Source organism: Halictus rubicundus, chromosome 11, assembly GCF_050948215.1.
Source record: "Halictus rubicundus isolate RS-2024b chromosome 11, iyHalRubi1_principal, whole genome shotgun sequence".
In the NCBI taxonomy this organism is placed as follows: Eukaryota; Metazoa; Arthropoda; class Insecta; order Hymenoptera; family Halictidae; genus Halictus; species Halictus rubicundus.
The window spans coordinates 7,555,688-7,795,448 of NC_135159.1; the positions used below are offsets into that span (position 1 = coordinate 7,555,688).

Here is a 239,761-nt window from a genome sequence, read left to right on the forward strand (position 1 = left end):
CAAAAGTCTCCCAAATACGATGATGTATATTCGTATGATATTATTAACATTTAAATATATTTAAATAATTGTTTAAACCAGCAGGACACAGCATTATGTATCGTCAATTGTTGTCCTTGGCATTCGAACTCGCATTATTTTTAATGTCCTTTAAGTATTGATAAAAGCATAATGCACTTAGTGATAAAAGTACTGATAAAGTATTTAGACGTTTGAGGGTTTCGTTTGAAAACTTTATTAATGAAGACCACTGAACTGTGACGCATAAACAATTTGTAACTATAGCGTGATAATGGTTGTCATCGGGCATCCGTACGTCGACGCACTCCCACCACCTCTTCTTTCGGACTACTCTTTATATACATAGTACAACCATGATCCGATGCACAGTCTACCTACGCGCATGGTGCACGTAACAATATCCAACTCCAACGAATTTGTAGGCAATTATCTACCGACTCGACGAACTAGTGACAGTGACATTGATTCCTGCCGGTATCTCGACAGTTCTCCAGTGCACTGACAAGGTAAAGAAACAGTTCCACTGACAATATTTGCATCGCCATTGAAATGTTTGAAATTTAATTTTTGTATTGAAATCTAAATTCAATTTTCACCGTAAACTTAACCATTATCCAACAAATTGTAGTGTATTTAACAATTTAATTTTTATATTCAAAACAATTACCCAACATTTTTGAAAAACTGATGTTTTACAATCTACTTGAAATTACCAACTGGGCTCTAGTTTAGTCTCGAAATTAAACTTTCAGTATTTTTCAGCTACGGTGATAATTATAGTAATTTATTAATTTATTTATTATTATTCATTGTATCCCATTATTCTAACACTTTAAAAAATTGCAGTTTTTCAAGCGGTCCAATAGTCCCATTTAACATTCGAATTTGTTTACGAAAAAATACATGTGCATTTTTAAAAAACAAAAGGGTTATTCCATATTAAAATGTTGTACTGACGTTTGGACCACTCTGTACAATTTTTAGTTTCCTATACAATTACTATTGTTGAATTATGTTGTAAATAATTAAATAGATCAATAATTCCGTCATCGTCGATTACATAAAGTTCTATTGTCTCCAAAGATAACCAAAAGTTATGGTTACACTATTCAACTATTATGTCAGTATTCCTTGCCGAGCACAATTCGAATTCCTATCCGATTACGTTACTAACCTCGTCGATGGAACATGTCGTAATACGTATAAATACCAACAGTACTTTCAAAGTCTTCAATTAAGTGAATTTGAGTTTCAGTAACACGAAAAAAACCGAATGAAAAACAGTGTATTTCCTCGTATCAGTTGTTTTCCTCGTGTTAGACACTGCAAAACAACGCAAGACGAATTAATTACTCATGGCCTTAAAATACCATTCCCCTTTTGCACGAGAAGCGTGACTTTTTTGTTAATTTGACGTCTGTTTCTCGAAAGAGTGTATCTGTATTCGTAATATCCGTTCACCTCATTCCGACTACTTCCGACTTAAAACATACGAGTGAAGTGGACAGCTATTATGACTATGAGCTTGTCACGAATCAAAGTGGACTCAGGTTCCTATACGAGGGCTGAAAGTTTGGGGCACCGATCGACGTTTCAATACCTATGCCAACCTAGCCCAAAGTACCTGTTTTTGGATAGAAGAGGTCTGAAGCTCGTCGATAGTCATAATAGCTGTCCATCCCACTTTAAGCGCACAGTATGTAGGATATAGGACCGCACTGGACATCTAGTATGACTGTGACGTACATTGAGCTTCTTCTTTCGATAAAACACACCGTAAACAGCAGTGCGGATGTGTAGCCGAGTGGAACGTAGATTTGACGAATCGTGAGTCGTCGTATTGTTGAATTTCCGTGCCAATTTGTACGCTCTCCGCTTGGTGGCTCCCACTAATCCTGTAAGTATCTGCGACGCCAGTCGCCGAGTAGCCGGCCGATTCAGTTGCCTCCGAGAATCGTGTGGAACCGGTACCGGCATACATCACAGTAACCAAGGTCCCGCTATTCCGTCACAAGAAGCTCTGCCACACCCTGGTTAGTCGTATTCTTCGCCGATCAATACAAACTTCCAACTAGCATCTATTTTTTGGCACGTTTCCTTGCTCGAATCTTCTCGCTCGCCATTTCTCAACCGATGAGATCATAGTTTAACGAGCTCTCGTTGACGCGGACGCTATTTCCACGGGTTCGTGCTCAAACTCGCTGTTTCATTAACGGCTCTACATTTTTCGGAGAAATTAGGGAGACTGGAATTTCATCTTCGCAGCAGTTTAGAGTCGTTACTTTTTTTTATGGGGAATCGGTGAATTTAGAATGAGTATCATACTTGTTGCTAGCAGCGGCGGACCGTTAATTTTAGGGCCTTGGGCTAACACTATTTGGGGGTCTATCCAAGCCTAAAAATTTGTTTATATTTTATTTTTTCTCGAGTTTTTAATGTAAATTGTTTGTATTTTTATTTTCTCTTGGTCGCGAAGGGGGCCCTTAGACTGAGCGCGGCCCTGGGCTGCAGCCCATAAAGCTTATGCCTAGATCCGCCGCTGGTTGCTAGGGCCGAGATTCTAGATCATGTCGGGGTTGAGTAATCATGTTTTTGGAAACAAGTTTCTAGACGCCAGTTTGAAGACAGCCTTATGAACCTCGTTGATGCTATCGATTTCATTGAGTTTATTACGTTCTTGTTCGTTGAAGTCCTTCGACGCCGGTTGGCTGTTCCGGGGTATCGTCTAAACTAAGTACTATAGCTGTCAATTCGTGACTGATGTTCCAGCGTTTCTGGGTTAATCGTGACTGGTTTATATATACCCACGACGTCAATACATACTCAAACATTTATCTTCTTTGTTGATATACATAGCGTCATATCGATCCCAATCTAACAGTGCTTACTTATTAATTCACGAACGGCGGATATTTTTTATAATTATTTAATTGACGATGCTTAGGAACGTTTACAGCTTTAATTATTCATTTTTTTAATATATTTTGAAGCGTACCTCTTGTAGACATATTATTGTTATTCCTAATGCAACAGCTATTTGTTTAGTTTAATTACTAAAAATTAGCATAAGTAACTATTTTGATATTCTGGTCAGAATAGACCCAGGCAAGGCTGTAGGAGGGTTTATCGACGTTTATGCCGAAACTATAAATTTAACAATTGAAATTGTCGAAAAAAAAAATTAACTAAGCGAGACCGCCGCTAATATGTAAAGGAAAATATTGTTCAAAATATCGATTTCTGTAACATATTACAAAATTATCCAAATCGGAGGGTGGCGCTCTTACGCGGTTTCATCATGTCATGTAATTCGTTGTGCAAAATTGAGCAAAAAAAAGGAGCATGAAGTCTATCGAGCGAATTCGTTCCTGAAAACGGTGCCTCCGATAAAAAACCTTATTTTACATTTTAATGTAGTCCTGTGCGGAAAATCGTATTGTTACATCTTTATCAGCGACAGAGTACATTTCACGAAACTCTTATATCACAAATGCGCCAAATGATTTGCGTAATCATTTTTATCTCTCCAGCCACAAAACATTGCGATTGGGTATAAATAAGAGTTCATTTGCAATGCCGCGTGACTCATAACATCCAATGCCAGAGGTGTGAAGGAGACTATGGCTTCAAACACAAACATTAAAAAACGAAGTTACATTCGCGATCTTTACTACAGACACTACTAGGATTTTTTAAAAATTATATGTATACATAATTATATATGCGTTTAAAGGATTATATTTAAATATTATGTATTTTTCAGAAATTTACAATTTGTACTTTTTTGTTACAGATAATCTGAACAATGTCGGCTAGCCAGTACTACCACGTGCAGGTAATTATTACATTTTTTAAGAACTTACAAATATTTACAAAAATAAAAAAATAAAGTTATAATTTCTTCACTAATGTTATTTTCATTAATGGACTTTCACAAATTTTTAGAGATTTTTATTTAAATATGAAAAGGATATGGAATAAGGAATAAAATATTTAAATTTGAAATAGTTTTGAAATCGATTCAGTAAAAATACTTCGAATTCATTTCTGTATTCTACACGAACTGGTAGTGAAAGAAATGCAGAAAATGATACAATTTCTTTTATTTTATTTTATGAAAATTTTTCCCAGTGCACACCAACAGTGTACCCTGCAGACCCCTTCAACCCTGAAGAGGATGCAGCTCTTCTGCGTGCAGCTATGAAGGGTTTCGGCACCGATGAACAAACGATCATCGACGTGCTGGCCCATCGTGGCATCGTGCAGCGTCTTGAAATTGCAGACAAATTCAAGACAATGTACGGAAAAGACCTAATCTCCGAATTGAAGTCGGAGCTCGGCGGCAATTTCGAAAACGCAATTATAGCGCTGATGACACCATTGCCAGAGTTCTATGCTAAAGAGATACACAAGGCAATTTCTGGGATGGGCACTGACGAGGGAGCTCTTATCGAGGTCCTGGCCTCCCTGAGCAATTACGGCGTTAAAACCATATCTGCTGTCTATAAAGAACGTGAGGAAAAATTTAGTTCATGGTTTTTAAAGGGAAAATTATACACTGTTTAATGAACTTTATTGAGCTTTATTGTTTCGTAAATCTAGAATACAGAAATACTTTTTTATTGAATGATTGTTATTTGTACATCTGAAAATATTTTAAACGTTCCGAGAAGTGAAAGACAAAATTTAATAAAAATCATGGTTGTAGTGTATGGAAGCGAGTTGGAAGATGATCTGAAGAGCGACACATCTGGACATTTTAAGAGGCTGCTAGTTTCTCTCTCATGTGTAAGTAAAATTTATCAATAGAAATGTATGCGGTTAAAAATTCACGTAATTAATCAAATTTTGAAAAATGCCAACAGGCTAACAGAGATGAAAATCCCGATGTGGACGTTGAGGAAGCTACCCAGGATGCTCAGAGGCTGATAGAGGCTGGTGAAGGCCAATGGGGAACAGACGAAAGCACATTTAATGCTATTTTAATTACCAGAAGCTATCCTCAATTGCGAAAAATTTTCAGCGAGTATGAACGTCTTAGTGGAACCAGCCTCGAGGACACCATCAAGAGTGAATTCTCTGGCGCCCTTGAAGATGGCTATCTCGCAGTCGGTAAGGCAGAGCATACACCCAGTGTTTAAAAAAATTAATCACCAATAAATCGATATAAACAAGTTTATGTATCTAGTATACATTGACAACTGAATAACTGCAGCTATTAAAGCAACATTTTCAAAGTTACAAACTAGTATTTTTGTTCGAAATTCATTTTTTCGGAAATTACACATGGAAGGTAAAAATAATTTTCAGATTTGTGTTCAAGATCCAAAACTCTATGGCAAATCCATCTATGTAAAATTCGAAATCGGCCAAGAAGATATGGAGAAAACCAATTGTCTACTTTAATTAATGCTTTTTTGTTTCAGTGAGATGCGCCCGAGACAAGACTGGATACTTCGCAAAGCGGCTCCATAAAGCAATGAAAGGACTGGGAACTGATGACACGACATTGATCCGAATAATCGTTGCTAGATCAGAGATTGATTTAGGAGACATTAAGGAAACCTACCAAAAAATGTATGACCAGTCACTTGCTGGCGACATTGACGTAAGTTGAGACTGTTAAATGTAGTTCCATAGTCCAGCCTTTGAGATCAATTCTGCAGAATTCTTTTAAAATCTAAATAATTTCAATTTCAATCCTCAATCTCTAGACAAAGTTTTTGGAAGAAGTGTTCCCTTATTGTCACGATATTGTTATAGTTCTTTTGCAGAAACAATCTCTGAGGTTGAGACCTCTTTTCACCCACATAACCGTGCACATATATGTTGTAATTCTGCTCGAAACGATTTTTAACTATTTACTGTACTATATTTCGGCTGTCCATGACTTTCCATGAATTTCAGGACGACTGCTCAGGCGACTACAAGAGACTCTTGCTTACTCTACTTGGATGAAAAACATTTTATGTTCGACAGCTTCTCTTTCGTTTCACATTATACACTCTACAGTGTGCAATTCGTTCTTTATGACGACTCGCGAAGCTTTCTAGATGCTTATGTTAATCCGATGATAACGGTGATTATGGTGTTGCGTGGTTGCCTTTTTGATACTCTTATTGCGCAGAATACAACAATACAATACTTACATAGTCTCCGTGAGACTAGATGAATAAATTACATTAATAATTTCTTATATTGTTATTAAAAATTCGTTCTCCCAATATCACCACTTAACTCTGTAATTTGACCAATTAACCTGATAAGCCTTGCCTGGGACCGTTAAAAAATATTTTTAATATTTCTGAAGTTAACCTGTGTCCCACGTGACGCTATAAAATATGGCGCGATTTCCGATTAACACTATACTAAAAGACATCGATTTTTAGATTGAAATTTAACATTCCCGGGAAAGATATAAGGAATTATACTAATTGTACAGCATCAGCGTTGCTTTAATTCTCTCTACATTCTGTTTGCATTTACAGAGCGACTGCGGCGAAGAATTTAAGCGGCTTCTGATCGCACTTTTGAATTAATGAAAGTTATGGAAGGGCTCTGTTCTCTGTAAGAGCACGCCTAACCTCAGAACCGTGAATAATATGCCTCCCACGTAACTGTACTATTTGTTTTTAATAAAATCTGCACGTTGGTCAACGGAAAGCTGTTCATTTACTATCGTGAACTGGTCTAACGTATATCGAGAACACCTGTGTCTTCTCTTTTTTGCAGAACGATTGCGTCGCCGAGTGGAAAAGACTTCTGATCGCGATGCTGAATTAGGATTGCGATCTACATATATAGGCCGTTTCTCTATCCGGATTAATACTCAAATATTATTGTTTACATTAGTGCAGCCATTACTCAGAGGCCAAAGGTTCAAGATAATTTTGAGTGAAGGTTAAGTATTGGAAAATTGTTAAAGAGTGTTAAACTCTTAAAATTGAACCAAAGAATGAAATTATATATTCCTAATTGTTAATTAGATCGATATTAAAAATGTTTAGCTGGCCAAGAAAATTAAATGCTGTATGTTGTATCAGTAATAGAAGTTTTAGATGGTCGAGATAGGAAAAAAGAAGTATACTTACATTCCATTTTTAAAAATACAGTAGAGTAGTGTGAATTTTATTATACACATTTTTTATATATTTTTTACTCTTGAATATATCGTTTTTATCTTGCAAACGTGATTTTATAAATTTATTAGACGATGTGTCTATATTTAAAAATGTTAGAAAATATTTATTCTTGAATATTTGATTCAATGTATTAATTAACAGCTATAAGTTGGCAGCTCGGATATTTTAAATAAACATTATATTCTAATCTTGTATTGCAAAATAAAAGTCTATTTATGAAATAGATATATGTAATATGTTCTTAATTCCCCAGACGAAATATATATATGTGTTAATTTTTTTAATCGTTGTATTCTTATTACAAAGAAATGTAATTTAAATGTTATTAACACGAGGAGATCGGAGAAAATAATGGTAATAGTATAATGTCATATGATTAAGGAAGTATATATAAAATTCTAGGAAGAGATAAATTAATAAAAATAGAAATTTAAAGAGTAAATATATATTTAATATATAAATATATTTAGTTACAAATGATTCTTATCTCTTTGTTACCACTCTCACGACCAAATTTCAACAAGAATCATCTACTCCATAAAATCTTGAAATAGCGTAAACAAATGTTACCGAGAATAATTTTTAATAAATCATATGGAATCACTCGTGATGATCAATAATCTATAATCTAGTCTATATTATGACAAACGAGGCACACCCATATATACCTCATCTGTGGTATAGGATCATTATGCAGAATCACAAGGAGGATTACGAGTCCAAAAATTAATTTTGAGCGCTTAATTTCGTAAAGCATAAAGCTCGATGAGCTTGAATTAAACACCAATAATTGCTAAATACACTTCACTATGAATTCTTATTGAAAATTGCTTGCAAACTTGGTTACATGAAAAGCTGGCTTAAAGTCCAAGAACAAAATGGTCGAAACGGTAGACAGCCTCGGTCATTTAAAGTGACATGAATTACTAAATGATTACGATACAAAAAACATTTAGATAATTTTAAGAATATAGAGGATACATGCCTGATGTTATAGTTACTGTGATTTCTGAAATTGCTATAAAACAATCATGCTAAACGATGTACCGAAAAGAATACTGAAAAGCTCAGAATCAACTGAGGTACGTTTCTCACTTTTATTATCCGATAAAACTTATCCAAAAAATTAAAATACATTAGTTCATTGTTTCTTAACTTAGACCCAAACTGTCAATTCACGAATTTACAATGTTCGCTTTTATATTGCTACGTCTAGTTTTTATGTACCAAGAAGCATATGTTGTCAAACAACCCGCGGGAAATTGAAAGACGTTTGAAAAATTTTTCAGGCCGACGTTCGCGAAGATGAAGAACAAGCGAAAAAGTTTCAAGAAATCATCGATTTACTGTTGGCTGCGGGGTATTTTAGAGCCAGAATCAAAGGTTTATCAAATTTCGATAAGGTAAATCCATATAAAACCTTTAAAAATAATTCTTACGATAAAAAAGAAAATACTTAAATAATATAATCTTTAGGTAATCGGTGGAATGACCTGGTGCATAGAATCTTGCAACTTTGACGTAGACATTGACCTTCTATTCCGTGAAAATTTAACTATAGGTCAAAAAATGTAAGCTCTCTATAAAATAATTAAAATATTTAATGGTATTATGTATTCTATAATATTTACAATTCTAGTGCTCTAACTGAAAAAATTGTAGCTATGCTACCCAAAATGAATTGTCCATACCGAATAGAACCACATCAAATTCAAGGCTTAGACTGTATTCACATTTTTCCAGTTATTCAGGTATTCTTTATTCTTTGAAATAAATAATTGCATGCTTGTTTTTCTTTACAACTTTGTAATAATGACAAACGTTTCAGTGGTTGGTGAAACGCTCGATGGAGACCAGAGAAGAAATGGCAGATTTTGTTCGATCATTTGCACTCAACCAGTTTCATAAAAAGCATTCATTCGTCGAAGACGGTGGCACAGGAACAACTGCACAAGAAAATCTAATAAGGAACATTCGGCTGATTAAAGTAAGATTATAACGAAGCATGAAAAACATTATAGAATATCCTTGTAAAAGACTTAAAATTTATCATTGTATTAAAATATGAATTAACGTTTTCACTTCTGGTGAAGCATTTTGCAAATTCTTAACACAATTGTTTGGATGATCCTATTCGTTTAACGTGTAAAAGTAATTTTAAATAATTAAGATTGTTTCGTAGAAATCATACGAACCACGACGACTTTTCAAACACAAAAATGGTTCTATCAAAGACGAATCTACCAGGTTTCTTGGCACAGTATTAGAGTATGAAGCACCTTTATACTATACGACAAAAGCTCCTGGATCACCAACAATAGCAAGTGCTGATGATACTAAGGATATCGACGCGAAAGAAGATTTAAAAGAAAAAGTAAGAAAATATTCGTATTATATGCTCATATATTTTTTAAGTTTGTGCATACACTAGGTAAATTATAAATGAATTCAATTTTCATGCATGCTGATAGGATACACCACAGGTGGGATTTTCAAACTATTTCTTATTTAGCACTAAATTTTTAAGTACAGGGTGTCCCAACTAACTTAAGCACCTCAAATGTCAGAAGATGAAAAATTTTTTGGACATTTTTTTCTGTTGTCAATAATAACAGGATAATAAACTGCACAATATTTTTTGTAGGAGAATACAGAAAAATTAGCAGGAAATCTAGCTGCCATTGAGGAAAGTTCGGTGAGTAATTAAGCATATAAATATTTATTACTAATTAGTTACTTTTTAATCATGCTTTATGCAGGCTCGTTTAAGTGTCGCAGCTGTAGGCAACATCGTTGGAATTCAGGCTCAAGAAATCGCTAAAGTGGCTGAAAAATATGCAACTATGTCGACTTCCGAAAGCCAGGTGATTTTCCATTTACCAAACGTTTGGTAAATTAGTTTATTTTGTTATGGTTATTTTGCTTCATTGCAGGATACTACAAGTTCTTCGGCACTCACTGCATTACAGAAACAGAAAACAGTACTACAAAATCGAGTGCGAAAATTAACTAAAGATAAAGATGGTTTATCTGCTCAAATTTCAGAATTAACTGAGAAAATTAATGAATCTCGTGTGAAACGACAAGCTATTGAGCGTTCACTGAAGAAAGCAGAGGAAATGGGGATTAATGAACAGGATAGGTAACTTCTTATTATTAACCCTTTACACTCGGAGCCATCGATTCTAGTCTCATAATGTCCTCTTAGAGGGGACATCTGAGTGCAAAGGGTTAATATCCAACAGAATATAAATTTTGCAGTGTTTACAAACATTTGGAGGAACTATTGTTAGTGCATGACGGTTTGAAGGAGCAGGAACACAATTTCCGAGAACAATGCAAGTCAGACTTGAATATCTTACGTGGTAAGTTGCAAGACATCGAAAGTGGAACCTCTGAAGAGGAAGAAGACCGTTTGAAAGAGTATGAGGAACAAAAAGAAGCAGTAACAAAAGCAAGACTACAATTAGCGAAGAAGAACAGAGCCATTGCATCCTTGACCAGACAGTTGGATGATGTTCCTGGTCGCTCTGAACTCACGCAGTATCAAAGACGTTTCATGGAGCTTTATAATCAAGGTTAAACAGATACACAAGATGACTCATTTGGATTGACTCACTCGGATATCTTCGAAATTGTTTACGAAACTAAAAACGAAATGTCTCAGATAAAAGTTGAATGTTTTCATAAGACACATGACTTTATGCAAATATATTTATCGTAGGTTGAAGTGTAGAAGACATTCGAAGGTCAACTTTGTTCTCTTAAGTAAAATTATATATTTTTCAATGCGCCAGTGGACGATTATTCTATGAAAAATTATTAAATCATTTATGACTAAAATCCATTAGTTCGGTAAACATTTCAATGCAACTGTAGAGTACTGCGCCATATTTAAATTAAAGTGCTCGGGACTTAGTACTTTGGGTTTTAGTAAAGTCTTAGTACTTTTTTTGCAAAGAATCACAAATTACATCTACCACTGAGTTACACCCCCAATCACAAGTTACATCTACTAGTACATTAAAAAATGAATTATTCTACTTAGAAAAGAAAGTTGACCTTCGTTTGTCCTCTGTAGATCTACATAGGAGAACTCACTTACATCAGATAATGCGTCCTCTGAAATCATTCAACTTTTGTTTCACGCATTTTTTCGGTCATTCTATATTTTTATGGTAAAAATTACAGTTTCAGCCAAGCACAAGGAAACGAAACAGTATTATACGTTGTACAATACTCTAGACGATACAAAACTCTATTTAAGCAAGGAGTTGTCGTTGTTAAACTCCATCCAAGATAATTATAATGAGTAAGTAGTTCGGAATTATTTATTTATTATGTATAATAATATTTGACGTTTTTTTTATATGCTTTTGCCAGGGCAATGGCATCGACGAGCGGCAAGGAACAATTTTTAAAGCAATTCGAGGCAATCGTTGGTGGTGTAAAACGCAACAAAGCAAAAGTAATTAATTTCATTCTCATTCAATTATTTATTTACATCCACAATTTTTATAAATTGGGTTCTACAAATATTTTTTATTATAAATATTTATCTAGTAAAGCAAGTAACTTTTACCCATTTTAATGAAGGGATCGCGTTTTTGTAGGTGGAGAAAAGATGTGCGGATGAAAAATACAGAAGGGATGCGCTTAGTCGACAACTTGCTTCTCTGATAGAACAACAACGTAAATATGTTGCTGCGGTTAGGCAACTGACTATCGAATGTCGCAAAAATGAGGCCTTACTCGCACAGCTGCGAGGTCCGTAATAATTATGGTATTTTTACTCTCTAAAAGTACTACCCAACATATATTTTGCGTTGCAGTAACCGACAAACAATTCTTATAAAATCAAATTGAAAATGCCGCTCGTATAAAAAATATTTTAAAAATATATATCATTCCACTCGAAACAGTATACCGAATTATTCTATGTAAGGAACATTCGTACAGCTATTATGGTTAAAGGCTAAAAGTCCCCAAAATCGGAAATGTTTCTTTTCCTGCAAAATTGAATTTCTCAAAAACACACTTAGTGTATTAGGGGAAAAAATGTTCATCACATTTGTAAGGATTGTGTATTGAATATTGCAACGCATAAAGAATTAAAAAATGAATGGAAAGTGTAATTAGCCGGCGGGTGTTAAAAGATGCTGCTATTTTCAACAACAGAGAAAATGGCCGCGCTTATAAATAATTGTTATTTTTAATAAAACTATCGTTTATGTTGTCAAAAAGTCGTTGTAACCGAAATATTCCTTACAGTTATAAATATACCGTAACAAGTTCGAGAAACGGTTTGTACAGTAAATACAAACTTTGCTCAGCTCCTGTCCAATCCTTACAGAATTAGTATACTTTTGATACTTAATATTAATAAAATAAATATTAGTAAAGTGAGGATTTTTAAGTCCTTATGAAATTTCATAAATTAGAAAATATATGAGGTGTTGAAACAGGTAGAAAAAAAATGTTATGCTTGTTTTTGCATGCGAGATTAATGGTTAACTTGTGTCTATTGTTCTATGTGATTAGCATGTTTTTGCACGTCCCGTCGGCTGCAATAAAAAAATATGTTAGGTCCGTAAAAAATTTCACAAATTCATTCAAAATTACTAAATAATTAATCAATCTTTCTATACATAGGAAGATGTGTTCTATACTGTGCAAGGTTTTGTGAATAATGAATTGCATAATCTTTTTGATTAAATTATTTACAGAGTTATGACATTAATGCTCTTGCGTAAGGAAACCTGTGTGATAATTCTACTTAAAAATTATCTATAAAGTTAGGCCTTTCTTGGAAAAGATACAGGTCAATCACAATATAACTATATTTTATGACCTTCAGCAACTATAGCTAGTTTGGTGCCAATTTTAGCTGACCAGGAGTCTGACATAGAAAAGTCTGAAATTCTTATCCTAATAAATGTGTCAGACACTGTAGTTATCACGTTTTAATTGCAAATATAAACCTAATTAACTTAATATTTATATTTAAATTGAATCGCAATTTTTTACATTGATAACTGCATCTAAACCAATTTATTGAAATTATTGCATTCATGTTTGAAAAAAGCAAAAAATCATTTTATTTATATTTAAAAGTCAAAACATTTAAATTTTAGACTGAACGTAGTATATGTTACTATTTTTCAGATTCGTATTCACGAGGATAATTTGGCATTTCAGAACTATTGTTCTTTTCCATAATTATTAAAATATACAATGTAAATCAAAATTTCGTGTTTTATCTGTCCCTTGTTTTATTGAATTTAGATGGTTTGGTGGATAAAAAGTGACGATTACTCGAATTTGATAGAGGTTGCCAAAAAATTGTTGCGCGAAACAATTGCAACCGCTATTTAAAATAGTCGACGCTATAGTCACGTGACGGTTTTATTAGACCTGTGGTAGTATAGGTTTACTGTACAGTTGGGGACAAAATTAAGTGGGCAATTAAATTTTCATTCATTATTACCTTCGTGTATTGAAAACTATGAACGCGCTTATTTGAAATTGGCGGGAAAAGTAGCCCGTCGTCGATGAAAACTACAACTTTTATAAGAACAGTAAATTAGAATTTCTTTTCCCTAAATGACGCACAAATTTTGGCCAAAATTCCAATATGTCTCTTGAAATCCCACCAGTTTGTCAATTTTGTACTCTCCGAGTAGTTTATGTTTATTAACAATGTAAATATGTGATGATGGAAAACCAACAAAATTCCCGCCAGTTTGTATCTCCAACACGTGCATACAAAGTGATCCACGAATCGAACACCACGATATTTAAACTACTTTTAATAGCTTAGTAAAATCATGTTGCAAAGAAAAGTGCATTGGTATTGAATAAAGAATTTTGTAAATGTAGAAAAATAATACAATTTTTAAACAGAACAGCAAACTTGCAGATTTTCGTCCTTGTCAGGAATTTCGCCCTTATACGTTATCATCTTTAAATGTTTCTAGCTGATTTCACCTTTGACCGATTTTGATGAAATTTTCAGCATGTATATAATTATCACAGATCTGTAAAATGTATTTTAGAAATTTTCATTGCAGACCCAGATAAAAAAAGTTGTAAAATCAATATTTACTATTTTTTTCGCAATTCCTGCCAATTACATTCTTCTTGAAATTTTCTTTAAACATCATTTAGTAAACTACACCTTCTAAATTGAAAAAACTCGAGTCATGTGGTCCACTTTTTAAAAAGTTACATCATTTTAAAGGCTGTAAATGGAGATTTTTTTGACTGACTGTACATGTTGAAAGTTTCATCGAAATTGGTCAATTGGTTTATGAGTTATAAACAATTAAAAATGATGACAATTGTCGAATAGTATAATAAAACGGCACAAATAGTCTGAAAATCGTAAAAAAAAACTGTAATTTTCATAATTAACGCCTTTTATAAATTTTCGTTAAAAGCCGAAATAGAAAAATTGTGAAAATGAGCTTTCACTATTCTTTTCGTAGTTCAGATCAAACGCAATTTTTCCAAAGTTTTCATCACATATTATCCAGCAAAGTAGTTAGTCCATCTAACTTGGCAGAAAAACTGAAGTCGTTTGTTCCATTTATAAGAAAGTTATTGTGTGAATTAAAGTTTGTGCCGTCAATTATGAGTCTGACTGTATGCTTACAAGTACATGTACTTCTGTGCCGTCTGTTTTCCCTTTCGCAAGCATCGGTGCTTTCCTCCTCACTCCGTCAGAGTCCTCTCCGTTCGTCGCTTTGTGTGAGCTGTCGCCATTGTTCCCCCTTACAGTGTGTTTTAATGTGTTCACGTGTTTCGTTCGTATTCTCGAGGACTCGTAGCCGTAACCAGTGGTGAGGTGTTCAGTGATTTAGTTTATTAGCGGTCCCTAGAATGTAGCTAGAAGAATCGGGTAGCATATTACGAGAAAATACGTAATATGACAATCGCATCGGACGGACTAGCCATCCGATCGTTCCTTTCAAACTAAAGGAACATGTGCTATCTACACGGTGGCTTTTAACGCGACACACGCATGAGAGAATCATGGCAAAAGACGAAGGAGACGACCTCTTGCCGGACAAGGACGCGGCGAAGGGATTCTACGCGAAATACGAGCCCAAAGAAATCCTTGGAAGGTTCGTCACGTGATCCATTCGAAACAAGAAAATAACAACATAGCGTACTATTTTTATTTGTCTTGCCCAGTACGCGTAGCATGATAGATATGTTTTGTGTTTGTATTATTAGACCATGGTACATACGTTGCAATCACTATGAACGAACCCAGAGATTCTCGCCGCATCCTAACCTGTACAATTACATAATTCGATGAAGCTAAATCCACGGAATTCAACAATAACAAGCTTCGAAATGAATAAAACGATACTTGAACTATAGTTCACGTATACTTCGTCATAGCATTTTTGTCTAGTGTATGTTTACACGTTAAAATTAATTGTTATCCTAATTAATTCTATGCAAATATTTACTGAACCATTTAAATCGACAAAATGTCGATTGTAGTAAATATTAGTATTTAGTTGGGGTCTTCTCTGGCTTTGATTATGGCTTTAAAAGGTTGTATAATGCTATGCGCTAGCTTTTCAATGTATATCACAATATATGAATAATAGAAACTAATATTATTCACAGTGAAGCACAAACTCACTATATAAAGTTTCTACATTAGTCTATTTCATAACTGTCAGAAACACTACCTGACTCATTTCAAATTCTGTGTACATTGTGTATTTGTAGAATTTGATATGATACTTGTATCTTACATTGTTTACATTACCCTTCCATACCTGAGTTTAACATAATTAATTTTATAGCTTAAATTTTGAATAAGAGTTTCAATACTTTCATGAGTAGACTTCGGATTTTATATATTTCTAGCACAACTGAGTAGGTGAAACAGAAACAAGAAGATTGTTACATTATTTACAACCTATTAAAATTATTAAGAGAGCAAATTAATTTTTATGAAACTACCCTATATTATTGATCAATGCAAACAATTGTTATTTTACATAAAGATTCACAGTCTTTTCACGACCATACAACAATACAAATTTCTCTAAGCTTTTTCTAATATTTTGCTGTGATCATATTAAGCCTAGCTTTTTAGGAATATTGTTTAGTCCTTCTTTAGTTTAGTTATACAATAATGTTTGCAGAGGAATATCTTCCACTGTTAGAAGATGTATAGAAAAGGAAACAGGCGTAGAGTATGCAGCTAAGATAATAGATATTAGTAATGAAAGTAACGAGGACGGAAATACTATGAAAGATGCTACGTTACAGGAAGTACATATCCTTCGTAGAGTCGCTGGGCATTCTTACATAAGTAAGTTCGTAATTCCAAAAGAAAAGAATGATACAATAAAAAAGAAATAAATACATTTCTAATTATAATCTTATAATATTTCTTTCCAGTTGAATTGCATGATGTGTTTGAATCAAGCACATTTATTTTCTTAATCTTTGAAATTTGTAAGAATGGAGAACTGTTTGACTACCTCACATCTGTGGTTACACTCTCTGAGAAAAAGACACGCTATATTATGAGACAGGTGTTCGAAGGAGTTCAACATATACATAATCAAGAAATAGTGCACAGAGACTTGAAACCTGAGAATATATTGCTAGACGATAATCTAAATGTTAAAATAACAGACTTTGGGTTCGCCAGGTTGTTAAAGGGAACAGACAAACTATACGGTTCGTAATTACATAATAATAATAATAATAATAATAGAATATATTTCTGGTGTCGATAAGAAGATATAAATTGCATTCTTGATTTTCTTTTGCAGATCTCTGTGGTACACCTGGATATTTGGCACCAGAGGTGCTAAAGTGCAATATGTTTGAGAATGCAGATGGCTATGGATATGAAGTAGACGTGTAAGTTGATACAAACTTATATTCAACTTTTTGTATTTCAATACACTGTTATAATTGAAACAGTGTGGTACATTAATGAATTATCTATGCAGATAATTGCTATTTATTTCTTCTTAGATGGGCTTGTGGAGTAATTATGTTTACTTTGTTAGTTGGTTGCCCACCGTTTTGGCATAGAAAACAAATGGTTATGCTTAGAAATATCATGGAAGGCAATTACTCATTCACATCTCCCGAATGGGCAGACATAACAGGTAATTCTTAATTGAAGATCAAATCAGGAATGTATAATCACTAATAAAATAAGCATTGATTAAATGCAATGCATATTTTAGTTTCAAGCAGTTGAAATATAATTTTCCATTTATTAATCTAAATTTTCATTTTTTAAATTTTAATTGCATTTTCAGAAGCACCTAAAGATCTGATAAGAAAATTACTAGTGGTCGAACCGAAAAAGAGGATTTCCATTAAGGAAGCACTGGAACATTCGTTTTTCCATACAGTTGTAAGTATATCACTGCATAATTGTACATAATTACACTGTATACTCATCTAAATCGAACACCATAAATATCTCGCTTATTATTGATAGTAGAGAATAATGTCAGGGGAGAACACCATGACTAGGTTTCAGAGGGTAAATATTGTTGTAAATAAGAAATTTAATGAAATCCTATATTTTTTTCTTCTATATCCTTATAGAGCATAAAAAGACGAATTCAACAGTCTTAATAACCGTTCCGTCCTAATCATTTAATCCTAAGATATTTATATCTGAATGTAAAGGTATTTAACATTTCCGTATTATAGATGTTTTTTTCTTATGGGCATGAACATATTTTCTTCGATATCTTTGTAGAAAATGAAAAGTCGATAACAACGACCTCTGTAACCATACCACTGGTATGGTTATTATAGTTGTTGGATTTGTTTTTTTTTATGCTTTGCAAGAATATCAGAAGAAACATGGAGTATCGTTTAAAAAATACATGGGTGACCTTGAAATCTGAAGAACAATGACCTTGAGAACAATTTTTGACCATAATATTTGCCACTCAACTGTTATCAACAATAAGCGGAATATTCGAGGCGCTTGAATTAGTTGGGTTACTCTATATAGTTTCGAATAGAAAAATAAATATTTCTTTCTTTTTTTTATACACTTCTAGATGACGGTATTACGATCGTAATTTCATATTTTTCTTCTTATGCTTTATGTGTTGTACATTATCAATTCATGATGAGATTATATTTATTTTTGAAGAAAATGATCATGCATCGATTTTCGAACAATTTTTGTGTCGTTGCTTTGTCTCCTATGAGATCATATAACATAACACCGATATAAATCGAAAATTATTGGAATTACAGCTATGGGATCAAGACATTGCGCCTCTAAAACGTTCGCTATCATCTAATTCTCGACGTCTGAGTAGGATATCTCAATTAGCTTTGGTAAATTGTTTTTGTTTTTATTTTGTTTGCCGTTACATGTGGGTTTATATAACTTTCACGTAATTAAAATATAATAACAATTAACACATTGGATTGAATTAATATCAAACTTTTATTTCGTTTCTATTTGTTTGAATTTCTAAATTATAATTTTGGTAAGTATTCATACGAAAGTGAACAATTATAACCGACTCTTGTAACTGTGCATAAATTAATTGTATAACATATAAAAGTTGGGAACCTTAATTAACAATCATCTGTTATCGTTGCATGAGAAGTTAAAGTTTGAACAGATTCATAAAGTAGACTGGAGAAAATTCAGGACTAACAAATTCCGTGATCTCAACGTTTTTAAACTATTTAATGCATTGCCTTTCCTATTGTAATTAATTCTACTTTTTATCTTCGCTTCGTTTTACACAGTTTCTTGTTATTCTATTTTATTATTTTTTATTGCAGCAAGCTGTTTTTGAATGAAATGTTATGTGGATATTTTGAAATATTTCTATCATTGCTTAACTTTTTCTGCAGGAATTAAAGGCAAAGTCGTTCAATGCAAGGAAAAGATTCCAGTTAGCTATTATTTGTGTCCGTGCAGTTGTTCGTATCAAACGACTTCACACAACACCTGAACCTCTTTCGACGCAAGTGGCATGCACTGACCCTTACAGAATCAAAATCTTACGAAAGGTACAATTTTTCAAATTTATTATTAAATTAGTATTAAATATTTATCAAAAGTCTACAACCTTAAAAATATTTTAAGTTCATGAAAATTGTTCAATAACACTGTCCAACAAGTTTCAACTTTTTAAAAATCATTCTTATAAATTTTGATGTGATAAATATGAATCCCAAAATCGTTTTCTTCAAACATCTTTAGTTTTTAAGAATTTTAAATTACGAAAAAGTCGAAGTTTTAACTTCAAGAAATTTTTTTGTCTTAGCTCCAAGTTTAAACACGTGTAAACGTTTTATATAATAAATAACTGTATTAGGAGAATCTGTAAAATCAGTTGCTGTACGAAAGAATTTTATAGTTTTTACCGTTAAAGCGCAAACCAATTTACTAAGCAGACAATTTTACTTTTGCTTTAAAATTAAATATTTCAAAATCTAAAAATGTTCGAGAAAACGATTTCCAGATTCGCGTTCGGTATATCAAAATCCAAGTGTTATTTGTGCCAAACACAACTCTTTGTCTGTACAAAAATGTGCAGTAAATTATATTTAATGGGTCGTTCCGCGCAAGAAGCATTTGTTCAGCTTTCACGGTTATCCCAGAAACTCGATCTTTCTTTTTAAAGTATGTCTAGGTTAAATTTGAATGGAATTCTTTGGAACTAAATTCAAACGTGTTTAAATGTTTTCCGATATTATCGAAAGACATATCATTATGATCTAATATTTTGTGCAATTGTTACAGGTGATTGATGGTTGTGCGTTCAGAGTTTACGGGCACTGGGTGAAGAAGGGCGAAGGACAAAATCGGGCTGCTCTATTCGAGAACACACCAAAGACAGAGTTGAAGCACCTCTATGTGACTAATCTGAGCAGATAACCAATGCTTCAACAAAGCACCCCCTAGTTACAATTGTGAATTTTTTTTGTTAGTCGACGTTTACAGTATCTACGCGAAATAATTCATTACGACAAAAAAGTGAAAAAATAAATAAGTTATTTAATAGAGAGTGGTATATTTGTACTGCTTTTTCTTTGGTTCTATTAAGGAACAAAGAATTCTTCGAATGTGTTATGGTAACTATAAAAGTGTTCACCGAATGCGCAATATCGTCAGGTAAACATAATTATTATCTCTTTCTCGATATTGCAGAACAAAGAAACACAAATTGGATTGTTTTAATTCGAAATCTTTCTGCGGAAGCACAGTTGCATATTTATGGCCTTTTCCAGAAATATTTTGTACGCTGCTCAACAAATTTAGTTGGTAAACAAGAAAATTTCCGAAAACGTGTTCCAAATGTCAGGCGTTCTGTTAGCGGCACACTACGGCAAACTAGTATCACACTTTTAGAGTGTGTTTTATGCGTAGATCAAGTATTATATTGAAAATTGTTTGTGAAATTATTTTTTGAATGCTTTACGTTAAATTAATGATAATCTTTCTGCTTTACAGTATTTTTCGATTTTGTCATAGCACAATAGAACGTGAAAGAATTTATTGTCAGTGGTACAGATAAGTTTGTGAACCATGTTCCGGTTTTATTGGAAAGAAGTCGGGACTACTAAAATGATAATAATATTTCAATGATCAAAGAAGGTGCTTGTAGGTACAAATATTTGAAATAAATCACAATTTCCATGACCACTACTTACGTTTGTATATAAACAGCAATAAAAATACACAAATAATTTATTACAAATCAGCAACACATGCTACTATGTAATTATACTTTTACTGTAGTGCATTCTTACCTCTTTACAAGGTTAGCGTTAATTATAGCGTATAAATGGAACGGCAATAATTCCAACAATTTATAAACAACTTTATAGAAACAATTCCTCTTGTAAACGATCGAGAATAAAACCTACAGTAAAAGATACATATAAAAATTTTAAATTATATGAAATTCCAATGTGATCAAAATTTGTGACGAGAAAATTGTATTCCATAGTAATGTTATTTACTAAGATCTGTATGTACATTATAGTATACTTTGTGCACATTCTAGTCATGTTTTGTACTGCTGGATTTGTTTTAGATTATAAATATCGTAGGAGAAATTTGTGTGGACAATTTTCTTTAAAAAAAAATTCGTAAGTCTCATAATTTCTAATAATACGAGAAGGTAAATTGTAATCAATTCAATTCGACATTAGCATGTGATAAGAAGTTACAAAGAATAGTTAAATCAAGATAAATTTGTAAAATAATGTTCATACGTGTACCTATAGTGTTATATATTTAGTGTAAAATGTATATTTTGAAGTAAAATATTTTTTCAAACGTAGAACAAATAATGTTATTATTCCTTGTATTAAAAAAAACCATCTTTATTGTCAACAGTATAATACAATTTGATATTTCCATCACTGTAATTTTAATTTTATGAGAATAGCAAAATAATTTCAAAGATAAGTGGTTAAGCAAATTAATAATATAATATTTTTTGTTTGTGTCATTTGTATCGATGAACTTTTTTTTTATAATTTCGGGAGCCTCATTGATTTGTTCTAAGGATTTGGTACAGTAAAGTAACAGTTTTTTGAACTTCTGTAGAATACAAGAAAACGACGAAAAAAAATGGGTTTTTACTTTTTTTATTGTTCTATAGAACAAAATTGTTATTAATTAATGTTTTACAATTAAAACTTGCAAGCGAACAAATTTTATAATTATTTTTACGTACAATTATGTTTTAATAATATCGAAAATATATACATTTTTTACTCCCACAATAGATAAAATATAAACAAATGTAATTGTAATAGCTGAGGGGGGAGGGGGCATCCAACTTTTTACTATCTTTATTGTACTATATGTAGGTATACATTATCGTTTTTTTTCAGGGCCGAGCTTGGCCCGGGCCCCGCAACCTGTAGGGGTAGCGGTGAATTTTATTTCGAGTTGGAGATGATGACCCCACAGTAACATACACAGAGTGCTTGATAATAAATCAAGATTTTTATAGAGAATGTTAAACATCGTTTTATTGCTGTTTTCATATTTTTTCATTACTCAAAATTACATAAAAACTAACAAAGTGCGGAAATTATACAACGTTGTCTAACTATGTTGCAGCGGAATCTCGTCAACTTTCACCAAGTGCTAAAGAAGACTGAAATATAAAAACCAATAAATTTTTCTACCAACTTAAACAATTGAAATTCGAATAGTTTTGAAACCTAAGGGATTAAATTTGATTAAAGACGAAACGTTCGTCTTCAACCAAATCGTCTTGGAACATTTATAGAAATTAAACCCATTGCATATTATGTTACATTGTAGGCAATTTTATAAAAGACAATCTACAAAAATACTAAAGCAGACTAGTAACTTCATTGCAGGCTGCTTTTGCTTCTGAAAGAGGAGATCCGGGATCCGCCGGTAGTCATAATAGTTGTCTAATATGTTTGAAGCGCACAGTGCGCTTATTGTGGTAATACGCTGGACATCTATTATGAGTGTGTACGTAATTCAAGCTTCTTCATCTGATAGGAGGATTGTTTGTATTAAGATACTAAAAAATCTTGTTGTCATAGTGTTTCCTTCATGAAAAGCTGAAAAAATTTGGTTTTCTTCGACAAGGCTGCAGAGCGGTGATTTCGAAAAGCCGAGAGTACGTGTTTTTGGCGCGCGCGCAAAGGTAAACAATGAGCTGTATGTTTCGGTGGGTAGACGCGGCAACAGCGCGGTGCCTGCGATCCATGTGACAGAGAAGGAACGTGACAAAAGGTGGCAGAGGGTGACGCCGCCGAGATCGGAGTGAGTGTTTGCCCGGGCGAGCCGGGTGTCGGGTGTGCTGTGTACGATTCTCGCGATAGTGGTCCGTTCTGGCGTCGTCCGGAAGGTAAGCTCGCTCTAAAAACGCGTAATCGGCCTCCATAACCACGGTTAACAAGGTCTCGCGCGATGCTACGGACGTAAATCCGAGAAAATCGGAGAGAAAAGTGCGTGGACTAGCTCGCGATATACAACGGAGCTCGACACTTCTCTTACACGCCCAGCGGAGTGCTGCGTCACATGGACTGCGGTGATTGGTCAATACAGCCGGGTGACGTCACGGGCTGCGCGCCGATTGGCCGGCGCCTCGGATCCCAGACACGTGAATCGTGGCCAAGCAAGCATGGCTGTTGATGCGCAGTGGTTAGCACTTGTAAAATGTTTCTGCCACGCGCTAGATCGATCAGGTTATAACCGTCGTGTGCCGTGAACCGTCGCGAGATCGTCCGCCGTACGAGGAAGCCTCGCGCGACACGCAGCTCGCGTCCGGCCGCGCGTGAACAGACCGGGAAGAAACCCGTCTCTTGTCGGTGAAATTGATTTCCACCGTGGAAAGTGGGCTCCAGCGTGTTTCCATCGTGACCGGAACGGACAGCTCCGCGCGGCGTGCGCCCGCACGTAAGTCGCCCGCTCCGCTTTCGATACGCGTCGCGATCAGCGTCACCACGCCCGGCCGAACGTCTCCGCTGCGAGAGAGCATTATCTCGACAGGACTCTATCACCTATTTAATTAACATGTGTATAGGTGGTTGCGTGGCGTGTTTTCCGTGCCATAATAGACCCAGCCAATCGCACGGTACTTCAACCGGTGACGTCACGCCGCCGAGAGCTCCGATTGGCCAACGGTGCGTGCGTCGCCCGTCTAACGTGTGTGTAGCTGCTTTGTCAGTTTAAGGAGCGAGTTCCGCGTACGGCACGCTTCGAGACTTCGCTGACGATTCTCGATGGCCTTTTCTCTTCGGCTCAGTGATAGTTGTTTCGATCCATCGGTTTTCAAACGATCGTTCCCACTCGCGAAAAACTTCGTTACTGTTCCGTTAGCAATAACAACGCCTCGGAGCTCGATGGTTTTCAAATCGACCGAGCAACGTAGTTCGGCTCTCGCCTTTCCCGCCTCCTCGTTCCTTCGCTGATCTCTCGCGAATCGCGCAGCCGACAGCCTACACAACAGTGTGCTGCACGTTCTCGTATACTCGCGAGCACAAACGCCACGTAACGACCCTCGTGAATCGTTTCGATGGCACATCGCGACACTGCGAATCTAATCCGGCTTTGAATGCGACCATGGTTTGTAGATCGAGTATGTATACGTATGTAGAATTTCACGTAGTTTGGAATCACTCGGCTTAATCGAACTCCGGGTGCGCAGTAAACGGGAAAGTAAAATTTTCTATTTGAATCGCGATTATTTACGGCGGGCTATTTGAATCCAAATCACGCTCCCAGCAAATGTACACGGTTACAATAACACGGATGTGTTGATCCGAGTCGAGCAATATTTAATGTATTTAATGATTGGGATGAAAAATCTTGATTACCGAACAGTTCACAACATTGTGATGGTAATCCGAGCTTAAATGAGATCATGGCTAGTAAATCGAGTATGTATACATGTTTACTGTAGATTAGAATTACTGTAGTTCTTCGAATCTCGAGAGTGTAGAAAATAGAAAATTGTCAGTTGAAATTTTTTATTTGAATTAACGGATTTTTTGTTCGAAGTTGGACAGTTTTTTTCTCCATTCATTCAATTAATAACTAACAAATATATTATCACTTTCCTCGGTTAATGATTAACTATTATCTTTAATCAGCGGTTGATGGTCAATAATATCTATTTATATTTCCAATTTGTAGTTACGACAATTTTTCTATCACATCACTCGTAATCTTCAGCGATTAATTTCTTGAAATCGTAAACATAGATTAAATGAAATTACTATGCAAAGATTACTAGCAAAGAGAACAAACACAGTTTTCTATTGTTAATTCTTACTAACGTTGATATTTTAAAGTTGTTTACACAGTTAACATTTTTTATTCGAATTTAGACGGGTTGTTTTGGCGGGCTATTTGAATTCGAATAGCTCTTACAGTCGACATAGACATTTATAACGATTAATTTCATCAATTTTTATCGAAGTTGGGCAATGTTTAATACAACAAACGTATACGCTTAATACAATTAACGATCAACGATTACAATCGAAATATTGGTTTATCAATTTTTTATCCATTAATTGAACCATTGATTAGATTAGCCAATTTCGATTAAACACTGAAAAGTGATGGTCAATATTTAATATCTCAAACTGTCAGCATTAACTAGTCAATCGAATCCAAAAATTTGAACTTATTAAAATTGTCAAATCTAAAGTTTAATTACAATCAACTGATGTAAATGTTCAATTACAAATTGAATTAGTTAATCACGATAATCAACCATTGACAAATATAATTAATAATCAACGACTAATTAATTTCCGTGATCAAACCAAAAATGACAATCTTCCGAAGCCACAAGATCCGCAACGCGTTTCGGTTACCGGGCGCTCGAAGCGCATCGTACGCCAGTGCATCAAACTTTATCCCGTCTTTATCAAAATTTCGATAAGACAACAAACAACGAAGAAAATGAAAACAGTTCTCTCAAAGACGATCCACCGATACGACTGGAAAGAAACGTTCGTGCCGTACAATAGCGGTTTTATTATTTTCTTTTTCTTTCCCTCGGACAGTTAGATCGTTTCCAGCGATCGGGACTCAAGATGCGTGCTAATGCTGGTGCGCTCCAGGAAAGCGCACGCCGCGCCTGCGCATCTGCCCCGGTGTGGTATTACGGAACGTGTGGCTCCGGGAGTCGGAGAGGGGAGGGGATGAGGCTTCCCGCGCGACTGCGTTACGTCACGCGTACGTCACGTGACGCATATTCAGAGACACCGGTGGTGTCGGTGCGGTCTGCAGCTCCGTTCAAACGAGCTAATAATATTATTGAACAACAAAGTTTCCGAAATCATGAACAACCGGTCGTACGTTGCAACAATTTGAAGTGTCGAGTGCCCGTGGATCAGATGTGTGACACGTGCGACTTCACCACGGTAAAACAGAGGTTTTATGACGTCCGTCGAGTGTCGAATCGTGTCCGGCAAGGTCGACGAATTGAGAACCGAGACGGGATTAATGTACCTCCCACTCTGCCGTACCGACAATGAGACCGCGGCTCGCAGTTTTCGAGTAAGGAGACTAAGTTGTTTTTCTTTCGGTTTATTTGCGCGCAGATTGCCACCGGCGGCTGGCACCAGCAGAAACAGAGGGTGGAGGCTCTCGACTCCGTCGACGACGTCGTCCTCGCGAGTCGGCGACGGGAATCGGCGCAGAGGCTCAATCTTCCGGAAGATCTTAAAGGGGAACAGTCGTGGAGCGACTCGGCAACGTCAGGATGAGCCTGGAAACGCTGCTCGAAGCGGCACGGTTCGTCGAGCAGCAGGAGAAGAAGAGGGAGCGACTCGCCAGCAGCTCTTCCTCCTCCTCCGATCATCCGCTCGCCGTCGCCCCCCACTCCAACCATCACAACTCGAACGAGCCACGTGGTGAGTACCACGCGCGCCACTTTTCGCTCGCAGTTTCACAGATAACGGGCTGTACGGGGTGAGTCAGCTAATGCCGAAACTCAAAATATCGACGGGGTTCTTTGCTAGGCTAAAAAATGTTCATCCCTCAAAACGAAGTCTCTTATTTTAAACATTTTGGGAAATATCATTTTGTCAAGAACTTTTTTTTTTGTCGTAATATTCACCTCCTAAAAATGCATATTAGGATAAACGAATTTGACGACAAAGATTGTGTAATACAAAGTCTGATAGCCGAAACATTTTTCAAAATTGACGAAACTAGTTATTATCGTAATATCCAAGCCTTGAAAGCAAATAGTATGATACAACAATTTTAATATTTACAATAGAAATGGAATTTGTGATAGAAATGTTGGGGATAAACAAATTTCTGATTTTAATACCAATGTTAGGCGACCCACCCTGAATTGCTTAGTGGGTTCATTTTACTACGTTACATCTAAAATGACTTTCTGCATGTCTGAAATGTTGATAATTTGAATTAGAAATATTTATTCACGATTCGAAATTTAAGCAAAAAAAGCGGTTTCTTAAATTTCGAATTTGACAATTGATAAATTTCCTTGTTCTTAAGAAATCGGTGCGAAATAATTTGCAACGTGTTTGCAAATTAAAAAAAAAAATTGAAAAAAAAACAAACAAATTTGACGATTTAGGGTGGGATGAGAGGCACTGCAATGTACATGTGAACAGCACGCGATGACCCACGCGTTCACCGCCTCCAAATTAGGTATGATTTCCCTCGCGGCAGTGGCTCCCAAACGATCACGATCTTTTCGAAAAACTTCCACAATAGTCGCGTGCTCGAAAGCGCGTGGGTTCGTCTGCGTTCCACTTAATTCAATCTATTCCGTCACTATGAAAAATCACATCTGCGATCGTTGCGAGAAAAATCACGGCAGTACCACATAATATACTCTCTGACGATTCCGCGTGCCCTTTCGGTTCCCGCGTTTTCTTAGGTCAATGACTCAACTGACCGATCTCGCAAAGCGAGTGGAAACGCTCGCGAAGGAGTTCTCGACTGCACGCCATCACGCCATCGGTCTCTCGTTCTACATTGACTTCACTAGTCAAATGATCGGCGTGATAACCTTCTCGAAAAAACCGGCGTTACAACCGGAGCCGCACGATCATTGCCGAGGTAAACCGGTAACGGCGCAACTAGTACGATTCGCGACAAAGATCTTGCCAGGAAAAGACCTCACCGAAAAAAAAAACTGCAACCGACATAGGACGATTCTACGTGAAAAACTAAGTCAAAAATGTATAACGAATTTTTTTATACGATGTTCTGTCTTCGAGAAAAACAACTTCAAAAATTGGTGAAACGCAAGTTTGTTAGTAGCTTAACTCGTACCCTTCTTCAAAAACAATTCGAAAGCGAGGCTTCAGAGGAAAAAATGTATTATTTGCTTTGATTTAGTTTTTTTTCTACTTTTATTATGCCATAAATGTGCCATATATTTGACATAAATGTCATAGAGGGTGGTCCAAAAGTCACTGAACCATTTTAAAACGAAATAAGCTTTTCACTTTGTTCAAAATTCATATTTATTCTTTTATAAACAAATTCGAATTTTTCAAATGACTAACGACTTTGGGCCACCCTGTACTACTGCTCGGTTGTATCGCAATTTTTGAAACTATGTACAAGCAGCATCGAGGAACAGTTAAAATTTTCATGTTCGAAATGCTGCTTATAAAAGATGCAAATCTTCTAGTAGCATATTTGAGAAAATCTAGTTTGTCGTTGTCTGCGTCTTCGAAATTCAGAAATAGTTTCCAGCTCGGTTCGAAGCGCACGTGGTCTCAATCTGGACAAGTTGTTATTGTGGAAAAAAAAAAATGCGAAAACTCGGCACGTGAAAGTGTATCTCTCCGAGAGGCCAGCGAAGTGTCCGAAGTCGCTGGAAGGTTGAAAAGCCAAGAGACGGCGAGGGTGGGAAGGAGGTGGATGGGAAAGCAAGAACGATTTAGATGACCATATGCATCCTGCCACCCGTGCCCCACCGTGCGGCCAGAAAACAAGTCGCGCTAGCCAGTGTGCACGTAGCGGAGGACGCCTAGGAACGTATAAAGGCAAAGAGGCACCGAAGGGTGGCGGAAGTTAGGTGGGAGAGCTCATGGAAAGGGTGCGCGGCAGGTTGCTCGGCGGGGGAGGGGATGAGAAGAAATGGAGTGGCGGGTATACTGGAGGGGATAGATCGCGACGATTAGGTTGCAGTGGTGGGGGGCGTGCGCGTTTCGCTCTCGGAGGGGCAACACTGATGACCGTGGTGCGTTGGTGACGGTGGTGGGGGCGAACCTGACTGCTGGTCGTGGTGGGGAGTCCAAGGGACCCCGGTCACTGACTCTAGAAACTACGACAGCTTTTGTGCTTCATTCACGAGCGCGCCACCTACTCGCGCACGGGCGTCGCGCTCGCTGTCTCTTCTACCTATCCCCTAAGTCTAGCGTTTTCCCGTCATCCTCAGCTTCTCGCAGCTGACACGGCTCCACATTATCAGAACCCGCCGACCATAGTTCCACGGGAAATCTAGATTATCGGGTTTCGATCTTGTTTACCTGCTTAATCGTACGTAAACATTCCACCAGATAATACAGAACTTTTTTTTTTACTGAAAATCCTAAGTATATGTACACAGCTACATCACAAATTTTACTCCAATGAACGAAAAGAATTTACCAATCACCGTTCATGTAAAAACATTTGACTCGTAGCACGTATTCGAATAACTATTACAGAGTTTTTAGTTAACGGTCCTGGTAGTAAAAAATAAAAATTTTATGAACAATTTTTAGTTAGGTTTGAGGAAGATTCGCCGAGCATTTTCTGTATGAAAATTCCGAAAAAATCTGATTGCGTAGCAAATCAGTCATGTGCACGTTTTTGAAAATTGTTTGGTTGAAAATCCCAATTATAAACAGATGACGATCTTCCATTTCGTAGAATACTCTAAAAAGGTGATTTATCGCGCGTCCGGTCCTCGTGCCCGCTATCCCGCGCAGGGGAGGCCCAGCTAGGTGCAGTGCACGGCAGGCAAAAAAAAATGGACACGATACAGGTCAGATCGATCTTCCCGTTTCGTTGGTCGCGCGCGTCGACGCATCAGGCACCTGCGAACGCCTGTCGAATATGCCACTTTGGTCCCAGGAGTAATCAGGTCCCGGCGAATTCTCTTTACCTCATAGTTTTCCGTTCTTTTCATTAACCCCCGCGAGGTCTGAATCATGCGTGGTCGTGCGTGCACGGTATTGGCAACGAGTGACAACGGTTTCCGATGCGTTTAGAAATCGGTCTCCGGGTTGCGGAACCCGGTCAAACAGTCGCCGAGGCGAAGACGCGTGCAATCGTGACGTCGCGCTCGGCTATTTCTCCGCGTGGGTCGCGATGAAACCTTAAATGAAGGTGAACATACACTTATCGGTAGATCGATCCTCTCTTTTCACGGTCACGCCTCCCCGGCATGACGAAACATTGGTGGCTGTTGTGAAAATGCAATTTTCTCTGATAATTTCTCTCTTTTTTCTTTTTTTTTTTTGAAAGAGTTTAGCCCCATACAGAGATAAGAAAGAACATTTCGGGTAAAGTTTCACCGTTCTATCTTTAACGGGATGGTAGAAGAAAGAAAGATCTGACACAAATACTTATTAAGAATAAATTAAAAATACTAGTCGTCGTAAGTTAATCGACACAGATTTTATTCTGTTCAGCATCTTTTCGTCGAGGTTCGAGAACGATTTATTTACAGGAGGTAGGAAGGGTCTTAAAGGGTTAAAAGTGACACACACTATCAGTTCGCCAGCCGGCAGATCTCCCCTCGCTCGAAAAACTGACTACCGGTCTCTCGCTTAGTATCCCGATCGTAACACGGATGATTTAAACGTTGTAATTTGCTCCCTATCTCCGTGCATCCGGTCCGTTGCCTTGTTGCGCGTGCTCGCTGGCACGGTAGTGCGTGATATAACAGGCAACGCGCGTTAAACGATAATTTCAGTCTGTCTATCTTAAAGCACTCAAACGATGCTTTACAGACCAGTTTTACAGCTTCATAACGCGCGTTCTTACGGCTCGTTAAATGCTACGAAATCATTCAGGACTTCTAACGCAAACATTTACAACAATCTACCATCTGAAGCTCGCGTGGATCTCCGAGCGGCCCTGGTTTCGCCATTTTCGATCATCCTCCGTTTCGCGAACTCGATATTCCAGCATCACACACCGGTGGATTAGTCATTGCAGAGTGGGTTGAGAATGACCCAGGCACCGATCTCTGCTAAACCCAAGATAGCTAGGTGTGCGATCGACCGGCCCAACCACTCCTACCATCGGTTGTTACACCGTGGCCCCATGGGGGCGTTTGTAACTCACTCACTGTCGTCACGTTGCACTAAGGCTGGCTAAAGATTTCCGAGGAAGAGACAGTGGGCTACGTAGCTCAGCTGAGACTGGGAGAACTGTTTTTCTTCTCGCAGATAAGGATAAGATCGAGCGAAATAGAACGCAGCGCCGAGCCGTGCACTGTGTCGGCGGGCAAGCACGCGGGCAGCCGAGACTGCGCAGTGCGCATGCGCGTTGTCCCCGGCGAGTCCCCACCACGCGCGTCCGGCCGCGTGGCGTCCTGATCAATCGCGGCGTTGCCGAGTCCTCCGGTGACCCGTGGATGGCCAGAGCGAGACAGAAAGAGAGAGAGAGAGCAGCTCTCCCACCCCATCGGCCGCCAGCTATCCTGCTGACCTAGGGGAATACCCCCTCCCCTGTCCCTACCGGCGCAGCACGTGGAGACGCGCCTCTTTCAATTTTTCATGCCTTATCGACCTGTAGATTCAACCGTTGTGCTACGGTCTGGGTCGAACTGTTTTCTATCCCATTTCTCCCAGTTAATTAATTTTTGTTGTTTCTAAATTCTTATATTCAGCTGTGAGAGCTTTTCTTGGGGGGACTTATCGGAAATATTCAAGTATTTTTTGTTCAAAACGGTCACGTTGCCGGGTTGAAAGTAGCCGTCATAGTCTGATATCTCTATTGTTCGTGAACGTAGAGTTCAAAACGCAATTGATGCGTCTTTTGATGATGTAATTGTGTGCATAGATGAAGAGGTTTGATTAAAGTATTCTTTAATGGATGTTTTTACTTCGGCATTCCTTGGAGTTCCAAAGTTGGACACAAAATATCACTAAGTCCTTGGACCTTGTGTGCAACGCGGACCAAGACTCCAGTCGAAGAAAACCCAAGGGATGCTGGACGCACAACGGCAAACGGTGACGTGTTGCGCATCGCTGCCTCCGGCGCCACTTACCGGTCCCTCCACGTTGCCACGCGGCTGTTGCGTTTACTGCGAGGGTGGGGGAGGAGAAAGAATTGTATTTACTTATCCGTGACGTAGATGATTGTAGCAGTCGGTGGCTGTTTAGCCTAGCAAATCTTTTTCACCCGTTATTTCTGAATGACCGTCTAGTTTTATTCGATCTTTGTGGCTTGCCTTTATTATTGTGGTTTTGCTCTGTTTGTTACAGGTGCGAAGCTGAAGAGGGAACGCACGGAGCAAGATGACTTATTCTGCGAAGAAAAAATGCTCATCATCGACGGTGAGTCCGCCACCATTATACAAAATATCTTTTCGTTGTAAGATTCAGTTACGAAATAGTAATGAAAACTTTGTTGTGAACTTGGGGGATTTACGCAAGAATTTGGAAGAAATCTGATTTGTAGCAGTTGCCAAGCGGAATATCGGGGAATTTTTTGGTTGAAATTCCTGGCCTACAAAAAATTAATAAAAATCGCATTTTATTGAATATTCTCCATGTAAAATTTCTAAAATAATCTGGCTTGTTGAGATGCATAGCACAAAATATTTTCCAATTTTTGTAATTGAAAGTTTTAGGTGGTTATAGTAAGAAATGTTGTATTCCTTAGAGAGGGTTAAAAATATTTTCTATTTATATGTCTGAGATATATTTATAACAATAAGACGCTAAGTTAATATTGTAACCTTTCGATGTTACTGGTTCACTACGTGTACCAGTGAACCACGAGAGGTTAAGCGCCCAATCGATTTTCATTGGTCGTTGGAAGGCATAACACGTTCATCGCTGCGTCAGTCACCGGTAAGCGACACGAAACGTATGATTAGAACTATTTTTAATACTGACCGAACAGCGCTGGTGGTTAAAACAATTATATATGAACTTCTTGTCTATTCGACTCATCAACATATTCTACACATAGGGTGTCTCATTCAAAACTGCTAATGATATTGAACAACGTTGCAGACGAGAACTATCTTTCAATGTAATTTTTGAAAGTCCATAACCCTCCGACGGCTGGGTTCATTCTGGCCCTGACTATCAAGATAGTCAGTTAAGTACTTATGTGCTTAATTTTAGGAAATTGAGCATTGGAAATAACACAACGTGTCTATAAAAAGTACTATCAAAATATATTTAAAAAATTCACAATTGAAGTTGCAAACGGTCCTAAACATTAATTAAATACAGTGAGTCACAGTAATATTCAGACACTTTTAAATGGGCGGCAACTTTTTCAATATTTGACCATAGGGTTTAGATTTTTCTGAGAAGTTAGAACAATAAGTTACTACATAACGTAGATAAGAAATATTGAAAAAAAATTTCAATTTTTACCGGGGTCCAAGCTAGAAGCTTATTCTAAATCTACCTTTAAAATAAATCCAATTATAGTGTTCTGCTATCTCTTTTAACGAAATTATCACACTTCGAATATCCGAAATTTCTCGAGAATGGGAAATTTGGCGTTGGAACCGAGATAAAATTTTATTTTTTGAAATTCTGGACGATGCAGAAATTCTAATCACTGCAACCACAAAATAAACAGTAGCGTAAGGGGTTAAAAGGACGAAGCGAGTGCGTGCTGCGTCTGCTAACAAGAAAGTTAGAAAGAGAAAGCGGCCCGGCCGGGGTCTGCGCTGGTTGCGCGACGAGGACAGAGTGTCGCGGGTGACTGGAGGCAGTTGGGCAGTTCTCGCGAGAACGGAGATGTCACGGAAAGTGGCGGCGGCGACCGAGGCGGCGGGCCGCGAGGAGATTGGTCGCCGTCACCGCTGTCGTTGCCACTGGCGCGGGGCGGGGGCGGAGGGGCGCCGTCATCCTCAGGTTGGAGGCGGTGGCACTTACGTTTAGATTTCAGTCGGCACTCGCGTCTCACGCGGTACGAGTTTCCTTTGGTGCCCGACAATCGGTTCGATCCGATCCGATCCGATCGATCGACGATCCCACCTCGCCCGTCTTCCTCCTCGCGGTGATAACTTCGCCGAGGTCGCGCTCCTTATCCCGAAGTTGGACTTCGTTGCGACTATCCCGACGGCGATTACGATCGGATTGAAAAATCTGGTTGGATACAGTGAATGTTTACTGAATCCGGCTTGCTCGCAAACTTCCGAGAATGACCGGCGTAGACACACGGGGAGATCGCCGTTGAATTGTTTAGGAGAGGGGTGGGAGGGAGAGGATCCTCGGGCCACGGCGCCGCGAGTGTTTCGAAAGTTCGGATTTTTTTCCTATCGCGTAAACGGCGACCTCGTCGTATTCATTCGTCCCGACCGCGTCCCCTCTCCGCGGCGTCGTGACGCAGCCCTCTCTCTTTTCCACGCGCCTCGCATTCCCGGCCGTTTCCACTTCTTTTCGACTAGTCGTCCGTTCGACGCGTCCCCAGCGACAGTTTCGCCGGGGTTATATGGCCAAAGTGTCTCTCTGTCTCGCTCGTCTAACTGAACAACCACGCCGGATACAAGAGGAAGCGTCTCTCAGTACATCAGGTGTCGAAGTATAGTTCGGCTTAGTGTCGGCTAAAGTGCGGACAAGTTTTCGGGGTGTTAGATTTCCGGTTAATAGTTTCAGTGGATGGTCATAGCTCCGCTCACAAGTTAACTGTCGAATAGTATCTGAAAAACTGCCCGCTATCTTAGTCTTGCTGCTCCGATCGAATCAACCCTCCAGTTGTCTTGGTGCTAGCCGAAGGTCTCGCCCCTTGGGACACCGATTCTCCAAGTGGTCAATTTCCGATGGTAGAAGATTGTGGATGCGCGATAGTGAATCATGTTGGGTTGCAAGGAGCGAGGGTCGAAGAAAGTTTAGCACCTGGGCTTCGGCCATCCCCCAAGTCTCGCCACCTCGCATTTCCTGACCGCTATTGCGGGTACGGACCGTTCTGATCAGAGTAGAGGATCTGTGATGACGAAACATTGTTGACGATGATGAATCTACAGAATTGCGTCGCACAAAATGGACAAGCAAGCCGGTGCCACTGTGGATCTTCTCTAATGACAGAAAACTGAAGACGATGGATCTGTACGAGTGAATTGTACCGCGTTCGTTAGCTCCTGGTGTGGAATTTCAGAGGATCTACGGTGATAAAATATTGTTGAAAGTGACGAACGCACGAGTCTCATGTTGTGCCAAGCGTTGGAGATGATTTAGCACTCGCCTGGTGTCGTCTTCTTTGATCGTCCCCCGAGTTGCTCTAGCCTCGAATACGGATCTTCCTGGTAGGAGGCGGGAGTATCTACGACGCTGAAACATTGTTGAAGATGACAAATGCGTAGAAGCGTGTAGCGGTGCCAACAGAAGAGCAATCGCGCTCGGCCCTTGGTCGTTGCTATAGCTAGAGGACCCGTGACGGTATGCACGTACGAAATTCGGTAGTTCCGGTGTTGTGAGAGGGGAGGGAGCGAAGGGGGTCGTTCTCCAGTGCAGCGATCGTGGCAGCCACGGCCCTATATAGTCCGCGGCGAGCGTGCTCTTTTTTTATCTGCGTGTAACGCGTGCCGGCCGGAGAGAACCGTGCGTAACGCAGCCGTCAACAGAGTTCTCGGGATCATGGGCGTTCTTTTGGTCTCGGATGGCACAGTGGCGGTCCAACCTCGCATGAGTCTGAACGCGGTCAAAGCTGTCGGAGCGCAGCAACCGATCGACGAGACCAACAACAATGTGAGCGGGATACGGGACGCGAATAGCCTGATGCCGACGCAGGTCGTCGGTATTATCGGCGTGGTCGTCAACGACGAGCCGCGTCGCAGCTGGATGCCGCCCCCGCCTAAGAAAAAATGGATACGCCACTACCTACTCGGTGAGCTAACCCTTACCCCGTGCCCCCTCGAGTCCGTCTAGCCGCTCGAAATCACCGAAAGTGACAGTTCAGGTAAAATTTATGGTCTACCACTCTAACGACCCTTTTTGCCGAGAGGACCTACCCTTATCGGGTCGGTTGTGCTCGGAATGAGTCATCACGTAATAAAAATTCTCTGGCGTTGACTGCTGGACACCGGAACGAAATTAGGGGTCTTTGTGGTTGAGTTGTAAAAGATTTGTTGATATCCCGAAATCCTTTTAATCTTTTTACTACATCTAATTACACCCGTCTATTTTTGTCATAAATTCATAAAACTCACTTCTAGTACCGTAAAATATTCGACACGTGCTTTCTTTAGATTTCAAAACGGTCATGTTGAGAAAACGAAAGCTGACCTTAAATTGTGGAGGGGGGGTTAACTTGTTGAACCGATTATCTGGGAGACCATCGAGGGTGAAATATTTCAAAATGCAACTTGTGCGTATTTAACGTCTGCCCAAGTAGATTTTTCGATAAAAGAAGTTTGTTTAAAGAATATGATAATTATAAACTAGTATTTACATACAAAGTAGTCAAACAAATGTCATAGTGGACATTCAAGAATAGTGTTTTGGCGAGTCTTGTATCATTGTGATGCAATTGAAATAGTTTCAAATAATGTTCACTTTTTAGCAAAACATGCCGTCATTTGTTTCGATGTACAATATTTTATTGAATGATGCTTTTAAAATCATTACGAAAAAATTTTGAAAAAATATATAAAGTAGAGAAAACGTGTACTCATTGTTTTTTTTTAGTTCATTTGAATCTCTCAATTTGGGTTTCTTATCCCTCCGTTTTGTTAACATTTTTTGGAATCGTATTGCTACTTTTAAAATTCGTTATCAGTTTTTTATTCGGCTATCAGAAAGATGAATGTTGCTTGCATTTAGTGTGACTTATCTAGAGAAAGAGAGGGCGGGGGGATTAGTCTGTTTATGGTATGCATCATTGGTAGCTGATTCATCAATAATTTTTTAAGTTAATTTATCAATGGCCGACGAAGTTTTTGCAAGCGAATAAACATGCTTCACGGTACGGGACTATCGCAGATAACGAATAACGGAAAGTTTTGTCATTTCTCATAATTATATTCAATACTCAGGTGCGGATTTTCTTCACCGAAAATGTACTCGTAATAAATTTACAATTTTTAGTTTTTAATTTTCCGCAACCGGGACTGTTAATCAAATAATCGAAAAATACTTCAAGAACAATATTTACAGCAATACACAAAAATTCGAGTGACGTGTTGTGTCAACTTCCATAAATTTCTTTTTCGTCCATCAAAAAACAGTTAAAATAGCTAACAGAAAAATTCACTATGAAACTGAGGAATTTCTGATTAGGTTACGACTTTTAATCTCACTTTTATCCGTAATCAGTGTGATAGATAGACAAATCCTGGGTCACCTTTGACTCACGCTTTCATTAAAATTTTCGAAACGAGTGAATCAAACGACCAATTAATTTTCTCCGGGGTGGCGAATTAATTTCCACCATTACTAAATGATTGAAGCGTGTTGAGGCAGCGGTCATAATGTTAGTATGTCATTTCGAAAGCGTTCGATGCGTCTTGGAGCCAGTATCGTCGGGTCAGAGGTCACTTCAGTCATCCGGAGTGTTCATTGCCGCCGTCGATCCTCGATTCGCAAAATTCTAGCGCGTTTCGCGGGCTGCTTCTAATTATATTGCGAGTCCCCCGCGTCTGGCATAACACCAAGCCAATTAGGCGACCGCGTTCGGAGCTGTGTTCCCCTAATCTCGCGGATTTTCCGCTCCGTCTTCCGTCTTCTCCCTTATCTCGCGGCACGTGGTCGCTCGGCTCGCAGCCGTGACACTGCACCCCGCCATCGATCGCCATGCAACCGCGATGCACCGTTGATGCTGTTGATGCAGTTGATGCAGTTTTCAACGGACCACTGCTCAGTCGACGATTCTTATTGTTTAGGTCAGCACGAGACTGCGAAATGTTCGATGATCGAACTAGCGGATCGTGTTCGAGCATTTTTTTTACGGACTCAGTGATTCTTTTTTTAACAAACGCTGAAGTGCCAGAAAGCACATATTTCGGACTATTTATAGTCAATTTTCCAACACCAAATGTAAATAAACAATAAGAATATCGGCGATCTTTGAGCGGTGTTACTCCTTTCTAGCAGTTAATTCGTAGGTACTGTCATTTGATGATCCTTCGAGATTTTTCTGCGAGGAACACCATGACTCCTTTTTAACGAACGTTACAGTGTTCGTAAGTATACATCTTAAATTGTCTTCGGTAATTTTTTCAATGCGAAATATAAATAAATAAAGGAGGTATCGGCGATGATTAGGCAGCGTTTCATTCTCGGTAGACAATTCATATTGCACGCTTCGAACTCGCATAACTTTGACATTTTTAATCGGATCAACATGAAACCTTCGCGGAATCGTTCTAGAATAACGCCGAATCTAAAAAATGATTTTTGCAAAATTGTTCTGTCGATTGAACTCCTTGGAAAAAGACTTGTTTGAAGATAAACGTCGATAGCGGCACGGTCTTTTTTTCTTGAGCATCGAGGATGCTTCGAATTAAAGTGGTTACGCACGCACAGCCTATAAATATTCTTTAGCTGGACGTTCGGTTCTCGCGTTACAGCAGGACCACTGATTGAACCGGCTAGCGGAGCTAGATTCGCCTAAACTTTAAATACGAGCACTTAGAACACGATGAAAGCTAGAATGCTTGAACGGAAAATGTTATACTGCGAGACATTGCGAATTTTTTGTCGCGGAACTGCAAAACCGATCATTTCAGAAATTTAGTGTAAATTTGTGTTAATACTTAAACTGCATCTACAAATTTTTAAGTTAGGTAAAAGTAACAATTAAGCTCACTGTGCACGATTAAGTCTGAACTAGAAAAAGTACTTTCTGTGCACAGTGTTGTATTGCAGAGTGACTTTGCGATATTTTAAAAGGAAACTATAGTCCGTTCATTATTATACTTTAGTGTATGTACATCTTCGTTTATATTTCAATGGTATTCACGAATTTTTGTACGAAGGAAAAATCAAAATTGAGCTTGTTATGAGCGATTAGGTGCAGCAGTGATCAAGATCTCTAAAGGAGTGATTCGATTATATGTTAACTTTGCGATTTTTAAATCACCAAACTACAAACCTAATTATTCTGGAACTTTGGCATGCAATTTTGTTTATGTTTCGACTATATCCATGAATTTTTACATCATAAAAAACTACATTCTTCAAAAATTATTACAAGCTTTGATATTTTAGACTGATCTTGGAATTTTCTATAACGAAAATACGAAACCAATGATTATGGGATTTCTGTCTATATTTTCATTCATGTTTCTACCATATTCGTGAATTTTTAGACAAAAAATCAAAATTGAGCTTGCTCGAGTTTAATGCACAGTCAATTATGAAAATTATAACAGTAAATTATGGATCTCTAAAACTGTTTATTATGGGACTTTAGTGTGACAGAGGACTTTCGTGGGACACATTTGTTCATATTTTTATCACATCGATGAATTTTTATGCAACGCAAAGATAAAAATTTGACAAATTTTGCTGGCGCAAAAACATAGCCAGTGTCATTTGCGTGTACAGTGTGCCAGAAATACATTATTCATTTTGCAAGGCGAACAAACGGAATGCATGAGCGTTTGCGAAAAAAAGTTCCAGTGGAACCGATTGACATATCATTTGAAAGGAAAATTAGGGTTGATTTGTAGCGGCACTGCTACGAGATACTGATCGCAGTTCGCCAACGTTTGGCGAACGCTCGAAAATATGTTCGAGCATATTGACTCCATAAGGAGGTCATTCTTCTCGCTGTTTTTGCAAGTTTAATAGGAAGGTCCCGCCATTTTGGTTCTCCAAAATGCCATTCAACCGTTCAACAAATACAATTCTATCGATTTTTGTGAGGTCTCTTTGTGCGAACTCTATCTAAAACGTTTTCGAAACAAAAAAGGTCGGAAAAACTTTCTTTTTTACTATGACAGACCTTATAAAAAATATTAAAATATTAACAAATATGTCCATATGCAAATTATTTCCGTTTGCGTTCGTAGAATTTTGTCGAAGTGAATACAGTCTTGTTCCGATGTAAGGCTATCGCCCTATATCGAATGAGAGTGAGGCGAGAAAACGTGGGAATAGCGATTTCCTTATTTCGGAGGAAATACTGTCGCCTTATATTGGAGCAAGACTGAATTGTGGACGATATTGAGCACGTTATACGTGCAAACATGCCCAAGACTGGCAATTCCACGGAAAATGTTTTGTCGCGGAGTGTATATTCGACATTTTGTAAATTCGAAAAAGGAAAGAAACCCCTCCCGCGTGCGACATTGCCAGACAACAGAGAGACGAGCGTGTTCCGAATGCGACGGGCAATCTCGTTACGTGACACGTTTTAACGTTATTCGCCGAATGCACCGATGCAGGCGAGCGATGCACTTGTTATTCTCGCGGTACGTACACCGCCGTCTTTAAGCCCGGAATAGATTTAGGAAGCGTCGAGCTATGCGACACGGGTTTGCCAAGTCTCTTAGTACATGAATGAGTTAGTTGCATGCGCGTACACGTGCTGCGCTAATTTATAGCGTTACGACGAGAGCCGCGCAGCGCCGCCGAGAAAACTTTCGGCCCCCGAAAGCTTTTCGCAGCGATGCGTTGTTTCGGTTGTGTTGCTATATCGTACAATCACGCTTTTTTACCAGTTCTTAGGAGCTGTTGGCAATTCTTTCGTCGACGAGTCACTTCGCCAATTGTTGAACAGCTTAGCAACAAGTCCACAGCGGTTACGTCGAAAAAATCTTTTCTGGCCAGGGTTACGCGAGTCCAGAAAATTATGAAATTTTTTGGAAATATAGAGCGAGGCATATCGGTAACGCGGCCGTATTTTTTATTTGTACTATAGGGAGATATAAGGGGGTTAAATCATTCCTCTAGGAAATAAGGAAATAAGCAATCTATTTCTGCGATTAAGCGTCTCCACCGAGTCAACAGTGCTGTTTGTCTTGCAGCATACGCGAAACCTGTACTGTCAACACTTGTAGCCTCGGTAACAGTATTCGCATACAGTTTGCAACTGTTTCTACAGCTTTCTTCGACGCACCTATTTCCTCATAAAAACTGCCTTTAACATTTTGTCTCTGTTCCGTTTAAAAGATATTAGAAAACGTCTAAAACCGTTATAATTGGTTTCACGTCCTTTTGTGATTATAGCACTTGTCCATAAAAATCTGAAAAATGCAACAACATTCATATCTGAAACTAATATTAAAATGTTTCAAACGTCTGTACAAATTTTGAATTTTGTATTTTTTCCTGCTAGAATTCGCAATCCAAAAATCGGAAAAAATTCCTTTGGACAAATCCGAATATCTAAAATGCAGTCGAATTTTTCAGAATTTTCACAATTTGATTTAGCAATGCAACATTTCCAAGAGTTCAAGACAATTATTCACTAAGTGTCCTCATTTGATAACACATTCAAATTAGTAATAACGACTGCTACGACGCTGCAGCAGAAGCATCGAACCCGTCACCACTCCAGCAAAGCGTCTTGAGCTAATCTTGGGCGAGAACGCAGTCATTCAGGTTCGGGTATAGAATGGAATGGACGAGGGGAGCTTTGTCGTTCGTATTGTCGACCGCAAGGAATTTCGCTGCGTCTAACTCCCTCTGTGTCGAGTGCCCTTAATGGGCGTAGTTTCGTCGCCCCTTTATGTAGAGTTCCTCTAAGGGGCGTGGTTTCGTTCCCCCGCCTGTGTAGAATCTCTTTGAAGGCGTGGTGTCGTGGCTATCTTATTGCGAACGGTTTACCAAGCATAGATTTCTTACTCCTCTCATGTAGAGAACTTTTAAAGGCGTGGTTTCGCTGCCCCTTCTATCTAAAGTGCCTTGCGATGTCGATATTTCATTGATCTTTTGGTATAGAGTGCCTCGTGGGGCGTGGTTTCGCTGTCCGTCCGTATAAAGTGCGATAACGGGGCGTGGTTTCGTTGCTCCACCTGTGTAGAATCTCTTTGAAGGCGTTCCTCTAAGGGGCGTGGTTTCGTTTCCCCGCCTGTGTAGAATCTCTTTGAAGGCGTGGTGTCGTGACTATCTTATTGCAAACGATTTATTAAGCGTAGATCTTTTACTCCTCCCATGTAGAGAACTTTTAAAGGCGTGGTTTTGCTGCCCCCTCTATTTAAAGTGTGTTACGATGTCGACATTTCATTGATCTTTTCGTATAGAGTGCCTCGTGGGGCGTGGTTTCGCTGTCCGTCCATACAGATTGCGCTAAAGGGGCGTGGTTTCGTTGCTCCATCTGTGTAGAATCTCTTAGAAGGCGTGGTGTCGTGGCTATCTTGTTGCGAACGGTTTACCAAGCATAGATTTCTTACTCCTCTCATGTAGAGAACTTTTAAAGGCGTGGTTTCGCTGCCCCTTCTATCTAAAGTGCCTTGCGATGTCGATATTTCATTGATCTTTTGGTATAGAGTGCCTCGTGGGGCGTGGTTTCGTTGCTCCACCTGTGTAAAATATCGTTAGATACAAATTCCTCTAAAGATGAAGAACAGCTTTTCGAGGGAAATGCCCCACTGTATCGGTGCTTGCGAGCAATCAGTTCCCATGCCTGAGATACCCGTTAGCTGAAGAAGAGTAATAATATCCCCACTCTGTATGAGTTTACTGTCCTCGCACGCCTCTTCCGTTGTCACGGGTAGACTGCGGCTTGGCTGACAAACCTGAGATTCTACCGGAGCTCGCTATATACTACTCGCTGGACATGCCTGGTGTTGAGTGTCTCGAGAGGCGCAGTTTCGCTGTCATTTTATCCACAGTGCCTTGAGTTGATGAGACTGCATTGTTCTCCTAGTACAGATTGCTCCTGCGACGTAGTTTCGCTGTCTCTTCACGTGAAGTGCCTGAAGGAATTTAGTCTCCTTACTCCTCCCGTGTAGAATGCCTCAATAGGGCGTGGTTTCGTTGTTTCCGCTGTATACAGTGCTCTGAGTAGGCGTGGTTTCTCTGCCCCTCTGTGCAGACCATGAGCAGATTTTATTGCTCTCCTTGTATAAAGTGCTCGGAATTGACGGTCTGCCTCTGCTCCTCTTGTGCAGAGTATCGTAAGAATGCTTGCGACCAAAAAAGTTACTTTTTCCCCAAATGGGCGTGGCCTTGTTGCCCCTCCCCCCAAAGCCACCGCACCTCCTCACTGGGCAATATATGCAAATATATTGGAGTAGCATATCATTTGAAAGTGCGAAGTATGTTTCGTGGATGTCTGTTAACACTTTCTGTATTTCATTAGGATCTCTCTTGATTTGTTTCAGAGGAGGAGCCGCTGGAGAATAGTAGAACGAACGGGAACCACTCGGCAGGTTCTAGAGGGAGTCCCGTGATCTCGAGCACACGAATAACGCCAGTTCACACCACGTCACACGTTCACCTGTCCCACCAGCAACAGCAACAACAGCAGCAGCCACCGGCGCAGCCGCAACCCCAACCCCAACCCCAACCCCAACCACAACCACAACCGCAGCAGCAACAGCAACCGCATCTCGTCCACCACCACCACAACAATCACAACAGTACGCATAACGTCTACGTGGAGAATCACAATTCGAATCACTCGCAGCAAAACGCCGGCAATCTCGTCGTTGACCTTGAATCGAACCATGACAATAAGAAGCATCGGAACGGGTAAGAACTCTCATCCTCTAATTACGCTTGACGTGGTATGCACCCATGGCGAATGCAGTTGCACACGATCAAATAGAGAAGGTCTAATTTTTTTTTTTCATTTTACTGACCTGCTGTCATTGTTTGTCTCAAATAATTGGAAATCAGTACCGTAGTTGTTTAGGCATGAGTCATTGAAAGTTAATAGAAAATTTACGTTAGAGATTCTAATGAAAACAATTTTTGTTTATTTTGGAGAGAGTGCACAATGTATGCTTGGAGAGCGAACTACACTGTAAAAAAAAGTGAGCAAAAGATGTATCGTGAGTGTAAAAGTAATATAGTTTATTAACATTACTAATGAACTAATAGTTGTTAATTTTCCTCTTTCTGTATAATTTTTATTTCCGTGATCCGATCTCTCTTTAAATAGTTATTATTTTTGCATGTTTACCACTTAAGGCGTTTTTATATACATCCAACTGATTAATAAACTATATAATTTTTTCACTTGCAATTACATTACGTCGTGATTATGCTACTTTGCCTTCATAATGTGCAAAATTCCTTATGCAAGCGAGGTGGCGTAGTTTTGTCGCTTTTTGGAACCCGACCCCTAAATAACGAAATTTCGAAATACGCTCAACTCTTTGAAACACGGTGACAAAAAATTGCGATAACCCTTCTATAATACAAAAATGCTTATGGTATGGTATTGTCACTAATACTACTCTGTCTTCATAACTAACAAATTTATTATGCAAGTGAATTGTCGCTTTTTGGTAACCGAGCTCCAAACAATAACATTTCCAAAAACTCTCAATCCTCTTATAACAAGCTGCTTTTAAAACACGCTTTCAATATAACACTGTACTCTGAAGCACAATTTCGATATGACACGATACTCTGACAACACGGTGCAAAAAGTGCTACAACCCAAAACATTTAATGTGAAAACATAATTTTCGGATAGATTAGTTAAAAGCTTAAAACAGAAAACGTAGGGTTCTGCGAATGTTCGCTGCAGTGCACAAGTGTAAATGTACCCTCAGGGCATTCCTACGCCACATGAGCAGTGTCGCCAGATCAAGACTTGTTTCCCCCACTCCAATCTCCCCTTCCACCGCGCTATTCCTCCATGCTTCCGACACGGCCCGATCGCGTGACGCGTTTCGTCTCTGTCGTGCATACTCCGGTACTGACGGAGAGAGGGTAGCTTTTTCCCCTCAATTCGTGCTCCCTCCCCTCATCTGGCGACACTGTGTACGAGATACTTCTCAATTTCTTGGATTGCCTTTTCAGCCTTCATAATTCCTTCCTCATCTAATTTCCTCATAATTGAGATGCAGTTGACTCCAGGGCAACTTGGTCTTAAGTAAATACTGAGAATACGTGGAAAAAATTACCGTGTTGTAGGAGGGTTGTATAAAAAAAAACTGTCGAGCAAACAAATGAATTTCGATTGAAGAGGAAATCGATCGAAGTCAAAGTGAAGTTCAGAGTAGTGTAGCCGGGTTCTTTCTATCGCTCAGGTCTTTTTCTCCGTCTCCTTCTGTCCCGTCTTCGTTAGCCTGTTGCTTCGCTGTACGCTCGCTCCATCCCCTCTGCCTAGCCCTGCCCCTCCCCCTCCCACCATCGTCTTTCCCCGTTCCCTGTTTTCTTGTGGCGGACTCGCACAGGCACACAAGCACACAGGCACACAGACGGTACCGACGAGGCAGAATCTACTATCCATTCACGCGGTGCACGTGTCCAGGGTGAATGGCACGTGCACGGTGCGTCGCTCGCCGTGTCCCGTGTCGCATTGCCGTGAGAGGCCGAGAGAGCTGGCTAGTGACGCGGTTACATGATCATCTTGCTGGGCCTATCTACAGGGTGTTCGAGTACGCGTGTCAAAGATTTCAAGTGCCCCGACTGCGCGAGCAAATCTATCAACAAATTCAAAAATTATAATTTTCCCGTGACGGCTCCTCTTTCCAGTTATACGAGATTTTAATCGACCAATAGCGACGCGCGAGCCAGCTTGGTTTAATTCGATTGAATAGTTGAGAAATCGTGTAATTGAATAGTTGAAAAATCGAGTGATTGAATAGTTGAGAAATCGAGTAATTCAATAGTTCAAAAATCGAGTGATTGAATAGTTGAGAAATCGAGTAATTGGACAGTTGAAAAATTGAGTACTTGATTGAATAGTTGAGAAATCGAGTATTTGAATAATTGAGAAATCGAGTAATTGAATACTTAAAAAATCGAGTAATTGTACAGTTGTAAAATCGAGTAATTGAATACTTGAAAAATCGAGTAATTGAACAGTTGAGAAATTGAGTAATTGAATAGTTGAGAAATCGAGTGATTGAGTAGTTGAGAAATCGAGTAAAATTGAATAGTTGAAAAATTGAGTAATTGGACAGTTGAAAAATTGAGTACTTGATTGAATAGTTGAGAAATCGAGTAATTGAATAGTTGAAAAATCGAGTAATTGGATAGTTGAAAAATCGAGTGATGGGGTAGTTGGAAAATCGAATGTTTGAGTAGTTGAAAAATCGAATGATTGAGTAGTTGAGAAATCGAGTAAAATTGAATAGTTGAAAAATCGAGTAATTGGACAGTTGAAAAATTGAGTACTTGATTGAATAGTTAAGAAATCGAGTAATTGAATAGTTGAAAAATCGAGTAATTGGATAGTTGAAAAATCGAGTAATTGGATAGTTGAAAAATCGAGTAATTGGATAGTTGAAAAATCGGGTAAGAAATTAATCGAAAAATTGACAGCTCGTTGCATCAGATATCAAAACCGCAACAATTTATTTACCACGATTGTTCAGAAGAAATTGATAAAGGTGTCCGCGTGCTTCTCACACGGATAAAATTGCTATTCGGAAAGTGTTTCAAAATAAGCGCCCGTGCCAGCATATCGCGCCAGTTGCTTTGAAAATGTATGACAAATTCGTATTATTTAAGCTCGGTGAAATCTGTGTCGAATTGTAAACACATCGCAAGTGTACAAGCTGCTTTCGATCCGCTGCCCGCTGGTGGCGATTCGAATTCGTCGCATATTTAGAAATGATCGCACGTTTATTCGAGACCTTGAGAGATCACGGCGAACAAAACCGAGGTTGATATGTCTGAAATGAAGGCAATTGACACCTCGAATGTATACTTACTGCACGACTTCGTTTCTATATTCTAGGCCTTGCGTAACCCGATCGGGCACGAGGGAAGTGCACAACAAACTCGAGAAAAATCGAAGAGCACACCTGAAAGAGTGCTTCGAGTTACTGAAGAAGCAGCTACCTTCGCAGGACGAGAAGAAGTCTTCGAATCTTTCCATTCTTCACGCGGCAATCAGGTATATACAGGTACGTGGCAGTTTCGTCTCATTCCTCAAATTTGTTTGTTCCAACCTATTAATCAATTTGCTTGAATCGATGTTTAATTTTGCCGTTGATCAGACTGATAATAAGTTCTTCGTCATTTAACAAATATTCATTTATAAAATACCTAATACCTGTCACCCGAAATGTCTATTTTAAAAAATTTCCAAATGTTCATTAATAATCAATTATTGAAAATTTATAGGAAATTGATTGAAAAGAACGATTTCAAACAATTTAAAGTAATTTACATGTTTCAAAAGAATTGAAATATTAGGAATTGAAAATAATTGAATGCTTGAAACAATCGCGAATATTGAAAATGAAATGCTCGAAGCAATCGAGAATATTTAACACGTTGACTGCCATGTCACCCATATGTGGGTGACGGAATTATTTGTCGTGGTTTTCAAATGAATTTTTACGTTAATATATTCATCGTACCAAACTTGATTAGGATCTATAAAATGCAAGAAAGTTGGAGGACGACTCAATATATTATTTTTCGATTTTTATTTCATTGAATAACATACTTTGATTTTATGGAATTTTTGAGGTTTCTAGTTTCAAAGTGTTAAAATGGACTACTTGGAGCAATCCGAATAGTTTAAAACAAACACCCGAGGCAACAAAGAGAGCGATCGGTGACCTTATCAGTCTAGTCAAAGGCAGTGACAGACACCTATTTAGCATAGCGCCGAGATAGCATCTAATCTTTGCTGATCGCATAATTATGAGCGATAGATCACACAGTCGCGGGAAAGTATGGGATCACCGCCCTCTGGCGTCGGGGAAGGCAGTCGCGCGGTTCATATCTTCCATCTCGCGTTTTCTCCCTAAATACTTGCGTGCTCGGTCTCGGCCGGTTCCATTTCTCCAGGCCGTCCGAGCGCGGCCGCCTCTCTCTTTCCGATCAGTATTGTCCACTCGGTCTGCCGTCTCGTTCTATTTCCGCGTTTCTCGCTTGGGGCCGTCCTCCTCGCGCCCAGCGGCGCAAGACGCTCGCCGTCCTCGTCCGGACCCGGCACCATCACGCTGTCTCCGACTCTCACGCACGTACATTCTCGTACGGACGCGTCTAGCCGTGGTCGAAGCCCGCGTCTGCATCGTCTCTCCACGTGACCACGCGGCCATCGGCGCTGCGCCGCATGGCACGTATCTACAGCACACACTCTCGCTATCCGAACTTTTATCGTCCGGCGCCATTGTTGGCGACTCCTGGGCCGTACGCAGCGGTCCGAACGCCACAATTAAGCTGGGCAAAATTCATTTTCAAATCGTCAAAAACTCCTTCCATTGCGATCCAGTGTGGTCCAGTACGTAGTCTATTATCTGTTTTTCAAAATATGAAGAAGCTTCCTTAACCAAAGTATTTCAGTACAAAGAGGACTACGGCACGGCAATAACAGTTTTTCTGAAGTTGAAAGAGTGTCGGAGATTCCAAGGTCACCGTCACTTTTGAAAATAGAAATATACATCAACGTTGAAGCGTAATCGTTAATGTTTACAGATTAGGCAAACTTCGACTTAACGTCAGCCAATTTCTTCGCGAATGCATGAAAATCCGCAGCCTAGTGCTAATAGCTTACCGTCCTACTCCTCCTGGCTCAGACTTGCTACATAGGAGCGGTGAGCTATTCTAGCTATGAGCGTATTTCAGGTGTCTTCTTTCGAAAAACAGACAACAGCACACTACCAACCGGGCTACAGTAATTTCTCTTCAAGGATCGGTGCCAAGATTCTCAAATCTCAAATATTATCCCCTAAAGTAAAGGGGGTGGGGCGAGGGTCGCAAGTTAGCCACAATTCTAATATCTTGCTAAAAATTCGTCGTCCGGTTGTCGCTAAAAGTTCCACCGCATAATGAACAGCATATCGATCAATGTCCTAATGAAACTCCGCGGGCAATTTTGTCGCAAACCGCTCGTCTGTGCCAGGCTTTAAGGCCGATAAACCAACACAACGGTCAGTTATGACGGTCTCCAGGCCAGCATTCGGTTCAGGCGGATGATTCAGTGCAGTTTCATAAGGCAAACGATCAGTGCGGCAACTCGTGTCAGATAGCGACACGACGCGACGTGCCAGATAAGGTGGAAAGAAATGGAAACGTTATTTGCAATATTCGTGGCGATACTGTGTGCGAATTCAGTCGGAGGTGGCCGCGACCACGTGCTTGTAAGCTGCGCGTGCGCCTATTCATGTAACGACCTTCGTTCTCCTTCCTCTTCGACCCCTTGCTTGCACTCTGTCCCTCTCTAGCTCGCGCGGACCCCTCCGCCAGCAGCTATCTATTCTTTGTCTGTTCTCCCCACCATTTGTCTCTCCTCCCCCCACCCTTTCTGCGTGAAGGAGAGTACTCTCCGCACACGCCGTGTTGTCCTCTTCTTTTCACCACTGGCCTAGCGGAGCCCCTCGCGCGGCGTGTTTTTGCTTGTCCCGAGGCAAAAGTCCTCTTCCACTGTTTATATGTCGGCGTGCAGGTCCCGATCATCTCCTCCCTGTTTCTGCGTTCCTCTCTATGCTCCACTGCCTCGTTCTCCTTTCTCTCTGCCACCCCGCTCCTAATCATCAAGAACCATGCGCCAGGGGATCGTGTCAGCCATCGGAGCTGTTGAACTTGCAAGCGATTCCTGCACTGGGTGTTCTCGAAATATTCGATTGGATTCCGATTCGGTTACTGACCGTCCAGTACTGTAGCTCCAGCGGTAACTCGCAGCGGCCCCGCTACGTTTCCATTAGAGTAGTATGCTCCCTCATAAGTGAGCAAAGGGTGTCCTTAATTGTCAGCAATTGAGCAACCAATATAAAATGTGTTTGCGTATGTCTGTCTCGAAAAAATCGTGAAACAATTGTGTGGATAATTTCAGGTTGATTTACACTTAAGAAATTGTTGTTTGCCGATGCGAAAGGTTAACCAACGAACCACGTGCACCGTATCAGCATCGTCACCGCTGACAGTCGCGTGCGTCTCCCCGCGAAATATTTTTTTTTCTCCTAATTCTGCGTTGCACGCTTATCAAGTTTTATCGGTTTTATCGCTCCTTATCGTGTTGAGGGCGGCGGCGAATTTCTCAAAACACTTGCTGTGTTTGTTGTCACTTAACCGCACGCGCGCACGCGAACGGTGAGAATGAGCAAACGATTTGCAACCGGCGTGTACGATTGTAAATTAGAATTCTCTTACGAGAGTTTGTTTTCTTTGAACATGAACAACCTTTGCGGATATCGCGCTGTCGTCGTTTAAAATTGCTTAAAAATTCCACTTATCTGCGTGCACCGCAAGCGCATAAAATCTCCAGCGAGCCAGTCTCGGATTTAAATTGCACACGTCAAGAGTTTCGTCCTTGCAGATTTTTTTTTTCTCTCGTCCAACTTCTTCGAAAGCGCGCATATCGCGACCGGGTGTTGGTGTTGGTGTTGGTGTTCGCCGTCACGTGCACGTTCCTTCACGCGTGTCCGTGCTGACGTCAACCGCGAGCCTTATCGTATTTCGAGGCAGAGGTGTCCTGAATCTGCAGGAGTATCGTGTGACATTCCCTGCGCGCGAGACTGTATTCTTGAAAGTGAAGCGAAAATATTTTCTATTGGCTTTCTCTAGCTTTACTCGCATCCGGAACAATGAACCTAATCTAGTTGTCCCGCGTGACCTTCGAACCATTCTTCGTTATCCCTTAGACTTTATTTACCTGCCATTCACTAGTAATTATTATTGATTATTACTAATTATTATTACGTCCAGCTCATTGAAATTAAATATCTAGCTCCCCGTGTCTTGCAATTAATGCAGACAATTTTCATTTTCCATAAAAATCCGCATTAGAATGTGACTATTAATGCGTTGGCACCAACATGTTTTGTAGAGAAATTGAAAGTCGATGGCGAAGTCCATCGTCCTTGGAAGAATTTATGATAGCATCTTAGTCCTGCGTGTGGTCTCAAATGGGGGTGAGTAAGGCTGAACAGGCTTAGGGTCGATGGTTCGTAACTGCATTGGGTCGTCTGGCTATCAGCTGTCGCCAAGATGGCTAGGAATGTATTGAAAAGTTAGGATAGCGGGCAACCCTACGATGCGTTGTCTTTAAAAGAGTAAGGACTTTGGGAAGGCAGAGGGTCTCTTGTGATAAGAGGACTGTGTTGGAATTGTTACAGCGAAGCTCTTGAGAACCAAAAATTTTATTCTGAAATGAGACAAAATTTTCATCCCGAGAGCAGAACATTGGAGATGTCTGTGAATTTATTCACTTCGATTTCTTTTATTGGTTTGCTTAATTCTAATAAATATAGATAAAAATAGTGTGTTGCCCCCAGTGTTGCCAGATCAGGGGAATTGACTCCAATTGAGGGAATAACAACTCTTAATCTGGCAACACTGGCAGCAACCAGTGTTGCCAGATCTATTGCTATTAGCGAGCTGATTACGAATGTCGCCGCAGCGCAGCGACGCCAATGGAATGCAAAGTGTTAGGTTTGTGTTGGATGTTGGATCTAACAAACGATTAATATGCAATTTAATTGAATAATTGACATCGGCCAAGTGTTTACAGGAGTTATATCAGACAGAGAAATTAGTTGACGAATAATTAATTTGGTCGGTGCTTGTGTGTCGCAGAGTAGAATACAGTTTGCAAAACCGAACATCGACCGGTCAGGGATTAGGGTAACGTTCTTGGCTGGTAGACACTTGTTCAACGCTTTGATTACTTTGTTGCAGACGTTGAGGAGGAAGGAGCGGGACTGTGAGCACGAGATGGAGAGTCTTGCTAGGGAGAAAATTGCTGCCCAGCAAAGATTACTAGCTTTAAAGAAGGAGCTCACCGCCACGTGGGATCATATTGATTTTAATACTCTTCTGCCGGAACAGAGTTCGGCTACCGACGTCACCGCTACCAAGAGCGGTGAGTCCCAAATCCTTCGTGCTACTCAACACCAGTTTTTATCGAAGATCACTTTTTATTTTTTATTAATCAGTGCAAATTTAATGTCATATCAATTTCTAGTTTATAATTTTTTAAATATGCAAGAAAAATGATGATTCAGTCGTTCTTTTCATGGTATTTAATATTTATTTGGTATGGTTGAATAACAATTTACATTAAAGTAGATGTCGGTAATTGGCATTTAACTTTTAAAAGGAACAGTAATTTTTGTTGTCGAAATGTTTACACCGGGCCGAATGTGTATTGAAACGATGCAAAGGATTTTTAAAATAGTGCATTTTCCAAGATAAGTGAGCCCTTATGTTTTTAGATTGTTTCTATTTTTTATGATTTCACTCAATATTCGTTTGTGGAGTAAAATTCGCAAAAATAAACTGTTGAAGTTTCAGAAAACATGGAGGTGGATGTGACGGGGTTGGCGCGTGGGGGCACGAGGTACAGCAGCACCAGCAGCCTGAGCAGCGCGGCCACGGCCAGCTCACCGCAAACGCTGCAGTCCACGAGCACCACTCCCAATATTCATAATCAAGTCGCGACCGCGGCTGTTGTCTGTCAGACCCAGGGTCTCAACCTTGCGCAAAGTTCTAGGGAAAGTCCACCGGCAAGTTCAAGTCCCAGAACGCCAACGCCTAGCATTCCTACCCCGGCACAGGTAAATCCCAACGTTTTTTTCTCTCGAAAATTAGATGAAATTAGCAAGCAAGGTAATACAGGTAATTTTTGTGCTGCTAATTACTATTACACTGTCGTCATCGTCCATTATCGTTGCAGCTTAGTTTATAGTTATAAGGGCTGGATGCGTGGGCACATGCGAGCGAAAGGCGTTCTTGACGGCTACTTATCGAGCGACCAATCCCGTGAAAGGTCTGCTTATTTCAATATATGGCCCCTAAAAAAAAGTAAAACAATTTCTTAATGATTAAAGTGCGCTTAGATGTTATTACCATAAGGGGTCATCACTGAATCAAGCAGTACTGGCAAACATTAACATCGGTAGTAGCCTACATTCCCTCACGAAAGATTTTTTGCTGATTCTTGAAAGTCTACCGACGAGTTAAGTCCTAGAACGCCAACGCCTAGCATTCCTACCCCAGCATAGGTAAATTCAAAGAATAAATATGGCTGAGGAAAATATGTATTACTAGAAATTCAACTTCTAACAGCAAGTGACCTCGAAATATTTTTATCACAATCCATCATGTCTGTAGAGATCCAACCGAAATATCGAATTCCCCAAGCTGTAACTATTTTCTAAAAATTCTACAAAAAATTTAATTCCGTCAATGATTGCTTCAAGTTTTATACACAATTTTTGTCATGCAATGTTATCAATACGACTTTTTCAATGTATTCATACTTCTCATACGTAAAGAAAAGTTCATTGCGATAATTTTGTTTCTATAAAAATTCAAAAAATTAATATTTTTATGGAAATATTTTAACAGGAATTTTTGGGCGGATGGATTAGCACGATTGGTTAGATATCAGCTTGGTAACCCTGAGGTTCAGGGTTCGAACCCCAGCAGGTAACTTGAGCAGCATAACGGTTGTACAGTTTTTTCTTGCGCGGGAAGATTCAAAATGATATTTCTAAGCACCGACCAGCCCGTTGGGCACAGCGTGATCAATTAGCGTTTGTGTGTGAAACGGTGCGAGAGAAATTTACGCCTTAATATATATAACTGGTCACATTTGTTTGTGCGAACTGGTTTTATATAAGGTGCACATTTTTTTATCATACCCCCACCCCCTCGTAAAGAAAAAACAAATCGAAAAATTATCGCTATGAGAAAAAATTACAATGTTAGATCTAAAAAGATCCAGTCTCTGTTATACACGGATTTCGATCTTAATTTATGAATTTTTAGAAATGAGAAATATATTGCACTATACTGTGTAGAACAATACTATGTATTATAGTATACTCTGTACAATAGTATTTTACAGTATAGTGGCTTTTGATGGGGATCATTGATGGAACATAGTGAGAAACCAAAGGTCATAGTGAGGATCGAAAAACGATAAAGTGGCAGTAGTAATTATAGCAAGTATTTTAAAACCTCCCATTAAAATTGTTAAAAATTATCCGCATAGGTTGTGTTGATCCTTCGACAGTGGAGGCCGGGTCTATTTTGACCCAGAGTATCAGGATTTACATTTAGGAACTCAACGGTTCAATTAAATAAATAGATAAATGAAGTGAATGTTCTGAAGCATCATCAATTGAGTGTTTATAAACTATGTCCGCCGTCGAAGGGTTAAAATGTTGAAAATGTGATTGGTCGCCAGGGTTACCAGATGAAGTGCCACTAAATGCTCCCCCTCTACCATTAAATTTCGTTCGATTCTCCTCTAGCGATTCTGCACGGGTACGTGACGTCACATTATGCCAATTACCGCTGCTCAGTCTAGCCAGATCAAGACTTGTTTCCACTTTACATTACTCTTTGGGGGGAGTATCCCCTAACAACCCCCATTTCCTCCATGGACTGGTCACGTGATACGTTTCGTGTCTGTCGTGCATGTGTCACAATGTCACGTGACTACTACGGTAATGACAGAGAAGGGGGTAACTCTATTCCCCTCAATTTCTCCTATCTGGCCACATCAGATTGTGAACTGCTAGAGGAGAATCGAAAGGTAGAAAGGGGAGCGCAAAGACTTTTTCTGGCAGCTCTGGTTGCATCTGAAAGAGAGGTTAGGTTCGAAATTTGACTGGTTCCATTTGGTTTCAGGAGAAAGTGACGACATCGCCTACTGGCATAGTGCAGCAGCCGCACCAGCTCCACCTGCCGATCGGCACGCAGATGTTGAACACGAATCAGGGCCTGGCAACGATCGTGCCGACTCTGCAGCATATCGGGCCGAGTCTGAGGGTGATACCGGGCGATACCAGGCAGCTGCTGGTCGCCCACACCGCTGGCGGCAACGAGTCGCGACCGTTGACGTTGGCCGTACAGAACTCCTCGGATCAATCGAGGCCGCTGATCGCCGTGCAATCGAACACTGGAAGCGAGCCAAGGCCCGTGGCGCTGGTCGTTCACTCGTCCACGGCCAACGACAACCGAGTGACGTTCGTGCACTCGAATCTGTCCAACAACGACAGGCCGTTGGCCTTAGCCGTGCAGTCCTCCGCCAATGACGTCAGGCCAGTCACGTTCGTGCACTCGACGAACGAGGGAAGGCCGATAGTTCTCGCTGCGCATTCACCCGCGCTCAACGTATCGAGTGAGTTGATACCTACGCCTATGCCCGACAGGATAATTCTCAAACGATCACGGTTCTTCGAGATCAGCTAGAACAATCGTTGATCAGTGGCCCATCACTTACTAGCTTGAAGTGATAGTTGGGTCAGTCCATGATTCTGAAAAATTGTTTCAATATCCGAGAGACATCGTCCCAAAAAAGTGGAAGTTGTCTTCACATGGAACGACCCAGCTTCTTGTTTATTTGTTGAACAAACTCTTCCTACGCCAATGCTTCATGACAGGGATTTCGTTCAACATCGAGCACTATCTTTTAAATAATTAATGATTATCCATTTGTTTGTATTAATGTTTGTATAAAATTGGGTTGCAGACGCCCAAACGAGGATAAGAACAGGAGATGCGCAAAACACACATAAGATGGTGGGCGGCGTGACATTGGTCGGTGGAAACGGGTCGGAGCTGACCCGACTACCGGGAGGCGCTGAGTTGAACATACTCCCAGCGAATGGTATGCCTAATTTTCACCGCGTTCAACTCCCTTTCGCTTCTTGACGCAGTTTTCGTTCGCTGGTGTTGCTGCTTCATTCTGATCACCTCGCGATTCGTACTACATATAGTGTTCCGCGCTTTTTTCTGATTGCGTGATGTCACCGTTTTAGTAGCCAATAGGAAACAGTGTCCCCTATTCGCTAACATTGCGCTGTGCCTCTCATATGACGTAACGATAACGAGGGAAGACTGTGTCATTGTTTCAAATAACATTTCGTCGTTTTTGACGAGCAAATCGGCAAATGGACTAAAAAATTTTCGAAAGAATTGAAAATTTTGTATCAGACTATTAAGTCTGAAGTTCGATTATAAAACAATGTGCGTTTTAAAAATGGAAAATATCATTTATAATATTATTCATTCGTTCATGTATTATATTAAAACATTAAATCATTTTTGTTTGCATTCAATCCTTTAATACATCCTCTTTCAGTTCTCCAAATTAACATTGTATCAACAATTGATATAACGTATTCATTTCCACGGTTATCGTTAATTTGGTTAATCATTTTTTATAAAAAATGTATCTTTCCGCCACCTTTAAAAGGTACCAGAAATTCTTTAAAAGTTAATAGGGTACCTATCGCAATTACTGTACCATTCAATACTATTTTTATACGATTTTAATCTCATCTGTTCAAAATTTATATTGATTCTCTTTCTTTCTATTAAAATGTTCTTTTCGAGTTAAAAATATTAATATTTCACAATAACGTAATTAAAATAAGAAGTGTTTTTGTTCCAATTAGTGTGCCTTTAAAAATATTATGATGACATTAGCGTGCCCCCAATTTATCTATGATCGTCCATATTTGTATGCCTCCAACTAATATGTCCGTCTAAACACTGCTCCCTTAAAAATTGTTATTCTTTTTAAAATAAGTGTTTCTGCGTGTACTTACGAACTTTTTTGTAACAGCAGAAATATGCAAACGTGAAATATACTGCTTGGAACTGCTTGGAAGTGAAAGTGGGGTTAGGTTTGATGGAAATAAACGAATGGTAGGCCACACTAAATAAATAAAATCTCGCGGTATCACTGGATTCTGCTTTGTAACATATACATTAATAGTTCAATTTGATTAACACAAATAATTTCTCTATTTATTTTTTCAAGATAATTTTTACTGCTCATTTAAATACGGAAGCACATTAATAGTGTTAGGCTCACTAGTAGGAATAAGTGCCCTATGAAAAGTGTATCATTTTTATGCTAATGTTCCATTTATATACAAAGAAAAATTATTTGAGCAAAATAAATGATATGAAAATTTTCATGACGATATTAGTAGGATTCGTTATGGCTGTGACGCTTAAGGCACAGTCTTCGGGCCCGAAGATCTATAGATCGCGGGTTCAAATCCCCACTGTGCTGTATCCATTTTTTCGAACGTTTTTCAACTACCCATGCCCTACGAAATTATCACAATGCATCATACATTCGAAACAGAGTTACACTGTTGTTCTTCTGTTATGGTATTGATGCGAGAGCAAAAACTAGTCACGGCAGAGCAGTTCGACAATCTTCATAGACAAATTGCTTTGAAAGTTGACTAACATCTTTTTTGTAACTTTATATTTTTCAAATTATGTAGTTTGTTAATCTTAAAGAACGATTTAGAGACTCTTGCTGTTTCTTGCATATTGCACGCGGAGAGATATACGTACATAGGTGTTGCTCTATAATTATTATAAGTTACATGTGGTTGTAATGTTATAATTATTATAGGTAGTATCGAGAATTATAAGCAAATTGGTTAGTGCATCAGTTCTATACGTACAAACAAGATTATTGAAATATTTATAAGTTTCAGTATTAAACAATTAAGTTTTTCAAGAGTACAATTACTCTATCCAGATTCAAAGCGATGACTTCGAATTTGTTTAATGGTGCTCAAGTTATGCTATAGCTTAAGGCCGAGTATACCCACTAATTCCTCCACGGACGGACCCTGGGCTAATAGGGAGGGTGCCAGGTACTGGATACCAAAAACAATTGGTCACCCTCTCGCCCCATGACCTCCCGGGGGGAGTGTTACGTCCCCCCATTCTCTAGATGACACTGGTCCCTTTGCAGAGTTACCCGCATGGTGTCCCCCTCTCGCGAGCAAACCCGAATCTGAAAATTCTGGTACACGCAAATCCGCAATTTAGTTATATTATAATTATTGTTGGTCTGGTTGCAGGTTTGACGCTGAGCCACGCGGGCGTGTCGCTGCAAACGACAGCGGGCAAGCCGGGTTCGACCACAGTGATGCAGAACGCTCCGTCCACAGAGGGTATCGCCCATATCGTCGGCTCGCACACGCCGCTGTCTGGCCTGACGCCGATCGTCACGCCGATGACCGTGGTCTCGCAAGGCAGCCAGATGACCGCACACATCATTGCGCCGTCAAGCCTGGCCGGCAAGATGATCACCACGCCGATCCTGAAGTCGGTCGCTCAGATGCCGATCGTGAACGCCCAGTACATCAACACCACCACCCTGGTGAAGCCGGTGGTGATGGTCAGCTCGCCATCGACCTCCAGCCCGCAATCGACCACAGCGTCCAGCACGCAGCCATCATCGACCACGCACTCGACCGTCTGACAGAATCAAAGGAAGCTGAAATTCGTTTGAGAAAAGACTATGTCGTACCATTGCGGGCCAGATCCGTGTGGATCTGCTCCTCGTCGTTATCCGACGTCAGTGGCGAGCCTCGGACCGACCGCCGCGTGAAGAAACTACGTGACGGAAGAAAAAGAGAGATAGAAGAAGAGAGAGAGAGAGAGAGGTCGCGGTTATGTTCTGCGACCTGGATCACGGACCCGGTTGTCCACATCCGATATCAAAGAAAACTTTTTTATTTTCGACTTGCGTTCGTTCGTGTTTGAAATTTGAGCTCTTCCAAAGAGTGAACCTAGTTGTCGGAGGATCAATACGCTGATGTCCCCTACACCCTATGTACGCTAACAAGAATAGTGTATGTCATGACCCACCGTGCACGATGTCCACAAGTTCTGTCAATGTTCATACATCTGGGAGCCAGAAGATTCCTACGTTGATCCCTACGCTGACGTCACGTAGATGTATGTGCATTGTCACGACTTGTGTGCACCATGTGATGTGTCGTGATGGGTGCTATTCGTGTTAGCGTGTATAGGCATGTATGACGTTAGCGTAAAGATATTCTGCAAACCCTGCATCTGTGTGACGTCAGCGTAGGGATTTCCGGGAGATCTTGCGTCTATGTGACGTCTATGTAGGGATATTCTGGCATCCCTAGAGTGAACCGACTGAAAAGTTTTTGGCTGGCTTTTATTTTCGCTAGCCGGTTGCGTGCGGTACCCGGAATCGAATTCCCTGCGCAAATTGAATTTTGAACGTCGTCACTAGATTGTCGGAATTCGTGCATTTTATCGGTTTCACGCTACTAGAGCTTTCCGAGTGAGGTTGGCTGGCCTAGGGACGACCAATCAGGTCGAAAGGAAGCTATTGTTGGTGAGGTTAATGGCCTTTGGTAATACAGGGTGGAGTGTGCAAATGAAATCATTAAGATTACCGGGTAAATAATGATTTTAGAAAAAAATATTTTAGATTAAAAATTTAATGGTTCCGAGGGGGACATTATTTGACATGATCGATCTTTTTATAAATGATTCTGAAGAAGAGATTTGAAAGCCATTTATGGCTAAAAATCATTAATTCAGGAGATATTTCAATATAATTGAGTAGTGCTACGACACATATTCAAATTGAAGTATTTATTGAACCAATGATTAGCCGTAAGTATTAAAAAAATGGCTTAGTACTTTTTTGTACAGAATTTCAAACTGACCAATACATTCGATAATATACGCTTTAGTATAAAAAAAGAAGCTTGACTTTTAATCGTCCTTTACGCATTCACTTACAAAAGAACCAATCACATAAAATTACGCCCCTCTCGAAACCATTCGATTCTTATGTGAAACATTTTCTACTAAAATTATTATTGACGCAGTTATTAAAGTAATTAAAATTACTCGGGACATCAACTTTTACAGCACATTTCAAGATCTTTGAAATGATTGAAGTATGCCTCTTTGTAAATAATTAGAGAAAATCGGCTACTGATTAATCTCACTTTTGTTGAAGTTCATCGAGGCAGCTGACAAATAATTAAAACTTGTAATTCGATTCGAAATTGAACAGTTTTTAGAAAAATGTTTTGCTGACAAAATGAGGATTGATTGTATGTATACACTGTTATAGAAATGTTGAAATTGATCTTCGAATTTCGCGGTACCGACGCAATCGGGAAAGTTCGGCAAAAGCTCGGGAGGAGGAAACAAAAATGACTGTGCTTCAAGTGATGTTAAATTAAAGAATTCGTACAACAAGATTGGCTTCTTGATCGAAGTCTTGTAATTGGACGGATGATATATGCTCGTGCTTTCTTTCTTTTTAAATTAACGTATACAGTGGCTGTGGAGAAACGATTATTATCATACACCTATGTTTATCATCGGGAAATTAGATCGTACAAATTTCTGTTTTGTCGAGAACCGGCCAGGAGGAGACACAGCGGACATTTATCCAGTGCTCGAGTATTTATTCGCTTATATTTATTTTACAAATATAATTGAGCACGCGCCGTGTATTCTTGGCTTCCGAAGGCATTCAGGATTCATTATTATGAACCAAAATTTTATAGTTTAGCCCAGGCAAACAAAAAAGGAACTTTTTTTGCTATGTAAATTCATTGTTGGCCTGAATGCGTTCATCTCGACTTTATTCGTTTCAATGACGCTCAGCTGTCACTTGAAAACATTGAAAGAGTAACGGTTTAAAGGTTAGGTCGTTAACGGGTGCACGCGCATTGGAACTCGAACCGCTTGTATCACGTGACCGTTCACCGTACTATTTTGATTGCTTTCTACGTTGAGCTTTCGAGTTTTCTTTTGATATACTCGATACGAGACCGTTAATTCAATAGAAAATTCTGACCATGAGTCAAAATGGTAATTTCCCCTGATGCGTTGACGATTCTTATCGCTCATAATTATAGGAACCTTAACATGGCGGTAGTTTCAATCTTTTTGAACTTTCAGAATTAATTTTTTCACTGTAGATCTTTCCGATTTCGAAGTAGCTTATTTATTTGAAACATTTAAAAGATTTAAATTCAAATATCTTTCCGGCAGAATTATTTGAAAAATCTTAACGTGTTATGGAGAATTATTATTGTGATTTTGATTTAGGAATTTTTAGACTGGCATCGAGCCTGGAATGTCACATTTTTTTTTGTCGAGTCAGAATAGACTCTCCTATTAGATCTCGCCTTCTAACATTTCGGGAAGAAAAACTTAGAAAAGCTCTCTGGCGATAGAAAAGTCTGAAAACTTCAAAATTAATTGAATTGAAATTAACTCTAATTTCCGAAGAAAAAAAAAATGATCGAAAAGATAGACGATCCGCGGTGTGAATAATTTTTATAACCGTGCGTGAGCGAAAGAGAGAGAGAGAGACAGCGTGATGTGTGACTATTAACGGTCTCATTCAGATATCATGATTTGTACCCTAGTATTATTATTACTTGTATCTGCGTACGCATACATGTATATCTTGTTTTTCTTTTTTTTTTATTTTTTAAATTATTTAATCGAAGGCTCGGTCAGTCAGTCAAGCTGATATGTATGTATGTAAAATGCGTGGGCGCTGCGTCGGTTTTTATTAAGTTATTGGTTAGCGGAGAGAGTGGAATCGTTATTTTTGTTTTATTTTGGGAACGACACGCCCGGAATGTCGTAGAAAATGTCACCCTAGTTCGACAGAACGTCTTCTAGAATCATTAGACTGACTTCTCGATCAGTGTGTAAAGTTCGATTAAAATCTTTCGCTGATTCCGTTGTAACGTAGGCAGTTCAGTTGTTCGCCATAATCAGGGGATCGTGGAAAGAAACACCGTGTATTTGATATAGAGATATTTTCACTAGACTCGACTGACCCTAACCTCTTATCGGTGTGTCGATGATTTAGTATTCGTTGATTTGCTGAACGACGAGGTCATCGATCCTCTCATTATCGCGAGCATTGTACGATTTTCCCTCGTTAGCATCTCGGTTTTGCTCCCATAGTATCTTCTCTAGGCAGAGATTGCTCCATGAGACCCTGCCCTGGCCCCGGCGATGCAAACCACGCCCACTTAGGACACTGTACTCAAACAGCGGAAGATAGGTGGTCCTGTATCTTGTGTTCTCTGACCTCATTGACTTCTATAGAGTCTAGAGTAGGCCTACATAGAGATTGCTCCACGGGACAGTATCCTGGCCCCGGCAAGAGCACTGAAATCATGCCCCATTCAGGTTACTCTGCACAAACAGAACGAAATAGACCGCCTTCCATTCTTCTACAATCTCACGACGAAGCCTTAGGCCCTTATTGAAACTAAAGCAGATCTAAAGCAGAGCATTGCCCTAGTTCTGTTGAGCACTAAAATCACGCCTACTTTGGATATGAATCAACCATAATGCCTTCAAAGCTAAAAATTTAGAAGATATTGAATCCAGAGCAGGTGTAGACACTGAATGCCCCCTGCGGCATTGCTTTGGCCCCCTCAACACCCGTGTCTCCGCTCGACGCTAACGAGGGAGGATTGTCTCGATGGTTTGTAGCGTAATAGCAACTATTTGAGAAGAAAACAGATTAGCAATAAAAGAAAGATGTAGAGCTATACTCGATGCAGTCATACGTGCTTGAACAGGGCATCGACTCACCTTGGGATGGATCGAGTACGATAAATGATAAAACTTTAGCGATGATAGTACTACTAAATTAGTAGATGTTTCGAATAGCAACGCTACTGAATCAGTAGCTCGTCGAAAGACCTGCAAAACGTGCTGTACGATAGAATATGCACTTCCTAAAAAATCGGAGGCGACCCTTCGGTTAAAAATATATCAAAGTTTTTCGTACATGGCTTTCTTCTTTCCTGACAAAAATTTCACACCAAATTGAAAATTAAATTGTAATCTCTTACGAAGCATTTGCACAACTGTTGAAAACAAAATTTTTTGAATTGTTGTAGCCGACTGTACGAATACTTTTGTTGCACACCATACACTTTCATTGACATAGAGCTGATATAATAGAATCAATCATTTTGTATTTACTGAACAGTCCTTGAGCCGACAATTTTACTAATTTCATTAATTGGGAGGATCATTCTCTTTTTGTCTGCATCACAGTAATTGTTTTTCATCTGGATAGTCTTGATTAGAATCATTGTTTATCATTTACAACGTTGCAATTTTCGTCTGATAGCTTCGGTGACTTTTTCACGATTTATTTGTACAGTCTATACCAGTCATGAGTGCAGATTGCCCTTTGGGGCTTTGCCCTGGGCCCGCTGAAGTCGGGAGCAATGAAAACACGCCCACTCTGGGCACTGTATGCAAAAGCAGCAAGAGAGGGGCCGCCCAGAGATAAAAAAAAAACACTCTTTGCCCGTGTCTGGTCTGTAGAATGCAAATACGAATGCGCTTCTGAGGCGTCGATCGTTCGCATCTTTCGAAATCGATACAGTAATGCTTCGAAAATCAAAAAATCATTGGAATCTAAAAGCCCTTACAAAATTAGACAACTTCTGCTTAAACGGATTTTCAAAATTCTACACATATCAAGAGTTATAACGGTTTGAATGATTCTGCAGCCCCCCGCATACTTACGCCTATGGTTCTCACTTGAAGCGTTATAACTTTTGATGCACGCACAATTTTGAGGAATGATTCGAATCAAAGTTATTTAGTTTCGTGAGGACTATGTAACTGTCTAAAAATTTCTTTTAACCACTGACATTTGATCCCTGGTTTCGCGTTCTCAAGTTCCCTAAATAGGATTTTCGAGACACTGCTGTGTCCACGGTCGTGTTTTGGTTCTGCGCATGTTTTTTCCCCATCTGCAGCAAGGTCAACGCTGATTGGGGAACACGCCCGAACAATATTCCACTTTGATCGGGTTCAAAGCAAAAAAAAGACAAAGAAACATATTATTTATTCATTGTTCGGAATTTTTATTTGGCTGAAGATACAAAATTCTGCGCTTGCGCGTGCGCACTAGTCATTTCGTTCCCTCCTTTAACGTGACTTAATTCTCTCTCCAACTATGATTTCAGCGCTTTCTTTTCGTACAATCCGATCCCGAAACCGTGCAATCGATGTAAATAGTCGTACTAGATGTTGGGGGCATTCCGAGCTGTCGATTCGAACTTGCCGAACGAAAAATTGTCTTTACATTATAATTATACATAGATCAATTTCGTATCCGTTTTGCATCAGTCCTGAAACCGACGACAGTAAAGGTTTTTAGGTTAGGAACGTTATCGAGGTTAGATCGGTGCCAACCAATTTGCGTTTAGCGGTATAGCCAAGCAGGTTCATTGTCTAGGTACAAATGGCGACCACCAATGTATCCGTTTCTTGATTTATCTTGTCCTTTTTGTATATAGAGCTCATCGGTCCGCGGAGGAAAAAATGGTGGACGATCCGGGGGGCGGGAGGGAGGGGGGAGTATATGCAGAAAATATTATGTGTACATGAACAATGTGATATAAGTAATTAACGAAAATTACTTAGCACTGTAGCGTTTAAGCAGAACTGTTAAACTGTTTACAGCATAGACGTACGATGCTAATTATTATTTACTAACATCCTAAACGAACCGTAATTGTACATAGAGTTATGTAAGAGTGGGAGAGAGTGAGTGAGAGTGGGCCCGGGAGGGGTGGGGGGTGGGGGGAAGAAAGAAAATCACGAAGAAAAAATATATCGAGTAATAAAAAGTGTGAGAATGAGAGAGAAAGCAAAACAAAAACTAAACTGAACGATTGCGAAAACGTTTTTTTTTTTAGCGACGCCAATGGCATCGTGTATATATTCACTCGTGATAGAGCCTGTAGATCGTATTCTCGTGTGAATGGGGCGGCGAGCGAATTCTTCTGCGTTCCGGTAAGAGTGTTGTTGTTGTTGTAGTCTATGTCGAATTTTGTTATATGCCATCGCTGGTGTATGAAACTTACGGTATATTTCACGAATCTTGGAACAACTTGTTGTGCATTGAACTGTAAGAAAAAAGAGATAACAGGGAAAAAAGAACTATGAGAAAAAAAAATTGTAGAGACGAAGTGAAGCGGGCGGACAACACTTTTTGTTTTCAAAAGAATGCGACAAATTTCAATACAATCTATTACAATAAAAACGTAAGTGTGGAACGTTGTTGAGTTGCCTGTCCTCGCGTTTTTTGTTTTTTTAGATTCTGTTGCTCGACCGTTGTTTTGTCACCTAGGGGTTCGGATGGCCCCGCGTGTACTGGTCGGAGCAGTGAAGCCACGCCCACTGAAGCCGTTTGGAAAGGAGGGAGGTAGGTGAATACTTAACATGTCTCACGTTCGGGGGGCTCTGAGAGCCCCCGTACCATTTCGGTATCGCACCCAATGTTACCGATACTTTAGGCCTTAGACGTATTAGCAAGAACTGAATATTCCGTATACTTCATTTTTACTAATTTGGAGGCTATACATGTATATGACGCGTATCTTTAAACGGTGGAAATAGTAATTATGAAGAGTCTACTACAAAAATAGGGACTACAACAAAATCAATTTTGGTTGGAAAGTATATAGCAATAGTTTTACATACTTCAAAACCAATTCTCTACTTTCTTTTCAATTATTGAATGCGTACACACATATTTAATATTCTTGACTTTTTTTCTTTCAAAATAAGTACTTGAAGGTAGGGGGCGTTTAGTTTTGTTATATTATTTTTCATCAAAATGCAAAGAAACATTGCTTTATCACACAATACATATGAGGAGAAATAATATATTTGACTGAAATGATATAAATTTTGTTTCTGTTTGTGTGTTATTAATTCTTTTTAAAATTTCATTAACGTGAGCACATGATTTAGTATTTCTATTTATGCTTCTGCACGATTCAATTCCTAATCGAGGAAACATTTTAAATTGATAGGTGATGATATCATTATGATAATATTATTAATAAGTATAATTGGGTTTAGTTAGGAAATGCCAATACGCTGTGAGAAATAATGTTGCCTCTGATGCTGAATCTCGACCATATCGAACGTCGCGTCGTGTGCTTCCTCGAGATAACAACCAGTTTATAATGCTGGCATGGAAACATTATCAATAGATTGCAAATGGTTTGCTGATAAAAAGAAGTCGGAACGCGCCAAAAATCGGATAAGTTAGACGGTGCCAATATTGAAACTTTTACTTCGAAGTTTACCAACGAACTTTACTTGTGGCTTTCGGCGACGCATTCAACTTGACTTGAAGTTCGGCTACTCTCACACCTGTCTGTGCTTGTACAGAGAAGATTTTAAATGACTGGACGCAATCAACATCACATTTAAACATATATATTCTATTTCAACGCAATCATTTTATGTAAAAATTAATAATGAATAAATAAAAACAATGCATTGAAAAGACATATCTGCGTATTTAATTATTGAATCCTCAATTTTTCCTGAACATCCCACTTTTCGTTGACTTATACTACTGAATTTCGTGCCACCTCTTTCGCTATCATGTTCTCCTGATAAAAAAAAGTCGATTTTCGAAAAATCTCGAAAACTTGTGAAAATTTCGAGCGTCTGGCTTGTCGTTGACTTATACTACTGAAATTCGTGCCGCCTCTTTTATTATTATATTCTCCTAATACAAAAGTCGGTTTTTCGAAAAATTTCAGAAATTTGTGAAAATTTCGAGCGTCTGGCTTGTCGTTGATTTATACTACTGAAATTCGTGCCACCTCTTTTACTATTATATTCTCCTAATACAAAAGTCGATTTTTCGAAAAATTTCAGAAATTTGGGAAAATTTCGAGCGTCTGGCTTGTCGTTGACTTATACTACTGAAATTCGTGCCACCTCTTTTACTATCATATTCTCCTAATACAAAATTCGATTTTCGAAAATTTGTGAAAATTTCAACCGTCTGGCTTGTCGTTGACTTGTACTACTGAAATTCGTGCCACCTCTTTTACTATCATATTCTCCTAATACAAAATTCGATTTTCGAAAATTTGTGAAAATTTCGACCGTCTGGCTTGTCGTTGACATATACTACTGAATTTCGTGCCACCTCTTTTGCTATCATATTCTCCTAATACAAAATTCGATTTTCGAAAATTTGTGAAAATTTCGACCGTCTGGCTTGTCGTTGACTTGTACTACTGAAATTCGTGCCACCTCTTTTACTATCATATTCTCCTAATACAAAATTCGATTTTCGAAAATTTGTGAAAATTTCGACCGTCTGGCTTGTCGTTGACATATACTACTGAATTTCGTGCCACCTCTTTTGCTATCATATTCTCCTAATACAAAGTTCGATTTTCGGAATTTTCGAAAAGTTTTCGCGATTTTCAGATTTCTACTAGGAGAACATGATAGCAAAAGAGGTGGCACGAAATTTCGTGCCAGGGTAGGGAAAGGAAGAACACAGTAAGTGTTGTAACTAATATTCTTTATTTTTTACTAAATAAATTACAATGTTAAACGTGTACATATACAAAATAGAATAAAATAGAACTAAATGTAGCAGGGTATGGGCCGTTTCGCATGCAGGTCGAGTGGTACTTTTGTCAGCATAAAGAGCGTAAGAAAGCGACTTGTTTTGTGTGAGACACGAAACCCCATATAGTGATTGGTCTACTCCTATACCTCGTCTGCGACCATATGATTCTCACATTGTCGTCAGTGACTGAACACTGGTTTAAGATGTTAGATTTATTTAAAGAAATTTCGAATGGATGAAACAAATACAAATTAATTCCTCTTACACATTTAATTTAACAATTACTTTCATTTCTACGCACACACGGCAAATGAAATAAATTGCTTTTTGAAAAATTTTCTATCTACGACTTGAAACGATGGATCAAAACACGAAACATGATGTTTTATTGACTTTTCCTGTCACAACTATACATTTTATTACATAACCTTCGTAATAGCAGAATAAATTGACTTACTTATGAGAGATCGATCCGATCGGCGGATCTTGCCACTTAAATTCCTCTTGATACGTAACATAGATCACCCAATAGCAAACGTTCAATAGCCCAAAGGACGCCGGGAATACTACCCGCGCTACTTCATCGATGTAGGAAACACTATTTATGTGTCTCGCTATGTTTTCACCCTTTTTCTTACAGTTTCCCGCGGCCTCCCTTTGTCTGCGTCTCCTTTGGAGACACAAAAATAAACGTATCATTGAACTCCGAGTAATCAATCTAACATTCATTATGTGAATTTCTAAAAGAGAATTCCAATCTATCCAGCAGAAAATAGTGTATATGTTGAAATTATGTTTACTTTATCATTTTTAATTAAATCTTTTTACCTGTAGGCCTCGTCGCCAACGAGACAGTAAAGAAACTGCCGCCATTTTGGTATCCACACTTCCGTTTGTGTCTGACGCTCCATCGTCGACGGTCTTGACGTGACGGACACTGTCATCGACCCTCTGCCATAGGCCATTGACTCCTAATCGAAAAATGTTCTGTTACTATTAGAAATCGTTCAAAAATATTAAACATGTTTTAGTACTGTTAATTTGTAATAATTGAAAAAATGGGCTCGCATACATTAACGTCATAAACATCGCATATTAAGGAGCTGCTGCGACGAGGTACGTCGATTATGGTTGCAGGGTTCACTGCTTGAGGGCTGCAGGGCACAATATTGCAAAATCCATCATAAGTCTCACTATCTTCTTCAAGTTCGTCCTCATCCAATGGAATTTCTCCACTACCGACCTGAATACATGAAGACACTTCTTTATTTTCCAACATTGTGCAAAAATATTTCATTAAGTCTCACATAGGAATTTTATATCTTTTTTGAAGTATAAACCCACTTCAATATGTTCGAAATTGTTGTTGACACGAAACAATGTGTCTGACAAAAGTTAAATGTAGTCAATGAACTCTTTAACTTTCGTTTGAAACATTTTTTAACAGCATCAACAGTCTCGTAGAGTTTTAACAGACTCACTTTCGTGAAATAATGTACACCAGCAAATTCCAAAAGAGTGGCAATGCAGTAGCCAAAACTCATTAACAAAAACCAATCAAGGGCAGTGGCGTATCTGACTTTTGGTAGATCGGTCCTAGAATCGAGACTGATGGTCGACAATGTTAATACAGTGGTGATTCCTGAAAATAAAATCAATTTTCCATGAAATTCATTTTCATATTTCTGGAAGCCATTTTGTATATCCTCTTATTCTTCATTCATAATTTGTATTTCAAATTCAAAAATTTCTGAAGTCTGTTAAAGTGTATAACATAAAATGTTTAAAAAAAACCCAAGTTGGTTGAACGAATTCAACACATATTAATGTAATCTGCAAAAATAAATTTAATATTCATAGTTCACCTAGACCAACTCGATCACTGGTTGCTTCACGATGGATCCAAAACGACACCCAGCTGAGCACCACTATCAGGACACAGGGCACGTACACCTGTTTTTGTTAAGCAAAATTTTGGAAATAAACATTAAATTATTAACTGAATTATTCAATAAATTATTACTTCATTATTAAATGCATTACGAAATTATTGAATAGACTATCCCATTATATGGAATAAATGATTAGATAAATTCTGTTTTAAATATAGGGCAATTTTCACAAATAAAAAGACTGAAAAGTTGACTGACCTGAATAAGAAAATAACCTGTATTCCGTTGTAAATTGAAGGAGACCTGGAGAACCGAAAACTCGCCCTCCCGACGAAAATAAGTTAGGTTTCGGTACGGTGAACCCATTAAATCGAATTGTGAAAGAGCCATTCCTGGAACGAAGTTCACAGAAGAACCTTCTTGCCATTCGTAGACTAATTGACCTGATGTGTATGCATCTAAACACAAAAATATGTTCATTGATTAATTAACAACTCTCTTGGGAGGGAAAAGTGTAAATCAGTTTTAGAAGTAATTTAAACACTTTTAGTTTACCTAACATCTGAATTTCTGCTAGACAATATTTTTTCCTAATTTAAATATTGGTTTAAAAAATCTCTGTATTTTTTATAATAATTCATTCGCTTGTTGCGATTCAAACAATTATCAAATTGTTGATAGTTCTAATATTTTTCTAATTGACAAGTTAAGGGCTAAAAAATATTCTAAATATATTTGTATGGTAAAAATGGCTAAATAAATAAATATTCAATAAAATAGTGAGGGTGCTAAACCCTGTGCTAAAAATTGGTGGCTACCACAGGAGTGCTAACTAAAATAAATTATTCTGTTTCTCGTAAGTGCTTAATATACCGACAATTTATATGTATGTATACATAGAAAAAATTCCTTTTCCACCAGTGTAAAAAATAAATTTTCAATAAACCGCAATGAAAAAGCGAATGGTCGTGTCCTCTAGCGGTGACACATGGAGACTCAAAAAATGAAAGGACCGGGATATCTCGAAAACCAAAGGCACAAAATTAGTATTTTTTAACTTAAGATCATGCTTGATGATTCTATGCGTTCATCCTATACCACAGATTGCCATAATTGGCTAATTATAATTTTTTAAAAATCGCTGTCGGTAACGTCTGTCTACCAGTTTGAGCGTTTCGCCGATACGTAGAATGGCGCTATTTTCAAATCTTACGCAGCAGACGATTCTTGCCGGAGATTTGTAACTTCATTTATTCGTTTAATTTCTATTATTTTTAATATCCTGTCGCATTTAAAATTTATTTGCGAGCAAGGCTAAAAGGTTAGCATTTACATAAGTAAAGTGGTATTGACAAACAATTACACGTCCAGAAAATCAAATTTTGCGGGCATTGGAAAATAATAAAGTTCAGGACTTGTATTGAATACAAATATGAAAATCAACGAGAGATACGACCCGAGTTCCGATTGGAAAGAGTTTACGTTGACCATAAAACGACGGCTGCAACTGTGTATAGTGTATAGTAGGGTGCATACAGGGTGTCCCACAAATGTCGGAAACCCTTGAAAGCCCTACTTTAAATGATCTCAGGAACCAACCGTTTCAAGGGTTTCCGACACTTTTGGGACACCCTGCACAGTCTCTAATAGATGTAATATAATATACTGAGAAACACTTACAGCTTCCAAGAATTAATGGACAGGATTGGCGGTCCATGGGGAAGTTCCTTAATTCCATGGGGCATTTTGCTTTTATAGTAAGCCTGTTTTCAAAATTAAATTTTAAATTACAAATTATTATAGAATGCGGTCAATATTCATTCAGAAATTAAATATGAAAAATACCTCATGGAGTAAAGGATATCGCCGTCCTGTGATATTCTTAATAATTTATTGGGAACCGTGATGGTGTGTACATAACTATGTTTTCCATTGTAAATATACGTGTCTGGGCGCCATATGCGTTCGAGCATTTTGATGCTGAGGCTCAGAGACTTTATTGGGCCTAGGAAACTTAGGCGAGAGTCTCGCCATGATTGTCGAAAATAACAGTCCATCGAATAGTCCTGTAAAATGAATAATTTTGGAAATATTTTAGACAATCAAAAATTAACTAATTGTATTATTGTATGTATGTGAAAATATTGATATGTAAAATATGATAAATATATGAAATATTCTCCATTGTATTGGCAGGTTAGGTGGTCTCGCTGCTACGTATCCTGATTACCACCAAATCGATCCAGGATCGAAACTTCGCCAAGTGCCACTATTATTATCGTATTGCATTATATATTATATTACAGTATGTATAGTCATACTATATTACATATTAAATGTAGAAAATATATAGCTATACTATTACATAATAACAAAATATATTTATATCACTATAGTAAAATATTGCTAAATTATTCTTACATTTCCGACTCACCATGTCGAGCTCGGACACAGGTCCCATGCTTCTTATCAGAATATTCGTTTTCACTACTGTCGGTATCCCTGCAAAGCAAATTAAAATTATATGCTTCAATGTTTGGAACATTTTTAACAATTGAATGGGACCGGGAAAGAGAAGCCAAAAATTAATCAGACAATTCAGAATCAAAATAGATCAATTCCGTTAAAAGAAATGATCAATACACTTCAATCTAAACCTAAAGAAAGGAAGAAACATTCAGTTATTATTTCACCAGCACGCCCAAAGCAGAACAGAGCCCGTTGGGAAAAAAAAGAATGGAAGAAGATAGGAGAAGATATTGCATGCACTGATGTTCACTTTTGAATATATTCGTACCGCAGACATTGTACATATCGCAGATTGAAATTATTGAACAGCTGTGCAGCTGAAATGTATATGCGTGTATGCATGTGCAATCAAACATTAGTTATTTCAGTAATTAGATGTCATCGGCTGACGATATTATTTTATCGCGCCGATCGCGATTCGGAGCATGATCACTATACTAGATGCGAACACGTTATCAATTTTCATATATTTATGCACTTGTTATTTTTCTATTATTTAAACTATAACAATTCATTTCGATTATTTAGGTGAAAATAAAATTTGATAAAATCATTTGGACCAAAATAAAATTATACTTAATTCTGATTATTCATGTTACTTTTCAATGTCCTATGACTGATCGTTTTAAAAATGTATGGCACCAATATTATACGATATCCGATCACAGCTTGTATGCATTACTTTGATTACACCTTAAAATGGTAATAATACGTTATATAATTGTAATACATGTTACAGCGACATTACAATAATTACGAATTTTCCAAACTCAAGAAAAATAGAGTACACGTTTGTAGATACCTTTTGATTGATAAAAACAAATATGAAAAATTGAAGTAAGAGTAGATTAAAATTTGGTGCAAATGGAGTAAAATAAATTGTTCTGATTTAGGATCAGGGGAATTTAGAGCATCGGAAAGCCGCTTTCGTGTTCTTCGGAAAGTAAAAAAGGAAAATTGCAGAAAATTGAAGCCGTACGACAGGAATAATGGTAATTTCGGAAGGATACTTTTCTTCGGCTGGCTGCGATCCAACGTACCACCCCCATTTCGCTCGTATCGGCTACCTATTTTCCCTTTTCGCTCGATCATCATCATCATCAAAAATTGATACATCCGCCACAGTAATTTTCAAATCGATCTTTTCATCACAAGAGTAAACAAACATTTTATTATATAGCCCCCCAATCTCATATGAAATTCCTTATTCTTTTAGAATTATAGAAACGGTTTTAAACAAAATGTGAACCACATAGTCTGGAAAATTATGTCAATTTTTTATCCATCTTTTTCAAACGTATTAATTTTTGTTTAGACGATTCACTTTCATAAAGCGTACAAACGAACGTAAAATAACCACGTCTATGCGGTTATTGTTAATGAGATCGATTTTTGTTTTAGTACGGTTTTTAGAACCGCCATAAAGCTGCCCGATAAATTTTAATTTTAATTTTCAGTTCACCCCCGCGACGGTTGTTTTTGTATTTTACGTGTATTTTATTTTCACGTTATATGTACTTGGACACATCATTTTATTGGAGTTTTATTGTTATTTTTATTTCGTGTTCGTTTTATTCCCAGTTTATTTTCATTTTACACCCGGTATGTTTCGTCGTGGCTCGACGCCACTGGTAGCCAGACAGAAAAGAGTGAAAACGTATCGCGTGGAGCAAACATCAGTCGCAGGAAATTTCGAACTCTTGTACAGATCGGAAAGACTCCGAAAATGGACAGTTTGTTCCGGTAACACAGATCAGAACGAACAGAAACTGCATGTATCGTTGTATATGTATATAGCCCCTGTTCGCCTCTGTCGAAAAAGAAACTCGTGCGCTTTGTGCACCGTGCATACGCTCTGGTTCATAACTATTGAAGAAAAAGTCATGTTTAATTAGGTAGACCCATTAAAAGCCTGTGACATGTTTGTGGCATGTCTGTGACGTTGCAGATACTTCGTTACTGACAGCTTCTTTAGATCGATTCTTTGAATATTAACAAGCAAAGTTCATTAGTTTGTTAAATTAGTTTTGGAACGATAATGGTTGCATGATACAAGACTCGATTTCCATCAAAATGAAGAACATAATAGGGTTCGTCATAAATCGAACGATACACGCTACAAAAAAAAAACCATAAAAAATCTACGATAAAAAACAATAATAATATTAAATATCAATATAAATACTTATTGCCCATTTGCTTTGATTGTTTTAGCATATAATTCAGGTTTTGTTTTTATATAATTTGTTAAAAATAATTCTTACTGTTACCTAAATCCTCCGTAACTACACTATTATTGCAATTAACAATATTTAATTATATTGTGATATCATAATTGTTATTAACTTAATATTATAGTAATATTTTTTAATTATTGTGACCGATAATATGACATAATATTATAACAACATTATTATTGTTTAACATTACAGAGATGTTTATAACATTGTAGTGTCACAACATTATTAAGTACTATTAAAATTGAACATAAGAATTTATCATAGTTCAAAACATCACTCTAGATAAAAATATTTTTAAGTTTTAATAATTTCCCAAGTTTAATTCATTTTTCTATTAAACGCCCCATTAATTTCTTGGGTATGAAAAATATAAGAATTAATTGCTTGAAATTGCTCAATTAACTTAATCCAATTATACGTACGAGTTAAGCGGTCGAGTGTGAACACAGGATTTTCTCACAAATCGGATTAAGTTGAACGAGAGTGAATAAACGATACTGACTCGATTTGCCTTTTTGGAAAGAAAAAACAGAAAAATGTAATATCGATAAAATGGCCTTTCAATAAAATTAAAAATAAAAATATGCGTTGCACACTGTTGCCAACAATACATTACTTTACCCTTGCCATGGGTGGGCAGCTGATTGTTTTCATAATTCATCAAGAGGTTCTCGAGCACCATAGTAATATTTTTGGAGACAATGTCGTTCATTGTCCCCCTGCTCGTCGCTGACTTCGAGGAACCCTTCGGTGAGGGAGAGGAAATGTCAAGAGCATAATTGCTATCCTTATGTGTCGCCAGTAGCACTAAAAACACTAGTCTGTAACAAAAATTATTAATTTCCCTGTCAGTACAAACAGCTAACTAATTTGATTAATATAATTTAATAATTTTATTATTTCTCCCATTGCCATTTTACTATTCTTATTCCTATTAGCGTTGCTAATATAATTTTGTTATTTAATTTCTCGTATTATAAGAAATTTATTGTGATTATTTCCCTCACTTTTCTCAAGATTTATTTATTGTAGGAATAATATCAGTTTATTTCAGGTTCCACCAAGAAAGTCTATAAAAATTTACGTCTGAATATTAAAGTTTTCCCATACTTGTAGATAGGTCTTTCATTATATCTTTTTTGCATATGCTTTGGCTGAGTAGGTTAACTGTTTATTTACATTTTCTTTCACTATTCCATTTCCTTATTTACATTTCTTACTTATTTACCCACCCCATCACATATTCCTCCTTCCTGCCCTTCCACATCTTCTTTCACATTTTCTTGCGTGACCACGATAAAAGCTTCTTCGTGGCAATATTTTTTTACTTCAATTATTTCTTCATTAAAATTGTATCAACATATTCGTGACAATTTTCTGATTGGAATGATACCAAACACGACACAATTTGGATTATAATTACTCGTTTAATTCACGATACAATGGAACCTCGATTATCCGAACCCTGGAATTTGAACCGTTGTAACTTCGTGGACAAAAGTCGTAGGATGTTCTACTTGGGCTCGGTACTAGGCATACATTTTTCACAAATGTCGTGTACATCTCTCTGACATATATCGAGACATTACAACGTCACTTTATTTTCCAATTTCTCTCGTTAATTTTTGTTTAAAGAAGGAAAATGTTGCACAGCAGAAGGAAAACAGGATAGATAAAAGAGTCGACTATTAAAGAACGATCAGCGGAAAAAAAGAAACTGAAGATAAGCAAAGCAGGGTCACATGTGGGTGGCCGTCGAGAAGGGGGTGGTTGGGGGGTTAAAGGGGGATACGAGTACAAGAGAGCTCTCCTTAGCCGCGGATTCAGCAACTTCCGACGAGGGTACCCCTCGATCTTTCGAGTGAACGTTCTCCCTCGTTACGTCAGAATCGCCCTTCGAGTCCTTCCGGTGCTATTTTGCAAAGGGACTATGAAAAACACGACTGCATCTCGAGTCTTGCACCCTCGTTTCACTTGCGGTTGTAAAAAAGAAGCTACTATACAGCGTGCTACACACAGTTTCTATAACTGTGAATAAATGATTTCTAAAAATGTAGGAACAGATTAGAATGACACAAAGGCGATTTCTGGAATTTTTTCAATTTTTTAAATGAAATTTTGGGGACATTTTTACATAGCTGGATAGCTCTTGAAAAACTAAGCAACTTTTGTTTGAAAAGTTTTTGAATATTTTACTCCTGTCAAAAGTTATGATCACTGTAACGAAGAGTAGCATATACTATACGTGGAGCACGTGGGTGTCACGTGACATAATCATTCATGTATAGTGTGGATAATTAAAATCTTTGTAACTTCGGATAGCAGCAAAATTTTAAGAAATAGTTCAAACGAAATTTATTCAGTTTTGAGAGGACTGTATTAATATGTAAAAATATAGATTTATTTATAACATACTGGGTGTCAAGAAAGTAATAGAACAAAAGTTACAGAATATGTATTCTAAATTAAGGAATTTATTAAGACAGTCCATTTTACTTTTATTAATTATTGCCATTGCTGTATATTTCGTGAACATTTAACATTTAAGTTAACTGAATATACAGAATATCAATAAAGTCGTTCGAACCAAAAAACTTTGAGCCAAACAATTTTATACAATCGATTACTGAATATATTTATTTTAAATTTACTTTCACGTTCTTTTCCTTTGTCGTCAAGTGCAACAAACGAGTACTTCTCGCTTTGATAACAATCGAAGGGACTGTATTAAACATCGAATCGTATCGCGGAATATATTATGGTAATGAAAGCTCTGTCAGTGATCAGGATTCCGAGTTGGTTGTTTGGCCGGGCTCACAAATGTGGCCACTATTGGCACAAGCCGTTAATGAAAAGCTGAAATTAAAGTGGTACGAGAGTTCTCCTAGTAAACGTGTATCCGCAATAGCCGAAAAAAAATAATCATCAGTCTTTTTCTCTGTTTTTGTTTTTTTTCCCCCAACGGCTCGTTTCCTTTCTCTTATTATCGCCCCGCTTTTTCACACAGGGCCGAGCTGCTAATATCTGTCTGGCAACCAGACTCTGCGGGCGTTTATGCGAATTTTTTTCCCGTCGATGTTTTCACAAAAATTATTATTCAGAAACATTAAATATTAAAATTCATTCTACTATATTAACACACATATACACTGCGAAATTCGATTACGATCTCCGTTTCATTTTTATGGAAAGTAACATTAGAACTTTCTTGATTTATTTATTTGTTCAAAAATTGCTGTTGGTAATTTTTGGTATTGATTTATAAAAAAAAAATAGAAGTTTCATTTTATCCATCGAAAATGTCATTGTGTTAAGAATAATTTGTATGTATGTGTGTTTATGTGTTCGGTAATTTTAAATTCTGTTATGGATTTTAATGTCTGTTGAAACAATTTATATTTTTCATTATTTTGCGGCCTAGCAACATTTTTTAAGATTATGTAAATAAATTTCTTCGGGTTCCAAGGTAATATCAAGATAAACCATTTCCGAATTATTTTTGAATTATTTAAATTATTAATTCGATTGCTTTTAACACTTCTAATTATTTATTTCGGACATTTGTAATACTTCAATTATTTTAACTGTTATTTATATTATTGGCAATCATTAATGACTAGGTGACAACCGGTCATTTGTTATGTGTCTAGGCAATGAAAAAAGAAAATTGACTTACGTGAACATGTCAGCTATTTTGTCCCGGGGAGCAAATTGTGCGGCTACCACGGATAATTGCCGCAAAAATTGAAGAACCTCGAACCGAATACCGGCACTTGCGAACGACATCTACATACGATTCTCGTGACAGATCCTCGTGGATCTCCCACCTGGGAGGCGAAATATTCTGGCGCGCAAACTCCGATAATCCTACGTTCAGCCACGTTAACGAACTTTCTTAAATAGAGCCACCATTCTTCATTTCTATGGTTTTGTTTATTTGTTTATATTCTTAATATAAAATGAAATTTTTGTTTCGGATTTACTTGTACGCGATATGTAAACCTAAACAAAGAATATATATTGAATAATGTAGTTGAGCATATTAATTATACTCATTTCTCAACTAATTGCATTCGTTTAGTATTAAAATATTTTAGTATACTCAGCGAAATATTCTGATAAATATATATGTAATTATTAGACTGCGGATTTTATGCACTTATGATAAAAATGGGTATGCAGAATTTAAAGCAGCGGCCATATTGAAAAGATTTAAGGACCTCAGCGTATTAGTTTCGGTTTAATAAGATGATTAAATGAAGAAAAAATTTTTTATTTGCCTCCTGTGTCTTGCAACGAATGCAAACATTTTTTATTTTGCATAAAGATCCGCAGTCTAGTAATTATACTACATACTTTTCATGATATATTTATATGATTACGAATAATGATTATGTACAATTATAATTAATAATAAATTAAATAAATAATATATTAATAATAATATTATAATTCTATAATATATTATATTCAATAATAGTATATTATAAAATATCCGTTACTATATTCAAATATTGATACTAATATATTGATATAGCTAGGACTGGGTTAGAGGGCGTGCATATTTGTTTAAAAGTATAATGATATTAATTTACACTATTGAATGCACTACATTTCAAATCAACTTCACAACTATTAATCTATAACTTTAAAAATTAAAATTTAGATGCACTCCAATGCGATTGAGCAGAAAATCGAAAGGGGTGGCAATTAGGTACGAAGAAATTATAATTCTGGGTCAAATTAGCTTCACGCAAGAGGGCAAGTTATCCTCGCAAGGGGACTGTACCTAAGGGAAACAATTTTTGGTTTTCAACTCCGACCTTTCTTTAATCGACATTCCGAACCGTCGTCGCGTCGCATCGCATCGCATCGTTCGAAGGAGAACACGGACGGCGTTCTTTCAGGTTCCTCCTGAAAAATGTGTACTTCAGAAAAAACTAGGACAACATCGGCAACATTATAATGAAAGAAAAACTCGGAAGAGTGCCCCCCGTGCCTCGAATCGAAATACGTCGCCGCGGTAATTGAGCTTCGACGCGCGTTCAAACACTTTCGCCCGATCCCGGTTCTACTTATCCGGAGAATTCTCCGTATCCTTCGAAATTTCTAAAGGGGACGAGCGTTTCGGAAAACCAGATCGCTCTATTTCTGTCGATCATGGTTGCCGAGAAATATTCTTCAGCCACAGTGACTTCCACCAATATTCGGACACTTTTAAAAATCATAACTTTGTTAACATTGGACCGTACAACTTGGATTCTCTTAACACTTTGACTGCCAAACTAGAAACCTCAAAAATTCCATAAAATCAAAGTAAGTCATTTAATGAAATAAAAATTGAAAAAAATTAAATGTATGATATTGAATAGTCCTCCAACTTTCTTGCATTTTACAGAACCTAATTAAATTTGGTACAATGAATATATTAACGTAAAAATTCATTTTAAAACCTGGACCAATAATTCTGTCACCCACATGTGGGTGACATGGCAGTCAACGTGTTAAGAAGTTAGCACAACTGGAAGAAGTTGCAAAATACAACTTTTAGTACTTTCTCTGCAGTTTCGACCAATTGCAATTTTAATCAAACATTTTTGTTTTCACGTTGTGTAGCAAACCAATTGTTCTAACTTCTCAAACAAATTCAAGTAGTATAGTGCAATATTGACAAAGTTATGCGATCTTTAAGAGCGTCCGAATATTAGTGGGAGCCACTGTATATTAAGAAACTCATTTAATTTTGACTCATTCGTCTAGACTCGTACTAATGCAAGCGAAACCGAAGATGGCAACTTTTCCGATTGTTTGTAAAAATAAACGAAAAAAAAATGGTCTACCTCATAAAACTTATCGTACTCGTTCCGTATTTCTAATTAAAGTGACATCAAACACGACGTAATTACGATTATAATTATAAGACGACCATATTTTTTTCGATATAAGAAAATCTTCAATCTTCTTCTCTTGAAGTTGTCCGCTCGATACTGTATAGTGTCAAAACGAGAGGGTATGTCGCATTCTATCTTTTTTTAACGAAAGTATCGCTGCTAAAGAACAATGTCAAGCCGGATGGGTACCCTCATTCGCAATACGTCGAAAGCGTAGTGTTATCAGATGAGGGGAGGGATCACGAATTGAGGGGAAAAAGTTACCCTCTCTCTGCCAGTACCGGGTTAGTCACGTGACATTGTGACGTATGCACGACAGAGATGAAACGCGTCACGTGACCGGGCCGCGGCGGAAATTAGAGTGGGGGAACGAAGTCTTGATCTGGCAACAATGCGGAAATCGTCCCGAGCAGGCTTTCCAGAGGGGCTTGCATTCCCCTCAAAATGGTGTCCCCTCTACCACTAAATATGGCTCGATTCTCCTCTAACGACGATGAGATGCTTGACGTTCTCTCTCTCTCTCTCTCTCTCTCTCTCGTGCAAAGAGTCTCAATAGTCGAAAACTAATGGCGGAGGGGGAAGAGCACGGCACGCCTGGTCCTCGGCTATTGTCTTATATCGAAAGAAATCTGTAATTACGTCCGTAACTATATCTATATCGTGTTTGGTGTAATTTTAACACTAGGTTTACGGAGCACTAAAAGTGACTATTTTGCATTACTTTATAAAAATAACAAGAACGCGCTACCCACATTTTTAGCAATATTTTAAAAATAATATACACCCGAAGAAATAAATTTGCTGAATAATTTCTCATGTATGCGTTCCTAGAATCTTAATAATTTCACGGGTCCCGTCAACCTAGTGTTAACCCTTTGCACTCGAAGCTATTTTAACTCCAGAACAAAACATTTTTTCCGACCCAGAGTACTTCCCTTCTACACACGAGAATGTAGCACATCACTTGTACAATACTGAAATGTTCGGTAACTTATTAAATACAAACAAATTTAATCATGCAAAAAATATTTTGAATAACGATACAGCAATTTTGAGTGGTGCCTCACAGTCACCGTTCGAGTGCTAAGGTTCAATCGGGAAAACAAGACAAATAGATAGCACCTCTTCTATAACTGTGCCTCTGCAGACCCGACGTTGCGACAGTTACGGAGAGGCTGCCGTATCTTTTTGTCCCGGCGCGTGTAAACCGTACACAGCTCGGCCCAAGCCAGCAATGTTCAAAATGAAATGAAAAAGCCTAAAAAAAAAAAAGGAAAACAGAAAAATCGAATCTACGAGCAAGCACATCGCCAGCTCGAAATCGATGTGCCGGCTATCGCCAGGGTTAACGACTTTCGACACGTTGGTGTGCGTGTTCCTCGGCCTCGGCGAGGAGGGTGGCAGGCGTTCGATCCCGGCATCGAGATCCAGAGACGGTGACTCTGTGTCAGTAGGTCGGCCCGAGGAACGGGGCTGCACATGCGTGGTCCATTTTGCGGCAGCCTCCGAGGTATGGCGAGCGTGGAGCAGCACGGGCTGACGTTATCGGTGTCTAAACAGAAGCGAAAGATAAATAGGTGAGTGGCACGGATTGGCAGCCTCCGGGAGGGGGTTGGCGGGGGATGGGGATCACACCCCCAAAACGACATGAGTGAAACAGTGACGGAACACCTCGCGAAAGGGAGAGTGCTGGTGGGCAGAACAAGTAACAGTGCTAACCAGTGGAATCACTCGGAATCAATTGTCTTTCTGTTATTGTTTTTCTAACGACCGTTCGATAAACAAGCGATAATGGGGCTGTCTATGCCAGATCAAACGTCGTTGGAGCACGACGCGAGCACAGTGATTTATGACAAGGTTTGAGAACGGATTTAAGAGTGCTAAACGGCGAATCAGAATTGTTTATTAATACATTGAATTGGGGACACGATGACGGAGCAATAATTAGGTATCTGCCTAACTCTGTGTATCGGATGGTACGGAAGCCAGGGCTTCGCAAAAGTGTTAGACAGTAATGGTGACTAGTTTTTCAATCGACATTCGATAAGGAAGCGGAAATGGGGCTGTTAATATAGACCGGGTGATAGAGAACGATTGAACCAGTGGGGAAAGGAGTCTAGATTGGAACCCATTGTCTAAGAACGGAGCAAAAGTGCTGAACAGCGATGGTGACGAGACCAAGTCATTGCTGAATAAAAATTCGATCGAAAAGCAAGCGTATAAGAGTGTCCTTACAAACCTGGCGGTAGAAATCAAAACCACAGTGTGGAAAACAGAATGCTCTAACAAGTACAGAAAGGCAGAGTGTACGATGTAAAAGTGCTACCCAGTGAATTAGTGAATCAACATTCTGTAAGGATACAAAAACGGGGCTGTCCTTATAGACTAATGACAAAAACCAACAAATCCACAATCTCTCTGTTAACTAGGTCCAAATCTTCAACATAGAACGGGAGGAAAATGACCAAACAGTGATGACGACCCATTTCTGATTGAAAACCCGATAAGGGCGCAAAGATGGGGCTGTCCTAACAGATATACAAGCCACCACAGTTTGAATGTTAACGACAGACAGAGTCCGGTCCAGATCCTGTGGGAAGGACGCGAAAGTGCTGAAACAGCTGAAAACCGAATAAAAAAAAAAACTGGAACAACGAAAAACTGTACAGGTGATAGTTTGCTGACCCAGTGGGCAATGGTGCCAGAGTCCCAGGCGATCTTTGTCAGCGAAACTTAAGGGTTTATGGGGTGGAAGCAAGCAAAGACTACGGGGAGTGTTTCCAACGAAGGTTTGTGGTCGAATGTAGCCTGAGAGAGGAAAAAGGACGTTAGGAAGAGTGATAATCAAAGGTGTAGGGTGGGGGTGGGCGAGGGTGGGTGGTGCGCAGCATCCGAGTGTCGGAGATATCCTAGACCACGTCGACGTTGATAGTGCTCGTGGAGGGACCTGTCCGATCGGTAGTGAATCGCGAGCCCTTGTCAGGGCGCCAGGTACTACCCTTTAGGCTTCGAGATGTCCTTCGAAGGACGCTCAGACCTACACTCTCCCTTTTGTACGAACCACTGCTAACGTCTGATTCGGTTGTTACGATGGCTCCTTTGTTCGGGGAGATCGAAGATAGGTGAGATCGTTGTCTTTTGTAGTAAATGCTATCCCGGGGCTTGCTTTTTGTGTTCCTTCCGCGAGCTATGGATCAGCAGCTTTTGTGGGGACGTATTGGGTCGGAACGAAAGTTCGCAGCGTTTCTAAATTGAAATTTTTAAATAAAATATTAGATGATATTCGTTCCTAGGTTTACTCAATAACGCGATAAGCTACCTCAATAGCAAAAAGTAATAGAACAAAATGGGGAAATATGTTATCGAATAAATCTATGAATCTGAATTTTATTGTTGAATTTTAACTTAAAAACACTACGAGCTTTCGTTCCAAACCAATAATAATTTCTGCGATTTTTGAGGTAACTGATCATGCTGTTGAGTAAACCTATGAACAAATATCTTAATTTTAGCTTTGGATTTTAATTTAAAAACGCTACGAACTTCCGTTCCAACCCAATATAATAGATAGTTTGAATGATGATGCGAGCACTAGGTTCTTGGATGATCTTCTATTACCTACCGGTAGTTGTTTAATCATTTTTCGACATTTATGGCTTATAGTTGAAAATATATTATGCAATTTGTGTATAATAATCATTTCTTTTGGGACTATTATTCAAAACAATATTTTTTAGTTGCTATTAGACATAGCACTGTCATTTGAAATACTGCCAATCGATTTCCGGTAGGTAAATCGCAAAATTAATATTTTATGGTATCCTTGATAGTAGGTATTGCTCTTTTTAGTGAATAATTCATATTTATAATCTGATGCTGATACCATTACATGCACAGACCAGCTTTTGCCATTTTCTGTGTGAAAAATTTAAAAAACATAATCAAATGTTATGTAGTCATACTCGCATATTTTTTTCTGTTATCTTCTGTTTGATTATAAAGGATTGTAATGCCAAATTATTCAACTCGAAATGACGAGCAAAGTAGATCGATGATCTCCGGTCTGTATGCAAATGAAAGAACACGCAAAGGGAAATGTAGATTCAGGAAAAGTAGATGAGGGGTTAGGTCGGGGTCAGTATAAATTTTTCAGGGAAGTTGGGTGTAAACTATCTATGATTGGATATGAAAAATGTTTGCTTCTATCGGGTTGCAAATGAAAAATTGGGGGGTCCATTTGTAATAAAGGTCAAGGACAAAAATCGGGTCGGTTCTCTGGTTACAGTATCTGGCGGCTCGATGACGAGGTGCAAGAACCGAACGAGATGACGTCCTCTTTTACCCGCTGACGTGATTTCCGAAAATGATGAACTGGTCGAGGCTGCAGCAGGTCGTCTTACTGCTGCAGACGATCTACCTGGTTACCTGGTAATCAGTCATTGATAACTCAATATACGCCATTAATTTAATCTCATGTGAAATATTCACTCAATTTCATTTAAAGGAAAATATTAATTTAAACTAATTTTTAGATATCTAATTTAATATAACCTAATGTAAGGTGTTTAAATTTTAAAAATTAAAAAAAAATTAATTTTTTTAATGCAATGTAAAATATTCGTTCAATAGAATTCAATTCAATTTAGTGTAAAATGTTCATCTAATTAAATTTAACGTGAGGTATTAATTGTATTTTATTTAATTTATATGTATGATTCACTATTCTAATTTTGGCAGTTACTTTCAGTACATCTAATGTTTCTATATGCATGTATGTTTACTAATACTGAAAAGAAATGATTTACTATCGAATATAGTATGTTAAAGGTTCGGTTTTTAATTGTTAGTAATTAGTGGAATTTTAAAAATATTCCAGGGCCAGTTACGACAACACAGGGGTGTCTGACAGGTTGGAAAACGTGACGCAGACTATATCGCGGATTCTCGATGGCTATGACATTCGATTGAGACCAAATTTCGGTGGTACGTCACTGAAACACATAAATACTATTAATTATGACTATGGCGAACGTATATTTTTTATTTTTAATATAGGAATTTATTTCTCACGTAAACATTTCTAATTTATAAGTACAGAATTAAATTTTGCAAAAGACATTTAAGTCGTTTAGAAAAGAAAATTAATGGTAAAAATTTGGTATATTTAAAAAGTTTTTTTCAATGTTCTTTTTTTGCTGCCATTTTTAAAAGAACGTTGACTTTGAACCAAGATATTAATAATCGAACGTTGAAACAGTGGAGGACTGAGAGATTGATGTCAAGAAATTTAATAGCGCGGCTACGAACTTTTTACAGGCCAGTGATCATGCCGAACATCCAATCCGCTTAACGATACTGTATAATTTCTCTAATCTCAGTCGATTCTTCGACCTACATTACAAAACCGAATTGCCATTAATCTGTTTGCATTATTATTTGAGAAGATTAAAAAATCCGTATTAAATAATGTTGACTTTGTTTTTATTATTTTAGGGGAACCCCTGCTGGTGGGCATGGATCTTACTATAGCCAGTTTCGACGCCATCTCAGAAGTTAACATGGTGAATTATACATATTTATTATCTTATTCAATCAAGCCTCAAGAAAACCAAAGATTTTATCGAATTGTCTTTCTGTTTTGATTTTAACTCTTGTATTTCATTAACCACATTTTATATTGTTATTTATATTTTTTGTAATTATATTTACTATAATAATAATATCAACTATTTTTTAATTAAAATAAAACTAATACTAAAAGTTTGATACAATTCCAAAATGCTTTCAAATTAAAATTAAATTAATATAATGCTACAATTTAATAACAAATTTTATGTTTATTATAAGTCACATTGAAAATAACTGAATAATAACTGAACTTTTTCTATTATCACTTCATTATGTTACTTTCGAGCATTTTGTATTTTTTCATGGAGGCTTTATGTACTTTATTCTTTTTTAACAGGACTATACCATAACAATGTACCTAAATCAATATTGGAAGGACGAACGACTAGCATTTTCACAGGAGGAAGAGGTCCTCACCCTCAGTGGAGATTTTGCAGAGAAAATTTGGGTTCCAGACACATTTTTCGCTAATGACAAAAACAGGTTTGTACCTTAAAAATTTGTAAAATACTTCAAATCAATTTATTAAAGTTCCGAACGGTTTTTATAGTTATATTCAAACACTTGAATTTTAAATATAACTTCCGGACAATCCGGGTTTATGCATTATTTAAATTATGACATCAAATCTAGAGAGTTCTTTTTACAAAAATTCGTTAAATTTTTACATTTTTTAGCTTCTCCTAATTTTTAGAAACACTCGTATAGATTTTTCTTAGTATTTTATATCTTTTAAAAATTTTACTATTTTCTAGCTTTCTTTAATTTTCATAGAAATCACATAATTTATTGTTAACATTGTTTAGCTTTCAAAAACATTACAATGTCTTCTAATTTTCAGACATAGATCTCACACCTACGTTTCGTTACTTTTTTTAGCTTCTGCTAATTTTTATAAAAGCTCATACCAAGTTTTGTTAACATTTTCTAGCTCAAGAAAATTTTTTAAATTATCTAATTTGTCCAAACATTCATATGGATTTTCGTTAACATGTTTTACCTCGTTAATAGTACAAGTTCACTTTAAAATTCTGACCTTTGTAAACACTCGTGTACATTTTTTAACATGTTATAGATTTTTTCATTTTCATAAAAACTCACGACAGTTTTTGTATTAGAAAAGTACAAACACATCGCTATTTTTTCATTGACTAATTACATGTAACAGACAAATTAACGACTATACGAATTGTTACGAAATTCAGTTCCCCCGTTCGTAATATTTGAATTTGGCGCGCGCGGGCTTTCGATTTCAACCAGACATCTACACGTGAGGTGTGAAAAGGCTGAGAAAGAAAATGTTTTCGGTTTGTTCGCAGTTTCTTGCACGACGTGACCGAGCGTAATAAACTCGTCCGACTGTCCGGCGACGGATCTGTCACTTATGGCATGAGATTTACGACGACCCTGGCCTGCATGATGGATCTGCACTACTATCCGCTCGATTCGCAGAACTGCACCGTAGAGATCGAGAGCTGTACGATCGATACTTCCTCTCTAGTGGCTTCCACTTGAATTTTTATTTCCCGTTTCTTCCCTGAACAATTTTTCTTTTGAAAATAGGCCATTTTTCAGGAACTCTTTCGATTTGACTTATCACATTGAATTATATTTCATCAGTTTCATCGATGAATTTTGAAATGCTTAATATTCTTATTGTTCATAAATGTATGTACATATGTACACATGAAAACTATTAATCCAATCGAGTTAATTCTTTTTTCATCTTAATTCAAAAGCCTTATCATAGTAATATATTGATATTGAAAAATTCGTTTTGTAACCTTGAAAATTGTAACCAAATATTTATTTACAGATTTTGTAATTTCTTTTACTATACTTACCAAAACGAGTTGCCGTTATAAATTTTTACCTGAAAAATTATTAGTTCAATCGATTTAATAACTTTATTATGAGGAAAGTTTACCTTACACGCCGTTTTCCATTCCTAGATCAAGTTCGAAACTCAAAACCACGATAAAATCCAAATTATACTCCACTGTACACGACAGGGTGTTTCTTGAGGTCATTTGGAGTAACCTTTTCCTTCACCAAAATTTTCTTCGCGGCTTTGTTAAGAAGTTATTAACGAGAAACGCGGACCAATCAGAGCGCGGCTACAGCAGAGCGTGGCGTCGGCGTTGGCCGAGCCAGAATCCGTCTATTGTAGCCACGCACTGATTGGTCCGCGTTTTCCGTTAGTAACTCCTTAACAAAACCGCGCAGAACATTTTCGCAAACGAAAAATTTACTTCAAATGACCTTGTGCATCGTCCCTTTCAAGGAAGTTCAACATTTTTGACAGAGAGAACACAGTGCATACACTATTAAAGTCCAAGTCCATTTCCCAAATGTTCTAAATAAAAGTAGAATAACAAAATATTACTTCAACGGAAATTGAAAAGCAAATTTCGTTTTGTTAGATGGATACACGGTTCTGGACGTAGTGATGTACTGGAAAGAGACTCCAGTGCGTGGGGTCGAGGAGGCAGAGCTGCCACAATTCACTATAATCGGGTACGAGACGAATGATCGTAAAGAGAGACTGGCCACCGGTATATATCAAAGACTTTCGTTGAGCTTCAAGCTTCAGAGGAACATCGGCTACTTCGTTTTCCAGACCTACTTGCCCAGTATCCTAATCGTGATGCTGAGCTGGGTGAGCTTCTGGATCAACCACGAGGCCACCAGTGCCAGAGTAGCCCTCGGTAAACAATTCAAACTTATTTCCATCGACACACTAAAGTCAGGGTTTACTTCGTATAAACCCTTTAACAATATCTACAAGAATTATATTTATATATTTTTCTAAAAATTTTACTTTTTTAAGTTTCATAAAAATTATTTTGGATGAAACTTATTTCACCAGCATATTCGTCACATGTTTCTGATTGAAATGATACCAGATTACAATACTACATGATTGTAGTCGCAAAAATAGCAATAAAACTCTGATTTACCAATTTCGGTAATTTGGCAGGCATAACGACGGTACTCACGATGACTACAATCTCGACAGGCGTGCGTAGCTCACTGCCACGTATCAGCTACGTAAAAGCAATCGACATTTATCTAGTAATGTGCTTCGTCTTCGTGTTCGCGGCTTTACTAGAATATGCGGCTGTGAATTACACGTATTGGGGCGCCAGAGCCAAAAAGAAGACGAAAAAGAAAGAGACCGACGAGAAGAAAGTCATCACTTCTAAAGCAGGTGAACCATCACCTACCTATCACAAATTAGCGAAACTCACTGCATTCGTTCATCGTTACTGATGTTTCGTAATCGTTCGAAACAAATTTTTAACGTATAACCCAGTAAACAATTTGCTATGGATTTGCCACCAAAATTTGTCTACAAATTCCGATCCATCTGTTTCCGCATTTGGCTAGGAATTTGCCGACAAGTTTTGGTGCCAAATTCATACAAAATGGGGACCAAATTCTGCTCCAAGCAGGGTTCGGTACCAAATGGACAAGCCTTTTGCTGGCAAAGTGCGATACAAGCATTGCGCAAGATTTGCTCGGAACAGAATTTGGCTAACTGGGAAGTTCAACCCTTTTCGAAAAGCAAAATAATTTTACAGGAAGCAAAACAAGCTCTCCGTTCCCTGGATCCACCGAAGCGGACATAATCGAGCTTCAGGATCTCCGAATGTCCCCTTTACCGAGCATAAGAAACAGTGGCGGTTCTACTCCCGGAACCGGAAGAGAACACGATCCGGTCAAGTTTCCTCCCAGCTTCCGCATTTCCAGAGTCGCGGCCTACAACACTCACGGAAAGAACATTGGCCTCAGATACAGGGGACCTCATAAGGGGCATCATAAGCCCAAGGTAAACTGAAATTTCAAATCATCGCTTGAGAATCACAATCACACCGTCCAACCTCCATTTGCAATTTGCGTTAACGTCAGAGCTATTGGACCACACAAAATGGCGTATGTCATTCTCTATTCTCTATTTTACACCGTGCGATTCTCTATTTTACAATTATTGAGATTGTAGAGATATCTTTGGGGGTACTTACAGAATACGTTCATTAATTTATACGTATTCTGTAAAAAAAGAAGTGCAATGATAAATATGCCTTGATAAATGTGGTCCCGTTATTTTTAGTCACTTTTAGTACTCGGCTGTGAAAATAGTAAATTAACTCGTTCGCGCCTTTGTTCTGTAAATGAAACAGTATCCCCTGTAGGTAAAGTAGTATTCCCTGTCGATAAAGTAGTGTGCCCTGTAGATAAATTAGATTAATCTATAGATCGAACAGAATACTCTATAGACTGTCATATACTTATACATACATAAATTTGTAAACAATAATCTGTTACTATCATAACGTTCTTTCCACCAGAAAGATGCATAACAATTGCACAATTTTATTTCAAAACCCGTAAATACGATCAATTTCATTCTTTTTTCATCCGAGTCAGTAAGGTTTGGCTCATCTTAAAAGTGTATTCTTTAAATACAAAAATTATGTTCCTAACACTCATATTCAAGAATTTTGTAATCTGTAAATACAGTAGAATTCTCGAAAACTAATTTCCAACTAAACTAACATATCTTTTGGCACGGTGTAAAAAATTGGGGAAAATAAAGGAATGACTGTTTCAGGTTTTGCACGCTTTGCGAAGAGGAGCGTCCGTGTTGCGAGTGTCGATGCCGAAAATCAAGGACGTCAACATCATCGACAAGTATTCGAGAATCATATTCCCGGTCAGCTTTATGCTGTTCAACGCGATCTACTGGGTGTTCTACTTTCTCTGAACGAAGTCATCGACGAAAGAATCAAATGGACCAATTGTTAATGGAGAATTTACACGTCGATCCGAATCGAGTTTCCTAGAGATTCGAGCTAGGATTCGAATGAAATTATATCGAGGTTCATTCTCGACCGAAGGGAGCAGGTATCGAAAGTACTGAATCGAAAGCTGCCAATATTTATCGACGAGGAGATATTTTCGAGGACGCATCGATCCGAACTCGTGACGCAACAATACTTTTAAAGACACGTTCCTAAATCGATGGCTCGCCAATCTGAACGATCAATCGACCCTGTTTAAAGGATTGCCCCGAAAAAATCAACAATTACACCAACCCCCACGAAACTAACAGAACACCAACAGAATAATTCACATCGCTTGTTTGAAATTAATTATAATTTAACAAACGTTTCTTTTCTTATGGATCACTGTGCGTCTCCTGAGCAGTGTCGCCAGATCAAGACTTGTTCCCCCACTCTAATTTCCCCTTCTACCGCGCTATTCCCCACGTTTCCGCCGTGACCCGGTCACGTGATGCGTTTCATCTGTGTTGCGCATACTCCGGTACCGGCAGAGGGAGAGGGTAACTTTTTCCCCTCGATTCGTGCTCCCTCCCCTCATCTGGCGACACTGCTCCTGAGTAACAGTGGAAATATTTGTTATTTCTGGTCGTATACGAAAAAACTGTTTGGGACAAAGTTGCTCTATTTTAAATGACGATGAAAGCTCGATTTAACTAGACTTTCGAAAACCCCCATGCTCGAAATTCGCAGAAATTTTGCAAATAGCTTCATTTTGCATAGAAATAATGTTTACGAGGCAAAAATGACAACGGCCGAAGTGAAAAGTCTATTAAAAAATTTGTTATGCCATTATCGGTAACGTAGGAAGTGACACTCGAATAATGAAAAATTTTGTTTCGTGTCGCCAAAAGTGTTCTTTTCAGACGATTCAGGGCATCGGGAATTTTTCGGAAGCAAAGCCCTCGTTTTCTTCAGATTTGAAGGTGATCAATAATTTTTTTTTGTAAAAAACCGAATTTAATCGGACGCAATAGTTGACGTCATTGAGCCGAGACAATATTGATTGCCTTGAAATTTCGTGGAATATTTTGAATTGTTTTTCTCGGACAAACTCGGTCGACATAGTGAAATTCAGACACTTAGGGTCATCATACGACATATTTTCGAGAGTGAAAGCGGACCGAGTCCATTCTTCCTTCTAATGAAAGTGTAAAAGCTCTAAGGAAACAATCAAATATATATTTACATAGACGAATCTAACATAATTCTTGAACAATAACGAACGAACGAGCATAACTTGCATCTTTTTCGTTGACGAGGCTTTTTTTAGAGGCGATCTACATCGTTGGAACAGTTTCTACGTGATTTTTTACGAATTTCTAAGATTTTCATAGTTTCTCGACACACTTGTCATGAAAGAAAAATTTTTCGAGACGCTGCACTTCGAAATAGATCAATTTAATTGACGATTCCAACCGATTGTAAATATTAATGTAATTATTTTTCTTTTTGTCTTTGTTTTTTCAAGTAACAAACCAGTAACGTCAGACATTGTTGTTTCTGACATTTTCGTAATTTTTAAAGATAGAGGATAACATTCGACGAAAGCATTGAAATTTTAGAAACATATATCACACGATTAGAGTAGTTTTCAATTACAAATTCTAACCGTCATTACCGTAGCGAATTTGAACTTCGTTTGCAATCTCCAAGCCTTAATAACTAATTGTTAAGTTTTTTATTAATTAATTGATTGAATTGCGTAATTAATATGTATAATATATATTATATCGATTAAATAATTAATTAATATGGATAATATATAATTGATTAATTTAATATAGGATATATATTATATCAATAAATTTGGTTGTTTTGTATCGAAAGACAAATTAAATTTTGATGAAAAATACTGATTTTGTTAATCGAAGAAAATCGATGCGACGAAAACCATACCACGCGCCATGTTATAGTGATATTTTCGAATACGAGATAAGACAGGTACCGTAGCGATAAAAGAAGACGAAAAAAAAACAATAAAACAGTATTTTCGGTATCGTTAGACCAAGCTTAACGACGGACGACGTGTGAGCTAGGCATACTGTTCGCTAATTACTTCCTTTATCATTTAAAATTTATTTCAGTGGAAAGATGGAAAGATATCCAGACTTTTTAATATTAATTTGTATAAAAAACGGAAAATGGGCAACAATGAACTCTTTAACATTGAAATTAATTTTTCCTCTGTAAAATTATCAGTATTAATATTAAAACTAAAAAAAAATTAAAAAACGTACCAAGTTTATCTATTATAATTAATTTTTGCAAGATAGCGGGGGGTCTATCTCACACCTCGTTCGCAGTTCAAGAACACGTTCGAGCTTTAGAATTAAATAACAGAAGCAACAAAAGGAAAAGGAACGACGAAAGTGCGAGTTCGCGTGAATGAGAATATTTTTCTGAGAGATTGCGTGTTGTTACGTTAATTATTTTAATATAAACCATAAACTGTACCTCTAAGGCAATTAAATCTAGCGATTTAAACAATCAAACGTCTTCTCATTTAACTCGTCGATCGATTGTAATATTGGCATTAATTTATTCGGCACGTTCTACATTACAATACAAAAGAAAATGGCAGTTTCTAAAACTAGACGGAAGAAATAAATAATAATAATCGATTGGCTGGGTCGGACACGTCGCTCGATTTTTCAGTCGAGCTGCGGGACCCCATAGGCTTCATTGTTTTCCTTACTCTCATGCACTTACGTAATAAAAAAAAAGCAATTATACAGAATGAAATAATTAAATGGAAAATATATTTCTGCGGTTTTTTAGAAATTAGGCCAACAATGTCTTTGTCATGAAGTGCATGATGGTAGTCATTTTATAATTTTTGAGTCATCAAAAGATTTAAAGAGCCCTATACCCAGTACACCATGGACGCTCTGTTTCTTCTTCTTTAATTTGCATCAGTTTGTTTAGATCACCATGTATATTAAGTTTGTTATTGTATGTAAAGATAAATACAATGACTCATTTTTTAATATTATGAGGTCACCCAAAAAATTTAGGATGTCCCACTAACAGTCATCCTCGAAAAATCTAATTTTTTGGACCACCCTGTATATTAAATTGATTATCGTATGAAAAGATAAATGCAATGGTTCATGGAATTTCGAAGTCGAGATGACGGTGAGTCGTTTTTTAAACGCTTTAAAACACAATGGACAATTAGGTTCGTTCATTTGCAATTGCCTCACTCTGTATAAGTCATGAAATCAGTAAAAAATAATACAAAATATCGCACGTACGTTTATCGATAATAGTTTTGTACCTTTCGGCGTTTCGTTTCTATAATATTGATGCTCGAGGAACAATGCATTCATGAAAGTATAATTCGTAATTTAAACAATTTGTTTCTTCTAGCGTTCTAGCTGCTACGTGTACAAGGTGTTCGGCAAAAGTTCGGTGAATATTCAAGATGTGATTCGTCAGTCTGTATGCATGAAAAAAGATCTTATAAGAGTTGCAACTTCTACAAGTTATCTTATAAGATAACTTTTGTTACAAGAAAATAAGATTTTCTTTTTATATTATCCTGAAGAATCATCTCTTTAAATATTCTCCCTGCTGTTACCGAAAACCCTGTACAATGAAAATGATATTTCCTTTATTAATTTAGTCATTTCAATTTGTTCCCTCATTTTAGATAATCCTAGTATTGATAATACAGTTTTCCCCCACCCGCCAATGGCACTCCACCTTTTCCCTGACCATGTGACGTTCTTAACAAGTTCTTAAGGCTGCCAACCAATAGAAAATATTGACTAAATATTCTATTACGTCATAGCGTCTCACCCTTTCACCAAGTTTTTCTTAATAATCTTAATGAGTTCAACACAACACAACAGTACTTTTAAATTCTTCAAATACTTTCACAGTTTCTCACTTTCTCTGCTCAATTTGATTATAAGTGAATAAAATCCGCAGTCTAATAACTATTAATTTAAGCGTCTGATGACTTCATTCTTTTTAATATAAAAAATCTAGAATCATTTTAGATGATCGTAGTGTCATACTGAAATATAGAGTTTCCCTCGTTTGCGTCCTGTTCCGATTACTTTCTGCTCTTATTATTCCCCACCGCTTGTGGTCAACCAATGGTATTTTTCAGTCTCTTTGACCACGCCTTCTAGTCCCACGTGGCGAGCCTCTAGCCCCTCCCACTATCTCTCATAGCGTCTCGCTCTGTCCCCGCCAATCGCGCGACGCTAAGCAGAGAGAACTGTAATTGTCAAAAAATTTAGTCCACAGTAATTCTGCAACCCGATGCAATGAATACGTTCGTCCCTCGCCGCAGTCATAAATAGAATTATAAATACAAATAATCGCCGGTTGAATTTGCAATTCGACGCCCTCTTAGAGAAGGCGATTAGGTCGATCAGTCCCGTTGTATCATTGCTCGCCCGGATTCTTCTTCTGGCTCAACATTGTCTCAATGTTGCGATGAATCCTGGCGATCTGAAGGGTCTTGCCCTTTCTAGGCTGTCCCTCCTCTATGTAGAGGTTCCCGCTGACTTCCGGCCAGCTGACCATCACGGGCGCTTCCCTCTTCCGGTCTGAAAAAAAATAACAGGAGCATCGGAATTAGGGTACGACGCACAGTGGGACAGAAACGCGATAGCAAATTTATTCTATGTATGTAGTATCAGTGTAAACAAAAGTATTAGTTATCGAAAGTCAGGCTGGAACTTTGTTGATATAAATATCTAATACGATATGCAATTAAAAGAAGTTTCTCTCCTTTTTAAATATAGATATTCAAAAATATTAAAATGTTTAAATGTTTAAATTTAAAAATTTAAACTACCAAATTGATTCAGACGATCACTTTGAATTTTACCATTTCGATCAGATGTTCGAATTCAGCAAGCCAAGAAAAATGAGAATACCAATTTTTAGAAAAATCTTACGACATTTACGTATTGTTGCCAGCTGTTTGCGATTCTGTCCCACTGTGCGACGTGTAAACGTAAAAATTATGTTTTTCAATGAACCAGTCTTTTCTCAATGCATTGATACGTGGATCGTGCAATTTTCTATGAATTTTGACTAAGCCACTTATGATTAAAAGTCATTAATCAATATATATTTTAGTTTAATTAAGAAGCACTATACCACTTTGACATGAATGTACTTTTAAATTTTTCTGTCTGACTGTATTTTTATTAAACGCAATGTTTATTAATTTAAAGATTAAGTTATATTGTTTGGCATTTTTGAGAGGTTGAAGGTTTGCTAAAATGATGGGAAATTTGATAAAAATTGGATAGAGGAATTCTTGAAGGAGAAGTGCTTTTTCACCTAAGAGCTTCTCCAAATATTGACACCTCCTCTCGGGATCAGCGGCGTGCACAGGTGTGCTGGCAACCAGTTCGGCTAGTTCTGCCTTCACCAATAAATTCAGTCGCGCCGAGATCTCTTCTAGACCCACTGCAAACCAAGATAAAATCTCTTTGTCAGTTCTGGGACAAAAGAATTTTCTTTTAGGTACACACATAAATCTTAATTACCGACATAATGCATTCCTTGCACAACATTCTGAATAACTAACTGCAAATACATGCAAATACATGCTATTACTGTACAATTTATTTTAAAAACGACTTTGAACATTTTTAAATTAATCTTGATCGATAATATTAAACGACTGTAAATTCTAAATCAGTTATCCTTACATAAAATAATAGAAAAATGACATCTATAGGCTGTGTGAGATTTAAAAAATTTGTCTGTATGAATATTAAAGGTAAATGAAAATAAATATTTTAGTAAAACAGATATTTCAAGCTTGTATGAAATAGAAATGATTTAAAAAATGTTTGAAATAACCATTACATAAATAACTTCAAAAATGTTGTTTAAATAGTTATTGTTTAATATTATTTCTGAAACTTTGTATTATTACTTTTAAAAAACCATTAGTTTGAAGTAGGTAAATGGCAGAAAAAGCTAGAAAAGGGTAAAATGCATTTTATAAACAATATTGTATAATTTTATGAACGATAATCTCTGTTTGTTGCAGAAGGGCTCAGAATTGGTTATTTTTTATTGTCAATTTGGCTCCGGAGCGTGGAACGATGGTGTCTACGACCTATCGAGGGTCGAATGCGAGTTGAACAGCTATGGAATGCGGTTCTGCTTTCTCAAGGCCCCATGAGATGAATCTAGCGATAGCCTCGCTCCAGTCTGAAGCTTAGCTTTCTTCTCGTTCCCTGTTACAGAAGAAAATCCACCGAACGACAGCACTTTCCGTTGCCCCCAAAAAAATATTTATACTATTCTTCAATTACTGTTCTCCGTCCCCATCATTTTATTAATAAAAATTATTTATTTTTATACTCGACTATCACATTACTAAAATTGTTGTAAGTGTTCAACACATTTTAAACTCCGTTTTTAATTTATTCCTTACTTGTAAAATAAAAGAAAATATACTGATTCAATAAAATAGTTACTTTAGACTGTTGTTTATCGTCGTATTTACTACTCTACAATGGTGACAAAACGACATTTTTCTCAAGGTCATATACTGCGAAGTTTCAGGGTCATTGATATTTGTTTTTAGCAATATACATTTTGAATATACTTAATACATTACGTATTTTCTATTATATATTTCAGTGTAAATATTAAGTATATTAAATACATTCAAAATATATTTCGTTTAAAATAAGCATCAACGACCTTGAGATTTTGAAAAGCATTTCCCATATTTCATAGGTAGTAGACGGATTTCTTTTTCAGATAAATTTTGGTTAGATTTGGGTAAGTTTTTAAAACAATAATAAATGTATCGTTGTCCACAAAAAGTTACTGGCTAAAAATCATTAAGTAACGAAATATTTTCATTGACTTTATTTTACTTTATAAAAGTTCATTTCGAAATGTATTTTTCTAAATAAGAGTCAATGTCATGATTTTCTTCAAATAAAAGATCGTCTTTTCGCTAGTAACATTGCCGTAAATATTGTGTTTGACGATAAAGCAACAAGTTCAGGTATTTGTTTCATGTTTGCATTGTCGTGAGTTTGAATAAACAATTTTTGAAATAGGAAGATGCCGTTGTCGGACTGTAGTAGACCGATAATAAAAGGAGTTATGCGTGGATAGGAATACAGGGGAGGTTGACGAATGGTTCTCAGCGGTGGCTGACAGCCATTGGCAGTGGGATCAGGTAATGGGCCCTAACAGGAGTCCCCTTTAGTAAGCATGGCCAGCGGTGAAACGGTACCGAATGCGCGATCATTCGCTTGTATTACCAATCCGTTAGTGGGCACGCCGACAATGCCTTTTCATTTTAGCCGGGACATCAAGTAAATACAATTTCGCGTTCTCTTAATCCGACCTTTTTCCCAGATTTTTCCCCTAGGAAATCAAAAACCTTTTGCTGACACACGGCAATTCGGAACGCATTTCTTCTCACTGTCTATCGAAACGGAGCACGGCGTGGAGCATTTTAATATTGTTAAATAATTTTTTAGTCCACCTCCCGTATTTTTAAATACATCTTTTCTCCACTATTTTAAAGAATGGTTGGTCACCATGAATATTTCGCTTGTTTCTCAAGGCGGATGAATTCATGACAAGAACATAAATTTTCTCAAGGTAACCTTGTGATCGAAATCTCAAGGTCATTGATGTTTATTTTTCAAATCAGAACTCATACTTCTCATATCGTGATGTAATCACCGAGGTCGAGTGTTATCGACCTATAATGACATAACTTTCACGTGACCTTGAGTAGCAAAGATCATTTCAAATGGTCACCAAGGTCACGGAAACGTCATAATATTATTGGTCGTTGGATTGCTCTCAACATCAGCCCTCGCATTACGATGATAAAACTATACACTGCCGTTAAAATATAACCGCTAACTAAAACATAACCGCTTGTCTTTTATTTTCATATCGGGCATTATTTTGAGACGGTTCGCCGCTTACAGAAAATTACGCACTTGTGGATTACGATGAACAAGTTTCGAGAAGTGTGGGAAATAGTTTAACGAATCAATTGAATGGACGGATAAACAAACGATAGGGGACTGCGAGCACAAAGAAAACACGGAACGGGGCATCGCGAAAGAAACGAGAAGCATCGAAACCCGAGACGTCATATCCGGGCGTGATAGATCGAACCAAGGTGAGCAGAGGTCGTGAGCGGCCCTCTAATGAAGAAAATCCGCCTCGCATTTTAAAGGACTGCGCGTATCCCCCTCCACGATCGACTTATCGATCCCACGGGATCGGATTTCGCGAAATCGCAGAACGCACTGGCTCCTCTTTCGTCGTTCGCTTCTACGGAAAGGAGCCGATGGGAAAATCGCGGGAAATGATTAAGAAAACATTTATTCCCGCCATCAGATTCTTCGCAATTGTGTTGTACGGATGACTCTTAATTCTCGCCCACTCTCAGGATGTTAATACGTTGATAAGATCGGTCAATAATTGTATTTACTTACCGGCCTCGAAATTCTTCTTCATGCGACGCCACTGCCTCGTGTAGACCAAAGCCGAGCATCCTGCGACCAAGAAGAATAAGATGCACGCGCAGACTGCAAGGATCAACGCTGCAGTTTGCCAATCCCATAGGATCCTCTCTGCGGAAGATGATTTTCGCGCGAGAGATTCACCGGTCCTCTGCATCAAACGAAAAAGAATATTTACTGCTTCTTGTGTTATTAAATAAATTGTTTCGATTTTATGGGAATTGGTGAGGCCCTCGGAGCGTTAAAAATCCTGTTAACATACGTCTACACTTCGGTAGCAAGAGGGTCAGCCGATCGGAATTCAACTATTTCCAAGATGGCCGCCAATTACCTGGCGAGCTGTGTCCACCTCGAGGCTTTTCTCGAGATTAATTAGGTCTCCGGGCTGTTTCCGGACCTGTTGCGGGTCCAGGTCTGGAAATCGCCGTGGCATGTTCGAAGTGATAACCTCGGGCCTGTGTTGGCCCGTTTCCGGTTGCTTCCTCGACTCGAGGAAGGCCAAGTAGATCTCGAGGGCCGAAAACGGGCCGCAAATCGCATCCTTGTAGATGGCGCACGGGGTTAGCGTGAACTCAGGGGCGCATTTGGTGCAGGGCCAACAGGTGCCCCGCTTAGACGACCAGAATTCGAGACCCGGCTTGCAAACCGGATGTCCGGGGGAGGACGTAGAGCTGCCAGTTTTGTGGAGACCGACCAGTATCAGCAACACGGTCGGCAGGTAAACCCGGTTGGGCCCCGGTGGCATCACCTGAAACAGTTTTCCACCTCGGTTAATTGACTCACACGTTTAACCCTTTGCACCCCCACCTCGAATGTGACACGACTTTTTCCCATTGCCAGTTTAAATCTGCATCACAGTGGTGGACAAAAGTATTCGTGCACCCTTTCAAAAAGAATAACTTTTTTAAGATTAAACCAAAGGAACTCGAGTCTTTCTTGAGATGTTAACAGGATTAGTTCACTGGATAATGTGCCGAAAAATTATTGAATAATTAATAATAAATAATACAATAAAATAAATAACATTTTCGTAACTGACCTGCACAACTTTTAAAAAGAACAACTTAGCGATATTAAAAAAAGCAGACGGTTTTTGTATTAAAATGGGCCCGGTTAGAGATTGTCATAAAATTGTTTTTGTTGAAATTACAACAGCGTAAACATCGACAATGGGGCATCTAAGCTTTTCGCGTACACGAGCACATGCGCTGGCTCGAATGAATGATGCCTCGAGAGTTCGGTGTGCCAGTGTCGAACGTATGGTTCGTTCATTGAGAAATCATGCGAGTCACTCTACCATTCAAATGAACAGCTGTCTCGGTTCGCCTTTTACGAAATGCTGTCGCAATGCAATTTACAATACGCAAAAGGCTAGCTACGAAATGCGATTGCGAGACCATTGCATTTATTCGACAGCCTTAATCACGGGCTCCCAAACTACAATAATTAATTCGTCATTAGTGCTGCATTATATACGTTTTATGCTTCACAGATCGAAGATTTTTAATTTTAGAATCGTCATGGATTTAATATAATTTTAATGCCCCTTTAATATTTTACATTACATTTTTTATACCTCTTCAATGTTTAATTTCAGAATTTGTAATATCGACTAAAAAGCAGATTTTTAATTTTAGAATCGTCATGGATCTAACATAATTTTAATACCCCTTTAATATTTTACTTTACATTTTTAATACCTCTTCAATGTTTAATTTCAGAATTTGTAATATCGACTAAAAATAATCTATTTTCTACTAAAATTAATTATTTCGCTAATACTTAAATAAGTCACAGAATATTTTCATTTTAATGAATGAATTCATTCTACGAAGTTAATCGAAATTTTCGTTTCGGGATTCGCTTAAAATGCGTGTCTGCATATATGAATAAATCCCTTTTCCAGTCGCGCGATTCTCCGAAACGATCAAGCGTATAAAGCAGTCATTTAACTGGCAAAAACCGAGCAGACCGTTTCCACTTCCGGTTCGCTCGCGATGTAATTACATCCGTAGTCGTACCGTGCGCGTACACCTTCACGAATGCGCGTACGCACGCGCATTACAATGGCAGCAACGTGAGTCAATTGACCGCGATTCGCTCGTGATTCCACTGTAACATTTTCCAAAACCCGAAGTCTTCCCCTTTAATTAACTTATTCGTCGATCTGAACTTCTATTTCATCCTACAATTTTATCTAATCTACCGCAATACAAATTCCCTCCATTTAAATGGAACCGAATGCAAACGAAAGTAACCTAAATGTAGCTCATTTACGAGTTTTCTACGGGTAAATAATGCATGATTTCAATAATGCAAATATAGGGGAAATCTGGAGGAAATCGTTGGAAATTAAAATTATGTCACTAAAATGGAAAGCTTGATGTCTACGCCTATGCCGGTGGTTTCCCCGCGCTTTTTAAAATTTTGCTGCACTTGCTTGTAAGAGTGTACGCGCAATACGCTATATACACGTAGCATAATCATTGAAATACTTGCCCAGTTTCTCGCAATTTTTGTAACAATATAAGCTTGAATGAAGAAATTTATTTAATTATTTCTAATGGAATTTAATAATAAAAAATAATTTAATAATTATAAAGTAAAAATGTTAAACCGGTCATCTGACCGGTGGCGGTACAGTTAATGCGAAACGAACAACAAACGAACAATAAATTATCTATAATAAATTTTTCTATAAACAAAATTTTCTAAAATTTTCTAATTTTATGATACGTCCACTGTAAGAATGTAAATTGTTCTAAATATGTTCAAAACTTTTTGAAATATTTAAAAAAAGTTATTAATAAATCTGTATCAGAACAATGTATAGTGAAGAGCTTTGCATTCCAGAACGAATAGAAATTGTTTCGTTACCGTACTCGCACACATTCCATTGTAGAGGCCATTAACGCGTTATCATACTATCCCATTCATAAGTCTCATTAGGATTCCGTGCGCTCACTGTGTCACCGAATACTTAAAAGTCAACCAAAGTCATTTCGTTATATTTTAGGTGTTATCTCGAACGTGCTTTAAATTAACATTCGTCGTCACTTTTCCATTCGTAAACGTATCATCTTGTTGCATCCCTATTTATCTTAAGTTAATTGTTAACAAACAAAAAAAATTTCACTTGTAAATTAGGACGAAATTAGTAAATGAAAAGCACTGACTGGTTTCGTTTTCATTGAAACAGTCCTTTACCATTAAAAACAGATTTAACACAATGTGTTCAATTGAATATAATATTAATTATTATATTTATTCTATTAGTTTAAAATTATCATAATTAATTTAGGTGTAATATATATTTTGAAATAACGAATAACTTATTAGCACTACGGTGAACCAAGTCATGCTGTTTATTTTATAGTAATGTTTAATTAATTTAGAACAAAATGACTTTAGTGGACTATCTACACAAATCTTTATGACGTATGATCATAAATAAACTTACTATTACTTTAGTTGCATTTTTAAATAAAAATATAATTAAACAATCATGCAATTTATTTTGTAGTAATATTTTGTAAAATCTGTATAGCGATTATGTCATTTATAAAAATATGTATTATCTATGGTTAAATAACGTCGGTGAAAATATTTTATTAACCATGGCAACCAGTTGGTCACCTTATGTCTACCATGCTATTTATTAATAATGCTAATAAACAACTAATTGTCGAAACTCACTATAACACTTGTTACCCGTAAGAACTATTATCAACACTTCAAATTACTTGTAAACTTTGTTAATCGAATTTGTAAACCGACCGGTCTTTTTGTGAGTTTACAAACTCGCAGTAAACACTGTACTGACAGTGTCACGTTCAACCGGTCAAATCATTGTCAAAGCAAAAGAAATCAAAGTTGGTATACAAAATAGTATAAAAATTCGATCGAAATAAAGATATGCAATACAAGACAGTAAACAGTTGAATACACGAAATATTATTAAAATAATATATTGAATGACTTATTTATTATACGTACGAATGTAAATATACGTACGCTGTCTTCGATAAACTCAGACGTGTCATGGCGCAATCCTATCGATGTATCCAAAATCGATCACCGGGCCGAGTAGCAAAAAATGATCTCGAACTGGCGAAAACTTGTGATCTCCCATTCGAGCGAAATCGAGTCCGTTTGATCGAGGAACGTAAAACAGATCGATTCTCCGGATCGAAATCGACAGAATTGTTCGTTCGGCGAGTAAAAAAGAATTAGAAAAAAAAAAATAGAGAGCGAACCGGAATTTCGAAAAATCTCCACGCGAAAGCGAATACGTCTGCACCGTGCGCTGACTGCAATACAACTGGCTAGACTGGTTATTCTAATTTCCGCCCACGATCTTGAACAGAGAAGTTCTTGAGCAACAGAGAGGCATAGATTAGAAAGAGACAAGAAAAGAAACGACAGGATGAAGGAAGACAAAAGATGACAGAGGGAGCCACACGGTGGAATGAAAAAAAGGTAGTGATGGGTTCGAACGCCGCTACCTGCTGCAGATAACATTGTCCAACGAATTTGAATCATAATATTAAATTACAATTTTTTGCGTTTCGATACCTAATTGGCAACCTCTCATAAATTTGAAAGAAATCGCATTCTCAATACTGGGAGTTTTTGTAGTATAACCGTAAACATTATACGAATGTTTTTCGTGTAGAATAATTCTGTAGACTCATCTCAATACTCTAATATTTCTTTGATAAGATTATAAAGTAATTGTAAAGTCATTGTAAAGACTTAAACATGTTTAAAAAAAGTTTAAAGGGAGCGAAGCAATTGTAACGTAACAATGTGCTAGACAATTGGTTTTTTCAAAAATTTTATGAATATATTCAACTGCGAGCAGCATTATTAGAAAAATACCATTATAATCTGTAGGGCTTACAGAATCATTCCACCTAAGAAACATTCACATAGTTTTCACAATTAAAGCAGGAAAAATGTTTAAAGTTTGTACTTTGACTAGTCAAAGGAAAAGCTTTTCCCTTCAATTAAATTCCTTAAAAACTAATAATAGTGCAAAAATAAATTGACTTCCAATATTGCGTTCAATAAATCAAGATATATAATAATTGATTGTTGTACTAAGTTTACAATAAACACGGTGCGTCAAAATATAATTATGATAATAACTGTATCGCATAATTCAATCCTTATTTGTATTAAAAATGACTAAAGATAGACAAAATTAAGAATGTTATATACCAGAGAGGAAATCTCCTCTCTGTATGTACTTTATCTTTAGTGTGCAGATATTAGTTCAGTAATTTTTAATAAGAAAATTACGTACTATCTGCATAGTTCCTTTTACTTTGGCGCCATCTTGAATTTTCGAGTAATTTATTTGCAGAGAGAAAACTGACGGTCTAGGAATGAACGTGGAAACTAGAATAAGGCAAAATGCCGGTAAGATCACGTTTTTTTTTAATGTATTTTACCAGCAATAAATCTACTTTTGTTGTTTTCGAATGATTTGCAACTGTCATTATCTCGCCAAATTACATTCAAAATTTGACCGTGAACAATTATCATGTTATCAGTATATTATCGATAACTGCACCAAAAAATTCCATCTCATCTGTATATATATATATACCTTTTTATCACTTTGTATTATAAAAATTATTTTCGATAGTATGACAATACAAATTCTGAAAATCCTAACCTCTAAAACTAATGTTGAGTTTTAATAATAAAAATATAAGCTTTTCTTTAGTAACTGTAAAATTGTTAAATTCCTCGCATGGTAATTAGCTTTATCACCAAGTTTCATTCATTAATCATTGTAGAAATCTTCAATAACATTTCTTAAATAACCTCAAAACATAACATTACATTTTTACAGTGTCTAAACATACACTTAATAACAAATTAGAATGAAAGTTACGTACAATACCAGTACCAGTACCATTCTGACAATAAATGAAACTCAAAATTTATATAAATAAATGTAAATAATATTATATCGTAAATGCTAACCTAGATTGAGTTGGCATTAATCAACATGTATTTAAATCTTTGTTTCACACAGTTTTTGTGTTGAAAAATTTTAACTCTGTAACAATTAAACCATGGCTTATATGTGTTTGCAGATTCCCCAAAACAGGAATCTACTAGACAAGCTCTCCTAACAGTTGCAGTCATCTTTTTCACATCGTTATCAGCTTTGTTCTATGTGTACACTAGTTTCCCTGAGCTCGCAGAGTAAGAAAAAAAAAACAGAAATTTTGACTTAGATACATATTTAACTTTATATTTTTTTTCTTACAGAAATGAGCAACAACACATGAAACTTCCATTACACATTGAAGATGCCAAAAATCTTGGCAAACTGTTAGGTCGATACAAGGATCTCTATTATTTCCAAGTACTGGCTGGAGTGTTTACGACCTATATTTTGTATCCTTCAAAGTATAATTGCCTTAATTCACTTTTTGAACTCATTTAACAGTAATTTCCTTAATAATAGCTTTAGCTTGCAAACTTTTGCAATTCCTGGTTCTATTTTCCTATCAATCCTCTCAGGATTTCTCTTTCCATTCCCACTAGCATTATTTTTAGTGTGCAGCTGCAGTGCGATAGGAGCCTCCCTGTGCTACCTTTTATCGTCACTGTTAGGACGTAAATTACTTTTCAAATATTTTCCTGTGAAAGCAAGGGAGTGGACGCAGACAGTGAAAAAGCATAGACATAATCTGTTTAATTATATGCTCTTTCTGCGGATGACACCATTGCTGCCGAACTGGTTTATCAACCTTGCCAGCCCAATAATCGGAGTGCCTCTGACACCTTTTATTTTAGGCACGTTCTTTGGAGTGGCTCCACCATCCTTCGTAGCAATACAAGCTGGTCAAACACTACAGAATCTGACTTCTTCGACTGATGCCTGGTCATGGCACAGTATTCTAATTTTGTGTGTGTTTGCTGTGCTATCACTAGTACCTGTTCTATTTAAGCAAAAACTGCAAGAGAAGTTAGACTAAACTTTAGGAAAGAATTTGCATATTCTAAGTGTGTGGTGCGCTGTAAGGAAAATATTGAAGCTTAATTTAGTCTTAATTCTGTTGTCGACTTGATTTTATATGACTCAAGGTTTCATTGTTAAAGTTATGAGACATTCCTAAGTTTGAAATGAAAGTTCAAATTTATAGTGATAATTAAGAGGTTCAGTGGAAATTTTATATAAATGCAAAGCATTCTTCCCATCTTGAGCAGCTGAAATACTTATTATTGATAAGCAATTTTGATCTTATTACTTTTTAAACAAATTCGAAGTCGTCAAATTGATCTAGATATTTTAAATTTGTTTTTATAGCAACAAGTTACGCTTATGTTCCATCTAATATATCTATATAATTATTATCTTACAATTAAGAAGATTTGGAGTATCTAGAAATTATCGCTTCGTTAAAAAGTTTATTTTTTAATATTAAAAATTATGAATATTTTGATAACTTCGACGTACCAGAAATCTCGAACGACATGACCATAAGAAAAATTGCTTACCAAAGCATTTACCTTTTTAAATATAATTATATTTTTATCAATAATAAGCAAAACGTTTAATAAGGAACTTTCCCACTGAACCCCTCAATTGCTGGACTTGTGAATTAGAAATGAAAAATAGTATTATATATTCCAATTTTGCAATGAATTTAGTGCTGTTATGTTTCTTTTAATTTTTTCTATAATTTTCTATCGGTAATGTGAATTGTTTAATTTTTTGATCGATTGTTTGTTGAAAGATGTGAATCTATGAAAACTGCACAAACTCAGTTCAAATGGCCATTATACAGAGTGAACCATTTAAACCGAATCACTCGAATTTTTTCGAAACTGTTAGATCGGTTCAAACGGGTCACCCTGTACAACTTTTATTATACATTTAATCTTTATTTATAAAATATTGCACAGAAATATTTATTTATTACGAAGCTTATTTTACTTAATAAGAGCATAGGAAGAAGGTGAAACACATTATACATTTATAGAAAAATTCCTAGCGATGTAATTATACAAAACGATTTTTTCGTTTCTGTAAAATATTTAACAAAAGGAAATTAAGTAATTGATGGAAGTACTAGTTGAATTCGATGCAGGTAGGCTAACTGGGCGCCAATACCACCAATTGTACCATACTGAAACCGAATGAAGTGTAATTTTGATCGGATGTAAATAAATGTTGAAAATTACAACAATGACGATGGAAAGTACTTTCATTATTCAATTTAGTATACGTACGTATTTTCCCAGGTGTTAGTAAAATCGTGAAAGATACACATGACCCTGTACACTCTAGACTTGCTACCATTTTTATCAATCTTGCACCAGATGTGCATCTTATTACCACATTGCTGCACTCAGGATTTGGCTGCCATTTAAAAAATATAATTAATTTCAAAAATAATTCTACAAAATTAAATACTTTTTTTATTTGAGAATAGGCAACTGAATAATTTTTTCTACAAACGAAATGTTGAAATTACCAAAGTATATGGTGGAGATTTTGGTTCATCGATGATAACAAACTTTTCTGTGCTCTGTTCCCACCAAGTTGGTGTGTCGACAGGCACAGGGAACAATTTTCTCAAAATTCTTCCCGCTGTCATACGATTGACTCTCCACGTAATGTGATCATCCAAGTTATGTGATGGATATGAATCAATTTTGCTTTCCATAACATCTCTAATATGCCTAAAATAACATTTATGTTTAAAAGATAGTAATTTTCAGATTGTTAACAGTGATTATGACTTTATTACTTATACGTATGATTGTTAGAGTATATTTTCATTGCATCTCTCTCAAATGTATCACAATTTTCCCAGAATAATTTTTTTAGATGTTTAAAATGAATTTCGGAGAAATTTTCAGTTTTTGTATAAGGCATTCCAGGATTGAAGGACCTGGGTATACTATGGCCAGTTAGATCAGGCACGAATTTTACTACGCTACAGGGCCAGCAATCAATGTCATTCACATAGAAGTATGGGTTTTCCAAAATGCACCATTCATCGTAAAATTCTGGAAAGAATTTAACTTATGTAGAATTTAATTTATATTTGATATTGTTGATGAATTGAGAATTTTATTTTAGAAAATTAGTATATAATTATTATTATTATAGTTACAAAAACTGTACTAGATCGAAGGATAATGTCTGAAACTTTTTTAAAATAAAAACCATTTAAATACAGTATAATACAGTATTGCTACAGTTATGACATAGTCGTACCAGATAAAGAAGGATAATGCTGAACTACGGGCACAGCTATTTTTCGGAGCAAGTTTAAGCCTGGATAAATGGAATTTTGCAAATTTCGCATTATCATAACTGAAATAAAACGTCGGTCGAAGAAAATAAGGCATACTATTACGATTAACAAAATTATAATTGTTAATTTTGTGCAACAGGATGGGCCACGTTGTGTTTTTTTCATTTCAAGGATGCGAAACGAATTTTCCAACATTTTGTCGATTTCTTCTTCAGGAATATCGTTTTCCCGTGCTTTTTGACGTATTTCTTCCAATTTGGTTTTATATAATTTCAAATTCACCATTTTCGCTAAATATAATATATAATTGATAGAAATGTATGAATTCTAACTGCATTTACAGAAATTTAAAATAGGCAATAATTGAAAATAATCTTCACATGTCGAGAATTTTGAAATACTTATTTCGAATCGTAATGCGCATGTATTTCTGGAACAGGTAACAACACAACCACGTGCCAATGACAGTCTGTCCCACGGTGTAACACCGTGGACTATACAGTGTGTAGAGTGTAGAGTCTGCACGGATTATGGATCACGGTGTAAGAAAGTGGTTTGTTCCGGTATCTACTAATGGAATCATCAGTCATTTATGTACATGTCTACATATATGCGGAGCACGAATTAGGGGGAAAAAGTTACCCTCTCCTTGCCGGTACTATATAGAGTGGGAGAACAAGTCTTGATCTGGCGACACTGCTGCTACAACTGCTTTTGCAAGATGTTTGGGAAGCAACTATGGATCGATTCGTCCGTGAACAAAGATGATTTATTATTTGGAAGTGAATATTGAATCAGTAACAATTTGTAAATAAATTCTTAGTTTAAATTCTTAATGAATTGGATAAAAACTCGCAGAAAATTAGTAATCTTCAACCGTATGATATTTTTCGAAACAACATGGTACATGTAACGCAACTCGACATTTTTTGCACTCCCACGTTGTTTCACTGCGTTTCTTATTTTTTGTACATACTTTACAAGCTCTTGATGGCTTTTGTTTCAACGGCGTGGAATCTATATGTTTGGGAAAATGACCCCAATGTTGCGCGTGCAGTCTCAGTGGTGTGTCTCCGTTCGTTAGTTGTCTCCGTGTTTTATAATCTTGTGACGGCACGTTTTTTAATAACGCTTCTGCTATTTCTAATCTATATTCAGTGTAATTCTGTTTCTTTACTACATTGACCTTTTTGTACAGAATGTACGAGTTAAAAAGTGCCATATCAAATATGTAAAAGAAAATTTTTCGGTACCCTTTCATGTGCTTTCTCATAACAGGGAAGCACGCCAGTATCCGATCTTGGCGATCAATACCAATCATTCCCATGTTGTAGTCAACAACAGATTTTGGTTTGAAAGTAGGATTTAAGCGACATCCATATTGCTCGGTCATTTCTACACTTTCATGTTTTGTAGAAATGATGTGGACGTCACGTTTGTCCTTCCACTTCAATGCTAATATGCCATTGCAGCTTCTCATTCTGCATTCCCCTTTCTTTAACTTTGCCGTAATAAAATCTCTCGGCATTTTTTTTCTATCAGTACGTACCGTGCCGACGGCATTTGTTTTATTTTTAGCTAAAGTTAAAAACAGTTTCGGCGAAGAATATCTATCATCTAGGTACAAAGTGTGACCTTCATGTAACACTGATTGTGATAGCTTCATGACAACACTTTCGGACGCACTGTCATCAGGATTTTTTTTATTATTACCCGAATATATTTGAAAATCATAGCAATAACTTGATGCTGACTCGCACAGTTTAGAAAATTTTATCCCGAATCTCGTCCTTTTCGAGGGACTAAATTGTTTAGAAGACACGCGTCCCTTAAATGTCATTAGCGATTCATATATGGCGATGTCGTCTTCCATTACATATACTTCTTTAAATTTTTTATTGAAAAAGTTTATCACGGGATTTACTTTACGTAATTTATCCATATTGTCGGTCGTATCGTTATTTGAAAAATGCAGAAACCTAGTTATTTGCAAAAATCTTTGCAACGGCATAGTTTTCCTGAATATTGGCGTTTCTATAACAGCTCTTTTAGACCAGTTCATTTGAATATTTGGCTTCTTAACTTGAGCCATTATTATACATAATGCAAAGTATATTTTTATTTCGTTACAATCTACAGGGGTCCATGACTCGTCAATTTTTCTTCTTTCATTTTCATTGATTATTGTTCGTTCTGCGTACCGATTCGTTTCCGTGACAATATTTTCCCAAAACACATTGTCAAACATTATATCGAAAACGTCTAACTCTCTTTTGCTTTCACCTAACTGGTCTAAAATTGCTACTCGTATGCCAGGAGTCTGCGTATACTTCCAGATCTTTGGTTTATTATTTTCTTCTTTCCAAAACCATCGCTCCGATAATTGACGATTGATCAATTCATCATCGGTATCATCTTCAGTGATTAATTGTTTTGGACGTTTTCGTACAGGAGACACAATATTGCTACTGTCACTATTATTATCAGAAGTATCTACCAAATTACTATCCCCGATAAAAGCACACTTCTCACTGCCATCATCGGTACTAAATTTTCTTTTTGATGCCATGATAGGTATACGGGTTACGAGGGTATTGCAACGTGTGAATATAACGAAGAATCACACGTAACTAAAATGAGAATACATCAAGCACAGTTGAACCACGAACCTGACCCGTGTTGTTTACGTTTGGTCCGATCGATGCACCATGAGTCAGGCTCGTATTGTTTACATTTGGTTCGATCGAATTACCACGAGTCAGACTCGTGTTTCTTATTATTGTCCCGAATTTCTTACCACGAGTCTCACTCGATATTATAGGTTAAGTTGCCCCAACACCAGGGATTTATACTGAAATATAAAATATCAGAATTACATCGGTATACAGAGTATTTTCCTCCTATTAGCCTCTTATTGCTCATACGAGTTTTTATTATAATAATACGATAATGTCCCTAAAGTAGCCGTCACGAGAGAACATACCCGTTTCAGGTCAGAAGATATTGGGGGCGCTGCGAGCCTGCGAGTATACGCGGTAAAACAAAAGTACGGATGAAATGTACTTTTATAGAACGAATAGAATGCACTATAGAGTGAAACGGCACGAATAGAATGCACTATAGAATGAAACGGCACGAATAGAATGCACTATAGAATGAAACGGTACGAATTTTCTGCTAGATCCAGTGAATCGAAAGTTGTTTTGAAATCTTTAAATTAGATATACTACGTTTAATTAAAATTAAAATTGCGATTAAAATAATAAGATATAAATATGGAAAAATTTAGAAAGGATGAAAAATATAGAAAATTACAAAATAAAGTCGGTTTTAGGCAAACAATATTATCGTGTTTGAGGGCAAAGTGCTCATTCCCTCCAGAAGAGGTCGTCTAAGTCTACAACACGTGTTTCAGAGAACGCTTCCCTGTAGTTTGATTTTGTTGCACAATTTTTACTGTTATTAATTATAGTTCACAATGTTTCGAAACGTAAGTATCAGTCTTCCATATCATAATATATAAATTCAATTTAATCATGCTGTGTAAATCTTTGAAAATATTTTTTATGAATTCAGGTTATATCGAAAAAGGTGCAAGGTATTTTAGGAGTTAATTGCAAACAAATGTGTACAGAAGTGAAATTAGAAAAAAGTAAGTAATTAACAATATAACTAATACAATTATATTACGAACTGTTCAAATTGTTAGGAATTAAATCAATTGGAATTTTTGCGAAAATTGCACATTAACATAACTTGTCACACATATTGTTAACGTCATTGTTTTCTGGTGAATTTCCGGAATAATATTTACAGAAAAATGTTATTTATTTGTATACAAACAGATTGGGATGATAGATACAACAATACAACACTTGTCTCTTTGACCTATTCTTCTAACTCCGGTAGTTTTAAAAATATTCAGTGAGATTAGTGCCTACTTTTATTAAATATGACTGATGAAAAAACGTGTGACAGTTTTACTGGCTTTCAAAGTATTATTAAAATCCACCGATAGTACCCCTATAGTCCCCTTGTAAGAATACTCTACTATTGCATTGCTAATATATCTAATTTAAAACATAGTAGAAAGCTTTTTTGTGAATAGTCAAATTAAACCAAATTAAACATTTTTTAAATTTGCAGCAATTAATCAGATTACACTGTTGGGTAGAGTTGGAAACGATCCACAGAAAAAAGGCAATGACGAACACCCTCTTGTCACGTTCTCCCTTGCAACACACAGTAATTATAAATATGGTAATGGTGAGTTACATAAAATTATTAATTGCAATTAAATGAGCTTACTCTTTGGACGCAAGTACCTTGTAATTAACTTTTCATCACTGGTTGTCATTTAACATGTACTCTTATCCATATTCTGTGAGTCCGCGTGCCAGTGATGGAAGGTTAGAATATCAAAGAGAAAAGAAAAAAGTCTATTCTAAAAATGTTGTTTACTTGAAGATCTAGTAGAACGACCTAAAGACAAATTCTTCTTACATAAACTGTTCCTTAGTAAATTCTCTCTAAATAAGATATTTATTACATATTTGAATTGAACTTTACATGGTTCACCAGTTTTCCAAAATTTTGTAGATTCAAACAATATTGCAGGAGACTTTATGCAAAAAACCGACTGGCACAAGGTATGCGTTTTCAAGCCAATGCTGCGAGAGACAGTTACAAACTATTTGAAAAGAGGACAGAGGATACTGGTCATGGGAAGGATCAGTTATGGTGAATTTAAAGACTCAGATGGTCAGGCCAAATACAGCACGGCGGTGATAGCAGATGAAATCGTATTCTTCCAGACGCAATAAGACAAATACTTTTTTACATTAATTTTGTAAGGACTTCTTTCTTTTAATAAAGTATTCTTAAGAGTAGTTTGTAAATAATAAAGAACTTGTACCTTTTAACACTGTTGTTTCTTTTTAACACTTATATCCATTGAATTGAATATTCTATTTTTAAACTTATTCTCACCAAATTAATGAGAAAATGTTTCAAAACTATTGTTTTTGGTGGTTTGTTAGAGGGGGGTGTAGTAAATTGACCTCAAGAGGTTTGCTTAATAAGTAAATAAATCTCTATTTACACGTTACTCTTTCATTTGCAATGAGTTACACGATAAACGATCAATATTCGCCTAAAATTGTACAGTTTCAATTTATACAGGATCTGTAAAAAGAAACGAAATATATAAACTTTCTTGGGGAATCGGAAAAAAATGATGATGTTTGTGTGTGTCTCAAGAGGGTACAGGAGCCCTCAATGAATATCGACGCCCCTTAGAAATCTACGGTACATGCGTGTGTATGTGTATCGTGTCCGCACACATGCACAGTATATTATTAAGGACTTGCGACAGCCCAAATTTAAATCACTGTATGGGAGAAATTTCCAAGTTTCAAAAAATTTTTCTGAATTTCGTTATTCTTAAAATTGCGAGAAAAAAATGCAGGAAAATTTGCAGTACACTGATACTACTATGTATACCCACTCTATGTAGCAACCGGTACAAGCTTGTTATAAATATAATTATAAATTGGTACGATTTATTTGACAGAGTTGATAAAGGACAATTCTGCGATCACGATTTGGGCTGCTACGTTTAAGAACACAATCCGTGTATGTGTGTGTCTCTGTGTGAGTGTATCGTTTAATATATTTATAATATAAATCGTTCTCTCATGAAAATTATATATACACGAAACAAAAGTTTTTCTATGTATTCGCCATGTGTTACAATAAAAACTTCACGGAGATCACAGTATACAAATAGCCAAATACAACTTTCTCCATTTATAAATCTCTTGTTTTACTAATACGCTTGTCATTCTCACCCTCCCCCCAATCTTTTCACCTCGAACTTATTAAGGGGACTGTACATGTCATGCAGAGTTGTGCAATAATTAATGCAATTAACGACTAACAATTTTATTATCAATTGCAACTAACAATTAAATTTTCAATTCAACTTGTAATCGCAACTGACTAGTATTTCATCATTAATTGAATTAATTGGCAGGCATTTAATCATTAATTAAATTAATGATTAATTATTCAAGTTGTCTTTGCCTTGCAATAATTAATTATCAATAATTATAATTATTAACCGACGACTAACATCATCCATCGAAATTTTAAAAGGTTATTTAATCATATAGGCTTTTTGATTAATTAATTAGAAAATTATTGTTACAGTAGTCTTTGAACCCCCTTGCTACATAATTTCCTTCACGGTTAAAATGATTAGAATTTCATCTTTATAACTATTGATATACCAAAATAAAAGAAGTATGCTTTGATTGAAAGTAATGGAATAACTTTTATACCTTATAGATTTTGTTAGAAATCTTTGGCACGAGGCTCACTCTAAGCTAAGGGGTTAATCATTAACTGAATTAATTAACAATTTTGAATTGGATTTGATTAATTAGAATTTTCTTGGCCGCGAAATATAGTAATTATGATAATTAATTATTAACAACTAATTTTGTTATTAGAGATTTTTGACGACTAATTATTTAATCGCAATCATCGATCAATCGAATTACAAATCTTTAACGATTAATGCCCAACTCCGATGTCATATTATGCACTGCCATAAACAATGCAGTGTCGATAGCCGCGCGTGCGACGAACCGTAACGTTTTAACGATTAGGCACGATTCACACAACCGCTTCGACCAATCGTGTCGATTCGTCGCACGATTTATCGTGACGTACATTACCCCCTTTACGCTCACATTCATACTAATCAACAACGTTCACACATTCTCCCCTTAATGTCTTCGAGTCTTATGCAAAAATACGATCTTAAGACCTGTTTTTCTAGTCGTACACGCGCCTTCGGTCCCTAGTTACATTTCTCTGTCCTTTTTTATGGTTTTTCCCCCTTTTTTTGTTATGTTCGCTTTGAAAGTCTAGGATCCGTTGGCGAGGAATGTGAGCCACAATCGCATCGACAACGAACATAGAAATTTCGAATATAAATTTCTCTTCGGTAGTAAAATATATATATATAATATATATAGAGATTTATTTATACATAAATTTATATTCATATATATTTATATATATAACTCTGGCCCCGAATTCCATAAAACTCTTTTCTCCTCTCCTCGTTTTATTTATTTTATTTGCTTACGTTTTTTTGTCGCTTCATAGAGTCCACTATACATATACCGCGTTTTCCATTTTTTTTTCTCTCTTTCACTCTCTCTCTCTTCTTTTATAGTTCGTCAACATACCCGCAACGATCTACACACTTACGGTGTGTCGCGTCGACGAAAAATGGTCGTGTTGCTTTTTCGTCCTCGTTCGCAGACAACCGACTAAACGCTGTCACTCATACGTTAAATTACCGACGATACTAGATTGGCACAACTGAGTTGGTGCGACGGGAAACCGGCGTTCTATAGTTTTATCGAATCCAGGTATTTACAGGATGGATCTCGTGTTTAGGAAGATCCTTCTCCAGGGGAACACATCGGCAAATCTTCATGGAACTTTGACAGGGAATTGCTCTAAAAAGTTACTAGACCATGTTCAGTCAAACATCTTACAAACTATTGGAGTTAGCGGGATGATGCAAATCGCAAATTTGTGTATCTTTGACAAGGAATCCACCTGCAGAAGTCGATCTTGGATAACTCTATTTGTTTGAATATTAATTGCAATGAACGAAAAACGCTATTTTTAAATGTATTATTTGAACTAATAAATATACCTAAAATCAGCTGGTGGAAATGGATTCTCTGTTAAAAAGTACGTAACTCTGCTCTTTGAATTTTTTTGTTAACTTTAACAGTTTGCAAGATATTTGATTAAATGTGTTTCACCCTCTAGAATATGCCTTCAACCCTCTGTGTTACTAATGGTCGATAAAAAAAGTGTCCAACATTTTCGTAAAGACTATCTCTCCCCAAAGTTTCATAAAAATCCGGCTTTTGACTTTCGATAACATTTTTCCCCCACACCGAAATAAAGAATCTCTAGTCGCACAACTAAGCATCCCGATCCGGGTCACAATTTACTTTCGAGCTAAACGTTACATCACAGAACAACTTTGGAATATATAAAAAAACACCTCGATCGTTTCCCGACCACCGCTTGTTTTTGTACGTTTCGTCGATAACGCTCTATATAAGCCCCTCTAAAAAGTTAGTTCGTTGTAGAAGCGAAAAACCGTTTCACACTCGCGCACGTGTCCTCTCTCTCTCTCTCTTTCTTTCTCTCTCTCTCTAGGTTGAAAAAAAGAAAAAAAGAAGAAGAAAAAGGTAGAACAGAACAAAAGAACAGATGGCGGAATATCCGCGAAAGTTCAGCTTCACCGAAGCGTCTCCGGAAAAATTGCGGCACGACGATTGGCTCCAGGCGGCAGCCAATCATCTTACGGTTCGAGGCGTGGGAAATTCGACCGCGTCGATCCTCGCCGATTCAGAATCGGCCTGAGAAAACGTCCGTTTGACCGTTGTCGAACCGGTATCGACTAACAACCTCTATAAAACGACCGAAACCTGTCTTTTCAATCCGAGAGCTCGGTCGTCGAGACGGAGCGACACTCGGGCCGGTTTGAATTTCGCGCCGCGGTGCGTGCGGGCTGATATCCATAACCTCCAGAATGCAGTCTCGTCGTCAGTCTTTTCTCAGCGTTTCCTCTTCCCCTTTGGGGAAACGTAGTCCACCGGTTTCTGGATTTCGAGCAAAATCGATGATTTTGCTCGGATTGACGTCACTCGATCCATCCGTAATGGATTTCTTCGACCACATTTTCATGAGACCGTTCACGAGCACACGTCGAGCAAGCATTCCGTCGAAGCTGCCAACGTTGATAACGCGTCGTAGAATCAGCACTCGCGTCACTTCCTCTCTTCCGACTCCTGATTGGTCTTCACCAGATTGTACGCGTGACTCCTGTACTTTGTCGGCGGGTCGTGAAGAGATAGAGGTTGTTGTTGCGATTGCTGCTGTTGCTGTTGCTGCTGTTGGTCGCTCGATGGCTGACTCATACTGGACATCGAAAGGTCTGTCGGCATATCGATTTCCGGCTCGACGCCACTTCCGCCCTCCTCTTCCGGCTCCGACTTTATCCGCATCTGTTGACGCAGCAGCGATATGTTCTTGATGTTCTTCAACTCCGTCGGATTTCGCAGGAATCTGAACGCAGAAAGAATTTTTTAATATGCTGTAATACTCAATCATCGTAATTTACAGGCAAGCTATGGAGCATAAACTTAGCAGATTCTTGATAAGCTATTTTGAACGATCTTGGCCTGTTTATCTAGCGAAGTCCTTTTGCTCAATTGGACTGAATTAATTGGTCACGAAGTTGATATTTTTGTTGATTATCAAGAAGTCCCATTTTCACTGAAGTTCTATCATACACTTACTGGTAACAGTGGCGTTCCCCTTGGACCTTCCGTAGAATGTTCACGCGATAGTAGTACCGCAGTGCTCTGCTCATCTTATCATAGTTCATGGAAAGATGATTTTTCTGGATGCCCCAGAGCCTTGCCAATCCTGGAGGATCGACGATTTTGAACACACCTGTTTCTCGGCTTTTCCACGCTATATAGTGTGTGTACCGTTGCGATGGGTCGTTCAACAACTGTTGCAGAAAGTCCCAGAGAAGTCTGCCATCTGCAATGAAATAGAAAAACCATTAAAAAATTATTAAAAAAGAAAATATTGACTATACAGTTATACTATATAGTTTAGATTCTTTAGCGGCATCTAACATCCCCAAAATCCAGAAATATCCGAAAAATACTAGGATTCTCTAGTAAATGATAAAGGAATCTACTGGTACACAGGATGTCCCCGTATTCACCAGCACTAACCGAGGGATTAGCACTATACAGGGAAGTAGAAGTCCTTTCCTAGAGAAGAGTAGAGGTGCTTCTCTAGAAGGTAGTACAGGTACTTCCCCGTATAGTCTCATTCTGGGCACATCCCATGAACTAAATTCCCAGAAGCTAAAAGCATGCTGTAAAGTGACTAGTAGTACTAGAACCAGTCCAAAACTCACTAGTATTGGGTTCGGGCGAATCACTAGGAAAGAATTCCCTAGCCGTGTTGGCGGGGTTCGTCCTGAAGGCACCGGGCGTCAGAGGCATCATGGGTTGCGTGAGCGTGGGGCTGGGCTGGTCCTTCACGCAGACCTCGCTTAGCCTTTGCGCGGTGAGGGCAGTGGGTGTGGCCGGCGGGCTCCCGTTCGCTGCTTGCTGATTGTCCTCGTCCGAGTCGCTTTTGTACACCTGACTCTGTGTACCCTCCGTATGACCCGGCGAACCCGCCTGACTGTCTACCGAGGGCGCTGGAGACAGCGTCACCGAATTCGCGGACATTAACGAAGCCAGGTTCGCGGTGTACGGGTTCTCCGTCCATGTGGGTGTTGGCGGGTGCGAATGAGGGCTCAACGGGTATGCCGATGGCCTCGTCGGGGTCACCGGGCTGCTGGGAAGACACCTTTGAAGCTGACTAAAGTCTCTAGCTAGCATGGAGAGCACGTTGTGTAGAACGTCGCCGGCGCCAGGACACCGTTCGCCTAAGTCCGCTTTTGTTAGCAGGCACAAAGCCTTGCCGTTCATCTGGAACATGTCCATGTCGAACTGAGGCAGGTCGAACTCGCGCTCCGCCCACCGCAGGAACGTCGCTACGTCTTCTCGAGACCATAGCCGGGGATCCGATGCTGTAACATAAGTTTTCAGGATTAGTACTATATTCCTTTTTTTTTTAACTAAAGAGTGTCCATGATTTTGGAGTAACACTAGGGGCAATGTATAGTATGCACCTAGGGATTCTAGACCCTAAAGGTGTTTCGTAGGAGATTTTGTATCTAAGAAATTTGAGGTTAAAACCTTTATACCTAGATACTTAAGTAGCTGTGGAACATCACTAGATGTGACTAGATGTCTGAGATGTTAGGAACATTTGGTCTGAATCCTCCTGGATCCCCTGATTCCAGTGGTGTTATGTTACCCTAATGTTAAATCTAAATGTTCATCTACGTTTGAGGTTATCAAAGTGTCACTGTCAGTGTTCCTAGGGTCAATTCGTTTAGGGGATTGGTTCCTAGGGGAAAAAGAATAGGGTGGAATAGAATTTACCTAGACTCGCTGGCAGATGAGTTTTGAAATCTAGAAACGGACTGGGCGGCGGATGCGTGGGCGGGAAATTCATGGCAGGGCCGTATCGCCAGAGCAGATCCGTGGGGCTGAACGGCAGCGATATGCCTGGTGGTAGCCGAGAGTCCATTCCCGTCATTCCACCCCCGGCCGAGACCGGCGGCAATTGCGGTAGTTGGATCGTTGGCAACAATTTCATAACACGACCCACTTTCTATGTTCTTCTCTCTGAAATCAAAACCGATCGGACGATTAATTGAAATTCGTGACGCGTGGTTCGTTTTGTAATCGATGGACACTAGTAGAGTCGGCGGTCTACACTACCAATCACTTTGGTACCAAAATAGATTTCCCAATGTCAACGTTTAATGTCCTAACACAAATTGTAAGATAATATGGTAATAATCTTGTTACATAAATTTTACTGTGTATCGTATGGTAGAAATAATTTGATGGAAACCTGAAATATTCCTTTAATTGTATTTTGTGTTGTGAAATTAATTTTATTTTGTCTTGGCGCGAAAATTCGAATGAATTTAAATATTTTCGTTGAAACTTAACTTTTTGCAAGAATTAGAGTTTAAAAAATGAATTACTGAAGTAAAGATAAATCACTTTTTAGTAGACTTTTCAGTACAAATTTTTACAAAAAGTTTGGTAATTAGACAATTAAAATATCTTGTAATCAAATTTTCGTTAAAAATAATGAGTTTTAATGGAAAATAAATGAAAAATAAATTAGTTTAAATAGAATGCTCGTTGCATATAAGCTTTTATAAGAATTTTTTTAATGTGTAAGAAATTAAAAATTGTAAGAAGTTCTACCGAATAAAAGAATTTTTAACTAACCAATAAAAAATCGATATTTTGGTCAAAAGATTTTATATCCCGTTGGGGCACCCGAAAGAAAGCACACGTGGAAACAGTAATCGAATGGGCGTGACGCTACGTGTCGGCTTAGGAAAGAGGAAAGATTATTAGCATAAACTGCGGCGGTATAAGAATGAAAGGCAGCAGGAAGCGTGGATTTACATAACTTATTTCCGCCGATTTACAGCCTCTTTCCGTTCTTTTCGTGACTCGTATCCTGTTTTCTCAAGAAAAGAAGTATCACTTCGAACAGGAGAACCTTTTCCCTCGAAAAATAAATTTGTTGCGAACGTAAAAACAACGTTTACCGATTATAATTTCAACTTATGCGCATAATTCTACGGTTTAACTAATTTGAATCGCCGACTTCGTAGAAGGAATCCCCAACACCAAGGACAGTCTCATTAATATACCCACATCCGGATCTTGTCAAGAAAGCATAATTAACTTTTGTAAAAACGGTGGCGTTCTTAATGGCTCATAAAAGTATGTTAAACTGGCATTTATTGATATTGTAAATATAAATATTTAATAAAAAATGTTTAATTAATAATTAATTTAATAAAAAAAAAAAAAGAAATAAAACAATTGATAATACAAAACGAAATTATTTCGATTGATTGCTGTCGATTGTTATTGTTGTTGATTGTTGTTTTTATTTGATTGTTTGTTTGTTGTTGATTGTTTTGTTTGTGTGACAATATTTGTTTATATGGGTTTACTGGAATATTTATAATTTCTACTTGTATGAGAATAATATGTAACAATGGTTTTATAACAGTAATTTTTAATATTGATCAATTTTAACAATAATTTTTAGTCATATATTGTTAAGATTTATAATAACCGTAATTTATAATAACAATAATCACTTTTTAAATAATTACATGATAATTTTATGTAAATTGTTTTTTACGTCCATATTAATATACTTTAACGACAAAATAGTTGCCAAAATTGTTATACTTCATTGCCAGAATATTAATGTTAACGCCATTTTAAAATAATAAGAAAGCATCAAGTGTCACGTTAAGCACGAATGTCAACAGCATCAGAACAGCAGATAGCATGATCTTTCGGTAGTTCAATCTATTAATAATTAATGCAATTAGAAGCCAAAGCTAGTTGTAGCCGATAAAACAACAGAAAATAATACGTTGTTTCAAGACGCGCTTACGGTTTGAATAATTTTCACCCCTTATTCGGCTATATTCTTTACACATGTAACAATAACTCCATAACACAATCATTCATAAAAATGTTCAACTTTGATTACCAATGGAAATTTACTATCGTAAGCGTTACCAAAAGTATTGGTTTTGTATATTAATAAGTATTGTCAATTGTAATTATTAATGAAATTTGAAAAATATTACTTGTTAATATTGTCAATCATATTAAAAAATCAAAATGCAAGTAAATTCTGCATTTCAATCACAAAACAGTTAGTCAATTTTCCAAAATCACCTAGGTGACGATCGAAATCCAAAATGGCGAACATCACATCTCCGTTGCCAATTAATTGAGCAATCGCTCAGCCAATTTCAGATCCTGGAGTTTTCCTAATCACTTAGGCACATCGGCTGCTCGTTGATTAACGCAGATAATTAAACTGTTACAGTGTAGAGAATACTATCAAAGAGAGAGAGAAAGAAAGAGAGAGAGAGAGAGAGAGAGAGAGAGAGAGAGAGAGAGAGAGAGAGAGAGAGAGAGAGGGAGGTCCTACGGTGTGAAGGAAGGCAGGAAGACACACACACACACACACACACACACACACACACACATAGTCCGAGAAGAGGTAAAGGGCAGAGATGCTGGCATGCGAAGGTCGATGTGCCGTTGTCTCGCACCAGGAAATCCTCATTCGAGAATCTCGCCACACGTATGTACCAACTCTATGGAGAGAGGATAAGTGGGGGGGGGGGGGAAGGGCCGTGAGAGGAGAAAAGAAAGAGACGGGACACCCAAGACATGTCGGGACCTATCCGCCATCCGATATCCCTTAAAAATTACTCTTGATGTCTCAGACATTAAACAGTTTGCTAAACGATCGCTTTTCGATGGCCATTTTAGTTCCTAGTCATCTCTAGTTCTAAGTCATCCTCATTTACTTCCTAGTTTCTAGTGACTCTGGGAGTTTTGTTCTTCCTCTGAAGGTAAACAAATTCCCTAGCAACAGAGAAGTTAGTATATTTTTAAGTTCAATATGCACTTTGCAGATATTTTTGCTTAATACCTTTTTGCTATTTTTCTAGAACTCAACCTTTTTATAAAATGTAAACAAATTCCCCAGATACCGAGTTGATTGGAAATTCACTGGATCTCTGTTCTAGGTGATTTGCCCATTTGTTTCCTTTTTATCCCTAGTGATTCTAGGGGCTTTTATTTGATTACTTTTTATCCCTAGTGATTCTAGGGGCTTTTATTTGATTACTTTTTATCCCTAGCGATTCTAGGGTTTTTATAATATTCCTTTCCTCGTTGTCACTAGTGATTCTAGGGACTTGTTTATTTCTTGGATTTTTATCACTAGGCGCCTCTAGGGTCTTTTGTCTGTAATCTTGTAACAATTTTGGTTCGCAACTTTGTGCGTTCCTTCAAGCAACTTTTTGAGTACTACCTCGCCTCTTTTTAAAATGTAACCAAAATCCCTAGACATCAGATGGATTCCTAGTGATACTGGAGCTACTCTATCTAGGGTATTGTATATTTTGACCGATTATATTATTACACATCCTTTTCATAAAATGATACGTTTTTATTACGACCGTTATTTTGTTATTGTAAACTACAAATTACCCATCCGCCATTGTATTTGAAAAATTCGTTCACAAAACATTTAGTCGTATAAGAAATTGTTTAACAAAATTTTAGAGGTATTGGAAATGAATTAAAAAGATATTCAGTGATTTTGGAAATTGCCAAATAATGTGTACTGTGACTGGTTTAAAAAAATATTCAATGACTTCGAGAATTATCGAGATATATCCAGTAATTTTGAGAAGTGTTTACAGAATAATTGCGAACAATTTTCCAGGTTCGAATCTCGCAAGAAAACTGCCATGAAATCCAAAAGACGAAACGAACCGCGATCGATCGATCATCCGGGACAGACGTTTCCGGCTCGGAGGTCGCAATGAGGCAACGAAAGGAGGAAACCATGCCGGAAGTTGTTCCCGACGCAAGAAACCGCTCGAATGATCTTCCTGCGAGCAAAAATCGCCTTTCGGATCCCTTCGCAATTATCACCGGACATTTTGAATTCTCGCTCGAGGTTACATCCAGTGGTTTCCACTGTTATTAACCACTTCGAGTTGAACATAAAATACTACAGTCTACCGGGTGTCTCCCAAATTCCCAACAAATATTATTACAGATAATACTCGAATTTGTGAGTTTCAACAATCAGTTTTCGGAGATTCTTGCACATTTCTTTGATCAACTTTTGAATACAAATCTGTGCAATTCTCTATTTATCTTAATTTTCTTTACTCGACTCTTCCGATGGAGGATTTTTTAAATTTAAGATTTGAGGTCCACATTATTAAATTTTATTTTACACTACTACAATATTTATACATAATTCTCTTTTCTAATTTATTTTACCATTATATTGTTACGTTTAAATTGTAATTGATCTTGACATTTTTGTCAATATCACAGTCAATTGAGAACGTTTAACAAAATAATAGAGAATAAAGTGGGAAGAATAATTTATTAAATTAAGCAGAAAGCGAACAATTTTCGTAGAACGAACGATCAGTTAGCTCGTCGTAAGTGAAAAGGCTAAGAAGCAATCGATGGACGAAAAGAGCGCAAATAGCTGGCGAAATAATAAGGACTTCCGGTTGAGCGGACAGTCACGAGAACCGAAGAGATCGATCGTCCTATAAAGTTTTCTTATAATCCGTGAATCATTAATAATACAGGGGAGGGAACGGGTTTCGTCGGACGGTAATATCTCCGTGCCATCTCGGCCGGTCGCGTTTAGCATTAATTAAAACGGGTACACCGTCAAAAGTGTAAAAGCGTTCGTCGAGTGCGCTTTCGTTCTGGCCGGAGCAGCAGAAGGCGGAAGATCCTTGACGAGGACTTAAGATTTATCGCGCGGAGAGGAGTCAATTCTCTTTTCTTCCGGGTGCTCGACCGTTTCCTCTCTCCTTCTCTCTCTCTCTCGCTCCCTCTCTCCCATCTGTTTTTATCTCTCCTCGCGGTTTCGAATTTCTGTTCACGCTCTGAAGCAATCCGCTATTGATTCATCGATAACGAAGAGATATCGACGATAACAGGTTTGTCTAGCGCCATTGCGCTTGTAACACACGCTATTACCTGCTACTGCCAACGACGCGGCACTTTTACACTAGATCCATTTTTCTCACTAGATTCTTTTCTCGATTTTTTCACTAGATTTCCCAGAATAATTGTTCGGTAAACATCGTCCCGTCTGCTTTATCTGTGCTTTTTAACAGGCTCATAAATGTTTTGAGAGGTCGATTTTTGTTCTACAGATTATAGAAAAATTCTTTAATAAATATTGATTGTTGCTAGATGAAAATAGTTTCCACCCTAGATTGGTTATATCTCTTCAGTAAACATATTTGTGCCCTACCGCAATTTCAAAGTTTGTAAATTCTTATGAAGAATTTGTTTTGGTATTTCGAACAATATTTCTTTGTTTTAATAGAATGCTTGTAAGCCGAACAGTATCGATTGAAAACATTTTCGACTACACTGCGCATGTCGGCGATTTTTGTTTACGAGATGCCCGGCGGCACTGGGTTATCAATTGATGCCACGAAACCGTCGCGCCATCGCTCTTTCCCTCTACGCCGACTATTACTTAATATGCTTAAATAACAAACGTTACGATAACGTTACGAAATATTCAATATTCCTTATTAGATTCAATTATAGAATTTCATGATTTCATTTGTCGATCGGATCGTCTAAAATCGAATGATCATCAAGTTGATTAAATCAACAGGTCTACTGATCCAGTAGTCTTACAGTATATAATTTAAACAATTACTTACAAGGAAATTTCATGAAAATCTTTTATTCAAAATATGTCCAGCATCGATACACGATATTAGTTATATTTGAAAAATTAATTTTTCATTGTAATTTTGTCTTTAATATTAATGTATATATTAATATGATATCGCATTGGCGCACGGCATTAATGTAATATTTGAACAAATTTTTTGTCACAAATATTTCTGAATATCTTTGATTGTAATATTTCTAAAAAAGTGTATGTAATATTTTAAAAAATTATTTTTCACAAAAGTCCCTGAGTATGATTATATCTTGAATATTAATCTACACATTAGTATAATATTTTAAAAGATTCTTTTCTCATCAGAGTCTCCCATTAAAAATATATTCAACATTAATCTGCATGTTGATTCAACATTGTACAATTTCATTCACGTTACATTTCCTGTCCGGCATTAATCAAACTTTTCAAGAAAGTTACTTACCAACGATTTAATATTCCACGTCAAGGAAGAAGGTCGAGGAAGAAATGAGAAAAAGAAAGAAGCTCGAAATCGCACGTGTTCGAATTTCGCAGCCCACCGTCTATAGCTACGGGACAGGCTGCGAAAAAATTACATAATAACGGTTGCGTATCTGCGGGGTCGCGCACAGTCGAAGACTTTCTCCGATCTCGGTGCACTCTGTTTACCTCCGCCATAATTCACGTTACGCTCGAACTGCGTAACGATCAATCGCGCATGCGCACTGCACGATTACCCTGGATTTTCGCGATATACCGCGACCGCTTTTTTAACCCCTCGCCGAAGGCGAATTTCTTCGCGCGTTTCTACGCTTCCTACCATTCGCGCATCCAATGGCGCAGAACGTACACTAAATTCGTTATTTGTCTTCTTTTAATTGCATCGCATAGCATGTTTGGATCTGCAACAGTAACAGACCCGACCTTCTTATGTGATGAATACGAATCTGTACATTTTTTCGATTTCCCATGTACAGTTTTCCAGAATTGTTTTGTTAGTTACGTTACATAACATATTTGAATTTATGACAGTAAAAGAAGCGGTTGTTTTACCCTGCTTTTGTATGAACTTATATATTTTTTCAGTTGGAATTGAATGATTCCATTTAAATGTAAATTTTTTAAAAATTTCTTGTAAGATGGTAGAATAGGGTAAGGGATCCAATTACTGTGCCTATAGTAATTATACTTATTTTTAAAGCATAGTGAATATTTAAAAAAAGTGATTAATATAGACACAGTAATTGGCGCCCCCACAGTAATTGGGTCCGTTACCCTATCTTTTGAGAAATTAAATTTTTGTTTATCACGGTGAAAAACTCGGAGCGATATTTAGTGAAGAATATTTCTCACAATATACAACGAGAAAATTAGCTCTTTTTCTGTCTAGGGGAAAATTAAAGTCCCCAAATGGAAATGTGTACAAAAATAAATCTGTTAAAGCAACAATTACTGAAAAAATAAATTTCAATTTGGCCCCAGTGCCTCGCAATTTTTACTTTGCACGCAGATCCGCAGTTTAATCGTCACATTAGGATCCTTCGCGCGACTATTGCTGAGAATTAAGCTGACGACAACCGCAATTTTTGCGCCAGCGCAATAATTATTGCGGAGAACGTTGTAGGACAGGGGGGTTAAAGAAATGGAAGAAGTGGAATCAAAAAATGGGAAATGACGAAACCGGAGGTGCGTCACAAGGGAAAAGGAAAAGTCAGGTTTCCGCGACCTTGAGTTGGTCGGTGAACCCGATGCTCGCGCGTCCGCTTACGTCACGCTCTCGCCAACTCACAAGGAAGTGCTTTCTCGTTCTCCTTTACCAAAGAGAGAAGAAGAGAGATAGAGAGGAGAGAAAAGAGAGAAGAGTTACGGGGAGAGACGGAGAGGGCCGAGACGAAGCGCACGAAGCAAATCAACGTCCATTTGCTGGGACCCTTCGGGAGTTGTCGCCGTCGCAGCTGTAGATAGCACCTAGAAGCCTGACGCCTCCGTGTTATCGCAATTAAGAATAATCGCTTCGACTTTTCCAGAATTCTGCGACCAAATCAGCTGATAGGCTGTCAGGTGGTCATGATAGTGGTGGTAGAGTGACAGACGATGCGAGTTTTCTTGCGAAGATGTATTAGGTCATTAAACGTCCGATTTTTAACCCTTAGCACTCGAATGGCGCCACTAAAAATTGCTGTATCATTACTGCTGTAACATGAAAAAATATATATAGAAGGCAAATATTCTAGGTTGGAAGAAATATTTCGTTTTGGAGTTAAAATCGCTTCGAGTGCAAAGGGTTAACAGTAATCTTAGACAAATATAACTTTTCCTCTAAGTGAAACGTAAGCACCCTTGTAATCAACGCATTCTATCAATAAATAACAAGTTTCTAGATCGTATTGCACTACAAGATTGTATAGGGTAAGAGACCTAATTACTGTGAGGGTACCAATTACTGTGCCTATTTAGAATATTAAAAAAATTTAATATCTCTTTTTTAATATTCATTATTATTCTCCAAAAATAAGCATAATTAATACAGGCACAGTAATTGGGTCCTTTACTTCATATATACATTTATCGCTACATTTGGACATTATTTTCTCCACTATATTTCAGTGTAATAGTATATTTCCCGTTTTTAATATAATTGTTCGTTAATATTAATTAATTTGTCATGTAACTTATCATTAGTGTAAGTTCAACTACGTAATTTTTGGTGTTAATATTCGAGGGGTAATATTTAATAAATTTAAGTTTATGGTGTACATGATTCAAGTTTTTACACGAACAGAATATAGTCAAAAGAGTTTTTACTGTTTAAAAACTTTAAGAAAGACAACTCTACGAACGCTTGTTATGTAAATAATTTATTAATGCAATTCATATTTTTGGTTTTACTATTTCTTTAAAATTCGCGAAGGAAAAACAGCTGATAATATTTATTTACTGAATATTTAATATTGTGCAGTCAAGGTGAAAAACGTGTATGACCGACGCAATACATAGACGAAGAGGAACAATTACATTCGTAACTAAACGGACGTGGCGTGATTAGCATAAATTTTAATATTGTGGAAGGTTAAAAACGAATACTACATCTATAATACTGAAGTCTAGTTCTACAACATTTTTATGCTAAATTTAAATCGGTGACGTTCGAGAATAACTCTTATGCAACATTGGTAAATCATTTACTACTATTAAAGAATCTCAAGAAAAGCGCGCAAATTTCGAAATTGCGATTTTAGAAAATTATTATAACCCTATCCATTCATTTACACAAAAATTTGTGAATCCTGTTGAAATATCAACAAAACTTTACAAAAAAAGATTCAATTTTGATTTTTTCTTTGCGTAAATATTTTCAAATACCGGTAAAACATCAAAAAATGTTTACACAAGCATCTGATATAAAAAATTTGTACAATTTCTCAGCAAAAAAAATCAAAAAGCTATCTCAAAGCATAGAATTAGAAAACCTCGTTAAAGATTCGCCCGAAAAGTTAACAAAAAGAAAGGTGAGGTGAAATATTGCTAAAGAAACCTCAGAAAAATGACGCGACGTACGGAGGCGATAGAGTTGACGAGAGAGGGTCAGTGACACGTCGTCGAACAGAGGTTTATCAGTTAGCTAACACACGTGGTCACTATACTTCGCCCTCTTCCATACCCTCGATCGCTCCACGACCATGCGCACATACTCGGTGCTTCCGGAAAACCAACAAATCGATTCTATTAAACCAATTTTGAAATTGATCGAATCTAGAAAAATTCTACAAACTTCTAGTTTCATGGAAAAAAATGTTAACAAGATGAAACATAGTAAAATTTTATTTTCTATGGCACTAGATTTTTAATTAACCGAAATTTTATTGAACTGTATACTTGATCAATAAAAAAGAATTTTTATGAACTGTATATGGATTTGTATGGTAACTTTTCAATAAAACAAACTAAAATTTTATTGAGTTTTACATTTCAGCTGATGGGCCATGCACGGATTTGCATGGATATTAAAAATCTATACTTTATCTGAAAAGACATTCTATTTTTAGTACAAGCAAAAACAATATTGTAGTCGGCGAACTATTCAAATTTATGCTGATTCCGTTGAAACGCGTCTGTTATTATTGTGAAAGAACTAGTCAGGACTATGGGGTGGGTAATTTTAGTGTTAAACAGAACCTATAAATAAGTTCTGTAACTCTTTCGACCCCCAAAGAAAAGAGAATTGCGCTGTTCTGAAACGCGAGCGTTTGAATTTGGTTTGAATTGCGCGCGCCGCTGTTCCCACGTTTCGGCTGCGCTCGGTTGCGTTCGGCTGCGCCCGCCGCGTACCGTCAGCATCGGGAAACAGCGGTGGGGATAGGGTCTGACTCCCGGGAGATAGCTTTGGACAGCACTGATATACGCGGACACCCAGCATCCCTAACCTCCGCGGTATTCGAGATGTACCGTAATTTTACGGTTACCTAATCTTGACACAAATGACCGGCAGATTTCTCTGTTCATCTTTCCGTGCTTTCCCATGTTTCCCAAGAAATTCTGATTTTATTTTTCGGTGATATTCATAGATTATTTTCATCCGTTTTGATTTAAAGAAACTATAGTCTGTCCAACGAGGCGAAGCCGAGAAACGCTAGCGTGCGTCCACCATGTTTATGTTTGCGTTCAATGCCTCGTCTCGTTGGACAGGCTATAGAGTCTGATATGGCTATTAATAATTGATCAAAAATTTCACTCTGACTTATGACATAAATTTTACCTAGAAATAAACCTAAATCTTATCTAGAAGCAAAATAATCTAGAAAGAGGTCAATTTTTAGTAGACATTTCTAGTAACAATGTCCGATGTCAAATTCTAATGGCACGATCTAGGGATAGATGGCAGGTTCTAGGGACACATTATAGTGGCAAGTTCTAGGGATAAATTATAGTGAAAACTTCTAGGGACACGTTATAGTGGCAAGTTCTAGGGACACATTACAGTAAAAAATTTCATTAGCCACTTTTAGTGACAATTTCTAAGAAGCATTATTAGGATTAGACTTAAAATGACTAGGGTTTTACTAGTATAAAAACTTCTAAGAAGCTGAAGCTATAAAGTCTTGAATCTCGTATCTTCATAATTAATGGAGAAAGGAGACGAACGCAAGAATGATTGGTCTATTCGTACGAAATGATATATTATACATTCTTCTAAGTTCTCATTAATATTTCCTAACCTATTACAAACGTGTGCCATGTTTTTCACGGCAACAGAAGTCGAATATCAAGAGTATATAAATAATCCTACGGTTTGCAGATCTGGTAGCAGAAAAATTCCAGCTTAATTGAAGACATCGGTCCGACACAATCCCTTACAGGGAAGATAAACTAGAAAGAGGGGTAACGGCAAGCGTTCACTGTCTCGCAGACATCTCGGTATAAAGAAACACCTTTGGAGAGCAAAGTGCATCTTCATGGGATGGTTTTCAAGTTTACTGGGCCACTTGAAAGAAGCCTTTTCTCCCGAGCCGAGGGTGGAGCAAGAGGGGTGGCGCGGGAGGGAGGGGGAAGGCGAGACAAGAAACGAGAGAGGAACGAAGGGAGACGGAAGAGAGGCTGGTTCCCATGAGGAGGAGCCGCTGCCGAGTGACGAGGGTGAAGCAGCCTTTTTATCGACTTCCGGTCGGCGTTAGTTGCACGCACGTGAATTCGAGGTCCCGATGCTCTCTTTGTGCCTCCGCAGAGATTCTCATCCCCCTGCCCCTCGCCCCTCCCGCTCTCAATCGCCCACTTTTTCGTTCCAAAGCCGGATAACAAACGGGTTTATACTTTTCTGATACTGTTACCATTTTCATCCCCCCTTAAAAATTCGGAATTTGGATAAAATATGAGCAAACACCGTGGTCATGCCATAAACAAGTTTGCAATTTCATCGTAAAAAAAAATGGTACAATTGATCTGATATAGACCCCGGGCAAATTTTATTTGAAATTGAAAATAAATCGCAAATTTCACCGAAAATATTGTGTATGAAAACCATTTTTAAGCACGTCCAGTATAATTAGCAGAATTTCAATTTGTTTTTTTTTTGTAACCAAAAATTTGTAGACAATGTTGAAATACCAGTAAAAAAAATTCGCACCGTGTCCCGTGACAAATAGATATTACGCGGCGGTAATAGGATCGCAAAGCCTGAAATATTTCACACATTCAGACAATATTTTCACTACCGTGAAAATTTTAATTGACACCGCCGACTCCAAAATTACTGGCATTGGTTCCGAAATACGGATCGGAGACGCGCACGGATTATTTTCGTAATGAGCAAATAAAGCTTCCCGTGCTGTTCCTCTCTCTCTCTCTCTCTGCCTCTCTCTCTGCTCTCCTCGGTTTTGGCGGCTCGATATTGCGGTAATAACGATCGGCACTAGCCGCTGGTATTATTGCGGTACTTCCTCCATCCCGTATTTATAAACACAGACTTGCCAGCCGCTCGATAACCTGCCAAACTCGCTGCTCTGTCTCTCGGCGACATCGTAATCGAGATGTCAAAAGCGCTCGAATCATCGACGTGTTCTCTCGGTTTAATTGATAAACAAATTGGCCGATATCGCCGCCGTTTAACCGACGAATCCCTCTGCAATTGGATTTTTCGAGGACACTGGTTGTGATAAGTTTCTGCTGGGAACAGGGGTTCGACAAATGACCCGGATTTTATGTGTGTAAAACACACCCCCCGCGAGTGCATTTTTCGGGATTCTTTTTTTAGCACACTTTTGTAACAAGTTTACGCTGGAAACGGAGGCGCAATACACGACTCGTTGCGAATTGTGTATCGAACACTCTGGAATCGGATTTTTAGAGAATATTACTATGACAAATATTCTATGATAAATATGCTTTATTTTTAAAGCATAATGAATATTAAAAAAGAGACATATTAAATTTTTATTTATTAAAATCGGTTAATATGTTATATATCTCTTTTTTAAATATTCATTATGCTTTAAAAATACTTATAATTGATATAGGCACATTAATTGGGTTCCTTACCCTAGTGCTGGAATCGAAGTGTTTTTAATACCCCCACGGTCCTCGAAAATAGTTATAACAGCAGCTTTTTAATTGTTCAACCCAATTTTGATATGTGCTTTAATTTGTTGGGTCTTTTTTTTTATAGTGAAACTATGAACATTATAATTTTTTTACTTTGCAAGACTGTTCTTTTTATGGTGTGACTCTGTGTTGACAAATTTTTAGTCAAAACTGGGTTTCTTATGATTAATCACACCTTGTGAAGGAGTATATTTTTTAATTTATGAAACTGCAAAGTCGTTTGTTATGAGACCTAGGTGTATATTCTCAGTCACGTTAAAACTATGTATAGAATTTTTTAAACAAATTAAAAAGCAAAATTAGGCTTGTTAGGAGCAATTAAGTTCGTCAGTGATAACTAATAACTTTGTAACTCTTTTCGAACGAAACTATAGATTCGATTTAATTCTAAGGTATAAATAAATTTGGTAGACGAAATTCATTTTTTCGCAAGTTTTCCATTGGGCAATTTTAATAGCCAGCTGCATGCAGAAAAATGTTCGATAATATTCATTTATTGGGCAATTTTAATAGTGAGCTGTATGCAGAAAAATATTCGATAATATTCCTTTATTGGGCAGTTTTAATAGTGGGCACTGCATACTGAAACATTTTCGATATTTCTTTCGTATATATGTCATTGTTCAAATTATAATGGTTTCCCTGAACCTTGTGAATTACGATATTTTGAACACTTGGATATGCCATACATATTCAGCAGTGCGTTCCACAGTCTACCTGTGATATATTATAATTCATTCACAGTATTTTTTTATCGGACTCCATGATACTTGTATTTTAAATTCTTTTATAACGCATTAAAAAAAATTAATGTATTATTCATCAGGACAGTCGATAATTATTGTAACTTTACATACATAGAACATCTGACCGAGAGATAAGACAGACCAAAAAAGGACAACAGTTTTATTCTTAGCAATATAAAACATATTCATAATATAAATAAATAGAAGTAACTGCATCGATGATTTCCAATGAGATTATGCAATTTATTCGAAACTGTTATTGCTATTCGTTCCAAAAATAAAACAATATGATAACAGAAGATTTACAACTATGGTATCTACATGTCTTTTTAGTGTCAACGATAACAGCAGAATATTCATAATTTCATATCACCTAATTTCCCTTACAATTTGATGGACACCTCATCACGACTCTACTCAAAGTATGCCAACGTTTTGTCCACAATTGGAGACGGGAATTAAAAGAGGCTGTAAGCGCCATATTTTTTTCAAAAATTGTTTTTCCCGCAAAAACGGATGCAGGTTCCAACGCCGATGAAACAAGGCTGAAAGTCAGTTTTCATTTCGGCAGGTTTTTTTTTAAATTCCGGTCTTCAATTATCAATCGTTCGGATAACAGAGCACTCCCCCCCCCCGCCCTCCACCATTAACTCCCGCTATCTGCATCGATGCACTTGCCAGCTCGCGCGATTCCCCTCGGAATCGCCTACGTTCGAACGATCGCTCGAAAAGTCACTCTTTCTTTAAAGCAAAAATGGAGGCGTAGTAAAAGGGCGTGCAGGACAAAGGACGATTCCGCAGGATGAAGGGAGAGAGAGGGGACCGGTTCGGAACGTCGTTGGAAGGTATTTTAAACGCGACTTCCTCCTCGGGTTTTCCTCGAAAGAGGGGAACCGGATGCCATCTATCGCGAGCGTCTGCTTCCTTTTGCTCCCTCTCGGAATTAACCGGTCGAACGGGAAAGGGAAGGACCATCTATCCATGAGACGGCTTACCGGGAACCGGAGGAAAGGGAAAAGGAAGCCGGAGAGACGATAGAGAGAAAGAGAAAGAGAGATGGGGGAGGGAGGGAGAGAAGAAGATCGAATCGAGGCGTTTCTCTCGAAAGAATAAAGAAAGACGACGAAAAAGAGACGAGTCCAAGGTCCGCGCTTCCGGTTTCGATTCGGACCGGTTCCTGAACGCGGGGGAGGGTGGGGATGTGGCCAGAGAAGCCGACATTTTATTTTTAACATTTTTACCGGACACACGTCACGACATTCGCCAATTAATCGAACGCTTTTTTGTCAGTAAGCCTTTTTTTAGTAAGCATGTCTAGCAGCAATTCTTAGTGAACAATTTCTTTTCAGTAAAAATAATTTGAGTGAACAATTTCTAGTGAACAGCCCCTAGTATTTTTAGTAAACATATTTGCTGACAGAATATTTATTCTAGAAAATGTTTGCTCTACTAAATGTTTCTAGTAAAATTTTAGTGAAAGTCCTTAATAGATTTTACTGAAAGTTTACCGTGATAAACGGTCTTTTAACATTTAAATAATTCTGTCCTGTTTTTGGTAAATATTTCGGTAACAGTTTTGAAGGGAATTTTGCTAAAAGTTTGTTTTAGTGAAAGTTAGTAGAAGCTTGTTAAAATCGGGAAAAACACCCTGTAACATTTTAGCAATTTTGAAACTGAATGTTAATTACTGTTTCTAGGGAACGTTTCTAGCCACAATGGTAAAACTGAAATTTGGATGTTCTGCTTGAAAGGTATTGCGCACATTGTTGACGGAGCAAACACACTGATAAGGTTTGTGATTTTCTTGGAAACGAACACAAATTTCGTAAGGAACTTTGTGGATGTTTGGGAACGATTAAGAGGAATAATGTTTGGAATGTAGCTTTTATTGTGTTTTATGTAATTGTGTAGACAGAAGCGAGCAACCACATGAGTAATTTTCAAAATAAGACTTTTTGGTCTAAACTCTATATTACATATATTTTTGGAGTATTTAATATTGTAAATGATGTGTATATCCAAATTATCAATACTTTTTTATTTATTTATACTTTGATCTCACATTTCACGTGTAATTATTAGCAATTTTGTTAAGAAAATTTCTTTAAACTGATGAAAAACATTGACTAGCATCGAAACATTGTTTAAAATAGATCCGTAAGTAAAACGCAAAAAATGAAATTTTATTTAGCCTATTTTAGAATTCGTTTCATTTGAATGTGCCAATTAGTTCCTTGAAAAGGAAAGGGAAATGACTATTGCTTTTTTCCAAAATGAATAGTATGTTTTGACCTTTTACCTAGGTCGATTAAACCAGCCAGTGAAAACGATAAATATTCCAGTATCATAAATTCGTGATAACAGAACCATTTACACGTTTTATTATTCTCTTGCGTTCTAGAAAGCAATCGCGTGATAATTTCTTTTTTTCCTATACTTTTACGGTTATTATACTTTTCAAATATTAATACTTTATTCTTTATTTAATTCTATATGAACACTTGAACCAATTTTCAGTACAGACTTTCAGTAACACTGTCCTGGAACATTGTTACCAACATTTTTTTGTACAAACGCTTAGGTGAACTACCCCTAGAAAATGGTACTAAAGATTATTATTAGAAATTGTCACTAAGAAGTAGTTATCAATAATTATTGCTAGAAGTTGTCACCAGAAATTGGGAAATGATTGACAGAAATTTTTACTAGAAATTGTCACTAAAAACGTTGTCAATAATTATTGAAAGAATTTGTCACTAGATACCGTTACTAGAAATTGTTGCTAAAAATGGCACCATAAATACTAGACCACCAGCGATTAAATTGTTAGGGTACCTGATAGCAACAAAAATAAATGGACTAGTTCCGTTTAGTAAATTTTGAAAAATCGCGAGAACAATTTAGCGGAATAACGGGAGGAACGGCTAGGGTGTATATTCGTGGGCGATGAAACTCGCAGGTGGTTCGACGTCGACACCTCGTCTGCGATCTTAACGATCGATCGAGTTTTCCCCGGAGGGCTCCCGAACAGAATTTTCCACCCCCTTCGACATTCTGAGAGCGTAGTGCTTCCTCCCTCGCTTCCGGGTTCCCGTCTCTTCCGGCCGGAATTATGTTTCGAAAGGCTTTCTTCTCCCCCCTTCCCTCCCCACTCCCACTTCCCTTTCCTTCTACTTCGTTCCAGCTCTTATCAGCCCCCCACCCTCTGTAACTGCGATAGAAAATCGAGGGGAGGAGGGACCTAAAACTTTTTCTCGCTTGAAAAGTAATGCGATTAACTCTTGCAAATTAACCTGCTTTGTGCCTCGTTTTTTTTTTCGTTTTTCTTGCCTTTTCGCCCAGTTCGTTACGATTTTGCGTTCAAGCACCGAGCAACCTAGTAATTAAGAGACATACAAATTTAATTGTGTGCGAAATCGTGTTCAGCGACAAGTCTGCGCTCGAGAGTCTCCGGCGACTTCCAGATTTATTCGGAGGCTGGATTTTTTCTGTTTCGAAACCATTTCTGCGACTTTGTTGGTATTCGAAATTCGATGGAAACAGTATATAATAAATCTTGCAATTTATTTCGTCCGAACATAAAACTTCGAGGATAAAAAACTTCTTGAAAATAATTCGACAAAAAGCTATTCGAGATTTATTGAATTTGAACAAATTTCTGGCTCCGTGAAAATGTCCCGAGAGATACTTCCGGTAAAAAATTTTGCGAGCCGTGGCAGGAAAAACTCTTACTCGAAATTAACGTAAACTACAACAGCGACTACATTCTATTATTCATTTAATATCCACCGAACTCCTTACAAGGATCACAACAGGGGCAAATCAAAAATTTATCGAAAATAATTTCTGGGGAATTTCACAACTAGAAAACTGAGACGAAATTTTTTTTCCCAAATGCGAAAACTGCCCTTAGCATCAGAACCGGTCTCACAGACAAAACGTACTTTTTCAATTACCTAAGCGCGTTCGGAAGCATCGCTTTTCGAGACAGGCGAGCGAGCGAGTTGAAACAACACGTTTTACGAGTCGATGGCGAAAAATTCCGTTTTTCTCCGCGGCGTGGAAACAAAACGGAAGGAAAAAAATGAGAGAAGCGAAGAGAGAGAGAGAGAGAGAGAGAGAGAGAGAGAGAGAGAGAGAGAGAGAGAGAGAGAGAGAAACGGTAACACGGCCGCGCTAAGAAGGAAGGAATTATGTATGATTTTGTTCGGGCTCACGTGTTATGTAAATGATAACGTGCAACTTCCTGAATAACGATCAAGGAGCGTAAGCAACAGTCGGTCCGCTTAGCCGTCGCGCGCGCGGCCGTCCCCGTGCACCGATGTCTGCGTGCGTCGAGTGCGTCCGCGCACGTGTGCGTCTGTGCGTCGAGTGCGTGCACACACGTGTCCGCGCCTACGCACCTAAGCGCGTAGAAAGAGACTGAGGAAGTGGGGGAACTATAGAAATTCCTCGTACAGTTAGAAATTGAGTGATGCAGAGCCGGGAGGTTAATTTTTCTTCCGGGGGCACCTACGTACCCGTAAATTTGTTACGCTGACCCTATCCACCCTCGAAATTGCTAAAAATTAGTCAAATGCAATACTGGTCCAGGAATGTTGCGCCTTCATTGCGTGAAATATTTCCAGCCCACAGAACAACTTTTTAACATAAAATTATTCAAATTTCCAAGCCACATTTCCTTTTTAGTCTTATAATTGGACTGCGGGATCTTTATGCAATTTCCCATTTACATAATTTGTTTTCTAAAAATTCAGACCAGAGAAAAATCTCTTTCGTTGGTCAAAAGAGTATTGTTTTATTTTAATAATATATTTATGATGTATTTAATGAGAGATTTATAATGTATTTAATAATACATTTTGCAGTGCTCAAATTATTATGGTCAGTGTCGAGCAAAATTGAATAAATTTTTATTCAATACCTTGCTGTATCATTTCCTTCACAGCTGCAGTTATTGGAATTTTTTTGTCCACAATGATATCCTAGTAGAAAAAAATCTATTACATATGTTCACAGTTACTGCTTTAATATTCATAACGGAAAAATAGTAGTGTATTTTGATTTAAAAGAAACGGAAGCTAATTCATATTTAGCAGGCTCTTATAATACGAATATAAAGAAAGACGTATTGACAAATAGATTTTAATTTTTATTTACAAATTAAATTTTATTTTTTATTTCGAAACTAGATCAAAGTAATGACACAGTACGATACTGTGCGAGAAAAATAAGACTTTTTATGTAATGCGCTATTTTTAAAAAAATCAAGTATAAAAGTTGCTGCACGTGCGCACACTATTTTTTGACAAAATTAGTATTGATCTATGTATATAGATGTCGCATCGATATCCATAATTATTTTCCAACATCCTACACCGTTTTTATAGTGTAAAAGGTCGAAGGGTTTGTTTTTATTTAAACCGTACCACGCAATTACGGAAATAGTTAATTGGTTATTAATAGTGCCGACAGATTTATTAGTCTTTGCTAAAGAACTGCGTCGTATTTAGAGTTGCAAAGCTGTGATTTTTTTATGAAATGAAGAATATTTTTCAATCTCTGAATTTTTGTAGGTAAAAATTACGCGGAAAAATAGGAATTATTTTGGAATGAAAAATTGACAATAAATTGAAAGACTGTTATTGCAATACTGTGATACTAGGAAACCTGGTGTGCCGATTCAGTCGGTAAAACAGTGTAAATGATTACGTTGAAAAATTTCTCGGAAAAGCCGGTTTTCCTCAACAATTATCCGGGAACGAGCGAGCAAATTTTTCCTGTAACTTTAATCCTGCAAGAACGTACTGTACTGCGACGACTGGAATTTTTACAGAATTTTGTTTCTCATCCAGTACGATGAGACAATTAAAAAAAAAACTGTTTCAGAATAAACACATTCTTTCACAATTCCCAACTTTCAGTAGTTCAAAATTGACCGGTCCGAAAATTCTATTTTTTCTTTTTATATAAACAAAGCAGAATTTTTAATTTAAATTTGATATAGAAACAGTCATATTATAAAAATTTTAATCTTTAGTTTATCTTTGGGAATTATTCATCGATAAGATTAAAGTTCATTCAATATATTGCTTTCCTTAATTACAACATTTTTAAAACATTGATCACGGCCACCCACATTTTTAAAAACATTTTGTATACCGTGAGAATATTGTTTCTTGAAATAAATTGATCATGCAAATATTACTCCTTATCAAATAAAAAAAGAACTAAGTGAAATTTGTTACATTATAAAAAAAAAGGATAAGGTACGAGCATAGTGAGTAAGTTTATTTACAGTTCACTCCCGTTTGAATTACGCGCCTAGTAGAGATAACAATTTCTCTCACGGTACAGTTAAAATGAAAACCTTTTTTTAATCCAAAATATACCAATTTTCAACGGTCAGTGATCTTGTTTTTATGAAGAAAATATTGTACAAATGTTCGCCAAATTAAATGACCGAGATGTATCGATATAAATGACGACCGATTTTTAATTAATATTCTAAAGATTCGACAAGTTTGTTCAATTATACAGGTCCCGTAATTTTAATATTTGACAAAAATGGCTAGATGTAATTTAAAACAGCAAAAACATACGAATTTGAAAATACTGTTATATTATTTTTAACCTATCAAACATATTGAGAAAGAAAATTAATTTCTATTTCACCCCAATTTGTTGCAATTCAGGTGGAAAATTTTGATTTCCCATAAATATCCGCTGTCTACCTATAATTTTAATAAAATCGTAAATTTGTTGCAATGTCCGCCTGCTTGCGACGGTATCGAATAAATCGACTTAATTTATAGTTAACCACTCTTAAATATAATATTAAGTCTTTGTCGCAGTAATTATTCGGGTGTTTTATAATTTCGTCTTTCAGTGTGAGCATGCTTCATGTTTTCTTCGTACAGTCTTACGTGTTATTACCACTTCCGGAAAACGAAGGAAGCATATAAAGTAGCATGGTTGGGGGGGAACAACAAGGATAACATTGCCGAGAGCGTGGTAAACAGATGACCAGTTCACAGCAGTTCCGAGTATAAGATAAAAGAACGTGATTAGGACAATGAAACGATAAACAATTTTTAAAGTTTAACCTCGTTCTCCCGTGCCTCTATCGATTTATGGTTTATGGAGGACAGTGTCACTTGGAAAGAGTTAGCGACTCGGGGCAATTCCAAGTTGTTAATGACAAAAACTAGCAACTCGAAAAACTAAAAAGATAAACGGTATTTAAACGGGGAAAATATTGTGAATTAGGTGAGGAACCCAATTACTGTGGAGTTAATTATGGTGCCTATATTAATTATTTTTAAAACATAATGAATATTAAAAAATAGATATATAACGCATAATGCTCTAAAAATAAGCATAATTAATATAGGCACAGTAATTGATACCCCCGCAGTAATTGAGTCCCTTACCCTAAGTCTATTAATTTATAATTCACGGCAAACTCGGACAGGTTATCAATTAGAAGCAATTGTGACACTGGTAAGTTCCAGATAATATTAACACTAGGCTTACGGAGCGTTAAAAGTGACTATTTTACATTACTTTATAAAAATAACAAGAATTTGTTTATCCAAATTTTTAGCCATATTTTTATAATTACCCGAAGAAATAAATTTGTTGAATAATTCCTCACGGATGCATCGTTGCGATATTCGCAAATTAAAAATATTAGAACCCGTCACATTGACGGTACACTTATGGCAGATAACGGATCTACGAATTAGCGGCAATCCCAGCCAAGTTATTGACTCAAAGCGATTCCGTAAGACAAAAGATTACAACACGTGTACCATTTCATAAAAAAAAAAGAAAATATACAATTTCCAAGCTGAAATAATTCTACTATACGACAGTGGATCTATTAATTTACAGTTATCACAATCTGAGTCGAGTTGGAACTCGAAGGAAATTATAGTACAAGACAAAAATCAACACGTGTAGCACCTCTTACAGAATTTTTAAGTTGAAGCAATATCTATATCAGATAGTGTATCTACCGACTTATAGTTAATGACTAACGAAATCATTCGAAGCGAAGCGAAGGTGCCAACGTAAAGGTACATTCCAAGTAATTTAGCGAAAAAGCGATAATCTATAAATTGTGATTTCACTATAAAATTCCAAACCCGGAGAGCTTACACAAAAAAAAACCCGATACTCAAACAAAAACATCATCTCTCAAAGTTAACTTCGCAAACCAGCTTTACTATATACATACGCAACCCGCAATTCCGACAGAAGAGACAGGTAGTCGACGAAAGAAAGGCGCACGTGGGCCGAATAATTTACAAAACAAAAATCCCATCGGAGTCACCGACGTCCACTAAATCCCGAAGGAAGACCTTTCCCCGCGTCACCCCCGCGAACCGAGAAACCCAAACACAATACACCTCGAGAACACTCGAAAAAAGTTTCCGAAAAATCATGCAATCCCGAATTGCCGAGGAACGAAGATAGATAAGCTATCGGATCTCGGTGTATTTTCGTTCTCGAGCCGAAATCGGTCGGGCACTCGAGCGATAAACCGCTCAAGGAAGTAGAAGAGAGAAGAGATCGTTACCTCGATCACGGGCTGAACCGTCTGACGCGGCGTAATATCAGTGCGGAGGATCGGCTTGCGAGTTTGAGCGAGTGCCGTCGGCGGTCATCGGGCAGAAATCCGCGCCCTAATGCGTCGCTGTTGCCTGGCATCCACAGGTATCTCGCCGACACCGACCACGCGCACGTGTATCGTGTTCCTTCCGCCTCTGTCTCTCTCCTAATCGAGCATAAATCCCATCTGATTCCACTCCCGACGATTTACACAAGCGTACTATACGGACGACGACGACATCCGATCTGCGGAACGTTCCTGGTGGCCCGTACGATCGAAATGTATCCTCCCCGGTAAACGTATATGTATTCGCGACCGACCGAGTGTGTATCACCAGCACACCACTTCGATAATTCTCTCCAGTCTTCCGTCGAGGACGTGAAACACGAAAAAACTTATATCTATCTTTCTCTCCTTCTCTCTCTCTCTCTCTATCTTGTCCTTTCACCTCCGGAGACGCGAACGTGCGCGTAATATCTCGATGATTATCGCACGTCCGTCCGGCGTCGAGGCTGCCGAGCGACTGAGCCGCGAGTCGCGACCGTCGCTGGATGCTTGCCGCCACGCCCCCCCCACTACCGTCGAGAAGAGAGCCGCGCGTAACACGCATGCGCCGTCAAACGGAGACAAATGGACCGGCGAGACGCGACGAACGCCGAGCGCCGAACGAGGACAGACGGACACCGGCGCGCGGCATGGCGCGAACGGAAATAATCGAAGCGTTGTAATCGAGTGGGAAATGCCGGGGAAAATGGTGGGGCCTTCACCGACTTCCTTGTGGCTTCCTCGTAATCGGACGGCCGACGACGACGACGCGCGACGCCGCGCTGCACCGCACCGCGGTGCACAGCGGTCGATTTTTCGAAAAATTTTCACGAAAATCGCTGTGACTTGAACAATTAATCTATTCACGTACAATAGAATCGAATACACCCGTTCCTCTTTTTAGATAGACGTATCATTCTTTTCAAGTGAAGACTTAACCACCATCGATCATGATGGGTTTTTTTCCAATGAAAATATTATAAGCTACATGTAACAATATTGTACTTGCCAAATAAACCACTTGGTTTAAAGCAATAATGAATAAATAATATTCAAATGATGAGATATATTAAGAATTGCAGCAGTTATTTAAATAATTTTTTTGCTATTCTACTACTCTAAAAACATATTTTCAGGTTCTTAAACGATTTTCAGTTATTTACATTTTCTCAGCTATAAATGGAACTCAATAAAAAAAGAAAACTTAGCAGTTACGCGTATTAGATGTTAATGAATTAATATTGTAGAATTTTCAATTTTTAGAATAATTTTTTTACTTTCTTGTCCCAGTTTCCGTACTTACCGACCACTGTGCACCGTGATTCCGATGGTCACGGAGTAGATAACATATGTATAGAAAGGCAATTTTCATGACGACTCAAGCGATATTCGAAGCGTGAGATCGAACACGACTCCACTTATCTAATAACACTGGTTTAACATCTGTATTTCGTTATATTATTTCTTTGATAGTTGTAAAATTGTTGTGATGATTTTGAACCGTTTTTGACCATCGATGCCGCCTTGTACTGTACAGGCTTCTGTTTGGGAGGAACGGTCATTGAACTGTGAAGTAGATGAGTAAATGGATGGTAAAGGGGTTATGCATCACGGTTTTCGACTCTTGTCGGAATTTGAAAATGAAATAAAATTTATAGTAAATTTTACTAGGGGTAGAATCTACTAAATTAGATTTTTAGGATTTTTATATCAATTAACTTCAATAAGTAATAAATGTTCTCAAATGCAATCCTATAATTGATTCTTCTTATTATAAAGTTTATTCATCTATTTAAAGGAATTATCCCTTAAATGAATTTCTTTTTACTGTATCTCAAAAATAATGTATGCTGGTTTAAAGAAAATATAAGTTTTCAGGGAGAGGGCTAACTTAAAAAACGCAGGGAGGAGGGTGAGTTTTATAAATAGAAATTTTTCAAAATATAATTGCTCGAAAAACATTTGTACGGAAGCTAAAATATTTGTTTGAAGGAAACAGATGGAAGGTATTAATAAAGGGAAATTAATAGCGGAGGTAGCGGGGAAATCCCGTTCTATGAATTGTATTGCGCAACTGCACGTGCGCAGATAATCGATTTAAAGCGCGGGAACATTTCGGATTTAAAGGGCAGAAAACGGAAAGGGTAATGGAACGTTATTGGGGTGATTAAGTGGTAATCGAATAATTTTTAATACACGAGTATGATTATTGATTTTCGAAATCATGCGACTGTTCACTTGGTAAACTGAAGAAATTCATCGATAGTGATGATAGACCATCGGAGCTGGCGGAAAGTAATCAATTCAAATAATTGCGATAAGGTGATAAGAGATAAGTGTCGATATAACGTCGACCTCTAAAAAATCATTTCTCCCTCCCTCTCTCTGTCTTTTGCACTGTCTCCCTCTATCTACCGCTGTATTAGCTTTTATTTTACGTTACTCAAGATATTTTTAAGAAAATGGGACATTATATTTTATAAAATTCATGAAATTATTTCAAATTTTTACTCCTTCATAATGCACTTTTTAACAGAATGTTAATATATTTTGGCTATGTATATACCAGAATATTATTACACAAAAGTATGCAGTAATATGAAATATAATTTAGGTACGATTCAATACAAAATAATGCGATAATAATATAAAAATGGCGGACGTTGTCTTTCTCCCATAATATCCAAAGACAAATTGGATTAATTTATATAAAAATAGATGCAATCATTCTATTTGTTTTAATGGTTTAAATTTAATAAATAGTTCGCCTTGTCAGTTGAAATGATTAAACATCTGTTTTATAATATAACGTACATAAAATAATATAATATAAAAGTACACAGTATCATCGAGAGAATTCAATATTTTGTATGGCGGGGTCCGAGAGAATCGTTTACGTATAATTTGTTCAAAGATGGAGCCATACGGCTACGTCACAGATACGTTAATCACGGTTACTTAACGAACAGGTGCATAGGTGCGCCGGTTCTCCCCTTTTCTCGGTTTTCTTCCGCAAGAATTGGCAGCCGGGTTTGAAGAAGGACCCCTCCGAGAAGCAATGCAGGTAGCCCACGTTTCTGGACGCCCACAAACCTGTTTTACCTGTTATATCCTGGCTGGCTTATGAGTACCACCGATTCTTATGCCTTCTTCTTTCCTTTTCAAAGAATTCGTCCTGTTAAAAAAACCAACCCGTGAAAAAAGAAAATGAATCTCCGGGCCCACTCGTCAATCAAATCACCCTCGCCCTGCATCATAAATATTAACTTAATAACGATAATATGATTGAAATTCAAAAAATCAATCTTCAACTACGACATTCCAACATTTTTCGGGAAATTTAATTTTCCGGAATATCTCGACTTTTATCGGTCAATTGATCACTTCTAACTCCATCAAGTCTTTATACTTTCATACTTATTTTATTGTAAATAATTGAGAATGGTGTAAATAATTCGTCTTCAGATTTTAGAACGAAACTAGGGTAAGGGACCCAAATATTTTATACAAGACACCTTGTAAAAATTGCAGATATGTTAGAAAGTGTTATAAAGCGACAATACTTAAGGGGAAATCCCTATTTAGAGTCATCAATTGTAGGCAACATAGGAGTTAAAAAATGATTAGGTTAAGTATTTTGAAATTTGTTATACAGTGTTTGACTCCAATAAGCAAATAAAAGATTGGATTTTAAAAAATTTAATTATAGTAATACAACAACTGGAAGAATACCCAGAAAAATGAAAAAAAACTTATATTATTGTTGCAGTGAACTATCCACGCTATTTTTAGTGGTCGGTTAGCCATTTGTTGCACCGAAAGACCGCGTTGAACGATAGATTTAAAAATGCGATACAGAAAATTTTCCTTTGAAGAATATTTTTGCTGGTGGCACGGAGGAACGGAGTCCTTTGGAATTTCGAATCGGAGATTTAATAGGTCCCCGAGGAAGGTAGAAAGGAGCCGGTAACTTTTCTGAAGGGTCCTTTCTTCGATTGATCAGACGTGAACGCGTAAGCAGGGTGGATTTCGGGTCCATTGTGGATCATCGTTCTTTTAGGAGGAAAAAAGATCTCGGGACCTGCCACATACCTGTCCCATGATTAATGTTACGCCTCCTCGGAAACCTTTTCGCTGCCTGACAGCCTCCGGAAAATCCGGTCGGACCAATAACAGTGGCTTCAACCTTTCAACCGTGTAGATTTTTAAAGTGTGCGCTCTTCTACCTCCTAAAATTTTTAAATATTTATCGAGCGCACCGGGTGCTTCTAAATCAATTTTTTCCATTCCCTTCAGATAGAACTTTTAAACGCTCCTTTATTATTTTATTGAACACATGCTCTGGTAAATCGCTATTTACTTTTTTCAATTGTTTTCTCCATATTATACCTAAAATGTACGACGCTCTGTTACATTATAGGGTGAGACACCCAATTACTATGGGAGTTCCAGTTACTGTGCCTATATTGATTATACTTATTTTTAAAGCACAATGAATATTAAAAAACAGATATTACATTTTTTCATTAAAATCAGTTAATATATGCGGTACAGGATCTCTTTTTAAATATCCACTACATTTTAAAAATAACTAATATAGGCAGAGTAATTAACCCCACAGAAATTGGGTCCCTTACCCTACTCTCTAGTCCCTTAATACTAGGTTTACGGAGCACTAAAAGTGGCTATTTTGGATCATTTTCTAAAAATACTCAGAATATATTTACTCAGATTTCTGGCGGCTATATGTTCCAAGGAGTATACACGTATTAAATAAGTTTCCTATAAACACATTTTTACAAATACAATGATAGTGAATTAAAAAATTCAGGGCCCGTGAAATCTAGTGTTAAACGGACTCCAGACTGGAATACAGCAATCTCTGGGGCAAGGAATATGTACCATTGTTCGGATAGCGGAGAGTGAACCGAACGGTCAGAAACGTCGTTCCGATCCCAAGCTCGAGTAGAATTCCGTTTTGTCGCGGTTACGTCAACGCATCGGTCGAAGGAAGAAAGAAAGGGAGATCCTGCAGCCTCGAAGAATGCCGTGTAATGATGCTGCACATCCGGGAGGACGGTTGAAATGACTCCGACCCTCTCCCTTCACCCCTCAACTGGTCCCTTCCCTCTCACCTACCTCTCTCTCTCTCTCTGTCTTCCCTCCAATCTCTTTCTTTCTCTCTCGCTCGCTCACTATCCTCGTCCATGTTACTTGTTTTGATTCCGAGCCTTTATCGCGCGTTTCTTTTCCTTTTTCTTTCCCGGCGTGTCCGGTTGCCTCTTTCGACCGTTTCTCATTTCTTAGATCTCCCTTCTCTGCTCCCCGCCTCGCTCTATCCTTTCCTCTCTTCTTCTTTTCTTCTTTGGTCTCCCAAACACCGATCCCGTTTCACCAAAAATCGAATTTCTCACGATTTTTCATATCGAACGACCTCCGATCGAGACGGAACAATTTGCTCGAGGTCCGTACGGTTTTCGAAAAATTTTTACGCGAAGCGTAATTTATGGTGCCGAGGGGTTACATCAATTTTGGGATTACAGTAAAGCCTCGTTTATGGGAACAGGCTCCGCGTCAGATGCCAGCCCTTTCCGAGCGATCGTAGTTTATCGGAATCACGGATTTTGATGAAATTCCGTGTGGTTGTTGAACTGCCTGATTATAAAACGATTTTTAATTGCCTGGTATTGTTTAAACTTTTTCGGTTATAAGGTTTAGTATCAAGTTTCACCGAAAATTGTAACGCGAACGATATAGATATCGACACAGAGTTTACAACATTTTATATGCGAAACTTTACAAAATTAATTCCGAAACGCGCCTCTTAATTTGAAAATGGACATTCAAGGCAAAATGGACCAATTTAAAATTCGAAAACTCCAAATAAGCAATTGTCCCTAATAAGTATCTGCAAACATATATTTACTCACGGGAAATAAACGGTTGATACAAATTGTTGGTGAAAATCTTTAGTAGAAATTGTTAATAAAACTTGTTCACTAAAATTCCAAGTAAAAGTCTCTAATAAATTCTTTGAATAATAATTCTAATAATTCTTTGACTCTTAGTGACAATCCTTCTTAGACACGTTTAATAAACATTCTCTGATAAACTCTTCAATAAAAATTCTCTAATAAACTCTTCAGTACAAAATTTCCTTATAAACTTTTCTAGAGATATTCTTACAACGAAAGGGTGATAAAAAATTCTGAACCATGAGTTTTACTGTATCTTCTGCTGTACCGTACGCGCACTTCCGGTTTTCAAATTGTTTAGCCATATTGGAGACCCGGGTCGGTACATCTCTTCTCGCTGTATAACAGTAATGGGATTAGACGGAGGTGAGAAATGCAGTGTACGCAGTGGCGTAATCGCTTACGCGAGTACGGAAAAGAGAAAGAGCGGGTGGACGAGGACGTGGAATGAGAGGAGAAAGAGGAAACTAGCGGGTTTCAAGGTAGCCTCTACACTGGACCCGCACAAGTCGCTATGGAGCACCTATTCCATCTTACAATCGCGTTTCTAGAATTTATTATGTTTTTTTTTTTTAGAAATCGAACATTAGATTTATTTAAATTATTCCGGTAAATATATTCTAATACTAGATTTATTTAGATTACTTTAGTAGATAGATAATTATATTGTAATAGTAGATTTATTTAGATTATTTTAGTACATAATGATATTCTAATAATAAATTTATTTTTATATTATTTTAGTAATTATATCCTAATAACGGATTTATTTATTTCAACAATATTGCAATTATTTAAAAAGAAGAAAAACACAATAAAGTAACTGAAGATATACATACATGTTTCATATGTATACAATAGTGAACAATAGTAAATACTGGAATAATATAATACACACTCGACAACAAAATATTTAATCTGTGCACACAGATTACAACTATTTAAGTTATTGTTGTGACCGATTGTGTTCTCAACATTCCGTACATTCAAAATGTATTACACAACAGGCATGAATTATGCGAATAGAGTCTATCTTGTCGTTAGCCGGACCTATAGTGTATCCGTGTACATAACTAAAATATTTTATCTTTTTTATGAACATAGTTACAAAAGCAACACAGTGGAAATAGTTAAAAGTCAAAGAGAGACACAATTAATTTGTCAACGATTCATTATGGAAAATGGTGATACGTTAAGTAATCATTTGTACAAAGATACATTTTCTAACTGGAAAAAGTTTATACAGTTCCAACGACTATTATTCTTCTAAGATTGCTAATTTATCAACAGTTATTAACTTGTCGGATACCTTTAAAATTTTTCTCCTTTATAAGAAATTGAACTGTTAAATTACCAATTACAAGCATCATTTGAGCACAATTATTCTTTTTCCTTCCTCACGAACAAAATTGCAAATCAGCAAAGTAAAAATAGTAGAAAATAAACTTTATCAACGATTATTAATTAATTTGTACGATACCTTTGTCGATCTTTCTCTTTTTGACGAAAAGCTAATAAAAAATATTACTAATAATAAACAAAATCGTGCATCGTTTTGGTAAAATTTACAAAGATTTTAAATTTCTTTTGCTCGAGCATAAAAATGGTTACGAATCAACAAAGTGAAAATAGTAGACAATAACAACCAAAGAAAGATAAACATAATTTGTCAACGATTATTAACACGTTAACTGCGATGTCAGTCGCATATGACTGACAGCGATTTTTTACTAGATATAGACATTCATTTTTATTGTGACATCCGGATAATCCGAATTTTATTAAGATCTTTAGAATTCAAAAGGGTTAAAACAGCATCCCCTATAATACATTTAAAATTTCTATGAATGATGTGTGGCAATTAACGTGCTAATTAACTTGGGAAATGTCTATTAAAAAGCACAAAATTGTCGTTCTAACGATTACAAGGAACGTATCGTCGAGCGTTTTTGGTGGAAGTTGCCGTTTTGAAAAAGAAGAAGATTCTTTTTCCTAATCGCAATCAGGGTCAGGCGAGGGGACGCGCAAGAGTCAAAAGGGACCGGGAGAGAGACAAGGAGAGTGAAGTTTAGTAACCCACGTCGGTGTTGGCGCAATCGAGGAATTCCTCCTGCGAGCCGAAGGAAGGAAATTGCGTTGCCCAATTAGAAATCGCGGGAGACCGCAGAAAGAAAGGCCAAGAAAGAGCGAAGAAACCGAGGGACCGACGCGACGGGGAAAGAGGACAGAAGCGGGGCCAGAGGGAAAGAGGGGAAAAAGTGCGGTTTCGAAACACGACAGTACTACAACGCTCTCTGTTGCCGCTTTTGTAAATAAATATACGCTATTATCCCGTTGCGCCCCGAAATCCCCATGCACGTGAACAAAATCTTTCAATTAACAACACACACACACACACGATTTACTATTTCAACCGACCATACTTTCCATCGAATTTTTACCCCGAGCGCAATTAATTCTTAACGTTTCACTTCTTCGTCATTTACGGTTCACGGATTTGTACTATTCCTGGTCGGCTTTATGATGTTTACAGTATCAGTTAAACAGAAAAAATGTTTTTAATTATAGATAGTTGTTACGACACAGGGTCCCAGTTTATGATAGGATAAATTTTGTTCGCATAGTTTACGACGCTCGTCGTATAATAAAGTTTGAAATTAAGCAACGTCCGATTTTAACTTCAAAGCGACTTTATTATTGCAGATAACGACGTGTCACTATAAATTAAAACAAACTTTTCATTGCATATTATATTACACCATCGACCCGAGTTTTACTGGTGAAATAAATTTTATTCATTAAATTTGCAACGTTTGGCGTATAACATATTTTTAACGAAGCAACGTCTGCTTTATGGCTTCAATTAGAGTTATTTCAAATGATGTAAAAATAGAAAAACAATTTTTTTTATTGCACACAATGTTACGTTCTTAAGTCTAATCAACGGCAAAATGAACTCTGTTTATACCATTTGCAGCGTTCGCTGTACAATACATTTTTAATTATGCAACGTCTGGTTTTTTTATTGTGCTAACGCGAGGGTGAACTTATGGCTTCAGAGTTATTTCAAATTTTTGAAAAATAGAAAAAATGTTGTATTGCATACAATATCACATTATTAAGTCTAATTAACGACAAAATGAACTCTGTTTATACCATTTGCAGCGTTCGCTGTACAATACATTTTTAATCATGCAACATCTGGTTTCTTGATTGTGCTGACGCGAGGGAAAAATTATGGCCTCAGAGTGATTTGAAATTTTTGAAAAACAGAAGTGTACTACGTGATTAGGTCTAGTTAGACACGGGATTAATTTGGCAATACATAAACGAAGAAATGTTAAATGTTGATTAAATGAATGTTAATGTCAATGCTTCAGAAATGTTAATTAAACGTTTAGTTTCAAAGCACATTTATTGAATAAAATTATCCTGTGTTTCTAAAGATAGTACCAAATTCTTTGTTGTGCAACATAGCGTTATTAGAGACAGTTCGCAATGAAGTGAATTTCATTTAAATAATTCGCTTCTTCTACAATGAATGTTCAATTCTCTGGCGAAACGAGCTCGTGTTAAAACGCACGAAAGCGAAGTGAAATCGGGCCGGATCGGATTGAAGCGGACGTCCCGTCAATTTTTACAGCTTGCATAACGATCGGCGACAAATCCGCGAGTTCGCCGAAAATCGGCTGGCCGGTTAATTCGGTATCCGCTCTTATTTATATCGATTCTGTTGAGAGCGCGTTACGGAGGAACTCGGATTCCTATCGTCTATCCTCGCGTCTAGAGTCGCGTCTATGCGAGGTCGCCGCTATTTTTGCCTAGGTATCCGTCAGCTCGACCTCTTCCACTGATTCCGAGGAAATCCCATGCCCGACTTTCTTCCTCTATTCTCCCGCGAAAATTTCGGCCGATTGCCAGCTCCCCACAGACTACCCTCCGGAATAAAACGCGAAAATTTCCGCTGCCATAATTTGCTTTTCCGGAAAAAATGCTATTTCTACCTTACCAGCTCCGACACCATCGCACCACCAATTTACATCGTTATTATTCTACACGGAGCAAAATGTTTCGCGCAAAAGTTGTTTCGAAGGTACTATAGTGGCATTGGTAGAGGTCATGCGAAGGTTATGATTCGAAATGTATATGCTCGAATTCGTTTTTCGATGCAGAAATGCTCTATGAAAAACTAGTCAGTGTCAAAAATGTTTTGAAGGTATTTTAATATAAATGTTTAGCAGGAAGATTTCCATTTTTATAATAATAATCATTGGGCAATCGACTGATGATTTTTTGGCGCAGGTCAGTACACCTTTGTAGAGGCTTGGAAATTGTGTCGAGTATGAAAAGATTGCAAGCGGAATAATAGTAAAAATAATAATAATATGAATTTGGATAGAGTAACAGCGAATCGGAAAATTGTGTTGAGAGGTTTCGACATGTCCGGTAGAGGTCCGGGACAGGTCCAGGATGAGTTGAGGAGTAGGTCGGAACCCCGACGTGTACGTTAAAAATCGAGAAAATAACTCGTTGCTCCCCGGGAGGCGGGAAACGCACGTTCGAAACGAGTCGCGAGTTAAAGTACCGGTTGGAACGGTACGGTATTACGTATTATCTATAAGTTGCATTTCCCGATGCATGCGAGGCTTTCCTCGAGCCCTGGGAACGCTGCCGATCCGTTACTGATCTCATTTCATCGAACCTTCTTTATCGGAACAACAGATTTTCCTGTAACGAATTTCTTTCACGCTATTGCTTGGCCCGTAGATCCCATAACAGCACTGTATCCGGTTCGGTTCCCTACATTTTTCCTATTCATTGGAAAATACTAACTATATTAACTACATCGACTGTAGCAACTATACCATAGCACCTTGCATTACTACTATATGAACTATATCATGCATGGCTACCATATCAACTATATCATCTTGCATACCTACTGTATCAACTATATCTTCTTCCATGCCTACTATATCAACTACATCATATTACATGTATACTATGTCAACTATATCATCTCGCATGTCTACTATAACAACTATATCATCTTGCATGTCTACTATATCAACTATATCGTCTTGCATGTCTACTATATCAACTATATCATGCAAGGCAACTATTTCAACTATATCATCTTGCATGCCTACTATGTCAACTATATCATCTCGTATGTCTACTATATCAACTATATCATCTTGCATGTCTACTATATTAACTATATCATCTTGCATGTTCACTATACCAACTATTTACAAGTATATCAAGTATGTCACCAATAACATCTTGTACATCGACTGTATTAACTATATCAACTATATTTCCACTTCTATCACTTACCTGTTCCTATTATTGTTGCGTCTAATGCGTTCATATTAATACCCTATTTACTCACTATTACTATTATTATACACTAATATTTCGTCCAATGGTTAATTACAGTAACTCTGTTAACTATTCTAATCATATCAATTCATTAACCATATTAACCATATTGACTAACTATATCGACTATAACAACTATGTTAATTGTATTGACTATATCGACTATATTAACATATACCACATTAGTAATTGTTTATTAATTTGTCTTTACTGATTACTATTATTGTCACCTAGTATATTGTTCACCTACTATAGCCTGCTTTTCGAAACAAAAACCGGTCTTACACAAACTATCGTAGCATGAATTATGTTGCAAATGTGAAGCAACAAGTCCGAGGTGGACAGCTATTGACAATGAGGATTGCTTACACGTTTTCTTCCAGGAATCAGTTTACAATTCCAATCACTATCATCCGTCTACCACTTCTATCAGTCAATTACATTGAAACCCCTAAAAAATCTACAATGTCATCCTCGCCGCTATACCTTCAGTGATCCCTACTACCCCAATATCAGTGACACCTCTTCAACTTCATATCTCCACCGTCTATCACCCTTGTCGCTCAATCATGCACCTCTCGGTCACCTAACATCACGATCTACGAGTACATACTCTGCGGAACTGTTGACTCGTAACATAAACTTTAATTTACATTTAACTTTTATCATTCTTTACTTGCTCACAAAATTTCGTTGAATCCTATAATCTCGGGTTACAAGTGGTCCGTTGTTAATCACAGTCAGGTGCATGCGCAAAGAGTCGCAACTGAGCCCACACGATTAAAACACGCTGATGCTATCAACCGAATTTATCTGTGTTACAGCCTAATGGAAAAAATGCATCGGGAACGCGTTATTAGTTAATCCCCGCACGTTTCCTCGACACAATTGCAGAAAGCATTCTAAAGCAAGCCTGCACCAACAAATCATTCTAACCCTCGTTTGTCGAGAGATCAATCTGATAAAGCTTGCTATAAGTGATTAACTTTAAGAATTCCTTCCTCGAATAAACGGAAACCGAAGACAAAGTGAGACAAGTCGAGAACAAGATTGCCGGTGTCGTTCGCAAACCAACGAAACAATGTGTAGAACGGACACCGTTTACTCGGAAAATCTATCGACTGGAAGGCTGGGAACCGAGGGGACCGAGGGGGTACCAACCACGGGATTAATTCGTCGGAATAATTTTCCGGGTTTGCCGAAACCGTACGGGCCAGGAATGCCAATCGGTCAGGATCCATAATGACGTTTCCCCGTTCCGATGTAGGAGTCGAAAGGCTAAGGCGCATACGTAATGCGTATCTGGAAGCGTGGGAGCCACGCTCGAACGGCTTCCTCTCACGGCACTACCACGCTTTATCTTGCGTTTATAAATAAGCCGACCTCTCTCTCTTTCTCTCTTTCCGTCGCCGATGCTGCTGGCTGCTGGTTGTGCCCCTCTTTCCTCCCCCTCCCCCCGCCCCACCACCGCCGCGCCCTCACCCTCCCTTCGCCCCTCCCTTTCTTTCCTTTTGTGCGTTCCTCTCTCGCTCTCGCGAGTCGAGCAACTCGAACGAGGCGACTCAACTAGGAGAAGGAGGTACGCTCTTCAGTTCCGGCTTCCAGCCACCCGAGTCTATTAATACTCGATTCTAGTCTCCACTTTGCCCTCTCTTTCCCTCCCCTCCACCTCCCAACGCCCCTCCACCGTCGCCGCTACCGCCCCTCCCACTCTTCCGACTCCTCTCGCCCTCTTATTGCGATTCTTTGTCTCAACTTGTTCGCCTATATTGTTGGCGTGCCGGAGCTGATACTCGCGCGAACCGAGTTTCCGCGGAAGTCTTTAGAGCATTTTCGGCGATCCAGAGAGTTTTTAGGATCCGGGATTTTGCGGTTGGCGTGGGGGGAGGGGGGTTGTTGGGTTGCGGAATCTGATTTTTGAGGAATGATCGATGGTAGGTGGACCAAGTTCTTGCAATCTAGGGACATTTTAGGCTGAACACGAATCAAGATTTCTCCCCAGAAAAAATTTTTACTAAATAGATTAATTTTGTTTTAATCTAGGGATATTTAGGGTTATACCCTTGCCTGTCCCCCATTCCGTTGAGCGGAGAATTAGATGGATCTTAGGTGAATCTGTGATATTAATCCAGAAAAGAATCGAATTTTACTAGATGGATTAATTTTTCCAGATCTAGGGACTTTTAAAGTAGAATGTAGAAAACTATTGGATAGATTGACTCTTTAGACCTAGGGATATACAAGGATGAATACAAAGAAAGACAATAGCTCCTGGAACCTTTATATTTCCGACCACTGTATGGCTCAGTAAAGTAGCTAGGATTTAGATAAATATTTGATGATCTTTTATGACATTGTAAGCAAGAATTAACTTTTGACAGGCAGATTAACACTTGTAGATCCAGGGACGTTTAAAATTAAAACCAATCTGTCTCCCATTTCGTTGCCCCAGTTTCGCCGTTGATGACAAATCGACACGCTGACACAATGACAGCATTTATTTCCCCGAAAATAAACAAACGTGTCATGTACTACTAGAATTACGCGATCAATTCGAAAACGGAAATCTAGCTTGAAAACACGTTATATCTACATATCTGCCCGTATCGCATAATCAATCAAAGCCGGTGGCGATCGGTCGTCTCTTTGTAGTAATCGATCGCCTGTTTTATCTCGCGAAGTTTATCGATCCGATGATCGATCTCGATTATTCGGCAAGGAGAGACGACGGGAATATTACACACGACACGTCAACATTATTTCCCGGTAACAAATACCGACTTCGCGAGAATTAAACAAAAGTGGCGTCAGGTTCAGTATCGTGACTGGTTCGGTTGCAAATACTGGAAGCATTGTTTTCGTTCATATATTTTTTTCCACCTGCAGATAGGTGTTGCGTCAGGTAAAAAAGAGTGCAGTATTCCATGACGCAACCGGCGCACACTGTTTTCTTACGGAATTACGGTTCCCAGAATTCCCGCGGGAGATGCGTATCGGCCGAAGGATTATATGTCGGCGAGGGCGCGGAATCCGTGTCGACGCAAAGCGGAATCCGCGTGGCCGAGGAATGCACTCAATTATGCAGGACACTCGAATCACGAGGGAGAGATATTCTAGTCGCGTGTCCGCAACCAAATCGGTTCCAATCGATTGCGGTCGTTGCGAGAATTATCGCCTACCCCTTCTCTCGATTCTTCGACCACCAGGCCTCATCGGTGAAGGACCGGCCAACCAATTAATTCAAACCCGAACGAGCCGATACAATTTAGCCGAATACGCGAGCCCTTTTATTGCAATTATTGAAGACGCAAATTTTCTAATCGACAGTAATACAATCGTAGCGGGAAAAAAACATCGATTACAAGGCGAATAATCCAGAATATAATTGATATAATTGTTATAATTCGTAGATTGTAGCTATACTCGCTACAGATGATAAACGAGTCGTTATAGTTCCAAATTGGGGTAGCTGATATACAAGTTAATATGGTTGATGTAGTTGGTATAGTCGATATGGTTGATGTAGTCGATATACAAGTTAATATAGTTGATATGCTTGATGTAGTTGGTATAGTCGATATGGTTGATGTAGTCGATATACAAGTTAATATAGTTGATATGCTTGATGTAGTTGGTATAGTCGATATGGTTGATGTAGTTGATATGCGAGTTGATATAGTTGATATTGTTGGTATGCAAGTTGACATAGTGGATATGTATGATCTGGTTGATGTATTTTATACAATGCATATAGTTGACATAGACGGTACAGTTGAGAATGTTGATAAATTTGGAAGAATTGGTGGAGTTGAGAAAGTTGAGGTAGTTGATGTAGTTGATATAGTTACTATAGCTGATATAGTTGATGTATTTCATGTAGTTGATATAGTTGACGTAGTTGATGCAGTTGTAATAGATGATATAGTTGATTTACTTCAGATAGTTGATGTAGTTGATATAGTTACTATAGCTGATATAATTGATGTAGTTCATGTAGTTGATATAGTTGATATAGTTGACGTATTTCATGTAGTTGATATAGTTGACGTAGTTGATGCAGTTGTAATAGATGATATAGTTGATTTACTTCAGATAGTTGATGTAGTTGATATAGTTACTACAGCTGATATAATTGATGTAGTTCATGTAGTTGATATAGTTGATATAGTTGACGTAGTTGATACAGTTGTAATAGATGATATAGTTGATGTACTTCAGATAGTTGATGTAGTTGATATAATTGATATTGTTGGTATGCAAATTGACATAGTGGAAATGTATCTTAATCTGGTTGATGTATTTTGTACAGTGCATATAGTTGACATAGACGGTACAGTTGAGAATGTTGATAAATTTGGAAGATTTGGCGGAGTTGAGAAAGTTAATATAGTTGATATACTTGATACAGTTGTAATAGATGATATAGTTGATATAGTTAATATAGTTGATACAGTTGTAATAGATGATATAGTTGATGTAGTTGATATAGTTGATATAGTAGATACTGTTGACACAGTTGATATGGTTAATATATATTTACTATACCGAATTTACTAACGACTACGTACGTATAGTAAAAAAGCTGGCGAATTTAGTGAATAATCAGTTTAATCTAGAGAATCTAGCGAGTCGAGTGTACATGGCTGATAAGGTATTTAATATTGTTAATCTAGTTGGTACACGTATTCTGGCTACTACAATAAATATAAAAATGAATAATCTCGCAGTCATTGTACAGAACTGGTACAGTTTGTCTCGATAACAAATCGGGTTCCGGCTAATCATGGGAACAAAGAAGTCGCCGTTCAATTATAAGAAGGGATTAGGATGTTTATCTTCTCATAATTCTTGTTGTTACTCGCCCCGGGACCGATAACGGCCGGTACTTCCGTGGACTTGATGCACTGATAAGCCGCCGCGGATTGTTCACAGTTCACGTGGAAACGCGTCAGATTTTTATCAGCCTCGGAAAAACTGGTTGAGTCACTGTGCCAAGCACCTTCCCATCCATTTCCGCTTTTTCCCGTACATCCGTTACGAATAAATATCGTGCAATTTCCATTGATTCTTAAAATATTCAATATCATTCTCAACAACAACAAGAAATGACGTTCGGGTATGATAATCGCGATAACGCTGTCTGGAGGCGTTTGACAATCGGGCGATAATGTATTCAAGCCTTCGGACGCAAATCCTCGCTTCCTAAACAGATAACCTGCGCATTTTTTTTTCATTTTTTTTGTCGGCGAATTTTTTTTTATCGCTTCCTGTTTTCGCGTCGTATTCTAATTTCACGTGTTTGCTGAAGACTGGAACTACATAATTTTAGTAAAGAAAAGATTAGGAACCAGTCATTTTGACCGGTCCGCTGGTTCTAGCGACGGAGCCCGGGTCTATTTCGACCCATAGCATCAAAATCGCCATTCAGTTACTCAGATTGAACTAGGATAGAAATGGATAGAACTCTTTGTGGTATAGTTGGGTTACTATAGATACCAACAAACGGGTGTCACTTCGAAGCTGATTTTCAAAATTATTTTAATACGTTATGCTCTCCAACTTTTTTATCCCCATCCGCCGTTTAAAAATTATATTCAGCCAATTTCGTTAGAAATGCATAAAGATGGATAATTAACAGAGAAATTAATTTTCTCGGGGCTTTTTCGCGATTCTGGTCCACTGAGCTCCGTTCGTGGGTAAAAGTGAGCCGAATCGATCTCGAATCGATGGATTGTCGGGTCGAGCGCGAATGTATTCAAGAGAAAAATGTTCCGAAAGAACCGGAGTGGCAGAGTGGCGACCGGTCGAGGCTCGAGGAGCAGCGATGGTCGTCCAGGAAGTAGGTGCGTCGAACGTAGTTCCTACTTTCGAGGCCGAGACGGTCGTAATAGCGATCGGCATTGTCGTGGTTACTGTATCGTCGCGCTCGGAACAGAGACAACGGAGATAACAGTGAGCGCGAGCGAATCGGCGAGAAAGAGAGAGACAGACAGAGAGAGAGAGAGAGAGAGAGAGAGAGAGAGAGAGGGAGAGGGAGAGAAAGAGAACGACGCCCGTAATCTGTGGGATAGGACTAAGAAGCAGCCAGGCATGTCCAAAGGAAAGGAAGCTCCGCGGACCTCAGTTCCGCTCGTTCTCCTCTTCCTCCATCTCTCACCGGTTCCCAACCTTTCCGAGGTTTCCCCCTTGAAAATCTACGGCCGGTCTGCGAGAATCATTCTCGTTCACCAGATTTTTCATTTTATCGTTCAACACGGACGAGTCCTAGAATTTTCATATTTCCTCGAAGAATAGACCCGCGTCTTGGAAATGGGTTACAATATGTGGCAACAGTGATCGGTGTTTGTTGACGGAATTATTACAGTGTGCAGCAAAATTGAACTAATGGAACGATTTCTAAAAAAAAATCTACCGCCGGTCTTATAATTGATGGCACACATTTTAAATCAAAATAACGTTCGTCTGATAATTAGACTGCGGAAAATGGGTAAGCACAGTTTAAAGCAGTGGACAAAAAGATTGAAAGTCAACAGCGTATTGGTTTCAGCTGTATAAAATAATCAAAAGAACAAAGAAATTTTTATTTCGCCCCTGTGCCTTGCAATCAATGCGAATATTTTTTATTTTGCATAAAAATCCGCAGTCTACTGATAATATTTTGTCCGTAAGTGGACCAAATGATTTCGGACTTCTTGCCACGCTAAAAATAGACTATAGTTATTTTTTTGGGAATAGTGTAATAGTGATTTCATTTAATACGAGAAAATATGAACATTGATGTTAACATTAATGTTGATGGAAGATTTTTTAAATTCTGAATTGTATAAAATCATTATTTTTCTAAATGTGCGTTCAGATCACTGCCTATGAGAATAGAGCTAAAAATATCTCAGATCATTTGAAATTTCGGATTTTTGCAAAAAAAATAAGAAACTTATTAATCTTACAAAATAATACATGGTATTGAAGTAAAATAAAAAGTAAATAATAACACCCTTTGGCAGATTGAATTATTAATTTTAGTTTGGATTTGTTTCTCTCATGCTTGCTCTATTGGATATGAGTTTACCAGTAGTAATTCTACAATTTTTAATTTTATAAAGTGATTGTTCTTGTGTGAGTGTGCATGTGGGCATTATTTCTGCTAATAATGCAAAAAATTGGATCTAAAAGAAACGGAATACCACGATATTAGATCAGGACAACTAGTATCCGGTTTTACGTGCAGAAGGAATGCCTACGTAACTTGATTGTGTAAATCGCAAGAAACTCGACGGCGTTAATGTTTTATTCTACAAATTTCAACGACCACTTATCGATAGAAAAAATTTCAACATAATAAATTACCGATTTCCTATTGAAAATACTTTATAGTACATATAACATTAATAAACTTGTCTGATATACCAATTTTACACTTTTATCATTGGGATATGAAGTACACAGTGCGTGAAAAACAAAATAGAAAATACAAAAGTAATACTAAATATAGATTATAAGAATCGATACTCAAATTTTGAATATAAAATGTAGAACATACAAAATAGAATATATAGAATGAACAATGTGCAGGGTGGCTCAAAAGTCACTGTATTATGTAAAATTCGAATTTGTTTACAAACAAGTAAATGTGAATTGTTGAAAAATAAATGAGTTATTCCATTTTAAAATGGGCTAGTTACTTTTGGACCAGCCTGTATAAAATGCGAATATAAACATTTTTATATTGCATATAAAATGTTGAATACATTGAACATAAAATTTCAATTATACATACTATCAATTAATATAAAACTATCAATTGATATAAAATAATGTACTATACAATTTTGCCATTAATATCTAAATGATCTCTCAGCTCTTTTGACATACTCCAAAAGATAAATTTAACCGATAGCCAGAAAAATAAATAGTTACCTAACAATTCCTTTTAAAAATATTCAATGTGAAATAATATTTTTCCTAACATAGCGCAGCATAAATAATTGTCTGTCCTTTATTTTCGGGTGCACCGCGTTCGACACCTTCGGAAGACTTGTTTCTTGATTTTTAGAAACCAATTCGGTTTTTCGGAAATCTCTCTTGCTCGCCCTCTCTCTCTCTCTCTCTCTCTCTCTCTCTCTTTCTCTCTCTCTCCCTGTCGGTCTCGTTCGCGCTGTCGGCGTCACACACACTTTCCTACTGATTTTCACTTGGCGAGACGACGTAAGGCGCACATAAGGTGAAGGTACCGATTGCGTAACATCGATATTATGCAACCCGTGGCGGTTTCCTGCTGTTATCTAATTACCGGGAATAGAAGAACTTACCGAGAGGAAGTTGTAGCCGGCGATAAGTTTCTATTCGAGGGTTCGAATTCTGGTTCTCCTTTTCGATACCGATATCATTGATTTCAGATGGAGATTTTCATTTTTTAAATCAGTTTCAATATTTATGTCGTCACACATTATGTCATTGGACTCGGAACAGTGCATAGAATCGTGCTGCGCTAGGTACGTTCGCGTAGCTTTCGTGGATCAAGCACAAAAAATGGTCAAAGTTGAACATTTTAGAAAATTGGGCTACGATCTTACGATCTTTCTAGGTTTAAATATTATTTAAATTAGTTCAAGTGTTCGTATTATTGCAAAATTATATATCGTTGTATTTGGAAAAGTTTATAGAATCGTTTCATGCAAAGAACATTCGCATAGCTTTTGTGGTTCAAGCACAAAAAATTGTCAAAGTTGAACATTTCACAAAATTGGGCTACGATCTTACGATCTTACTAGGTTTAAATATTATTTAAATTAGTTCAAGTGTTCGTATTATTGCAAAATTATATATCATTGTATTCGGAAGAGCCTATAGAATCGTTTCATGCAAAGAACATTCGCATAGCTTTTGTGGTTCAAGCACAAAAAATTGTCAAAGTTGAACATTTCACAAAATTGGGCTACGATCTTACGATGTTACTAGGTTTAAATATTATTTAAATTAGTTCAAGTGTTCGTATTGTTACAAAATTATATATCGTTGTATTCGGAAAAGTTTATAGAATCGTTTCATGCAAAGAACATTCGCATAGCTTTTGTGGTTCTGACACAAGAAATTGTCAGCGTTGCAGGTTCACGTACGATTCTCGAAATAAAATAAATTTCACGTGTAATCTACTTTCCCCGAGACAAACCACAGGCTGAGGAATTCGCATAAACGTCACAGCCTGCCGATGAAGCAATGAAACCAAATGTTATCGAGTGGAAATGCATATCTGGTTCTAATACAATCACCAAAACCGGAGAACAGGGATTATGTCAGGTCCGACGGCTGAAGTCAACGCTCGGCTATAGTCCGGCTGATGGACGTTTATGGATTAAAAAGGGTTCAAATACCAGGGTATAACACTGTCAAACACTAATCATCAGCTTACAAATAAGTGTTCTATAATAAGCATAATTAAAGGACCACTACAGTGCTGACTACTACCGAAAAACGAGAGTACTTTAATTCTGCCTAAATCTTATGAAAAAATGGGTTTTCATAGTTGAATTATCATAATTAAGATGCAAAAAGTCTCATAAAATTAGCTGTCGTAGTTTCCCCGTAATTAATTCCTCAAGATATTAATTTAAAGTCAGCGAAGTCGATCGGATATATTTTGTAAATTAAAAAATTTGTTGTGTTTTAACAACAAAAGTTTAGGAAACGCTTCTTGCATAGTATTATTCTTTGGACGTTCCCAAACACAATGATACCCATTTTTGTGACATTACGAACATTTAAACATTTTTTAATAATTTTCGAAGATAATCCTGAATCTAAATTTTTTATTTTGGTAATTGTTTGTGCCCGAACCACGGTAGATATGCAAATGTACTTTGCATAGAACGATTGTGTGCACTCTCTCGAATACAGTGATATATATTTTGCCAACTTTTTAAACGTTTAAACATGTTTAAGCTATACTAGAAGCAATATGTTCCCTTTTTCGATGTAGATTTTAATACACTGTGGATAAAATTGTTTTGGTAAAAGTTAGAGTATTTTTAACGGAATTATAAATTGACTATGGAAGTGTATTAGAGACAATACAGGGTTACAGTCCCAGTGTCGAGCAAGAAAGGAGGAACAAAGCGTGAACAAGTGAGTTTTTGGGGGGAACTCGGATATGAAAAAGCTGTCGCGGTCGAAACGATGGAGAAAGTCTGTTTCCGGCTCAAGGCGCCTTAAGGCGTGTTCACACGCCGCCGACGGCGTCGTTTACGCACCGCCGCGATTATATAATCGCTTACGTTCGCGAGTAGTAACACGGCAGTTATGACAATCCACCTTATTCTGCTAACCTAATTCCCCTAACTCCCTCCCCTTAGCTACTTTGTTGCCAAGAAATCGTAATTAGCGTTCCGTCTCTTTCCTAATTGGCGCTCATTCATTTTTATCTTTCCCATTCCCATCAAAATGTCACTCGGTTATATCTACAATTTGCAATTGACGATTTATATCTTCAATTATTCACTGCAATTAGTTTTCACAATAATTATTTACATTTCATTACTTACAATTATGATTAACTATTGTTCTTTCCTTACAATTTCTTAATTCCTATTGTTTCTTCTTTCTACGAAAAATTATTTATTTGTGTCTTCAATTTTGCACTATTAATCACTTCCATATAATTATTTATTTACAATTCCTATTTTTATAAATTGTCATGAATTTTCTTAGTTTGATTCCATTGAATTTTACTATAGATATCCTCGAGTTCTTAATTAATTCTATTACAAGCAAAACTGGTGAAATTCGGTCATTTAAATTTTATCAAGTATAAGATTGAAATTTATAATCGATGAAGTAAAACGAAATTGAAATTTATAATTACAGAATTGAGATAAAATTTAACTTTATAATTAAGAATATATAATTAAAAATACATTTTATAATTAGAAAATACAAATGAAAACACGATGAACATAAAAAATGAACTTTATAAACATAACATCGAATTTTACGATCATAGAAGAAAATGCTTCATTAGTGTGGTCAATTAAGAAAGAAGCAGGTTGATAAATCATATATGAGAAAATCGAAGATGGGTCGAGAACAGAAGAGGGGATAGTTAATCGTCCTCCCCTAATCACGCACGAAAAATCACATCCAGACTTCCGGCGACGACAAACCGTCGACCCTAACCATCCAGTAGTCGCAATTAGTTTCGCCAGGACTGCGGTTCTCACGAGAAACCAATAAACACTTTAATAACTGCCCTATCTTGATCTATGGGATATCTTGAAATCGAATCAACACGGAAATAAATAATTTTTTAATAATACATTAACAATATTATTATTACCGATATTAATAAATATTATAATAATTAGTATTAGCAGATATAGCGTTTATAACTAACAGATATTAATAGATTTTACAATAATCAATTATAAGAAAAACATTTAAGTCAATAGATATGAAAAAAATATTAATATATTAATACACATTTATTAATATTAATAGCATAAATCAGTTGACACTATTTTATTATAAATTCAATCGTATTGTTGAAGAACGAGCAATTTGTTAAATATGTTAATTTTAATAGATTCGTTAATATATTAATATCATAATATGTTGTCATACTAACATTATTATTTAATATCAGTATTGATAGAATAGTAGATAATGGTTAATATATTAATATTACCAATACTGTGACCAAATATAGAATAGTATGTCTAATTGCAAGTAAAACAAAAACACTTTTTTTTGCTCTTAATTATTTTTTCATGTAACTTTTTCCAGCATATTTCTCACGTGTTTCTGATTAAAATAAGACCAAACATGACACAATTCATTTGCATGTATAATCGACCGATTCAGCTCGATTATCCGCACCATATTCGATTAACCATAACTTCCAAACACGGGAAGATAATAACGGGATCAAACATTTTAAAAATTCAACTTTCCACGCTTTACAACCTCGTCCAATCGAAAATTCTTCCAACATCACAATGTTTTTTAAACAAATAATATCGATCAGTCTGGTTCTGAATTTTCCGGTTTGAAAATAGAAAGGAAAGTATGTATCATTGCGAAAATCCTTAGAGCGGATGTTTGATTCCTGGACACGCGGCTCGGCAAAATACTTGGTCGAGTATTTGCAAAAAAAAAGTCCGCTTAAAATGCGCGACCAATAACCCCTGGGCGCGCGATTTGGTTTATTCATTAGCGACCTTGCGCCATTAACTTATTGCCGAGCAATCGGACCGAGTCCAGGGCTGATTATCAGATCAGCCGCTTTAGAAACAATCAGAGTGAAGTGGCGGAGCCGGTAGGCGGACCAGCACGTTGGAATAATAGCGTTATTAGAACTAGAAACCATGCGACTTCAAAGGCATTCGTGTTATTCGCCTTTCACCGGCCCGCGCCATGGCTTAATGCTCTTCAGGGCCGACCTCTTCGGGCTCACCTCCGCCGTTTCTTCTGTTTCATCATTTCTTTTCTGTTTCCTACTCCCGGCTAACATCGCTGCCAGCATGCCCTCAAAATTATCGTGGCCACAGCGTCACACAACCTCATCGATTTCACTGATAACGAAATTTTGTATGGCTCACGTAAACAAATTCGCTACCAAGAAAAGTCGTTTTCGAAAATGCGCAAATTTTAAGAATTTTAATCGAAAAATTTTTGCTAATTTCTATATTTAAGGAAAAGATATTTACATAAATTGCGCTGTTGCTAGGCAAATTTTGGATCGTTGAGATTGTATAGCGGAAAAATATGAATTTTTATAATTTTGAATTGTTTGTCATGCCCTGTTTAGTAATTATGGTAAAAAATTGGCAGAGTATGCAATTTTTATATTGCGGTTGAGAACCGCTGTCAGTGCCCTGCACCTTCAGGTCTGTTTTACTCTCATTTTAACTCTTTGCGTCTCATTTTAATCGTCCCTGAATGACTTTTGAAACAAACTAATCATTGCAGTTTTAATCATTATTTAACACTAAACCTACCGAGCTTTAAAAGTAACTAATACATGTTGTCTTATAAAAATGACGAGATTGAATTTATTTGAACTTTGTACGGTTCGTATTATAATACATGCTCTACTAAATATACTTATTTAATCGTTTCCCAATTATAAAGCATTTTTACAATTTTAGTAATTGTAAAATAAAACATCTGGAACCGGTCATTTTGACCGACGGTGGTGTAAAACATGTTCAAACGTCTATGATATTATAAAAGTATATGTTATGTCATTCGAGAGAGCTTGTCGAATAATGTTGTGCAAGAAACATTTGCATACTTTGCAAAAATGGTCGAAAGTAAACATTTTAGTTTTCCTCTGAATTTCTGAAAAACGGAGAGTGATGGAAACATGGTTTGTGCAGATGTGAATGCAGTGCATGAACGTTTGGAGGGTTAAAGTTAGAATGTACACGGATAATTGAATAAAATTTGGCGAAATTGATTGCAATTTTTATTTTTAAAATGCACTCGGTGTAGAGCAACCTTATTTCCCAGCAACCGTCAGATACAAGACTTATGTAAGAACCTCGTTGACCGGATGCCCGAAGTTGCTTTCCTTTTTATGCTCCTTCGTTACTTTATACCACGCTCGACGGCTACATACATACAAAGACACACGTGGACGAGAGTGATCCATAGGATGCACTTTTATGCACTTTTATGCAGTTACATAAAGTATAACAATATCCATAATTACGTAGACATACGATATAAAAAAACTTTCAGGCACCTCTTGAATGTTCATTTATTTATCAATCGAGATTAGATAGATTAATGAAAATAACTTTTCCATATCTCTTCAAGCAGAAAATCTAAGTAACCGAAATATGTACACACCGTACTTTCATGTATATTCAGGGTGGCCCCAAAGTCACTGGACCATTTACATTTCAAATTTGTTCACAACAGAATAAATTTCAGTTTTCAAAAAATAAAATGGTATTCCATTTTAAAATGGTTCAATGACATTTGGGCTACCTGTATTATGAGAAATTGAAATTAACACTATAGATATTCAAAAATGTTTCAATAACATTTTTTAAATTACTTAGGAAATGAAACGTTCGAGTCAAAATCTAACAACACCACGTGCTAGAGCAATTTTTTTTTCATTCGGAGACCACGAAAATAAGGCGCACAATATATTTTCGATTGCACGAATAGTATAGTTTTGCGGAGTGCGAGGCGTCATCAGTGGTTCTCAACATGAGAGTATACTCATCAAAACAAAAAAACAAGATGGCTACCTTTTCCATGACGATTATACCGGTACATTCTTCAATTGTCTTCCAATTATTTTCTAACCTCATTTTCCAATTATTTTTCAATTATTTTTCGATTCTATGCGTTCGATGTCTTTACGACGACTATACTGGTCACGCACGGTCAAGAATCGAACAATCCCGAGGTAGGCAAGAAAAATATTTTAAACCAGCAAGGCTTTTATCAAGTTTGCGTTTCGAACGTCGCGGAGGATCTCGAAGGAGGGCGTGGCGGAGGAGTCGGGGGGCGGGTGAAGGGGTTGGCGAGGGGGTGGGGTTAGTCGGGCGGCGGCTGGGAGGCATTTCATTTCCTCGGCGACTTCCGGCAAACGCGACGCTTCCGCCATATCGGGGCCGCCGCCGCCGTCGACGTCGTTGCAGCAGCCACCGACGCCCGACGTCGACGTCCCTTCGTCTTCCTGCGCTCCCCGCTTCCGGTTCCGGTCCCAGGCCCCCCTCCCACCTCCCACCACCCCCCGCCCGCCCTTTTTCCTCGGCCCACCCACCGGCGGCCGCCCCACAGTTCCACGCGGCATTTCCGCTTCTCTCCGTCGTTCCCTTTTCGCTTCCGTTCGTACCCCAACCCCGTCGACTTCCGGCAACCGGCATTCTCCGGCCCCTCCCACCACCCACCGCCTCCTCCCCGCCCTTCCCGCGCCCCGCGCCCCGCCCCCTGGCCCCCGACTACCCGCCCGCCGTACTTCCAGCAAGTTCCGGAGAGATTATTCCTATTTCAGTCTCTCTGGAATCCCACCAGCCTTCAGGCGTTATCCTAGACGACCTTTCGCGTACCCCGGCGAGACCCGGGAATCGATGTTGCTGGAATATCAATCCGGGCGACGATTATTCATCCCTCTTGTTCCTAATTCAAGGGGCGCGAATTTATTTCGAGTTGTTCACACGAACTTTCTTTATTGTTGATGACAGAGAAAAATGGGAGGGGGGAAACATGATTAGGGTTTGGAAGGGTCTAATTGCTCTCCGTTAGTCGGCCATCTTAGGCGTTGCTATTATTGATATTCTATTTTCTGAGTGTTTTATAATACCTGGATTTATAACACAAGGTTATGTATTGAGAATGAGGAAGGGCCGAGTTTGCTAGTGCTTCTTTATTTTTAAATAATCTGTTTTCAGGAATTATGTATACCTGTTATCGTCACGCGTTTGATTCCAATGATCTGTAATATCATGATCTTTTGCCGTTGAGATCACTGGGGTTGAGCACCACTGGTGAGCATACTTCATTACACGCGGAATTATATTATCTTTTAATGAGAAAAAATTCTGTTTTGTATTCTGTTTCTGGTTTGATCTATTCACGAGAGCCTGAAGAGTAATTCTATGTAAGAAATATTTATTTATTTTGTCCGGGTTAAATAAAAAAAATATTAGGAAATATTTGTTAAGTAATGATATATATTGGCCAGTCTCTTCAACTTCCTAAAATCTACACCTCTGTCAAATGATACACGTACTATAGCAAAAAGGGGTGGGCCATAACGAGCAAGCTTTCTAGAAAGCGTCCTTCACTAGAAAAAAAAGGGTCGGCTGTTTTCGAGAAGTTCGCTTGAATTTGTAATTGGAAGTCAAGCTGGGCTCGGCGTTTTGCGCGTATTTTCAAAAAATAATGTTCGTAGACCCTCTGGAGGGCTTGTGTTTCAGGGTCGTGCGAAAGGTTACCCTTGTCCAACTGCGATGCACGTGGTCCGCCCTTATATACCCGTCATTGCGTGTCCTTTGAACCAGACGCATCCAAAACGTCTTCGTTTCAATCTTCAAAAAATGATTTGACAAAATAAATTCAATTCTCAAACTCCTTTAAATAAATTACAGTCCAAAATTACCTGTAAATGTATTTTAGTGATCATTTTAAATTGGAATTTTACCAATTACTAAAAGTCTGTCACTTATTTTATTTTCGAATCGTTTTGAAAATCGTTTAAACGAATCCCTATTTATTTACATATACTATAATTATTTATTCATTGTTTACATTATCAAAAATAATGTACGTATCACTTTATCTGCACAAATCATGTAGTCCAGTCTTTTATTTAAAAAGAAAGATAAATTAATAAATTAGTAATTTTGAATTCTACTATTATTATTATTTTTTTGTTTAATAATTCGTGTTAGTTTTAATATAATATTTGCAATTTAATAGTATGTTTAATATCAGTAGCAATGATTAAAAAAGTATTTGGATATTCAAGATGAATTAAAAATTAATTTATTTTTATTCGTTATTGATAATAATAGTGAACGAATGTCGAACGAACTCTTTTCTCATTTTCTGACGATTCGAATGAAATCAGAGTTAAAATGGAACAGCGTTGAATTATTAAATCTTCTAAACACTTGACTTCGTTCGAAGAATTCGGTAGCAGCAGGTGTGAAGCAAAGGGGACGGGGAAGCCGTTTAAATGCAAGGAGATGGTCCTTTCCCTACCTCAACACCGATATCCTCAAATTCCCTCGGGCTGTTCCATTCTACTGATTTTCGACAAAATCTGTTCTGTACCAGTTGGTGTTTTCTGCACCTCATAAAATCACAGTCAAATCGTTTCAGGCAAAACAAAAAAGAACACCGAGAGACCCTAGTCGATTTTCGCATTATTGAGAAAATGACAAATAACGGGGGAAAAACGAGAAGCATCACCCGTCGAAATCAAATTACAATTCTTTTTGACGAATTTTTAATCCGAGTCCAGAATTCCCAAAACCACCTAGGTGGGCCAAATTGTAAATTCCAAATTATTTGGCGGTGCAAAAAAAAAGAGTATAAGTTAAACACAAAGGAAATATTTATACTAATTTTATAAAACAATCGTCCTTCATTTATGACAATAGTTACTTTTTATTGCAAACTGTTTATCCCCACATTTTGTGAAAAGTGGATTTTATATTTCATCCGGACTAAATAAGAGAAACTTACAGGTGCAAAGATTGGAAGCTCACCCTTGGAAAATGAGCCCGGATTACGCCATCCTCCAATCTTTGCAAGCCCGGCTACAATAACTCAAACGTCCCCAGGAGCCCACCCTCGCATCTTCGACTTCCTTGATCGCAACATTAGCCTAAATTATCAACCGTAACACCTCCCATTTCTTGCAATGATCCTCCTACACGCTCCCATCGAGACCCCACAGCGTCGTCGTGTATGGCTAACCATCCCACCGAGTAGAAAACCGGGAAACGTCATACCCCGGTAGAAATTCAAAGAGAAGACAGAAATATGTCGAAAAAGGGGAAAAACACATCGGGAAAAAAAGAGAGAAGGAAAGAAAAAACACATCCGAGGAGAAACATGTCGCGCATGGTGCGCACGGCGTGCATGGTGCAGGGTGTATAGTGATTCCCGGGGAGGTCTCACGTGCGTCGCAATCCTCGCTCGGCGATCCCTAGGGGAAGACCTCCCGGAGATTTCGAAGGTTTCAGAGATTTCGGAGGTTTCGTTGGGCCGTCGAGCCAGAAGCGGCTGGATCAGTGCTCTTCGTGGAAAGGAACGGGAGCCCTATGGGAGCTGATGGTGGCGGTGAGAGCCGGGAATGAGGAGGGGCTGGGAGGGGGGTCAAAGATCGATGGAAAAACGAGGGGGACACGCCGCGCCGTGCGTAGTCGAAACGGTCGCAGATGGTGTCTCGCATGGTTTACGACGCAGTCCACGGCCCTTCCATATGGGAATGATACTATTTAACTCACCCCGGAGACCTGGCAGGGTGTCGGATGACCTACACCACCCTCCTCTCGGCGCACAGGTTCGGCTTTTACTGGCAGGTTCTTCCTTCGCCGGCTGCCTTTCCGCTTCGCCTAGGGAAGAATCCGAGAGCCGTTTTTCAGCTCCGTTCGAGATGTTCGATCTGCCTGAACCTCGGGGAAACAAATCGACCGACAATGCAGCTTCGGTCACTTTCTACCGCGTTCTTTGTCTGCACCAGTTGTCTCGTTTCTAATAATGCGAACAGCACAATTGCGAATCCGAGTTTGTTCGATTTTCTTATTCGAGCCGTTTATTTTGAAAGTGGGCCAAGTCAAATACTTTTTTTTTATATAACTTTCATTTTAAAGTGCGACCACTTATTGACAGCTAGGTCATTGGATCACATGGTTTACAATCGAATATAGTTCAGTAATTAACTGTTTTGTTGTTCGTAATTTCCTGAAACGGAGAAAATTTATATCTACTTTATACCTACATGTTCTTCGATAGCTGTACATTAACAACGCGAAAATAGAATTTTATTTCGGTTTAAAGGAAATTAACCCTTTGCACTCGGCGCTATTTTCAATCTATAACTGAATTTTTCTTCCGTCTCACAATATTTTCATTTTGTTCATACGAAACTGATCCGATTTCTACATATAATATTTAAATGTTTAGTGATATATGAAATACTAATTTTGTAATGTAACAAATATTTTGTAATATTTTTTGTTATTTCTTTGAAATGATGCCACAACAACTTCCAGTGGTGCTTCAGAGTCACCACTCGAGTGCAAATGGTTAATAACATATCTATTAGACTCTGTTCGGAATCTTTATCACGAGTATGACTCGATATTGTAGGGCAAGGGGTTAAAGATCGTTGAATCAATGTACGTTGAACAAAACTATGAGAAAAATATTGTTTTCGAAAGCATTTTCACGGTGAGCATAGTTCAAGAACGTACAAGTAATTTCTAAGAAATTTAAGGTAGGAGTTGGAGAAATTCAAAGAAAACAAATAATTGAAATAATTATAATTACAATTATTAATTAAAATAATTTCTAAGCATTCTACGATAGCAGTTGGACAAATTCAAAATACGAATAAAACAAAATAAAATAATTGAATTCTACGATGGTGGGAACTGGGAAGAATTTAATCGATTACAACTCCATAGAAAAGCTCCTAAGAGCAAGCAACTGTACCTCACTATTAGACTGCGGGTTCTTTAAGTAAAATAAAAAATATTTGCATTAATCACACAGGAGCGAAATAAAAATTTCTTTCTCCTTTTAATTATTTTATTAAACTGAAACCAATACGCTGGTGCCCTTAAATCTTTTTAATACGTCTACTGCTTCAAATTGTGCTTACTCATTTTTGTCATAAATGCTTAAAATCCGCAGTCTACTCATTATAACGAAATCAAAACTAAAATCAAAACTAAATTCTTCCGGAGAATTTGCAAAACCGACTACAAAACAATTCTGTGTCAATCAATTTGATCTCGCCATAAAAATTTTCCGACTCAAACCCCTCGCTTGTCGATGAGTCTTGGAAATTCGATGTTTCGTTTCCGTTTTGTCGCGGTTTGAACGAGAACCACGCGGTTCCGTGGACGAAACCATAGTCGTAGGCGCGGAGCCGGCGACAGAAACGAGCGTAACGGCAAAGACATCAAAAGGGTTCTTTCCGAGGAATTTTTCGGCGAAAGAAGTATGCGATAGGTGACACGTGGAAAGGATGGTAAAAAAGCATTAGGGAGAAAAGGCAAAATGGATTGAGGGTGGCGCGAGGGGTTGAATTATAAAGATGAAAGCCGTTGTCAATAGGGAGGTCCACCGGCACCCTTCTCTTTATCCTCTCTTCCTTTTTCTTCCGCCCCTCCTCCCCCCATCGTTCACTATTCCACCCCACTCTCTCCCTTTCTACTCCCTTTCTCTCTCTCTGGTTTGGGCGTCCCTTTCATCAGCCACGCTACTGATACACCACACACCTCTGAAAATCGTTACGGCTTTTTAAGATCAGTCACAGTGTCCGTGAAATAGATTTTCCTTTTTCCTATGGTTAGATGTTTTCAATGTAAAATTATTGACATTGCTCATTTATCTGTCGTTAGTCGGGAATATATTTTTTAATCTCCTAGGGTCGTTAACCCTGCTGTTTTGTAATGTTCTTTCGGTTGTACACATTTTCATTTTATCAATTCTTTATTTTGAGTTTTATAGTGCATTCTCTTTTCATCATTAGTTTGTATTTTACTGCGCATCTAATTTTAATCATTTATTTTGTATTCTACGGTGAATCGAATGTTAATAATTTATCTCGCATTTCACAGTGAATCCAATTGTAATTATTTATATAGTATTTTGTTGTGCATCCAATTTTAATAATTTATCTTGTATTTCGCAGTGCATCTAATTTTAATCATTTATTTTCTATTCTACAGTGCATCCAATTTTAATAATTTATCTTGTATTTTGTAGTGCATACAGTTTCAATAATTTATATAATATTTTGTAGTGCATCCAATTTTAATAATTTATCTTGCATTTTACAGTGAATCCAATTTTAACAATTTCCACCTTTGTATCAGTTTTTTGTCTCTAAAAACGACATTTCCTAATATCGGTGTGTTCATTCTGCTATGTTCTTATCTTTCTTGGGTCGTCCTGGATCCATTTATATTTCTAGTTTTTTTTTACCAACAATTTCGTATTTTATATTATAACAGAATGCTGTAATTTACAATTTTTACTCAATGCCCACTTCGCGGGTCATTATACAATTAAATTGTATATAATTATAGTGCTACGAAAATAATCTTCAGCACGCTAATACTATCGCTCTCAAAAAGTGATGCTGAGTCACATTTTCTATACACGATAATTGATACAAATATGTTTCAATTTTATTTCAAATTACTTTTAAATTTTCAATATAGGCCCACACAAGAAAGTAGTGAAAAAGCAAATTTTAGTATTTTTCCGCAATTTCTTCAAAATTTCCATTCCACACCATGCAGTAAACTAACTATAATAAACTAAATATACTATACTAAAAGTATGGTGCAATCTTAAAAAGGGTCGTTTTAAAAGTGTCCGAATATTAGTACAATAATATAACTGATTTACTAAAATGTTTCTTCCGATATCATATAGAAAAACGCAAAGAAACGTAGAGCGTTTTATCTACTTGTTCCTGGCTGCAGTGCAAACTGTTTGGAAGCGGAGAACAGAGAATGCCGTGCGAAAATAAGCGGTAGCGTAAAAATTAAAGAGAAAAATCAAGTCGTGCCGCAGGCTAAGCCGGAATTGATTTGACCTTGCAAAAGGGTGCGCGCACCCCCGAAAAGCGAGACAGAGAGAGAGAGAGAGAGAGAGAGAGAGAGAGAGAGAGAGAGAGAGAGAGAGAGAGAGCAGGATTCCCAGCTGCGACCGAATGACTAATACGCCAAACGTTCGGCGGGGTGCGAGCAGATTTCCAAGGGTGGAAACGAGCTGCATCGAATCCGCAGATCGAACGTGCACGCGACTCGCACACTTCCTACTATCGCATTCGTTCCTTCGGACAACCAGGAAATTTTCCGTCCCCGTCACAAAAACAATCTTTCCCGCGACTCCTATATTCCAGAACATTTTTCCACACCTTCTAACCAACGAGAATGCATTTCTCCATCTTGCATCGTTCATCAATAAACTGAGGATTTTATGCATTTACCATAACAATGGTTAGGTTAACCAAAAAAGACGAGGTGAAGGTGCTATTATATCATTTCCAACCCACTAAAAGATATACGTCTCTGTACCTTGTAATTAATTTAAACAATTTTCATTTTGCATAAAAATCCGCAATCTATTTATTAAAAGATGATCACAAAAGATTTAGAATACGTATAAGCGGTTAGACTGCTCATTTTTATGCAAAATAAATATTGTATTCATTGCAATATACAGGAGCTACGCATTCATCTATTTTTTTTTAATTTAGTAAGTTAAAAATAATACATGACCTTAGAATTCTTTAAAAATGCATAAAATCTGCAGCCAAGTTATAATAAAGTATTAGAAAAGTGTAGAAAACAAAAAGTATAGAAAATATATTTCTGCTATTAATTATCTCAATAAGTCCAGAATAATATAACAACATCCCTCAATTTTTCTATTAATTCTTCTTTATTCATCTAATTCTTTTAATAGTAAGGAATAATTGAATAGCAATATCCAAATAGGTATAGTATAGACAATGTGACAATATATGAAAATTGTGTACTGAAATATTACCTAATAAAACAAGCACTGGTACAGTAAAAATTGAAAGTTGTGTCAGGGATGGACCGGACCTGACCGATTAAAAAAAAGGACCCTCCCCCTAAATGCTACCCTCGACATCACCCCCTGAGTTAGGCTAGCCCGTACAATATTACACGGCGATTTTCGAGGCCGGTTACCGATTCGTCTCGCGTGTTACGATCCCAGCTACCCCCATTCGACCGAGAAAAACAAGGGTGGAACACGGTCCACGAAGCGATCATTCTTCTTCACGAACGTTCTCGTCCCGAGCCCCCTATTTCACGGAATGTGACGTCCTGGTGCCAGTCGATTATCATCACTGTCGATCGGGATTTTCACGATTTATTCTTTTTTCCAGTACTACAAACATAAATAAATATTGTAAAAATTAGCACGTGTACACTACACGTATAATATATTGCAATCAGATAGCAAGCTTTAAGACCTTATGCAAAATAAAAATGGTTTGCATCAATTGCAAGAATATACTTCAGTATTTTTCAAGCATGTTTGTTTTTAATTATGTTTTCGTGAAATTTCCAACAACGCGTTCGCGACGCTTCCCTGATTAAAATGACACCCAACTCGACACGGTTTGGATCGTATTTACTCGTTTAATCCACGATTATCCGAACTAGCCAGCGAGACGCGAGTGTTCGGATAATGGAGGCTCGGAGTAAACATGATGCAAAGTGTATCGTGTTTGGGCTCGTTTTAATCAGCAAACCGTCATAAATACATTAGCAAGAGATTCACAAACGAATAATGAAAACTAAGCAAGTTTCGTCGCTATACTTCCGCCACAGATTAATTAAAGAATATCTCGGCAATTATTAGTTTTCCACCCCACATACCTCAATACTTTTTTACTCGGCATTCAATACTCGTCCGAATCGCATATTCAAATCGTACACAGTGTCAAACAAAAACTCAATATCGCGTTCGTATCTCGATAACAATGTGAAATATAAAAAAACTAATTATTACATTATATGCACCGATTAAGGTCTAACAACTTTTGTTTGGAGCATTTCTTGATGCAACAAGTAGGTTACGAGTAAATTCAGGTGATACAGTTAAGTGGCTCGCCCTGTATAGTTATTAAGCAGGCTGCGAGTTTTTATACATTCATAGTGAGTGTTCATGTTTAAAACACAAGAAAACATGTAATAGTAACGAACATTAATGACGCGTCTATTGTATGCTTACCATACGGAATTTTCCAGCTGATAAGTGGAACTTGTTTCACACCTTTGATTTTACAAAACGAGTCATGAAAAGAATTTGCATAAAGAATCGCAGTCTAGTTGCAAGAACGATCCGCCATTCTTCGGGAAAAATCTTCCCCGGTTCCTGTTATGCGAATAATTTCCTCGCACGATCAGAATGACGAAGGCGCTCGAAAAATCCGCCAGACCGTTGAAATCGATCGCAGCGCGTCGACTGCGCGACTCGTTACCGCTCGACGACCTTTTCCTTCAATAGTAAAATCAATTAAAGTCGTTCGAAACTGTCCGTGTGTACGATCGTGCCGAGGGGCTCCCACATATCTCGGGAACGAGAGGCTCTCCTTCCTTCCCTCGTCTCACTGCCCCCCTCTCCGCGGCTAATCTTTCTCTTCCTATCTCTCCCTCTCCTGTCCCTTTTGTTCGTCGTTCTGTCTCTCGGTTCTTTTATCAATCGGCTATTTGATTGCTTTCGGTCCCACTATCGAGTTAACTCGTTCGAGTGTCTCTTGCTCTACCCTCCCCTCCCCCTCCCCTCCCCCGCCCCTCCGCCCGAAAGCCCCTCTTTGTCTTGGATCACGTCTCCGTTCCTCCTATTTGATCCATCGCCTTGCTCGTCCTCTCCTCGTTGCCTTCGATTGACCCTTTACTCGGCCAGACGTCGCTGCAGCCGGCCTCTATTCGAGCTGACGACGCACTCTGGATTGCATACGATCATCTTCATCATTTTTCATTGCTTTTTTTCTTACGGGCCCTCGCCAGTGGAAAATATTCCTAGCTGGTTTCGCTTGGTCACTAGTTAGTAGCAGAGGATAGGGAGAGACCGGGCAGTTATCTGTCTGTTGGATATTTTAGCGGTCATCCAGTATTTTTTATTGTTCACTTTCTGTGAAACAATAAGACAAGCGAAGGAGAATATTTTTCTAACTGGTTTTGCTTGGTCACTATTTAGTAGCAGAGGATAGGGACAGACCGGGCAGTTATCTGTCTGTTGGAGTTACCGGAAAATTCAGGACTGCGAAATATTTTAGCGGTCCTCCAGTATTTTTGATTGCTTACTTTCTGTGAAACAATGACAAAAGCAGAGGAGAATATTTTTCTAGCTGGTTTTGCCTGGTCACTATTTAGTAGCAGAGGATAGGGACAGACCGGGCAGTTATCTGTCTGTTGGAGTTACCGGAAAGTTCAGGACTGCGAAATATTTTAGCGGTCCTCCAGTATTTTTGATTGCTTACTTTCTGTGAAACAATAAGAAAAGCGAAGAATATTTTTCTAGCTGGTTTTGCTTGGTCACTATTTAGTAGCAGAGGATAGGGGCAGACCGGGCAGTTATCTGTCGACAGTGAATTTTATGCATTTATGACGTCAATGAGTAGGTGTAGTTTAAAACAGTGAGAACATTACCACAATTTCAAGATACTGTTATATTGTTCTCATTTTATGAAGTACAGTAAGAAAGAAAATAAATTTTTATTTTACTCCAGGTTGTTGTAATTCAGAAAATTATTATTTTGGTGTGGGGTGTTTCAGTGGTTTGAATTTGTTCTGTTTGAATTTCCCGCCAAGTTTTAAGTTTTTAGGTTATCCCCCGAAAGTGGAATCTTAACGTTTCAAACTACACTATTTTCTCCGCGTGTTTTGTATCATATTTATTACATTGTTTACACAATGTTATCTATAGTATTAGATTAGAAGACATTTAAAAGTAAACTGGTGATAAGTTCATCTACAAAAATACATCTACTCAAAGAAATTTGAGTACCTAACTGAGCCTAGGGAACATTCAAGTACAAGTTGGCGGGAAATTTAAACAGAAATACCCACTTGAATGATCATTTCGAAACGCATAGCCAAATAAGATAACACATTATTCTTTAAACAATTTATTTCGATAATGCCCGAGTCTGTTCCCTAGCTTTCGTGCACGCCAGTTTAAAAAACATAGTTTCGAGAGACGTATTACACAATAAACAATAAAAAGAATTGAAAGAAAAAAAGCCTCTTGTACTTCAAGACTATCTCTTTAGATCCTCGTAGGAATCAGTCCCATGTGTCCAATATTTTGAAAAAAATTCTTAAAAATCACTTCTTACAAATCGAAGAACACCTCCGATCGTGAAAACGCACAGGTGAAACACGGGGTTGTTGTTTTCGGTGATACGATTTCCTCTTCTCGTACCTCTGTCGGAATGATTCCACCCCCTCCTCGTGCGGAGAGGGTGGAAGAAAAACCCTTTTATCGGCGCGCGCGCGCGCGCGAGCCGTTGTCCTTGCACAATGGCCCGTGTAATCAGCGGCGAGTGATTGTCACACGACGCGCGTACCTTTCCCTCGTTTCCCTTTCCCTCTATACATCTCTCCCGCTCTAGCTCTCTTTTTCCCTTTCTTTTCTGCATTTTTTCCTCGAACTGCAAGGGCCAGCGTACAATGACGTCGGGGATTCGTCATTGTTCCAGGCGACCGTAAAAGCAAAGCAAAAGCCCTAGCAAAAAAACATCTGAGCAATACTTTAATACGGATCGTACACCCTCTAACCATCTCTGCCAACCCCCCTCCCACCCTCCCTCTCTCCTATCCGCCATCCCTCAAACCACCCCTTCTGCGGCGCTTTCTCCGTCATTGAACGCGTGCCACCGACGAAAATCTCATCATTTAGAGTGGCTCGACGCGTACGCAAAGCAGCACACGGTGTGAACGCGACTTGATGACAATGCGACGATTAGGACCGTCGGCGGAGCATGCCGGTATCAGACTTGTGTGACGTTCCATTCTGTCTTTTGTAATAAAACTTCGACGGAAACAACAGTTTTCGAAATGTTTAGATGTGTCAAATATTCGTACGATAATACACGCATAATTGATGGCACACAATTTAAATCAGAATAACATTGTTGCAAACCTTTCCAGTTTTTCCGCCAAGCTAGAACGGTTACTCTAATATAATATTTACGATAACTAATATTTACATCAATATTTAGGATTAACAGTCGTAAACTAATTTTGCCCGTCAATCGAACAAATCTCAAATTCAACATTAACTAGTTCAATCATGTCAAAGTCAACTAGCATTGCCAATCCACAAACATCAATCGATCAATCAAACTATTAATTCCTATATTACACTCCTTTGAACTTTGGTTGGATAATGAGAGAAATTCCATGTTTATATATATATATTTGTTTATAATGATGTTTTTTAAAAATATCAATATGTACATTTTACCATAGGATAGTTATGTAGTAATCGCTGAAGAATCGAGCTAAATACCTTAAACCAGAATTAGCAGCCATTTTCACAAACTCATGTTTGCAAAACGCCGTTTGCAGTGTCAGATATTTCCTCTTGGGGGATTTCATCTAGAATTTTATAAATTTTACATTAAACTAGACGAAGAGAGTTAGTCCCGTCGAAGCCTATTTTGACAAAATCAATGATTAAAAAAGTTGCAGCCATTTGAATTCAAATATACAAATTTTCATTGTTAGAGTAGGTTCGGACAAACTTTACAAACACGAATCCAGCCCCAAATAATGCGTAATAAATGTAAATACAAAATGTCAGACTTGTGCTACCTTTTTGGCTGGGAGTGTACACCGTGTGCCAAAATTTTGAAAATATTTCCGGCAAATCCAATGATACCAGTAATTGCGAAATACAAAGTACGAAGCCGGCCATTCGACTGGTGGTAGTTTCGGTGTGAATCAACCCCCGAAATCCGAGCGAAGCCGTACGATCAGAAAAATCATAGAAAGAAAATGGTGGCGGGTACATGGGAGCGTGATGCATCCATCCCTCTCGACGGATTTCGAAATCGATAGCAAAGACCGTAATTAGGTTGCAAAACCGTTCCCAGAGGGGGTGGTAGCGACTTGGGGCATGGGGCAGGGGGGCGGATGGTGGTAAGGGATGCAACGAACATCCGCAGTGGGGGCTGTGCGTTGTTTGTCGGAAACCGGGGCATCCTGCTAATGCCTTGGTTAGTACTCCAGTTTCCTTTGTGGCACCCTCGCGCTGCTGCGGGCCCATCCCTCCACGCACCCCCTGCAGAATGCAATTTAAGCCGCCGCTGCTACGCCTAACCGGCCACCACGTGTCCCTCACCACCTCTCTTTCTCTCTCGCGATCGATTCGTATGAAAATTCGAATCCGAAGCGTGCCCCCTTTCCACCCCTTGCCACCCCCTTGCCGCCCCCTTGCCGCCCCCCTCCGCACACCCCCTGTCACGCTTGCTTTTAACGTTTTGGCCGACAAGACCGATCGATGCCGCAGCAACGGTTAACTATGATTCGCCTAACTGGACTGTCTGTTCGAGAGAATGTTTGCTTCGCTACACGAATTTAACCTTGGACGACCTTGGAACCACCCAGTGAATTGTTGAAGCAGAACAACAATCGGTATCGCGTCCTCTTTGAGAAGAAGATTTTGATCACTCTGTACATCATGAAAAAATCACATTAATTTTTATATCAATATTTTTTTTATATACAATGAGTTTTATTATTGTGTTTGTCATTGTATTAAATGGATATGTTAACCACATTGGAGATCTGAATGGTGATGATGATAGACGTTTGATCTGTTTCATCAAATAATTTTTGCCAGGAGTAGTATAATACCAGACTGCGGATTTTATGCATTTATGAAAAAAATGAGGAGGTGAAATTTAAAACTGTGAAGAGATTACAAAAATTTTGAGGACGTCATTATTTTCAACTCTAGAAAATTTGTAAAAGAAGGGTGGTTTGGATCCTATTTCGTATAATCGTTGTAGAAAACTTTTATTTTGCATAGAGATCCACAGTCTACATTAATTATATTTATTGTTAAAGCGTAACGAATATTAAAAAAAAAGATATTGTATTTTTTCATAAAAATCAGTTAATAACCCGTCAAAATGACGGGTTCTAATATTTTATTGAGATTGTGAAGATCCATCTACGTGAAATTACTCGACAAATTTATTTCTTTAGGTATATATTATTTAAAAAATGGCTAAAAACTTGGACAGACACATTCTTCTTATTTTTATAAATTAATGTAAAATACTCACCTTTAGTGCTCCGTAAACCTAGTGTTAAAAATAAGAATAATTACTATACGCACAGTAATTGGCACTCCCACATTAATCGGGTCCCTTACTATTGGTCGAAATTCAGTAAAATCTAATTACGTTTGCCGATGGACGTTGATTAAGCGTGTTGTATTTATGGCCGGCGTGATTGCGAAGTCCCCGGCCAGAGTTAATCCAGATCGGAGTTAATAAAACGGCATAACTGTTTCTTTTGCGCATTAGAAGAGCAGATAACGCGGCCAGGCGGCGAATAGTTTGCCCCGTCCGGTGATTAGGCGGCTTCCTGCAAAGAAAACACGGCCGACGCGCGATGGATCGATCTCGATCGACGATCTAGAAACGGAAGCCCCACCCGTTTTACCTGTCCTACCTGCTCGATCCGCGGCCTCCGGGCGTTTCCGGTTTCTTCGCGAAGAACACAAGTCAACATCCTCGTTCAACTGCGTCCAAGGTTCGTGAACCAACTCCTGCGTTACGATCATTTCGAAACTGTTCTTCTCTTTAACCCTCGAACGGCGGACCTATTTTGATTAGGTTGTTCGGAAAGTTATTTCGTTTCTTCACGCAAAAACGAAAGACGATCTTTCACTATTTTATTCGGCGATGCAGCGACCATTTTGCTCTGTGATCTTTCGCCATTTTTCTGGCAGCTTGAGGATCCCATGCTCGCAAAAAAATTGATCAAAAAATTCCATCGTTGAGAGTAAAGGAGGCTTCTATACAAGGTGTTCCAAAAATGTGGTGCTTCCTCGAAGGGGGTGATTCCCAAGGTCGTCTGAAGTGATTTTTTCCTAAATTGGGCCAAGTAGGCACCTTTTCCTGTTTATTAGAATTTAATGATCGAAAATAGTTTTTTCCGCTCCATCCACATTTATTTTCTGACGTGATTTTTTCCCCAGAGGTAGAACGCCCATTTCAGCGTGGCGTTTTCAGCAGAAAAGCAAGGGAAGATCTTTTTTCGTGTGGGAGATCATTTTTCCGAAGGTGGCGTGACCCCTTCGATCGATAGATCGAACGCGTGCGCGAAGAGAATTTCGACTGTGATCCGCAGCCCTCGGAAAAAGAGGAAGTGGACGGCTGATCCGCGAACAGTTTCGAGGTCGCCGTCGTCGTCGAAGAAGAGGAAAAGGAAGAGAACAGCGAAGAAGAGAAGATCGGTGGTTAAGCCGCTTTTTGCTAAGTGGATGAGAAACCAGGGGAACCGACCCGGTGAACCAAGGTCCCCGAGGACAGAACGGTACCCTGTGCCCTCTTCCTCCCTCTCCGCCCCCGGGCCCACCTCCGCGAGAGAGTTCCTTCTCTCTCTCACTCTCTGTGTCTCACTCTTTGCTCTCTCTCTCTCTTTCTCGTCTCTCGTGCAGAGGCTACCGAGGACGCGGAGAGTCCGGCAGCGCCGAGAGAACCTCCTTCTCATAAATTCCAGCTTACGTGTTTTTGATGCACCGTACCAGGTGCATGTGTGTTGCACGCGCGTCTATGTCTGCCGTTCTGATGCTGCGGCTGCTGCTGTTGCCTCCGCTGTGGCGACTGATGCTGCTTCTTCTTCTTCTCCTTCTTCTTCTTCTTCTTCTTCTTCCTCCGCGGACTTCGCTCAAACTGGTTACCCATTCTAACCTCGTCCCTCGGCTAAGCTGACTGTTCCTGATCCGACCACCACTTCAACTAGAGTTTAATAGTCCGACTGAGATTCGATGAACTTTCAATTAGGTATTCTTCCAGGGGGAACATTCACGTTTTCGTGGTTGTTGTGCGATAGGAGGGATCTGCAAGATGTTCAACCACGGGCGGGAAGAAGACCAATTTTCCGTGCAGACGACCCCCTGTCCATAATTATTAGGACACCCTTTGTAAACGGATTACTTTTCAAAATTACTACAAACGACCTGACGTGTTCTTTGAGATGTTAGAGGGATTTACAGATAAAATTTTTAGGACCCCATTTACTGTGGGGTACCAATTACTGGGCCTATAGTAATTGGAACATTGAAAAAGAGATATTTAATTTTTTTTCTTTAATTTTATTTTCTTATTATTTTCTTTTATTTTTTTTTATCTTTTTCTACATCTTTTATTTTTATATATGTATGTATATATATAATTATTTATCTCTTTTTAAATATTTATTATGCTTTGAAAATAAGTATAATAAATGTGGGCCCATTCTTCGAAAATGATTTTTAAAATTATTTTATTCAACATTTTTTAAATTCAACCAAATGATTTAAGTTTTTTTGAGACACTAGTACTTACTAGTAGTTTAGTACGTCATGTGCAACAAAAATTTAGAAGTCGTGACGAAATCGTTAGAAATCGTTTGGTTGAATTTTAAAAATGTCGAATAAAATAATTTTAAAGGTAGTTTTCAAAGAGTGTAGGGTTAGGGACCCAAATAATGTGGGGGTACTGATTACTGTGTTTATATTAATTATACTTATTTTGAAAGCATAATGAATATTAAAAAAGAGGTATATAACATATATATACATTAACACTAAAACCTACCACGGTAAAAATGGCCGGTTCTCTATGTCACCATTTTTGAAATTATAAAAACGTTTTCATAGCAAATTACTGAATTGACTTCTTCATTTAAGCACATATTATAATGAAAATCGTACAAAATTTAAATAAATTCAATCTTCCCCCTCCTAAAAAACGTTTCACTTTTATATGTGTATATTTATGTGCTTGGTAGGTTTAGTGTTAACTGATTTTAAAGAAAAAAATTAAATATCTCTTTTTTAATATTCATTATGCTCTAAAAGTAAGTATAATTATAGGCACAGTAATTGGGTCCCTTAATACTTTCTGGACCGTAAAACAATTCCCTATCAGAAACCATTACATAACTGTAAAAAAAATATTTAAAAAAAAATGTAAAATAGACTCGAGAGGTGGTTAACCGATTCGACCTTTGAACTCTGAAGTTTTCTTTAAATTGCTACCGTTGGGACACGAGACATTTCGGAGTGTGTGTAACGTTCGAGACGTTGGTATCGAAGCTGGTTTCTCAGCCGGAGATCGGTGGAAACGCGCCCTAAGCCATGCCGAGGAAGGCAGGGAGCGTTTTTTGGTAGCACAGCGGTACGCCGGTAGTCCCGTAACTCTCGCAAGTAGCTGTAATACTAGACAACAGACGCAGAATCGAGACTACGACGAAATCATTACCAGGAACACGTTGCTTTCACCCGATGCAGGAATCGAGGAGGTGTTCAAACACCGTTCGATCGACCTCGGTGCGCTCGCGAGCGCACCAGTGTGCTCGCGAGCGCGCTCACGTTTGTCTTCGTCCCCTTATTTAGAAAGGAGTCTGCTAAGAGCATAGAGCCCGTCAAATTTTAATTGCTACTTGTTCGCGAGCCGGTGAACGTGCTCCTACATGCGAAATCAAATACTCTATCTCGCCGAGACGAAGACTTAGATGCTGCAAACAAAACAACTCCAAGATCCCATTAGCTATTAATTTTGTCGCAAACTTTTTGAGACGCGTTACTGGAACTGGCACAGGTGCAACAAAATCAAGGCGCAATTAAAACAAACATTTGAAAAATGTTACTGTTTAAATTTAAAAACACTTGGTACCAGTCACGCAAGAAGAAAAACACGTCGACTGGGTGGACGCAATTGCGCGTTGTGCAATAAACGAACAACGAAACGCAATTAAAAAAATATTTTCTTGTAGTTTAAGGATGTACCTATACGCCTCGGAAAAAATTATTCCCACTTTGTTAATAGTTTTCCGGGAAACAATTTATAAAAATCACTGGTGTACATCTATAGCTGTCACATGAGAATCCACCCTTAACCTCCCCGGACGATTTCTTTCACAACTACCACGATTAAAACCATTTTGTTGTTCATAAATGGAAAAGAAAATTTATATTTATTGTATACCTACATTCAGTCTACTCTGTTCTACTATTCTATTCTAGAATGCTACTCCATTCGCTCTACTGTTCGAAATCTTCACCGCGAGTCTGACTCGGTGACCAAGGGGTTGATTGGCTGCAGCAGGCTGATTTTGAGTTTTTTCTTCATCAAAAAATTTGTGAATATTACTGGAACACCTCTAAAGATGTACACTAAAGTTTGACGTCGAAAGATTTCGCACAAGAAAATTTTCAAGCTAGCCTGAAGGTCCACAAAGCATGACGATAGGGTACGAAGACAAAATTAGCCGGTTGAAGACTAAGTTAACTTGAAGAAAACCTTGAATCGAAAGTTAGATGATATGTTGGGGCACTGTCTGCCATATTTGTTCAAAATTCCAGGCACCTCCTTAACGGTAACAAGAAAGAATTCTTCTAGGGGTAGCTTTCTAAAGTGAACTATCGATCCGCAGATGCGTGCACTGAATCGCCCGTGGCAACCTGAGTGTTGATTTTTCTCGCATCAAGAAATTCCCTAGATTCGTTAAACGCGATAGCCGCCGATATGCTGGAGAAATAAATTGATCTTTCACAGTTGTGGAAAAAAGAGTGGGAGATCGATCAGAACGAAAATCAGGCCGTCGATCCCGGTGAAAAAATGGCTCGCGGCTCGGACACGGCGCAGGAATCTCAGCCCGAGGAATTCGAATGGGAGCAAAAAAGGTAGCCGGAGCTTACCGGAAGTGGCTGAGACTCGATCACCCTCGGATCGTTACAATGAGGCTCACCGACTCTGCCGGAGCGAAGGAAAAAGAGGAAGACAGAGCGGAGGCAGGTGGAAAAGATGAAGCGACGAGAGAGAACGAGTAGAAAGAGAGAAGAGAGAGAGAAAGAGAGGGAGAGAGAGAGAGAAAGAGAGAGGGAGAGAGAGAGAGAGGGGCTGCTGTCGCGGGAACGCCACGCGTGATCGAGTTACCTGGACGAACCGGCGTGGCGCAGGTGAGGTTGGTGCACGGCCTGCGGGACAAAGAACCGCAAGAAATACCGATACCACCTTACCTCTGGGACTTAAGGTCGCTGTCGCAACCTAAAATAGTCCCCCGATTCTCCTTTTTCCTCCCCTCCACACGCCTAAACCCGTACCTGAGGCCCGAGTTAGAGGGTCGAGGGAAATTTCAGATCTTCGGGGGATGGAGATGCTGAGGTGTTTCGTTTGTCTTCTTTTTTCTGGAAAATCGGGGAATCCGAGGTGATGGAAGGTTCGCGGGGAAGAAGCGCGCTCTTAGAGGTGGCCGGACACGCGAGCCCTTCGAGACATCGATACGTCGAAACATAGATACCCCCCTAGCGTTGCCTCATCCTTCTTGTGCGGTTTGCCCGTTACGTCGCGTCGAGCAGTCGCGCAAGGATCGGCCATGCTTTTTTGCTGATTATGCGAGGTTCTTGAGACAATTGTGTTGTGCTCTTCGACTGTTTCGCTGGATAACAGCGATTTAAAAATGGAGGATTGATCATCGCCGGGCTCGGAATTAACCGTTTTCATGGTCGGATAGTAAGGAAAACTAGAAGAATAAGAGATTTTAGGTCAGGATCGTATAGAGCGACTTATAATTTCGAAAAAATCCCCATCAATAAGGCAACGATAGTAATTTTCTGTAATTTCTTCTGTGTTTCTTTCTTCGTTGAGGTTGAAATTCAGATGGTAAAATGTTATCGAACTTCGAAAAAGTCTCGCGTTCCAGTAGCCAATCAGAATTACTCTGTAGCGCTGCAAAGAGACGGGATCTTGTTCGAGGTCGAGATAAAGGAGCCTCCGTTGCGTGTGGTGCAGCCCTTCCGCAATTTGCTCCCTTGCGGGACAGGAAGCGTGACACAAAGCGGGTTTTTCGCGTCGATGCTAACCAAATTGAAGGTTCGCGTACATTCCGTAACGAGCGATAGAAACCGTAAGACTCGGACCGAACCAGACAGGTAAAGAAGCCGCCGAAGAAGTGTGGAAACAAGCAGTGGAAACTTGCCTGTAACGTTGTGCACTGTGTTATATTTTTGAACTCGTATCGCAGTTTTGTAGCGAAACAAATCCGAATGTAGACAGTTTCAACACAGATGTCCTATCCTAGAAAAAATGTTAGAGAATACGGTGACATTGATCAACCATCGTATTAGACATTGTTCCCATTCAATTAGTTCAATTTTATTAGCTTGACTCCTATGCGATTAACATTAGAACAATAAAAGAGGTTTGAATATCTGAGGTGACGATTTCATCGAACCATAGTCGCCATCTTGGTACAGTATATAATTCCCCAATTCCCCGAAAGATGGACCAAACTCATCGAAAGTTGCGAATACTTCGATATTTTCAAAGTCTTACAATTCTTCTATAACCAAACCCGTAGGACATTTTCTAAATAAAAACCAATTTTTCTTCTTTAAGTAAAATCATATCGTATTTTTGAAACAAACACTATTTCAAATTCAGAGGTTCTTCCACCACTGTCAAACCGATGACATAACCTCGAAGAAATATTAGCAAACGCAGTGACATTGGTCAAGCATTGGATTTGAAAATGTTCCCATTCAGTGAGTTCAATTCCATTAGTTTAATTCGTATGCAATCAATTTTGCAACGATAGAAGAGGTTTGAATAACTGAGGTGACGATTTCATCATACCATAGTCGCCACGTTGGTGAAGTAGGCGTCTCACCAATTGCTCTGAAGATGGACTGAACTCGTCGAAAGCAACGACGAATATTTGAACAATTTAAAAGTCTTACAAATCTTTTGTGAACAAACTCATATCCTATTCTTGGAACAAATATCATTCCAAGCTCAGGTATCTCCCTCCACTTTCAAAACACGACATAACCTAGAAAAAATCTTAGGCAGACCTTTTCTCAGTGAATAAACCACCAAATGAACGGTGCAAATGGATGAAGGGACATTTCTATTACAATGTCGCGACAAAATCTCAAACATTCTACCGTCATTTTCCAACCGATGACATAACCTAAGAAATGTATTAACTAATCCCAGAGATTTTCTCTGTGGATAAATCAACAAATGAATTGTGCACGTGGATGAAGGAACATTTCTATAACAATCTCACCAGGGCATTAAACATATTCAATTTCGAGTATGTTTAAGGTACGACGCAGCCAGTATCCATTTCAATTACACGCACGTCGCGGTTAGGCCGCCTTTGTGCGGCTGTGCGCGCGCGCGCGCCGTCAGGAGGATGATGGGAAGACACGAAAAGAATGTAACGAGAGTGACCGAGCGAGGACCACGTCGCAAATTGCCTGAATTAATGCCGCAGTAGGGTCGTTTCAACGTGTCGAAATAAAACTCGCCCCGCGAGCTACGATTTCCGACGGTGGTGGCCGATCGTCTTCATCGTTCGGGGACTTGAACAACATTGTTCTTGAAGCGACCGCCTAGGGGGCCAATCCTGGCGATCTTTCAAGCTTTTCTGGCCCCCGTGGCCCTGTTAGATTCGCCTAAGAAACCACGACGTGGACAAAACTTTCGCCGTTGGTGTAGATTGACGCAAACCCAGTTGAAATGATCTCAATTAGAGGATCGGTGTTAGACTCCGCCGGAGAGCGTTCCTTCGGTCGTCTTCGGAGCCGAAATGCTTCCAACCGACGTCAACCTGCGTCTCAAACCACGTTGTTCCATTAGAAATTGCACCGTAAACCAGTTTCGCTATTCCACTAATTCCCAATTCATTAATTTACAATTTCATTTTATTCGGCACTAAGAAATGTGTTTGTTGTCTAAGAAAAACGTGAACAATTTAATTATATGAATTATACATGTCTTTATACGTCTATAGATTTTTTTTCTTCGTGAAGAAAATTCAAAATTTCTGACAAAAATTAATTTTCCAATTTAATTTTATATAGTGCCAAGAAATATATTTACTCTTTTAAGAAAAATTAAAAATATTTAACTATACGGGTTGTACATGTTCCTTTGCGTTTAGATGTTTTTTATACTTTTTTCGTGATGGAAATTCGAAGAATCATTGCTAACAATAATTACCAAAATTTAGTTGGATTAATGTTTTTGGTGAAACTTAACATTCTTGCATATTTTGAGTACTACAGTCAGTCAGCATCCCAAATTCAAACTTTATTATTCTATAAGAAATTACCCTATAAAACAATTCTATTATTTGATCAATTATTAATTTAGAGAGAAAATTAATAACTATATCCAGAAAGTTCAAAACAACTACGTTTATAAGAATTGTTTAAAAAAGTAGATCAAGTCTATTTTTGATGAAATGTTTAGTTGGGTGACCATAACTTCGGGCACAGTAATTATTCCTCAATAAAAAGCTGTTGCTCAAGTATTCCTCAATAAAAAAATGTTAAAAAAAATTCCTGAAGACATGTTCGATGAAATTTCTGGAAAAGTGCTTGTTTTAACCACCATAATTTCCAATAAAATCATTATAGTTGAACACAAAAATTGTTCATACATTCTCCGAAGATTGATAAATATACGTAAAGAATTCTAGCTTTGCCATCAAAGTAGGAAACCATTTTTCAAGTATGAAACGGGAGCTACATTTTCAATGATGATAAATGATGATAGACGAAGATGATCTTCTGCCATCTTGCGCTCACTACCATTATTCCATCGGTGTAGAATTCCTGCGACTTCCGGTTGTAGAACTTCAAACAGGTTTAAAACGTTTTTGCCAATTCAAAGATTACACAAATTTTTACAAAATGGTTCAAAAGACGCTATAAGTAAGACTATGTTGTATGCGCAATTATACCACAACAATTTAATACTTTATATAAACATAAGAATACATAAAAACAAATAAATATAAAAATTTTAAAAAATAATATATATACGAATAAAAAAACTATAAATATAAAAGCATAGACAAAGAAATACGTAAAACCTAAGAACGTGTAAAAATAAAACATGTAAAAAAGTTCTTCTTAAACTTTCATAATTTAAATTGAAACTGATTAGATTAACTCAAATCCTTATTATAATTTCAGAATTAGTATAAATATAAAAATATATGACAAAGCAATATCAATGTAAGAATATAAAAACATAGAAGAAAATATACGATATTTAATCGTAATTAAATAGAAAATAGAAAATAATATTATAGTAGTCCTAAATTCTTTTAACGTTATTTCTGTTTTAAATTGCACCTACATATCTAGTCTATTAATAAATCTCTTAGACACCGTTTAATAAAACAATGGGATATTCTAAAACGGTAGCATAACTCATGAGCCCAAACGTCTTGGCTACATCGAAGGGAGCAGAATCCGTTTATGAAGGGTCAAAGGGAGGCCCGAAGGTAACCCCAGCTAATTGTGGGCGGACAAGTGTGGAGAGCCAGACAATTAAACGCGATTAAGTATTAACCTACTTTCTAAGTCGGTTGTCCCGCGATATTGATCGCGGTGCCAGTCAAAAATAACTTCGAAAAGATGGTTTCCGGTGGTGCATAGCGCGGCACTTGTGCCAGGATTGGTGGCGATCCGTTGTCTTTCGCGAAAGAGACAGCCTAATAAACGATAAAATCGTTTTAAGGAGGATCTCGATGATTATCGAAAACGAGGTTGGCTCGATCGAGGAAGAGCCTCGCCCTTTTCCTTCGTGAGAAACGAGGAGGGCGTGTCTGTGATCGGACCTCTCTCTCTGTCTATCGTTTTTTCCTCTCTGTTCCGCGTTTATTTTCTTCCTCTTCCTCCTCGTCTCGCAGCACGAAAGCACGCTGATTGATAGATAAGTGGATAAACCTCTCATCTCGATCGGAACGAAAGGCTAACGACGAGTGGAGAGAACTAGAAGATGCTCGGAACGACTTGGACAAACGTGATTGCGATTAAAAATCGCATGGTACAGTGTCAATTCGAAAATATTTTTCGGAGATACGACTTTTCTAAAAATGTTCGTCACCGGTGGCTTCGATGTGTATACGGTGGACAGTATTTGAGAATTTTTTCGTTGCAGAACGTGCACAATTGACGACACTATGGCGGTCGATGTAAAGTAGCGTTTAGCATGTAAGACCTCCTGGTTTCATGCTCTAAGTGGCTTTAGACATTTTTTTCGGGACACGGAAAATTCATAAAAATTTTATTGATAGGGGTTGTCGATGTGCTCACAATGGGCAGTATTTGAGAATTTTTTTGTTGCAAAATGTGTATAATTGACAACACTATGGCGATCGATGTAAAGTACTAGTTGACATATAAGGCCTACTAGTTTGAAGATATAGGTGACTTTAGGAATTTTTTTTTGAGGTACACTAAATTCGTAAAAATTGTATGGATAGAGGATGCTAATGTACACAAATTGGTTAATATTTGACAATTTTTTTGCTGCAGAATGTGTATAATTGACAACACTATGGCGATCGATGTAAAGTACTAGTTGACATATAAGGCCTACTAGTTTGAAGATATAGGTGACTTTAGGAATTTTTTTTTGAGGTACACTAAATTCGTAAAAATTTTATGGATAGAGGATGTTAATGTACACAAATTGGTTAATATTTGACAATTTTTTTGCTGCAGAATGTGTATAATTGACAACACTATGGCGATCGATGTAAAGTGTTGTTCGGCACGTAAGACCTCCTGGTTTCAAGCTTTAAGTGGCTGTAGTAATTTTTTTTTTGGGACATGCAAAATTCGTAAAAATTGTATTGTTAGGGGGTGTCAATGTATACACATTGGACGGTATTTTAGAATTTTTTCGTTGTTTGGCTGCGGCTGTTTTGCGAGATAGGAGAAAAGTAAGGTGGAGGAGCAAGGTAGAAAGAAGTGTAGTAGATGATCTGACCTTCCTTGGGATAAGAGGTGATCTGGGATCGCGCCCTCTATCGGAGGTACGGTTATGTGGAGGAGAACGATAACGGAACGTCCTCCTCTTCCTTCACTGTTTTCTTCTTCTTTCTTGACCGTCCCGACGAGCGGCACTTGGTGCCGTTGTCGACTAACTGCTTTCGGTGATATGGAGCGACGAGATTCTCGAACCAACCAGCAGCTGAAGCCCTATGAGAAACGCCGAGAAAATCAGCCAGGTTGGCGAGAAAGAACCTCAGGGAAACGGGAAACATGATTTTTCACACGAGATGATTAATGGCCTGCAAATCTTTTTGCATTTGCTCGAAAGAGAATCACAATGAAATTAACATGAAATTTCTAGTCATCTACTAATTATCTCTGGCGCTACTAATTACGCATACGTATATTGTAACGAAAAAACTCTCGGTCCAATGCATGCGTATAAAAATCTACCAATCAAATTTTTATGATTTTTGCGTGTTCCGAAAATAATTTACAAGGGCTAGTTAAAGCCTAAAACAATGAAGACCCTGTTTAGAGCGCAGCAGTCCACATCGATCACAGTTTCATTAATTATGTACATTTTGCAATTAAAAAATTCTATAATATTTGTATAATTATCGAGTTTGTAGAAAATAATTCGCAAAGTCCATTTAAAACAATAACACCCTTATTTAAAGCGCAGCAATCTAGACTGATATTTATAGTTTCGTTCATTATGTATATTTTGCAATGAAAAAATTCTTAAATAGAGTCCAAAGCATGTACATTAAGATCCCCTGTCGATAGTATTTTTACGATTTTCGAGTGTGTAGAAAATAATTCGCAAAGTCTACTTGGAACCTACAACAATAACACCCTTATTTATAGCGCAGCAATCTAGACCGATCTTTATAGTTTCGTTCCTTATGTATATTTTGCAATGAAAAAATTCTTAAATAGAGTCCAAAGCATGTACATTAAGATCCCGTGTCGATAGTATTTTTACGATTTTCGAATGTGTAGAAAATAATTCGCAAAGTCCACTTGGAACCTACAACAATAACATTCTTATTTAGAGCGCAGCAATCTAGACTGATCTTCATAGTTTCGTTAGTTAGGTATATTTTGCAACGAAAAAATTCTTAAATACAGTCCAAAGTATGTAGATTAAAACCCCCTATCGATGAAACGTCTACGAAATCCGTGTGTCCCGAAAATAATTCTGAAAAGCACCCGTGACGTTAACAACGAGGGTGAAACATCCCCCGGCGCGTGTCTAATAAAAGTTGCAGCGCGCGCGCAACGTACGGGAAAGAAAATTGAACTGGAAGGTGGCGAGTGCATAAGTAAAGGTCTAAGTCGGTGGGAAAGCCTCGGGACATTTGCAGAAGTGGCCGGCATCGATGGAACCGAGAGCAATCCTCGCGGGACTCCAGCATCGCAATCGCGATCGCGTGTCGACCGCTCGTTACCACCGCCGGAAGTTGTCATCGGCTCGATCGAATGCCTCGCTCGTGAGCAACTGACCAGCCGAGCAGGGCAAACCTGCCCATTAACTTATTATCGATTACTCGACGCTTTCAGTGCCGTAGTCGGTGCTCGGAGAGCGTCGTATTCGGTGGACGCAGGGGTTCTCTCATCTCCTCTCCCGTACTTTTTTTAACAGGGGTAAAGAGAGAGGGGGGGACAGGGTTCGGGACACTCATGGTGGGGACAATTACCACCGGAAGCAGAAAAAAAGAAGCGGAGAAGACAAAAGTTCGATCGGCAGTCTCGAATTCGTGTAACCCTTCCAAGACGAGTCCGTGAGAATCTTTCTCGGAGGTCGAAGCAATCAGAGAACACGTGGAACTCGATATTCTGCTTGGTCCTGGGATACACGCGGGAATTATACGAGACTCTGATCAATTTTCAGTAATCTGCGATAGCTCCCGGCGGAAGCTAAACGTCATCCGAGTCTGGATACTCATTTTTTGTCAAATTCAACGGTTTTTGCGAAGAGACTTCCATAGCGTTGTTCATCCTGCATATTTTTCGATGAACATATTTGTAAATACTGTAAAAAATATGTACGTTAACAATCTTTATCAACCAAATTTTTACGATTTTTTTTCATATAAAAAATAATTCGTGAAAATCATTGGGAACGGAGGAGTGAAAAATTAAATTTGTATCTAAAACTGTGAGTGATATACCGACTTTAGTCCGGATTTCAATAATATTGTACATTGAAAAAATTCTTAAATACTGTCGAAAGTGTGTTCATAACAAGCCCGCAACAATAAAATTTTTATGAATCTTGTGAGTACCAAAAATAATTCTTAAACTTACATTTAAACCCTACAATCTATTCCACTTGCAGTGTTTTACGAGGACTTCCACAGCTTCGTGAATATTTAACTATTTTCAGCAACAAAATTCTGAAACACTGTTCAATGTACGTACATTAATACGCCCTGTGAATAAAATTTCTACAATTTTCTTATGTATCAAAAATAATTGATGAAACGCATGCAAAACTTACACTCATGGAGACCTTATTTAGAAAGGTCTGCATCATTTTCTGCGCATCTTCGTTAATTATACTTTAATTATTTTGCGATGAAAAAATTCTTGAGTAAAACACACGGTTTTCAAGGGTCTGCCACACTTGGACTAGACGGTAACTAGAAGGTTAAAGTAAATAGACAGAGGGAAAGGTAAATAGTGCAAAGGGGATATACAAGGCGGATAGAGTTATTTTTCCGACGATCGTAGAGGTGCAGCAATCGAGAGGCTCGAATGCCTTGATACCTTAATGCCTTGATGCCAGTACGAGTACGTAACGGCTCCTTGCAACTTCTTTGGCTTCCGAGACAAACGAGGGTCGCCGAAGACCCGGAAGTTCGTTCGACTCGGCGCATTAGCTCCTCGTCTGCCATCGTATTACGAGCCTTTTAGGTACTCAGAAACTCAATGGCCTCTACTACCCGGAACTATGCGAGCCAACGATTCAGTCGGATAATATTAGACACCTATGTAGTCTCCACACGAATCTTCATACCAAAGGATTTCAAAAATTTCATCAATTTCCTCAATTTTCTAAATTTTACTTCATCTATCCATTACATGGGTGATCATCAATCTCATCAGTTGCACTCCTCCTGTTCTATCGATTCCATCAATTCCTTTGGTACCATCAATTCCATCAATTTTATCAATTCCATTCATACCATCAATTTTATCAATTTCATTGATACCACCAATTCCATCAGTTTTATCAATTCCATTGATACCATCAATTCCATCAGTTCTATCAATTCCATCGATACCATCAATTCCATCAATTTTACTAGAATCTGTAAATTTCATTATTTTTTCTTTCATCTCATAAATTACACTTTTATCAATTTTATCAAGTATATTAGTTTTATCACATGTATTCGTTTCATCAATCTTAGCAGTTCTATCAATTTCATCAATCCTATCAATGCCATCAACCCTATCAATTCCATCAATTTCATCAGTTTTACCAATTTGATCCACTTAAACCATTTTTGTATATTCTATCAATCTATCAATTGATTGAGTTCATCAATCCCATCAATTTTATTCATCTCTTACCCGAATTGCCTGAGATAGAATATTATAGAAAAATATATAAACGGTTTCGTCCCATAGGACAACGTTTGTAAGTATGTTATTATTTACTTTCATAAAGAAATATTTTATATATGATTGCCTTAATGTACACAAACTGTTCAAATTCAATAAAGAAATATGTACAAACCTCCAATTTCAAGTTCAAAATTCGAAACATTTACTGAACTTGTTTTTAAAAATTTTACTCTATTTTTTTGATGCTGTGAAATGTTCAATAAAAATTTATTGGTGGAAGATTTGATCAATTCGTTGGTATAATTGGAAACTTTATAATAATTTTTTCGATTACAATGAGCAGTTAATTATGAATAGAGAAATCACCGTTGAAAAATTTGTGGAAAAATTAAATGCTGTGTACGTGACTGTTGAAAGAAATCGTTGGGTTTTAAACGAACGCAGTTGAGCTATGGATTGGTAACGAAACGATTTCCTAGCGAGCCGTGTCCCCGGTCTCATAGCGAGAACAAGTTTTCCTGCTCGATCGAACAGTGATTCAAGTTTCCGATGCATTTCTTATTAGCTCCTTTTCCGTTCGTCCTTTTCCCTCTCCCGTTCTCGTTGCCAACGTGAACGGTTACTCACGCGGAGAACGCTTTGTCCGTCAAGATGCCGGAAACATTTCTTTTACTTCGGACGAGGAAACATACACGTCTGAAAAATTAGGGATTCCAATCACTGAAAAATCATTATCACTATATTGAGTTATACGCATTTTATCTTTATTTTACTAATATTACTGTCTCGAACAAGCTTCTTGAACAAAGTCATATAAATGCCCCAGGGAGCAATTCAGGCCACGCCTACTTTCAAACAATTGAGACACTTTTAGAATATTTTTAAGTTTTGTCAAAGTCGTGACAATTTTGTAAAAGATACGAGAGAAAATGATTTATCTTGTTCTTTCTCTATACAAAGTGTGTTGAAAGGGGGCGTGGTTTGGCTGCCCTAGACTCCAGTGGAGCCAGGGGAGTGGCTCACAGGCCAATCTGCTCTCAATACTCAATTTAACGAGATTTAAAAAAATTTGTATCTGATCAGAATCCTAGCAGGATTGTGTATCTCGTTTTCTCTGTATACAGTGCCTCAAGTGGGCGTGGTTTAGTAGCCCGCGACACCTGTAGGCAGTGTTGCCTAGAGAACACTACATCCACATTAAGTATAAAATTTTTAGGAATCGTTACAAAATGTGACGGAAAACAATTCTATCTTGTAGTGTCTATATAAAGTGCCCCCAAGTGGGCGTGGTTTAACGACTCTTGGTATTCATGGACTCAAACCAGTTCTCCAGAAGGCAATCTATAGCAGTGACAGGTTCCAAACTGCCATAAAATGATCAATACGTGATAGAACGCTATTAATCTTGCTCTCCTTATGTGCAGTGTAGTAAATGGGCGGGGCGTATGACCTTAGAATCTGTACAGTCAAGACAATACTGCTCGGACGACAATCTACTTCCAGGGGAAGTGCGATACTCCTACAAAACGTCAAAAAATGTGGCAGAAAGCAATATTATTTTGCTGTGTCTATACAAAGTACCTCGAGTGGGCGTGGCTTAATGACCCTCGTTATCCATGGACCCAAACCAGTGCTGCAGAAGGCAATCTCCAGCAGAGCCAAGTTCCAAACTCCCGTAAAGTGTGATCAAATATAGTAAAAGGATACTTATATTGGTTTCCCTACTGCCCAAAATGGGCGGGGCATCGTGGCCCTTGACATCTGTACGGCCAAGACAGCGCTGCTCAGCGTTGAAAAACTTGACAGTAGCTACTTTTCTGAGCGCGTTTCAGCGACTCTCTAGTTGAACGAGAGATTAGGAAACCGAAGGCGGACATATGTGAGCGCGGAAAGAAATTCGTGAGACACAAACGCGAGTGTGGGCGGCGTGCGCCGATCATGTTGCACGGCAACTCGAGGAGCAGCGTGTACATATGTAGCGAACAAGACAGATCGCGAAGTACCTGTTACATCGGAAGCCGCATCGAAGGCGCCGTTCGAGACGCACAGCAGTGTGGGAAGCTGCGTCGGCGTCGGTGGCTCGCGCGCGCGAGCGAGCGAGCGAGCGTGCAAGCGAGCGCGAGCCTCGTCACGCCGCGTTATTCCGCGCCGTTCTGCCTCGCATTACGTCGACAATTGATCCTAACGCGCTAGACGCCGAGCCAATTAAGAGACCTCTTGTCCGATTACGTCATCCACCAGCGATACCCGCCGACCTCGCGCTTTCTACTGCGGACCGACTCTCCGCGAGCAACATTTCCTCCTCGACTCGCGCCGAATCGCCCGTCTACGGCCGAACAATTCTACTGGCTCGCCGAGCCCTCTCCTATCCGAACCGATCCACTTCCAGCACTTAAACTGCTGTATCTTCGTTAATTTTATTGATACGTCCATGAAATTTAATCGACGTACAGAACAAACCACCCAGTTTGAAATGCAGCTAAGCAATTTTTGATAAACATTTTAATTTTCAAGAAAGCACGGTCAAATCTGACCAGTCTAAGAGTGGAATTAGCTAAATTGTACATGATTTCCTGCTTGACTCATGTCGAACAGCACGGTTGCAGACCAACCGTATTGAGTCACTAAATTCCGTAGCAACATGCACCAAAAGATTTTTCAAAAATATATTGCGGTTTTCGAAAAAGACTAAACAAGCTAAATTATAAATTTGGCACATTATACATCTCCAATACAAGGCTCCTTTTACACGTATTTTTTTGTTCAATGGGCGTTGTGAACAATGATGTAATATAATTTATTTATTAAAATATTTTGCGTAATATGTGTATTGAAAATGATGTGGTTTCGTGGGCTAAAGGATTGGCACACAAAGCGTATCGATAACGAGGGTTACGCGGCATTTATTGCACGTTGCTTTCGCGTGTTCCTTTTTGTTCGATAAGAATTGTTAAGCGAAAGATGAGGGCCTTTTGTAAAAATTGTAAAAGCTGGTGTTCGCTCGGAAGAACACGCGAACGAAAATAATGAAAGAGAAACATTCCATCGACGTTCCTTCCAGGTAGCCGTGACCTCCTCCTTCTCCTTTCTCATCGTCGGTATCAGGCTCCGTTATTTTCGCGTTGACTTCGAGTCGACAACGCGAGTCTTCGGGAGACGCGATTGTCCTCGTGGTTCTTTCCAGTGGAAGCACGGTATCGGGCACGAGGAATGGGACGTCCGCGCAAACATCCCTCCGGTCGCTCCCTGATGTCGTCATTGTGGCCAACTGACAGCGCATTCGATTGTTCTTATTAACCCAAACTATTTTTATTTGTTGACAGTCATTCAAACGTTGGCAACCTCACGATTTATTTGTAACACTAAACGACATATAAGTGCAATTATTGAAATTGTAAAAATTTATTTATCAAAATGAATGGAATACATTTCCTTCTCCAAGCATCTACTATATTGAAAATTGCGGACATTTGCAATAAGTATTGCCATTTTTATGAGACAACCAGATATTTTTAATGACAAAAGGATCGTTATAAAAAAAAGTACAGAGACGTTCTCCAGTCTTCATTTAAACAAATTATTAAATTTTTAAGGATATTTTGATGATTCAAGAATCTTGAAAGATTTTTTTAGCAATTGTCACAATTTTCTTTTAATGAAATTATTCAAAATACAATATTATTGTACCAACCATTAAGAAACTTGATAGTGAGTAAAATTATTGTAGTTGCTGACACAATATTATACTTTATCGATGATACAAACGGACAAATCATTATTTAAAAAATACAGGGATATTCTTCAGCGTTTGCTTATACAAAGGAGAATATTTTTTACCAAAAATTGAGAAATTAGGTAGCGGAGAAATAATCGTTCCGAATATTTTTGATCGATTCGGAAACCACGAATAATAAAAGCAGCTTTAACCATTTTTGTGACCGGAACAAATGAAAAAATCGTTGTAAAAAAATACAACGACGTTCTTCAGCCTTCGTTAAAACAAAAGAAAATATTTCTTGTACAAATTTTTGGCGAGACACATAGAACAAAAATTGTTGATTCTACCTGATAGATTTGGACGATTCGAAAACGTCGAACAACGGTAACTTTGACCATTTTTTTCAAAGGAGCTAATGCAAAAATCGTTATGAAAAAAATACACCGACGTTCTTCAGCCTTCGTCAAAACAAAAGAGAATATTTATTGTACCAAATATTGGCGAGACACATAGAACAAAAATTGTTGATTCTACCCGATAGATTTGGACGATTCGAAAACGTCGAACAACGGTAACTTTGACCATTTTTTTCAAAGTTGCTAATGAAAAAATCGTTATGAAAAAAATACACCGACGTTCTTCAGCCTTCGTCAAAACAAAAGAGAATATTTATTGTACCAAATATTGGCGAGACACATAGAACAAAAATGGTTGATTCTACCCGATAGATTTGGACGATTCGAAAACGTCGAACAACGGTAACTTTGACCATTTTTTTCAAAGTTGCTAATGAAAAAATCGTTATGAAAAAAATACACCGACGTTCTTCAGCCTTCGTCAAAACAAAAGAGAATATTTATTGTACCAAATATTGGCGAGACACATAGAACAAAAATTGTTGATTCTACCCGATAGATTTGGACGATTCGAAAACGTCGAACAACGGTAACTTTGACCATTTTTTTCAAAGTTGCTAATGAAAAAATCGTTATGAAAAAAATACACCGACGTTCTTCGGCCTTCGTTTAAACAAAAGAGAATATTTATTGTACCAAATATTGGCGAGACACATAGAACAAAAATTGTTGATTCTACCCGATAGATTTGGACGATTCGAAAACGTCGAACAACGGTAACTTTGACCATTTTTTTCAAAGGAGCTAATGAAAAAATCGTTATGAAAAAAATACACCGACGTTCTTCGGCCTTCGTTTAAACAAAAGAGAATATTTGTTTACCAAAAATTGGTGCGACACGTTTCGAATAAAAATGATTGAACTCGTATCGCGTATGCGGTCGGTTGATAAAACGATCGATGAGTGACGGGAAGAGGCGAAGGGAATCTAATGAGGATGGAAGAAAGGTATGCCGGTATAGGTGTTTACCAGAATATTTACGAGGAGTTGATTCCGTGGACGCGACCCCCATCCCATAGGGCCCTGTTCGGTTGCACACGTGTCGGTGGTCGGATTCGGGCGCGCGTGAGCGCGTGTGCGTACGGTTTTGTGCGTGTATTCCGCGTGCTTGCGACGAGACGTGGCAACGCAGGTTGGAATGCAGTTTAGGAACGCGAGAGTCGCCCACGAGGCCAGTTCCCCTCCCCTTCCGAAGGCCTCCTTACAGGAAGAAACCGAGGCCGAGGGGAAGCTCGCGGCTACCAGGAAGGAACTCGTTGGAATTCCCTTAACTCGCCTTCTTTATTTTCGTCTACGACTATGCACGCCTCGCCTCTCCTCCCCTACCCCCCTCTCCCCCTCCGCTCAACACCCCGCTCACCTCTTTCCCCGAAAAAATGTATACACGCACTTGCTTCATAATTATTCGTTATTTACTATTCCGGGAGTTGAGCATAAGTATCCTATCGATAGCGTAATTGATACTCTGTTAGCATAATTACCAAGCTATTGATCTTTTTTATTTCTTGTTGTTGTTGTTTCACCTCTTTTGCGGTGACTGGATTTCTGGTTGGGTTACATTTTGTGTTCGCGTAATTGTTCCGTGCACGAGATACAAGTGAATATATTTTTTTTATTGCAATTTGCTGAATTTGTCAAACAGCGCGCTTATCACAGAGAGGGCAGACAATTTTTTCACCGTGTTGTAAGAGAGTTGTAATTCATAGATACATAAAATCGCATTAAATAAATTTCAACACAGACTTGTGTATATATTCAAATTACCGAACTTCAGAATTCAACAGTCTGGAGGAAAGTAGCTATTGCGCATACCATTTTCAATGTTCGCAAGTAGGTTTGTCTATAGATATTCAAAGAATACAGGATAGTTTTTTAAAGTAGAGATGTCCATCTGCTTCAAAGCTATAGTTGAACTACTGATTTTACGCACTACCAGGGTCCTCGACCTTCCGAAGCCCAGCGCAACATAGCTCAGCGCCTAATACGAAAAATACCTAATAGCCTCCAACGGCTACACTAATCCGCATAAACGTAGGCGTAAAGGTACGTGTCCATTACATCTCTGTTCGACGAAACAAGACGGTAAGAAGGCACGGAATAAAGAAAGAAACGAAAAAGAGAAAAGTAATTGTACATCTCGAGTACATCGGAGGGAGCGCATTCCTCGATCTCCTTCCTGTGTATTTTTCAGTTGATCCCTCGAATTCTAGTACGTCCATCTCCCCCTCCCCTCCTCTTTCTCTCTCTCTCGCCGTCCTTTTTTATCATACTCCCGACATCCGGAGAATCGACGAGCTCGAGGTTAAGGTGGGACGATAAGCCGGTGAAAAATGGAAAACCTGTTCCTCTTCCTGTCTTGGGATGAGACGGTGGTCATTACATGCTCGAGTGCGCACGGAGGTCTCGCGAATATAGGTACCTGCCACTGGCCGTAAGTATCGCGAGAGAGACTGTCCGAGAAAAACCTCGAGTCGACCGGAAGCTGGCATCCCGATAGGCCGCCTTATATAGCGAACCGCGCGCCTGCACTTTTTGAATCATGCCCTACCCGCAAAAACACCCGGGCCTCGCCCAGCGACTTCTTCCGCTGCTGGAGAATCTGTCGACATCCGCGGAATCCTGGTAATTATCATCATTTGGCCTGGACATCCGGAATGTGGAAGGTGACTCGTGGCGATATTTATTCAACGTTTTTCCAATTGGAATATCATTTGCCAGAAATTTTTGTTGCAATTTTCGTCTAGATTGAATCGCTGCCAGGGGAGTGTATCCGAATTTCGACCAGCATCTGACTTAGAGCTAATCTGTAAATCATAGTTACTTAGCGCCACCAGTAATACTGTATTTCGCTTGTTAAAGATATACAGCTAATTTCTAATCAATTAATAGTATTGGTAACTCCTGAGATATTTTTCTTTCTCGAAATACACGGTGGTACAACCACGGTGTTGGCCCAAAATAGGCTACTCTCCCCTATAGTGAACCGCGCGCACTTTTGAATCATGCAATAATCCGCAAAACCCCCGGGGCTCGCCCAGCGACTTCCTCCTGCTAGGGAATCCGTCGACATCCGCGGAATCCTAGTAATTGTCATCATTCGGTCTGGACATCCGGAAAATGGAAGGTGACCTGTGGCGATATTTACTCAGCGTTTTTGTCATTGGAATATCATTCGGCAGAAATTTTTATTGCAATTGTCGCTGTTTCGATTGAATCGATGTGACGGGAGGGGTTGCTGCGAGGAATGACTTGCGGCGACATCTACAAGATGTCCGGTTTAAATGTATACACGTATGAAACTCTAATTACTAGACAGCGGATTTTGTGCAATTCATGACGAAAATTATCAAATTCAAAATGGTGAAAATATTCCATAGCTTTAAGAATGCTGTCGCATTACTTTTGACTTATTAGGAAATAAATGCATATACTATAGTTCCTGTATCTCGTAGGTGCAGGCAACTTTTATTTTGCATAAAAATCTGCAATCTATAAATTAGACATTTCTTTGCAACTTGCAATATGGAGTTTACCATACCCCACCTGAACAACGAAGAGTTAAGGGGGTATTCTGGTTTTGACCCAAAAATTTTCAAAAATCTTTATCATTTACCAACCTAACCTCTAAAAAGGGCGGACTTTTTGTTCAGCTAAAAGATTTAAGAAAATTGGGCACGGATTGTGTTTCTTAATGAAAATTCGTTCACCGAGCAATTAGGGTACCGAGAATCCTCGAATCAGGGTGATTCAAGGAGAAACAAAAGTATGGCGTCGCGTCAAATTCGTATCAAGCAATCGGGCGGCCCATAGAAAGCAGAGAAAGGAAAAGGGACAGAGAGGGAGAGAATTCAAAGGAGAAGCTGGAAAGACGGGATTCAAAGCAAAGGCGCCGCTCGGTGGGTACACCTGCATCTGAGAGACGCAGCGGTGTTGATAATCCGCCTTATCCTAAAACAGGATCGGCTGCGAGATTCCGTGGGCGTGTCGGGACATCTTAGACCTGGCCCACAGCCGCATCTTCCTTACATTTCACTGAGCTCGGTATCCTTCGATTCTCCCTCATCCCCCAACGCCTCCCCTCTTCCCCCTCTTTTCTCCCCCTGACCCGCTTTGCATTACTTTCATTGTCAACGATATACTTTACAGAATGCTAAATTTATTACGCCTTGTATCTACAATTCATCTCCCGAATGTGAACAATTTTGGAAAATATATTAAACTTTTTTAATGCATATGTTAACCTTTTGACAAGGAATCTTAACACATTGACGCCGTCAGAACTATTTATCTAATTTCTGAAGTTGCAAAAATTTAATTTTGAAATGTTTAAATTAAATTGAAATAACAAATTGTGTTTCGTTTGTAGCATCGCATTTTGAAGAACATTTCACGACACAAACAGAAAAAGATGAATCATTTCGCAGTATGTAAAAATGGGGAATGTATGGGGGTTAAAAAATCCTCCGTCCGCAAAGTGTTAAATTGGCTCCTGCCTGTGGCTGGGTCCATTCTGACCCAAGATATCTTTATATACTCAAGCAGATATTTTTGTCCAAAATAAAAATCTTTTTATGACAACTATAATTTTATTTTGAATAAAATATACTGTGTCTTGTATAGATTAAAAATTGTAAATTGATTTTATTTTCATATTTTACAATTTTTTATTTTATGCTGTGTAAATATAAAAATAAATGAAAATGAGTAATGTAAAGTAGTGATGTAAAATAGAGATTTTGAATGATTTTTTTCTTTATTTTGCACAGCATTTTGATGATGGCACAGAACTCGGAGAAGTTCCTCAGTGCAAGATTGGCCAAGGAGGTGTCGAAAAAGTAAAAATTGCGAATTCGAGTCGTGTGTTTATGCCCGTAGGAATGCTTGCAAAGACGAAGACTTTCGTCGCGGCTGTCGTTCACCGTGGTTGGTCATCGAACCCGCGACAAATTCAAAATAAACGGTCAAGGAACCCAACATGACTGCCGATGGCCAGTATGTACCTGAAGCCCTTTGAATTTTAGAAACTACAGTACAAAGTAATGTAAAATGGGACAAAATGGTGCAGAATGATACGAAATAATACAAAATAATATAAGACAATACCAAGTCATACAAAATATTGAAAAATAGTATGAAACAATACAAAATAACTGAAAAATAATACAAAATAATTGCAAATTGATACAACATTATATGAAATAATACAAAACAACCCCAAATGATACAAAATTATATAAAATCAAAGACAAAATGAAATATATCATTGGGATACAACAGAATGAAATATAAATGAAGTATAACAAAATAAACTTCAAAATTTCAGCCTCAAAAACTAAAATATAAAATTGAGAAACAACAAAATAGAATACAAAATTGAAGCACAAAAAATGAAATGTAAAATGGAGATATAAAATGAAGTATAATATTAAAACGCAACCCGATCAAATGTGGAATGAATACAGAAGAAAATAAACTATAAAAATGAAAACGCAAGAGGACATAATGTAAAGTTAAAACACCAGAAAGTAAAATTCACGAATAAATAAAATATAGAATGGAAATACGAATAAGTACGAAAAGGTTGCAGTCGCGTAGTAAAAATAAGATGGAGAGAGTATCGCTAACAAAATGATCGGGCGAAATAAGAGTCGGTAGAAGTGTACGACTGGAGGAACAAGGAATCCGAGTTCCTTTCATCCGTGATTGCGGCACAGAGAGCCGCGATTCACCGTATTCTTTCAATCGGGAGGCGAGCCAGAGGTTTTATCCGCGACGCTTCCGTTCTTTGCAAAATCTAGAAATCCCGGGGCGAAAAATCGAGCCGTGTCTCACGCGTCTATGAATGAACGCCATTTGCATAAGGTGTTCGTATGGAAATTAGGCTGTCGGACAAGCGAAACCTGTTCCGAACGTCCCGTAAAATTGATCTCTAACGAAAAAATTACAGCTGCACAATTTTTCGTAGCAAACAACTCGATATTCAATTTGCATATTCTAAATAAATTCCTTTTCCTAACTTTACATGTAGAACAATTTGTTATTGGAAGACATACAAGTTGCATTTTCAATTTTTTTTACTGAAACTTTTCTAACCCTGAAGGGGTTGTTTTCATCCCCCTAATATGTAAACTTTGGCGGATGATAAAAATGGTTTTGTCTTGTTTTATACAGTAAGGTGCACCAAAAATGAACCGCCTCATTTTGGTAATGTTTCATAATTTTTAAGAGGGGGATGTAAGTGTATAATTAATAGACTGCGGATTTTATGCATTTATGACAAAAATGGGTAAGCACAATTTAAAGCAGTGGACAAATCAAAAAGATTTAAGGGCGCCAGCACGTATTGGTTTTAGCTTAATAAAATAATGCATGGAAAGAAGAAATTTTTATTTCGCTCCTCTGTCTTGCAATCAGTGCAAATATTTATTTTGCATAAAGATCCATAGACCACAAACATCACCGCCTTTACTAGACTTTTCAAAGCTACCTTCACGAACGCTTCTCTTCAGATCATTGAACCATCCCCGAGAACCAACAATCAATCAACAACAACAAAGAGCAATCTGGTTCCAGTCAACGCAGCCCCGCATTTTCCAGCGTCTCTCAGCGGCCGACGCAGCCCGACGACAGTCCAATTTCCTCGCAGATCACGAGCCGCTGATTACCATCTCATTCTCTTTCCGCAATCGCGCCGGTAATTAACAGGCGGTCCGGCGTAGGTGGCCGGGGCGTAACGGTAACGACAAAAAGTCGTTGAGACACAACGGGGGGAAGGGAGCGAAGAGCGAAGAGACTCTGCCCGAGGTTCTTGCGTGTCAAACGGTAAGGCGACCCGAGCAGCGGCTTCGAAAACATCTTACGAAGCTACCGGCTCGATTTTCCCACGACTCCTCCCACGGTTCCGTGAAGAATCTTTCCGAGGTCCTTCTTTGCCTTTTAACCCCCCTTAGCCCCCTCGCCTCATCCCCGTCCGCTGATCGTATTGACCGACTCTTCGGAGCAGCTCACTCGGTCATGTAACGGGGCCCGCCAAGGAAAACGCACTCGAATTCCCTTTGATTCGCTCGGGCACAATGACGGGGTCGACGCGTACAGTGACCATGCGAGGGTAAGGATGCGTGCTTTTCAGAGGCACTCGGTCGCCTCGGACTACCTGCAACCGCCGCCGCCGCCACCCCCACCCCCCGGCCTAGGGACCCTAGCCGGATGGAAGCGGGGAAAGCACCGAGGAAGCAAAAGAAGTCGCTCCCCGGTGCGGATATGAGAAGAGCGGGGGCCAGGGACGAGAGCCGGTAGTTGGGCCCCGGGTGGGGGAAGACCCGATGCACACGGGGACACACCGCAGCTCGAAACGCGACCAGGACCCTGTGTGCCAGCCATCATAAAGCGGAGGTTGCGTATTCGGTCGGGGCTACACGGTGGTTCGCGCTTCATCCCCCTCGAGATTTTCTCACGAAAGAGGAGGAGCGCGGTGGTCGACTTTGTCCCGGGGATACGAAAAACGATCCTCCCGTGGACCGCGATCTTTCTTTTTTCCTTTTTTCCTTTTTTTTTTCCTTGGCCACCTCTCCTATTTCTTCGAGGAGTCAGCAGCGAAACGGGACACGGATACTGCGATGAGGGGAGGTGCGTAGGTAGACACGACCGGCTGGTGAGCCGACTGGTGGTGAATGTAAACAAACGGGGAGGACGCCATAGATCGCGAAAAGTAATGTTTTACAATGGTTTTTACTGCACAATGGGAGCATTTGTTTGGTTGGATAGTCTGGTGAACTTTGGTCGACAAAATCCAACTCTGGAAACCGTATATGAGGTTATAGCGCATTCTGAAATGAAAGTGAGAAAACTGTTTGGACCGCAAAGGGTTTAGGTGACTGAGTGAGGGGACAGATATCCTACTGAAGTTATGCATACGTGCACACTAAAGCGCCAGTCCCCACACCAAACCCGTCACTACAACAGTGGTAACATAACCAATCAGTAATTAAAACAAAAATTCTCCTAGCATTCTAACCACCTGGGAACATAGTCATTAGAATTTAGGTTAACAGGAGAGACCTGAGATCGTTGACTACACTAAACCATCAGTCCCCACACCAAACCCGTCACTACAACAGCGCCAACATAACCAATCAGTAATTAAAACAAAAATTCTCCTAGCATTCTAACCAGCTGGGAACATAGTCATTAGAATTGGGGTTAGCAGGGGAGTCCTAAGATCGTTGACAACACTAAACCATGAGTCCCCACAGCAAACCCGTCACTACAACAGTGCGGACATAACCAATCGCTAATTAAAACAAAAATTCCAACGTTCTAACTGCCTAGAAACAGACATTAGAATTGAGGTTAGCAGGGAAGACCTAACGTCGTTGACAATTCGAGGCTGGTTCGGGTCACGTGCCAGTCTATGGAGCAAGAGAGGGGGGCTGAGCACGAAAACCGAATTACCAGAGCCGCGAGACCCGTGTCGTCCTATTAGTATTTACGAAGAAAATGTCAGGCCGATAAGCAATTCGCCGGATTCGCGCGGTTCTACCGCACCTTCTCGGCTCCCGCTTCTTGCGTCGCTTACGTTACTTACGTCGCTTACATAATAAGCGATGAACTCTCGGCTGCCTGTTCGCTTCGCCCTTCCCTGGCTGCCCCTTCCTTTTTCCCGGCCGTTTTCTCGCGGCCGCGGCGCATGATCGCATCGCGATGGAGGTGCGATCGTGCCTTCTTCATCGGGCCCGTATGCAGGGAAAAAGAAAACGGGCCTTCTCGAAACGGGAGGGGGCAGAGAACGGAGATAATGCCAGAGTTGCTTCGTTTCGACAGCATCATGTTCCTCTTGGCCGCTTGGATAAGATTACAGCATGCGAGGATTGCCTTGGATTTGGATGTTTTGATCCTGGGTCTGCTATTTTTGAGTTGGGGCCAGGCAAGGACGTAAATTGCCCTGTAGGGCAACAGCTGGCTCCGATGCAGTTGAGAGCAGTATATGGGGTGACTAGGCTGGTCGGAGACCAATGCATCCTCATTAGAGAATGATCTGTAGGGGTATAGGGTATGATAATACCCTAGTATTAGGGTATTAGAAGGTATGGATGATCATGTAGGACATTAAATTGTTTGTTTCATTTTTGTCAACCAAATCTAGAGTAACCGTAGAATTTCCTTATGTACATCCTCATTAGAGGTTAGAATTCAACTATTTTAATAAAAATAAAATATTTGTCAGTTGGTACCAAAAATATACTTCACTTTAGTTTTCTAACCTAGATTCTTAGGGGTATAGAGTCAAAAGTTTCTTCCACTGCCCTCTGAATTGTTTTTTAGAGAATATTGAGTCAAAAATAACTACAAACCATAATAGATTTCCCTATGGAGCACAAGTTTCCCTCAAAATCAAGGACAAACCACTCGTACACCATAAAAAAGTCATTAATCAGTCCTTTGAACCAGATTTTTAGAAAATATTGAGGTTAGGTCAACCTTAGCTACAGGTTGCATAACCCAAAATGGCGATCCTTTTAAAAGATCGTCATCTTCAATATCTTCCCTTATTTATCCAATATTTGATTTGCATATTCTTGTTTATGAACAAGAAAATCAATATTATGATATTTATTTTTCCAATTTTCAAGTTTCAATACGTAATTTCTAAAGCATTTTGAGAACTTAACCAATTATATCAAAAAGATGAACAGCATATGAAAGAAATTTGCTGAAATCAACGGAACCATCTCCAAGCAACCAGTTACATAAGCCACCCATAATTCCCATGACTGCAACAAGATTCATCTCATCTCAAGAAAGAAATTTCATATATATTAATCACACTTCGAACTCTCAGGATTGCGCCTCCAATTGCCCAACTCTGTCCTCCTAGTTCGTGCAACAAACATAACCTGTATCTCTGCCGAACTACCCAATAAATTCATCTGTTTCGGATAAAATCGAAAATCGTAATTGGCGCGAAAACGTTCGAAAATAATCGACGAACAATAGAAGAGAAGAAAATAATAGCTGAAGGATAACGACTGCGACGCAACATCCTTTCTCTTCTTTCTTTGAGCGGACGAACCCGGTGAAAGACGCGAGTGAACCTTTAGGCGGTTGATCCTCCTTGTAGATTATTTCATAAGCGTTCCCGATACGGAAAAGTTCATCCGCTCTTACCGAGTGCAACGAGTTCGAGTCGTTGCGCAAGCGAGCCGACGAGGATTGCCTCGCTTGCTCGCGAAGCGAGCGTGCTTGTCTGCAAACGAGCATCCGTATTCAAATACCCTGACACGAATCTATAAGTAAACTCGCTCTTTCGGAAGCCGTGCGGGTTCTCTTACCTGAACCTTTGAAATTCGAAAAACGACGCCTCGGCGAACGAACTTTCGAGTTTCGTGCAAGATCTTTCGGCTGCTGGACGCGTGCTGCCCTCTCGCGAGATTTTACTTGTACAGGAATTGCGCGGGTGTGAGGAAATATATTTGAATGGATCGCGCGGTTTTTGAATCGATGGTTTGAGCAAATTTGAATTTTCGCGGGAATTTTTAAGAAATAAAAGAAGCTCATGTTGAATGGAGATTGTTAAAAAAGTTAGAAGTATTTATGGTTTTATGGTAATGGATGATTTAGGTTTTTTCTCGTTTTCTTTTGAATATGTTTCTTGTATTTATTGTTTTGTAGGGTTTTTTGAAATTGTTAATATAATGCATCGCTCAACATTAGACTAACAATAAAGGTTATTTTCATTATCAGTTTTGCCATCTTGTGCAGTGTTTATTAAAATTACACTAGAGAATATTGTGAGAGGAATTAAGTACTTCAAAATGGCAGATCAATTTTTAGATTTAAAATAAATTTCCCATTAACTCAATGACTACACTAACTACATGACTACACAAAAGTAAATGTATTACTTTTTACAAACTTGCTTCCTGAAATCATTTCAGAAAATCTCAAAATGGCCGGAAACCGTTCACATTTGAAATCCTATTGACATTATGTTATTTAAATTGATAAAAACCTAGAGAATATATATTAATATACTATATTACTATACTATAGTATAGTCAATAATATTAAAATTTTTTAATTTTAAATTTTAAATGATTTCCTACTATATTCGCCAAAAAGGGGCCAGTTTCAAAAAATATGTCTGATAAAATGTTAAAAAAAAAAACATTATTAGACCAAATAGAAACGCCATATTGACAAAACATGTTTAAAACGGTTTAGTGTCCTGTCCATGAAAAAAATCACTAAATCAGTTTCGAAATTAAAAAAATACCATAAAATCTGACAAATCATGAAAATATTTGGCACAGTCATCCTGTACGACTATTCGGTCGTTCAGGAATGTGAACAGCCACGTTCGCTCGCGCGCGCGCGCACACCTTTTCCGGGATAATGTGAAGAGCGGCGAGCCCTTTGGGAATAATTCTTCCGCGTACGCGAGGCCGCGGAAAAGAAAACCCGATCACGTAGGTGTGCGCATGGGCGTGAGTATGCTCGCGACAACGTGTCCCGTTTTTGAAATCGCCTGTACGTGATCGAGGTAGATCCGCTTGGATTTCTCAGGACGACTACGATTAGCAATCGGCTGTACAAGAGGACTCTGCCAAAGATTACCAACGAGTTACAACCCAATACACTTGTCGGTTTTTAAAATTTTACATCGGTCGCCGGGCGAATGCTAATCAGCCACCCGGGTTTACATAACGGCCCACTGTAACCCGCGAAAGCTAATCAAATTTCTTCCGCTTGTTTTACTATCAGTACAGTCCGATTGAAAACCGGGAACTTCAGTATTCCTAGTGACATTAAACTTGGTATCTAGTATTTTTAGTGATATTAAATTTAGTATTTAGGATTTTTAGTAAAATTAAATGTACCTAGTCTTTTTTTAAATTAAATTTAGCATTTTCAGTGTAATTAAATTGAGTATTTTTAGTGTAATTACATTTACTATCTTTGGTGAAGTTAAATTTAGTATTTTTAGTGAAATTGTTGAGCCTGAGCCCAACTTTTCGAGCCATCTGACATAGTAAGCCTTGAATTACCGTGCTCGGGTCGATTTTCACCCCGAATAAAATTTAATTCAGTAACTTCTAAGTTAAAGGCAGCAAAATGGCCCCAAGCACCGCTAAGAGTGTAGTATTTGAAAATAGTCGTTTTTTGAGAGTAAAGTGATGCAGATAAAAATTGTAACACCGTATTTATTTAAGATTGATTTAAAAGCGAACGTACGAATTTCCGAAGCAAAATGCTCGGTGTCCACGCCGAATTATGTGCAACTGTCATGGCGTCTCGTCGGTGGCAACACTTCGGCCACGCAACCCGCCGGTTTATATAATAAAAGAACCAGCCAGTTCGCAGCCGTGTCGCGAATTACCGGTATGTGAACTCTATCGTTACGCAAGCATTATCCACCGCATTATTCTGGGTTAAATAATATTATCTCACGAAGAAAGCGTGGTAGTTGCACTCGCGTGCATTAAATGCAAACGCGGTTTCGGCGCCTCGGGTTTTGTTTTCGGGTTTCGATTAATCGCTTCATTAATACCGATTCGGCCATTTTGTTTGATTCCTCGACCCGTTAACGACTTTATAACTGGTCGCAAAGGTATTAACGAGTCTTAGGATGCTCTTGTAGTGCTATAACCGCCTGCGTCTTTATTAATCCCTCATCCTTTTTTTTTCTTTTTCTCTCCGTTACATAAAGCACTTTTGTTTTATTAATTTCTCAGTAATATCTTCATTTTTCTGGAAGCCGACGAAATTGCGTAACTTCGCGATTATTATAATCTGTCCAGACATGTCTTACGACTCTTGGTTGGCCTCTCCGCGTTGTCCTCCATTTTCGTTTCGCAAAGGGAAATGACTACAATTACAGGAACGCGATCGCTTTCACCGAAAGATGTTCCCCAAGGCGAAATTCGAATCCGATACAAAGATGTTTATGTCGAAGTTGTATGCTTTTCTTCGACGATGACAGTCATTAAAGGACCGGCGATCGAACAGCTGTACGGAAACTGCGAAATGTTTCAGAACATCCTTGTATTCGCCATTTGTTAGATCGTTCGAACACGTCTTTAGCGAATGTTTCTAAAGGGCATTATGCATATACAGTACTGCGAGCTTCGGAGTGAAATTAATGCCACTCTGCTTGGGAAGCAGACTATCAATCAATTTGCCAAAACCGAATTTTACATCGTCCTTTTTACGTCCTCAGCTTGTAAAACGTTGCGACGGAATTGCACAAAATGGCGGTGAAATCAAATGTCAAAATTAGTAAAACTGTTAACCACCTAATATACCATACTTACTCAATTTCAACCCAGCGATCAAGAAACGGATCTTGGTTTACAATATTCATCTCGCGTCACTAATTTTTCCATATCGCATACGGCACCCTATTAATAACACAATAATTATCTATACTAACACCTGAAAATACCAAGCTGTACAAGACCTATTGTCTTTACTTATTCTTTGGTCTCCTCTTCCCCTGTTCTGTGAGTGATGGCATACAAAACTGTGAAGACATTAGACAAATTTCAAATATATTGTTACACCATTTTCTCAAAATGATTGAAACAAAAAAAAATACACTTTTATATAATTTCTGCTCCGTGCAATCGACTTAGAAAATGTGTATTTTGCGCAAAATATCGACGGTCTAATGGTAAAAATGGGTTAAGCGTTGACCAAGATGGCGTCGAAGCGGAGTAATGGTCGGTCTCCGAGGATTTCTATGGCGGCGCGAGGAGGACGATCGAGGCGAAAGAGAAGCGGGGTTACGTAAGACGGTGGATCTCGCGTTTCTCGTCGACCTTTAGGGCCGAATCGCGAATCACGAGCCACGAGGAATCACGAGGACTCACGAAAGAGGAGTCATGAGCGGCGAGGAGTCACGTTAGCGATGCAACGGCACGACGACGACGACGACGACGACGTTCTCTAACTTTCCTCGTTGCTGCTCGATGAGAGGCGTGTGCGCTTTCCGGAATACCAATGCTGCATAGAAGACCGAGCGTCGCACTCTGCATAGCATTGTTTCTCCTCTCGATGTCCCTTCGAACCGTTCCGGTCGCCATCTTGTTCTCCCAATTCGGCCCCCGTTCGAAATCTTCGATATTCACCCCTTCGTCCATTTTAACTTCACTTTATCTACCGGCAATTTTGGGCTATTCATCTAATTACAACTTTATCTCGTACATCAACTATAGAACACACTTTCGTTTATCTCGAAGTTCTCAAAATGGCGGATTCGCCGGACGTTGGTAGTACAAAAGTATATGTCCGTTTCGAATATTTACAATTATTACCTATCGATTATATCCTGGGAGAGGTAACAAGAAATGCGATTTTTGAAAACTATTAGCATGTCGAAATTCTAAAAATGACGGATTTGCTAGAAACAGGTTCGAAAGAGTTGTTCATTTTCAAAAATGATAGCAAACATTCGATTATTGTTAATTGTTTGACAGAGCTCGGCTCGGGAAACAGAATGCCACTTGTTTCTCGTCGAACCTCGCGACATGGCGAATTTGCATGACCTTAATAGCGCAAGCTCGTTCCCAAAGAGGACACGTCACCGTGGAATATACAATATGTTGCAAAATTTCAAGTTACGACGCGATACAGATTTTTGAAACCAGAGTTTTAAGCGACAGAGAAGTCTTGCTGGATATTTAATTAGGTTCCGAGGACGAGGTTTTGGCACGAACGCGGAGGATTCGCGGATGCATTCTAACGGTGATTGCATCGAGAATTGTCGAAAGATGCGACGGGAGCTGAAAAGATGAGAGAAAGTGAATCCGAGCGTCTCTGGGTGTTGCGTCAACGTAATTGCAGATGCGGTTGAGAGAGCTCCTCGCGAACAAGTGTTGCATCAGCGATATAGACGCTGCGAATCGGAAATGACGATGCACTGAAAGCAACTAATCGAAAAACCCTTTTCTAAATGGCCAATCAAGTATATCAGGTTGTTCCACGTGGCGGTCAAAATTTAGAAAATTTACGAATCTACAGGTTTCTTCCCGCGAGCTAACCTGGTTTACCATTTCGTTTGCCATTTCCATTACAGCCAGTACACGGGTCCATTTTGACCCGGTGTTTTAGCAGATTCGACTTCTTAACTGTGAAAAACAACTTAAATTAGCAGCTAATGAATTCACTAACTGATCAGTGCAACGAGAAGATATCTTGCCATGTGTGCTTGGAAACTCGAAACATTTGTAGTATTTTTTTTTTAAACTAAAAAGCTATATTTTTCAGATTTTTTTAGAAAAACTAAACAAATCTGTTTGAATAAAGATTCTAGGATTCGAAAGTGTGCTGACGCGTCTGTAATAATTTTTTTGAATATGAAAATCATATTTGCAAGCATAACAAAATTTGGACATTGTCAAAAGGCCTAACCTAATGGCATTTTTTATTTACCGCGCCATTACATCTTTTTTACTGCGCCTTCGGTGAAATTAACATAATAGGTGGACAATCTCTGTATCAAGAAAACAATATGGCGCTATGGGCAGTCCAAAGAGGCGCGAGGACAAGAATCAATTTAACACGATGTCGTTTGTTTGTTTAATTGTTATGTGAATCGTGTAAATTTTCTAAATAAGAACAGCGAACCTCATCGACGAGGTTCACAATCGCCATAAGTATTTGTACTGCTCTGTGTGAGTGTGTTCGCTTTGCGTTCGATAGGATCTTTCACAATCGACCTCGGTCCGCCATCGAACGGTGAAGAAGTGCCGCATATACATTATTTATAAACGGAATGAACAACATAGAGCTCTTACGGCATCCGCTTGGCTATACATTATTTCATTACGTTTCTACTGAACTCACACTATAGCGACGAAGGGCCCAGAACGAAATTCATTTCTCGGGTCCTAAAACTTTCCAATAAACAACACCAGTGTACTCGAAGTTACGCATTCCGATGCGTGTATAGTGATTTTACAATTGCGAAATACAAATAAACAAAAGAAACTTGCTATACAAACAAACGAAATACAAACATACAAAATAAACTAATTAGCTCTTTGCGGTCCAACATGTTCCCCCTTTATTACTTTAGAACTTGCTACAAAATGATATACAATTATAATCTCATTGGTAGCACTATGAACCCCTTAGCATTCGAATGATGACTGTCACCACTAAAAATTGCTGTATTCAAAATATTTTTGACATTATTAAATTCGTTTGCATTTAATAAATTACTAAACACTTTCGTATTGTAAGAGTAAATTGCGCCATTCTCGTATGTATAACATGAAAAAGAAATATATAGAAGGAAAATATTCTAGGTCGGAAGAAACGTTACGTTTCGGTGTTAAAGTAGCTTCGAGTGCCAAGGGTTAACTTATTTACAACAAAGAAGAAACAAAGTTCACTTGCGTAACATTTAATTCTATCTCTCTAATATAAATGCTTTCTCGTGTTTCATAAATTTGTAGATGCCAGAACGCATAAAGTCCGCTGTCTGATCGACTGTAGCGGTGTTGTTATTGTGATACGTGGTCATACGTGTCGTTTAAAGTCCGACCGATGGTTAAAGCGTCGCATAACAGGGTCCGGGAGCGTAAGAATGTCAGACGGACATGTTGCCCCGTAGAAACGTAGTACACATGCCGGATGGGTCCGTCTCGTGTTCCAGGTATTATAATAACGATGCTCACGTGTCGGGACTGGCGATTCGGGCTTCGCCCACCTTCGGCCCACCGGGTTTTGCCCCTTCCCCGTGCACCTGCTCCATGGGAACGTTGACTTCGAGGTGTGGCGCCGGAACTCGAGGAACGTCCTAGCCCGGCAACCTCCTCGGAAATCGCGTCTGTCGACCGCGTTCCAACAGCGACCGCCCTTGCCGTCGTCCGCGCCGATATAGTGTCCGCTGCCTCGGTACTCGACACCCTAACTGCCTCTTACAGCACTATCTCCCGGAACTGTCGTATCGTCGGGTCCGCCGAGCGACAGTTCCAGTAGAGGTGCTACGTTCTTTGTAGTGTGCCGAAAGAATTATAGAATAAGACCCCTTTCGCGTCCGGAAGTTTAATTATTCATTACTAGACAGCGGGCTTCATGCGTTTATAACAAAACTGAGCAGGTCTAATTTAAAACAGTAAAAACATTAGACGAATCTCAAAATACTATATTATTTTCAACCTATTAGACGCGCGTTAAGAAAGAAAATCAATTTCTATTTCGCTGCAGTTTGTTGCAGGAGGAAAATTTTTATTTTGCGTAAAGATCCGTTGGCCACTTGAATCAATTATGATCGTAGCTATATCGTGTTCGGTGTCGTTTCAATTAGAAAAACGGGACGACTACAAAAATGTTTGTAAATGTTTGATTTGCGAAAAACCGCAAATAAGAAAGTTTCAATTTCGCTTTGACGGTCTGAGTTGTCTGCAACCAAGAGTACGCATCTTAAGACATCTACAGGTAATTAACGAGAGGTACAAATAAACAAAAAGACCAGCGCTGTTTAAATAATTTTCTTCTTTATACAAATTTTTGTTTACCAAATAAGCGCCATTTTCAGAAAATTGAAAGATTATTTTTTGATAAACATTACAGGATTCGTTCGACTCGAGATGAACATAAAGAAAGGATTTTCGAAGCGAAGGTCCAGTTTCAGCTGTTAAAAAACCAGTCCTGCCACCCAAGCGGCCGTAGCGCGGGAAATTTGAAATCTCGATAGACGCGACGTCCACCCCTCCGTTACATCGATGACCACTATGCAACATTCAAACCTATACTCGCCTACGATACTTATACCGTTCGATTCCATATGCGATTCGAGACAAAAGTCTAACTTAAACACCTGACACTAATATTGATTAACTGTTTGAAAATTGGAGTGCTAAATGAACGCCATCTGCACAGTCCCACTTACGAGCGAGGGTCAACGACCCGAGAACTAACAAACTTCCCCCAAGACCGATCTCACCGATATCTCACCCCCGTTGATTAATACTCTGAAAAATTAGTCGGAGAATCTCGGCGTCGAAATTCTCAGAACCCGTTTTACTAGCAGCTTGCAACTGAAAAGGTCAGAGAAAAGAGCCTCTCGCAATAGGTCGAACCGGGTCCGAGTATCGAACACCGAACCCGCTGACAATGGAGCCGCGGCTGACTATTGATCGGTCGTCGGCGTCGCGCCAGCGCAACGCAGCTCGCTGATCGCACAAATCAGTAGCAATCTACCTTCATTCACGTTCTGCTGTGCTCTGTCAAACAACATTCCCTCTCCGCTAGCTATTTCGACACTGCCAAAGTGTCGTCGCGCGTGGCTAACATGTCCGGTGGTATGTGTGCATGATTTTCATACTATTTCCCACCTTTCCGTCTCCCCCGTTAAACGGTCGCTTGCACGAAACGCAGAAATTCCCAGGGAAGATGTTGCAAGTGTCTAACAACAACGTTGATTTGCTCAAAAAGACAGGGACTACATTGGATTCGCAACCCTGCCGGAGCAGGTGCACAGAAAGTCGGTTAAAAGAGGGTTCGAGTTCACCCTGATGGTGCTGGGCGAGAGCGGCCTTGGGAAGTCCACGCTGATAAACAGCCTCTTCTTAGGGGACCTGTACAAGGACCGCCGCATCCTCGAAGCTGGAGGTCAGTGGATCGTATTTGGAAATTTCTTTGGAAGTCGCGGGATCCTTAATTTTGCAATGTTTCGCAGAGCGCATTGAGAAGACCACCACGATAGAGAAGAAGACGATGGACATAGAGGAACGTGGTGTCAGGCTGCGTCTGACTATCGTTGACACTCCAGGTACCTCTTTAGTGTCTTCGATGATGAGCACTGCTTTCTTTCGATATAAGACGATGGCTCGGGACGACATTCGACCTACGGGGGTACCTATTCGGCTTGACACGTTTATGGGTTCCATAAAGAGGTCCGGCAGACCATGGTCAACCATACACCGATATCTTGCGTTAGAGAAGGATAGGTTATGACTAGACTGCGGATTCTATGCATTTGTGACAAAAATGGGTAAGCACAATTTAAAGCAGTGGACATATTAAAAAGACGTAAGGGCATCAGCGTATTGTTGTTAGCTTAATAAAATAATTCACAGAAGAAAGAAATTTTCCTGCGTCTTGCAATCAATGCAAATATTTTTTATTTTGCATAAAGATCCGCAGTCTAGTTATGGCGTACCCTCTCGTCCTGACACTAAGCAGCGTCGAACAGAAGAAGAAGAGGGGTTTTCTTGTCGCGAGGAAAGCATCCTCGGCTTATATCGAAAGAAAACTGTCCAGTGAATTCTCGATATATGTCAACAACACGGGTGACATACCCGAGCCGTGTTATGTTTACACTCCTCGGCGTCCGAGGCCTCTCGAGCTTACCCTCACGGGGTATACCCTGCGGTAGTGGGGATAACTCCGTGACGTTTATCATCCAGGCCTTGGCGACATATACAGAGAAATCACTGTACCTTGCCTCGACTGTTCATTTTTGCTCCAAGTTCTTGAAAGTTTCTTGCTCGAGCACCTTGGGGAGTTTGGATGATGCAGATATCCAGAATGGGTGCTGAGTAAGAAAAACTTTCATGATATGAACCAAAAACTGTTAAGCAGGAATGGTTCACCGAGATGTATTCGCTATTTGGAAACGGTGATTGTAATTAGTGAACGTGAAATGAAAAATTGCAGGGTTCGGTGACGCGGTGAACTGCGAAGACACCTGGAAAGCATGCTCGGCATACATCGACGAGCAATTCCGGCAATACTTCACCGATGAGAGTGGTTTGAACAGGAAGAACATCCAGGACAACAGGGTGCACTGTTGTTTGTACTTCATTCCGCCGTATGGTCACGGGTACGGTCAACTTCTAGCTGAACCTTGCGTTAGATGCAGGAAACGTTATGCTGATCGTAAAGTCCCGCCATCTTGCGTTATTCTCGAGTAAAATTCTACAATTCATGAACGTCCACAATTGATCCGACCAGTGGTCAGCATTCTAACGCAGGGCCGATTGATCACAGTACAGTTTTCCTTCGATATAAGACGATGGCTCGGGACGGCTTTCGACGTATTGCGGATGAAGGGATCTATTCGCCTTGGCATGGTTCTCGAGTGGGTCGTGAGTTTATGGGAAAAGAATAGAACAGAACATACCCTCTCGTTCACAGCTGGGTATAATAGTATTTTAAATAATAAATAGTAAATAATCCTATTTATTTTAAAGTATGCGTACAACTTCGAAAATAAAATATTTCATTTCATGCGATAAGTTTCTAAAATAGTATTTTATCCGAAGAATATTAAAAATATTTGGATTTCATCTCGAAATATTTTATTCCGTTTATTTCAAATATTCTTGCTGAAAATAATGGTTCGTGTTCAATATAAGTATTTTATTTTATGCCAGATTATTGAAATAAAATATATTTTGTGCTTCAGATTGTTAACTGGGAATATTTTATTTTATGATTCAGATTTTTGAAATACAAATATTTTATTTCGCGGTTCAGATTGTCAAAATAAAAATATTCTACTAAAATATTTTTTTCTGTAAAATATTAAATAGTACTTGAAATATTTATTTCACCAAATATTGCCCACCTCTGCTCTCGTTCTGACACTGAGCGGTGTCGGGCAAGGATAACTTGAAGAGAAGAAAAGGGGATACCGATTTTCTTATTGCGAAGAAACCGTCGCGTCGTCGTCTTGTATCGAATGAAAACTGTACTAGCAACTGATAACCTATTTGCTTCCTTTCGGTCGTGTACGTTTTCTAGGCTCAGGCAACTGGATTTGGAGGTGCTGAGGAGGTTACACCGCAAGGTGAACGTGGTCCCAGTGATTGCCAAAGCTGACACATTGACAACGTACGAGGTGAAAAAGCTGAAGGAGCGGATCCTGGCCGACATCGAGGAGAATGAGATTCAGGTAGTGTTCTAGGCCACAAGCGTGCTGATCAATCATTCTTAATGATCCATTGATGAGTCAATATAATTCTCCAAGCACAGGAAGGTTGATTAGCGTGTTTGATCGTCTATGAGCCGATAAATAGTCCTCTGTTTTTCTTTCTTTAATGAAATTAATGATAAGATTGAAAAAGTGGGGGAGGTAGAACAAAAGCTGAAACGCGAAAGGACGATGCTTTTGCACGTAGATATATCAGTTTCCGGACTGTGATAGCGACGAGGACGAGGAGTTCAAGCAACAGGATAAAGAACTGAAGGCGTGCATTCCTTTTGCTGTTGTTGGAAGTTCCACAGTGCTGGAGGTCGCTGGGAAGAAGGTCAGAGGTCGACAATACCCATGGGGAGTGGTGGAAGGTAACTATATCTTCCAATGTCGTGCAATTCTTGACTTGAAAAATTGTTTGTCTGAAAAAGATAAATCTTTATTTTTATTGAACTCCGTAAGTGTGTCCACTATATTCAAAATAATCTGAAGTATCGGGGTGTTTTTTTTTTCTAGTACATGTAACTTTTTAAAAATTTGGTCAATTTCAATTTTGCATTCATTTTTAGCAGTTTTCTGGTGGTATTATAAAAATTAAATTGAGCTATGTAGTTTTATTAAACTTTGTATTTTATAATTTTTTTGAAAATATAGAGATTGAACTAAACTATTTATTTCTACTAAATTTTGTATTTTATAATGCTTTTGAAAATATAAAAATTGAACTAAACTATTTATTTCTACTAAATTTTGTATTTTATAATTCTTTTGAAAATCATAAAATTGAACTAAACTATTTACTTCTGCTAAATTTTGTATTTTATAATTTTTAAAAATCTATCCACCAATCGGAAAGCTCAAACATATTTTTATGCAATTTAATTAAATCAGTTCATTCAATTTAATCGACTAAAAAATGAGATATTATTTTTGTAAAAATCGAATTACGTTCTGCTTTCGGTCGGATGCAGTGGAGAACCCGAAGCACAGTGATTTCGTGAAACTCAGAACAATGCTGATATCCACGCACATGCAGGATCTGAAAGACGTAACACAGGACGTGCATTACGAGAATTTCCGGGCGCAATGCATTTCCCAAATTTCACAGCAAGCGATTCGGGAACGGAGGTATTTACGCATGTAAATAAGTATTGCATTTCAGTAGGTATACTTTTCTCTAGATGTATGCGTGCGTGTCTATCTATTTCTGTCTCCCTTTCGAACCATCTTCCCTTTCACCTGCAGCCTCTCTAATCAGACGAGTCGGGGAAGATAGACAAAGTACCGACGTGCCTCCTTTGTTAACTTCCCGCGAAATATAGTCCGCACTCTAGTAATTGATACGTACATTTGTTTACCGTTACTGGCTCGACTGGTTGGACGGACCATAAATCGTAACTTATAGAAATGGCAACACTAAATTTAAATAAAAAAGAAAAATTTTTCATTCGAACAAAAAAACGAAAAACCATTGTTTAATTAAATATTGAAAATTTCAGGAAAAAATTTTGAATTTGAATTTGCACCTCGAAAGAGAAATCTTGAATTTGAGATTTGAAGGAAAACAAAAGTTTGTTTATTGTGAACCTTGTTTTGTTTGAAAATTTTTATTTGAATTTCAGAAGAAATAACAATTTCGAGTTCAATATTTTTTAGTGTTGCAATTTTAGTACAGTTTATAATTAAACATCGAATTTTCGAAATAGTTTGGTCTAAAGTCAGTGAAAAATATAAACCGAATAATAATATATTATAACCAAATGTAAACCGCAGTCTTTTTTTTTTAACAATCGAAATGATCGTTTAATAATCAAGTCAAGAACAAAAACTGCGGGAAAATTCAAAAGTAGTGGTCATTACACAATATCAAAAGAGGCAGGAAAGTTCAAGAGTAGTGGCCACTGCACGAAGAACAGAAAATAATATTTTTGATTCTATGGTACTTTATAATAGACAATATGTGCTCGTTAATTGAGTTATTATTGCATTGGGAATATAGTTAAAAGGGCGTGTACACTTGTTGCATTTTTACTAGATAGTAAAGTATTGTCAAAGTAGTGCACTACTTATTGGTACTTGATAAATGTGAACCAAGGAGAATGAAAATTAGTTAAACCATCAGCTTGACTTCATTTATTCTATTCACAGCAAATTGAAGAGAGACTCGGGCCCCCACTTTGAAAACACTATATCTGACACAGACCGATTACTATTGCAAAAGGACCAAGAGGTGAGTACTACAGCCGAACTACAAAAAGTTTCTATACAATTGCGTACAGCAGTGATGGGCACGGTAGGGGCCCCTCAAACGCCTGCTTCCCCCACCAACCTCTCTTTCACGCAGCGCGGACCTTCGTTGAGGTACAATGGGCGCTATGGTGGGGACAGTCTTATCTCAAGTCAAATGCCCATCCCTGTCATATATATAGTATTGTACAGTTTGTAGGTTTGTATTACTATCTGGAGTATTACACAATATCTACAAAATGTTTTGCAGATTCGAAGAATGCAGGACATCTTGGCACAAATGCAAGAGAAACTAAAGGCGAACGGTCAAGTTGGACCCGGTATCGGTCTCAGAGGACGCGTGGGCAGTCTGGGGAACGATCTGGATGCCACCGATGTCGAGAAGAAACGCAACAGTATTATAGACGTTTGAATGCGCTCAAACGCCCCTATAAGTTTTATAGGTTATGTCTCGAGACCATAGAATTCGTGTGCAGCGTTTGTACAAACGGGCCCAGTTCGGGTCTTAGGTCGGGTCCTTATCGGACGAATACGCACAAGATCGACGAGCTTCGCGTTCGGTAAAGAGAAGTCGAGGGGCTTGTGCAAACCTCACAACCTGTGGGACTGTACAGTAATGCTTTGAAAATTGCGTTTTCCATAGGTCGCTTCGAACCTTACTGTTCTCTCTTTTATCATCTTACAAATTTTTGTATAATTTACGCTGAAAATTTTGGAAATTTGATAGAATTTTTATTATAAATATTGTTAATTATATATATATAAATATAGTAATTATTTATTGAATAGAATGTTGACTATCATGATTAAAATTTTATTTTGTATCAGGAGAACAGCAGGGTTAAAAATTGTTACTTTAGTAAAATATTTGTAAAACATTTAGGACAACAAACTAGACATGTTTCCAGTAATATTGATCTCATTTTTATAAAAAATAGGTCGTAACTATCAATTCACTGATGAAAGTTGTAGGAAGGTAAATACTTTGTATGTTGCATAGATCGGTATATTATAATGTGTCCCAAAATTCAATCAACTCCGTGAAACGGATGGTTCCTGAGGTCATTATTAACACTAGATTTACGGAGCACTAAAAATTAATATTTTGCGTTACATTATAAAAGTAACATGAATGTATGTATCAAAATTTGTAGAAATTTTTTTAACAATATATACCCAAAGAAATCAATTTGTTAAATAATTTCTCATAAATGCATCTTTACTGAGGATTAATAACTCCGTAACAACGCCGAGGAGGACACTTTTGCAAAGAAAAATGTCACTTCAAATTACCTCGGGAATCACCCATTTCGCGGAGTTGATTGAATTTTGGGACACCCTGTATATTACTTTCAAGATTTTTGAGGCATTACAACAGGCATGGGGCATCTAAATTTTACCTGGGAGCATACTGGATTGTCCTCAGTGACAATTCTACAAAGTAAATAGCGTCAGAGATGCAAAATCCGCCACTGATGGTTACAAAATTATTTATCTTGCTCTCTGTCTGCGTAAAACGCTGTGAGGGGCGTGGTTTAGCTACTCCCACCATATAAAGTGCTCTAAGGGGCGTGGTTTCGGCAAAGTGCTCGTGTAGAATGCTCGAAGGGGCTTGATCTAGCTCCTCCCACCATATAAAGTGCTCTAAGGGGCGTGGTTTCGGCAAAGTGCTCGTGTAGAGTGCTCGAAGGGGCTTAATCTTGCTCCTCCCACCATATAAAGTGCTCGAAGGGGCTTGATCTTGCTCCTCCCACCATATAAAGTGCTCGAAGGGGCTTGATCTTGCTCCTCCCACCATATAAAGTGCTCTAAGGGGCGTGGTTTCGGCAAAGTGCTTGTGTAGAGTACTCGAAGCGGCTTGATCTTGCTCCTCCCTCCATATAAAATGCTCTAAGGGGCGTGGTTTCAGCACTCTGCCCATGTAGAGTGCTTTGAGGGGCTTAATCTTGCTCCTGCCTCCATATACAGTGTTTTAAGAGGCGTGGTTTCGCTGCTCCTGAGGACAATACGTACCCATGCCTGTATCACAGTATTATTACTCGAACTTACGCGGCGTTTCCACTTTTATATGCATGAATATGTCCTTATCTCGAACAGTATTTGATATCGCTACCACGCACTCGCATGAACGATGAATTGTATTGTACATATAATGAATACGGACAGAGTTATGGCGACAAGAATAAAAGGGTACCGCTGAGAAAGCAAATCGTGTGACTCTTTTCTTTCTTTCACTTAGTTTTATTTTTTATGGAACTATCGAGTTTTAAGAAATAAAATTTAATTAAGAGAGACTAAATTAAAATAAAACAAAAAATAATTTTGAAAATGCCATGTCATTTTTTGTAAGTACTTATCCACTTAATAACTTTATCCAACTGTTTTCGGAAATTGTGAAATAAAAAATCTGACTTGGGCCATTTTGGTTCCCATCGGCGTTTACAAACGTTAAGAAACGCTTCATTGGTAAATCGTGATTTTAATACCATGCAAAAAGTAGCAAGCGGTTCAACGATTAAGAAACTGCAATAAGTGATTGCTGCTGTATAGCCCGGACTGACAATGCGGTTTTATTATTAACTATAATTATAGGTATGGATTCGTATTAACGTCCCCCCAAATCACAGTCATTCTGTCTCTATTTCGTCGCGCCCGCGGCTAGCAACCCGGTATAAAATCCACCGGCATCCTAACGTTATGCGATTTTCTTTCGGTGAAGTCTCGCAGGATCGTGCAGACTAATGTTTTCAAAGGTTTGTACGTCAATCCGTTTTATTTTTAAATCAGTACGTTGAAAAATTTATAATAACGCACCGATCAATATATTTTTTATACATACGGTTTTCGAAAAATGTGATTTCTAATTCCGGAAACTAAAATGTGTGAAAAAAGTGATTTCTGAAAATTGTGATGTGCATTTTGGGACGACAATGATGATAATAACTAATTGTAGAAGTAATGAAACCAGTATTTCTTTAAATTATTGGATTTTGTAAAAATCAAAGCAAAATTTTATTTAATTAACCATGTTAAAATTTACTCAAATTTATTACACTAAAGTCTACTTAAAATCGAATTCAAATTTATTTTATCAAGTTAAAATTTATTCAAATTTTTCACGTTAAAACGAAAAAAAAAGCATATTAAAAATATTACTCAAATTTTGCAAAACGTATTTTATTGGATAACTTCTGTTTTTGTGACAAATAATAAAACAATTTATTATGTTACTTTCAAATGTTAATAAATGAAGATATCCAATTTTAAATAATTTATTTATCGTTATTAAATATGTTCAGTGAGAACCATCTAAAATTCAAAGAAAGTTGTAAGTTATAATAAATTCAAAGACTAAGTGTAACTGATAAATGACTGAGGTATACAATTGTTAACATAACCTAAACCTAAATTGAAAAAGACAATCTTGGGTAACTAGTTTTGTCATTTTTATATGTAGGCACTCCTGTTAATGATGATGTTGGTAGGAATTTTGAGCGAACCTCAAGGACCTGCCTACCTTCCTCCTCAAGGTACCCGTGCACCCACGGGCGGCGGTGGTAATGTTGGTCACCCTGATGAGTGGGCTGGTGTGAGTATTTTTTGTTATTTAGTAATTTTAGTTATTTACCAATTATAGGTATTTATTCCATTTTTGTTGAAATATATTTAAAAGAATCATTCGTAATGATGATTTTTTAATTGAAGAGTAACTTTTTAATTGTATGGCAATCACTAGGAATCGCTACAAATTTCCCAAGTCATTAAAAAAGTACGCAAGCTACTTTTTTAAGTTTTGGGAATATAATAAAATGTCCAAAGCAAAATACGAATATTTTAATTTGTACATTATACAATAAAATGTTATAGAACCCTGTTGGTACTTCCTAAGTTACTATGTGGTATACCCCCTAAGCTCTATAGTTGGCAATTTTTCCAAGGGTTTAATATGTGGTGGTAGAAGTTCCTCTAGAGTATATTCAAACTTATTGCAGAGGCTTGTTGTTAGAATGTCAGAGTAATTCAAATTTTATTTATAACCTATTTATCTAATTTCTTTATGTTCAACGCTGTTTGCTGTTAAATCATTCCTGTTTTCACGGTTATAATTTTGGAATCTTAAAAAGTTAGGTTGGGACGATAAAAACAAAGTAACTAGAATCTTAAATAACTGACTTGAACGTCTCCTGGATTCCCTAGATTCCCCCGGCGCACATTAAAAAAAGTGGTAGGGGAAAACATAGAAAAATTATAGTTCATAACCACTTTTTTTTAATTGGAACTTCTGGGCAAAGTTACTATGCTTCGGAATTGAAAGTAATCTGATAAGATCTATGATAAATCTCTAATAAATCTAATCTTCGTTTATAGGATCCGGCAAACTACGATTTCTCGTACGAAGTCCAAGACGCAATGGCCGGATTAGACTTCGGTCACCAGGAGACGCGAAAAGATAATGAAGCATCAGGAACGTATCACGTGCTGCTACCTGATGGCAGAACCCAGATTGTCGATTATGTTGCCGACGACGCTGGATACCGTCCAATGGTGCGGTATGAAGGCACAGCCACGTATCCTGCTCCAGGATCTTCTCCAGGATCCTCCACCAATGAAGGATACCGATACTAATTATTCCACGATGTAAATAAATAAAAAATTTAAAGATTAACCAACACGGTGTAGCTATTTTTACGGATAATGAAAAAGAAAAAAAATCTTTCAAAGTACTGTTCCTAATCGTCAAATTAATATTCGATTTAATATTTCTTAAATTTTGTTAGTTTTTGGGGAAATTGAGAGATCTGAGCAGATCTAAGCAAGCAAGTTGTTCTTTTAAATTTAAATTATTAATTTTGAAATGTTTAACTTTAACAATATTGATATTAATACTTGACTAGTGAGATTGGAATTCTCAGACCCCATGGGTTTTTGTCCTTTATTTAACTGTTTTAGGTTGAAAAATACCTGTGAAAGTAATACGATAATTTAAAATTTTGGAAAATAGAATTTTTTAGTTTATTGATTTATGAATTTAAAAGGAGATGAATTTATAAAAACTTTACAGATTTCCCATATAAACCTATAAACATTGCACAGCACTATGTTCAACAGTTTTGACCGTTTCTGTTGGACTTTTCACGTAGTTTTGCCTTTTTTAATGCAACGTAAAAGTTCCTCTACATCTTCCTTCGAGCCTAAGAAAATAGGGGATCTTTGATGAATTTTTTCTGGTACAACGTCTAGAATATCCATCTGCCCATTTGACGCCATACCGCCGGCTTCTTTTACTATGTACGCCATTGGGATGCACTCGTATAAAAGTCGAAGCTGTAATAAATGATATGCTGAAGTCATTAGTACAGGTTTTATGTCAAGTTGGTTAGTTGTAACGAGATAAGATGATTTTAATTTTTTCTCATCTTTACACGGACGGAATTTTCAAAAAATGTTCGAACAAAAGTTACTCAGTTTTGTAGGTACGTTAAGAATATATGAAAATGATCTCAAAATCGACTGAAAAATTGCTTCTTCACCAATGAGATGCATCGCTCAAATATTTAAACTGTTGCAACTTTTGCCAGAACTTTTTCAAACATACATTATCTCATTTTGTAAGGACTATCGAAACACATGAAAATAGCCCCATCATTTATTTAAAAATGTTAAATTATCCTCCGTTTCCGAAGGAATATGATATTCTCTTCAAATATATTGAATAATTACTTAATGAGTTTTTAAATACCTTGCCAGTTGGATTGCTTTTAGTCGCCGGATACAGAAATATTCCCCCATATTTGATCGTTCTGTGAACGTCAGCCACCATGGAACCCACATACCTTGCGCTATAGGGTTTTCCACTAGTAGGATACTTTTTCAAGTGAATGTACTCTTTGATAGATGCCTCCCAGGCGCCTTCATGGCCTTCGTTTATACTACAAGTGTCATGAAAAAACGAATACATAACGAAATAACAAATTATATTTTATCAAATGAAATTTTTAACTTTTTACTATATAATCCTGTACATCTGTGTGTTTATTATCCGTTTTAAAGTTGAGCGATTAACCAATGAAATTACCTGTATATTTCTCCTTTAGGCGGCACCTTCATGTTCTTATCAGTCAAAATAAATTCCCCAATCGCTGGATCGTAAGTGAATCCGTTTACCCCTTGCCCAATCGACAGCACAATTATAGTCGCAGAACCATATAAAGCATAGCCAGCGGCGACCAAATTTGTACCAGGTTGCAGAGCATTCGCTGCCATAGGCTCCTTCGCTGGTTCTGGTTTCTTATAAATTCCGAAAATCGATCCAACTGACACCAAACAATCGATGTTCGACGATCCATCCAATGGATCAAAGCAAACTATATATTTCCCGCGTTTTTCAAACTCCACTTCAATGGCAGTCGGATTTTCTTCGCTCACGAGAAGACAACTCGTGAAAGAGGACGTCAACATGTTTATAAACAGTTCGTTGCTGAACACGTCCAATTTTTTCACCTCCTCCCCTTGCACGTTCTGTGACCCTGCTATGCCGTACCTAAACCAAACATTCTAAATTAATCCTTCCACAATTTTTAAAATGCAAACGTACATTTTTATGGGAAAATAGTACAAAACTAGTTTCTGATAAAAACGTGGCAAACTGGGAAAAATTAAGGTCCTGTACTTTGTAGACAAATTACAGTTTAACGAAGATTTCCATTTTATGTACTCTGCCTTATCTAATTTTAAACAAAATCAGTCATACTTAGCAAAATTCACAGGATTGCAGCTAATTCTTGTAAAAGATAAACTAAACTAGTGAAAAGGTCTGCATTTAATAAATAAATTGAAATAAGTAATTGCTAATTTTACATGCAGTGTATTACATATTTAATTTGGCATAAATAAATATAGACTCAACAATAATGATAACAGTAAATATCTACCCCACTGCAAGTTAGCCGGTTCATGACACCGTCTCATTAGAATATCCAATCATTATTCACGTTCAACGTTGGAACGCGATAATATTTGTTTTGCAAATGTTTCAATATACAACATGGACTTTGTATGCCCGTAAAAAAAGAAAGTAATCAATGGAAAAAGTTTTCCTAACACACATTTATTAATTGTAACAAATAGACAGTACGTCTTCATGCATTTATAACATGGGAAAATTAAAATAATAATTTTAAATAACTATTTTAATAAACTATAAACTATTTTATAAGGTTTTATAAAATTAATCATCTTAAATTTAAAAAATGGTTAATATATATAAACGTAATTTTTTTTTAAATATACGGTTCATCATTTTTAATTGCTTAACTTGTATAAGTACTTTTATATATATATATATATTCATTAACTTGTATAAATGTTTTCAATATATTTGTAAATACTTCTATTTATCTGTAATGCATTTTTTAAATAAATAACGTAAACTTTACAACTCATTAAATTATGAACATATTTTTAATACATTATGAGATAGCTTTACTTGTATAAAATATATTTTTCAAATGGAGAATTCAAAATTCCAATTTGATTAATATTTATGTAAACATTTTTAGTATTTTCCTAAATATTCTTGTTTGTTAGTAGTATATTGTTGAAATAAATAATTTGAGCTTTAATTAAGCTTTAATACGTTAAAAATATTTTATAATTGATCGTTTATAAATAATTTAAATTTATTTAAAAAGTATATTACCGATAAATAAACATTTTTAGAAATACATTAAAAATGTTCATCGAATATTTGTTGCTTGAACTACTCTTTTGATATTGTTTTAACCGATCCTGTGTCTAAGTATTCATTTCCAAAATATTGTTTTCAAAAGCATACTTTTAAATATTTATCGAAGTGCGTGGGCGTCATTGTTTACTCACATATTAGCAATACCGGCTTTTCTGACTGCAGAGCTCACTGCCTTTACAGCCGTTTGAATACTATTCAAAAGCTGGCTTAGATCACCTGTAGCAGTTGGTATTTTCTTTTGCTCCGCCAGCACAAACCTCGTTAAAGTCATGCAATTGGTATCGAGTCCTGGGTTTTTCGAAGTCATTTTCGGGAAAATGTATCTCTGGTCAGTACTCCGTGAAGTCAATAACGAAACTAATGTGAATACGTTGAATCGCTGTTATATAAGCTCAGCGGGCCCCTCGATACTCGTTATCTGCATAGTGTGAAGAAAGCGATATTAGCGAAAATATAATAATTGACAGAATTTCTTGGCAGTGTATCTAGACCACTGTTGATAGTTGTTGTCAATATTTACACCGTAACACGACGTGGATTTTTTGGACAGATTATACCTCGTAAACAAAGATAAAAATGGATATGACATAATACAGATATCACTCGATTTAAGAGTCACTGCTTTGATGGATCTATTTGTACATATTTAGCTAATCTCCGTTGAGGAGATAATTTCAGTTTTCGAAAAATTAATTTTTGGAAGAATAATTAGATGTTTTACTTTGGAATAAACATCTTAATTCTATCTTTGAATTTGAATTAAAAACGCTACGAACTTTCGTTCCAAGACAATAGATATGCAAATGTATCCTGAATAGAACGATTCTTTGAACTTCTCTGAATACAGTGGCACTACTTTCGTAGTATTACGAGCATTTAAACATGTTTGAACGATGGTTGAAGCGAGCACGACACCGCGGAGAATGATATTTGCCAATTCAAGCGTAAAGTACAATGCAAACGACGGCAAGAATCATAAATTCGGGAAAACCTGAAAATACCGCCATTGCACGTTGGGATAGAATCACTGAAATATCGACTGTTCAAAAAATCAGAGAATTTGGTATGCCATCTACGATTTAGAGTGGTGAGTTTAGGAATTATATTGAATTACAGGTATTTCTTTGCTGTACAGGTATCGAAGGCGTAGTTGCCAAATCACATCCGAGAATATTCGTCGCATGGTTGCCAATTTTCTGTTACTGCCGTGTAATGCACAGCGCGTATTTCGGCTATTTTCCAAGTTACAGTGGCAAAGTAATCGAAACGAACCATTACATGATTAATTCAATCTGAATATTTCATCTATAAATACCGTGAGAATTTTCATGGTTTAAAAGGTATTCTGTACCTTGAATTCTATTACCTACATTTTATAAGAAATTAGGTGGCAACATGGTCAAAGGAGTGCTTGTCGACATCATTGGAAAAAAAAGTTGATGTAAACATTACACAGCCAGAAATAATTTAATGCGTGCGAATGTTCATGGTTCAAAAGTTATTCTGTATCTTCAGTTCTATTAATTATTTTTGCTAACAAATTAGATGGCAAGATGGTCAAAGGAGTGCTTATCGACGTAGTTGGCAAAAAGAATTGTTATAAACATTAACCAGCTGGAAATAATCAATTTACCAGTTACTTGTGTTCGATAAATTAATGCATGCGAATATTCATGGCTTAAAAGTTATTCTGTATCTCGAATTCTACAATTTATTTTTACTAAATAATTAGTCGGCAAGATGGTCAAGGGATTGCTTGTTGATACCATTACCAAAAGAAATTGTTATAAACATTAAACAGCCAGAAATAATAAATTTATCAGTGAAATGTGTTCGATAAATTAATACGTGCGAATATTCATGGTTCAAAAGTTACTCTGTATCTCGAGTTCTATTAGGTATTTTTACTAAAAAATTAGATGGCAAGATGGTCAAGGGATTGCTTGTTGATACCATTACCAAAAGAAATTGTTATAAACATTAAGCAGCCAGAAATAACAAATTTAGCAATAATTACTATTGCAGCGATGGAAATCTGGCGAAGTTAGTTTGTGGTGGGGGAGTTGCGCACCGCGCACCGCGCACCGGCGGCCGCGCTCAGTCTGTCAGTCGAGGTGCGCACTCAGGAGGGAGCGGAAGGGCTCCGGGAGCAGAAGGACGAAGGACCTTGGAGTTGACCAGAGGTTCTCCAGAGCTGCCCTGGGCCACCCTGACCACCCTGGCCTACCCTCGCCTACCTTCGGGTGGACCAGGGATCCTCCAGAGCTGCAGTGGACATCACTGGTCAACCTTGGTCCACCTGCTGGCTCGCGGTCGGTCAGCGGTTCCTGGAAGCCGTCTCCGCTCACCTTGGTCAACTTTCAACAGCTGGTAAGTAACAACACAAATATACATTTTCTGTTTTGGAATGCGTGTTCGATCAACGAACGCCGTCAATTACACTGTCCAACACCAAAAAAATTTTGCAATACCTGTTGGGTGATTCTTATACACTTTGTCATCCTAAAACCGAATCTGAAAGTAGAATTGCTCCATCACGCAACGTTTTCGAAAAATTTTGGTTTTTGTAAAAATGCCCGATTTTGATACGAAACGACGTGTTACGGAAAAACTAAACACGGGAGAAAGTTCAAATTTGAGTCAAGAGATAGAGGGGTCTCTCCTCTACATATTCATATAGTCAATTATATTTTTATGTACTTCCTAATAGTTGTAAATGGTTGTTAAAGTTTGAAAATGTGCCGACGCGGGTACTTTGTACGCTCTATTTTTGTATTTATGTGAAAAATCCTTTATCTAGCAGGAATTTACTATACAGGAATGCATTCTACAGACATTTCTGGTAAAGAAACCATTCACGAAAAGTATTTGGTTCCCTTAATGTACGAGAAGGATCAGAAAATGTTAATTGACAGCGTGTGCGCGACGCGTTCGCGCCAGACGGCCATTGCAGCCTTTTCGCGACGCGCCAGGGCCGTCGCTATGCGTAGTCGACGTTGGTACCACTCAAGTATGTCTTTGCTTACTATGCTTAATTAAATACATTTTTTTTTTTGTCTTTTTGGGTGCCAATCATTACAAAAGATTATAAAAATACGAGTTATATTCACATTTCATTCAATTTTCTTTATTAAGCATTTCCACAATGAAATGTGAATATAACTCGTATTTTTATAATCTTTTGTAATGATTGGCACCCAAAAAGACAAAAAAAAAATGTATTTAATTAAGCATAGTAAGCAAAGACATACTTGAGTGGTACCAACGTCGACTACGCATAGCGACGGCCCTGGCGCGTCGCGAAAAGGCTGCAATGGCCGTCTGGCGCGAACGCGTCGCGCACACGCTGTCAATTAACATTTTCTGATCCTTCTCGTACATTAAGGGAACCAAATACTTTTCGTGAATGGTTTCTTTACCAGAAATGTCTGTAGAATGCATTCCTGTATAGTAAATTCCTGCTAGATAAAGGATTTTTCACATAAATACAAAAATAGAGCGTACAAAGTACCCGCGTCGGCACATTTTCAAACTTTAACAACCATTTACAACTATTAGGAAGTACATAAAAATATAATTGACTATATGAATATGTAGAGGAGAGACCCCTCTATCTCTTGACTCAAATTTGAACTTTCTCGCGTATTTAGTTTTTGCGTAACACGTCGTTTCGTATCAAAATCGGGCATTTTTACAAAAACCAAAATTTTTCGAAAACGTTGCGTGATGGAGCAATTCTACTTTCAGATTCGGTTTTAGGATGACAAAGTGTATAAGAATCACCCAACAGGTATTGCAAAACTCGAAAAAAGTTTAATTTTGTTGGACAGTGTTATTATTTCTGTATTTTTAATTCGAATTTGCTTCGGAATTTATCACAAGTTTCTTTTCTTGAAATTACATTATATTATATTTTTGACACAAAATTAGTACTCTGAAATTTTATTATATTATATTATATTTTTGACATAAAATTGGCATTTTCAAATTATATTATATTATATTTTTAACATAAAATTGGTATTCCTCCGATCGGAGGTCCCTCGGGGCTCACTCACGGGCCGGGCCGTGGGTGAGTACGCGTATTAGCGAACTCGGGGCGACAAAAACTTGTAGGTTGTTGCGTTCTAATTTCGCTATATTTATTCTTGATTAAAATTTTTCAACTTTCAAATTAAAAATTATTTCTGAACTTTCAAAAGTTCTTCTTCTAAAATTTATTGATCTGGTTTAAAATTGGTATTCCTCCGAATGGAGGTCCTTTAGCGACTCACTCACGGGCCGGGCCCGTGGGTGAGTACGGGTATTAGCGAACCCATGGCGACCCGAGCTTGTAGGTCATTGCGTCCCAATTTCGTTAGATTTATTTTTGATTGAAATTGATCATCTTTCCAATTAAGCATTACTTCTGAATTTTCAAAAGTTCCTCTTGTAAAATTTATGTATTTGGTTTAAAATTGGTATTCCTCCGAACGGAGGTCCCTCAGGGGCTCACTCACGGATGGGGCCGTGGGTGAGACGGGTATTGGCAAACCCGAGGCGACCCTAGCCTTTAGGTTGTTGCGTCCCTATCTCGTTAGATTTATTTTCGATTGGAATTGTTCATCTTTCCAATTGAAATTTATTTCTGAACTTTCAAAAGTTCCTCTTTTAAAATTTATCTATCTGATTTAAAATTGGTATTCCTCCGAACGGAGGTCCCTCAGGGACTCACTGCTGTGGGTGAGTACGGGTATTGGCGAACCCGGGGCGCCCCGAAGCGCCACCTCAGTAGATTGAAGTTCTGTCTTCATCTACTCTTAGTTTGTTGTCGGTTAGGCCGTACTCGTGTACGGGGTTGTTATGGCTCCCGTGAGCCGGTTAGATTCGCACTCTCGTGCATATTAGGTAGGCCGTACTCGTGTACGGGGTTGTTATGGCTCTCGTGAGCCGGTTAGATTTGCACTCTTGTGCATGTAGGTAGGCCGTACTCGTGTACGGGGTTAGCTTGGCTCTCGTGAGCTGGTGTTAGGTTGGCTCTCGTGAGCTGGGTAGATTTCGCACTCTTGTGCATATTAGGTAGGCCGTACTCGTGTACGGGGTCATCGTTTCATCTTATTTTCGTCGTCTTTTTTACTTCGGTTCCTCCATTGTATTGTGTCTCATTACTATTAGTCTGTTTCAGAGTGAATGCAACAGATGAGAAATTTTGTCGTCGAACGAAGACACCACATCGAACGAAGACACCGCATCGAACGAAGACCACATTATTTATAAGTTAGTACTAGTTGTCGAGCAATTATTGTGTTCGATTCATTTTGTTAGTTTCGCTTGCTGATTTGGGTCACAGCCTTCTGCTGTGACCAGTTGGTAGCGTCACCCTCGAACCAGAGGCTAGTACTCTGGTTCGCTTCTTTCATTTTTCCTTCTCGTAAATCTGAGCCTTCTGCTCCATTTTTATTTTCTCTGGAATTGTTCAGAGACTTGTCAGAATTAGTTTTTTTTTGGCTCACAATAATTGCTCGATTCGAGTGCGTGCGTTAGTTATTAAGCTTGTTTATTAGTATTGTATAAATGTCGAGTAATTATTGCCGTAACTTCACTTTGCTCGATTCGATTTTTGATTCCGACACAGCCTTATGCTGTGTCGGACCTTGCTTGTATGTACCAGACCGGTTGGTACCGGTGCTCGGCGTAGATCCATTGAGAGGGATGTTCGAGAGACCTGTTCACTCGTGTAAAATCCTCCCTGCCGTAAGTCCACCCGAGTCGCCTCAACGCTAGTCGTTGCCTGGCGACAGGTGGGTGGGGGAAACTTAGGGTATCGTTTGAACGCTTCTCTCGGCCATCGCTCTTCGTGAGGACACGTCGAGTATCGGTGCTGGCTGGAGTTGGGCTGCAAGCATTGTACGCGTCGCGTCACCCTCGATCCAGAGCCTTCTGCTCTGGTTCGGTTTTGTTTCTCTCTTTGAAAGAATCAGAGCCTTCTGCCTGATTCGCTTTTGATCTCCCGTGCATCGGAGACTTCTTCTCCGATTCACACCTTTTGCTCCGCAATAATTGCTCGACATACGCTGCGAAATTTAGTTTGTAAGACTCGAAAGCGTCGTTGTAAGAAAGGGAGCCAGAAGGAAGCGTATCGAATTCCTTCTGGCTTCCTTTCGGGTCTCTTGTGCAGCAACCTCCTCGTGGTGAGACCCGGGCAATCGGTAATATTCTCTATTTGTTAAATCTTCTATTATCTAACAAATAGAGAATAATATCGAGCTAATAGCTGCTCATTTATAATTTGCGGTAACATTGTGAAATAAAATTAAGACGTACTAATAATAAAAACTTGTGTATTTAATTGAATTGTGTCTCAATTTATTTTAAACTTGTTTCGGGTGGGCCAAGGGTCCTCCCTGCTTTCCTTCGTGCTTTCCTTGTTTACCCTTGGCCCACCTACGCTTTCTTTGCAGCTCTTTTTAATTATTAATCGAAACACACACTTCTTGTTTCGGAATACTTTTTCATTCAATAAACATCCTACATTTTTTCTGGATTTCTAATTGAAATTTGCTTCTGAACTTTTTAAAAGTTCCTTTTCTTAAAATTCCTATGTTTGGCTTAAAATTGGTATTCCTCCGAACGGAGGTCCCTCAGGGGCTCACTCACGGATGGGCCGTGGGTGAGACGGGTATTGGCAAACCCGAGGCGACCCTAGCCTTTAGGTTGTTGCGTCCCTATCTTGTTAGATTTATTTTCGATTGGAATTGTTCATCTTTCCAATTGAAATTTATTTCTGAACTTTCAAAAGTTCCTCTTTTAAAATTTATCTATCTGATTTAAAATTGGTATTCCTCCGAACGGAGGTCCCTCAGGGACTCACTGCTGTGGGTGAGTACGGGTATTGGCGAACCCGGGGCGCCCCGAAGCGCCACCTCAGTAGATTGAAGTTCTGTCTTCATCTACTCTTAGTTTGTTGTCGGTTAGGCCGTACTCGTGTACGGGGTTGTTATGGCTCCCGTGAGCCGGTTAGATTCGCACTCTCGTGCATATTAGGTAGGCCGTACTCGTGTACGGGGTTAGCTTGGCTCTCGTGAGCTGGTCTTAGGTTGGCTCTCGTGAGCTGGTTAGATTTCGCACTCGTGTGCGTGTTAGGTAGGCCGTACTCGTGTACGGGGTTAGCTTGGCTCTCGTGAGCTGGTCTTAGGTTGGCTCCCGTGAGCTGGTAGTTTCGCACTCTTGTGCATGTTAGGTAGGCCGCACTCGTGTGCGGGGTTAGCTTGGCTCTCGTGAGCTGGATAGATTTCGCACTCTTGTGCATATTAGGTAGGCCGTACTCGTGTACGGGGTCATCGTTTCGTCTTTGTTTCGTCGTCTTTTTTTACTTCGGTTCCTCCATTGTATTGTGTCTCATTACTATTAGTCTGTTTCAGAGTGAATGCAACAGATGAGAAATTTTGTCGTCGAACGAAGACACCACATCGAACGAAGACACCGCAACGAACGAAGACCACATTATTTATAAGTTAGTACTAGTTGTCGAGCAATTATTGTGTTCGATTCATTTTGTTAGTTTCGCTTGCTGATTTGGGTCACAGCCTTCTGCTGTGACCAGTTGGTAGCGTCACCCTCGAACCAGAGGCTAGTACTCTGGTTCGCTTCTTTCATTTTTCTTTCTCGTAAATCTGAGCCTTCTGCTCCATTTTTATTTTCTCTGGAATTGTTCAGAGACTTGCCAGAATTAGTTTTTTTTTGGCTCACAATAATTGCTCGATTCGAGTGCGTGCGTTAGTTATTAAGCTTGTTTATTAGTATTGTATAAATGTCGAGTAATTATTGCCGTAACTTCACTTTGCTCGATTCGATTTTTGACTCCGACACAGCCTTCTGCTGTGTCGGACCTTGCTTGTATGTACCAGACCGGTTGGTACCGGTGCTCGGCGTAGATCCATTGAGAGGGATGTTCGAGAGACCTGTTCACTCGTGTAAAATCCTCCCTGCCGTAAGTCCACCCGAGTCGCCTCAACGCTAGTCGTTGCCTGGCGACAGGTGGGTGGGGGAAACTTAGGGTATCGTTTGAACGCTTCTCTCGGCCATCGCTCTTCGTGAGGACACGTCGAGTATCGGTGCTGGCTGGAGTTGGTTCTGCAAGCATTGTACGCGTCGCGTCACCCTCGAACCAGAGCCTTCTGCTCTGGTTCGGTTTTGTTTCTCGCTTTGAAAGAATCAGAGCCTTCTGCCTGATTCGTTTTTGATCTCCCGTGCATCGGAGACTTCTTCTCCGATTCACATCTTTTGCTCCGCAATAATTACTCGACATACGCTGCGAAATTTAGTTTGTAAGACTTGAAAGCGTCGTTGTAAGAAAGGGAGTCAGAAGGAAGCGTATTGAATTCCTTCTGGCTTCCTTTCGGGTCTCTTGTGCAGCAACCTCCTCGTGGTGAGACCCGGGCAATCGGTAATATTCTCTATTTGTTAAATCTTCTATTATCTAACAAATAGAGAATAATATCGAGCTAATAGCTGCTCATTTATAATTTGCGGTAACATTGTGAAATAAAATTAAGACGTACTAATAATAAAAACTTGTGTATTTAATTGAATTGTGTCTCAATTTATTTTAAACTTGTTTCGGGTGGGCCAAGGGTCCTCCCTGCTTTCCTTCGTGCTTTCCTTGTTTACCCTTGGCCCACCTACGCTTTCTTTGCAGCTCTTTTTAATTATTAATCGAAACACACACTTCTTGTTTCGGAATACTTTTTCATTCAATAAACATCCTACATTTTTTCTGGATTTCTAATTGAAATTTGCTTCTGAACTTTTTAAAAGTTCCTTTTCTTAAAATTCCTATGTTTGGCTTAAAATTGGTATTCCTCCGAACGGAGGTCCCTCAGGGGCTCACTCACGGATGGGCCGTGGGTGAGACGGGTATTGGCAAACCCGAGGCGACCCTAGCCTTTAGGTTGTTGCGTCCCTATCTTGTTAGATTTATTTTCGATTGGAATTGTTCATCTTTCCAATTGAAATTTATTTCTGAACTTTCAAAAGTTCCTCTTTTAAAATTTATCTATCTGATTTAAAATTGGT

General features: G+C 38.2%; 15 protein-coding genes and 1 long non-coding RNA gene across 36 annotated transcripts; 11 read left to right on the plus strand and 5 right to left on the minus strand.

Moving 5' to 3' along the window:
• The first annotated feature begins 386 nt into the window (after window positions 1-386).
• LOC143359401 (annexin B9) lies at window positions 387-7,388 on the plus strand. 5 transcript variants are annotated; one of them, XR_013083109.1, is made up of 8 exons: window positions 387-527; window positions 3,815-3,856; window positions 4,153-4,534; window positions 4,730-4,809; window positions 4,887-5,133; window positions 5,448-5,629; window positions 5,929-6,100; window positions 6,510-6,684. XR_013083109.1 is itself a non-coding variant. In XM_076797335.1 (7 exons), the coding sequence occupies exons 2-7, from the start codon at window positions 3,827-3,829 to the stop codon at window positions 6,802-6,804; spliced, it is 972 nt and encodes a 323-aa protein (XP_076653450.1). In that variant the 5' UTR covers window positions 387-527; window positions 3,815-3,826; the 3' UTR covers window positions 6,805-7,388. The 5 variants fall into 5 exon arrangements, 4 of the variants coding, with proteins under 4 accessions (XP_076653450.1, XP_076653447.1, XP_076653449.1 ...); XM_076797335.1 differs by lacking the exons at window positions 5,929-6,100; window positions 6,510-6,684 and adding an exon at window positions 6,754-7,388; XM_076797332.1 differs by having other exon boundaries at window positions 5,929-6,684.
• Window positions 7,389-7,883: 495 nt separating this feature from the next.
• Window positions 7,884-13,893, plus strand: Fidipidine (coiled-coil domain-containing protein 93). Its single transcript, XM_076797327.1, has 14 exons — window positions 7,884-8,245; window positions 8,453-8,566; window positions 8,640-8,734; window positions 8,803-8,914; window positions 8,992-9,150; window positions 9,346-9,537; window positions 9,808-9,858; window positions 9,923-10,027; window positions 10,097-10,305; window positions 10,425-10,741; window positions 11,355-11,475; window positions 11,547-11,631; window positions 11,777-11,930; window positions 13,329-13,893. Exons 1-14 carry the CDS (start codon window positions 8,195-8,197, stop codon window positions 13,346-13,348), a joined length of 1,785 nt encoding a protein of 594 aa, XP_076653442.1. The 5' UTR covers window positions 7,884-8,194; the 3' UTR covers window positions 13,349-13,893.
• An 894-nt stretch (window positions 13,894-14,787) lies between these two features.
• On the plus strand, window positions 14,788-20,210 carry Phkgamma (phosphorylase kinase gamma). 2 transcript variants are annotated; one of them, XM_076797287.1, is made up of 9 exons: window positions 14,792-15,289; window positions 16,334-16,503; window positions 16,593-16,877; window positions 16,973-17,063; window positions 17,181-17,317; window positions 17,474-17,571; window positions 18,438-18,521; window positions 19,053-19,211; window positions 19,948-20,210. In XM_076797287.1, the coding sequence occupies exons 1-9, from the start codon at window positions 15,198-15,200 to the stop codon at window positions 20,080-20,082; spliced, it is 1,251 nt and encodes a 416-aa protein (XP_076653402.1). In that variant the 5' UTR covers window positions 14,792-15,197; the 3' UTR covers window positions 20,083-20,210. The 2 variants fall into 2 exon arrangements, with proteins under 2 accessions (XP_076653403.1, XP_076653402.1); XM_076797288.1 differs by lacking the exon at window positions 18,438-18,521 and having other exon boundaries at window positions 14,788-15,289.
• LOC143359376 (uncharacterized) lies at window positions 20,141-21,489 on the plus strand. The gene is made up of 3 exons (XR_013083106.1): window positions 20,141-20,279; window positions 20,356-20,579; window positions 20,659-21,489. It is a non-coding gene; the product is annotated as an uncharacterized LOC143359376 (long non-coding RNA).
• Window positions 21,490-22,254: 765 nt separating this feature from the next.
• Window positions 22,255-64,751, plus strand: LOC143359107 (uncharacterized). 7 transcript variants are annotated; one of them, XM_076796785.1, is made up of 10 exons: window positions 22,255-23,349; window positions 26,265-26,576; window positions 32,139-32,210; window positions 43,112-43,481; window positions 46,651-46,819; window positions 51,546-51,729; window positions 52,155-52,423; window positions 54,507-54,999; window positions 55,351-55,488; window positions 57,716-64,751. In XM_076796785.1, the coding sequence occupies exons 2-10, from the start codon at window positions 26,426-26,428 to the stop codon at window positions 58,117-58,119; spliced, it is 2,250 nt and encodes a 749-aa protein (XP_076652900.1). In that variant the 5' UTR covers window positions 22,255-23,349; window positions 26,265-26,425; the 3' UTR covers window positions 58,120-64,751. The 7 variants fall into 7 exon arrangements, with proteins under 7 accessions (XP_076652900.1, XP_076652901.1, XP_076652902.1 ...); XM_076796786.1 differs by having other exon boundaries at window positions 22,255-23,053; XM_076796787.1 differs by lacking the exon at window positions 22,255-23,349 and adding an exon at window positions 23,366-23,604.
• A 2,648-nt stretch (window positions 64,752-67,399) lies between these two features.
• LOC143358540 (gamma-aminobutyric acid receptor subunit alpha-1) lies at window positions 67,400-77,655 on the minus strand. Its single transcript, XM_076795718.1, has 11 exons — window positions 77,433-77,655; window positions 74,378-74,577; window positions 71,422-71,489; window positions 70,833-71,053; window positions 70,668-70,750; window positions 69,246-69,445; window positions 68,961-69,048; window positions 68,577-68,737; window positions 68,168-68,338; window positions 67,924-68,066; window positions 67,400-67,765 (listed from the first exon to the last, which is right to left on the minus strand). Exons 1-11 carry the CDS (start codon window positions 77,540-77,542, stop codon window positions 67,549-67,551), a joined length of 1,662 nt encoding a protein of 553 aa, XP_076651833.1. The 5' UTR covers window positions 77,543-77,655; the 3' UTR covers window positions 67,400-67,548.
• Window positions 77,656-81,219: 3,564 nt separating this feature from the next.
• On the plus strand, window positions 81,220-90,489 carry Lcch3 (Ligand-gated chloride channel homolog 3). The gene is made up of 10 exons (XM_076795791.1): window positions 81,220-82,769; window positions 83,933-84,075; window positions 84,524-84,630; window positions 85,141-85,208; window positions 85,613-85,758; window positions 86,595-86,752; window positions 87,699-87,983; window positions 88,256-88,486; window positions 88,860-89,107; window positions 89,891-90,489. Exons 2-10 carry the CDS (start codon window positions 84,011-84,013, stop codon window positions 90,041-90,043), a joined length of 1,461 nt encoding a protein of 486 aa, XP_076651906.1. The 5' UTR covers window positions 81,220-82,769; window positions 83,933-84,010; the 3' UTR covers window positions 90,044-90,489.
• Window positions 90,490-92,529: 2,040 nt separating this feature from the next.
• On the minus strand, window positions 92,530-102,931 carry Wgn (Tumor necrosis factor receptor superfamily member wengen). Its single transcript, XM_076795793.1, has 5 exons — window positions 102,629-102,931; window positions 98,946-99,362; window positions 98,588-98,765; window positions 95,430-95,558; window positions 92,530-94,684 (listed from the first exon to the last, which is right to left on the minus strand). The coding sequence occupies exons 2-5, from the start codon at window positions 99,357-99,359 to the stop codon at window positions 94,521-94,523; spliced, it is 885 nt and encodes a 294-aa protein (XP_076651908.1). The 5' UTR covers window positions 99,360-99,362; window positions 102,629-102,931; the 3' UTR covers window positions 92,530-94,520.
• Window positions 102,932-103,932: 1,001 nt separating this feature from the next.
• Window positions 103,933-106,830, plus strand: Stas (Transmembrane protein stas). Its single transcript, XM_076796629.1, has 4 exons — window positions 103,933-104,038; window positions 104,725-104,836; window positions 104,903-105,031; window positions 105,108-106,830. The coding sequence occupies exons 1-4, from the start codon at window positions 104,005-104,007 to the stop codon at window positions 105,613-105,615; spliced, it is 783 nt and encodes a 260-aa protein (XP_076652744.1). The 5' UTR covers window positions 103,933-104,004; the 3' UTR covers window positions 105,616-106,830.
• Window positions 106,364-110,939, minus strand: LOC143359017 (piggyBac transposable element-derived protein 4). Of its 5 annotated transcripts, none has more exons than XM_076796624.1 (6): window positions 110,891-110,939; window positions 109,621-110,758; window positions 107,395-107,656; window positions 107,119-107,326; window positions 106,874-107,003; window positions 106,364-106,770 (listed from the first exon to the last, which is right to left on the minus strand). In XM_076796624.1, exons 2-6 carry the CDS (start codon window positions 110,474-110,476, stop codon window positions 106,679-106,681), a joined length of 1,548 nt encoding a protein of 515 aa, XP_076652739.1. In that variant the 5' UTR covers window positions 110,477-110,758; window positions 110,891-110,939; the 3' UTR covers window positions 106,364-106,678. The 5 variants fall into 5 exon arrangements, with proteins under 5 accessions (XP_076652739.1, XP_076652742.1, XP_076652741.1 ...); XM_076796627.1 differs by lacking the exons at window positions 109,621-110,758; window positions 110,891-110,939 and adding exons at window positions 107,868-108,197; window positions 108,309-108,487; XM_076796626.1 differs by lacking the exons at window positions 109,621-110,758; window positions 110,891-110,939 and adding an exon at window positions 107,868-108,487.
• On the plus strand, window positions 108,661-112,829 carry Mtssb (mitochondrial single stranded DNA-binding protein). Of its 4 annotated transcripts, XM_076796630.1 has the most exons (5): window positions 108,661-108,714; window positions 111,242-111,397; window positions 111,484-111,559; window positions 112,054-112,173; window positions 112,507-112,829. In XM_076796630.1, exons 2-5 carry the CDS (start codon window positions 111,386-111,388, stop codon window positions 112,728-112,730), a joined length of 432 nt encoding a protein of 143 aa, XP_076652745.1. In that variant the 5' UTR covers window positions 108,661-108,714; window positions 111,242-111,385; the 3' UTR covers window positions 112,731-112,829. The 4 variants fall into 4 exon arrangements, with proteins under 4 accessions (XP_076652745.1, XP_076652748.1, XP_076652747.1 ...); XM_076796633.1 differs by lacking the exon at window positions 108,661-108,714 and having other exon boundaries at window positions 111,032-111,397; window positions 112,525-112,829; XM_076796632.1 differs by lacking the exon at window positions 108,661-108,714 and having other exon boundaries at window positions 111,032-111,397; window positions 112,054-112,167.
• A 3,666-nt stretch (window positions 112,830-116,495) lies between these two features.
• Window positions 116,496-141,931, minus strand: Aop (ETS variant transcription factor anterior open). The gene is made up of 5 exons (XM_076796628.1): window positions 141,361-141,931; window positions 119,028-119,273; window positions 117,947-118,609; window positions 117,309-117,558; window positions 116,496-117,075 (listed from the first exon to the last, which is right to left on the minus strand). Exons 2-5 carry the CDS (start codon window positions 119,242-119,244, stop codon window positions 116,778-116,780), a joined length of 1,428 nt encoding a protein of 475 aa, XP_076652743.1. The 5' UTR covers window positions 119,245-119,273; window positions 141,361-141,931; the 3' UTR covers window positions 116,496-116,777.
• Window positions 121,608-124,896, plus strand: LOC143358688 (uncharacterized). The gene is made up of 2 exons (XM_076796013.1): window positions 121,608-121,797; window positions 122,953-124,896. Exons 1-2 carry the CDS (start codon window positions 121,735-121,737, stop codon window positions 123,217-123,219), a joined length of 330 nt encoding a protein of 109 aa, XP_076652128.1. The 5' UTR covers window positions 121,608-121,734; the 3' UTR covers window positions 123,220-124,896.
• Window positions 141,932-217,934: 76,003 nt separating the features above from the next.
• Septin4 (septin 4) lies at window positions 217,935-224,689 on the plus strand. Of its 3 annotated transcripts, none has more exons than XM_076795692.1 (9): window positions 217,935-218,095; window positions 218,229-218,405; window positions 218,473-218,565; window positions 219,453-219,618; window positions 220,542-220,692; window positions 220,919-221,084; window positions 221,685-221,853; window positions 222,862-222,943; window positions 223,211-224,689. In XM_076795692.1, the coding sequence occupies exons 1-9, from the start codon at window positions 218,086-218,088 to the stop codon at window positions 223,370-223,372; spliced, it is 1,176 nt and encodes a 391-aa protein (XP_076651807.1). In that variant the 5' UTR covers window positions 217,935-218,085; the 3' UTR covers window positions 223,373-224,689. The 3 variants fall into 3 exon arrangements, with proteins under 3 accessions (XP_076651807.1, XP_076651808.1, XP_076651809.1); XM_076795693.1 differs by having other exon boundaries at window positions 221,685-221,841; XM_076795694.1 differs by having other exon boundaries at window positions 217,965-218,095; window positions 218,233-218,405.
• A 1,734-nt stretch (window positions 224,690-226,423) lies between these two features.
• LOC143358523 (pro-resilin) lies at window positions 226,424-227,820 on the plus strand. The gene is made up of 2 exons (XM_076795696.1): window positions 226,424-226,549; window positions 227,329-227,820. Exons 1-2 carry the CDS (start codon window positions 226,430-226,432, stop codon window positions 227,584-227,586), a joined length of 378 nt encoding a protein of 125 aa, XP_076651811.1. The 5' UTR covers window positions 226,424-226,429; the 3' UTR covers window positions 227,587-227,820.
• A 122-nt stretch (window positions 227,821-227,942) lies between these two features.
• Fbp (fructose-1,6-bisphosphatase) lies at window positions 227,943-231,077 on the minus strand. The gene is made up of 4 exons (XM_076795695.1): window positions 230,839-231,077; window positions 229,037-229,501; window positions 228,701-228,890; window positions 227,943-228,285 (listed from the first exon to the last, which is right to left on the minus strand). Exons 1-4 carry the CDS (start codon window positions 231,012-231,014, stop codon window positions 228,094-228,096), a joined length of 1,023 nt encoding a protein of 340 aa, XP_076651810.1. The 5' UTR covers window positions 231,015-231,077; the 3' UTR covers window positions 227,943-228,093.
• Between the last annotated feature and the right edge of the window lie 8,684 nt (window positions 231,078-239,761).

Bases quoted from the DNA above. Each gene is read 5' to 3' on its own strand.
- Phkgamma (XM_076797287.1), top strand. From the start codon at position 15,198: ATGGCAAAAGACGAAGGAGACGACCTCTTGCCGGACAAGGACGCGGCG. The intron at 16,504-16,592 runs GTAAGTTCGTAA...ATTTCTTTCCAG, and splicing joins CGCTGGGCATTCTTACATAA to TTGAATTGCATGATGTGTTT. The intron at 16,878-16,972 runs GTTCGTAATTAC...TTTCTTTTGCAG, and splicing joins GGGAACAGACAAACTATACG to ATCTCTGTGGTACACCTGGA.
- Stas (XM_076796629.1), top strand. From the start codon at position 104,005: ATGAACGTGGAAACTAGAATAAGGCAAAATGCCG. The intron at 104,837-104,902 runs GTAAGAAAAAAA...TTTTTCTTACAG, and splicing joins AGTTTCCCTGAGCTCGCAGA to AAATGAGCAACAACACATGA. The intron at 105,032-105,107 runs GTATCCTTCAAA...TAATAGCTTTAG, and splicing joins GTGTTTACGACCTATATTTT to CTTGCAAACTTTTGCAATTC.
- Fidipidine (XM_076797327.1), top strand. From the start codon at position 8,195: ATGCTAAACGATGTACCGAAAAGAATACTGAAAAGCTCAGAATCAACT. The intron at 8,915-8,991 runs GTATTCTTTATT...CAAACGTTTCAG, and splicing joins ACATTTTTCCAGTTATTCAG to TGGTTGGTGAAACGCTCGAT. The intron at 9,859-9,922 runs GTGAGTAATTAA...TGCTTTATGCAG, and splicing joins CTGCCATTGAGGAAAGTTCG to GCTCGTTTAAGTGTCGCAGC.
- LOC143359107 (XM_076796783.1), top strand. From the start codon at position 35,478: ATGGGCGTTCTTTTGGTCTCGGATGGCACAGTGGCGGTCCAACCTCGC. The intron at 35,728-43,111 runs GTGAGCTAACCC...GATTTGTTTCAG, and splicing joins GATACGCCACTACCTACTCG to AGGAGGAGCCGCTGGAGAAT. The intron at 43,482-46,650 runs GTAAGAACTCTC...TCTATATTCTAG, and splicing joins AATAAGAAGCATCGGAACGG to GCCTTGCGTAACCCGATCGG.
- LOC143358523 (XM_076795696.1), top strand. From the start codon at position 226,430: ATGATGATGTTGGTAGGAATTTTGAGCGAACCTCAAGGACCTGCCTAC. The intron at 226,550-227,328 runs GTGAGTATTTTT...CTTCGTTTATAG, and splicing joins ACCCTGATGAGTGGGCTGGT to GATCCGGCAAACTACGATTT.
- LOC143359017 (XM_076796623.1), bottom strand. From the start codon at position 110,476: ATGGCATCAAAAAGAAAATTTAGTACCGATGATGGCAGTGAGAAGTGT.
- Mtssb (XM_076796630.1), top strand. The intron at 111,560-112,053 runs GTAAGTAATTAA...TTAAATTTGCAG, and splicing joins AGAAGTGAAATTAGAAAAAA to CAATTAATCAGATTACACTG. The intron at 112,174-112,506 runs GTGAGTTACATA...AAAATTTTGTAG, and splicing joins TAATTATAAATATGGTAATG to ATTCAAACAATATTGCAGGA.
- Lcch3 (XM_076795791.1), top strand. From the start codon at position 84,011: ATGATGAACTGGTCGAGGCTGCAGCAGGTCGTCTTACTGCTGCAGACG. The intron at 87,984-88,255 runs GTAAACAATTCA...GTAATTTGGCAG, and splicing joins CAGTGCCAGAGTAGCCCTCG to GCATAACGACGGTACTCACG. The intron at 89,108-89,890 runs GTAAACTGAAAT...TGACTGTTTCAG, and splicing joins AGGGGCATCATAAGCCCAAG to GTTTTGCACGCTTTGCGAAG.
- Fbp (XM_076795695.1), bottom strand. From the start codon at position 231,014: ATGACTTCGAAAAACCCAGGACTCGATACCAATTGCATGACTTTAACG. The intron at 229,502-230,838 runs GTGAGTAAACAA...TGTTTGGTTTAG, and splicing joins AAAGCCGGTATTGCTAATAT to GTACGGCATAGCAGGGTCAC. The intron at 228,891-229,036 runs GTAATTTCATTG...TGACACTTGTAG, and splicing joins CCTAAAGGAGAAATATACAG to TATAAACGAAGGCCATGAAG.
- LOC143358688 (XM_076796013.1), top strand. From the start codon at position 121,735: ATGCGAAGGTCGATGTGCCGTTGTCTCGCACCAGGAAATCCTCATTCG. The intron at 121,798-122,952 runs GTATGTACCAAC...ACAATTTTCCAG, and splicing joins ATTCGAGAATCTCGCCACAC to GTTCGAATCTCGCAAGAAAA.
- LOC143358540 (XM_076795718.1), bottom strand. From the start codon at position 77,542: ATGTCGTTCGCAAGTGCCGGTATTCGGTTCGAGGTTCTTCAATTTTTG. The intron at 70,751-70,832 runs GTATTTTTCATA...TTTTGAAAACAG, and splicing joins GATATCCTTTACTCCATGAG to GCTTACTATAAAAGCAAAAT. The intron at 69,049-69,245 runs GTCAGTCAACTT...TAACAAAAACAG, and splicing joins CAGGTTATTTTCTTATTCAG to GTGTACGTGCCCTGTGTCCT.
- LOC143359401 (XM_076797335.1), top strand. From the start codon at position 3,827: ATGTCGGCTAGCCAGTACTACCACGTGCAG. The intron at 3,857-4,152 runs GTAATTATTACA...AATTTTTCCCAG, and splicing joins GCCAGTACTACCACGTGCAG to TGCACACCAACAGTGTACCC. The intron at 4,535-4,729 runs GTGAGGAAAAAT...TCATGGTTGTAG, and splicing joins ATCTGCTGTCTATAAAGAAC to TGTATGGAAGCGAGTTGGAA.
- Wgn (XM_076795793.1), bottom strand. From the start codon at position 99,359: ATGCCACCGGGGCCCAACCGGGTTTACCTGCCGACCGTGTTGCTGATA. The intron at 98,766-98,945 runs GTAATTGGCGGC...CGTTTGATGCAG, and splicing joins AGGTGGACACAGCTCGCCAG to AGGACCGGTGAATCTCTCGC. The intron at 94,685-95,429 runs GTGAAAAAGCAC...ATTTTTTTTCAG, and splicing joins ATATTTGGAGAAGCTCTTAG to ACCGGAAGAGGGAAGCGCCC.
- Aop (XM_076796628.1), bottom strand. From the start codon at position 119,244: ATGAAATTGTTGCCAACGATCCAACTACCGCAATTGCCGCCGGTCTCG. The intron at 118,610-119,027 runs GTAAATTCTATT...CTTATGTTACAG, and splicing joins TCATCTGCCAGCGAGTCTAG to CATCGGATCCCCGGCTATGG. The intron at 117,559-117,946 runs GTGAGTTTTGGA...ATTTCATTGCAG, and splicing joins TTCGCCCGAACCCAATACTA to ATGGCAGACTTCTCTGGGAC.
- Septin4 (XM_076795692.1), top strand. The intron at 218,406-218,472 runs GTCAGTGGATCG...AATGTTTCGCAG, and splicing joins CCGCATCCTCGAAGCTGGAG to AGCGCATTGAGAAGACCACC. The intron at 221,085-221,684 runs GTAACTATATCT...GGTCGGATGCAG, and splicing joins CCCATGGGGAGTGGTGGAAG to TGGAGAACCCGAAGCACAGT.